This window comes from Gossypium hirsutum, chromosome D08 (genome assembly GCF_007990345.1).
Source record: "Gossypium hirsutum isolate 1008001.06 chromosome D08, Gossypium_hirsutum_v2.1, whole genome shotgun sequence".
NCBI lineage: Eukaryota > Viridiplantae > Streptophyta > Magnoliopsida > Malvales > Malvaceae > Gossypium > Gossypium hirsutum.
Genome location: NC_053444.1, coordinates 64704816 through 64991039, shown reverse-complemented (window position 1 = coordinate 64991039; position 286224 = coordinate 64704816). Strand labels below are relative to the sequence as shown.

The window sequence follows — 286224 nt, the reverse complement described above, 5'->3', positions numbered from 1 at the left end:
GTGGGGGTAATGGTAAAAAAGGAGATGCTTTTGATATACCTATAGTAATGAAAGGCATGGGAGAAAACAAAGATGGGAAGCATGGTAATGGAGGAAAGATAGGAGGTGGTGAAAAGAACAAAGGAGGGAAGCAAAACAAAGGTGGAGGAGGTAAAAAAGGAGGTGGTGGATTACTAGGATTTTTCAAGAAGAGTAAAGGTGGAAAAGATTGTAATCATAAGAAAGGTAAAAATGAATGGGATGGTAAAAACAAGGGTGCCTATAAGGGAAATGGAGGCAAGAATGGTGGTGGAAACAATAATGGCAATGGGGCTAAAAAGGGTGGCGGCAGAAACGGTGGTGGGAGCCATGAGATGAACAAAGTTAAAAATGGTGGGTTTCATGACATTGATGTTATTAATCATGGTAAAAAAGGAGGTGGGGGAGGTGGTGCTGGTGCTGGTGCTGGTGCTGGTGGCAGTAAGAATATGGGGCAGATGGGCCAAATGGGTCGTCAGATGGGTCAAATGGGTGGTCAGATGGGTTACAATATGGATCAAATGGGCCGAATGGGGAACTATCCAATAAGCCAGATGGGAAATTTCCCTGCAGTTCAAGGACTACCAGCAGCAGCAGCAGCAGCAGCTACAGCAATGAATGGTGTTGGTGGAGGATACTACCAAGGGATGGGAGCAGGAAATCCCTATAACCAACAACAACAACAACAACAATACATGGCGATGATGATGAATCAACAGCGTGCAAATGCCAATGGTGGGGGTATGTATCAACCAATGATGTATGCTCAGCCTTATCCACCACCCCATGCACCATATGGTCCTCCTTATCCGATGCATGCAACACCTGCAAATTCTGAATCATATGCTCATTTCTTCAGTGATGAGAATGCAAACAGCTGCAATATCATGTAAATTTTTCTTAGATCAGTCCAAGTTATTTTCATTTTCTTGTTTTCTTTCTTTCTTTTTACAAGCATGCAAGTTTCAAGAAAAAGATATTGCTTGTGGTTCTTGCCATTGGGAAAATATTTGTTTTTTTTTTCCTAGGAAATCAATCCCTCAAACTTCTTTTTTTTCTTTTTTAAAGTATTGGGTAATTGAAATACTAGTTAGGTTATTATGTACAAGAAAAATGTAGGCAAAGCTCGAGGGATCTAAGGAAAGAAGGAAGGATGGGTGGGTGGGTCAGAAAAGAAAGGGGGGAAGGTATAGTTTAGTTGCCTTTCTCAAAAGATGTACCAAATGTAATGTATGATATGATGTTGGTTTCAAATATGAAAACATGTTTGGGCATCAATCCCCATCTAATCTTTAGGAAAATAAAGGGTCCATTTGGTTTTAGCTTTTGACTGCTTAAATTCTTTTTTTCTATGATTGCAACTCTTCAATTATTTGCTTTGAAGAAGCTCCAACAAGAGGCTCCCATGCCCTTTTTTTCTTTTTCTTTTTTGAAAGTGATTGTTTTCAACTTTTCATACTTGTTGCTTTCTTATTTGTTCTGCATTTATGGCTTAACCCATTCGGCTATTTTCATTTAAAAAATACCTTTATCTCGGATAAAAGTGGCCATTATTAGCCCATTACCCATCTACCATTTCTAGGCCATTTTTATTGTCGAACCAATAAGTGGAGTTGGAGTATGGCCTAACTTAGGACTGTGCGTTGAAGGATTACTTGAACCCAAATTTAAAAACTTGCACAAAAGCTTCAGCAATCTTCTGTTTTTGAAACCCATTATTGAGTCTGGATTAAGGAACTTGTTTAGTTTATCTGACCAGGAAAATTGGGCAAATAAAAAGTGATGGGGTCAGATTTGGATAAAGGTCATTTAGGTAGCCCTTATAGATGGGCTTTGGATGAAATTGAGCTATTGGTGAGACTCTACCGTGTATTGGTATCGTTTTCATGATAGTACTATAGAGATTTCTGCACTAAAAATTAAATTGTATTTTATTTTATCTGTTAAAAAAATAAACAAATTAATTCAAATAGTATATTGGTATTTTTTGTTAAGAATTTCATTAATTTTTACTGTTAAAAATTGGCATGGCTGATGGAATAACTAGACAGTAATATATGGTATGCCACATGTATATCATGCTAATGTACAAGGACTAATTTTTAACGGTAAAAGTGGATGAAATTTTTAACAAAATGATGAATTTACTTTTTGATTTAATATATATGAACTAAAATTGCCCATTATTTTAGTAGAAAAAGTATAATGCAACTCAACTCTTAGCATAGGAGTTTTTATGATACTTTTACCTCTTTACGCTACTTTTACATATCATAATCTTGTTTAGAATGTTACAATATCACAAATTTTGACATCTTAATAGTGTCGTATAATTGTTTGGGCGAAACTAGGAATATTGTTTAAAGGGTGCGGCATATATATACATATGTATAGGGGTGTGGTATAAACTTTGAGGGTTAAATTTGTTATTATACTAATAAAAATATGTACAAAATGACAAAAAATATTAACACTGTAATTAATTTGTCCTTAGTTGCTCACTTTTGAAAATGACAGAGATTAAATTGCTCTGATTATTTTTAGAGGGACCATTTTGCTCAATATTGAAATTGAGAGGGACTAAAGGTCTTTTTACCTTATAAATTAAGCCTTACTTTTCTAATTGAAAAATTGTAGTCCAATCATTAACAATGCTACTAATATTTTCCACCAAAAATTTCAAACTTGGCATGTTGATTAAGATATATTCATATTATGTGACATATAATTGATAAAAAATAAACATGTTAAGTTGACAGATTTTAACTTTTAAAGTACTAACACTAATGGAATTAGTGTGGGTTCAATCCCACCTTATCAACTTTTTATTTATTTTTTAATTAGGACGACTAAAGTACCTTAGAATAATATATATTATTTTAAATGCAAAATGATGTTTTAGTAATTTTCTTAATTGAGTAAGTGTCTGCTTGACTTGTGATACCAACTCAGCCAATGATTTAAATAACAAATTACAACTTTTATTATGACTAAATTTAAAAAAAATGTGGAGGGGATAGATAAATATTTCACATAATTTTTAAGTAATGATATAAAGATGTTGTGGGGCTGAATTAGGGGCCGAGCCAGGGGCTGTTAGGGCCTGACCCCTCTAAAATAGAAAAATTTTCATTTAGGTATTTTATCATTTATAAAATTGAACTTTAACCCCGAAATGATAAAAAATTAATTTAATCTTTTAAAAATTATAATATATAAATTATTAAAATTGTGAATTTATATTTTTATTATCATAAAAATATATATAATTGAATTCCGGCCCCCCAAAATTTTTAGGCTCCGCTCCTGGGCTGAATACAATTTTACCATTTTGTTCATGTCTCAAAATCTCTGAACCTCTTCAATTGGGAGATTTTAGTAGGGTTCCCTTACGTACAAACTTCTATCTACCATAAGGTCATATTTGTCCATATGCTAGAAATTAACATGCTTGAGAAATTAAAGATCAAATTTATCAAATTCCAGTTCAGTCCAAGCCAAGCCAAACCCATAATGTCCTTGTATGTGTTGATGGCACAGCTGTAGAAGCTATAAGCCATTGCCAAGTGCCTTCCACACTTTCCAATTCAATTTTGTTCCTTTGCTTTGAGGTCCATCTTTTAGCTTGAATTTTCCCAACTTTAGCCTGCCTAACTTTCATCTTCTGCTTGCCAAATGCATATAATGCCTAAAACTTTCACATGAACAATGCTTGGATCACCGAAAAACATGACTAGATTTTAATAACTCAATTTGCCTATAAGTAACTCCATTTTCCCTCTTTATTTCCTCACCGCTTACCCTCTTCTTGCATCACTGTGCAAGCATTGAGCTTTCATGGCTTCTTCTTTCCTTCTTCTCCTTCTCATTTTCCTTTCCGTTTATTCTTTCATCCTTTTATCTGAATCTCAAAAGACTTCGAAACCGAACAGGTTCGTTTTGCAGCTGCAAAAAGATCCGAAAACTAAACTTTTTGTGACTAACATATACAAGAGAACTCCTTCACAGAAAGTCCCATTTGTTGTGGACTTGAATGGAAGGTTACTATGGGTTACTTGTGAGAAAAGTTACCGTTCGTCCACCTACCATGCCCCTAGGTGCCGCTCGACTCAATGCTCTAGAGCTGACAGTCACTATTGCCACATATGCTCCACCAGGGATGGACCAGGGTGCCATAACATGTGGGGTCATGTCAATGAACCTTGTGACAGGCCTTACCGCCATGAGTGAGCTTGCACAAGATGTGCTATCAATTCAATCCACTCAAGGGTCTAACCCTGGTCCAATGGTTAGGGTCCCTCAGTTCTTGTTCACTTGTGCACCTTCCCTTTTACTGCAAAGAGGGTTACCAAGTACTGTTCAAGGGGTCGCTGGATTGGGGCATTCCCCCATTTCTCTAGCAACTCAACGGGCCTCACACTTTGGGTCTGCTGGTTTTGCCCCAACGTTTGCCCTTTGTTTAGCCCCTAAAGGTGTCATGTTCTTTGGGGACAGCCCTTATTATATGCTGCCTAATGTTGATATAACACGACCATTAAGCTACACTCCACTTATCATCAGTCCCCAATGAGAGTACTATATGGAAGTTATATCAATCAAGATAAACGACAAGGATGTCCTGATAGACACAGCGCTGTTATCGATCAATAAACAAGGCGTCGGAGGCACGAAGCTCAGCACAATCAACCCTTACACCATTCTACACCACCCAATCTTCAAAGCTGTCACACAATTTTTCTCCAAGGAGCTCTCTGCTATTCCCCAAGTAAAACCAGTTGCGCCATTCGGTGCTTGTTTCAACTCGAAAAGCTTCAAAAACAGACGGGTTGGACCAGGGGTTCCTAACATCTGTTAACATTAATGGAAGACAATTAATAATGGTTGCCATTAACATTAATGGGAGACAATCAATAATGACAACCACCAACTTTGGAAAAGTGGCAAGGGATAATTTTTTTTTGGTCCTTGAGATAATGGGCTATTTATTGTTTGGTCCTTGAACCTCAACTATAAATAGGCCTTCTCATTTCTCATTTCAATTCATCCCAACCAATCTTTCTCTCTTAGTTTTCTCTCTTCTCCCATTTGAGAATTCTTAAGGAATTCAATTTGTTTGTAATATTTTGGAGATAGTAAAGTTATCATCTGGTTTTAGTAGCCCGAGGACATAGGTATAATTTACTGAACCTCGTTAAAACTCTTGTGTTCTTTTTGTCCTATTTTTCTTTCAATATTTGAGGGTATAATAGTAGTATTTAATTGTGCTATTAAATTACGTTAGAAGGAATATTCTGACTAAGGAAAGACTTGGTATTTAAGAGATCCTTGTGATCCACCTCTCTTCCCTGGGAATTGAACTTTGTGTGATTTTTTAGTACAATAATTTACACGCTTCCGACCCTATTGGAACAACAAGTGGTATCAAGAGCCGAAGGTTAATCGTAGTATGCTCTGTGGTTGCAGTTTGAACTGATCTTCCACATCAGAAAAGATTTCCTTAGGTATATTGAAAGATTATGGAGAAAATGGTCGGTGTAGGAGCTTCAACATCGTCCATGTGGACAAGACCGACAATTGCAAATGCAAGATTGGCCGTGGAAATATTTGATGGCACGGGCCATTTTGGTATGTGGCAAAGTGAGGTTCTAGATGCCCTTTTTCAGCAGGGTCTAGACATTGCCATTGATGAAGAGAAATCAGATGATGTACAGGAGAAAGATTGGAAGGCGATCAATCGGTTGGCATGTGGCTTTCGATCATGCCTTTCTCGAGAGCAGAGGTATGCTTTTTCAAAGGAGACTTCTGCAAATAAGTTGTGGGTGGCACTTGAAGAAAAAATTTTGAAGAAAAACAGTCAAAATAAGCTCCACTTGAAGAAAAGACTGTTTCACTTCACGTACGTCCCAAGTACCACAATGAATGATCATATCACCAAATTTAATCAGTTAGTCACTGATTTGCTGAATATGGATGAGACATTCAAAGATGAAGATTTGGCTTTGATGCTGTTGGGGTCACTTCCTGAGGAGTTTGAGTTCCTAGAAACTACTCTACTTCATGGCAGGAGTGATATATCTCTGAGCGAAGTCTGTGCGGCCTTATACAGTTATGAACAGAGAAAGAAGGACAAACAGAAAAACTCAATCAGAGATACAGAAGCTTTAGTAGTCCGAGGTCGTTCATACACTTGGAAGAAAACTCAAAAGGGGAGATCAAAGTCAAAGTCCAGACTCGGGAAAGATGAATGTGCTTTTTGTCATGAGAAAGGCCACTGGAAGAAAAATTGTCCAAAGCTGAAAAATAAGGGAAAAGCTGCTGTAGATGCTTGTGTTGCAAAGCATGATACCAGTGACTCTGAACTATCACTGGTTGCATCATCATCGTCGTTCCATTCAGATGAGTGGATATTGGATTCGGGTTGTACCTATCATATGTCCCCTAACCGGGAGTGGTTCTCTGATTTAGTAGAACTAAATGGAGGAGTTGTTTATATGGGCAATGACAATGCCTGTAAAACTGTTGGGATAGGTTCAATCCAATTAAAGAATAAAGATGGATCAACCAGAGTTCTGACTGATGTTCGGTACGTGCCCAGTTTGAAGAAAAATCTCATCTCATTGGGAGCCCTGGAATCCAATGGTTCAGTTGTTACTATGAGATATGGGGTTTTGAAAGTGACATCTGGCGCACTTGTGATATTGAAGGGCATCAGGAAAAATAACTTGTATTACTACCAAGGTAGTACAGTTATTGGAGCAGTCGCTGCAGCTTCCGGCAACAAAGAATTGGACTCAATACAGTTGTGGCATATGAAGTTGGGACACGCCAGCGAAAAATCATTGCAAATTCTGGCAAAGCAAGGATTGTTGAAAGGTGCAAAGGCTTGCAAATTAAAATTTTACGAGCATTGTGTTCTGGGAAAGCAAAAGAGAGTGAAATTCGGTACTGCTATCCATAATACAAAAGGTATTTTGGAATATGTTCACTCAGATGTGTGGGGGCCTTCCAAGACACCTTCATTGGGAGGAAAACACTACTTTGTTACTTTTGTTGATGACTTTTCCAGAAGAGTTTGGGTGTATACCATGAGAACTAAGGATGAAGTGCTTAGAGTTTTTCTTAAATGGAAAACTATGATCGAAAACCAGACTGGCAAGAAAATTAAGCGGCTTAGGACGGACAATGGAGGGGAATATAAAAGTGATCCGTTCTTCGATGTGTGCCAAGAGTATGGTATTGTTCGACACTTCACAGTTAGGGATACACCACAGCAGAATGGATTGGCAGAGCGTATGAATCGAACATTACTGGAGAAAGTTCGATGTATGTTGTCCAATGCTGGGTTGGACAAGCAATTTTGGGCTGAGGCTGTGACATACGCTGGCCATCTTGTTAATCGTTTGCCATCATCTGCATTAGAAAGAAAAACTCCTATGGAGGTATGGTCTGGAAAACCGGCTACAGATTATGATTCCTTACATGTGTTTGGAACCACTGCATATTACCATGTGAAGGAGTCAAAGTTAGATCCGAGGGCAAAGAAAGCTCTCTTTATGGGAATCACTTCTGGAGTGAAGGGATTTCGTCTTTGGTGCTTAAGCACAAAGAAAATGATCTGTAGCAGAGATGTTACCTTTGATGAATCTGCCACATTGAAAAAGGTAGCAGATAAAGATATTCAGACGAGCAATACTCCACAGCAGGTGGAGTGTACTCCAAAACAGGTGGAGTTTGAGCAGATGGGGATTTGCCCAGTTAATAAGTCTAATTCTCCAGCCACAATGGAGGAATTAGAGGTTGAAGAGGTTCTGACCCAAGAACCACTAAGTACACCAGAACCAATTGCAGTTGCAAGGCCACGGAGAGAAATTCGTAAACCTGCTCGATTTACTGATATAGTGGCCTACGCCCTTCCCGTTGTTGATGATATTCCTATCACTTATCAAGAAGCAATGCAAAGCTTAGAAAGTGATAAATGGAAAAGCGTCATGGATGAAGAAATGCAGTCTCTCCTGAAGAACATACTTGGGAATTGGCGCAATTACCAAAAGGTAAAAGGGCAATCGGATGCAAGTGGGTATTCGCAAAGAAAGATGGATCTCCTAGCAAGAAGGATATTCGCTACAAGGCAAGGTTGGTAGCTAAAGGCTACGCTCAGAAGGAGGGAATTGACTACAATGATGTATTTTCCCCTGTTGTGAAGCATTCCTCCATTCGAATTTTGTTGGCCTTGGTAGCACAGTTGAATTTGGAGCTAGCTCAACTTGATGTTAAGACGGCTTTCTTGCATGGTGAGTTAGAAGAGGAGATCTATATGACTCAGCCAGAAGGATACACAGATGCTGGTGGTAGAAATTGGGTTTGTAAGCTTAACAAATCGCTATATGGATTGAAGCAATCCCCGAGGCAGTGGTACAAGCGATTTGATAGCTTTATGAGAAGGCAGAAGTACACAAGAAGCAAATATGACAATTGTGTATATTTGCAGAAGCTGCATGACGGATCTTTCATTTATCTACTCTTGTATGTTGATGATATGTTAATCGCTTCGAAGAGCCAAAATGAGATAGATAAGCTAAAGGCTCAGTTGAATCAAGAGTTCGAGATGAAAGATCTAGGTGAGACCAAGAAGATTCTCGGCATGGAGATAAGTAGAGATAGACCGAGAGGCAAGCTCTGTTTAAATCAGAAGCAATATCTGAAAAAGGTATTACAATGTTTTGGTGTAAATGAAAACACAAAACATGTAAGTACCCCACTTGCTTCTCATTTGAAACTTAGTGCTCAATTATCTCCGGAGACTGAAGATGAAAGAGAATATATGGCGAAAGTCCCATATGCTAATGCAGTTGGGAGTTTGATGTATGCGATGGTGTGTACGAGGCCTGACATTTCACAAGCTATTGGAGTTGTGAGCAGGTATATGCATGATCCTGGAAAAGGACATTGGCAAGCTGTGAAATGGATTCTACGGTATCTTCGAAAAACCGTAGATGTTGGTTTAATTTTTGAACAGGATGAAGCACTTGGTCAGTTTGTAGTTGGATATGTTGATTCCGACTTTGCTGGTGATTTAGATAAACGTCGTTCAACTACGGGGTATCTGTTTACTCTTGCGAAAGCCCCAGTGAGTTGGAAGTCTACCTTACAGCCTACAGTAGCTGTGTCTACTACAGAGGCAGAATATATGGCAGTTACAGAAGCTGTTAAGGAGGCTATTTGGCTTAATGGATTGTTGAAAGATTTAGGAGTTGTTCAAAGTCACATAAGTTTATATTGTGACAGTCAGAGCGCTATTCATTTAGCGAAAAATCAAGTCTATCATTCAAGAACCAAGCATATCGACGTAAGATATCACTTTGTGCGCGAAGTCTTTGAAAAAGGAAAAATTCTACTTCAGAAGATTCCGACAGCAGATAATCCCGCATATATGATGACCAAGGTGGTAACAACAATCAAGTTTAATCATTGTTTGAACTTGATTAACATCCTGAGAATTTGAGCACCTTCAGGTGTATGGCGCTCGAGAGCGCATTTGTAGGCACTACAAAAGATAGCTTTATCGAATTTGGGGAGTTGAAGGAAGTGTGTGAAGATGTGATTATCCTAATCAAATCTTCAAGGTGGAGATTGTTAACATTAATGGAATACAATTAATAATGGTTGCCATTAACATTAATGGGAGACAATCAATAATGACAACCACCAACTTTGGAAAAGTGGCAAGGGATAATTTTTTTTGGTCCTTGAGATAATGGGCTATTTATTGTTTGGTCCTTGAACCTCAACTATAAATAGGTCTTCTCATTTCTCATTTCAATTCATCCCAACCAATCTTTCTCTCTTAGTTTTCTCTCTTCTCCCATTTGAGAATTCTTAAGGAATTCTATTTGTTTGTAATATTTTGGAGATAGTAAAGTTATCATCTGGTTTTAGTAGCCCGAGGACTTAGGTATAATTTACCGAACCTCGTTAAAACTCTTGTGTTTTTTTTGTCCTATTTTTCTTTCAATATTTGAGGGTATAATAGTAGTATTTAATTGTGCTATTAAATTACGTTAGAAGGAATATTCTGACTAAGGAAAGACTTGGTATTTAAGAGATCCTTGTGATCCACCTCTCTTCCCTGGGAATTGAACTTTGTGTGATTTTTTAGTACAATAATTTACACGCTTTCGACCCTATTGGAACAACAACATCGACCTTGTGCTCCATGACAAGCATGTTATGTGGAGGATTTATGGAGCAAACTCCTTTGTTGAAGCTGCACCAGGAGTGTCTTGCTTAGCTTTTGTGGATGGAGGAATGAAGAACAATGGAGCTTCGATTATTATTAGGGCTTACCAAATGGAGAATAATCTGGTACAGTTTGATATGGCAAGATCAAGGCTTGGTTTCAATTCTTCCTTGCTGTTCTACAAGACTTCTTGCAATAATTTCAACTTCACTGTTATTCCATAAAAACAAAAGTGCAAGCTTCCCAGTAAGGGTCACTTTTGCTTGGTTTAAGTTTCCACTACCCCAATGTGATAAACGGAATAATTAGAGCTATACATACACATATATGTGTATGTATTGATCTATTTATGTAAATGTGTATTGCAATAAAGGCCATCTCTATGTGTTTTGGCCCTTTCACTTTTTTTTGGAAATGTAATCAAAATGATTAATTCTGAAAAGGAATTGCTCTCCGTATTTCTAAACTTTCTTATCATATAAAAATCACACAACATAAGATCTGAAATTACAAATAATCTAAAAATTATATAATAGAAATTATTAAATTATCAAAAATTGTATAAGTCAAAATATTTTAACACATTTATAACATAATAAAATATGATATTCAAAATCTTAAGTTTCTAAACTATTGTGATTGAGTCTTAATTCGATTGGCATGTGAATTTAAATATGTTGAAACACATCTGATTAAATAGTTTCTTTATAAATAAAGTGTTGGATCCTTGAGTCCAATCTTCAGGTTTTTGGGCTGAAAGGGTCCAATTGAAGTGCTTTTTGAGCCCACTTCTGAGAACTTTCTTGCCTGTTAACTACCCATTTTCTCAGCAACCAAACAGGCTGTAGTTTCTCCTTCAAGCTTCCAATCAAAAGCACCCATTCTTTCATGATCTTTTTGGTTGGAATCTAAAGCACCCGCAAAACACACTCCTGATCAAATTTCCCGGAAATTGAAATAAAATTTTCGTACGCGAAATCTCTGACAAAAAACCCAAAGGTACCAAGGTTCAATTTTTTTTTTTTGCTTATTTTTTACTAATAGTTTCGCTTATTTTTTCGTATCACTAGTGGGATAATGCTGGAAAAGACAAAAAAAAAGTTATAAATTTTTCAATTTTAGATGTTAGAGCTAATTTAAAGTTATCTCAACTTAATTTAGATAGAATATGTCTGCTTGAAGCTCTTAGGTAGTAGAAACCTTAAACTAAACAATCATTAATGCCCTTTTTGCAGATATCTTTTTGAACAAAAAATTTACTAGCTTTTTTTTATCTTTTCAATTTTTATTTCATTTGAGCTTATATTAGCTTTGAATTTTATGGGCTTGTAAGTTGTCGCTTAAATTTCAACTTTTTAAGGTACTGTAATTCTAAATTAAGAAATTAATGAAGCTTTTTTGTATTAGTAGGGGGGAGAATGGGGAGCAATGCACCTAGTAGCAGTGATAGAACAAGAACAAATTGGACGCCGACAATGGAACGGTTTTTCATTGATCTTATGTTAGATCAAATGCATAGGGGTAATAGATTAGGCCATACATTTAATAAACAAGCTTGGACTGATATGTTATCTATTTTCAATGCGAAATTTGGGTGTAAATACGATAGGGACACTTTGAAAAGTCATTCTACCAATTTGTGGAAGCAGTATAATGATGTGAAGAATCTTCTCGAACAAAACGGGTTTAGTTGGGATGATACAAGGAAATTGGTAGTTGCCCCTCCACATGTATGGAATGCATATATCAAGGTGGGGATGATGTTCTTGTTTATGTCGAGGTTTTTGCATTTTTATATGCTCTTATTTTATTATAATGGATTTGCAGGGTCAACCGGATGCACAGGTATACAGGAATAGAACTTTGACGAATTTCAGTGACTTGTGCTTGATATATGCGTATACACAAGCTGATGGAAGATACAGTAGATCTAGTCATGATATTGATTTTGATGATGATGCGCTAGGGGTGAATTTCGGTGTGTTCTTGTTACTAGTAAGGTTATGTATTTCCATTGGCATTGTTACGCTGAGTCCGTTCTGGGGTTCTTTATGATTATCTAAAACTCTTAGCTTTTTAGAATGATGGACAAGTTTGCAGCTAGTACAAGTCAATAAATGCTATTGTAATAATGTTTCACATGACTTGATTGAGAAATCCCAGAAATCCCAGTAGGGTTCCCTTACGTACAAACTTCTATCTACCATAAGGTCATATTTGTCCATATGTTAGAAATTAACATGCTTGAGAAATTAAAGATGAAATTTATCAAATTCCAGTTCAGTCTAAGCCAAGCCAAACCCATGAAGTCCTTGTATGTGTTGATGGCACGGCTGTAGAAGCTCTAAGCCATTGCCAAGTGCCTTCCACACTTTCCAATTCAATTTTGTTCCTTTGCTTTGGGGTCCATCTTTTAGCCTGAATTTTCCTAACTTTAGCCTGCCTAACTTTCATCTTCTGCTTGCCAAATGCATATAATGCCTAAAACTTTCACATGAACAATGCTTGGATCACCCAAAAATATGACTAGATTTTAAGAACTCAATTTGCCTATAAGTAACTCCATTTTCCCCCTTTATTTCCTCACCGCTTACCCTCTTCTTGCATCACTGTGCAGGCATTGAGCTTTCATGGCTTCTTCTTTCCTTCTTTCCTTCTCATTTTCCTTTCCGTTTCTTCTTTCATCCTTTTATCTGAATCTCAAAAGACTTCGAAACCGAACAGGTTCGTTTTGCAGCTGCAAAAAGATCCGAAAACTAAACTTTATGTGACTAACATATACAAGAGAACTCCTTCACAGAAAGTCCCATTTGTTGTGGACTTGAATGGAAGGTTACTATGGGTTACTTGTGAGAAAAGTTACCGTTCGTCCACCTACCATGCCCCTAGGTGCCGCTCGACTCAATGCTCTAGAGCTGACAGTCACTATTGCCACATATGCTCCACCAGGGACGGACCAGGGTGCCATAACAACACATGTGGGGTCATGTCAATGAACCCTGTGACAGGCCTTACCGCCATGAGTGAGCTTGCACAAGATGTGCTATCAATTCAATCCACTCAAGGGTCTAACCCTGGTCCAATGGTTAGGGTCCCTCAGTTCTTGTTCACTTGTGCACCTTCCCTTTTACTGCAAAGAGGGTTACCAAGTACTGTTCAAGGGGTGGCTGGATTGGGACATTCCCCCATTTCTCTACCAACTCAACTGGCCTCACACTTTGGGTCTGCTGGTTTTGCCCCAACGTTTGCCCTTTGTTTAGCCCCTAAAGGTGTCATGTTCTTTGGGGACAGCCCTTATTATATGCTGCCTAATGTTGATATAACACGACCATTAAGCTACACTCCACTTATCATCAGTCCCCAAGGAGAGTACTACATGGAAGTTAAATCAATCAAGATAAACGACAAGGATGTCCCGATAGACACAGCGCTGTTATCGATCAATAAACAAGGCGTCGGAGGCACGAAGCTCAGCACAATCAACCCTTACACCATTCTACACCACTCAATCTTTAAAGCTGTCACACAAATTTTCTCCAAGGAGCTCTCTGCTATTCCCCAAGTAAAACCAGTTGCGCCATTCGGTGCCTGTTTCAACTCGAAAAGATTCAAAAACAGCAGGGTTGGACCAGGGGTTCCTAACATCGACCTTGTGCTCCATGACAAGCATGTTATGTGGAGGATTTATGGAGCAAACTCCCTTGTTGAAGCTGCACCAGGAGTGTCTTGCTTAGCTTTTGTGGATGGAGGAATGAAGAACAATGGAGCTTCGATTATTATTGGGGCTTACCAAATGGAGAATAATCTGGTACAGTTTGATATGGCAAGATCAAGGCTTGGTTTCAGTTCTTCCCTGTTGTTCTACAAGACTTCTTGCAATAATTTCAACTTCACTGCTATTCCATAAAAACAAAAGTGCAAGCTTCCCAAGGGTCACTTTTGCTTGGTTTAAGTTTCCACTACCCCAATGTGATAAACGGAATAATTAGAGCTATACATACACATATGTGTATGTATTGATCTATGTATGTAAATGTGTATTGCAATAAAGGCCATCTCTCTGTGTTTTGGCCCTTTCACTTTTTTTTGGAAATGTAATCAAAATGATTAATTCTGAAAAAGAATTGCTCTCCGTATTTCTAAACTTTCTTATCATATAAAAATCACACAACATAAGATCTGAAATTACAAATAATCTAAAAATTATATAATAGAAATTATTAAATTATCAAAAATTGTATAAGTCAAAATATTTTAACACATTTATAACATAATAAAATATACAAACATATGGATATTCAAAATATTAAGTTTCTAAACTATTGTGATTGAGTCTTAATTCGATTGGCATGTGAATTCAAATACGTCGAAACGCATCTGATTAAATAGTTTCTTTATAAATAAAGTGTTGGATCCTTGGGTCCAATCTTCAGGTTTTTGGGCTGAAAGGGTCCAATTGAAGTGCTTTTTGAGCCCACTTCTGAGAACTTTCTTGCCTGTTAACTACCCATTTTCTCAGCAACCAAACAGGCTGTAGTTTCTCCTTCAAGCTTTCAATCAAAAGCACCCATTCTTTCATGATCTTTTTGGTTGGAATCTAAAGCACCCGCAAAACACACTTCTGATCAAATTTCCCGGAAATTGAAATAAAATTTTCGTACGCGAAATCTCTGACAAAAAACCCAAAGGTACCAAGGTTCAATTTTTTTTTTTGCTTATTTTTTACTAATAGTTTCGCTTATTTTTTCGTATCACTAGTGGGATAATGCTGGAAAAGACAAAAAAAAAGTTATAAAGTTTTCAATTTTAGATGTTAGAGCTAATTTAATGTTATCTCAACTTAATTTAGATAGAATATGTCTGCTTGAAGCTCTTAGGTAGTAGAAACCTTAAACTAAACAATTATTAATGCCCTTTTTGCAGATATCTTTTTGAACAAATAATTTACTAGCTTTTTCTTATCTTTTCAATTTTTATTTCATTTGAGCTTATATTAGCTTTGAATTTTATGGGCTTGTAAGTTGTCGCTTAAATTTCAACTTTTTAAGGTACTGTAATTCTAAATTAAGAAATTAATGAAGCTTTTTTGTATTAGTAGGGGGGAGAATGGGGAGCAATGCACCTAGTAGCAGTGATAGAACAAGAACAAATTGGACGCCGACAATGGAACGGTTTTTCATTGATCTTATGTTAGATCAAATGCATAGGGGTAATAGATTAGGCCATACATTTAATAAACAAGCTTGGACTGATATGTTATCTATTTTCAATGCGAAATTTGGGTGTAAATACGATAGGGACACTTTGAAAAGTCATTATACCAATTTGTGGAAGCAGTATAATGATGTGAAGAATCTTCTCGAACAAAACGGGTTTAGTTGGGATGATACAAGGAAATTGGTAGTTGCCCCTCCACATGTATGGAATGCATATATCAAGGTGGGGATGATGTTCTTGTTTATGTCGAGGTTTTTGCATTTTTATATGCTCTTATTTTATTATAATGGATTTGCAGGGTCAGCCGGATGCACAGGTATACAGGAATAGAACTTTGACGAATTTCAGTGACTTGCGCTTGATATATGCGTATACACAAGCTGATGGAAGATACAGTAGATCTAGTCATGATATTGATTTTGATGATGATGCGCTAGGGGTGAATTTCGGTGTGTTCTTGTTACTAATAAGGTTATGTATTTCCATTGGCATTGTTACGCTGAGTCCGTTCTGGGGTTCTTTATGATTATCTAAAACTCTTAGCTTTTTAGAATGATGGACAAGTTTGCAGCTAGTACAAGTCAATAAATGCTATTGTAATAATGTTTCACATGACTTGATTGAGAAATCCCAGTAACATTTTCAGTGATTTAGTATCATATCTGCTTTATGGAGAGTGTCTGTGCACTAAATGGAAACCTATGAAGACCTTTGTTGAATCTTAGTTACAGCATCTTAGCATACAAATATATGTGTTCTTTCTCGCATATATTTTTCACAAACTAAGCCATGCATACCTTGTTACTTCATTGTTAATTCAAACTCCCAAAATACCAAGAGAAAAATGAAAATTTGATGATGGTTTTTTATTTTATTTGCAAGTCTCATAAAGGACATGAAATGGATTATTATTGCATTTAAATGTACTCACTATTTGGTGGGACCTTTTTTTAGAACAAAATGGAACAAACTTTTCACTAATTGCCAGCTTAATTCTAGGTGTTGGAAGTTCCGTTCCTGCAGTAAGTGACGAGAACCCGAATATAGAATGGACGCCAGCCATGGATCAATACTTCATTGAGATTATGCTGGAAAATCTTAGAAAGGGTAATAAAAGTAAGAGCACATTCAGCAAACAAGCATGGAATGATATGCTTGGTTCATTCAATGCCAAGTTTTGTTTTCAGTTCAGTAAAAGCTTTTTAAGGCGTAGATATAGGAAACTGTTGAAGCACTACAGTGATGTTCAGAGTCTACTTTTACAAAAAGGGTTTTCTTGGGATGATAAACAAAAAATGATAGTTGCTGATGATCTTGTTTGGGATAACTATATCAAGGTATATATCTATCTCCATTCGACATGGAAATTGACTATATGGAATTTTATAATTTCCTTTGTTATGTTTTAGGCACATCCAGATGCCCATACCTTCAGAAACAAGAAGATGCTGAACTACCGAGATTTGAGGTTGATTTATAAAAATGCAAGCAACAGTGTAGTTTCAAGTCATATGCGCCAAGGAAGATATACTGGGCCTAAAACATTACCAGTGTGGACTGGTAAGTTTCGTTTCTGTGTAAGAAGGCTTGAAATTTCTCTGTTCAGAAGGGTATGTTAGGGGGTTGGATCATGGCATCCAATGTTTGGCTAAGTTGGTAACACTGAAACTTGACAATAAATGTGGATAAGCTATGGTAATTGTTATCTTGGCCTTTTTAGTGCTTGATGTATTTTCCTGGTTTGAATATGGATCTCCGCCTTGGTTTTTTCCTTTTTCTTTCTTTGGCAGAGAGCTATAGGAATATTTGCATGATTATATTATTGTTAATAATTATCTCTTGTAAGGTCATAACTAGGGGTATAACTTGTGTCTTTATGAAAGATGTTATTAAATTGCTGTCTATGGTGATAAATAATTTTCTATTTCTGTCATACTTCGGTACATGTCTATGATGGCTTTACTGCTCTTTTAGGTGAAGAAAACAGAGGCCATCTCCATGATAGAGACGAGATGCTGGGTCCACACTGGACATCAGCAATGAATCGTCATCTTATTGACTTGTTGCTTAACCAAGCACTAGGAGGGAATAAAATTGGTCATGCGTTTGTACCTGAGGCATGGAATCAAATTGTTGCAATGTTCAATGTAAAGTTTGGATGTCACTATGATGAAGAGGCTTTGAAGTCCCAGGCCAGACACTTGAGGAGGCAATATAATAACATAAAGATACTACTTGAACAGAATGGGTTCTCATGGGATGACAAACGAGAAAAGGTCATTGCTGCGGATCATGTTTGGGATGCTTATATGAAGGTGAATTTCCATACATCTCTAATTTTCTGTCATCACTGTGTCATGCTGTTATTTTAGCTCAAATGTAATATATGCAGGAACATCCCAACACTCAATCATACAGACACAAAATGGTGCCTGACTATCACAAGCTGTGTGTTATATTTGGTCAAGAAAGTTCTAATGGAATGTGCAGTATGGCCCAAAGGGAGCATCCTGAAAATGGGGACCCGGATTTGATGATTGGTATGCATCTATTTTGAAAAGACATGCATATTATATTAAGATCCCCCCCCCCTGGCTGTAATGAGGGTATTTTCTCATGTAAATACATTGTAGGAGATGACTCTCAATTCCATGCTCGTAATGGTTATTCAAGGATAGACTGGACTCCTTCAATGGAACGACACCTTATTGACCTTTTGTTAAAGCAAGTGCATAGGGGTAATATGATGAGTGGTGCTTTGGATACTGAAGTATGGTTGGATATGTCTCTGTCATTTATGGAAAGTTTTGGATTACAACCTGATGAGGAATCTTTGAAGGATCATCATAAAAGTCTTGGCAAACAGTATCGTGATATGAGGATTCTCATTGATCAGAGAGTGTTTTCTTGGGACGAAACACGGCAGATGCTTACAGCCCGTGATGATGTTTGGGAGGCTTATACCAAGGTGCTTGCTTTGCTTGTTTGTTTGTTCTTAGATGTCAAGCCTTTTCTTTTCAAAGTAGCTAACATATGGTAAATGTAGGAATACCCAGACGTTGTCTCATACAGGCACAAACGTAAGCCAAATTATAATGATTTATGCTTGATCTATGGAAATTCAACTGATAGGAAGGACAGGCGATCAGGTCGAAATGCTCACTGCAATGGATATGGTCAGATTTTCTATTGCCAATATTATTTGCACTTGCATTAGCTCTATAACTGGTATTTTTCTTATCATCTAAAAGGCAGGACATTTACTATTTCTGGTGATCCATTAGTTCTAGCAACCTTGAGGAACATTAATTTTTCTTTCAACTTATACTGTCTTAAATTGTTCAAGGAACTATACTGAAAAATGGTTACCATGGGAGAACTGATTGGATACCGTCAATGGATCGATATTTCATTGATCTAATGCTAGAGCATGTTCGTCAAGGGAGTATGATTGATAAAAAATTTAGCAAGCTTGCCTGGGGTGATATGGTAGCAAAATTTAGTGCAGAAGTTGGGTATCAATATGACAAAGATGTCCTAAAAAGTCGTTTTATGAACTTGAGGAAACGATTCAATGATATGAAATATCTACTCGACCATGATGGATTTACTTGGGATGAGAAGCGACAGATGATAATTGCTGATGACCATCTCTGGGCCATTTATCTGAAGGTGCTGCCTGACCAAATTTTCTTCCGCACAAAATTTGCAATGTCGCTAATCTTAGCTTACATTTGTCTTCTGCAGGAACACCCTGATGCTCGATCATACCGGAACAGAACCCTCCCTAGCTATAATGATTTGTTCTTGATTTACGGAAATGCAAATATAAATGGGTGGAATTTGGAGGCTGAAAATTCTTCCAGTACATCTCTCTCCCTCTCTCTTTATATGTTTGTGACATGAATTGCCTATGCATGGACAATGAGACTTCATTCTTTTTAGGTATCACAAATATGCTAAAAGTAGCTTTTGACTTCATACGTTTGTAGGTGAAGAGGAGGATGAATCCCCTTTTAGTAGCAGTCCGACGAGGATTCATAAAACCGGTAGTGCGGGTGTAAAATCAGATATTGACAATGATGTTCTTGATACGGGGTTCAATGATATCTTTGGCGATCTACAATCTCTGGCCGCAGAGTTTGAAATACCTGACCAAAGGAAAAAGCGGAAAACTGATGCTTCATCAATGGCAGCATCAAGGAAAGCCGTGAGAACCAATCAAGGAAGATTACATCCTTCTGACAAAAGGCCGGTTAAGGTCAGAACTAGTTTTAACAACGAAGATCAATATTATAGCTCAATTGAAAGCATAGTAGATGCGCTTCAAGCCATACCAGGCATGGACGATGTGCTCTTCTTAGATGCTAGCAAGCTTCTCGAAGACGAGAAAAAGGCCCGGATGTTTGTGGCAATGGATGTCCATCAACGAAGGAAATGGTTATTAAGAAAGCTTCGACGATAGCAATTGTATATCAGCTTTTCTTAGCATGTAAAAATTGTTCACTTTCACTTCCATTTCAACTGTTAATGTCCTTGTGAATTATCCTTCCTTCTTTGATCCTCCATGTATGAACTATTAATGGAGTTCCCCAATTTTTGTTCTCAAACATATCTAGATGTGTCTGCCAAAGTTTTCACCGTTTAACCCAAAATAGAAAAAAATCGATTCAATCAATTTAATTAGTTTTTAGTTCGGTTCGATTATTCGCATTAATTTAATTTCTTATTTCAGATCGATTTATTTTCAATTTAATTAATCTGATATTAAATTGAACTGGAAATTGATGTCAAGTATACAATTATATCAAATTTTGCCGCGACTCATATTATATATTTTAAAATATTTATACATACGTATCATAATTAAATTGTATTTTATATAGGTGTAAATCTAATATTTCGGATCCAACGGATCCAAACAACTGAAACATGATATCCGGAAGGTAATTTCATTGAAAAGGGTAATTTCGTCAGAAAACCAAAAATGGAAAGGAAAACGCAGAAAGAAGAGGAAGACCAGACCGTATAAAAAGTAGCTTCTCAGTTCTACCATCACATGTCAAAACCCAACAGAAAAAAAAGAAAACCGAACAGAAAAAATTAAAGGAAAAAAAAAACACTCTAAACAACTTCAGCTTTTGTTGTTTCCAATCTAAGGTTAGTTTGTACGAGAAAATCTTTTTTTTTTTCTTTTAAAAAATTAATTATTTGCTAAAAAGGACGACCTTTTTTTTTCCTCTTCAATGTTCATTCTCTCTTAACCCTAAAATTTACCAAATTTGGGTTTTTTTCCTCACCGTACAGAAAAAAATCTATAAAAGAACACTTTTATCCATATTTGCCCTTTTGATCTTGGAAGCTTCTTTTCTGTTTTGACACTTTTTCCCTTCTTTTCTATCTCAGGCTCTTCTCAATCTTCCAATCAAGGTACAAATTTTTTCCCTTAATGGTAATAAGCTTTTCGTATACGTTCTTTTATACGTATAATATACCAAGTATATACTTTATCTAGTTTGGTTTAGGAGATCTTTACTTGAATCATCTTCTCTTATAATAATTTTTTTTCTTTGATGTTGAATTGCTGCAGAAAATAGACATATATGATCTTTATTGTGCTTGTTTTTCTTTTTCAAATTTTTATGGAGAACTTTATGAGGTAAATCAGGATGGAATTCATGTTTTTGGAGCCAAAACGACACATGTTTTGTTTTTATTAGGACTTGGGCTTGAGTGTTGGATATGAGTGTCTGAAAAAATATATATTTATGTATAGGGAGGGTATCAAACTCATGTACGGATATGTGTCGGACTGTGTGTCACTTTTAGAAAACTAGTAAGTTGGAATAACATGTATTGGATTTGATGTTATGTTGATAAATAGTGAGTTGGAGTAACATGTATAGGATCTGAAGGAATGTGATTTTCTAACCTATGTTGGTTTGCTTTTCTTTTTTTTTGGCTTTCCTTTCACCGGAGATTGTCGTGCTTACGAGGCTTATTCGGATTTCAATGTTTAGATGCAATGAAAATGTAATGCGTAGTTAAAATTTGTTTGTTCGAGGCAGAGGTATTAAGTTTTGGTTGAAGCAGATTAGAATGGATCAGCAAGGACATGGACAGCCCCCTGCCATGGGGATGATGGGTAGCGGAGGTCAAGTTCCTTACGGTACTAATCCGTATCAAAATCAAGTGACTGGGACAGCCCCAAATCCGGGTTCGGTCGTAACATCGGTTGGAGGTATTCAGTCCACAGGTCAGCCGACAGGAGCTCAACTTGCACAGCACCAACTTGCTTATCAGCAAATCCACCATCAGCAACAACAACAACTCCAGCAACAACTCCAGGCATTTTGGGCAAATCAGTATCAAGAAATCGAGAAAGTTACGGATTTCAAGAACCATAACCTTCCGTTGGCGAGGATCAAGAAGATCATGAAAGCTGATGAAGATGTGAGGATGATATCTGCCGAGGCTCCAGTCATTTTTGCCCGGGCGTGCGAAATGTTCATCTTAGAATTGACCTTGCGTTCGTGGAATCACACGGAAGAGAATAAAAGGAGGACACTTCAGAAAAACGATATTGCAGCAGCTATTACTAGGACTGACATATTCGACTTCTTAGTTGACATAGTTCCGAGGGAGGATTTGAAAGATGAAGTTCTCGCATCGATTCCACGAGGAACAATGCCTGTTGGAGGACCTGCTGATGCGCTGTCTTATTACATGCCTGCACAGCATGCACCTCAGGTCGGGACTCCGGGAATGATAATGGGGAAGCCGGTGGTGGACCCTGCTATCTATGCCCAGCAGTCTCACCCGTACATGGCGCAACAGATGTGGCCACCAGGTCCCGAGCAACAGCAGTCATCCTCTGATCATTAGCAACTCTAGCATAGAATTTAGAAGGTAAGTCGATACTTGTAATGTGAATCGAGAACCGGAACCTTAGAAAGTAGAACCATAAACTGATATGGAATGAAGAAGTAGAATGGTACAATTGCTCTAGTTGCGGCTTTCGTTTCTTGTAGTCTTATCTTCGCTTACTTTCTGAATTGGTTACAGAATAGTTCCTTGAGACATCTAGGGAATGTTCAACGGAACAGAATAAGGACGGCTTCTCCGGGTCAAAGGCCTTGATCAAGGTTATAAGCTGAAGATCAGACCTTTTTTTTTTCTGTAAATACTATGCTTGAAGAATGACTGATCATGATTGAACAATTTACATTTCCTTTCTATGTACCCTTTCTTTTTTCGATCTCGTTTCTAGTGGAATGTTACTTAGAGATGTGAAAGAAGGAATATCTCTATCTATCTACATATATAATTATAAATTTTATTATTAAGCAGTATCTCCATCTATGGCCAGTATCTAATAGCCATATCTGTTCCTGTTAACGTTGTTCTTGCCAAGGATTAGATTTGGACATTAGAGGGTGAATTTCTTACAACCTATGGAGCATGTTCTTCTGGTTACTTCAAACAGTTTCCGAGCATATCTGGTCCAATAACCCATTAGTTAATCATATATTCCAAGTTGATCTGATCCACTAATCGAAGAAACATGTAGACATGCAAATATATCCGTTAACCCAATCTGTCATGTTGGATAGAAGTTGAGCAGTAAAGGGTTACTTTTGAAACTGGAGCCATGGAAGTTGCAGGTATATAATTTCACAGGAAGACATTAAAAGAACAAAACACCCTGTAGTTTTATTAGCCACTGAGAAGGGATATCAGGTCAAACCAGTGGCAGTAATGGAGTTCCTTTCTAACTTTGATGGCTTCTTTACCTTCAAAAAAAAAAAAATCCTTTTAATGGCCTCTTTGGGAATTTGAAACATATTTGGGAATCTAATTTGTCAAAATAATTCCAAATCTATTTAAATGTAAAAAAAAATCGAAACTAAATTTATTCATTAAAAAATGTAGACGATTACTATTTAATAGTTAAATACTTGTAATAAACTAATAATTTTATCCTAATCTTATTTATAAATTCTAATAATCCGTTAATAAAATAATCAATATAAAATAACCCCCTTCCCCAGCGAAAAGTAAGAAAATAAGGAAAAAAAGAGAACACAAACCAAGGCAAAACGCACGGTGCACTTACTGCAGCCAATAATTTCCAACGTAGTCCTCTCTGTCTTTCTCCATTTTGGCAAAACCCATTGGCCTAAAAAAGAAAAAGCAGATTCCTTGAAACTGATAAAACAATGTTACAAACTCACTGAAAGCTTTCAGTTTTGCTTATCTCAGTTGACTCTTCAATGGCTTCTCCAATGAGGTAAACATACCCAGATGGTCATGCATCTGTTTTATACGTTCTTTACTCACTGTGTATCCTTATTAGCTTTGAATTCCCATTTTTCAAGTTGTATTTTATAGTTTATGCCATCTTCTTTCTGGGTTTTGGATATATTTGTGTATTGTTCATGGTCAAGATGATATCTATGATGGATTGTTTATGTGCTTCTTCTTAGATCTAATCTGTTTTGGTTGTTAAATTTTTCGGTAAAGATATAAATTTCATGTTTAAGTTGTTTTGTGCTTCTATATAATTATGTTATTTAGTTGCAGAAAGCAAGGGATTTTGCCTTAGGATTGCCAAAAAATGAAAATGTAATGATAAGAAAAATAGATGTAAAAGGTGCTTGGAAGTTGAATTAGGATTTTTTCTGGCTATTTTCATCTTTGGCTGCTTTCTGGGGATTTGGGTTTCATTGCCAAGAGACCCTCTATTTTAGGGTTTTTCTAGGGTTTACAGGCTAAATTTTCCCTATTTTGGAAATTTGATAACTTCTATTTTAGAGCTTTTCTTTTTTTTGTAAATGGATATTCTATTGTTCAATAAAGTTGAGGATAATGTTCAATGTTATTCGGACTTAAAGATACATACATGTTCATCACAGATATATTCAATTTTTTAAGGTTTTTCGTGTATTTGGAGGGTTACATCCCCATACCTTTGTTTGGATATGCATTGCACACTGATACTCCAAGAACATTGAAGAGTCGGAGCAACATAAGCGGATATTTACTTGTCCCTGTCAAATGGGAACCAGCCACTTTCTCCTCGATTCTCGAAAAAATGGCGCTTCCTTTCCAGCGCTCACCCAGCCACGAAGTTAGTATTTGGATTACCTAGAACTGAAAATTCCCAGACAGGAAACAACTTGAAAAACCTAGTATGGTTGCACCTATATACCCACCCAACTTTTAATTTGAAAGATACAAACTGTATGGGTGATCAAATGAATGCTACATATGCATTTAGATTGTTTTTGTTAAGGCATATGATAGAGCTTTGAATTACTTAAAGAGTTAATTGAAGATCTATAACCAATAAACAGTACTAAACTTTTGAATCACAGTTATCATCAATCAACTCTGTATAATCATGTGGTAGATTTGGTTTATTGAATAAAACCTCAAAGTAAATGAAAAAATTTACATAGAAGGATTTGCCTAAAAAGTATATTTATCTTTATAAGCATAAGCAATGAATGGAAAATCAAAAGAAGGGCATGTAGTCATAAAAGTATATCCAAAACTGAGGGAAAAGAACTAATATTCCTGCAGGACATGAACTAGGATACAGATAGGGGCAAAGGGAGGGGGCAGGCCAAGGCCTTGGCCTTCCTTTCCCTCGAGATTGCTTTTAGTGTGTGTGTTTTTATTAATGATTCTTAGTGTTTTTACATTTGAAAAGTAGTAAAATTTCATTTTGGCAATTCCTAAAAAAAGAAGAAAATTATAATTTGATTCTTTTTATTCCGGCCCCTATCAGAAATTCTCGGCTTCACCTATCCAACTCTAATACAATTATGTTCTTATAAGCAACTGTTTCTGTTAAGCCAATGGATCAAGTGTATTCATAAAGTGTCTGAAATTTTATTTCAGTTAAATGAAGAGACTTCTAGTAATATAGTTTATGTGAGGACCAGAATGTAGGTTGAAGGACTTCCTCAATCAGAAGTTTTACTTTTTAAAATAAAATTTGTTATTACAAATCACTACTAAAACAGAAGGATTCCCGTAAAAATGATATTTATCTTAAATTTATTCTAGGTTTTCTTTGTCTGGGCTTGCCTCTATCACTCAAATAGATAGACACATGTGTGAAGATGTATGTACATGGATTACAATGCATAAGTGCATCTATGGTTTAATTATCTTTGAGTTACCATTATAAATTGTTATATCTAACTCCAATACAGTCTAACCTTAATCACTCTTCACCATGTTGCCTAAAGAAAACTTCATATACTAGTGCTTACTAATCTTTCCTTCACCATTTTCCCAGCTGACTTCAAATGCATAATAGAGAGTTTCTTAGAATGCTGGGTTATTGCTTGTGTTAACCTTTTGAAGAGTTCCTTGTATATTATAAATCACGCCCATTCTATGCACGTGTTGTTTATTTGAGGAGTTCCTTGAAAATTGTAAATTACGCGCATGCTATGCGCGTGTTTTCCATTTGCAAATGCCTAAGATGGTTTCATATGTCTCATTGCATGCATGTGTAATGTTACACTCGTTAATATATGTGTCTTGATCTAAAACTTACAAATTCAAGTAACTTCTTTCATTGTTTCATGTGTGTATTACACGCGCATAACGCATATCTTCTTTGTTTTGGTAAGAGCAACTCATCAGCTTTATTACTTGGAAGTTTATTTATGCTATTAAATAGGGAATCTGTTTGGAAACATAGAAATTTGCTGTAAAAGGTAAAAATATCCAAGGTAGTGAAGGACTTATTAATATTTTTAAGGGGAACAAACAAGGAGTGCATTGGGAAAGTAGTCTTGCATTAAGGCAGTGACATTATATTAACCATGGATGTAAGTTTCAGCCACAACCTACATTAAGTTTAAGCAGCATCTTTAAGGAAATCATACTTTCCTAACAATGAGTTCTCGGTGTGTGACTATTGAGGCAGATGTAAATGCTTTGTCTGAAAAATTCAGATCCCTTAATCTCAATAGTGGGGTTCTAAGGTTTGAGCAAAACTACTTCAAACGTGATGGTTCTTTATTTTGGTATGTTATGGTTGATTTAATGCTTGTTTCCTTCATGTGTTTAGTTTGGGATTTGTGTCATATTTAGAAAAATCTTACTTTTGCAGTATCTAACCCTGTATTTGGCTTCAATCTTTGGTTTCTTAATGTTGTTTGAGAAATAACTGATGTCTGTGGTATGTGTTTCTCCATGTTCTGTTTCCATAAGACTCTTTACATGTTCTTTGAATGGATTTATTATTTACAAGACAAATTTTATTGCTGATTTCTTTAAAAAGAACTTTGATAATATATGGTAGAAATGGTTGGGCCGGAGGGAGAAGATTAAGTGGTAGATTTGCTTGTGAGAGTTAGTTTTTGTATTCCAGGGCTCAGCTCTGGTGTTAATGTGCAGATGTGACAGTCTACATGTCTTTTAGCAGGTCTGAAAGGACAAAAGGTGAAAATTATGAACCTAATCGCATGAATCCTCAGCAGCCGGTTCTCGATGTGGCGCCTCTCAATTGTGTGCCATACATGGGTCCAACTAATGCAGATGATATGTTTTCTTCACCAACCAAAGAGAATACCGAGGCTGTGGAAGCAATCGGTCCAGCTATGATATTTCTGCCTTCACAATCAACCAGGGAAGAGTTGGATAATATCATGGCCGCTACCAAAAATGGAGTTGCACTCACTGGTGCTGCAGCCACTGGATCAGTTGGACCTGTTATCGGAAAAGTGGACATTGGTGAATTGGAGGATTCATACTATTTCCGTGTCGCCCTTCCTGGGGTCTCAATGGATAAAAGTAAGTTCCTTTGAATGTTTAAGATGATCACTCCCCTCATGATTGCTTAACTCACTTGAAATATGACCAAGAACGTTCATTTTCTTCATTTGATCAGAAAGACGTCATCTCTTTGATTAAGAGAGGGTCGAATTCTCTGTTAGAAAAGCTTTGAATCATCATATTCATCTTTCTGTCTATTCCGTTATTCTATTTTGCTGGGATGAAGGTTGAGATATCCGAGTTTATGAGTGCAGGAGACTTCAATTGTGACATAGAACCTGATGGAAAAGTCGTAATAAAGGGGATGTCAACTACTGGCGAGAAGATAGTGTGCAAGAACTTTCAAATCTTCCATATGCTGACACAAAATCTTTGCCCACCGGGACTGTTCACTGCCTCGTTTCAGCTCCCTGGTCCAGTGAATAACGAAGACGCTAAGAGTTATTTGGCTAACGGAATGCTTGAAGCGGTTGTGAAGAGGATGTAATTCTGAAGTGTTAGAAAGCTAGTGACTGCCGCTTTACTTACTTTACATTTCTTTCCCATGCATCCAACTCAGTAGTTATATGTTATAGGCTTTAAGCATCTCTAAAACCGCTGTTGTTTAAACTTTAATCTCTTCCTTTAGAACCAAACTGGTGTTCCTTCTCTATGTTTTTTCCTTTAAAAATAATAATTAAATTATGGTATCAATCATTCATTTGAGAGCTTATTAGATAGTATATAGTATATATATATTAAAGGGTAAACTATCAAAATAGTCACTTTTGTTTGTTACAGGTTACATTTTAGTCACTTATGTTATCATTTTGTAACATTTTAATCACTGAGCGTTAATTTCTATTAATAATGTAACGGTAAGCTGACGTATGCACGTTTAATCATCTTTTCAAATAAAAATTTTATGTTAAATTTTAGCTCCAAACGAAAAAATATGAGCATCAATTGTATAATTTAACTTAAAATTTTTGTTTGAAATAATAATTTAATGTGACACATTAGCTTATCGTTATATCATTAACGATAATTAACGGCTCAGATGTAAGTGTCAAACATAAGTAAGATAAACAAAAATGATTATTTTGATATTTACTTTATATTAAATATAAATGAATTATAAAATGGGTTGGGCTGGTCCCAAAAAATTATAGCCTAACCTGAATAAAAGACAAACCTAAAAATTTATCTAAGTTTATATTTGGCTTAATTCATGATTTGATCCTTGAATTTTTTTTCACTTTATATCTAAATTTCTTTTTGTTTTAATTTGGCACTTAAAGTATCAATTTCTTTTATTTTTGATCCATTTGGTAACAGATGTTCAGGAAAACTGTTTGGCAACTTTAGTCAATGAAAAAAAGTCACCTAGCACGTATCACTCTTAAAACAAGCTAAGTGTTCTTTTTTAGTATTATATATATATATATTATTTTTTAGTATTATATATATTATATTGATTCAAATGTAAAAAATTATGTATAATATATAATTTTTTAAAAATAATTTTATATAAAATTTTAAAACATGTAATTATAAATTTTAAAAAGTTGAAATAATATATAAAAAACTGAAAAATGTCATAAAAATGAATGTGAAAATGTAATTTAAACAATACTAAATTTGGAATTTAACCTTTTTCTTCTTCTTTCCGCCCATATATCCCAGCACCTTGATCTGCAAATGGAAAAAAAAGAAAAAAAGAAAGCGAAATATTAACAGTTATCCTCCATTACAATTCGATATACTAATCTGGATGATTTGTTTAACGAAAACATACTTGCAATTGTGTGCTATATTCATTGATCCAACTAATCCGGACGATATGTTCTCTTCACCAACCGAACAGAATACTGAGGCTGTTGAAGCAATCAGTCCAGCTATGATATTTCCGACTCGTCAATGGTTTCTCCAATGAGGTAAAGATACCCAGATGGTCATATATCTGTTATTATATTCTAGTACATGTTATTTGTATATCTAATTTATGTCTCTACTCCACACTGGATTAAGCTGAAAGTTACAACGTTTTTTTTTCCCTTTTTTGAATTGTATTTATAGATTTTGCCATATTCTTTCTGGTTTTGGATTGGTCATGGTCAGGATTATGTATATGATGGATCGTTTGAGTTTATGTGCTTCATCTTAGATTGAATTTGTTTTGGTTATTAATCTTTTTGGGAAAAAAGTAAAGTTTCATGTTTAAGTTGCTTTATCCTTCTATTTAATTATGTTATTTCGTTGCAAAAAGCAAGGAATTTTACCTTAGGATTGCTTTACATACAATATTTCCTAATGATGTTCATAAAAAAATCTAATGATAATAAAAATAGATCTAAAAGAAGTGTTTGGGAGTTGAATTAAGATTTTGGCTATTTTCATCTTTGGCTGCTTTTTGGGGTTTGGATTTCATTGCCAAGAGACCCTTTATTTTAGGGTTTTTCTAGGGTTTATAGGCTAACTTTTTCCAATTTGGAATTTCGATAACTTCTATTTTAGAGCTTTTCTTTGGAAATGGATATTCTCCTGTTTAGAAAAGTTGAGGGTAATTTCAATGTTATGACTTGGGTGTAAGTGTTGAATATGAATATGTGTTCGGCACAGATATGTTCAATTCTTTTTGAAGGTTTTCCATGTATTTGGAGGGTCTGTACCTTGGTTTGGGTATTTATTGCACACAGGTACTTCAAGAAAAATGAAGAGTCGGAGCAGCATAAATGGTTCTTCACTTGTCCCTGTCAAATGGAAACCGGTCCTTTCTCCTTGATTCTCGGAAAGATGACACTTCCCTTCCAACACTCACTCAGCCATGAAGTCAGAATTTGCAACATCAAGAACTCCAAACAACAAAGACAACTTAAAAAACCAAGTATGTTAGTATGTTTGAATGCTATATATGCATTTGGATTGCGTCTGTTAAAGCATATGACAGAGCTTTGGATTCCTTAAAGAGTTAATTGAAGATCTATAACCAATAAAGTAGGCAATACTACACTTTTGAATCACAGTTATAATCAATAAACTTTGTATAATTATGTGGTAGATTTGATTTATTGAATAAAACCTCAAAGTAAATGAAAAATGAAAAGATTGCATAGAAGAATTTGCCCAGAAGTATATTTATCTCTATAAAGCATAAGCAATGTAGGGAAAATCAAAAGAAGGGCATGTAGTCCTAAAAGTATATCCAAAACTAAGGGAAAAAAACCTAATATTGCTGCATGACATGAACTAGGATAAATACAGGAGTGAAGGGAGTGAGAGGGGCGGGGCAGGGCCTCGACCTCCTTTCCCCTTGAGATTGCTTTTATTGTTTTTTTATTTTCATAATTCTTTGCCCTCTATATGAAATTCTTGGCTTCACCTATCCAAATCTAATACAAGTATGTAGAACTTCTTGTAAGCAACTCTATCCATTACGCTAACATGGATCTAATGCATCCATGAAGTGTCTGAATTTTTTTTTAGTTAAAATGAAGAGACTTCGTGTAATATAGTTTGTGAGATCTGAAAGGTAGGTTGAAGGACTTTCTAAATAAGAAGTTTTACTTTTTAAAATAAAATTTGATATTGCAAATCATTACTTAATCTGAAGGATTCCTGCAAAATAATATTTCTCTTAAATTTATACAAGGTTTTTGTCCGGGTTTGCCTCTCTCTCTGAAATAGGTAGAGACACCTGTGAAGTAAGATGTATGTACATGGATTACAATGCATAAGTGCATCTATGGTTTAATTTATCTTTGAATTAACATCAATAAATTGATATATCTAAGTCCGATACAATCTAACCTTAATCACTCTTCACCATGTTGTCTAAAGAAAACTTCATATGCTAGTGCTTTGTGTATTACTTATCTTTCCTTCACCATTCTCCCAACTAAACATCAAATGCATAATAGAGAGTGTCTTAGAATGATGGATGTGAATCATTGATTGTGTGGTTGAAGAGCTCTTTTATTTATGGTAGCATAAGTAGGCTTCTATTAGGAAAGCTATGCTATGCCTGTGTTAACTATTTGAAGAGTTCCTTGAAAATTATAAATTGCGTGCATGCCATGCACTTGTTGTCCATTTGAAGAGCCAATTTAAAATTAGGGAATCACATGCATGTTATGCACGTGTTTTCCATTTGCGAAAGCCAAATATGGCTGCACTTTGTTTGAATGTGTAATGTTACACGAGTTAGTAGATGCTTCCTGATCGAAAACTTACAAATTCAACTAACTTCATTCATTCTTTTATGTGTGCGTTACACGCGCGTAACGCACATATCTTCCTGGTTTTGATAAGAGCAACTAAACAGCTGTATTACTTGGAAGTTTATATATGCTATTAAATAGGGAATCTGAGAAATTTGCTGTAAAAGGAAAAAAATCCAAGGTAATGAAGGACTTATTAATATTTCTAAGGGGAATAATAAATGAGTGCATTTGGAAAGTGGTCTTGCTTTAAGGCAGTGACATTATATAAGCTGCGGTTGTAAGGTTCAGCCATAACCTACACTAAGTTTAAGAAGCATCCTTTAAGAAAACATACTTTCCTGCCAATGAGTTCTCAGGGTGTGAGCAGTGGTGAAGGAGGAAATGATTTTTTTGAAAACTTGACAACCCTTGATCTCAACAATGAGTTTCCAAGGTTTGAGAAAAACTACTTCAAATGTGTTTTTTTCTTTTGTTTCAGTTTGTTATGGGTGATTTGATGCATGTTTTCTTTATGTGTCTAGTTTGACATTTTTTCTTTAACCCTGTCTCTGGCTTCAATATTTGTTTTCAGTAGTGTTTGAGAAATTTGATTCTTGTGAGTGAGGATTTCCTGTATGTCTTAAATAACTGATATCTATGGTGTGTGTTTCTCCATGTTCTATTTCCATAAGATTCCCTATATCTTCTTTCAAATGGATTATTAAACAAGACAAGTTCTATTTCTAATTTCTTCAAAAATAAACATGGCGTCCTATATGTCTTCTGGCAGGTCTGAAAGGACAACAGGTGAAACTTATGTGCCTGATCCCATGGGTCCAACTAATCCAGGTGATATGCTTTCTTCACCAACCGAAGAGAATGCAGACGCCGTGGAAAAAAACAGTCCAGCTATGATATTTTTGCCTTCACAATCAACCAGGGAAGTGTTGAATGAAATGATAGATGCTACCAACAATGGAGTTGCACTAACTGGTGCTGCAGCCACTGGATCAATGGGACCACTTATTGGAAAAGTGGAAATTGGTGAATTGAAGGATTCATACTATTTCCGTGTTTCCCTTCCTGGGGTATCCATGGATAAAAGTAAGTTCCTTTAGTGTTTAAGATCAATCACACTCCTCATGATTGCTAAACCTCATCTCTTTGATTAAGAGAGGGAAGGGCTGTGGCAATGGTTCATGCCATTAAACCTCTATTCCAGGATTTGTGATTGAAGCTAATCTAGTTGTGATGTTCATTTAAATTGAATTCTCTGTTAGAAAAAGTTTGAATCATCATATTCATGTTTCTATCTACTTTGTTATCTCTATTTTGGTGGGATGAAAAATGAGAATCTTTACGAGTGCAGGAGAATTCAATTGTGTGATTAGAGCAGATGGTAAGGTTACAATACAGGGTATACTGACTACGGGGGAGCAGATAGTATCCAACAAATCTGGAGTCTTTCGTATGCTGACACAAAATCTAGGCCCACCGGGACCCTTCACCGTCTCATTCCGGCTACCTGGTCCGGTCAATAACCAAGAAGTGAAGAGTCATTTGGCTTGCGGATTTCTTGAAGCCATTGTGAAGAAGATGTAATTGGGAAATGTTAGAAAACCAGTGACTGCCCTTTATTTACTTTTCATTTCTTTCCCTTGCATCCAACTCAGTAGTAATATGTTATAGGCTTTTAAGCATTTCTAAAATCATAAAATGAACTTGGTGTTTAAACTTTAATCTTCTCCTTTTCCATGTTATTTCCCCCTTTTTTTTCACTCTCTTTGTTAAATAAACTGATATTTGATTTAGAGATCTGAACCAAAACAAATAACAATATTTGATTCAGGTTCAAATTTAAACAATAATACTAAAATTTAATATGGGTTATGCAATAAATAATAAAGAGGGTAAAGAAGAACAAAGAGAATTACAAGTTTTATTGATCAATGGGATGTTAATAATATGTCTTGTTATAACTTTACTAAGATAAAAACTGTGGAAAAAAAATTCTTTACGTTAAAAGATGAGCTTTATGTTTATATGTTTCGTATTCAACTATAAATCAAATACAAATAAAAGTATATGAAAAAAAATTTAGGCAAAAATTGAAAACATATTGTGACATAGATAAATCAACTTGATGAGAAACGTTATAAAAAAAAACGCATTATCTTTCTTTTTTTTAATGTCATATTGTTGTTGCAAAATGCAACCTCAAGATCTTATTTCTCGATTTGAGAAAAGCTTATAGAACTTGCTCAAGTTTTGAACTTGATACCTCTATGAATATAGATCTTTAAATAACTTTGGTACTATTATTGAATAAGAAAATTTTCAATTATCCAAAAATTAAACTATTATATTGTATTCATCGTCAAACTCAAATTTGTCTCTACGAATATCACTTCATAATTTGCAATTGTTTTTTGGAATAATTTTGCCCAAGTCAATGGCCCCAATAAAAAAAATGAGTAGCTCGCCAAACTCATAATTGAAAAACCGCTTCATTCAAATGGACTCTCTTGGTAGGTGATGTAGATCGCCATATTTATAAGATTTAGGTTATTTCTTTAATCAATAGTAGTCTCATGCATGTATAACACATGGACGATTGCCAAGTCACATCACTCTCACATGATGAGCCATCAATAAGACAATAAATCATCCAATCACATCTAAATTCACATGTTAAAAATCCATCATAACTTAACTAATTGCTTTCTCCAAGAGTACACTTATCTTAAAAGAAACCCTTACAGCATATAAGCCTTCTTTTCATTCATCGTATTCTCCTAAGACATCATTTTTATATCTAAACTCTGCTGGATTAAGTACCAGAAGAACCTTCTAATCATTTTCTTTTAACTCTTGGAACTATCCTCCAAAACTCTCGACATAATCATGTGAACCACAATTAACCACCATCATCATCTCTCTTATTGTGTATCAACATGGCTGTAAAATACAAAGTCTATTCAGGTATATTTGTAGAGAGATTAAAGCTGGGGAACATAGTAATATTCTAAAGCCAAGAGATTTGAAGGAATATACCATTATATACTCCTATTTGTCATTTATAGAGACGCATTAATGCTGGCTGCTTCCATGACTGAGGCCCAATACAACCCTTGGACTTTGCTCACCCCAACTAAGTCGATGGCTTAGACGGAGGCTGAGCCTCGTTAGAGCCAGAGGGCCTCGACCCAAGTTCTCTAATATTTAAATACTAATTAATTAATTAATATTTAAAAACATTATAAAATTATTTTAAAAATTAAAAATTATTAAAAAATAAAAATATTGTTTTTTAATCTTTTTAAAAATTAATTAATTACTAAAATAATATACACATGGATGTAACATCAGCAATGTTAACATACTTTAACTTTCTCATTCATTTTAAGGTAATTTGACAAACAATGTAAGTTTAAGGATTAAAAGAGACAAAAATTTAAATGGAGAACTAAAATAACATTTTTGTAAAGTTGGAAGGTCAAATAAATCATTATGCCTAAAATATATTAATATCATGCTTAAGTCCGCACCCATGAGCACCTCTATGATACAACAAACCAATACTTTTATTTCATAGTTTGATTTTTAGAATTTTAAAAATCTCCAACCCTAGTCAATATGGGTGAAAAAGATTGAAGCAATCATTGGATCGAGGTTTTGACACAATTGTTAAAGACAATAATCTTGGGTTCTAAATATCCAGACTAAAAATTTATCATGTATAATTATATGCATAGGTTTTCAAGTGTCACCATGTGCTACCGTTACGCATGAATTTTAGTTTATAGGTTATTCCTGCTTGTAAATTTTGGGAAAAAGAAAAAATTGTGATTAAATTTTTATATCAATTAAAATTTGAAAATCAAGCAACTGAATATTTACTTCAATTAAGCCCAAAGAACATTTAACGGGCTGATTCAATGGCCAAGACTTTTTGGTTCGCAAAATGAGTGGGTTTATGACCCGGATATATAGACCGATTCAAAATGATTGGTTGACAGTTAGCTAAATATAAGGGGAAAAAAGCAGAAATTTGATATTCTCTGTGTGCAAAAATGAGTTGTTGCTGCGATGAAAACGATGACGAATCAACCCTCACCAGCCCCCTGAATTCCTTCTCCTCCAATCCCATCCTTATCGATTCAACTGCCACCATCTCCCCGATGAATTCCCATTTCGCAGCTCTCACGTGTCGGGACACTCTCCGGCTCATTTTCGAGAAGCTTTCTCTCGCGGATTTGGCACGTGCCAGCTGCGTATGCAAGACCTGGAACGCCGTCGCTTCCGATGACAATATGGTTGTGGAGGCATTCAAGGCTCCTTGGAAGCTTCTCGATGTGGTGGGGACGCCCAGTTCGAGAAGTTTCTGGAGAGATAATGGGATTGGGAAGTTCGCTATCTCGCATCGGATTTTGAGAGGGGAGACTGTTGCTAGTCTTGCCGTTAAGTACTCTTCTCAGGTAAACCAAAATATGGGTATTTTTTATTTGACGAGAAAATTAAGGGATTTGCTTGGGAATTTTTTTTTATAGCTGAATTTGTACTAAAGGGTAAAACTTGAATCAGGTAAAAATGAGGAATTTATGATTCTTTTTTGGTCAATCTTTTGTTTTCTGTATAGTAAGATTGTCTTTTATTGAAATTGAATTGATAATACTAAAAGGTAAGAGTTGAATTGCATTTTACTGACATGAACAGTATATTATAATTAACTTGTTTGAATGTCAATGTTTTTCCTGTATACATTTGCAACTTGTGTGTTATGCTGCTAATGGTAATTTAAGACTTGGATGGAGATGAAGATTAGGAAGGCGTAAGCCTTAAGGCAAAAGGGATAGGAAAAGACAGGGTTTGATTTGTGTTATATTTGGTTGAGGACTTGAGAGTTTCTGGTTTTGGTTACTAAGATAGCTCAAATAACTTTATCACTGATTAGTATTTGGTGTTTTGGTGAAATGAGAGATGCAACAGCCATTTCATGGAATTAATCTTTAGGAATTCCAATTCCCTTTTCTGTTGCAAACCTTTTTATTTATTTTTTGAGTACTCTTAACATTTTGACTTTGAATGCTTCAAAGCAGCAATATGATAATTTGCACATCTATCCTTTCTCCTTCACAAGAAAACCAGTTCCATCAACACAATATGGATAACCAGATAATGTAATCTTTGCTTTCACCAGTAGCCTTTTCCTCTTCATCTTTAGATTTTTTTTCATTGTTGCCTTGCCTTTTACCTGCATCTTGTACAATCAAGTGATCAGTCTATGTCAGCAACAAGAATGATAGATTTACCTTTTGTATTAATTAAAAGTGTCCCCCAGCTCTTACGTTGTTTTTTTATTGTTGTCAACTCAAGATCATAGATGTCATAGCCTAAAAGATTAGCCATGGAAGCTATCATGGTGGATTTGCCACCTGGAGGACCATAAAGCAATAGCCCTGCTTCCAAGCCTTGCTAAAAGTGATAAGATCTTTGGCTATTGCTAAAAGTGTCAAAGGTAGAAGGATGCTGAAAAGTAACATAGTCCCAGAAATCATCTGATGGTTGTTCATATAAAGCTTTTAAGATCACCTTCTTATTTCAAGGGACTTACTCTCCTGCATCACATGCTTTAATTACTTCATTAGTAATGATTCTACCTTGCGTCCTGCAGCTTCTGCAATAGATTCTGAAAATATGCAGCTCTTTCTCACAGCATATCTGTTCACGAACCAGATCTGTACTTATGGAATGCAATTTGAACATAAAGAAACAAGAATTAAATGAAAGTCTATTATTTCACTTACTGTGTGTCTAGAATGCAATAATATAATTTATTATATTCTACTAATAATCACAAGAATAACATTCTCCTATATGCAGTTCAAATGTCGTAGAAGATTTATTACTTTCTGATCCCTTTTAAATATTTGGCGATTAAAATGAATTCTTTCTGTTTAACCTTTGATGCGTGCATAGATAAAACTAAGAGTGAAGTGAGAGATGCAACTGTAAATTTTCTGCTTCAAGGTTTAGCATTTTGGGTTTCTCTACATGGAGTTTTCCTTCAGGGTTTCCGATTCCCCTTTCTGTTGTAAATGTTTCTTTTAGTGTACCAACATTAACTTTGTCTTCAGCTCCATATTAAGTGAATTGCTGGTTAAATATATACGTTGTTTGTATTTGTAGGTTACGGACATAAAGCGCCTGAATAACATGATGAGTGACCATGGGATTTATTCCAGAGAGAGGCTATTGATCCCTGTAAGCAATCCAGACATTCTTATAAATGGAACATGCTATATAGAGTTGGACACCTACGCAAAGCGTGAAGTGGCAGTGCTGTATCTTGATGGCAAGCCTGAGAGTAAGCCTGGAACATTGTTGAATAGAGTGACCTCCGATCGGGGCAAGAGAAGGGTGATTGACTCCTTAAAGAGAAGCATGCATGTTGATGATGGAACTGCTCAATACTATTTGTCCATTTCAAATGGTGATCCTCGAGCTGCACTCTCTCAATTCTCTTCGGACCTCAGGTGGGAGAGGCAGACAGGGTTGGCCTAGTTGGAAATGCATGTTGAATTGATGGATGGAAAGGGGCCATGAATTCGAAGCCGGTAATAAATTAAAATTCCTTCTTTAGCATTTACTGAAGTTATAAAGAAGAAACATAATGTCAAGTGTTAATGTCGTCTTTGTTTGTACTAAGAACAAAGCAAGTGCCTGATGTTTCTGTAGTATACGTTTGTCTGTAAATTGATTTCATGTCCAAAGGAAGTGGGTGTTAAGTTATTAATGTTAAGCCATTGTAAATCTTCATCCAAAGTCCGATCCGTACAAGTTTGACCTATCATTCGCGCGATTGGCCTTCCTGCATAAGTAGCCTTCTCCTTTGGAAAGGTTTATTTTCGAACATGTCTTGCAGATACTTTTAGTAACAACATTATTTTAGAATTGCCTTCGTTTAAAACATGTTATTTTCTTTAATACAGCTAGTTTATAAGCTTGTTATCTGTAAGCAATCAATCGGTTCGGTCTAGAAAAACCAAAAACTGATCAAGCCGACTTCTTTTTTCTTGAACTCAAAACCGAACTGAAGTTATGCTTAAACTGACCCAACTGACTCGTTTTTTTGCCGGTTGGATGGTTTCAAAAACAACAAAACCGGAACTTCAAACTGATCTTGGGGAAGAGGGAGATGCAGAGAAGTTGTGATGTTGGATTAAAGTCGAAATCGAGGGTTACTTTAATTGTGAAATTTGCCAAGAAGCTTGAATGAAAATGGTGGGTTTGGTTTGTTTATTCATTATTATTTTTTGATACATTAATCAAAGAACACAAGTGAACAAAGATAAACACAAAATTATGCATGTACTAATATAGACTTACCTTTCCTTTTTAGACTAATCTGTTATCATTCACATTGGATTAACAATACACAAAATAGTGTTAGAGCTTATAATTAGTATAAAAAATTACTTATTCTAATTTTTAAAATAAGTAATAATTGTTTATAAACATATTATCTAATAGTTTTAAATTTTTTATACAGAATTTATAAGAAATTATCTATACAATTTTTAAAATTTTAAACAATGATAAATACCAATATTGTATGGTATATAGTATATTTTATAATATTTGTGAAAATGAATATTTTTAAAAAATAAAAAATAATATACTATAATTAACCCATGCATAAAAATTAATTTAATAATATAATAAACAAAAAAATGTTTTTTGTAATTCTAAAATGATATAAATATATATGTGTGTGTGTGTGTTACAAATTTAGAAATGATCACAAAATCATATAAATGCATACCTTATTTTTTCAAATAAAAGAAAAAAAAATCAAATACAAGTAGCCGTTGGCATATATACGTTGGGGGCAGGCAAAAAGAATTCCGTTACCCAGCCGGCCAGCACTGATGATATCTCGAGACCAAAACTTTTTGACTTTTATTCTCTAAACTGATCAACTCTAAAAGAGATAGCAAATCTTTTTGAGTTTTGAAGGAGGAAAAACAGTAACTGAAACCAACCCAATATTTGAGATTAACTCTCTTCCATGGGTATTTAATTTAGAGCAACAAAGAAAAGGGGAGGGGAGCGTAGGAGGAGCCAAAACCCAACAAACAACCCACTTCCTTTGACAAAAGACCCTCCATTTTTTCTAATTTGGCCGCTGAAGTTTCTTTCCATTCTGGCAATAATGGTTGCTAGAACCCCACCAAAACAAAGGAAATTTGTGGTGGCTCCCCTTAATCCTGTCCTACTCAGAGAAACTGTAAAGAAGGTAAATTTGGGCACTTCATTTTCTAATCAAATCATGAGAAAAAAAAAGTGTTTTTTTTACTTACGGGGTTTTTGCTTTTTTAATTATTATTGGGATTTTGAAGGTGGAGAAATGTATGGCAAGATTGCAAGAGTTGCAGTTAACAGTTGCAGGAGGCTCTAAGGTTATATCAGGGGTGAGTTTAAGTCCAAGAAGTACTAGGGGTTATATGAGGACTAGTCTCCGATGCAAGCAAGAGTCCTTGAGGTAAGATCAAATTTTGGTTTGTCTTCAACTGTGCCAAAAGGTTCAATCTTTTTGTTTTGCATACTAAATTGGGTGGTTTTCAATTTGAAGGATGAAGAACTCTACTCCAAGGAAATCACCAGTTGGGAAGTTTCCAGCCACTGCAGGAGGTATATCCCTCTTATTTTCTTTATATTTTTAAATTTTGTGGCCTAGTTTCCCTCTCTTGAGCATTGCTCCTTGAATTTGTAATTCATTTTGAATTTCCTATATAAATATCCACTACAAGGTAGCTTTTAGAATGCCATATTTGTCTACCTCTTGTACTCTCTTGCACTTGAGTGTGGCTTAGATACATATATACCCTAAATCCAATTAGACTAGCTTTCCTTTATAAGCTAATTTTTGATGAAATGATCTTTTTCAAAGTTAAACTTTGTTGAGCAAGCTAAGATGGAAATAATTGGATTTATCCAACCTTTTTGATGCAGGTGAATGGAGGAGAATGTCATTGCCAGCAATGTTAGTAGGGGAAACAGTGGGCGAAATACTTCAAGCAAATCAATTTGCAAGACAGATCCTAGCAGCTGCTGATAACAAAACCAAGAATACTTCTGAGGATCCTAAAACTCCATTGACTGAACACAGGAAGCAAAGAACACAGCCCGAAAACACCGAGCTCAGAGCCAGAAGAAAGAGGGAGAAACAGAACAAACTGCAACTAATTCGAACTGAATCCGACTCTCCGTCTCTTCAAAGGGCTCGTTCCAGGATCAACTTCAAGGTTTCTCCTCCAAAAATCAGGGAATTTGATAAGGAAAACAGTAAACATATGGCCAATAGGGTGTCACCAAGGAATAGGCCGTGGGCTAAAAAAACTGTTTTATTCCCAAACCCTTTGTTCAGTTCAGCTCCCACTTCACAGCAACAAAAGTTTTTCAAGACAAGGTCCCCAGTGATTGCAAGAAATAGACAAACTCCGCATAAGTTCTTGATCAAGTCTCCTCCATCAGCTTCCAAGTTTCAAGTCAAGATCAAGAGCCTACCTGTGGTTTCTCTATCCCCCACATGATCAACGAACACGAGCAAGAAGTCACCAAAAGTGTCAGCTGCTTCCAAGCTACGTAGGTCGTTTTCACCTTCCCGGTTAGCCAACAGATTGATGTCTCCGTTGAAGAGCAGGATAAGTTTGCGAGAAAGTGATGCACCCATGAGTGGACTGAAACAGCGTCCAGCTCTAATGTCCATCCGGTCATCGACTAGCCGAGTTTAAGGTCATGAACTTTCTTCGGTTTACAATGTCAATAGTTGAGCTTTGATCATCTTTGGCTTTCCACAATGTCTATAGTTGACTTTGCCAATTACATTTGTTCATTGGTTTGATCTCAATGTCCATAGTTGATTTTTCTTGCATGGTTGTGAATCTCAATTATTGTTTGATGTAAAAAGGTTGTGAATCTCAATGTCCATAGTATAGAGTCTGATTCTTTGTTTCATTGGACTGAGAATAAACAAAGCTTGAAGCTATTCTATATCTGTCAATCACAAAATTTCATCATTATTGCACTATCAGTACAACAAATATATGCATTAGACAAAATGGTGTACGAAACAAAGTTACCAAACTCAAGTACAAGTGGTATATTAGATTTTTCTAAGTTTCTCTAGAGGATCTATCTCTATATCTATGTCCAGGGAAGTAGGTATGAAAAAGAAAAGAATATAACCTTCCCAACATTTTGAGGACTAAAGGGAAACTCTAATTAATATAAAGATTAAACTTATTGGGAAATCACTTTTATTCTTTTAGGAATGTGGGATCTTAAATCATATAAAATGGTGTATGAAAAAGAAAAGAATATGGCCACCAAGGAGGTTATAATTAATCTAAAGATTAGAATTAGGAAATCCCTTTCATTCTTTTGGGAATTTGGGATCTTACGTCATATACAAATGGTGTATGAAAAAGAAAAATATATGGCCACCAAAAAAAGTTGCCAACATTTTTAGGGCTAAAAGGAAATTCTATTTAATCTACGATAGAATTAGGAAATCACTTTCATTCTTTATGTTCTACAATCAACCAAGATTCCTTCAATTTGGTTGGACCATGGCTACAAAGAGACGTTTGGAAAATATCATAACCTATATTATTCAAATTCGGAATTAGCATATATATTTAATACGAGTATATTCTATTTCTTTCAAATTCTTTTTATATATTCGAAAGATCATAACTCATATCTATATTCGTATTGAATATAAATACTTTAGAAAAAAATAAAAATTTCAAGTGATAGAGATCATAATTATCACGATTAGGTTGAAGAAAGGTATTGAAGTTAAATTGATTTTTGATCACCTTAATGGAATCACACTTGAAAGGAGCTAAAACTTTGTAAAATAGTTAAGAAAAGATGATGCAGATGTTGAGATTTGAATGTAAAATATGTTAAAATATCAATTTTTAAAGGTAATTGCATGAACCAATTGAGTTAAAACTCAAATTTTTCCTTTGTTTTTTTTCTGGTCTTGCCATGATATATTCCCTGTTCCGCTAAAATATACTGTTCCTGGTGCTTCTAGTCTCTGATGGAAAAGGATGATTCAAAAGCTTGAATAATTGCAACCCAAAATTGGGCCACTAGGAATAAAGTTTTGCAATTTATTTCAAAAACAAATATAAGTATGTTCCTTTTGTGACTCTCCTTGCAAGAAAGGAACAAAGCTGATAAAAACTACAAAATCAAATCTTCACCGAACAACATATGGAAACATTGATGGCTAAAGGCAAGGCTGGTGAGTCTAATCCTTATACTGGTTTAGGATTAGACGAGTCTGGTAATTGGCTTCCTGGTAGTCCTAGAGTTCTATCTCTTCTATCTTCTGTTCTCGAAAGATCGGTACGAGGGAACGAAAAGTTATTGGCGGGATCGAAAATTAAGGATGTTATTACCATATTCCATGGTTCAAGAGCACCTTCCTTGAACCTTAGACAGTATGTCGAACGCATCTTCAAGTACTGTAAATGCAGCAATTCTTGCTTTGTCGTTGCTGTTATATATATTGACAGGTTCCTGCAACGAATCGACGCTTACCTTACTTCACTCAGCGTGCATCGTCTCTTGATTACGAGTGTCATGGTAGCTGCAAAGTTTATGGATGACCAGTAAGTACAGTTCTTACACTTGAAATACAACATGTTTTAGTTCCATGTCTTAAGCTTCTGTTCCAGAGATATAGAAGAGATTAATATGTTTTGTTTGTCCTTTAGTAACATGGGGTTGTTTTGTAATCTTGAAATTGGCATGATTTAACAGCTTAACTTGATTGTTTTGATCTATTGTCGTTGGTGTTTTTTAGTGTGGAATTGTGTTTACCCAATGATTTAGATGGTGTGTGCAGGCATTATAACAATGCGTATTACGCCAAAGTGGGGGGAATTAGCAGAGAAGAAATGAACAGATTGGAGATGAGGTTTTTATTCGATTTGGATTTTCAACTTAATGTCACGACTGAGGTCTTCAACAAGTATTGGCTTATGATCCAACAGGAAGGTGGTCTGGAAACCCAAACTGCTCTGCAAACTCAAGCCTATTGCTTGAAGAAAGATGAAAGCGGACGAGGCCGCCGACTCACCGGCGTTCATAGAGGCAGAGCCCTATAATGTTAACTACGGTAACCTAAACAAATCAAAGACCCAAAGTTCAAATCCCTCTCCGTCAGGATGGTTCAATTGCTGCCTAGAGATGATTTGGCATATACTAAACCGTTTTAATATCAGAATATTTAATTTACATCCACATCCAATTTATATAACAATGATCCATTTGAAAAGCAATTAGTAATTTCATCTAATTTATTTATATAATAAGAATATGTTTAGAAAGTTATTTAATAATTAGATTCAAATTTAATTATTTATTTGAAAAGTATTTTCAAAGCGAAAATAAAATTTAAGTCTTGAAAATAATATTATTGAGAATGACAACTAAAAACTCGAACATGAACTATAAAGCGAGCATAAAAAATACTCAAATAATAATTAAATTTAAATATGTAATTACTTATAATTACATATTTATTGCTGGCTTATGTAACCACTATAACTAATATATCCCACTAAATCAAGTCTAATACTCGTTGCATTCTCCAATTTTTAAAGAAAGATTAAAAATTAAAATAATTATTTTCTAATATGACCTTAAATGATTAAAGCTTAAAAAATCATTTTTACTAATAATTGTATTTTAATTTTAAGATATATATATTTTATTTTAAGAAATTTATATGTTGTTCTACTAATCTCATTAAAAATTTTACGAAATATACATTTTACCCAATTAAATAATTAAATAAATTCTCACAAAATGTTTATATAAATTATTTATATTAAATTTAACTCTATATTAAATGTTAAAAAATAACTTAACAAATATAAAATGCTAGCTTGTTTTTCTTGTTACTTGTTAATTTTATTAGCAATTGTATTGTAGAAGTTTTTTCATACGATAATTTGATTTAATATTTTTTTTCATGAGTATTACTCTAGAAATTCTTATAATAATTAATAATTTTTTAGAATTAAAAATTACAAGAGGTTATAGTAAATAATTATAAGTGTACAAACATACTCTAATATCAACCGGATATCTAGATACACCAAAGATCTAAAATTAGTATCTATCACCATCTTAATCAAAACCATTTGAATATTAAATTTCCAAAAGATTAGTATCTGAATCCAGGTGAAACTCTTCATCCCAATCCCAATTCATCTAAATTACAATATTTAGAATCCAAAGTAATAGTATGAAAAAGGACACAGGCAAGCAACGATGGTTGAAATGTATAGCAAAATTTTTTTTATTGCACAATCACTCTATTCCATCATTTCTCTTGATATTCTACAGACCAAACATTTCCAACACTACTAAATTGGATGATAGAATTTTGCAATTCTTTTTCATACAGATTAGGATTCTGAATATAACCCAGAAAAGTCAGCCACCGAAATCAGATTAAGAAAATAAACATGGCAAAATTGTTTCTAAGAAGATAAGATTACCACAACAGTGTCTAGAAGATAGGAGAATCGTCATCCCTCAACTAGAAGCATTCTTCCTAGTAGCATATACGCGGTAAGCTGCAAATCCAACAATGGCTACAGCAGCTCCAACTGCAAATGGTGAATTACATCATTCAAAACGATAAAACAACAGTTCACTATAGTGAATGATAAAAATAAAAGAGCATGCCATTCAAGTTGAAGCAACTTCGTACCATCTCAGATTGTTTAAAGATAATTTTTGCTACGAAAAACTTCAAATACATATATGCTTAAACAAAATCACACTATAACTTGTAAAAAGGTTTAAGGTGCAAACACTATAAGCAAGTGGACAAAAGGAAAGAAATAGTGATTTCCCCCACACCAACACGGAGAAAAAAGTAAAATATGTGCACAACAAGAAGTCATCAGAAAATCTAACCATGGTCACCAACATTTTCAACAACCCCAAGTTTCAAGTGCATTGAGAGTAGAACAGTTGTGAGATGCCAGACAATCAGCATACCTGAAACAACCATGAGAGATCGGTTTATGAGCCGATGGTACTGCTTCCGGCTTCTCCCAGCCTCAGTTTCAGGAATGCTCAAGTGAGGATGCTCAGCTGCATTTACTATCCTTCGAAATATGTTATTGAAATCACTCAACTTTGAGCTGATAGGTATAGGTGCCTCTATCCCCATATCCTGGCTAACCTGAAAAGGAAATTTGAAATACAATACACTTTTCACTTCAGTTTTTTAAGATAAAATTTTAAAGTATGTGTTCTACTATAATCATATCAGAGGCTAGACCAACACTGACACGAATACCATTACCTCTTCAACACAAAAATTAAGCATTTTGACTCTGTTAAGGCATTCTACTTATTCATTTAACTATGCAAGAAAATTAAATTACGAAAAAATAAATAAAGCATGATACCCTGGTAGAATTCTGTATTGCCATTGGAAATGAATCCAGATCATCTTTAGCAGCAACAATGAGGCAAGGCACCTCATAACCAGTGTCTTCACCATGACCAGCAACATCCATGAGCAATTCAGTTGCTCTCTTCCATGAAGACTCATCAGAACTGAGAAGGCCAGATTATAATGAAATAGAACTTACAAAATAAATAAATAACACATGCATATGCACCTACATGAATTTTTACAAAATTCAACAATGGAACAAAATATACATGATCATCTTTAGTGGCACAAAAAGAGTTCACTCCAAGCACATGAGGGTGCAACCATTTTTACAAATATGATCACATAACAGAAAATGATTAACTAAGAACAGCAGATAACTCTAAATTTAAAATCCCACATCAGAAAAATCATGCTTCGATTTACCTGTCATAAACAAATACAGCTATGTCACAAGGAGCCAGTGACTCTTTACTAGACAGCAGTTTTGAAACTCCGTCCTCAGGAATTTCCCGCAATACTAGAGTTTTCTTTATTCCCTAAGAATGGCAAAACAAACAAACACCAAGCCCGAAGTTGAAATATTAACATATGAAAGCAAAATAATTTATCAACTTAGGTATATCTCAATTCTCAATAGCTGCTATTCTAACTAAATGCAAGGAAGTATATGTCAATAAAATGAAAAGGTTTTGATGTGTAAAGTTCCAGAAAGGAATTGCTTTGATACTGCAAGTGTGTAGATTTTGACAGTTTTTCATCTCAAAGAAAGTACATCTTCAAATATCATTTCACTTGAACCTTATACAAAGTCTTTCTAATATCCCTATGACACCCCATTTATGGTCTAGACTCCATAACACCAAGAAATGCATATACGTGAAAATCCCCAATCCCCCAAAATGACAAAGTAACTCCTAGTGTTTAGAGGTGGGGGCTTGCTTTCAACATAAAATTACAAGACAGTGCATAATATAATGGCACTTACCCCAGGTAATTCCACAACATTCACAGCGTATTGCTCATCAGCAGTAGGAGAATATGAATCCAAATAGGGCCTACATAAAAGTAAATAAAGTTAAAAAGATAGGGAAAAGAATTAGATATCAGGAAAAGAATTTTAATGAATACCTGCCAAGAAAAGAATTCATCAATGCAGATTTCCCAGCGTTTGCTGGACCAAAAACAAAGCACTGGAAAACATTTCTTTCTGATTGTTGCTTCTTCCTATCCAGACGCCTTCTCCTAGTGATGCGGATGGCAGAGGAAGAATCGCCAGGATATCCAATGTATATCAAGTTCTCCAAGCTACGAGCTGGGTCTAAGAGTGTCATAAGAGCCCACTACAATATGCACCATAACTCGTTATAATGATCAGATCACATGAATGTGCACCGACTTAGTCAACAATGAGTTAGTTCTAATGAGAATAAATTAAGTGTGAAATTCATATTTTCAAGAGCAGAAAACCAGGAATACCTCTGATAGAAATGCATCAAGTGATAACCCTCCCAGTGCAGTTTTCTCTGCAGCATCCTTATATGGAGCATCATTCCATGGGCTGAAGTTGAAGAATAAAATGTCAAGCATGATTCAAGATAATATCGCTTTGCAACTTATAACAATAGAGATCTATATGTGAAAATTCATACACAGCTTATTACAACAGTTTTTGAAAATAAAATCCCCTCATTTTCACTTTGGATATGTGAAGATTTTTACTGGACTTTTAGTCGGTAGCAGTTTGTTATCCTGCCTCTTTTGGGAAAATAAAATTGCACACTCCGACCTCACCCACTCTCAGTAGGATTGCAATCTAGCAAAAGAAAATTGAAGAAATATATTTCAAATTGAGAACCATACTTCTCTGGAGCAGTTGAAAAAACATCCTCAACTTCAATGGGCCGGAGGTTATTGTCCTGAAAAAAACAATATTACAATTCTTATAATTTCAAAAACTATAAGCAAAAGTTAAGAATATTAACATTTTAGACTGGACTAGAAAATAGCAAGAGAAATATAATGTAAATAAATATGAGAAAGACTAAGACATACTAAGTCACTGTCAAACAATTCATAGACACCCTTCAGAAATTTGATAGCTTCATTTGTCAGCTCCACACTCTACATAAAAGGCAACACAGGAGCAAAGTTATAAGGAGAAGTTCAAATAACACCATAGTAGAGCATATATGATGAGATATAGAGTCCATTATGCCAATGTAAAACAGAACAATTCATAATTGGCCTAATTAAAATCAGCCAATTTTGGCTTTGCTCATCTAAAACAACATGCAGGTATTCCATTGGTCACCAAATATAACATTAATAATATTAGTCACATCCAAACGCAATGCTTGTAAAATAAAATTTAAAGCAAACCAAAAAAAAAACTCTGTAGCAGAAGAATAATTACCAATTCTAACTAATGCTCATATGGACAATATTGTAAGCAAACAATAATGATCAGACAATGCTAGTTGAAAATGAAAACAAAAGGAACAACAGCTTTAAATGCTTATTCAGTGTTTTCATAAAAAAGAGAATGTTTAGTTTAAGTGAAGGATACCTGATCAGGAGCTCTTTTAAATGAAGAATATGGAATGAGATCATCTGAAAGTTTGATATCATTGTTATATCCAAATTTCCTCAGGACCGTCCATGTTGTCTCAAGGCGTCCTTTTTCTATGAATAGTGCATGAAGAAATAGAAAACCAGTCAACGTGAGACCGCGTTCATTGACTCCTTCAACCAACTTATCTTGCACAACCCGTTTAACACCAACTATTTCTGAAGGTTGTAATGGAGCATTGAAACATTTGACCTGTTTTGCAACAATGTATTAGATTCCTGGCTGTTCAAGCACAAGATATCTTATGTTAACATTGACAAAAAGCTTATTTCATGTATAAATAGATCAGCATTTCAATACATCAAGCAATGAATAGCACAATCCTTCAAGAAACAATCAACCCATCATTCAATCTCATTCCACCCGCTTCAAAAGTAAAAGACAAAAAGGGAAAAGGAACATCTGAGGAACCTGAAAATTGTTCAATTCTGCGTCGCTAAGAGCACCATCCCTGTCATGATCACAAAGAATAAAAATTCGCTTCAAGGCTCTCACACACCGTGGCTTCAGAGTTTGTGTTTCCTGATCAAATAGCGGGCCTGTTGGATGAAGCACTGCCTTTTGTGCGTAGTAGAAAACTTCAGGGATCTATCAAAATGGAGATGCATAAAAAGTTCAATTCCTGATAGTATCAATGCGATCTATAGATACCAATTACTATCATACAATTAACCATAATGATGTCAGTTGTCACATATGTGCAAATAAGAACACGAAGCAAAAAACAGAAATCAATGCTAAAACCACCCTACATTTTATCAGCATGTTTACAGCATCTGCCTTTCATATTAACTCTGAAATGAAAACAAGAGAGGACCTCAATTCATACCTGAATGTGTTTATATGCTGAACACTCAATACAAGTTTCAATCTCACGAAATTGTTGCATTATTGGTGACATCACCTGTTCCAAGCTCACTTGTTGCTGGTCATCTCTTAAATCCAACTTACAGCCTACTACTATTACAGGCACCTTCACCTGCTCAATAATAATTAACCTCAATTGCTGCAGAAGTCGATCAATTAAGAAAATAATACTCCACAATCCGCATGATCTACAAGGACACCTAAGCAAATGTAGTTGCTTATATTCAAGTATGGTGAAATCTTAAGTGAGCCAATTAGCTGCCAAAAGCATATTTAAGTTGCTTAGACACAGGTTTAAATGCTGATAAACTGAAAATGTAAAATTAGCTATGATATTTTTATCCATAAGGTCTTTTTGCTCATAACATGTCAACTTTATAGAGTTTGAATTGAGTCCAACACAGGCACAAGAAATTAAGAGCTGAAAGAGCATGATTAAAAACTTCTTAACAACCTTACCTCCCCTTCACATATTTTCCATCAAAAGAAGAAACTAGCAAATACAAATGCAAATTAAGATAGAAACCTCTAATTGGCGAAGTTCTGGAAGCCAGAAAGTACTCAATCTGTTAAGAGTCTCAGGCTGATCGCATGCATAAGTAAGCACAACAGCATCAGCTCGCTTCAGCTCCTCTGCTAGTTTACCTCTATCCTCCGGACTAACCAAACAAAGATTCAAGAATTAAGCCCAAAACACGCCAATAAACAAAACAAAAAAATGTACCTAATCACATTCAATTCCCATATTGCGTTAATCCAACTAAGTCCCAGCTAGAGATTAAACGAAGTTTACGGTTATGTCACTATAAATTCTGAAGAAATTGAGTGACAGCAGACTAAGAAATAGAAACTATACTTGGAGGAGGTATCGATGATGGTGATTGGAACACGGTCGGGGTAGAAATCTTCCGGCAAACGAGTGGGCGGCAACAACCGGGGCACATTCGTTGGGAAAGTTTCGGCAGCGGCTGTTACAATCAAGCTCGACTTTCCAGTGCCTCGATCACCGGCCACCACGATGCGAACCCCGGTCTTCCCTTCCGGATTCGAAGATTTAGCCATTCAAAAAAGAATCAAAAACTACAAAAAGAAAAGGTAAAATAAATAAGCAATCGGATATTTAAGAAAACCAAGTGGACATAGCTAAGGTCAAGCATCAAAACGCATTTTAAATACAGTAAGATGGACGGAGAAATTTTGATTTTGAGAAACAAGAGATGAAATGGGTAAGCGAGTAGCATGGAAAGTAAATAACCTGAAGATTGAAAGGAAATAGATGAGAGAGAGGGGTTTTGGCTTTGGTTGCGAGGGTGAAGGCCGCCAAAACCCTAAGAAGGGACGGCGGAGGCGGGCGAGGCTGTGCTTTTGGTGGAGGCGCTCTTTTTGGGAAAGTTCACGAACAAGAAATTTCCCGGACTCAAACAAAGATGTTTGTAAATTTTCTATTCTTTTTTTTAATTAATTTGTATTTGGTTCGAACTGAGAGCGCCGTTTTTCTGTTGGGACGACCATGGCCGTTGATACTAAGATGGCTACTGAACGGCCAAGATTTGATTTAGGTCAGAATTAACCCTTATTTTATTTTATTAATTATATTGGTTAAAATATGCTCCAGGTCCTTTTAATTTTTTCAATTTAAAAATTAGTCCCTATATTTTTATTTCAAAAAATTTAATCTCTCTACTTTTGTGATTTAAAAATACAAATTCCTAAATGGAATACAAGAACTAGGCATATTTTAACCTATTATATAAAGAAAATGACTAAATTCCTAAATAGAAGAAAATCGACTAAATTGTAATTATATAAAGAGTACAAGCAGTAGGCATATTTTAGCCTATTATATAACTTTTAGCTTTCTTGAAAAAAAAGTTAAAATTTGTTGTTAGTCCCACTACTTCTATTATATGAAAAGAATCTAAAAAGAGAGAAAAGAAGACTGGTGTGAGGGAGTGGTGGAAAAAAGGTATTATGAAGAGCTTGCGAAAATGAACAAAAAGAAGCAGAGTTGGGAATGTGCCATAATCATGATAATGTTGGTGGGGAGATTTAGTGGTCGGTTGATGATTAATTATATACAGAGAAGAGGAAGAAGAAGAAGAAGAGAGGAGTAAAAGCAATACTGGAAGTGTGGAGTGGTAGTGGGGAGATTCCTAAGAGTGGTGCAATTAGCAATGCCACCCACTATGTAACCGTTTGCTACATTGCTCAGCTTCGTGAGAGGTTGAAAATGATGATGAATGGGTATGGGGTTTTTGGGGTTTTTTTTCAATATTTTTAATATTTATATTTTTTATAAATATAAAAATTTTAATATTTTTTATGATTTTACTTTTTTGAATTTTTATGTATTTTTTATTTTTATATTTTTTAAAAAAAAAGTTAGAATCGGAACCAAATTGATAGAATACATAAATATTGAGAGTTAAATTTGCTATTATGCTAATAAAATAAGGTCACACTAGCATTCTGTTAACGATTTAATAGATGAGTGACCACAATATTAGAAATTAAATTGAAAGTTTTCGTAATTGAGTGATCAAAATAGAAACACTCTAATAGTTGGGTGACTATCGATATAGTTTATCTTTAAATTTTTTTTCTAAAACTAGAACTTGATTGTGATATCTAAAATAATAAACATGTAATCAAAATTGTACCTTTTTTATTCGTCTAAGATGAACACTTTTTTATTCGTCTAAGATGAACGCTTTGACCGAGTAGTATTCTTTGCTATCCTCAAGGTCACGTTTGTCGAGTGTGAGGTTGCTTCGAATCAAAAAAATTTTCGCAAAATTATCAATGGGACAATTTCACAATTTCTCTAAAATTTAGAGTCAAGTTGTAAATAAGAAAAATATCACTAGTAATTTTCTAAAATAATTTCTTCAAAAAATTCTTTTTACAATTTTCTCTTAAATTTAAGTGTGTGAAAAATAATGACTCATGACTCTTTTTATATAGAGAGACTTTAAAGAATTCAACTATAAATATTAAATTAATAGAATATTTATTTTCAAGATAAATATTTAATTTAATATTAATATAATTACTTTAATATTAAATTAATAAAATGCTATCAAGATAAGTATCAAATTAAATTTAATATTAAATCTTATTAAAATATTATTATTTTTGAAATAATTAATCTGAAATTAAATTATCCTGTAGAGTCCCAGTAGGAGTGTGATTCCTTTATTATTCAACCGCCGAATGATCACCCCTGACCACTGGAATGTCGTCGTCGCCGCTAACATAGTCGTTTCCAATTGAGCCATCGCAAGTGCGACACCCTCACAGCACCCCAAGCGGTTCGGTCTGGGCCAGTGACAGCCCAAAAGGTCCAGTCTAACGATGGATTGCACTTTGCTGTTGTCCATCTGCTTCTCTTCTTTTCAGTCTTCTCTCACGTCTCAAGCTTTGGTTGATAATTGGACATTGAATAATATTTTAAAATATTTGAAATTTTAGTGTTAATTTAATTAACTTTGTTAATGTTTAAAAATTTTAATTGAATTTGTAAGGTATATACTATGTTTATTACATTATTGTTATTTAAACGTGTTCTTAAATTTTTATTTTTTTGGTTTTCTTTATTTTTTTAAAAAATTTATTTTGATTTCCCCTATTTTACTTATATTTTTCATAATATTTTTATCCTTTTCATAGTAGTCTAGTTAGAGCAACATTCAAACTAATTAAATCGATCAAATTGAAAATCAATGATCTGATCACTAGTTCGATTTTGAAAATTAGGATAAAAAGTGTAACAACTCAAAAGTTAGTGATATCAAAAAATGTGACTTTGGAATCCTGATTTCGTAAATTGGACTCATAAATATTTAATAAATATTTACGAAGTTATGTTAGAAGTTATTGAATTTCGGATAGATAATTTTATTGAATTAGGGCTTAATTAACGTACACAGACTAAACCGCGTAAATGATAAAAGTATGAATTGATAATTAATTATAAGGTAGAATATGACTAAGGGAATTAAAAATCAATTAAACTAATGTTCTATTTCTAGTGGACGGTAACATGGTTTTAATTGTTAAAAATGTTGTAAAATTTTAATTTAAAATAAATAAATAACTTATAAAAACATAATTGAATAAAATAACATAAAACTAAGTAATGGAGCACTAAAACAAAACATTTCCTTATTAATTTCACAAAATTTTGAAACAAAAGAAGGAGAAGAAGGACCAACGGCAAGGGTCTAAGTATTTAAACTTCAATTTAGTTGGTTCAAATTAGTCTTTTTCTTGTAATTTTTATGTTTTCGGAATGTCGGTAGTTCAAGCTAGCTGACTCATGTTGTAATTATTGGTATTGTTAAAATTTGAGGATGTCACCATTATTAAATGTTTGAAGTTTTAAGGACTAATTTGATAGATTTTAAGCTTAGTATAGAAAAATGACTAAATTGTAAAGTCAAATGATGATTTTTGTGCTATAGGGACTTTAATGCACAAATTGTGAAATTTGGGGTGTAATTGAGAAATAGGAAGTCCTATACAGAATCTAGAAAGTTTGGTATTAGGTATGGGGGGTTGAATGTGAAAATTATGTTAGTCCTGGTTTTAGGGACTAAATTGAATAATATACAAAATTTATACAATTTAGCAATTGAATGCGAATTTGGTTATGTATTGTTAATTTATTATATTTTTTTAATCTGTAGCTAATGTCGACCCATAGTCCTCGAAAAAAAAAGGAAAAGATAATATCGTTGACGAATAGCTTGGAGTTTATGGTTTGTGTTTCATTTTTACATTGCATTGTGTGGTAAGTTCGTAAGGTGAGTTATAATTGATTCAGTGAATTGAAAATTATGTGATTGAAATGGTTATTTGTATTAAATATTGAATTGAATAAATTCAGAAATATTAGATATTATTTGAAATGTGAAATTGTGCTAATGTTGTGATGAAACATGTTGTTATATATATAAGGAAAATGGGATTGGTTGATTGTGATTATGAATTTGAAATGGAGAAATGTTTATAAATGAAATGTGAGAAATTGTTACCCTGTTAATTGTTCGGGTAGGGTTGAGTATAATTGGCATGCAATAGGATAAAAAGAGTTCAGGGTTTTACGACTACGTGTCAGGGAGTGCTAGGCACCCTATTTGTCAGTTATACCGACCAGTGTTGGGCACATTTATTGTCAGTTTAATGGTCAGAGTAGGGCACAATTTATTATTACAAATTTATCTGTCAGGCACTAGGTGTCAAATTGGTGTGTTGGTTGGATCCGCGTATCCGTCGGACTCGTCCGAGTCCGAGTCATGTTAATAGGAAAAATGGAAGTGGCAACCGGGATTACAACTTGTGAAATGAATTAAAATAAAGTTGATTATGAACTTTAGATTGCTTACAATGAATCTTGAGATGAAATGAGACATTAATGTTAAATTTTCAATGAATTTGAGTGAAAGGGTGATGATCTATGTTAATGTTTTGATTTGAGTTAGAAATTGAAGCTATGAAAATGTGAAAGTACATATAAAATGTGCTTATTGTTCATTACATTTAACTTATCCATTGGTATGTATCATATTATGTTTAATATTCGGATTATAGAAATACCACTGAGTTATACTCAGCGTACAGTTTTATTTTCTGTGTGTTGGTTAGGTACTTAAAGAATCGATTGTCGATCCAGCATCCAGCGGCAATCTCAAACTCAAGTGTTGGTGAATTGTTCTTTTTAGTCTTGGCATGTACCTAGGAATATTTTTATACTTATAATGGTCATTTTGTGTTTTGGTTGACATTTTGAAGTCTACGTGTGTGTGTGTATATATATATATGGATGTGATGCTAATGGTCTTGTTGTTATGACTTGTTAGGTTACTTGATTTGTATATGCCTAACGTTCAAATGGATGAGATAATATCATGGTATGCATTGTTTTGACTGGTGCTTGGATGTGGAATGATGGATGCTATATGTTTGGGTTATGTTTAGGAGATGTTTTGGTAAGTTAATGCTTAACATTGGAGATTGATTGAATGGTTATTTGGTGTTTGAAAAGTTGAAGATGAATATGTCATTTAGTGATTATTGAATTGATATTTGTATGTGCTTTTGGTTGTGCTTGGCATAATGGAAATGGTTGAAGTGCCTTAAAGGCATATTGGTATTGTTGTGCGTATATTCATTTGGTTAGCTAAAAACTATGAATTGAGGTGTCAATTTTGACATGTTAATTAGGCACATAGGATGGTGATTTTAAAAGATGATTTGGACTTGTTTTGATTTGCTTTTGAAGTGGTTGAATATGGTTTAAATTGGGTGACTTGAACCCTAAGTGATATGCTTGAAACCTTGTTTTAAAAGGTAACTACATGTTCACACGGTCTAAGACACAACCATGTGCCATACACGGGCTCATAGCATGATCATATGATCTATAAAAATTTAAATGATTTTGGTGCACACGGGTACATATAGTTATTTTATTCTTTACATTGAAAATTTATTTATCTACAAATTAAAAGTCCACTCATTAATATTTTTTATTATTTTATTCTTTACATTTTCATTTGCTTAGATTCTAACCAAAATCCATGGGCAAAAACCATGCTTACAATCTTCTTTTCATTTATTTAATTAGCACATTTCATAACTATTGACATTGAAATACTAAACTATCATTGTTGAACTAATTCAACTTCAAAGGTTTGGTAGGCAATCGGTCAATTTTAGGTTGCAATGCACAATTTTGAAGATCAGCAAAAGCGTCGCAATATCATCACTCTTTAAAAGAGAAAACTCAGGAAGAAGTCCATTTCTATAGTTGCAGAAATTCAGATCAGAAAAAGACCAGTTTCAAAGACCATGCTAGAACCACCTCACATCACATGGAACCTCATGTCAACAAAAACGTCTGTTCCCGCTGATGTGTCCACTGCATGTGACAGGAAGGACACGTTGTAACCTGTACTGCCACGTCGCCCTACGTGTCTACCTCACAACTCATTATATTACCCTTTGCATTGCACCACCTTTTCCCATTCACTGCATTCATCCAAATCCTATACTCGTATATATATGTTTTCGCGTTCGCTTATTTCCTCAAGAGTCTTGCCTACTGTACTTTCTTGGTATCCAAACAAAACCCCAGTTATTAGAAACCTTTTTCCGAGGAAGCAGAGAAAATCACCTGTTAGATTGTTAGATATCAGAATGGCTTCTGATGGGCAGCAACAGCAGGTACCTCCTCAGAAACAGGATGCACAACCAGGAAAAGAACATGTCATGAATCCTATCCCTGAGTACTACAGCACCAACTACCAGCCTTCCAACAAGCTTCAAGTATTGTTTCCTAAACACAATCCAAAAATGTCATCACATATATATGCTGAATGTTTGAGTAAATTTCTTTTTGTTTTTGCAGGGGAAGGTGGCATTAGTTACTGGAGGTGATTCGGGGATTGGCCGAGCAGTTTGCCACAGCTTTGCCCTCGAGGGAGCAACGGTGGCCTTTACGTACGTGAAGTCTCAAGAGGAGAAGGATGCACAAGACAGTCAGGAGATCCTGAGGAAGGCTAAGACCTCAGCCGCCAAGGACCCGCTGGCTGTATCTGCTGATTTGGGGTACGATAAGAACTGCAAACAAGTCGTTGATGAGGTCGTAAAAGCATTTGGTCGGATCGATATTCTGGTTAACAATGCGGCTGAACAGTACAAGGCTAGCAGTGTGGAGGAGATTGATGAGGAGAGGCTTGATAGGGTGTTTAGGACCAACATCTATTCCCAATTCTTCCTGGCCAGGTAATTCTTTAGAACTTTCCAAGAAAAACAAGTGAAAAATTCGGTCAATAGCGATGGTAACAATTTCATAATTTGATAATTCATAGGCATGCTCTGAAGTACATGAAAGAAGGCAGCTCCATAATCAATACTACATCCGTAAATGCATATAAAGGGAATGACAAGCTACTTGATTACACAGCAACCAAGGGTGCAATTGTGGCTTTCACTAGAGGCCTTTCACTACAGCTGATGAAGCGAGGCATACGTGTGAATGCCGTAGCACCCGGGCCCATATGGACTCCATTGATACCAGCATCATTTGATGAAGAGGAAACCGCTCAGTTTGGAGCTCAAGTTCCAATGAAAAGACCTGGGCAGCCCAGCGAGGTTGCACCATGCTTTGTGTTCCTTGCATGTAACCACTGCTCCTCCTACATGACTGGCCAAACCCTCCATCCAAATGGTGGTACCGTTGTGAATGGTTGATATGCGCCATACAGGGTTTACTCGAGCTTCTGCTTTTCGTTCCTTTTTATGTTTATATAAATACGGTGTGGGTGTTTTGAGTCTTGCTGCATGCAAGAGTGGTAATAGTAAACAGTCGTATCTATTTCCAACTGTATGTATAACTCTAGGCAAGGCAATCTCAAGGATACTAGGAGGAGCCTAAGCCCAACTAGTGCGGTTTGTGTAAAAAACAACTATGAAACTTTGGGTCTTTTATAAGAAGCAAGAAAGTATAATAATGGAACAAAGCAGGAGCCATCTTTACGACTTTATATTTGGGCAAACCAGGATCCAAATGATTTTTTTTTTCTACCAAGTGAATTTTTACTTAATTTAAAATATTATAGATTAAAATTTTTGGGTTCCTATCAAACCCCTAGCTTCGCCATGGTCACCTCATAATCCCGAAGAGCATGAGCTCCACATTCAGATGTAAGCTGGCGTATTGGACAAACAACAGTAGAAGCAATCCTCCGTAGGAAAGAATTGAGTTATTATACCATATATTGAATCATGCTGCTAAAATTTAATCTTCTCAGGCACATTATGCTGCTAAAACTTTGTGTAGTTTAATGCCTTAATTCCAAATATGTTTATTAAGAATTGAATTATTGTACCATAATTGAATCTCAAAATAACGCTAATTGTTTTGGAACCATAAATTGCAAATGTGGCCATCACTTATATCCAAAGAAGTCGATCTTAAGTGACTCAAAATATGAAAATTTCTTGTTAAACCAGCTCATATTTATAAACACTAACTAAATTTTATATTAGACCATTCCATATTTAAATTATTTTTTATGTCTTATTTGTAGTGCATTTTGAGTGATTAAATGGTGTTAATTGTGAATTATATACTTGCTTTAAATTCATATTTTTGAAGTTTTTTTGGAGCATTTGACAACAATAGGAGCGAAAAACGAGTAAAAATTAAAATATTGGAGTTGTTTGGAAGCTACACATGGTCAATAGTATTCTATACGATTAGACCACACGGCTGTGTGAGCCACACAGGCGTGTAACTAGTTACGCAGATTTTCAATTTTTAGATTTTTGGCACTTTAAATAAAAAGGGAGAAAGATAGGAGTCTTAGTTTAGCACGAAAATTACTCAAAAGAATACATTGGAAGTTGATTTTGAAGCAGTACTCCATCAAGATTGAAAATTCCAAGCTGATTTTTAAGAAAGTTATCATGAGTTTCTTTTATTTTATGGGTTATATTGTATTTTTTGTTTCTTCTTACAAGTGCAAACTAGTTTTTAAAATAATTAGAGGAGATATATTATTATTTGATTTTCAGTTCACAGCCAAATTCGAGCGCCCAAACACACGTCATAGCCCCTGCAGCAAACGTGACAGGTACGTTCCTTTGTAATTGCACAACTACTAGAAGATATGTTCATGGTTTCTAATTATAATTCCCACGAAAACCATCCGTGATTGTACACGAAATGATGCATTGAAATTAATCTTTACAACAGACACACAGGGAGGATCCCGACTAATGCCTGAACCAGCCTGGTCGACAAAGAACATACACCCAAAGCCTCAAGCTCCTGCGTATAGTTAAGAATAAAGGTAACAATTGCGTTGCTCGTTTGTGTTACACCTTCACGATCAAATATATCTATACTTCGAGTTAACTCATTTAATCATAAAAATATATTTAAAAGGATTTTCGTAAATTTCAAAATAATTGAATTTATTCTTTCACCATAGCCACTTTACCAAAGAATATTCAACCATAAGCCCTTAAGAGTTAATTTTTTATATTCAAATAATAATATAAGATTGAATATTTAAGCCATAACCATTCTACTCTAGGGAAGATTAAGTTATTTGATAGCCGGTGGGTTTGACAAAGGGTGTCATATATTTTTAGTTGTGCTCAAAATAAAAAATAATGGATTAAAAAAGGCATAATGTCAAAAATAGTCTCTAACGTTGGATTGATTGGTCACTTTGACCCTTTATGTTTTTTAGGATCACTTTGGTTCCTAATGTCTTTTTAGTTAAGTTAGTCTATTTTTAATAGACATGATAACGTAGCCGTTAGTTGATTAGCGGTCAATATTAACCGCTGAAGTGACGGTCCAAATATAATTAAATGCTGACATGATACTATTTTATCTTATATGCCATGTCAGCAAATGATTTTAAAATTATTAAGATTATTTCAAAATTATTAAAATTATGAAAAAATATTGTCTATGATAATTGTTTTATAGTTTAATCAACTGGATTTTATAATTGATAGATCTTTATAGGTGATATGTTCGGATAAGTTTTTTTTCTTCAAATTATTTACATAATGAAAAATAATGTTATTTCAATTTAAATAATACTTTTAATTATTTGAAATATTTTTAGTATCTCAAGGTAAATTATTTGTCTCTAGACCAATATCTTAATTGAGTGTCTGATCATTTTAAAGAATTTTAGTACAAATAAAAGAGCATGTGTACGAAAACTTTATGTACTTTAGATAGTACTAGCATGGTTTTCACCCGCACTTTGTACTAGGTTAATTTTTTGTTTCTTGACTAAATTATAATGTAAAAATTTAAAGGTTACAATTTGCTCAAAGTTTTTGTGCTCTTTGTATATTTAGAATTTAATCTTCAAACTTTTATTTTTAGGAATTTAGTCACTTTACATTCCAAATTTAAATTTTTTTTTTTGCGTGCTGGTGTGGCATTTTGAAAAATAAAATAAAATTGGTATCCATGTAACAAAAAAGTAACACTATAATGGACTTAAATTTAATAAATAATTTTAACAGTACTAATAATTCTCAAAAACTCGCATCATTATTTAAATTAAAATAAAATATTTAGACTAATTAATGACATTACAAAAGTTAAGGTATCAAATTATGTTAAATGAAAGTATAAAGATTAAAATTAAAATTTGAGTGAAATATAAATATTAAATTAAAATTTAACCATTTTATATTCTAAAAAAAGTTGAAAAGTTGAAATTAAAATTTATCCATAATCTTCTCATATGACACACACCCAAAAAAAAAGTAATACAGGTGCCAATTACGGAAGACTTTAATATTTCCTTGTATATAGAGATGATCATGGGTCGACTCATAACAAAATTCCAAGCCTATTTGATAGGCTTGGGCCCGACCTAGCCTAAAAAATGGGCTTAAATTTTGTCTAAGCTCGGCTGAATAAAAAAGCTAAAACCTGAGCCGGCCCGGTCAGACTTGTCTGTATTAAAAAAATTTATATTACCTTTTATATAAAAATAAATTTAAAAAATATAATACATCAAACACGCTAAAAGTATTAAAATAAATGTTTATAAACAAATTAAAAATAAATTAAAAAAAGTTTTTATATTTAAATAACATTAAGAAGATGCAACTTAACGATCAAATGCCCCTAAAATAGTAGCAAAATCAACAATAAAACAATAGTTATACAATATTTAAACAATAACAACAAAATAATAACAATATGATAGTAAAATGAAAACAAAATAGTAACTTTTTCTTTTTGCAAATTCGGGATAAAAAAAGTTTACCTAAAGCCTGATGGCCTTTTTAGTCCAAACACATTTTTGGGGTTTATAATTTTACCTAAATCTTCTTACTTTTCAGACGAGTTTTTGTGCCGGTCATATATGATGGTATTATCACATATGTATCATTTTTTAAAATTTTAAATGAATAAATTTAACCCTTATATCACATGGGTGAGAAACTAATTTTTATATTATTATTTTTGTTCTTATCTAATATTTCAGTCTTTTTCGCCTACATGTGGTGGAGGGTTATTAAATTGATTCCACATAATGCACTTCTGCATAAATGTGGTGGTATTATTATTAACTTTGTGTCATCATACATAATTTAAATGTTGAATAAATCTAGAATAATTATATTTAAGTTCACGATTGACTTTAGGTTAAAATGATTAGAATTAGAGCTCAAATTTTGTTATGATATGATTTTTGTTTTCAATTTTTTTCGTGATTCAGGCTTAGTTTGAATGAATAATGCGTTTATTTGTGGTTAATATAAAAATAGTATTGATAGTGAAATTAAATACTGTAATAATATCATGATATGAGACAAAAAATAAACTAAATACACCGTACCGCACCTAACCATCCATTCAAATCCTACCTTTTGTTTTTTTTTCAACACCATGTATGATGGAGGGTTATTAAAGTTATACCACTTCACCCACGAGGACTAATTTTTCCACTTCTTATCTGTTCATTTTAGATTAAATTATTAATACTTTTTTTAATGAAAATTAAGTACTACCTTTTTTTCTTCTTTTAAATTAATTACTTTTGAATGACGACTGAAATGAAGAAAGAGTTTAAAGTCTAGTCTTTTAATGAAAATTCCCTTGCTCCTTTATTAATGGTACAACTACAATTTTAGTCCCTCTCAAATTAATTTAATTTTTTAGCCTCTTTGTTAAATGAAAATTTTCATTTTTGGCCCATTCCAAACATTAAAAATTCAATATAAGACATTCTAATATAAAATTATTAGCTTTGGCTATTTTTTTGTTTTAATTTTATCTCGACTCTTCCATTACACAATTCTGAACTTTGCTCTTAATTATCACCTAAATTTGTTGATTTGAACTAATAAATGTTAGAATGAAGAGCGATTGAACAGGTTATATTATAATCTTGTTAGTTTAGACAAAGAGTTATATTTTAAAAGATCAATGAATTGTTAGCTCGGTTGGTATCGGTTTTGTTTTCATTGCAAGAAGATTTGGGTTCGAAGTTCGAACATGCTGAAACACGTTTCTCTTCCTATTTAAGGGTTGGGTATGATTGACGGAAAATAAACATAACAAATTTTAACAAAAAAAAAGTTTACAATTTTAATGATTAAATTGATATTTTTAAATCGAATTAATTTCTAAGTAAAATTTTAAGATTTAATTTCTTTCAAAATTGCAACCAAATAATAATTTAACTGTTAATATTTAAATATAATTTCATTTTTTAATTATCCAGGAGAAAATAAATTGTGCGAATTTAAATGTTAATAAACCTTAAACAACACAAATTAGGGACATTATTTTATTTTAAATTATACCGTGGGTCACTTTAAAATAACATCATTTTTATTTTGGTCACTTTAAATTATTTTTTGTCAATTTAGTCAATTTTGTTGATATGGCATATTAGCCTGCGGCACACTTTTTGACTTTTGACTAACCCACCATTTTCTGCACACGCGATAGTTAATTGTTAACTCGAATTTCAAAAATTGGGGCTCCTGGGTTTTTGAAATTTAAGTTAACTTACACCCCCAAATCCTTCAAGCAACCACTCCTCTTCTTCATTATTGCTCTTTCCTTTCCTCACAACCCAAATGAAGTGCTGCCCTGTGGCTTCAATCAACGGCACTCCCAAAACATATGTAAACCACTGATTTGAGTTGTTTCGAATTAAGCCAGTTTAAACATTTTTGTTCATCGATCAATGGTTTCTTCCTTCTACCTGCTTTATCTTCAATGCCCCTGTTGCACACTGGAACAGGGCCAACATGCCATGCCTTTCTTCCTAAATGTTCCTCTAGTGATCGACAACAGGTATAGAGAAAAACCCAAGTTAACTACTAACTATATATCCTATGGGAAAGGAAGTGCAGAAAATGGTGGGTTGTGGTTTTTCCACTCTAGAGGTACACAATCAAGCGAAAAGAAAAAAAAAAAAAGTTTTTGGAATAATTACAGGAAAATCCTTAAACTTTAATTAAAAGTAAAAAAGAGTGCTACATATCGTCATTCAATTAAATTGAATTAATATATCACGTCAATAATTTATTAATGGATTAATGAAATTTTTAATGTTAGTAATTAATTTCAACAATTATCTTAATTAGAGTATCTAATCTTGATAAAAGAAAAAGGTTAAAGTAACTAAAATAAAAATAACGTGTAGTTTACATTTTTATTATCATTAAATTGATTAATTTAAAAAGGAAAAATTAAACCTCGCGGAAAATCCACACATCATGCATGGGTTTGTTTGTCATTCGTCCACCCTTAAAAATTGAGCATGAATTATACACGTTTTTTTTTTCCTTACATTTTTAATAAGTTAAATATAAATAAATTATGACACATATTTATTAAAAATTATGTATAAATTAAATGGAAATATAAAATTAATAGTCTTAGATTTAAGGTGTATTTTATTAATTTTATATAAAATATAAAAATAAAAATACTCTCGTAATAATATATTTAATAATAAAATTATTTTATTTATTTTTAAATTAAATTAATGTTGATTAACTCATAACACAATTTTAATTAAAAGCTTTAAATATATTACAATAAAAAAAGATTGCCTACGTATCTTCGTATGATAATGATATACGAACTTTTGGGTTGAATAACTATTTTTATTTATTTATTTTTTTTTTGCAAAACTGCATTAATCTTTCAACGGACATATTCTACACGTGAGTTAATTCATTTGTTTTTGGAATAAGATTTCATAATAATATATAGTAAGCTTATGAATTTTGATTTTAATTATAAAATTATCGGAAGCTTACTTATTTTACAAAGTAAGAGTATATTTATATCTTTTTTATATTTTGATAAATTTCGAAAAGTACATACACACAATGAGAATTATAAAATTTGAACCCAGGACATTATAATATTTAAGGTAAAGCACTGTTTAGGGATTGGATTTGATGATTGTTCTCACATTGGACCTGAACTTTTTTTTTTTGCCCAAGTTAGTAGTCCATGAACTTGAGAATTGTTCTAACAATCGAGTATGAACTTTTTTTTGTCAAATTCTTTTTAAGTAAATATTATGGATTAACTTGGATAAAAAAAATTTATGCCGCAATATGAGAATAATTGTCAAGTTCAAGGACTAACTTGGACAAAACAAGTTCAACTCAAGCCCTAATGTGTAAATAATTATCAAGTTCAGAAACTAACTTGGATAAAGAAAAGTTCAAACCCCAATTTGAGAATAATTATCAAGGTAAGGCCCCAAATTTAATTTTTACTGTGACTTTTTATAAATTTGTTACATAGATTTTTTCACTTAAGCATTAGTATTTGAATATGATTTCATTTTTATCAAAAACGGGAAAGAAATTGTCTAGATTTAAACTTGAATTTTTTTTAATACAATATTGAGGATGGGGGTGGGATGACAAGGTTTAAATCCGTATTAAACAAGTGTATGATAAGAATTTTAACCACAATTTCATACAAGTTAAGACTTTAAACTTGAATTTGAAGTCTTAACTTGTACGAAGTCGTGATTAAAGTTTTTGTCAAGTACTCATTTGATGCAGCAGATTCACACCTTTTAGATAAATGATTGTATAGATTCATTTAAAATGAGTGCAAAACTAAAAAGAGAAAAATAAAAAAAATTATGAAAAAAATCTGTAAAAATATCAAAAACTCAAAAAATAAATTTATTATTTATTAAAAAATTGTAAAATATAGTGGGTGAACCAATTATATGATATTATATTATTTAAAACTGCAGGCCAACAATTAATTAGTGATATGATTTAGTTTGTTAAGGAGATAATATTTGAATGAAAGAGATTAAGGATGTTATAATATTAGCTTTGGTTTTCTTCTAAAATAACTATTAACTTTGCTTCTCTCGCCCAAAACCAACATTGTACACCCTTAATTAATTATGAAAATAATTGAAGGAAAAAATTAAATACTAAAATGACTTGAAATTTACGGTATTGCACGTCGGTGTGTCGCCTGATACACCGACAACACCACTCTCATGATGACTCAATGATATTTTTTTCGAAAGATTCTTTTTTATGCCATCACTGTGTCAAGTGATACCAACATGTATTTTTTGAAATACTCGTGAAAAATACGAGTATTCATGGTGGAGAAAAAAAAAAGGAAAAATATTTTGTAATAGATGCCACTGATGTGGCAAGCATCATCGGTGGGAAGTTTTAGAAAAAGAAGCTAAAAAGAAACAAATGAAATAGAAAAAAAAACAGAAATAAATAAAAGGAGAAGTTTTGTGATCGATGCTTGCTTCATAGGTGATTCTTGACTTATTGGCTTGCCAGTGCCACCATTAGTGGATTGAAAAACTTACGTAAGGAAAACTAAACACAAGTCTAGAAGATAAGGACTACCTATGAAGCAACAAGCAAGTATCGATCATGAGATTTCCCCTTTATTATTATTTTTTTCTATTTCAATTGTTTCTTTTTAGTTTCTTCTTTTTTCTGTTCTATTTTTTTTTTAAATTTTCATCAGTGCTGCTTGACACACTGGTAAAACTTATTTTTTTTAAAATTATCGATGTTGCCTGACAAACCGATGACACTCATTAAAAAATATATATTTTCATCGTGAATACCCATTTCTTTTACAGGTAATTTAAAAAATACATATGGTGTCGTCTGCCACAGTGGTGACACCCAAAATTTTTTTTAAAACCAATCATTAGGTCATCATGGGGGGCGGTGTTGCCGGTGTGTTAGACGACAACGACGAACACTATAGATTTTAAGTCATTTTCGTATTTTATTTTTTCCTTGAGTTTTTTCATAATTAATTAATTAATTTAGATTATTTAAAAAAAGTGAATTATACACTTTTTTTTATTCTTACCTTTCGGTAAAAAGTTAAATTTAATTAGATTATAAGACAGTTGTAGTCTAAATAAATTTACGTCAATATATATTTATTAAATATCATATATATATATAATTTAAATGAAGTTGCGGTTGAACTAAGAAAATAAAAGAACTAAAATGTACAAAATTTTAAATTTAAATTAATATTTTTATAGATAAAAAATTATCTATTAATCATTTTTCATTTGAATTAGTTTCCATAGATCCCTGACACTAATTTAATTAAAAATTTTAAATATAATATTAATAAAAAATAATATTTTTTAAAAGTAATCTATTAAATTTCACCCTATCTAACTTCATACGACAATGATGTTAAATATTTTCTTTTTTGTTGTTGAAAAAAAATGATCATCAAAGTTTTTTCAAATATTCTTTCGATTTAAATTATACATTTATTTTTCAGATAAAATTTATATATAAAATTGAATAAATTAGTCGATGTATGTTAATTTAAAAAGTAATTTAGTCCATTAAAATTTTATCTATTTTTATTGTTAAAAGTAATTACACATAACATGTGACCTGCAAAAATAAAATTTTAACAGTAAAAATAAATAAAACTTTTAACAAATAATTTATTCTTTAATCTAATATATAAAAATTTAAATTTTGTCAAATTTAACAACGTGGCGTATTTCCACATAAGGTTTCATCGGCTTACGATATCCTATTAGCCTTGTCTCAATTAATTAATTCTTTAATCTAAGTTTCCCTATAAATATCCGAACATTTCTCTTATTTCGGCACACCAACTTCAAACAATCCAAGTCATATATTTCTAGTAGCTAATAAGATCCCAGAAAAAAAATGGTTCTCGGAGATCTAGCGAGTTCTATCGGTAATGTTGTCAGCGACATTACCGGCATCAATAAAACCACCAAGACCGTTACAGGCAGTGTTGTTTTAGTTAAGAAGAATTTTTTGGACTTCACTTCCTTGACCTCAACCGTAGTTGATGGCCTTTTCGAGTTGCTTGGCAATGGTGTCACTCTCCAGCTCGTCAGTGCTGAAAATACCGATCCTGGTACGTTTCATTGCCAACTCTTTTTTTTTTTTTTTTTGAAATTATAAATATAATAATGTTTAAAAGAAATCAAAATTGTTGTGCTGTAGCAAATGAAAATGGAGGAAAGCTGGGGAAATTAGAGGCATTGGAGTATTGGAACCTCACATATACTCCTCCATTGGCTGGTAGTGATTCGTTGTATAAGGTTTCATTTGAGTGGGATGAAGAGCTTGGAATTCCTGGAGCTATCATCCTACGAAATAATCATGCGGCTGAGTTTTTCTTAAAGACAATTACTCTTGAAGATGTTCCTGGCGAAGGTCGAATTCATTTTGTTTGCGACTCGTGGGTTTATCCTGATAAACTGTATAAACAACCACGAATCTTCTTCGCTAACAAGGTATTAAACATGATTTTATGATTATGAATCAAATGAATTAAAGCCAGATTTCGTATTCAAGCAGAATTCTTTTTGTAGACATATCTTCCGCATGAGATGCCAGCAGCGCTGCGTATATACAGAGAAGAAGAGCTAAAGGCGTTGAGAGGGGAAGGGATTGGAGAGCTGAAAACAGGAGATCGTGTTTATGACTATGCTTTGTACAATGATTTGGGTGATCCCGATAACGGTGCAGACCTCGCTCGTCCGGTTCTTGGAGGTTCCGCACAGTATCCTTATCCTCGGAGAGGAAGAACCAGCAGACCACCTTCCAAAACAGGTTCGGATAAAGTTTTTGGACATTGAGTATACTGGGATATCTATAATCTTACGTTTTTCTTAATCTGTTCATAGATCCAAACACTGAGAGCAGGGTTTTTCTTCCGGAAGTTCTAAACATCTACGTCCCACGAGATGAGCAATTTGGTCATTTGAAGCTATCGGACTTTATTGCTTTTAATCTGAAGGGCTTAGTTAATCAAATCATTCCATTACTGGAAGCTTATGTTAATCTTACGCCTAATGAGTTCGACTCGTTTAAAGACGTGGACAATCTCTACTTCAATGGAATCCCACTTCCTACTGATCTTGTCAATCAAATCGCAAGTACCATCCCTTTGGAGATGGTGCAGGAGTTTTTCCGATCTGATGGCCAACAGCTCTTAAAATATCCAGTGCCTCAAGTGATTCAAGGTGAACAAATTTTAGTGTTATTAAATATTCCATGCATGCATGCATGCATGTGTTTATTTAGAGGATCGGAGTAGTCCTATTGTATGTATGTATGTATGTATGTATGTATGTATGTATGTATTTTTAATATGTTGACTACTTGGGAGCAGATCGGAGTAATCCTATTGCATGGAGGACAGATGAAGAATTTGGAAGAGAAATGATTGCAGGATTGAACCCTCTTCTTATTCAGCTTCTCAAAGTAAGCTTAATAAAAAAGAACTCAGTCAATCACTTTCGTCCAATTAGGGGGCGAAGACATGTATTTGTTATAAAATTACATAAACTGAATTATTAAATTTTTTGAGAGATTAAAAAAATAAATTGTTGACTTAATGAAGGGTATAAAAGGGATTTGAATTGAACTAACAGGGCCTTACGTTTAATTAGGTGGTCGAGGCTACCTATTTCTAGTTATATTAGACTTGATCATGGGTCGGGTCAGGTTAGGTTCGACTCGAACTGATGTAAAATTTTAGACTTGTTTTATAGGCTCGATCCTGGCCTAAAAAAGGACCTAAAAATCTACTCAAGTACGACTTAGATTAAAAATGTTAAACCCGAATCCGATCTGACCTACTCATATTAAGGTTTTTTAAATTATTTTTATATAAAAATAAATCTAAAAAATATAATACATCAACTACACTAAAAATATTAAAATAAATGTTTCCAAAAAAATTCTACCCAAGTCCTGACCCGTTTTAAAAACGAATCCTATTTTTTGTTCAAGCCTATTTTTTTGCTCAAACGCTCCAACTTTTGTTGAAATCCATTTTTTACAGGAAGTTTGACATTAAAAGCAAAATTAGGAAACAAAAAACACTCAAACTTTATGTATGTAAAGGGTTTAGATATTGTTTTATATATTCAACTTATAACACTATGAAATCAATTGCAGGAATTCCCTCCAGTGAGCAACTTAGATCCTGAAGTGTATGTTAATCAAAACAGTTCAATAACCAAACAAGACATTGAGTATAACTTAGATGGACTTACTGTTAAAGAGGTAATATTATATATATATCTATCTTTTTCTTTATTTCTTGGTATATCACTAATGATCTATGGACGTGACACAGGCACTGACGAGCAAAAGGCTATTTATATTGGACCATCACGACACACTTATGCCCTTAAGATGATAAACGAGTATACAGAAGCAAAGACATATGCATCTAGGACAATTCTGTTCTTGAGAGGGGATAATACATTGAAGCCAGTGACCATTGAATTGAGCTTGCCAAAAATGGAAGGAGATAAAATTGGATGCGTTTGCAAAGTATACACTCCAGGTGAACATGGAGTTGAGGGTTGGATTTGGCAGCTTGCTAAAGCTTTTGTAAATGTGAATGATTCTGGTCACCACCAGCTAGTGAGCCACTGGTAAGGACATGCATGCGCCAAAGAAGACTACATATACATATATGTATTTGAAGCTTACATAGGCTGTGTTTTTGATTTGGTGTCAGGTTGAACACTCATGCAGTGCTAGAGCCATTCGTGATTGCAACAAACAGACAGCTGAGTGTGGTTCATCCAGTTTATAAGCTTCTCCATCCTCACTTCCGTGACACCATGACTATTAATGCATTGGCTAGAGAATTGCTCATTAATGCTAATGGAATTATAGAGAAGACATTTTGTCCTGGAAAATACTCTCTAGAGATGTCCTCTGTAATTTACAAGAGTTGGAATTTCATGGATCAGGCTCTTCCCAATGATCTCAAGAAAAGGTATTATAATAATCTTAGTACAAAAATTAACCAGGGATTTATAGTATATATGTTTTCATAGGAATTATATGGTCTTTTGTTTTCTATTTTTTATCAGAGGGATTGCAGATGGTGATATCAAATCTCTGGATGACCTTGACCGACTATTGATAAAAGACTACCCATACGCTGTTGATGGGTTGAAGATCTGGTTTGCTATTGAAAAATGGGTCAGAGATTACTGCTCATTCTACTACAAGACCGATGAAACGGTTCAACGGGACCCTGAAATTCAAGCATGGTGGAAGGAACTCCGAGAGGTGGGTCATGGTGACAAAAAAAGCGACCCGTGGTGGCCTAAAATGCAGAACCTTGAAAACCTGATTCAATCTTGCACCATTATCATATGGATCGCTTCTGCACTCCATGCAGCTGTCAACTACGGACAATACGCCTACGGAGGCTACTTCCCCAACCGCCCAACACTAAGCCGAAGGTTCATGCCTGAGAAAGGCACCCCTGAGTATGCAGAGCTTGAAAAGAACCCTGAGAAGGTCTTCTTTAGAACCATGTCTTCTCAGCTACAATCCCTGACCGTCATTACGGTGCTCGAAACGCTGTCGAACCACGCATCGGATGAGGTGTATCTTGGACAACGAACCCCCAACTGGACCACCGATGCAATTCCCCTAGCAGCTTCGGATGCTTTCAATAAGAGACTTGCTGAAATTGAAGGGGAAATCTTAAAGATGAACACAGACAAGACATTGAAGAACAGGGTTGGTACCGTCAATGTTCCTTATAATTTGCTTTATCCAACAGGTGATGTTGGCATTTCTGGCAAGGGAATTCCAAATAGCATCTCAATCTAATTGAAAGGTATAAGTTGCATGAAATAAGTGTTGCTATGTAATATTATTGCAGCACATCAAATAGTATTATTGTCTATATTTTGTGTTATTTTTGTGGGTACACTGATCTCGTCCTCCAAGTTTGTACTATCTTCAGTGTCATACTACTACAGTATTATTTACTCTCAATAAATTTAAGAAAATTCGTATATTTTTATAATAGTAAAAATATATTTTAATAAATTATAAAAATGTAATTTTGCGAAAATTTTTTATTATTTTTGAGAGGGTCAAAATATAATTTTATTATTATTAATAAAAAAATTTATAAATTATAAAACACCTAAATTAAAATCTGCTAATACACATTCTAAAAATCTTGGCCTTCCTCTCAAATTTATTTGAAACCTAGAAAGGTATGTAAGGGAAAAAAGTCAATTGAAGGAAACTTGGGTGAGACGGAAGTTATATTGTATGCAAGGTTTTATCGATATTTTTAATGTGATAAAAATATTTTTAATAATAATTATTAAAATTTGTAATTAAATATCAAAATTGTTTCTTATGGATATCGAAATCTCTAATCAAATATCAAAATCTTTAACGGATATTACAACTTTTAATGAAAGATTTTACATATTTTGGTATACTAATTTTTTTTCCTTTTCCACCTATGTGTCGGAACTAATAAATTGTACCAATATTTCTAATATGATATCAAAATTCGTAATCAAACACCAAAAACTTTTATAGATACTAAAATTTGCAACTATATATCAAAATCTCTAACGAATACTGAATATTTATATTTTAATATATTTCAATTAAAAAAAAGTAAAAATAATGGAATAACAGTTAAGTCACGTGTTCCATTAGACAATTAACGAGAAAGGATAAAAAGAACAAACCCAATTAATTGGATGATCTTTTTGAAACTTTAAATAATTGGATGACTAAAAAAAGATAATCAACTATAATTGAGTGAGGTGTTGTGAATTTACCCATAAATAAATATTAAAAAGCGTCTTCCATCAACGTGACTCGTCTATGTTAGACCGTTCATTTTCTCAAAAATTATGTTTCAGATAAACATGTGGTTTCAATGTCATCTATGATGCTTACCATTTCTGGGTTTTTTTATAAAATTAACCTAAAAAATTTAATTAATTACATAAATGACCTATTTTTTTATTAAACATATAAATGACATAAAATTTACAGTGAAAGTTGGTGGAGCCAAAGAGTTTGGCGCTACCAACATGCCACGTCAGCAACTGGGATAAAAAAATCGATTTTCTGGTGGAGTCATATAGAATGGCGCCACCTGTATAAATATTAAAGAAATACTATAATTTCTGAAAATGGGGAGACTTTAAAAAAAATTTTCCATTTTCTGGTGGAGCGAAATAAATTGACGCCACATGTATAAATATCAAGGAAATACTATAATTTTTGAAAAATGGGGAGACTTTACAAAAAATTTCCATTTTCTGTTGGAGCCAAATAAATCAGCGCCACCTGTTTCCAATTGCAATGTGATTTTCTTTTTCTAAGTTTTCTAAAATTTTAAATATATTAAAAATGTTAAGTATAATTAATTTTAAAATTTTAATATATTTAATATATTTTTTAATATATTTAAAATTTTAATATACTTAATATAAATTTTTAATAGGTAAAGACAAAAAATATTCTTAATATATTTAAAATTTTAAAAACTTAAAAAAATTTAAATATATTAAAAAATGTTAAGTATAACCAATTTTAAAATTTTAATATATTACAAATTTTAATATATTTAATATTTTAAAATTTTTAAAAAACTTAAATATATTAAAATTTTAAATATGTTAAAGAAAATGTTGAGTATAACCAATTTTAAGTTTTTAATATACTTAATATATTAAAATTTTAAATATATTTAAAAAATTTAAGTATAACTAATTTTAAAATATTTTTTAATAGGTAAAGACAAAAAAAAATTAATATATGCAAAATTTAAAAAACTTTAAAGAAAAAAAAATCTCATTGGACAAAGGAGTGAGCAACTTTGGGAACGGATGGGTGGCGCCAATTTATTTGACTCTACTAAAAAAGGAAAATTTTTTTTAAGTCTCTCTATTTTTTAAAAATTACAGTATTTCTTTAATATTTATATAGGTGGCATTATTTTACATAGCTCTACTAAAAAATTAAATTTTTTTTATTCTGGTGGCACTAAACTCTTTGACTTCATCAACTTTCACGGTAAATTTTAAGTTATTTACATGTTTAATTAAAAAAATATATCATTTATATAATTAATTAAAATTTTTAAGTTAGTTTTATAAAAAAGCCTAATTTCTGTGGTCCTTTTAAGATTAGGATTTCTATCATGACCTGCACTCAACTTTGTCATTATCACTCGCATCAAAACACATAATAGCATACTATTTTAAGACATCCTCCATTTTAACTTAAATTATATCACGTTAAATCATGTAAATTAATTTTCATCTTAAAAGTATTGAAAAATGTGAACATCACATATATAATAATAATTATTATTATATGTTATTATTTATTATCATAAAAAATTAATCTAAATTAAAATAGTTAATTTAGTTAAATTTAATTTAGTTAAAGTTTATTGAATTTTAACTATTAAATAAAATATAGGTCAAATATGTGTAAATACGCTAGTAACTAAATTTTAATTGATAATGGACTGGTTAAAAACTTTTTCTAATATCTCAACTTTAGAAAAAAGATAGCCACATTCTTTGAATTACTTGTGTGTTAATTTAGAAGATCAAAACTACAAAATCGAAGATTCTAAAAAACTAATGAGTGTAAGTACGTTTTCGCATTTAGTTTTATTCTTGATGATTTAACATGATAAATACTAGTTTATAAAGTTTTACATCAAATCTTATTTTCAATATTCTAACACTAAAAGAATTTTTTTTTTTAGAATTTGTGTTGAATTATATATATATTAGTATTATAAAGTTATAAATAAAGAAAGCAACCTTACTTGGCATAGTTATATGTATGCCAATTGACAACTTAATTTAACGACACGTGTACACTTAATTGAGATTAAAAGTCAAGGCAAAAGTTAATTATGTTAAAACTGTTTACATTGACTGGAGCAATTGTGAACTAGAATTTATATAAATTCAGTAAAATAAGTGGTAATTAATTCTCCACATATTTTAAATGTCAATTTCAGCAACAGTTAATTACACATGTTTTGTCTTTATATATATATATATTGCTTTAAAAAATATAGTTATTTTATTTGGCTTTTTCACCTAAATAATATAAAAAATAAAATTAATAACTGAAATGAGATGTCTATAAGATTATTTACCAAAATAGTATGGTTTTACTGGTATTGATACGAGCCAAGGAGGTGACACTCAAAGGGTTGTCTTTCCTAGTGGTCCAATCACTCGAAGCAAGGCACGACAATTAAAATCAAAGATGAATGCTTTTGTCCAAGACTTTGTTGCGACAAATTTAATTCATCATGTTCGTGACATTGATAAATATGGGAATGCAATTCACTGGACCAATCTTGGAATAGTAAAAACCCATAAATTGGTGGATTAATTTTTTATGTATCTTATTATTATTATTTACTTAATTCTCATTGGTTGGGACACATCATTTATGAGTTAAGTAATTTTATTGGTTAGGTTATTATTTATTTATTTTCTTAGATAATTTTAAAGAGTTTTATTAGGATTCAATTACTCTTTAAAGAGTTTTTATTAGGATTCAATTACTCTTGTAATTTGCCTATAAATAGGCTTGTTTTCTACACATTGAAAGAGGAATAAAAAGAAGAGTATTTGTTTTCTTTCAAATTTGTGTGAGGCAAATTTTTTTAGAGTAGAGTGATTCTTCTCTTGCTATTTAGTTTGGAGTTTGTTACTTTCGAGGGTATTTCGGAGTTGCAAATATTCAAATTTCTTTCCCGTTCATCGGTGTTTCTAGAGGTTCTTCTTCTAGGGGTTTCGTAGGGAGCCGCTCAATCATTGGCGTTTTTGGTTACAAGTTAACCAAGGGTTCCATAGGGCAAATCTATCATTTTTATTTATTTATTTATTTATTATTTAACTAATTTTATTCTTGTTTTATTTCTAATTTGTGTTTCTCTTGTGTCTAGATCCGGGATTCCGCATTAGGTATCGCCGATCAAATTAGCGGCACCGGATTGAAATATATTGATTTAAAATATTCAGAGACCTGATATGCAAATTTACCATGTTGAGTGACAGTCGAAAGAAAATAGTGAAAGGATGTTGCCTGTGTGGCGACACCAAAGCTTAAATTTGGCTAATTTCTTCTAAGCCCTCATTATTTATTATTTTATTTTTATTTCCCTTTTAACTCACTACATTGTGTTTAAACAAGCCCTCAACCTATTTTTATAGTTAAATAAGCTCTTAACGTATGATTTTTACTTATAAAAGCCCTTTATTTTAATATTATAGTAAATATATTTTGAATTTCAAGCTCTTAGCTTAATTTTTTATTGATGCAATAAAAATTATTTACACTTTAACATCAACATAAAATCTAAAAAAATAATCAAAAATTTCAAAAGAGTAGTTAAGAATATCATGTATTTAAGCACTCTCAAGAAAATTTAAAATTTTATTTCATTTATTTAATAAATTATTCTCATCAAATTCACATAAATATAAAATGTGAATTAATTTAGCTACAAAATTTACTTTAATCTTAAAATAAAGGGCTTTTATGAGTAAAAATCATAGGTTAAGAGCTTATTTAAATACAAAAATAGGTTGAGGGGTTGTTTAAATACAGTGTAGTGAGTTAAAAGGGAATAAAAATAAAATAATAAATAAGGAGGGCTTAAAAGACAATTAGCCAAATTTAAGTTTTGGTCACTTTTTTTTCAGCAATCACCTAACATGGTAAATTTCATATCAGGTCCCTAACTACTTTATATCATTACATTTCAGTCCGGTGCCACCTATCAAATAAAACTATACCATTTTGGTAAATAATTTTATGAACATCTCATTTCAGTCATTAATTTTATTTTTTATATTATTTAGGTGAAAAAGCTTTTTTTTTTCCTCAAATTCCTGCTTTGTACGTTTTCTTTATACTCTACATTATCTCTCAACCATTATCAAGACAAAGTAAAATCGTGTATCTCCTGTTTCACTTAATTACTTTCACATGTCTAATTTTTTCTTAGAAAGTTTATTAAAAAGTAAACATTAAATTTAAATAAACAAATTTCTTAAATTTTTTATTTACAAATATTAATTTTGTGAAAATTTATAAATATTATGTCATGTTCTTAGTATGTAAATTAGTGATAATTATGTCATACTCTGAATAAATTTGTCAAGTAGCATATTTCAATTAATATACAGTTGCATAAAAAATCATTTTACATAAGTAAATTGAAAATAAATTAAGAGTACATAAATATTCAAGAAATAGAAACGTATCCAAACAAGTAAAAACAAATATATTATAGAAACACGACGTTGTTGTCTTGCTGCCATCAAACTAGTAATGATGTCATTACGAACTTTTGTCATTTCACTAGTACTCTTGAGTGGAAATGCATTCAGTAGAGGGGTTTTTTTTTAGATTTATTTTGTACTTTGGAGGTGAAAATGAAAATAGAAGAATATGAGTTACTGATATCTTGGTACCCTTATTAAGTTTGAAAGCATGTGGCAAAGAGAGTAATTTTTGAACAAGTATGATTAGATATGCCATCCACATATCACATTCTCAATCTCAACATTTATTATTTTGCAAGTTTTAACTCAACAAACTCTTGCAGGTATGTATTCACCAAGTACTACAATTAAAAAATTTGACTACCTAATTTTTTATTTGTACCTAAATCAATTAAAAAACTCAAAATTCTGTTCATCAACTTTTATATCAAATTTTGATTAAGGCTTATGATTTGTAGAAATTCCATGTGCTTATTGTTTTTCTCTATCAGTTTGTGTTTCCAAGAAAATTAATTGTATCTGATCTTTCTCTGACCAATGAGATCGGGTATGGGCTGTAATGTCTTCTTCTCTCCTTATAATGGAGGCCAGCTGAGATTTGTTTTATTTAGAAAATATAAAAAACAAACTTTTAATTCCAGCATTTAAAATCAAATCAATGGTTAAAAAAAAAGGGTTCTACAGATTATATAAAAAATAAAAATTAAGAATTATTCTATAATGATAAAAATTATTAATTTAAATAATCAATTATTCTATAATGATAAAAATAAGGTGTCTACAAATTATATAAAAAATAAGAAAATAAGAATTATTCTACAATGACAAAATGAGGATATCATCCATGCATGCAAAAAGATCAGTCCGGTGTTTATCAATCTTTCAATCAATTTTTTTAATTATTTTTGCATTTAAAAATATTATTATTGAATAACAGACAAATAGTGCCAATCTTTATAATTTTAAATTATATTAAAGTCTGAAATCTGAAAAAAAAATGGATTTGAAATAAGAATAAAATGTGTAAATAATAGAAATATAAAATGATGAGGATAATTTTATTATTATAATATTTGGGTCGAGAAAAATAAAATTTAAATCCGTGTTATTTAAGTGCCAATTTTGATTGTTACTTTAAATAAGTCTTAGTAAATTTAAAGTAAAATAATTGTCATTTTTAAAAATTATTTAAAATCATTTAATTCATATTATTCAAGTATATAATCTAAAAACCTTAAACTAAAAATATTTTTTAAAATTGTAATAAAATTGTAAATTTTTATATTAATAATATAAATATATCTTTATAACTCTATCGGTATCCTTATTTCTTGTCGAACAAAATAATAACAAATACTAGCAATGAATCATTAAAGGATCTTCAATATATAATGTTAACACATTTGGAAGTAAATTTGTTTCTATGATTAAATTTCGTATGTTAATCTGATGGTTAGAATGTTTACCGCCCTATGTATAACTTAGATTCCAGTAATTCTAGTTACCCTTGGTAAGACTTTACCTTCCCCTAATAATTCATCACAAAATTAATTTATGTCTATGATTGTTACTGTAAAAAGAAAAAAAAAAGTAACTTGGTAGTTACAACTGGATAAGTGTCTGTCCAAAACAAAATGGTCGGTCAGCATGATAAAATCGTTTTACACATGTGAAGATCATTTTCACTTACTGTTTATGGTGAAATGACTTATAATATTCACATTCCTACCTATTGCTATCAATCAGCAGTGAAGTGAAAGGTGAAAAGTTTGGTAGAGTCTCCGTCTGCTTTAAAATAGAAATTTTTCTTTTTTTTTTATAATTTATAAAATTTTAAATTAATGATTATAAACATAATAAAAATTTAATTTAATTATTTAAAATTTATAAAAATATAATCTATTTAGTGAAATTATATTTTTATTATCGTAAAAATATAAAATTTAATCCGACTCTCTCAAAAAAAATTTCTTTTAACTTATGGTCACATATCATATGTTATAACATATTTATTGCCCATCTACCTACTTATTAATTATTGCATTTTATGATCCTCCAGCATGCTTATTTATACGGTTGTTTGATATAAAATATTAACTCTTGAATTATATATTTATTTCTTGCAGGATTATCTATTTTAGTATTTAAAAGTTAATAACGATAAAAATAACTAAGCAATCTAAATATTGATGTGCACATCATCAATAACATAACAAGTTAAACAGTGATGTTGAAATTATAATTAATATACTACTTTATTTTTTAAACATCAATCAATGATTTTTCTAATAAATAAACATTCTTTTCTGAAATCCAAAATCTTTAATTGTTAAGACATTTTGGTACCTACCATTGTCTTCCGAATTTGTAATAATTCACAACCAGACAAAAGTTTTGTAATAAATGTCAGTATTACTACGTGTTTTGTGGTATTGACGGTCCAAGCGTATTTTATTTTATATTATATAACAGCATAATGATTAGCCACCAGACAACAATTTAAATGAATGTCGATTTCCAAATCTATGTCTATATATAAGATATATATCTTTTTTTAAATATATATTAGAAAATAAAAAAAATATATAGATATGCCAAGGTAAAAGATTTTTTATTATAAAGTTTAAATGTATAAAAAAATTAAAATAAAATTTTAGTTAAAGTGGTAAAAAAATTTTATAGATGTTGGTGGCAATGATTCAAATATTAACATTTGCAATTTTTTATCGATTTTTTTATTAAAGAAAACACAAAAAAAAACTCTCATGATAATACAACTTATTTTGAATATTTTAAGATTTTTTTTTGACTAAAGTAATGTCAAGTTAAATATATTTAAACAATAGTTTAGATTATTTACACTAAAATAGTTAATTATATATAAATTTATTTTTATTTTATTCTATTACTGTTGCTAAAAATTAAGGCTTTAGGATATTGAGGGCTCCAGGTAAATATTGTGCTGGTGATTATTTCTATCGATAATATAATTTTTAAAGTTTAAATTTATTCTCAATGCAACATGGTTTTAATTTGATTTCAACGTATAAATCAACGCATCAGTCATCTAGACCTGTTTAAGATTTGGTAGCCCGCTCGATTCGGGAATTATTTTCTTTGGCAATTAGAGTAAAGATTTTATCTCAATCAACAATAATAAAACAGATATGCGTATTGTAAAAAAATAACTCTAAAATAATATAATAATAAATTTAGTTATTAATGTTTGCACCTCAACATCATAAAAAAATTAATGTTTTAGTTGGTATTTTCGTTATAAAGTGTGATCCTGTCCATTTTAAAAGATTGATAATTAAATTTAACTAAAAAAGTACAAATTAAATTGACAAAAAAAATAAAAATTAAGAGCTAAATTTATCATTAAGCCTTCTAAAATCTTACATTAAAATCTTGTTAATTATGAGATTTTTTTCTTAAAAATCTATCTTTTATTAAAAAAAATATTTTGATCTTATAAATGAGTTCCCATCTAAATATATCCTCATCATTAACTTGACTATGGTAATCTCTTCTAGAAACAAATATAATGCTAGTTTAAATTATATTATTAGTCTTTATGTTTTGTGAAAGTCGTGGATTTAACTCCTATATTTTAATTTGGTCATTTTTAGTTCCTTTACTTTTCAAAATTTAAAATTTTAGTCCTCATGAATCTGTAATTGTTAAATTGATTTAGTTAAGCTCTATCATTTCCAAAATTGAATATAGCAAACATATTATCATATGTGTAATTACATGTTAACTTGTTATGTGCACATATTACTCACTAAAAATTCAGTTAATGGATTAATGACTGGCATTTGCTTGGACTGAAATTTTAAAATTTGAAAAATATAGAGATTTAGAGTGATCCAATTTTACCACAGTTTAATTTTATCCATTGTTATATAACCTTAAAAAAGTATAGAGATTAAAATTGAAATTTAAAGATTATCTTATAAGAAAAACACTTAGATATATGTCTTAAAGAAAGACTTAAGACATATGTCATCTAAGGCTATAGATATTAAAATTGAAACTGGGATTCAATCATTATCTTATAATGTTTTACCTGTGCCATTATAAGGAAAACTTTAAATTATATATATAATTTATAGATATAGGCTTTATAATGAAAAAGAAAAAGATTCGGATATATAGATTTTACCGAAAGAGAAACACTAAGGGTGATTTTGGATGGGCAGTGTGTTTACCTGCGGTTAGTGTAAAAGCAACGGTGACGGTGAGATTAGATACTGAAGCGATACTGTAGCGTGAGACAAAAAGTAAGCTAAACGCGCCGCGCCGCACGCACCCAATCGCCCATCCAAACCCACCCTAATAATATAAATGTGACTAATCAAATAATCCTTTTTTTAATTTTTAAATAGGATGATAAGCGTATTTGAATTTACGTATTTTTATATTGGTTAAAACTCGGCCGACACCTAATATTTATATTTAAGTGATTTACTGAATTAATGTAACTTTTATTCGAGTGATTAATTCAACTATGAAATTATAAAAATACACTTTCTTTTAAATTGTAATTAATATTATTAAATATAAATTATAAAATTTAAAAATCAAACACGAATTCAATAATATGAAACGTAACCAAATTTAGGGTGAGTTTGGATGGGCGGGTGCGTTTACCTGCGGTTAGTGTAAAAACAGCAGTGGCGGTGAGATTAGATACTGTAGTAATACTGTAGCGTGAGACAAAAAAGTAAGCTAAACGCACCGCACCGCACCCAATCGCCCATCCAAACCCACACTTAATATCCAAATAAGTGTCTTTGCAAAAACCAAGGAGAGCAGCATGACAGCCACTTTTCATGCGCTTTTTACTCTTTTGTTTCTCCTTTTTCACCTATATATACCCAATCTCCTTAGTTGGCTAGACAGATGTCAATCCCTCATTCCATTTAAGATAATATTTTTCAACCAGGTATAAAAATTATGTATTTAGAATATTAATTTATATTTAAAAATAATATATAATAATTAATAAAATGTAAGATTTAAAACTAATTAATAATAATTCAAAATATATACAATATTACAATTAAAAAATTAAATTATAAGTAAAACGAAATTTAAACACATAAATACATCAAATCACGATTACTAAATAAATACAATTATACATACAAAGTTGGTGTTGAGTTAGTTTCCTTAATTGGCATGGGCTGAAATTTCATCACATTTATATTTTTATTAGTTTTTTTCAAATAAAAAGTTTAAACTGCCTTAAAATAATATTACTTATTTTGATTACGGATGGATATTCCCGTAATTTCTTTAATTAAGTTGGTATCTGATTGACTTGCAACATCAATATAATATATTAGAGTAAAATTTTATATACAAATTAAACGCCTCATTGATTTTTTTAATTTATTATTAAGGTTTTATTATCCTTTCAACTTTATTTGTTTTAATTTTTTTATTTTACTTGCAATAATGGTGTAGAGATTAAATTAAATAATTGTGTAAAGGTTGATGATTAAATTTGTTATTATATTTTATATATAAATATTAGAACAAACATTTAATAGTATAATTTTAAAGGAGGGACTGTTTTAGTTGTGCATTTAGTGTACATGGGTTAAGTTATTTATTTTTTTAATAAAAAGACGGACAGTAAACAAGTTTTATGAAATTTTTATCAAAAACTTTTTTATTATTAATTAAATGTATTAATAAATTTAACGATACCTACCGACATGTAAAAAATCATACATAAGGTTTCATACTATATACAGTAAGGCTTATGATATCCTGCTAAAGCTGTCTCAAGTAATTAATTTATGTAATAGCTAAATCTTTCCTTATAAATATCGAAACATTTCTCTCATTTTGGCACATCAACTTCAAAAATTTCAACTTCATATATTTGTAGTAGCTAACAAGACCAGCAAGAATATGATTCTTGGAAATCTGGCGAGTTCAGTCGGCAATGTTGTCGGCGACATTACCGGCCTCAATAAACCCAGCAAGAACACAATCACAGGCAGTGTTGTTATAGTTAAGAAGAATGTTTTGGACTTCACCGCCGTGCATTCAACTGTAGCTGATAGCCTCTTTGAATTGCTCGGCAATCAAGTCAGTCTCCAGCTCGTCAGTGCTGAAAATCCCGACCCTGGTTCGTTCCGTTCCAAGTTTCCAAACAAATCCTTTTTTTTTTTTGCGTAATTATGGAAATAATAACGGTGTTAATGTTTACTGGTTTGTTATGTAGCAAATGAAAATGGTGGAAAGCTGGGGAAGTTAGCGGCATTGGAATACTGGAACCTGACATATACTCCGTTATTGGCTGGTGATGATTCCTTGTACAAGGTTTCATTTGAGTGGGATGAGGAATTTGGAATCCCTGGAGCTATCATCCTACGAAATAATCATACGGCTGAGTTTTTCTTAAAAACAATTACTCTTGAAAATGTTCCCGGCGAAGGTCGGATCCACTTCGTTTGTAATTCCTGGGTTTATCCTGATAGACGATATAAAAAACCAAGAATCTTCTTCTCAAACAAGGTATTTGAACACTTTTTCAAATAATAGCTTCAGTTCAAAATGAAATATTATACCTGAATTTCGCATTCTTGTAAAATATTTGTAGACATACCTTCCACATGAGACACCAGCAGCGTTGCGTAAATACAGAGAAGAAGAGTTACAGGTCTTGAGGGGAGATGGGACTGGACAGTTGAAAACAGGAGATCGTGTTTATGACTATGCTCTGTACAATGATTTGGGTGATCCCGATAAGGGTGCAGATCTCGCTCGTCCGGTTCTTGGAGGTTCGGCTCAGTATCCTTATCCTCGGAGAGGAAGAACCAGCAGACCACCTTCCAAAACAGGTTCGGATCATATGAAGAGTTCAAATAACATGGATGGGTTCAGTTATATTTTATATTGAATTGAATCTAACATGATGTTACATTTTTATGTTTTCATAGATCCAAAGACAGAGAGCAGGCTTTTCCTACCGAATATTCTTAACGTTTACGTCCCACGAGATGAGCAGTTTGCTCACTTGAAGCTGTCGGACTTTATTGCTTATAATCTGAAAGGCTTAGTTAATCAAATCATACCATTACTGGAAGCTTTTGTTAACTATACTCCTAATGAGTTCGACTCATTTAAAGACGTGGACAATCTCTTCTTCAATGGACTCCCACTTCCTACTGATCTTATCAATCAAGTTGCTAACAACATCCCTTTAGAGATGATGGGGGAGTTTTTCCGATCTGATGGCCAGCAACTCTTAAAATTTCCTGTGCCTAAACTGATTGAAGGTGAATAAATTTTAACGTTGTTAAATATTGCATGTATGTATGTACGTATTCATTTTAATATGTTTATTACTTTGGAGCAGATCGGAGTAATCCCTTTGCATGGAGGACTGATGAGGAATTTGGCAGAGAAATGCTTGCAGGATTGAACCCTCTTCTTATTCAGCTCCTCAAAGTAAGCTTAATAGAAAACAACTCAGTCAATCACTTTATTTTGTTTATATATCTTAGCTTATAACACTATGAAATCAATTGCAGGAATTCCCTCCAGTGAGCAACTTAGATCCTCAAGTGTATGTTAATCAGGACAGTTCAATAACCAAACAAGACATCGAGTATAACTTAGATGGACTTACTGTTGAAGAGGTAATATATTTTATTTTTAATATATTTTCATACCTTAGTATCTCATCACTAACGAACATGGACGTGGCGCAGGCACTCAGTAGGAAAAGGCTATTTATATTGGATCATCACGATACAATTATGCCTTACCTTCAGACGATAAACGAGTATACAGAAGCAAAGACATATGCATCTAGGACCATTCTGTTCTTGAGAGGGGATGGTACATTGAAGTCTGTGGCCATTGAGTTGAGCTTGCCAAAAATGGAAGAAGATAAAATAGGATGTGTTAACAAAGTATACACTCCAGCTGAACATGGAGTTGAGGGTTGGATTTGGATGCTTGCTAAAGCTTTTGTAAATGTGAATGATTCTGGTCACCATCAGCTAGTGAGCCACTGGTAAGGACATATATATGCAGTGTTAATTAGGTAGTGATGATTTGAAGCTAAACTTCGGGTGTGTTTTTGATTTGGTGTCAGGTTGAACACTCATGCAGTGATAGAGCCTTTCGTAATTGCAACAAACAGACAGCTGAGTGTGGTTCATCCAATTTATAAGCTTCTCCATCCTCACTTCCGTGACACCATGACTATCAATGCATTGGCTAGAGAGTTGCTCATTAATGCTAATGGAATTATAGAGAGGACATTTTGCCCTGGAAAATACTCTCTAGAGATGTCATCTGTGATTTACAAGAGTTGGAATTTCATGGATCAGGCTCTTCCCAATGATCTCAAGAAAAGGTATTATAATAACAACAATATATTATCTTATAAATTAATGAACCAAACCCTTTATTAACCATGGTATGGCCTTTTGTTTTATCAGAGGGATCGCAGATGGTGATATAAAATCTCTGGACGACCTTGACCGGTTACTAATAAAAGACTACCCATATGCTGTTGATGGGTTGAAGATCTGGTTTGCTATTGAAAAATGGGTCAGAGATTACTGCTCATTCTACTACAAGACCGATGAAATGGTTCAACGGGACCCTGAACTTCAAGCCTGGTGGAAGGAACTCCGAGAGGTGGGTCATGGTGACAAGAAAGACGAGCCATGGTGGCCTAAAATGCAGAACCTTGAAGACCTGATACAATCTTGCACCATTATCATATGGATCGCTTCTGCACTCCATGCAGCTGTCAACTACGGACAATACGCTTACGGAGGCTACTTCCCCAACCGCCCAACACTAAGCCGAAGGTTCATGCCTGAGAAAGGCACCCCTGAGTATGCAGAGCTTGAAAAGAACCCTGAGAAGGTCTTCTTTAGAATCATGTCTTCGCAGCTACAGTCCCTGATTGTCATTACGGTGGTCGAAACGCTGTCAAACCACGCATCGGATGAGGTGTATCTTGGACAGCGAACCCCCAACTGGACCACTGATGCAGTTCCGCTACAAGCTTCGGATGCTTTCAATAGGAGACTTGCTGAAATCGAAGGGGAAATCTTAAAGATGAACATCGACAAGAAACTGAAGAACCGGGTCGGTCAGGTTAATGTTCCTTATAATTTGCTCCATCCCACCGGTGAAATTGGAATTTCTGGTAAGGGAATTCCCAATAGCATCTCAATATAATTTAAGTAAAAGATAAGTAAGGGAATAATTTGCATGAAATAAGTGTTGGTGCAGCACATCAAAAGTATTGTTGTCCGTACTTTTGTGTAATTTTCTGGAATGATAGTGTTATTCCAAGTTTAATGCTGCTATGTTATTTATTATGAATAAATTCAAAATTATCATGATGGGGTTGGTTGAAAATCATCATGCCTTCTCTCTCCATAATTTTCTTGCTTTTCTTACATAGATTAGCCAATCCATCAAGAAACAATTTAATTATAATGAAATTGAAAATTTTAACAACCAATGAAAATTGAAAGCCTTTGCTAATATATCAAAAAAAAAAAAACCCTCAAACTATTCTATCAATACAATATCTATACAAGTTGTCACCCTATATAAGTGAACGAAGCTTGTTAAAATATTAAATTTGTTAATAATTAGGTTTGATCATGGATTGGGCCAATACAAAATTTTAGGCTTGCTTTCTAGGTACAGGCTTGATACAACCTGAAAATTAGGCTTAAAATTTTGCAAAGCCAACACAATTTAAAAATGTTAAACCCAAACTTGACTTAGCCAGTCGTAATAATTTTTTTAGATTTTTTATATAAAAACATAATACAATTAATACACTAAAAATACTAAAATAAATATTTCTTACAAATTAAAAATACAAAAAAAAAAGTATATGCATGTGATTCAGACCAGACCGAGTTTAGGCAAAAAAATTATGCCTGACGCCCGACCTATTTAGAAAACGGACCTTATTTTTTTTGTTCCAAACTCAATTTTTAGGCCTATATTTTTCCCAAACTCTCACCTTTCAAGTAAATCTTCAGGTTTGAGTGAGTGACCCAACTCATGATCATGTCTAGTTAATAACAAATTATCCCTCCAACTAATTAAGATAAACAACACACAAAATATCTTCAGAACACCACAAGATAAGTCTTCAATCAATTGGATATATTTCCTTTAATGGTTATAAGTCAATTCGGTCCATAAGTAATACTAGGAAAACTAAAAAAAAGAGATGAGGAGTTATTATATGCAACAACTTGGGTCGTAAATGAACAGAGTATTCACTGAATAGTTTGATTTTTGTTCATTTATTAAACCAAATAAATGAATATGAACAAGATTTTGAGGCTCGTTTATTAAACGAACCAAACACAAGCAAAGTTTGTGTAATTCATATATATTCATGAACAAACTCGTTTATGTTCGTTTAAAACTTGTTTAATAAATCATTTAAAACTTATTTATTATTCCATTAAAATTATCATTTAACTATTCAACCAAAAAAAAATATAAACAAACGTGTATTTGTTGAAGCTTTAATTTCCTTTGAAATCGTAATCTTAAGTGGGTTGATAATAAGTTATTTGGTTAAAGACTACAAAGAGTTTACTCTACCATTATAAATATATGTGTTTATGATTGTACCAACTAGCACGTGACTAAAGCCATTATATTTATTTACTCTATGAGTAAGTAATATTAATAATAATTTTTGTTGTATCATCAGCAGGTAATAAATTAATTAAAAATGGTAGAAAAGAAGTTACCTAGTGGGATGGAAATGGAACAGAGAAATCCATGTTAAATTTGAGTTGGATGAAGATTTTGGAACACCAGGAGTTGTGTTGGTCAATAACCCTCGTGAGTCGTGATGATCAAGTCTATCCCCACAACCTCACTCATTCACTTGCATCACATATTTTTAATAAAAGTATTGGGAGTAAAAGATAAATGATAGAATTTACAAAATCAAAGATAAAATAAATGGTTTTTCTTCTATACATAGAATTATTTAACTATAAAAAAATTCATTTTAGGCACTCAAAATAATAAGTTTGCATTTTAAGTACCCGCTAAATAGTTTGATCATTTTGGTCACTCTTGTTAAAATCACAAACAATAAGCTAACGTGGCAGTTAAAAAAACTAGTATAATAACAAATTTACCTTTCAAATTTTACATATTATATTGATTTAGTCATAATTTTAAAAAATAACACTCAAAATTTACAAATGTTATCAATTATAAATTTATTATTATATATATTTTTTGAAAATATTTATGTATTTTTATATTTCTTTAAGTTTTTTAGAATTAGGATCAAATTGAGAACATTTATAAATTTACTAAAAATGAAAATGAACAAATTTCATAATAAAAATTTATTTTGTACTAATAATTAATACAAATATGTTTTGATACCATTAACCCGAATAAATAAAGAAATTTACTTATACCTGTGTAAAATATTTTTTATATTTTATAGTATTAATATTTTAACAATTCAACCATTAAATGTGTTGACATAATTGTATTTATCATATATGTAAAATTTCAAACTAATTTAATGTTTCTATTATTTTGATCTAAAATATTATATATATATTAATATTTATTGAACGGTTGAAATTTTTACATAAAACAAATAATTAAATTTTTTTAATGCATGTCAAATTTGATATGCATGATCTATATGAATGAAATACGAAATTTAACGGTTGAATTATTAAAATATTACGAATAAAGATATTAAATAATAAAATATTAAATTTGAAAAAAATTAATCATCACAAGTAAAAAAAATATAACAACTTTATTGTGAAGGAGGGAATAATTAAATAATTAAAAAATAAAAAAATTAAAAGCCTTGCGAGTTGCGACTAACTTTTGTGGGTTTAAATTTTGTCTAAGATTCAATCTTTCGGTATAATCTCTTCCTCTTCCCGTTTGAATTAGAAAAAAAAATTAAATATTAATAAAATTATTTTATTTATACTAGCTAATGTTACACTTATAATGTGAAAGAAAAAGTTTATAACAAAATCATATAAAAAATAAATTAAACTTTTGTTGTAATGAAAATATTCGGTAATTATTTTGGGTTAATATTTAGTTTGCCCCTTAAACTTGTTTAAAAGTATTTAGTTGGTACTTGAATATTTTTTTGGACCTAGATGACACCTGAACTTGTATTCTGTCATTTGGGTTAGTGCCTCTACACTAGCATTGTTAGTTTATATTGATGTAACACTGATAACTAATCTATCAGTGACACATGATAACCTCTCAATATGTCAGGTAGCATATATAAAATTTAAAAACTTTTAAAATATGTACTTTTTTTCATCGAAAATGAACCTTGAAAAGAGTTATACTCTTTTTTATTAATTTAATTTTTAAAGAATTTTTTAAAAATTTTAAATTTATGCTCGTCACATGGCATACTAAAAGGTTATCACGTATCACCACCAGATTAACTATTAATGTCATATCAGCACAAATTTATAATATTAGAGTAAAGACACTAATCTAAGTGACAGAATAAAAGCTCAAATACTAACTAGGTAAAGAAAAAAAGGTACCGACTAAATATTTTTAAGGGTTTTTTACTAAATTATTATAAAAAAATAAAAAATAACCAAAATATTATAAATTTTTTTATTTAACAAAATATTATAATTTTTTTATTTACCAAAATATACCCAAAACAGAAAAAAAAAACCTGATCGATTTGACAACACCCTGGTCATGCCAAGGTGATTGGTAGCACCAAAGGTGCCAAAGCCATTGGCGGCACCAATGGTATAATAGGGCCGGTCGGTGGTGGGGGGGAGAAGGAGAGGGAAAGAAAGAAAGAAAGGAAGGAGAGGAAAGAAAGAAAAAGAAGGAAAGAAAAGGAAATGAGAAGAGAAAAAAAAAGAAAGAAGAAGAAGAGGAAAGGAGAAGAAAAAATGCCTGATGCAAACGGCGACAATGTGCATTTGATGTACTTGCCCCTGTTAGCTGATTTGTCCACTGCTAGGTCGTATAGCTGGGGCTCCGCCGTTCTAGCAATGTTGTACCGGGAGCTTTGTCAGTGACAAACCCGGATGTTGTAGACATGGGCGGATGCCTCATACTGCTGCAGTCCTGGGCGCTTTATCGGCTACTGTTTTTGGCATCCGTTAGTCACCAACCGTATGTGTATCCACTACTGAACAAGTGATAAAATATAAATTGTCATTATTTGTAGTCATAATATATTGACTAATGTTACCAACCCTAAACCCTATTTTTTTTGTAGGTAGAGTGTTCGTCCAGGCATCAGGAAGTCGTATTATGTCCCGATATACCGCCTCATGATTGAACAGCATGCCCGGAAAGGGTAAGCTGCTATTCTAATATTCATGACATACCTCCGCTATTTCTATATCTTACTCACACGTTATGGCTCTAACTCGTTACAATGTTATTAATCATGCAGTTTATATGGATGCCATACCGTAGGCCGAAAATTACAAATGTTGTACCATCGTCCGCATACGTTGATTCCCACATATGGTGCACTAACGCACCAATTATCAATTTCAACGTAGTCGAGTGGTATCACGGAGATCGGGTGCTACGACAGTTTGGCTGCATTCAACCTATCCCGGATCCACCGTGCCAGGTGGGGAAAGTTCACGACATGACTAAGAGAGGAAGATTTCAAATGGATTGTGAAATTAAGCACCGAAAATTTGTGGCACTGTAGAACGATCGATTGCGTCGAATACCTCAGATGGTTATGGCTACCGACCCACAATCATCATTAGAGTATATACAATGGTACTATAGTTGCGAGAAGCCATATATATTGGGAGGCCAGTCGACTGTAATCCCCCCGCACGTGCAGCAACTTGAGGGATCAGACGCAACAAGCCCGGTGGATTCAGAACCGGTGGCATATTATTCTCCACAACCAGCAGAGCCCGAGCAGGAGCCCCAGCCAGATCCCGAACAGTCACAGTCAAATGTGGATTCACATGGCTATCGTCCGGATTTGGCGGGCGGTGACTATTTTTCAAGCTTCGCAGGAGGCGAATATGCCTACCCGGATGAACTGTTTGGATCCTACCCGCCGCAGTACGGCATGCCCGACCCGTCTGACCCGCAGCATCATGGGACTCATTTCGGTTCAAGTTCGTCGGTGCCGAACGAGCCATAGGATTTTTCCTCTATGTTTGCAACACCCCCACCTGCGCCGAATGATGATGTTGGTCGTCACCCAGAACGTTATCCTCGACCTCCGAATAGGCATACCCCTAGGACAACACCATCGAACCATCAATTTTAGGGGTTTAATGCACATCGGGATCACCGTCACTATCGACCTCTTCATCCCAATGATCGCCACCACCTTCTTCTTCGCCAGCACCGTCTTCTTCACCACCAACCATATCAACTTGGGGGTAATATTTAGGTTGATACCGATCCCACCATAGTCGATTCACTATCAACGTATGATATTGGAGCCACCATCCACGGTTCTTCAGCTCCGTCTTCTTCATCAGATGCATTGACATCTTCATTTTACTCCATACCGACTAACTCAGCAAATAAGTGAATCGGTGCATTCTTCTCACTCCCATTCCTACAGTAGAGATCGACCATTGTCTCCACGTCTTCATCGTCTACAAATTCCATTTCGACGAATTTGACCGGATTTGTTGAAACTGGAAACTTGTAGAAAATTTTTGATATCCTTCTCCCACAACATCTAAGAATTTTTGCATTAATCCTTGCCTTCATTTCATCGAACGAGACATTTCTATTAAATCTCATTGCTATTTGTTGCCGACATTCAAATACACATCCAACACTTGTTGTCAAGATGACTCCATCGAAATAAACGCATACAATAAACTTAGCATCCATCTTCAATATTTAATCTGTCAAAAAATAAACAAAATCTCATAAAAAATCTCGAATGGTAAATAAATTACTTAAAAAAAATTTAATGTTTCAATATGCAATTTTGTACATGAAAACCGTTTAACCACTAATCCTAATAACTAACACAATAATAATATTAATAATTTTATACTCAAAATAATACACACTAAAATTATTAATTAGGGTTTTACTAAAAATAATAACTAACTAACTATAATAATACTAGTTTTTTACTAACAATAATACTACTAAGTTACATCTTAATACATTAAAAACATCTTAATACTAACAATAATAATAATAATAATAATAATAATAATAATAATACTAACTAAAACTATCAATTTGAGTTTATTAATCATAATAACTAAACTAAAACAAAAAAATAATACAAAATATACAAAACAATAACAACAATATAATCAATTATTTTTAAAAAAATACCTTCTCTTTTTCTCTTTTTTTCCGCAACACCTCTTCTTCTTCTTCTTTTTCTTCTGATTTTTCTCCCTTCAGCTAGACAGAGCTCGTGTTTATAACACGAGTAGTGCCGCCAATCAGTATGGCATCATTGGTGCCGCCAATCTCCTTGGCACCATTGGTGCCGCCAATAACTTTGGCACCTTTGGTGCCGCCAATCACCTTGGCACGACTAAGATATTGTCAAATCGATTTTTTTTTCTGTTTTTTGTTTTTTTGGTATATTTTGGTAAATAAAAAAATTATAATATTTTGATTATTTTTTATTTTTTTATAATAATTTTGTAAAAAACCCTATTTTTAAACAAATTTAACGGTAAACTACATATTAATTTTTTTTTCTCATGTGAACAGGGGTCTGCAATATTTCCTTTTTCTCGTGTGAATTATGGGGGTGTTTTATGCAAGTGTATGTATAATGCTTTAAAGCAAAATTTTACGTGGCAAAAAGACCATGCCTTATAGATTAATTTTTAAAATCTTCTCTTATCTTTGTCGTATACCTTGTGTGGAGTCTACTCGTATTTTTGGAGAAGCAGACAGTGACGTTAAGATAAAAAAATAATGACAACGCGATTGTGTGGCTCGGGACCTCACGACATGGCGATGTGTTTTTCTATTTGACAGCTGAGTTTTAAATTTTAAGAATGAGTTTTTTTTAATTAGACTTTAATTATTTTAGAGATATTTTAGTATTAATAGAACTCTAATTTTAGTCTATTTAAAGGGATATTGTATTCCTATTTTGTGAGATTAATCAGCAAAGGCTTTTCTTTGAGGTTGACAACATATAGTTGCATACGAGTTTTGGTCAAAGTTTTGTGATAATTATAGAAAGTATTTTATATCTTTTTTATGAGTGTCTTATGAGATTTAGGATTTTAAGCTTTGTATTTGAAGTTTTGGGTTATGTAGATTTATTTTTCTCTATATTTTACTCTCATTTGTTTATTCATTTAATGAAAAGCTAAAATCTCCATTATCCGTAATTTTTCCCTCTTTAAAATTTTTTACATAAAATATTTATATTTATTTTTTTCAATTTTTATTATCTCGTTATTTATATGAATCAATCCTCAACACCTTGCATTATTAATTTATGCCAAACAAATGGTGGTCCAATTTTAAAAAAAAAAAAGCAACTTTGTTTGTTTATTTAGACAAGTGTCAATAAAATGAATGGTTTTGACATTATAGTGTGTAGATATGGACAAATTTAAACGTGCTACACATTTCACTAGAGACGAGTAAAGGTGTAAAATGTTGGGAATACTTACAGTAAGTTGGTGGCTCATATATATGCTAGGTTTTAGGCCTTTAAATTAGTCTTGATAATTTACCATTCAATTATATAACACAACACAACACAACACAACACAAAAATATATATTATATTTTATATAACACAAATAACTAATATATCAAAATTTATATATAATATATAATAATTTAAATATGAATATAAAATAGATGAAAATATATCAAGTTGGATTAAATAATAATTGATAATGAACTCAATATTCCCTTAAACACGATTTCAAGTTTGAGTTTTGGGCAGAAAAAACAATGCTAGAAAAATTTTGTAATTTAGGGTTCAATGCAACTTTATTATGAATTTAGCTAGATTTTAATGTTGCTATATATGAAAAAACACGTCAGTTTGATTCAAGTTCAGTATGTATGTTCAAGGTTGTGTTTAGTCATAGTATTGATCAGACAGTGAAACAGAAATGAAAAACAAAGAAGTAAAGAGAGATTTCCACTCAACCATTTATTAACATAGTTCAGAAATAAACTTACTTTGTAAAGCCTCACTCAGTTAATGATTTTACTCCACAATTGATCCAACCGTCTATCATCTAAAACCTAATCTACTTTTACACAAAAAAAGTAATTACAACTCCAATAGTTAGTCCCAACTTTTTACAATCACTCACCCAAAACCTCACATACACAAGTTTAATCTCTCACTAAGATTGCCTATTAAAAAAGTGCAAAAATACAAGGGAAAATATCATAAAATAATAAAAAATTCCGCAAAACACTCTCTCCCAAAAGATGCATCTTCCATGCGAATTAGCTGCCTATTTACAGGCTTAATACGACAGTTTATTTGATAATCATAATTTAATATAAACTCTTCTTCAATAAAATAATCAAGATAAATAGCCTCCAATATTATCCAAGATAAAGTAGAATTAATTTCCTTAAAATTAGCCCATAAATCTGTTAAGATGTAACACCCCTAACCACATCCATCGCCGGAATAGGGTTTTAGAGCATTACCGATCAAACAGACATAATTTCAAAACATTTCATATCATATAACATTCAAGTCAAAATCAATCAAACTCATACATATTATCCCTTATTCGAGTCCTCGAGGCCCAAACTACATGATAGAAACAAATCGGGACTAATTCGAAAACTCAGAGAATTTTTTGCGAAATATTAAAAAATTTTCAAACCTGCAGGGTTTACACAACCGTGTGGTCAGGCTGTGTGACTCACACAGTCAGGAGACACATCCGTGTCTCAGGCCGTGTAGGCATTCGAAATAGGGACACACAGCCGTGTCCCAGCCCGTGTCTATACTCGTGTAACTCTCTGACTTGGGTCACACGACCAAGCCACATGCTCGTGTGCCAGACCGTGTGCCCTATCAAAATGACTTCGCGCACCAGTGTGCTAGCCGTGTGTCTTACACGGCCCAGTCACATGCCCGTGTGTCTGGCTGTGTGGACTCAATATGTACCTTAAACATCAAGTTTACCATTCCCTGCAATCTTGGACACTAAGCAACTCAAAAATCAATCGTTCAACCAATTCGAAACACAATCAAATATCTTCAAAACATGTCAAAATAATCAACCTAGTTGTCTGACCAATGTACCCTTATAGGTACCACAATTACATTATCAAAACATATTAATTTAAACATCATTCAAATCAAATTTGTAAAGATACCAAATTCAATCTAATTTACCTATATCATGTTCATTTATGCAATAATTTAAAACATGCCATATTAGAGCTTTAATATAACATATACTCATATATATATAACCAACCAATATTAATTTATAATATTATTTACAATCAATCCACAAAATAGTTAAGATTTAGACGCCCTAGGTACATGCCGATACAAAAGGAATAAACATCACCACATTTGAGATCATGATCGTTGTTTGGATGCTGAATCGACAAACAAAATCAAGTACCTAACCTGCGCACGGAAAACCAAACCATACACTGAGTATAAAATCAGTGGTATATATTTCTATAATCCGAATATTAAAGGCAAGATAATTTAATATATACATTTAATCACACAATAACATTAATCATTCAATTAATCAATTCATCAACACATCATTTATAACATATTCAATTCTCATCTCCTGCTATTTCAAATCTCATACTTGCTATTCAAATAGCTTTTCACATTCAATGTTTTCCAATACCAATTATAGTATTATATCAGTTAACCACCCCTATTAACACGACTCGGACTATGACGGATGTCTAAACCATTTTTATTTTGAAAAAACTGGGTCGACTTAAAAAAATAAAAATTGGAGTCGCCACCGATCTTTTGTTAAGATGTGATCGGATCACATTGAAAACGATTTTAATCTACGAATTAAAGATGGGTTCGGAAGTCGGTTACGTACGAGGAAGGGTTAGTACCCTCGAAACGCCCAAAATTGGTACCTAATTGATTTATTAATGTCTTAAAGTCGAACGTCAAAAATTTGAAAAGATTGAAAATGATTCCCCTTTTATTAATGCCATATTTTTTAAAACAATACTTGGATAAACCTGGATGTAAAAAGGCCTTCTCATCCCGAGGCACAAAATGACATATCCCGCAAGTTAGGATGCAACACTTGAATTCCCGAGTATAAGCTAACCTTTTAAAAATCTTTATTGAAACTTGGTGTATTTGAAAACTAAAAATGTTTAACAGTTTTAGTTCGACGAGAATATCAAAAACCCCGTAAGTTAGGGCACGGATCCTCGAAGTTCCAAAAATGACAAATAGTATTATTTTGAAAACTTTTGAATAAGATAATTTTGATACTTGAACGATATTATACGTAACCTTTTAAACGAATAAAATGCGATGGAGTGATTATGTACAATGCAAAAGGATAATTTGAGGATAAAATGTACACTAATGAATAATGAATGATTAATAAATAAAATATAAACAAGCATAACAACAATAATCTCAATTATACATTATGCAAATATCAGTATCAACATTAGAAAACTAAATGAATTGAAAGTTAATTAAAGAAACACCAAACAAAATAAAAAAATAGCATGAAAGATAGAACATTTGAAATCATCAATGCATGAACAATAACTTATACGTAAAAAAAAGAATTAAAATAAATAATATACATCAAAACTTGAAATATCAAAAATAGAATTAAAAATATATATACACATGAATTTTAAATTAAATGTTGCATAGGAAGAAAATCAGATAAGTAGTATACAAAATAAAACATATTGATTTAAAAGCATAGAAGTATATATAAATAAATTTTTAAAAAATGTATTATAAAATCATTAAAAAATATATAGATCATGTTGGACCTTTTAAAAAAAATAAAAATATATAAACCAATACATTATGAGATTAGATAATAATATATAATAATAAAAAAACTTAAAATAACAGTACATAATAGGATAAAATAATGTATATATAAAAAAGCTAAGTAAATTGATATATAAAAATAATAATAATGCTAATAATAATAGCAATGATAGTAATAATAATAATAATAATATAAAATGTGATAATAAAACAAATCATATGTATGTAAAAATAATTTTATGAATTATAAAAGTAAAGAAATAAAACAAATAAATTAATAGAAGAAATATTAAAGCTTAAATATAAGAATAAATAACGAATATAAGAATAATAAAAAGATTTTTAAAAAATAAAGAAAAAAAAGATTAACAGACAAATTATGAAGTAAATTAATCAGAGGACTACATTGAAATCAGAATGACATTAAAGGTAAGATTTGTAAATAAAATTAATGCTAAAAAATTGAAATAGGATTAAAATGAAACATGCACAAAGAACGGAGGGCTAAATGGGAAATAAGCCCGATTCCTGGACACGCGTCACTTCCCAGAGGATTAGCGCGCCAGGGAGTAAATTGCATAGCGGAAAAAACTTTGAGGTCCAATTTAAAAATAAAAGAAAAAGTGCGAAAAGGACTAAATTGAAACAAACTAAAAATACGGAAGGGCCTACAACGTAAATATCCCATTGAAGCAAAACACGCGGATCCTCCCTTCAGGTCGGGTCGACGCTCGGGTTGGGGGCCATAAGGATCAAAACAGCATCGTTTTAAGGCTATAAAGACCAGCCCTAAACGACGCCGTTTTATTAGCCTATAAAACCAAAAAAAATTTCAAAAATTTCATTCTTTCTCTCTTTTTAAAAAGAACAAAAAAATCAAAAGCAAAACTCTCTCCCCCTTTTACACATTTCCAGAATCCGGCTAGCTCCGGTGCCGGACCACCGCGGCGGCCACAGCTCGAGATGGTCGAAAAACCAAAAATACCCATTTTTTGGCCTTTTCGACTTCCCAACTCAAAAGTCCTCGATTTTCATCGGAATCGGCACCTCTTTCACAAAAAAGGTATGCTTTTTATTTTTCCTTTCTCATTTTCGTTTTTTTAAATGTAAATAAATAAATAAAAATAAAAAATAAAAACGGGACTACTACCTTTGAAAATGGTATGTACTTAAATTGATTTTTCTCTATTTTATTTTGATTCATTCGTAAGTAAAAAAATACAAACTCGGGACTCTTTTTATAGCCCAAAAATAATACTTATCTTCCTATTTTTTTTTCTATTTTTTACACTATTTTTTTGCTTTTGGACTCTCCTAGTTTGTTTTGCAGGTACAAGGACGTGGCGGCACACACAAAGAAAGCGGCACGGGAGAGGGTTGCTGTTGGGGCGTGCGGCGACTGAGGCTTGGTTGCTGCCTAGGGTTTTCTTTGCTGTTGAAAATATTGGGTTTAGGCTTATTGGTAATTTGGGTAGGGGTTTTGGACTTGCTGAAATTAGTAAATGGGCATTTATTGGACTGTTTTTTTGGTTATTGGTTTTATTATTTTGTATGCGGGCTCGGGCTAATTGGGCCTGTAACAACGGATACACGGATCCAACAAAAATACACCAGTTTTGTACCTAGTACATCATCAGATAATTCGAAGTAATAATTTGACACCCAGTGTCTTATCGGCTAAACCGAAGTAAATTGGCACCCAGTGCCTCATCGAATTAATCCAAAGTAATAAATTGACACCCAGTGTCTCATCGACTCAAAGTAAAAATAATCCCTCAACTCTTCCAATCCTATGGCATGCCATCTATATCCGACTCAGCCCGATATAGTTAATAGGGTTTTAGTTTCATAATTCAATAGCAATCAATATTAAATATCAATTTTCCATATAATCACATGTACAATGAATTCAATTCAATTCAATTTCAAAATGTCATATACTCACCTCAACTACTTGCCATAAACATTAAATCAAAATACAACAATTAATAATTAGATTCGGATTATAAAAATACAAACCAGAAATTCTGAGCTATTCCTCGTTAACTTTATCTTTTCTCTTTTTAATCGAGGATTCCGGCACAACGTTAGCAATTGAGCTTGGAACTTTGAAAACCCTAGCTTTCTCCTTTTTCCCTCTGATGCTCTTCCGCTAAAAGTTTCGAATGCTTTTAACTTTATTAGTTTTAAAATTTTTTATTTTACTTGCAATAATGGTGTAGAGATTAAATTAAATAATTGTGTAAAGGTTGAGAATTAAAATTGTTATTATATCTCATAGATAAATATCAAAACAAACATTTAATGGTATAATTTTAAAGGAGGGACTGTTTTACTTGTGCATCTACTGTACATGGGTTAATTTACCTATTTTTTTAATAAAAAGACCGGCAGTAAATAAATTTTGTGATATTTTTATCAAAAATTATTTTTATTGTTAATTAAATGTATTAATAAATTTGACGATCGATATGATGGAGTGATACCTATCGATGAGTAAAAAATCATATATTAAATTTAAGTCAATTTGATTAATTTTAACAATTTATTGATTTAAACTAAACTTAATTTAGTCACCGGTAATTTATACTAGCAACGCGTTATGAGTTACGTATTTTTGGACATCGTTCACCGAAAAAAAAGAAGGTTTCATACTATACAGTAAGGCTTATGATATCCTGCTAAAGCTGTCTCAAGTAATTAATTAATTAATTAATTAATGTACTAGCTAAATCCTTACAAATATCGAAACATTTCTCTCATTTTGGCACATCAACTTCAAAAATATCAACTTCATATATTTGTAGTAGCTAACAAGACCAGCAAGAAAATGATTCTTGGAAATCTGGCGAGTTCAGTCGGCAATGTTGTCGGCGACATTACCGGCCTCAATAAACCCAGCAAGAACACAATCACAGGCAGTGTTGTTATAGTTAAGAAGAATGTTTTGGACTTCACCGCCGTGCATTCAACTGTAGCTGATAGCCTCTTTGAATTGCTCGGCAATCAAGTCAGTCTCCAGCTCGTCGGTGCCGAAAATCCCGACCCTGGTTCGTTCCGTTCCAAGTTTCCAAACAAATTCTTTTTTTTTTCTTAATTTGGAAATAATAACGGTGTTAATGTTTACTGGTTTGTTCTGTAGCAAATGAAAATGGTGGAAAGCTGGGGAAGTTAGCGGCATTGGAATACTGGAACCTGGCATATACTCCGTTATTGGCTGGTGATGATTCCTTGTAAAAGGTTTCATTTGAGTGGGATGAGGAATTTGGAATCCCTGGAGCTATCATCCTACGAAATAATCATACGGCTGAGTTTTTCTTAAAAACAATTACTCTTGAAAATGTTACCGGCGAAGGTCGGATCCACTTCGTTTGTAATTTCTGGGTTTATCCTGATAGACGATATAAAAAACCACGAATCTTCTTCTCAAACAAGGTATTTGAACACTTTTTCAAATAATAGCTTCAGTTCAAAATGAGTTATACCTGAATTCACATTCTTGTAAAATATTTGTAGACATACCTTCCACATGAGAAACCAGCAGCGTTGCGTGAATACAGAGAAGAAGAGTTACAGGTCTTGAGGGGAGATGGGACTGGACAGTTGAAAACAGGAGATCGTGTTTATGACTATGCATATTGTACAATGATTTGGGTGATCCCGATAAGGGTGCAGATCTCGCTCGTCCGGTTCTTGGAGGTTCGGCTCAGTATCCTTACCCTCGGAGAGGAAGAACCAGCAGACCACCTTCCAAAACAGGTTCGGATTATGAAGAGTTCAAATAACATGGATGGGTTCAGTAAGTTATATTTTATATTGAATTGAATCTAACATAATTTTACTTTTTTATGTTTTCATAGATCCTGTACAAGTCCAAATTTGCCCTGGGCCCACTACCCAAAACCCTAGCAGCCCACTAAGCCCAAAACATTTCAAAAAAAAATGAAACCCTAGCCTACTGCCTAACCCTAACTGCCTCTTCTGACCCCTCTACTACCATCGCCGCCGTCACCTATCCTCTGCCACCGCCATTGTTTCGCCCACATGCACCATCTGCTCTACTTGCAAAACAAAGGAGAACACGCAAGCAAAGAAGGACAAAACAGTAGAAACAATAATAAAATAAATTGCGTAAAAATGGCTATATAAAGCCCATTCAAACGAATTGTAACTTCTACTTCCTTTTTTACAGATATTAGAAAATAAAAAGAGAACAAAAACTTAAAGGTGATTTTTTTTATTTCAATCTTTCTATTTTATTTTTTTATTATTTTTTTATTTTGTAAACGAAAACAAAGCAAAAAAAAAGAAGAGAAAAAGAAACTCACCTGCGTCGGCCGATCTACTCGCCGTCGACGGCCTCGCCAGAAAAGGAGAAGAAGCGTCACGTTTCTTCGTTGCTCCGCCAGGTTTGGCCGCGTTTACGGGGGTTTTGGCCTTGGATCCTTGCTCCACGTGTAAAGGGCTTCGAAAGGGGTTATTTTTGTTTTATCGGCCACCACGGAAGGCGGCGCCGTCGCCAACGGCCGGAGCGGCGGCTGATGACCGGACTCCTGGCCGAATTTTTGAGAGGGGGAGAGGATTTGAGAGAGTTTTCTGGGGGTTTTTTTGAGGAAGAAAGAAAATGAATTTTTTTAAAAAAATTTGGACTTATAGCCCTCTCAAAACTGCGCCGTTTTGCCATTAAAGGTCAGGTGCCAAAACGACACCGTTTTGGCGGTGACCCGACCCTGGGGGAGGATCCGCGTGTTTTCGTTGGAAGGGCTAATTGCACCTTTAGCCTTTCCACTTTTTAGAGTTTTTTAATTAGGTATTTTTAAATTTTTAATTTTTAGCAATTATTTTATTGCGATTTCAATTCGGTCTACTCTGGAACGATGTCGTTTTGAGGAAAAAGGAAAATTCCCATTCTGGTCCTCCCGTATTGTGCGCGCATTCAGTTTGGTCCTCCCCTTTTATTTTACTTTCGATTTTGCCCCGAATCTTTGTCTTAGAATTCAAATTAGTCTTTTTTTGTTATTTTGTTATTTTATTAATTAACTCAGTTTCATAGATATGTTTTATATTTTAAAATACACCCCCTTCTTTAAATCTTTACACAAATAGTATTTTTTATATATTTTATAATTCATATATACGTATATATTTTTCATACATTTTACAATTCACATGCGTATATATATTCACATATTTCTTTCTTTATACTTCATAATTTTAATACACATATATATATATGCATACTTTACATTTTACAATTTGTTCATTTCTTTTATTTATTTATTTATGTTTTTATTATTACTTTAAATGAATATCTTAACTTTATTTGCTTATACTTGTTATTTTGCATGTTATGAATTTGTCCATTTTTATTTATTTATTCATTCTTATTATTGTTGCTCATATTAGTTATGCTTGTATTATCATGCCCATTGTCGAAACCATTTTTTTGATAAAAAAATAAAAATTTGATTATCGACTTATTAAAAATAAAAAAAAGGAGTCGCCACCGATCTTTCATTGAGGTGTGATCGGATCACCTTGAAAATAATTTTAGGGCTGCGAATTTTAACAAAACGGGTTCGGGAGTCGGTTACGTACGAGAAAGGGTTAACACCCTCGTGACGCCCAAAATTAGTACCGAATTGATTGTTTAATGTCTTAGTGTCGGGAATTTGAAAAGATTTTAAAATACGATCCTCCCTTCTTTATTAATGTTAATTTTATAAAAGATGCTTGGATAAATCGAGGCGAATGCTAAAGACCTTCTCGTCTCAGAGTAATAAAATGTCATGCCCAATACATTAGGACACGACATTTTTAGTCCTCGAGAATTAGCTTGTCTTTTGATTTTCAAAACTCTTGCATAAAAAAAGGATATTCAATCGCTTTAAGTCAGATGAAAAATTGAAACCCAATACGTTAGGGTACAATTTCTCAAAATTCCTAGCATTGAATATAGCCCTTATTATTTGAAATCTTCATTTTGAGAAACCGACATGTCACATCCAATGCATTAGGACACGACGTATCGAATTCTATAAAATTAATTTTTTATTCATGTGTTTTGGTTTAAGAAAGTTTTCGATTATTTAGATTCATCAGGGAGAATCGGAACCCAATACGTTAGGGCTCAATTCTCTCGAGGATTCCAAATTTCGAGTATTGCGTTATCTTGAAAACTTTTGTATGAAATGACTTTGACATTTGTGATCTTTCGAATAAAAACGATTGAATTATAACGTACGGCATAAAGGATGATTTGTAAATAACATACACTAATGAATTGCGAATAATCAATAGGCAAATACAAACAAACATAGTAACGACAATCTCAACCATACATTATGCCAATGCTAATAACATCGGCATCCAAAGAATAAACGAATTATCAATAAAAAATGAGTTATATGCATAAAATTTACAATAAACAATATACATACATGAGTTTAAAATAAGTCAAAAATGAAGATAAAAAATAAATACCCTAAAAAATATCAAAATGAAGTTTAAGGTGAATATTGTATACGAAGAAAACCAAAATACATGAAATAATATATACATATTAATTTAAAAAATATTACGCATGTGAAAAGAAGGCGTTAATAACAATATGAATGATAATATATGCCGAATAATATATATAAATGAGGTTGAAATAGACGAAATATATAAAGTAGGGCTTTTAAAAGAAAACAATTATATAAATATTGGAATAAGGGAAAATATATAATATGAAATCGTTAATATAATATATGTACATGTATGTATGAAAATAGTTTAATATGAACTATGTTTACATATATAAATAGAGCATTGTATAAGAATATTATTGTATAGTGAATTTTAAAAAGTATTATAAAATAAAACCATTATAAAATTTATGAAATATATTGGATTAGTATAAAAATAATAATAACAAGTTTAAACATTCCAGTAATATTAAATCTTAAGTTAAAAATATCATAACAATAAATAATTGAATAAATAAGCAAACAAGCGAATTTAAATCTATTAATGAGGATTGAATTGAATTTGAAACAAAATTAAAGAAAATAAATAAATAAACCAAAACCGAGGGCCAAAAAAACGACATGCGGATAACATGAGGGGCAAATAGGAAATATTCCCTTCCCTCAAAACGCAGTGCGTTGACATGGCCCAAATTGGAACACGTTTCCAATGTAGAGGGACTAGATGGATAAATAACCCAATTAACAAATAACGCGCGAATCCCCCATGGAGCGGGTCGGGTCGCGCGCGGGTCTGGATCAATGCGACGCCATTTTGGAGCCACTGGTCAGACTCCAAACGGCGTCGTTTCATACAACAGGCAAGGGTAAAAAGCTAAACCCTAAATTAGCAGCCACCATTTCATTTTTTTCAAAACAGAAGTAAAAAACAAACAAAAAAATAAAAGGAATCCGACTGCTCTCCTCTCAGCACCGCTTCAAAATCGAAGGTCCCTCCCCTCTCATTCAACCTCGACCTGAACGGAGGAGGGATTCAGCGTCGTACCGACCCCCGGTAAGATCCCTAAGCCTTTTTTTATCTCTTTTTTCTATTTTGCAAACAAGAATAATAAAACTAAGGTTGAAGAAACAGAAAAGAAGGAAGAAATCGAAAAGAAAGAAAAAATAAAATCAATTTTCAATCACCTCTTGAAAACTACTTTTGTTCTATTGCTTTTCTCTCAAAGATTTTTTTGATACAATATTCGTGGTGTTTTGTAACCTCCTTACAAGGGTTTTTAAATCGGCCTTTATAGCCAAAAATGAAAAGAAAAGAAAAAATAAAAATGAAAGGAATTTGTCCTTTTCTTCATTTGCTGTCGATTTCTGCTATTATTTTTGTTTACGTTTGTTGCGTTCTCTGTTGCTTTGTGCGTTGCAGGTGTTTGTTGCATTGTTGCAGGTTTCGTACGAAGACGTGGCACGGAGGCGCGCGTGTGGCGGTGGCGCTCGTGCAAGGGCAGTGGCTCATTGCGGCGCTGGGAGCTGGGTGCTACCTAGGGTTTTCTGGTTCTTTTTCTGTTTTGGGCTAGATGTAGTTGGGTTTCGGCTTGGGTCAAATTAGGTTTGGGCTAGCTGAAATTTGTAAATGGACACTATGGTTTTTATTTTATTTTATTTTATTTTATTTTATTTGGTTTGATAAAATGGGCCGGGTAAATATTGGGCCTTACAGCTGCCCCTCTTTGCTCATTGTCGTGTAACGGGAATGAAGTAAAGACTAACAAGGGCCAATTTTGCCCGGTCATGTTGGACCTTGGTGCTCTTCTTCTTCAAGTGGCTCCATTCCATTCTATTGCATCTTCAGAGGTATAGGAACTGGTGCTTCGATCCACCACACCACAACGTCGGGGAGATAGGATTCGTAACTCGTAGCTTTTTAATCCGCTCCACTACAACTTCAGGGAGATAGGATTATTGAATTCAATCTGCTCCACTGCAACCTCAGGGAGATAAGATTTACTTCTTCAGCCTGCCCCACTGCAACTTCAGTCGGGATAAGACCTGCTTACTTAGTCTGCTCCACTGCAACCTCAGGGAGACAAGACCTGATGCGAACCACTCTACTGCAACTTCAGAGAGATAAGATCTATTACTTTAATCCGCTCCACTACAACTTCAAGGAGATAGGATTATCGGCTTCAATCTGCTCCACTGTAACTTCAGGGAGATAAGATTGGCTTATTTAGTCTACCCCACTGCAGCTTCAGTCGGGATAAGACCTGCTTACTTAGTCTGCTCCTCTGCAACATCAAGGAGAAATGACTCGTGGCTTAAATCTGCTTCCTTACACTTGAAGATAAGATTCACCGTCTTTGATCTGTCCCACTGCAACTTCAGTCGGGATAAGACCTGCTTACTTAGCCTGCTCCACTGCAACCTCAGGGAGAAAGGACTCGTGGCTTAAATCTGCTTCCTTACACTTGAAGATAAGATTCGCCGTCTTCGATCTGTCCCACTGCAACTTCAGTTAGGATAAGACCTGCTTACTTAGTCTGCTCCACTGCAACCCCAGGGAGAAATGACTCGTGGCTTAAATTTGCTTCCTTACACTTGAAGATAAGATTCGCCGTCTTCGATCTGTCCCACTGCAACTTCAGTCGGGATAAGACCTGCTTACTTAGTCTGCTCCACTGCAACCTCAGGGAGAAATAACTCGTGGCTTAAATCTACTTCCTTACACTTGAAGATGAGATTCGCCATCGTCGATCTGTTCCACTGCAAGTTCAGGGGGATAAGACCTGTATAATTCGTTTATGAACTTAATTATGCCTAGTGATTAGGATGTCATGATCTGAATGAATCAAATGCTCCTAACTAGACATGTGTAAATGGTGTTTGCATGAATGCATAATTTTATTTTTTTGAGAATGATCCCGCTTAGGTTGTCATTACTCGAAGTTCATTAAAGCTTTAATGCTGACGTGTTAAAACGTCTTCTCGCTTGACCAACTTCTTCAAATAATCACTTTAGTCAGATTGCCCCCACTGTAGACCTCAAAGTTTAATCCATTGGGGCGCAAAATTTGTATCATCATTCTTCCACCGCAATCCAAAGGGTAGAAATATGTGGCTTTTCCTCAATCCTCACAATTCAATGATATAGGATCTGAATCGTTCTGGTTTCTTACACCATTCTCAGGGTGTCATACCAAAGACTTAGGCGCAGATGAAGGCTCTCTTCTCCGAGGTAACCTCTTCCTCTTGCCTAGTGATCATTGCTTGCTTGTTTACTTAAGCTTTATCACTAACATGGCATCTTGTCAATCAACACATTTGACAACAAAAATCCAAAGAGAAAGTCTAAATTTATACTATTCCTTTTCAAATTTCCAACCTTTAAACTTGATGTGTTCTAAACAATAGTCCTGTTTCAGGCTCCTATATTATTTAGAAACTTTTCAGAGTAATATGCAAAACTTCACTTGTGAAAGTTTTATTAGTCCATCAATCATTATTCCAATGCAACATGTTTGCAAAAAGGTCATAACAATGGATAAGAATAAAGTTGGTTCTGAGCATAGCTCGAAAGAACAAATTATCGAAAATAGTAAAGAAGGATGACAATTGGGAATGTATATCTTGGAAAAGAAAAAAAAGTATTCCAAGAACGACAAATAATATGAGAATTGGGTGCCCCAGATATCGCAGCTTAAACTTCTCTGTACAAACTTTCTGAAGACTATTTTGAGTTGGACATGTGTTTAGGAGATCTACAGCGCTATGTCGATGCCCCAAGATGTCGCCTATCCTTTCCTGTTGATTCAGGCATAGCAAGATCACCACATGGCCCAATATGATCAAAATTTGAATTACTCTGATCGCCTCATGCCTCATTCTGAACAATATTTGAGCCGCCATTTTCGGGTTTTCAACTCAAATCACCTTTGGCCTAAGGCGCCCTTTGCGGGTTTTCCCCTTAGCTTCTCTATTTTTTTATTTTTTATTTTCATTTTTCATTCTCATTTTTTTTGACTCAGAGTGCCCTTTGCGGGTTTTCATCTTGGTCCTTTCTCCTTCTTTAAACGAAGTATTTCTTAACTAGATCCGAGTTTATAGGACTAGCATTAGTGCTCTTCTGAAGAATGTCTTCTTTACAACGTAGGGATATTCCCGGTTTAGCATTCATTTCTCTCTGGAATCATTTCGAAGGATCTTTTCAACATCCAACCCTCTCGTGGAACTCTCTGAGATGACACTGTTCATTATGGGCTCATGCCATTTTTTCTGGTACATCCGACCCTGATGAATAGCTTTTAACCCTTTTCCCAAGTCCAAATGATCACATCGCGAATTGGATCCTTCCCTCTCTAATACCCGAAGAGAGGGGATTTCAATAGGTAAAACTACCTCAGTCCCGTAAACCAAAGAGAACAACTTTGCTCTGATGGAAATCTTGATAAATGTTAGGCAAGCAAAAAGGACAAATGGTGATTTCTTATACCAATCCTTGTAAGTCTCAGTCATTTTCCTTCAATTTTCGATATTCATCTCTAGGCAATTCAGTGACGAATTGTGGTGTCCACTTCTGAATTGATTTCAGACCTCAGCTATAGCGTTATTGTTCAAATTCAATGCATTTTCCAATACCATCTTCTCTGGAATAAGCATGTGATGACATTGGCATATGAAGCAGCGTCTAATGATATCTAAAATGAAGCAATGCCCATTAGGAGTCTTCAATAATGGTGATCTAAATGCCCCATTTCGCTCAAAATTTGAGTCGCCCTTTTCGAGTTTTCAACTCAAAACCACATTTGGTCACGAAGCGCCCCTTGCGGGTTTTCGCTTTGGCCTCTCATTTTCCTTTTTCTTTTTCCTTTTTCATTCTGATTTTTTTCATCTAGATTTCCCTTTTTCATTCTTCTTTCTTTTTCTCATTTTCATTTTGATCTTGATTTTGATTTTGATTTTTTCTTTTTCTTTTGTTTTTTTATTTTGATTTTTGATTTTTTTTCATTTTCATTAAGCTCTAACTTGCTGGGCCTGATCCTTTTTTAAATCCGAGATAACTAAATATCTTTTAAATAAGCAATTTTTTTGGCATTCATTCGCGTATTAGAAATTTGAGACATTGTGTCCTAACTTACTGTATATGATACTTTTTTTCTCGATTAACGTGAAATATGCTTCGTTTCCCAAAAATTTTTAACATTTTAATACAAGGATCGTATTTTTAAAATTATTCAAAGTTTTTAATTTCGACATTAAGACATTAACTAATCAATTAGGTACCAATTTTGGGCGTTACGAGGGTGCTAATCCTTCCTCGTACGTAACCGAATTCCAAACCCATTTTTCTGAAGTTCGCGGACCAAACTTGTTGTTTTAATAAAATTAGATTGTTTATTAAAAATAACCACTTTTACGAGGTGACCCCATCACACCTTATCAAAAAAAGATTGGTGGCGACTTCCATTCTTGTTTTCATTTTTCAAAAGTCAAGTCGACCCCGTTTTCAACAAAAAAAATGGTGTCAATGGCTTGGCGACTCCACTGGGGAATTTTTTCAAAATAAGTGAGTCAAGCCACGAGTTGATTAGTTTTTGTTTTTTTTGAAAACTTGATTTAAATATACGATCCTCTCGTTACATTTTTATTCACCTTTTTTACGATTTTCGTCGTTGTGATTGCCATATTAGTTTAAGATGGTATATATTTCTGCGCATTGCATTGCATGACCGTTGGTCACACCCTCTTAAGTGGGAGTGAGAAGTTACTCCTTCGTGAGGTTTTCACCTCCGTGCAGGATAGTTGATCACTTCTGGAATACATCCGTACCTATATCTTCGTGAGATCTTCATCTTCATGCAGCCATAAGGAAATGTATTCCCCTGAATCGAACTCGGCCTGTATGAGCCTATAATGGGTGAAGATCGAGGAATCTGCTGGTTCGGGTACCTTGACTTTAGAGCCAAACCGCATGTAGAAGACCTTAGGAACCCATCCTAGGTAGAGCCTCTCCAAACCCCTAGGGCTTGCCTGATTAGGTTTTCCTTGTTTACTTATGTTTTTTACTAACCCTTCTTGTTGTGTTTTGATTGTGATTACATTGCATTTGCATCTTAGGAAGAAGATGTTGATTCAAGTTCGATTACTAAATTAGAAAGCTTGTCATAGAATATGGATTTCTTGATAAAGTGGAAAATAATACGACTTCCTGAATATATCTGAGAAACACAAGAAGGACGATGGAAGAATTTGTGACCTTTCTTCGTGGCCTGAGGATTCAATGAGATTGTCTAAGAGCCTTCGACATTCCAACTCCCTTAAAGAAGTTGACGAGCCTTATGAAGATGGGCAGATGATGGATCACGACCAATATCAAGAAAAAAGGAGCTAGCTGTGGCATCTATTGGAAATTGGCGTGATTATCCCAAACATGCGGATGAAAAAAAAATCGATGTTTTCTCTTGGAATATAAGGGAGAGGCCGTATATATATCCGCTTTATATAAAGAAATTTGTCTTCTAATAAAGTTTTGTAAATGTAATTGAATCAGAATTAACGTCTCTTTAGGCATTCATTTCATGCATTTGCATTACATGACATCACATGCATAAATCCTTTGAAAGAGCCTAATTGAGTAAATTTATTTCAGCTAATTTGGAAAACCAACCAACCAAACACCCTTGCAGTATTCAAGCAAAGACTAGAGAAATGGAACAAAGGTTGGAAAAAATTAGAGCGAATGTAGATACAGATGCAGGAGCAATTGACCGAATTTCAACAGGAGATGAGAGATCAGATGCTAGAATTACAGAGAACCATGATGAGCCAGTTCAGCCGATTGATAGCTGGAGAAAAAAGGAAGGACCCGATTGACCACTCTGGGGTTGATAATGAGGATTTTGTTTATTTCCTAGATTGTACTTCGACAAGTGCCCAGGTCCAGTCAGATGGGCGCCTACAAGGGGCACTCTTCACTATCATATCTCAACAATATCATACTGGTACAGTAACACCAGTGAGTTGCTTGACGGACCCAAGATCCAATTTAAGGAACACTTTTCCTGTTGCTCTTGATAACCCAGCTGAAACAAAGCAGGTGAAGGTGGAGTACCTAGATACCACGAAGGCCCCAAAGAATAAGGGAAATAAATGGGATAATGCAGGCAAGTATAACAGGGGCCACTCAAAGCTAATCATTATGAGCAGGCCAAAGACAGAAACCACCAGACATCGGAGTCCTTTAGAGCAAGAATCTTACACAAAGACAAATACAGAAAGGCTTCAGTTCACACCTACAACAATGTCATATAGTGAGTTATACCGAAGCTTATTTGATGCACGTATGGTGTCCCCCTTCTACTTAAAACCCATACAACTTCCATATCCCAAATGGTATGACATAAACGCACAATACGACTATCATGCAGGAATTACGGGCATTCAATAGAGAATTGCACTGCCTTCAAGAAACTAGTTGAAAAACTCATTAACATGAGTGTTGTCAAATTTGATGACTCATCTAGCGTAAAAAATCCACTACCCAATCATATTGATAATGGGGTAGATGTGAGGGAGGGAAGGGGATTAGTTATTTCTGATTCAGGAGGAGACCATGGAAAGACAAGGAACCATTGTGAGTTCCATCACGAGATGGGGTACGAGACCCAAGAGAGTGTGAAATTTAAGGACTTGGCTCCGAGCATGATGGACGACAAGGAGATGAAGCTCTGTGAGGAAATTAAAGAGGACAAAAACATACACACAATGTTGGCAGACACAAATGAAAATGGATCTTGTTAGATATCTGCCCTTATAAATCTGGAGTGTTTTAAGCAATTAAACTGCAGAAGAAATCTCTGTAGTTTTTAGAGCTTATTTAGAGTAATGTTCAGAACATTTTTGTTGTTTTTAGCCTAAGAGCAATGAGAACTTCTTTGTGAAATAGGCTCATGTCTGAACGTTATTATTCTAATGAAATACGTCTTTGCGATCACTTTTGAGCCAATATTCTTTCATTCTTTTTGAATAATTACTCATTTATTCTTTTAAATTGTCTTCCACATCATTCTCTCATTCATAATTATATTGTACAAATAATTATTCATAAATTCACACATTTTTTTGTATATTCTTTGGTACTTGCTATGAGTCCTCAGATATCAATGGCATGAATGACACTGCTACAAACTCAGATTTCCCTCATGAACGAGGCATGAGTTTAGACGGATCTCATGACTTTGGAAATGACATAGATCGTAGCTTATCTCTAGACTTGGTGAGGAGGGTAGAACAAGAAGATAGACAGATCCTACCTCACAAGGAATCATTAGAAATTGTGAGCTTGGTGAAGATTAGAATTGACTTGACCGCAAGGACGAAGCAAGACCTTGTTGAGTTACCTCTGGAGTTCAAAGATGTCGTTGTATGATCATACCAGGATATGCCTCGATTAACCACTTATAATGAAATCTGCACAACAGCACGATTTCAAAAATTTGTAGTATGAACGATGCAATTCTTTGCCGGGGTACTTCTTTTCTCGTTGAGTCATCATAGCTTTGCCCATTTGAAGTCGAGTTTTCATCCCTTCAAGATGTTGTTGGATTTCGTCCTGATTAAATAGGAAGATCCAAAGTTTTCTGTCGTAGTTGTGCCCCAAAAGGCTCTATGAAAGAAATCCGGTACTAAAGAAGATTTTTCACATACAAGATGAAAGTGGAAGATCTTATGTAGAAGACTTTAGAATAACATTGATTCGATCACCAGGACTTGCCTAATCCTATGAGTTCAGACTCAAAAGAAAAAAATAAAAAAAATCAAAAAAATCAAAAAATTGAAAAATCAAAAATAAGAGAAAAAGAAAGAAGAAAAAAGAAAAAGGAAAGAAAAAAGGATAGGCCAAAGCGAAGACCCGCAAATGGCGCTTTGTGACCAAAGGTGGTTTTGAGTTGAAAACCCGAAAAGGGCGACTCAAATTTTGAGCAAAATGGGGCATGGTAGTCATCATCATCGAAGGCTTGTAAAATATTATATATATTATTATTTATTGAACGGTTAAAATTTTTACATAAAATAAATAATTAAAATTTTTAAATGCTTGTCAAATTTGATATGCATGGTCTATATGAATAAAATACGAAATTCAGCAGTTGAATTATTAAAATATTAAGAATAAAAATATTAAATAATAAAATATTAAATTTAAAAAAATTAATCATCTTAAGTAAAAAAAATAACAACTTTTCATCGGTTTCGTCGATTCTTTTTTTTAGCTTCAAAAATAACACTAAATGGCCTGAAACTGATACCAACTGATGCAGAATCCCGGATCTAGACACAAGAGAAACACAAATTAGAAATAAAATGAGAATAAATAAAATTAGTTAAATAATAATAAAAGAAAAAAATGATAGATTTGCCCTATGGAACCCTTGGTTAACTTGTAATAAAAAACGCCAATGATTGAGCGGCTCCCTACGAAACCCCTAGAAGAAACACCGATGAACGGGAAAGAAATTTGAATATTTGTAACTCCGAAATACCCTCGAAAGTAACAAACTCCAAACTAAATAGCAAGAGAAGAATCACTCTACTCTTAAAAATTTGCCTCACACAAATTTGGAAGAAAACAAATACTCTCTTTCTATTCCACCCTCCTCAATGTGTAGAAAGCAAGCCTATTTATAGGCAAAATACAAGAGTAGTTGAACCCTAATAAAACTCTTTAAAATTATCTAAGAAAATAAATAAATAATAACCTAACCAATAAAATTACTTAAAACTCATAAGTGATGTGTCCCAACCAATGAGAATTATGTAAATAACAATAATAATAAGATACATAAAAGATTAATCCACCAATTTATGGGCTTTCACTATTCCAATATTGGTCCAGTGAATTGCATTCCCGTATTTGTCAACGTCACGAACATGACGAATTAAATTTGTAGCAACAAAGTCTTGGACAAAAGCATTCATCTTTGATTTTAATTGTCGTGCCTTGCTTCGAGTGATTGGACCACTAGGAAAAACAACCCCTTGAATGTCACCTCCTTGGCTCGTATCACCTTCATATATATATTTTTCTGAGTTAGTAACCTTCATATCAAATAGAAGATGTTCAGGTTTTTTCTATTAATCATATTGTTCAACTCAGGAACATGGCCACAATAAAAACAGGAACATGGCCTTCATTTGTCCAATCAGCCTGAAGCTAAAAGAAAAAGGGTGTTTGATTTGTTGGTTTTTAGTGGCATGACAGAACATGGCCTCAATAGTGTTGAAAATGTGGAAATTTGAGTCAACATATTGCTGTGCCGCCCCCACTTAAGTAATAAAATTTTATTGCTGCTGTAGTAGTTTGTATTGATGATCTTTTTCCAGTTTCATGTTGTCCCTGAATTGTTCTCAAGTCATAGTAGCGTTGTCAATATATGCATTATTCTGAACACATCATTGAAATGTAAAACCATTACTTGTGTAATAGTTACATAAGTCATATATTATTATTCTGAATAGTCACTGTTGTTCCAGTAAATTGATGTTCTATGTGGAATTTTGTAGGTATTGGACTGTTAGCTACCGATTTGCTCCAGACATAAATCGTTGGCAAGCTGAAGCTGTAGTTGCAATTCAAGAGGTTTGGTAACTTATCCAACCTTCTAAACTAAAGAAAAATTGTAAGACTTCAAAATCAAATATAGAGAAACATAGTAAAACACATACATGCTGATTTTTTGCATATGGTTGTGGATGTGTTTGGTCTGTTGTAAATCATGCTTCCTGACCTTCATATTATCATGAATGCATACGTTAGATTGCTAATGTTCACATGCAAGTTATTTTACCCTTATTATCATGTATGAATCGGTTGTCCAAAAAATGAACTTGCGTCTGAGTGGTGATGTACGAGAACTATATATGTTCTGTTTGTTTTTTGGTTTACTCCATAGTAATGTTTGGAGAGTTATATTTTGCAAGTGGTGATGTAGTAAGTTAATTTTTATTGGTATTGAAAATTTTGAATTTGGGATCGAATTTCTTAAGTTGATGTAGTTCGAAAATTTTAATCGAATTTTTTAAAATTGGAACATTAGATATAATCAAGTAAAGAACTTGATTAAAAAACAAATATTCAATATATTAAAATTGGATCAGTAGATATAATACAATGAATAAATTGTAAGGTGGTTAAAATTGAATGAATAAATTAGAAAAATTTATTAAAAATAAAACTAATTAAATGTGTATATTCATATACACCGCATTAATTAAAAATATTTTTAAATAATTAAAAAATATTATTTTAATAATATTACATATATATCGACTTTTGAATCGGTGGCAACTACTTAAGTGACTATTCTCTTAATTAAAAATATTTTTAAATAATTTTAAAAAATATTATTTAAGCATAGCCATGTTCAGTATTTACTACAACCATGTATATTTTAAGTGACTATTCTCTTAAACCGCATTTGTAGCTAACACATTCTCATTTTCATCGTTCATGTTGGCTTTTATTGATTAAAAATACCAACACCATTGATCGTTCATTATTAAATTATATTTAATATTAATTATTTTAAATTATATAAATTCATATAAGAAAATTTATTATCAAGAATTTTATGAAATTATATATCATTATTAAATTATATTTAATATTAATTATTTTAAATTATATAAATTCATATAAGAAAATTTATTATCAAGAATTTTATGAAATAATATATTATTAATTATAATTAATAATAATTATTTTAAATTATACAAATTCATATAAGAAAATTTATTATTTATAATTATTTTAAATTTTATTAAATCATATATTTTAATTAAAATATATTTAATATTAATTATTTCAAATTATATTTTATAGTATCATATATTATGATTTTAGTAAATTCATATAAGAATATTGATTATTTAGGATTTTATTAAATTATATATTTTAAATATAATATATTTAATAATAATTATGTTAAATTATATTTTATAGTATCATATATTATGATTTGAGTAAATTCATATAAGAATATTGATTATTAAGAATTTTATTAAATTATATATTTTAATTATAATATATTTAATAATAATTATGTTAAAATATGATTAAATTATTTATTATTGATATTAATAATCTTATTAAAATTTAAATAACAATAACAATAATTATTTACCCAAACAAATTTATGCTAACGGTATTCTAGTCATTTTAGTTTTTTCCATTATGCTATAACACCTCTATTCCATTCAACCAAACACAAGAATACTATTACGCTTCTATTCCGTTACATTTAACCAAACAATTGATTTGCTATTACGCCTCTATTCCAATACAGCGAACCAAACGTGCTGTAATTAGATAAAAAGTACTAAGTAAGTATTTTTAAAGTCTCCAATATTTCGTTTTTCTCGCGTGAATTTATTTGTCAAATTTGGCCGCATTTGTTTACCATGGGGGTGTCATTGTTGTGCATCCTAATGATCGTGTGGCTAGCATTCAGTCTTGGTTTAATTTTTAAAATCTTCTTTTATCTTTGTCGTATACCTTGTGTGGAGTCTACCTCGTAAGATAACAAAGGTCATGACAACGCGATTGTGTCACTCGGGACGTCACAACATGACGATATGTCTTTCTATTTGATAACCCTGTTCTAAGTTTCAAGAATGAGTTTTTCTTCCCGTTAGTTTAGAGATATTTTAATATTATTAAAATTTTAATTTTAACTTATTTAAAGGGGTATTATATTCCTTTTTTGTGAGGTCAATCCGTAAAGATTTTTTTTGAAGTTGACAAGATCTAGTTATATATAAGTTTTAGTAAAAGTTTCATGATAATTATAAAGAATATTTTATATTCATTTTATGAGTGTGCTATGATATTTAGGATTTTAAGCTTTGTATTTAAAGTTTTGGGTAATACATAATTTTTTTTCATATTGTAGTCTCATTTACTTACTCGCTACATAAACTTTTAACATCCGACATTACATAAAAATCGATTGTATATGAATTTGTACATGGAAAATGTATTAAATATAAATCTTTATAAAGTACAAATATATGGTGAAATACTCTATAGTAAAAACACTTTTAAGTTTAATTAATAAAAATTAAATTCTTTCAAAATTCAAAATTTATTATTTTAAGTTTTTTTTAAATATAAAATATGCTTTACCGTTATGACTATTTTTGCTTGGAATCTAAAAAAAAAAAAATCCGAGGATCTGTATATAATTTTTTTCGCACAGACAAACATAATATTATCTATTATTTATATATCGACAAGATTCATCGTGTAACACGCTCCGCTACCGACCACTAATGTGATTGTGATGTTGGGGCCCTAAATTAATATTAGGCTATTTTATTAAAATAATTCAAAAAAATTATATTTATAAAAATAATTCAGGTTTAAAAATAATTACTAAAATAACTTGAAATGAACAGTAAAATGGGGTTGTGACCTGTCAATTGCCGGCACAACTTGAAATTTTGGACCCATGATTGCCTAATAATTATGTCAGACTTAAAAAAAATGATTTTTTTGGTTCTGGCCTGTGAATGGCCGAAACTAGTATATTTTTTTAAAAAATCGTATCATACTGGTATACAGGGAAAAAAAAGAAAAAAATTTTAGGTGCTGGCCATTCAATAGCCGGCACCACCTTTATGTAAAAAAAATTACATTTTGGGCTGTCATTGGCCGGCACCAGTATACGAAAAAATTCAAAAAAAAATTTTTGGTGGTGACCTGCCAATAGTCGGCACCACCTTTATGTAAAAAAAATACATTTTGGGCTGTCATTGGTCAGTACCAGTATATAAAAAAATAAAATAAAATTTTTTTTTGGTAATGACCTGTCAATGGCCGGCATCACCTTTATGTAAAAAAATTTACATTTTGGGCTGTCATTGGCCGGCACCAGTATACAAAAAAATTTAAAATAAAATTTTTTGTGGTGGCCTGCCAATGGCCAACACCACCTTTATGTAAAAAAAAATTACATTTTAGGCTGTCATTGGCCGACACCAGTATACAAAAAATTCAAAAAAAAAAAATTTGGTGGTGGCCTACCAATGGCCGGCATCATCTTTATGTAAAAAAAGTTTTTCATTTTGGGCTGTCATTGGCAAGCACCAGTGTACAAAAAAATTAAAAAAAAAATTTGTGGTGGCCTGCCAATGGCCGGCACCACCTTTGTGTAAAAAAAAATTTACATTTTGGGCTGTCATTGGTCGGTACCAATATAAAAAAAAATTCAAAATTTTTTTTTGATGGTGGCCTGCCAATGGCCGGCACCACCTTTATGTAAATTTTTTTTTTACATTTTGGGCTGTCATTGGCAGGCACCAATATACAAAAAATTCAGCGAATTTTTTTTGGTAGTGGCCTGCTAATGGCCAGCACTACCTTTATGTAAAAAAAATTACATTTTGGGCTGTTATTAGTCGGTATCAGTAGACGAAAAAATTCAAAAAAATTATTTTAATGGTGGCCTGCATATGGCCGGCGCCACCTTTATTTAATTTTTTTTACATTTTGCGTTGTCATTGGCCGACACCAGTATACGAAAAAATTCAAAAAAAAATTTTGGTGATGGCCTACTAATGGCCGGCACTACCTTTATGTAATTTTTTTTTTGCATTTTGGGTTGTCATTAGCTGGCACCAGTATACGAAAAAATTTTAAAAAAAATATTTTTTTGGTGGTGGCCTACCAATGACCGGCACCACCTGTATGTAAATTTTTTTTTTTACATTTTGGGCTGTCATGGTCGGCACCAGTACAAGAAAAAATTCAAAAAAAATTAGTTTTTTGGTGGTGGCCTGCCAATGACCGGCACTACCTTTATGTAAATTTTTTTTTTTACATTTTGGGCTGTCATTGACCGGCACCAGTATACGAAAAAAATTTTAAAAAAAAATTTTGGTGGTAGCCTGCCAATGGTCGACACCAAATTTATCAAATATATATATAGGTATTTAATCTTCCATTTTGTTTGGTTTGAATTTTTTTCCCTCTGTTTAGAAGAAAGCAATTTTTTTAAAAAAATGAGTTCCCAAATATTGTTTGTTTATGTTCATTTCGATGGATAAACGATAAATACAACTAAAGAAGGCTGTATATTTCGAAGCCGAAAAAAATAGGAATGAGGTTCAACAAACAGATTTCAGTGTCGGATTTAAAACGAAAAATCAGTACAAAGATAGCAAGCCGTTGCGGGAAGCAATTTTGAGACTGTTTTACAGATTTTCGGTTTCAACTGATTCGCTAAAGTTCTCAGAAATGGAGCTTGAAGATGATGATGATTTAGGGACAATGATAGCAATTTATTGCCCCCCTGAAATAGAAAATCCCAGCCTAGTTGAGTTGTTCGCGGAGATAGCTGAATTAGATCCCATTCAAGTGGTAATTCCAGCAAGCCAGCGCTCCGGAATTAATTTTGATTTTAAGGTCTCTTGGGAAGATCAGTAATGTTTTGGACGGTCAACGCCAACTCCCGAAAATTCAAACATTGATGGATGTTCGTATAACACCCCATGCTCGTATCCTCGTCTAGAGATCCATCCTGAGGTGTTGACCACAATAGAAGATTGTGATAAAGGGTTCAATAATGATGATTAGTCCCACCGTGATCCCAACGATGATTTTAGTGACCCTGATTTGGATGACATACCTGAAGACATAGACGAAGAAGGGATAGAAGGTGAAAATGCGAATCCCTATTCGGCCGGAAACATGGGCCCTGGTATAGTTATAAGAAATAATCCAGGTTCCTTCATGACCGACATGGATCCTGATGCGGCTCTTGCATGCGAGTTCTCAGAATACCCAATTATTGTGCCGACTCACATAGTTGACAATGATTTTGATGAAGAAGCATTGTTTGTAGGGCAACAATTTGATAACAAAAAAGACTGTTTACATGCTATAAAACAACTTAGCTTGAATTTAGGGGTGGATTATAAAGTAACGAAGTCAACGCAGTCTTTGTACGCAGGAGAATGTTGGAAAGCGTTGAGTGGTTGTAAATGGCATGTCCGAGCCGCATTAATGCAGCGGACACAAATGTAGATGATAAGGAAACTAGAAGGTCCACACATATACACGTCCGCTCGTATGTCGCAAGACTATAGAAAGTTAGACGCAAAAACTATATGTAACTGCATCATCCCTTTGGTGAAAGAGTCACCCACCATTCAAGTCTCGGTCCTTATTGCGGATATGTAAGCTCAATTCAAGTACAAAGTGTCGTACCGAAAGGCATGGTGGGTGAAGCAAATGGCGATGCGAGAGTTGTACGATGACTGGGATGCGTCATACAACGAGCTTCAAGGGTGGATAGCTAGAATACATGAGTATGTGCCGTGGACAGTAACTGATTTGTAAACACTGCCGTATAAAAGCCCTGACGGGGAGATACAACCAGAGAAATGAGTTTTTCACTGATTGTTTTAGACGTTCGAGCCGTGTGTTAGGGCCTTCCCTTATTGCAAGCCGATAGGGCAGGTGAACGGGACATGGTTGTATGGAAAATACATGCAAATCCTCCTGATTACTGTTGCACAAGACGACAATCAAAATGTACTTCTGATCGCTTTTGCCATCATGGAGCGTAAGTGCTTCGAGTCTTGGGAATTTTTCCTCACAAATCTGCGGAGGCATATTGTCAGAGAAGACAACATTTGCCTTATATCAGATAGATCGAAAGGATTATTTGCTATCCATCCTGAGGTGTTGACCACTATAGAAGATTGTGATAAAGGGTCCAATAATGATGATCAGTCCCACCGTGATCCCAACGATGATTTTAGTGACCCCGATTTGGATGACATACCTGAAGACATAGACGAAGAAGGCCCGATAGAAGGTGAAAGTACGAACCCCTATTCGGCCGAAAACATGGACCCTGGTATAGTTATAAGAAATAATCCAGGGTCCTTCATGACCGACATGGATCCTGATGCGGCTCTTGCATGTGAGTTCCCGGAATACCCAAATATTATGCCGACTCACATAGTTGACAATGATTTTGATGAAGAAGCATTGTTTGTAGGGCAACAATTTGATAGTAAAAAAGAATGTTTACATGCTATAAAACAACTTAGCTTAAAGTTAGGGGTGGATTATAAAGTAACGAAGTCGACGCAGTCTTTGTATGCAGAAGAATGTTGGAAAGCGTTGAGTGGTTGTAAATGGCGTGTCCGAGCCGCGTTAATGCAGCGGACACATATGTGGATGATAAGGAAACTAGAATGTCCACACACATGCACGTCCGTTCGTATGTCGCAAGACCATAGAAAGTTAGACGCAAAAACTATATGTAACTGCACCATCCCTTTGGTGAAAGAGTCACCCACCATTCAAGTCTCGGTCCTTATTGCGGATATGCAAGCTTAATTCAAGTACAAAGTGTCGTACCAAAAGGCATGGTAGGTGAAGCAAATGGCGATGCGAGAGTTGTACGATGACTGAGATGCGTCATACAACGAGCTTCAATGGTGGATAGCTAGAATACAGGAGTACGTGCCGTGGACAGTGACTGATTTGTAAACACTACCGTATAAAGCCCTGACAAGGAGATACAACCAGAGAAACGAGTTTTTCACTGATTGTTTTGGACATTCGAGCCGTGTGTTAGGGCCTTCCCTTATTGCAAGTCGATGGGGCAGGTGGACGAGACATGGTTGTATGGCAAATACACGCAAATCCTCCTGATTGCTGTTGCACAAGACGATAATCGAAATGTACTTCCGATCGCTTTCGCCATCGTGGAGCGCGAGTGCTTCGAGTCTTGAAATTTTTCCTCACAAATTTGTGGAGGCATATTGTCAGAAAAGACAACATTTTCCTTATATCAGATAGATCGAATGGATTATTTGCTGCGATAAGGCGATCGGGGGTCCCGTGGAGGTCTGTTTATTGCATCCGACACATCGCGGCAAACTTTCATAGAGATTACAAGAATAAAGATTAGAAAAAAGAACTGTGAACATGAGTTAAAAAATTTGTTTGTATTTATTTGAAAAATTACTTTTCAAATTTTTTGTTGTTTTTAAATTGGTGATCTCAAATTCAATATGCAGCCCAAGAGTTAGAACCGAGAAGATTCAGGCAGAGGTTTGCAAGGCTTGAATCTCAGATGTCATCTTTACCAACAAATCCCCGGACATGGTTGGGCAGCATGGAGAACTGGCAATGGACTCAAAGTTACGATGAGGGGTTTCGGTATGGGCAGATGACGACTAACCTCGTAGAGGTGGTCAACTATGTATTGAGGCGCACACACCATCTCCTGATTTCTGCTGTATTCTTGGCAACATTTTATCAGTTGGTGACGTTGATGCCTAAGATGGGGTTGAGACAAGCTAAGCAGATCGAGGCCAGGCACGTGTACCGAAAGGCCATGGCGGTAAATAGTTAAAGGGCACAAACAATGAACGCAGAATTGTATTCGTGTGACTTGAAGACTTTCCAAGTTCAGGAGTACATCAGCCATCGTTCGGGTCTTCCACCTAGGTCGTACGTAGTTAATCTGCAAAACAGACGATGCGAGTGCGGGATATTTCAGACTCTTCGATATCTGTGTGTGCATGTTCATGCAGCGTGTGCGAGAGCAAATTTAAATGTTGAACAGTACATAGACGAGATCTACAAGTTGCAACGCACATTACGTATATGGGGGAACGAATTTCCTGTAATGCCTGATGTCTCAAACTAGGAAGTTCCACCGCCTACTTTCGAGATGGTGCCTGATCGTAGTCTCCTCAGACAACCTAAAAGTCGACCACAATCGACGAGAATTTTAAATGACATGGACGTTAGGGAGACGGGTGAACCCAAATTGTGTAGTGTGTGTCGAACATCCGGACACAACCGATCAACATGCCCATATTGTGTCTACGTTTCTGGCCAATCGTATCGTAATGCTGGACTCCAATATGACGACTGATATATTATTGAGCGCATATTCTTGTAAAAACAAATTTGCATTGAAAATAGAAAATTTAAATATAAAATGAAATGAGAAAAAAATTAAATTTCCATTGGAAATATAAAATTTAAATATAAAATGAAATGAGGTAAAAATAAATGTTCTCAGGCCTGATAAATGTGGTGTCAGGCTTAAAAAAATCTAAAAAAAATCAGATATTTTTAATAAGTTTAAATTTTCAATTGACAAAAATAATAAATAAATTAAAATATTTAAATAAAATATTAAAACCAAAAAAATAAAAATTAGATTTATTTTAACAAATTTAATTCATCTGAATGGGGGTGTCACGCCTAAAAAACCAAAAAAAGGGTGTTACATGTAAAAAAATAAAATTGAAATAAATGAGATTGAATGAAAAAAATAGGTGTTAGATGTAGAAAAATAAAGTTGTAATAAATGAGATTGAATGAAAAAAATGAGTGTTAGATGTAGAAAAATAAAGTTGTAATAAATGAGATTTAATGAAAAAATGGGTGTTAGATGTAGAAAAATAAAGTTGTAATAAATGAGATTTAATGAAAAAAATGGGTGTTAAATGTAGAAAAATAAAATTGAAATAAATTAGATTGAATGAAAAAAAAGGGTATTAGATGATGAAAAAAAAGGGTATTAGATGTAGAAAAATAAAATTAAAATAAATGAGATTGAATGAAAAAAAAGGGTGTTAGATGTAGAAAAATAAAATTGAAATAAATGGGATTGAATGAAAAAAAAAGGTGTTAGATGTAGAAAAATAAAGTTGTAATAAATGAGATTGAATGAAAAAAAAAAGTCTCAGATGAAAAAAAAGGGTGTCAGAAGTATTAATTTTTTTTCCAATTTTGCCCCTTTCAAATCGTCCCCACTATAAATAGGCCATTCTGTTCACCACCACGGTTCACCCTCAACCACTGTTGACGACCGCCGCTGTTCACGCTTAACCATCGCCAACGACCATCGATCACTCCATGGATCCTAATCCGAATGTTCTTTTAAATAACAACGACCACATTGCAAGCATTGTGCACAAGGTAACCGAGAAATAAAATGTCTTATTTAATTTTAAATATTCTTTTAAATTATTTTTAAAATGATAAATATAACATTATATATTTACTATAAATACAGGATTTGTACAGAATTGTTAGACCCCGGTTGCATGATCCCAGTTATTTTCCCGATCAAAGAGTTATACTATATTTGAATGTAGCGGGTTTTGGGGTTGCCGCGTACATTCAGATATTTGAGCTACAGGCAGATTTAATATCAGCATTAGTTGAAAGATGGCGCCCGGAGACACATACATTCCACCTCCCATGTGGGGAGGTAAGTATTACGCTACAAGACGTAGCAGTCCAACTAAGGCTGTCTATAAATGGAGAAGCAGTGATCGGGCTTGGAAAAGTGCCCGATCCGTAGGGCACTTGCGAGCGGTTACTTGGAAGGGTGCCCCCGAGCAACGAGGATGAACGTTTAACATATATTAAATTTAATTGGTTGAAAGAAAACTTCCAACATCTTCCGAGCAGTCCAACACATATGAACATTATCTACGCTGCAAGAGCGTTCATTTTGCAACTTATAGGTGGGATACTTTTGCCGGACGTCAATCAAAATAAAGTCTTAATAATGTATCTCCCATTATTAGAGGATCTCGAGCTTGCCGGACGATCTAGTTGGGGCTCAGCAAAGCCGTCTACGAAAACAATGGGCGATTGCTGCCTTCTACTGCAGTCTTGCGCATTATACCGAATGCCATTTCTGGCATTAGTGAGCCACCAACCGTATGTCTAGCCATTCGTTAATAGGTAAATATGTAGTTAAATTTTGTCATCTATTTTTTTACTGTAATGTGTTGTCTTTATTTTTTTGCATGAGAAAAATAATTTGATAATTTATTTTTAGATGGGCAACTGTACTGGGAATTGGGCGATCCTTCACGGTATACTGGTGCCGGCCAATGACAGCCCCAAATGTATTCTTTTTTACATAAAGGTGGTGCCGGCCATTGGCAGGCCACCACCAAAATTTTTTTTTGAATTTTTTCGTATACTGGTACCGGCCAATGATAGCCCAAAATGTAAAAAAAAAATTTACATAAAGGTGTTGTCGGCCATTGGTAGGCCACTACCAATTTTTTTTTGAATTTTTTCGTATATTGGTGTCGGCTAATGACAGCCTAAAATGTAAAAAAAATTACATAAAAGTGGTACCAGCCATTGGCAAGCCACCACAAAATTTTTTTTTGAATTTTTTCGTATACTAGTGCCGACCAATGACAGCCCAAAATGTAATTTTTTTTTTACATAAAGGTGGTGCCAGCCATTGGCAAGCCACCACAAAATTTTTTTTGAATTTTTTCGTATACTGGTGCCGGCCAATGACAAGCCAAAATGTAATTTTTTTTTTATATAAAGGTGGTGTCGGCCATTGGCAGGGCACCACCAAAATTTTTTTTGAATTTTTTCGTATACTGGTGCCGGCCAATGACAGCCCAAAATGTAAATTTTTTTTTTTACATAAATGTGGTGCCGGCCATTGACAGACCAGCACCCAAATTTTTTTTTCTTTTTTTTCCACGTATACCAGTATGATATGATTTTAAAAAAATACACTGGTTCCAGCCATTGATAGGCCAGAACCAAAAAAATCATTTTTTTAAGTCTGACACAATTATCAGGCAATCATGGGTCCAAAATACCAGGTGGTGCCGGCTATTGACAGACCACAACCCCATTTTACTGTTCATTTTAGATTATTTTGGTGATTGTTTTTAAACCTGGGTTATTTTTGTAAATATAAATTTTTTTAGATTATTTTGGTAAAATAGCCTTAATATTAACCATTTTGAATAAGTTTAAATATAATATGAAAATAATATTTAAAATATCATATAAAATATAACATAGTATGAAATATAAATAAATATGATACATGGTTTATTAGTAGGGTGTTCACATTATTAAAGAATAGCCTGAGTTCAAATATTAGATTATCATAAAATAAATAAATATAATACAAAGATATAAGTATATTAAAAATTATTAAAAGCCGTAATAGACTTGAATTTAACAAGAAAATATACTCATTTAATAACTATGTAATAAAAAATTTGACAATCTAATAGACTTTAATTTAATTGAGAATTTTAATAGTGTTGACAATTCTTATAAAATTACATCAACATTTTAATCAAAATAAGGTATTTAAAGTAACTAATGGCATTAAAAGAAGTTAAGAGTGCTAAATTATGTCAAAATTTAAAATATGAAGATTAAATTTTAAATTTGATCATAGTATAGGGACCAAAACTAAAATTTGACAAGTATTATATAATCTCAAAAAGGAAACGCTTTAATCCAAATGAAATATTTAGACTAAATATGATATTATAAAAATAGAAGTACCAAATTATATAAAAATTAAAGTATAAAAATTGAATTTAAAATTTAAGCATATTAGAGGGATTAAAACTGAAATTGAACCATTCTTTTAAATTTTTTTATACAAAGCTTAGAAACATGCATAACTCCTTTCGACCCTTAATAGAGAATAAATGTATTTCAGCACACTTGAAGTTACGTCTTCTTATACTAGTAACAATACTAATACCAATCGAGTTAAAATTTAATCGATAATTTTTTTTAATTTTTTTTAAAAAAAAGCAACTTTGTTTGTTTGTTTATACCAGTGTCTGAATGGTTTCGACAGATATGGACAGATTTAAACGTCTGACTTTTCACTAGAGACAAGCAAAGGTGATAATAATTTGGTGGCTCATATATATGCTAGGTTTTAGGCCTTAAAATTAGTCTCGATAATTTACAATTCAATTATATATAACACGAACCCCATATAAAATATGCATATTATATACACACAACACAACACAAAAATATATTATATTTTATATAACACAAATAACTAATATATTAAAATTTATATATAATATATAATAATTTAAATATGAATATAAAATAGATGAAAATATATCAAGTTGGATCAAATAATAATTGATAATGAACTCAATATTCCCTTAAACACGATTTCAAGTTTGAGTTTTGGGCAGAAAAAACAATGCTAGAAAAAATTTGTAATCTAGGGTTCAATGCAACTTTATTATGAATTTAGCTAGATTTTAATGTTGATATATATGAAAAAACACGTCAGTTTGATACAAGTTCGGTATGTATGTTCAATGTTGTGTTTAGTCACAGTATTGATCAGATAGTGAAACAGAAATGAAAAACAAAGAAGTAAAGAGAGATTTCCACACAACCATTTATTAACATAGTTCGGAAATAAACTTACTTTGTAAAGCCCCACTCAATTAATGATTTTATTCCACAATTGACCCAACTGTCTATCAGCTAAAATCTAATATACTTTTACACAAAGAAGTAATTACAACTCCAATAGTTAGTCCCAACTTTTTACAGTCACTCATCCAAAACCTCACATACATAAGTTTAATCTCTCACTAAGATTGCCTATTAAACAACTGCAAAAATACAACGAAAAATTAAAAAAATAATAAAAAATTCCGCAAAACACTCTTTCTTAAAAGATACGTATTCCATGTGAATTAGCTTCCTAATTACAGGCTTAATACGACAGTTTATTCTATAATCATAGTTTAATATAAACTCTTCTTCAATAAAATAATCAAGATAAATAGCCTCCAATATTATCCAAGATAAAGTAGAATTAATTTCCTTAAAATTAGCCCATAAATCTGTCAAGATGTAACACCCTAACCCACATCTGCCGTCAGAATAGGATTTCAGAGCATTATCGATCAAACATGCATAATTTTGAAACATTTCATATCATATAATATAGACATAATTTCAGAACATTTCATATCACATAATATTCAAGTCAAAATCAATCAAACTCATACATATTGTCCCTTATTCGAACTCTCGAGGCCCAAGCTACATGATAGAAACAAATCGAGACTAATTCAGAAACTCAAAGAATTTTTTGCAAAATATTAAATTTTTTTCAAAGCTGCAGGGTTCACACGCCCGTGTCTCAACCCGTGTTTATGCCCGTGTAACTCTCTAACTTGAGTCACACGGCCAAGCCGCACGCTCGTGTGATAGCCGTGTGTCTTACACGACCCAGTCACGCGCCCGTGTGTCTGGCTGTGTTGTAACACCCCTTAACCCTAAACCATCGCCGGAACAGGGTTACAGAGCATTACCAGATATATCAGATAACTTATAACTAGTTTAAACATCATTCTACAACCGTAATAACAAAACTTTTATACTTAACCTATACATCACCTAGGTACATGCCACATTATCAAACAAAGGTACATCACTAAAATTTCTCTGAGGTCGGGATTACTCTGGATGCTGGACCGGACACTGACTTTCTACTAATCTGCACACGGAAACAACCGTACGCTGAGTATAGGAATACTCAGTGGTATTACCATAATTCAAATTAATAACATTAATCGATAAATTATACACATTTAAATTTATGTCTATAATTATTCATTAATTATCTCGTACTTTAAATTAACTTGATAATTAATAATAATAAGCAATATTTCAATCTTATACTTAATTGTATTCATACCTTATTTCACTATCTAAATTTTATTGGATTTTTCAACAACAACAATTATAATAACTAATTTTATAAATTTGTATTCAAATTAACTCATACACTATTTCTTAATTCAATTTATACCATTAATTTTTCAATAAACATTTAATACATTAAATCAACTTGTTTCAACAACAACAACAATAATAATAACTATCTTTTAATTCGATTTGTTCATTATAATCAATTTACACTAAAAATCTTTTAACACTCAATTTATTCATTAAATTCATAAATAAATTTCAATAACTTGTATTCAATTAAATTCACATATTATTTCACTATTTCAAATCATTTTATTTTCACTTCTCATTTCTCAACAATAGCTATTTTAATTTGCTTTTATTCACTTAGATTTTTTTTTACATTATCTCATACTGCCAAAACCACTTAATGAACTATATCATTATCTATTTCTTGAACCCATGGTTTATACATTTCATTTTCTATATCTCAATTTAATATCTCTTTTCGATTCATATTCAAGATCATTCAATAAAAATTATATTATCAAAATTATTCATTTGCCCCTATTAACTTGACTCGGACTCTGACAGATACGCGGATTCTACCCAAACACACCAGAATATCCAACCAAAACACACCCGAAATAAATATAAATCCTCCATAACACACCAATATATCATATCCTCCCAAACACACCAATAAGACATTAAATGCATCTTTGGATAAACCGAAGCATATAATAACATAATCATCTTCTCGGCAGAGCTACAGATCTCCTCATCAAATCACAAATCCTATGGCATGCCATTTGTATCCAATCTAGTCCGATAAGTTAATAGGGTATTCGAATCACATTTCAATTCAATCACTTTCTCATACTTTCAATTCCAATTTAATCACAATTTAATTCAATACATTTTTCACCTTCCAATCAGTATACCATCAATTGCTCATACATATTCATACTTCATTTTAATTTCATTCAATTCACATACAATTCAATATCATTTAATTCAATATCGATATTCACCTTATTTTTATTTACTAAACATATTATTCAAATTTCAATAATTGCTATTAATAAATTCAATATCAATATTTATTTATCATCCAATTCAATCATGATACTTACTTCAATTTGCTTATCATGTATATTAATTTAAATTTTAACAATTAATAATTAAATTTGAATTATGATAATACTAACCGTAAATTTTCTCGAGTCACTCCTTGTTCACCTTCTCCTTTCCTTTCTCAGACAATAACTCTTGAATGACATTAGCAATTGAGCTTGGAATCTTGAAATCCCAAATTTTTTCCCTTGCTTCCCTTTTTCTTTTTCTTTCCTTTCTCCCCTGTTTTTTTTTTTGAAAAATTCGACTGGACTTTATTGATAAATTGTAAAAATAAAGTTCAATTGGGCTAAACCCAATTTGCCCTAAGAAAACAAAATAACAAAAATAAGCAGGCCTAATATCTGTTTGTCTTGCACAAGAAAAGAAAAAATAAATGAAAATTCAAATTGTTTCCAGCCGAACAGTCAGTTGATCTTCATAAATGATACTGACGTTTCTTCTGCCCAAGACCACTGAAACGTAAAAGCAAATCTTTCCATATCTTTGCACTATCAATTTTTCTTTTCAGAACGGTGCTATTCCACCCATTTCAAGCGTCGTCCCATATTACCGAACGCTGAAGTCTTCCAATTTCTTTTACTCTGAAGAAATCTGATGATTTGGTACCATTTCTCCTCTAGATGATCGAAAGGTCTCTCCCTCCAGGTACTGCTCTCTTCCCTTCTTGTGTGTTTCTCTAGCTAGACTGTGGGCTTCTTTGTTCTCTGACCTTGGGATAAAATGGAATCTGATCCTTCGATATTGATCCTTTAAGCTTTGAATATCACTGATTATCGCCCCTATTTCTGATTTGTCACGACTTGTATTTTGGCATTTTGTAATCACTGTTCTTGAGTCTCCGATTATGTCTACAATATGAAAACCCAACTGAATCCCTAACCTTGCGGCTTGAAGACCTGCCACTGCTTCCGCCGTAAATGGAGATACGATATCTTCATGAAGGGTCGACTTTGCTGCAACGATCTTACCTTCCTCATTACAAACAACAAGGCCTGTCGCAGATCTGGAGTTCTTTAAGTCGAAGGCCGCATAAAAAAGGATGGTATTTTTCCCCCTTTGTGAACTTTGTCTAGACCTCACGCTAGTTCCCTCGATAAGTTCTCTTTCTCTACTTCCTTCTAGCTCTAGAATATAACTTTGTATTTGTTTGGAGATATCCCAACTAGTGTTTGATATGTTTTCATATAATAATTTATTCCTATTTGTCCAGATTAACCAGAGCCCACAACAGAAACTCCTGCACTGTTCATTTGTCCCTTGGCTGAAAACCCAGGTAAGCCAACTCCAAGTATCCATATGACTGTTGTTGAATATCCATGAGAAATTTAAGTGACTCCATATCTCCTTTGCTGTAGGGCACAGATAGAAAACATGGAAACTATCTTCTCCTTCCTGACCGCATCTCGAGCATCGATCCTCAGCCATCACTGTCCGCATTTTCAGATTGAAAAAGTGGAAATGTAGTTCCAAGCTATTCTCCAAATTGTAATCTTGATTTTTGAGGGTAAATGTAAATTCCATAGTTTTCTAAAGAAATTTTTTGTATCGGTCTGTAAATAAACACTAGGATCAATTGTAGCTTTCTGTAATAATTTATAGGCGCTCCTTACGGAAAAGTCACCAGTTGCCTCCCCTCTCCACACTTGGATGTCTTTCTGAATTGACTTTGACAGCGGAATCTGTAGTATTTTCCTAGCGATATCCGAGCTAAAGGTATGAACAATCAAATCTCTGTTCCATGTTTTGCTATCTTCATTGATTAAATCGGACACTACTCTGATATTTTCAATGTTATTGTCCTTCTGTAATCTGTCTGCAGCCATTTTCGGCACCCATATATCATCCCATACTGAAATATGGTCACCTTTACCAACCCTCCAACATAATCCATCTGTCAAGAGTTTTTTTGACGACCAAATACTCCTCCAGGTAAGTGAAGGTGAGTTACTCAGAGGAGCATTTAAGAATTTTGTTTCTGGAAAATATTTCACTTTTAAAACTCGGGCTAATAAAGAACTCAGATAATTAAGAAGACGCCAACCCTGTTTTGCCAGTAAAGCTATATTGAATTTATCAAGACTTCTAAAACCTAACCCACCCAATTCTTTTTCAATACATATATCCTTCCAAGAGCACCATGGATCCCTTTTTTCCCCTTATTTTTCTGCCACCAAAATTTATCAATAATACCCTCTAGTTCCTTGCAGAAAGATTTAGGAAGTAAAAAACACATCATCGAGTAGGTTGGTATAGATTTTAAAACAGCTTTTATGAAGACCTCTTTACCTCCTTGTGAGAGATATTTGATACTCCAATTGTCAATTCGTTGCTTGAATCTATCCTTCAGCATCTGAAACGCTATCTTCTTCTTTTTACCCACCAGGCTAGGTAACCCTAAATATCTTTCCAGATCATCTGAACTTCGTACCCCAAGCATCCGAGTAATTGTTCTTCTTTCTCCTTCCTGAGTGTTGCTGCTGAAAAAAATTATAGATTTTGAAAAGTTAACTTTCTGACCCGAGCAAAATTCGTATTCACAGAGGACCTGTTTTAAAAAAATTGAACCCCTCTCAGAAGCTTCCCCAAACAGAATACAATCATCCGCAAAAAGCAAATGTGAAACATACGGCCCTCTTCTGCTTGCTTTGACGCCTCTAATTTTGTTTTCCTGCATACCCAATCTCATAAGGATAGAGAGACCTTCTTCACAGAACAGAAATAAGAACGGACTCAACGGATCCCCTTGTTGTAAACCTCTTGAAGGATAAAAGAAGTCTCCACGATGCCCATTAATACCTATTGAATAAGAGACTGTATTAACGCATTTTAACAGTTTGGTCACCCACTCTGGATCAAAACCCATTTTCTTCATTATTTCCTCCACAAAACTCTAATCTACCCTATCATATGCCTTACTCATATCCAACTTGACTGCCATAAAACCCTTCTTCCCTGACCTCTTCTGTTTCAACGTATGGATTAATTCATAAGCCAGCAACACATTATCCGATATCAATCTCCCAGGCACAAAAGCACTTTGTGCAAGATCAATGCATTTGTCTAACACTTTCGTAGTACGATTTGCTAAAACTTTAGCCATTAATTTGTATATGACATTACACAAATTAATAGGCCTGAAATGTGATATATCCACTGGATTTGAAATTTTGGGGATTAAAACAATATTTGTTCTATTAATTGGTCCTATCTCCATTCTTCCATTCAGTTGATCGAGACAAAAAGAAATCACCTCTTCTCCGATAATTGCCTAACACTTCTGGTAGAATAACGCTGGAAATCCATCTTCCCCTGGAGCCTTAGTGGGCCCTAATTCTGACAGAGCCTGCTGAATCTCCTCCTTTGTATAACTCTCTTTTAGCATTGAATTATCTTCGTTTGAGATACACCTGTGAACTCCAGATAAAACATGCTCAAAATTTCCAGGTCTGCCACCAGAAAATAACTGATTGAAATATGACCTGGCAATTAATTCCATTTCCTTTAAATCTTCTATCTCCATCCCATCCTCGTTCTTCATTTTGCGAATCAGATTCCTCTGTCGTTTCTGTGTAGCTTGTTTGTGAAAAAAGGCTGTATTTTTATCCCCAAATTTCAACCAGTTCACCCTTGCCCTTTGTTCCCAATAGCACTCATCCTTTTCTATTTCGAAATTAAGTTGGATCTTTGTATCAATCAGGTCAGCTAAATTTTCTTCATCTCTTTCCTCTTCAAGTAATGAAACCAGCTTGGATGATAACAACTTCTTCTTTACTTTTCTAGAGAACCGAATTTGACTAGCCCATCACTCCAGCCCCTCTTTCATGCTGTCCAACTTGCTTAAAAAATCTCCTTCAGAATGTTCCCATATGTCTTTAACTGTATTTAAAAACGAATCCTCCAATACCCACCAAGCCTCAAATTTGAAGCTTTTTTGTGTTCTCTCTCTGCACTCCTTTGTATTAACCAGTAATGGGCAGTGGTCAGAAAACGTATGAGGAAGATGTTGAAGCTGAAAATCAGGAAACAAATGCAGCCACTCTGCAGTCGCCACTCCTCTATCTAACCTCTCTTGAATATTATTCTTAGGTAAATTCCCCCTTTCCCAAGTAAACCAGTTCCCAGTAAACCCCAATCAGATAAATCACATTCCTCCAAAGTCTTACGAAAATCTTCCATTCGTCCTTCCTCTCGCACTAAACCGCTTTTTTTTTCAAAACTATACAGAATTTCATTAAAATCTCCACAAACCATCCATGGTAACTCCCTTTCTGTACCTAGAAGCCTTAATAGGTTCCAGGCTTCAGCTCTGCCTTGTGAATATGGAGACCCATAAAAACCTGTATACCTCCATTTGTGCCCTTAATCCTCTTCATCAATGATCACATCAATATGTCTTCTTGAAAAACTCTTTAGCTGGATTCTTTTGTGCTCACGCCAAGCCAAACACAACCCACCCCTAGAACCATCTGAACTCACATCAATACCGTGTAAAAACCCACAACTCTTTCGAACTCTTTCCATTTGATTACTACTTATTTTTGTCTCCATAAAGAAGACTACTTGGGGATTATATAACTTCAGCATGTACCGAAGTCTCCAAATTGTCCGTGGACTCCCCAATCCACGAACATTCCAACTTAGGATTTTCATTGCCCTCGGTTGGCTTGCCATTTGGCAGCCGCCGATGATTGATTGCTCACCTCCAATGTCCTCCTACTCCTTACCGTCGAGATGTTAGACTCTACTTTGGCCAAATCTGCCTCCATCTCCCTTCTATTTCTCTTCTTTCCCTCCTCTCCAATAAGTACTTCATCTTCAAGATCATGTTCCATTAAGTTATTCATCAAAATCCCACTCCACTTCCCGTTTACTTCTCGTGTCTGAGATCTACTTCCTACAAGATTAATCCCCAATATTGGATCGATATTTTCATTATTAACCATATTTTTCGCCAGATCTCTTGCAGTGTTCCTTCTAAGTTGCCTTTTTCCATTGATCCCACTTCCTTGTTCCTCCCCTTCTTCACGCAACCATACACTTGTCATCGTTTGAGCTCGTCGAGACTGTGCCCTAAGTGATAAATCCCATCTCATCTCTTTAGTTTCCACTCCTTCCGCCATCCTTGCTTCACAAAAGGAATCACTATGGCCCAAACAACCACAATAAAAGCAAAAGAGTGATAGCCTTTCATATTTAAACCAGACATATGAACACTTTCCATAACACATTATCTGTTTTTTCTTTTTCAAAGGACGCCGTACATCAATTTTAACTCTTATTCTCATGAAATTCCTGCTATCTCTACCCAGACTTGAACCATCATACTCCATGAATTCACCAATGAAATTGCCCAATTGAATTGCCAGATTTTCCGAAACAAAACCAATAGGAACATTATAAAGTTGAACCCACAAAGGTGAGTAGATTAAAGAAACCTTCAAAGGATCCTCCCCCCTTTGCAACTTATGAAGAATCAATAAATGATTGTTAAAAGTCGAAGGTGAACCTTTAATAACCCTTTCAAGATCCATTATATGAAATAATTGAAATAGATACCTTTTTCCCCCAAATCTCTAATCTGAACTCCTTTTACAGGGTGCCACAAATTCGCCATTGTACTCCTCATTGCTGGAAAATGAACAATACTTGCAGTTAAAAAGCATCCCACCAATTGCAAAACTTCCGTTTCTCTGTCTGTATCAGTTTCAGTTTGTACTTGTAAAATTTCATCTTCCTCCTCCTCCAAAGATAGTCCCGCAAATTCCGTCTCCATACTAACTCGTTCCTTGAAATAGCTGTACTAAAGAGATCTGATATTTACCGTCGCATCAAGAGACAGAAAGCAACAAATCAAGATAAAATAAAACCTAAAATAAACAAAAACAAAAGAAACCCTAAAGAATTGCAAGGAGCGCAGATAGAGGCGTGCTATTTTAGCAGACTTCACTTTATTTAATTCTTTTAATAAGTGTGATCCTTTCTCCCCTGTTTTCGTTTGCCTATTCTGTTTCCATTTCTCTTTTTCCATCTTTTTATTTCTTTTATTTAGTTAGTTTAATATAATAACAATAAAAGAATAATATAATATTACTTACTTAAATAATAAGGAAATATGTAATCATTACTAATATGTATGTATTTCATTTTTCCACATGTCATCATATACACCATGCATTTATCAACAATTTTGTTTATTTGAAATATAATAATATAATATAATTAATATAATTTACAATATAATAAAATAATAATATACTTAAAAAAAATCTCAGATTTTACATGCATATGCCGCCTCATTTATGGGACTTGGCATATTTACTTATTTAGTCCTTTTAACTTTTCTTTAATCTATTATTTAACTTTTACTCCTATTGTAATTTAGTCCTTTTTAATCAATTAACCATCAACACATTAAAATTTCTTAATGAAACTTTAATACTACCCTAATGACACTCAGTAAATATTTATAAAAATATTTACGGCTCATTTTATAATATCGAGGTCTCGATACCTCATTTTCGACCCAATTTACCTAATAATTTCTTGTAAATCACAAAAATCACTAATTCAAAAATATTTCTAAAATTACGCATAACTTATAATTATTAATTAATAATTTTTTTCTAACTTTTTCATCGGATTTAGTGATCTCAAATCACTACTCTGACACTACTAAAAATTGGGTTGTTACATGTGTGGACTCAATATGTACATTAAACATCAAGTTTACTATTCCTTGCAATCTTGGACACTAAGCAACTCAAAAATCAATCGTTCAACCAATTTGAAACACAATCAAATATCTTCAAAACATATCAAAATAATCAACCTAGTTGTCTAACCAATGTACCCTTATAGGTACCGCAATTACATTATCAAAACATATTAATTTAAACATCATTCAAATTAAATTTGTAAAGATACCAAATTCAATCTAATTTATCTATATCATGTTCATTTATGCAATAATTTAAAACATGTCATATTAGAGCCTTAATATAAGATATACTCATATATATATATAACCAACCAATATTAATTTATAATATTATTTACAATCAATCCACAAAATAGTTAAGATTTAGACGCCCTAGGTACATGCCGACACAAAAGGAATAAACATCACGACATTTGAGATCAGGATCGTTGTTTGGATGCTGAATCGACAAACAAAATCAAGTACCTAACCTGCGCACGGAAAACCAAACCATACGCTGAGTATAAAATCAGTGGTATATATTTTTATAATCCGAATATTAAAGGCAAGATAATTTAATATATACATTTAATCACACAATAACATTAATCATTCAATTAATCAATTCATCAACACATCATTTATAACATATTCAATTCTCATCTTCTGCTATTTCAAATCTCATACTTGCTGTCCAAATAGCTTTTCACATTCAATGTTTTCCAATGCCAATCATAGTATTATTTCATTTAATCACCCTTATTAACACGACTCGGACTATGACGGATACACGGATCCAACCAAAACAAACTAGTTTGGTACCCAATACCTCATCGGATAATTTGAAGTAATAATTTGACACCCAGTGTCTCATCGGCTAAATCGAAGTAAATTGGCACCCAGTGCCTCTTCGAATTAATCCGAAGTAATAAATTGATACCCAATTTCTCATCGACTCAAATTCGAAGTAATCCCTCAACTCTTCCAATCCTATGGCATGCCATCTATATCCGACTCAGCCCGATATAGTTAATAGGGTTTCAATTTCACAATTCAATAACAATCAATATCAAATATCAATTTTCCATATAATCACATGTACATGAATTCAATTCAATTCAATTCAATATCAAAATGTCATATACTCAACTCAAGTACTTACCATAAACATTAAATCAAAATAAAACAATTAATAATTAGATTCGGATTATAGAAATACAAACCAAAAATTTCGAGCTATTCCTCGTTGACTTTATCTTTTCCTTTTTTAATCGAGGATTTTAGGACAACGTTAACAATTGAGCTTGGAACTTTGAAAACCCTAGCTTTCTCCTTTTTCTTTTCTTTCCTTTTTCCCTCTGTTTCGTTTCTATTCTTTGTTTCTTTTCTATTTCCTTTTGTTTTTTTATTTATTTATTATATTTACTTATTATAATATATAATATAATATATATACTTAATAATTAAGATATAATATTATAATATTATAATATATATAAGTTTTATAAATATCTATCTTATGCCACTTCAATTATGACCGTTGGTATAGTTGTTATTTAGTTCCCTTAATTTTTCTTTAATCTATAATTCAACATTCACCCTTTATGCAAATTTGTCCTTTTACTTAATTACTCTTAATTCAAGTAAATTCACCTAACCAAAACCTAATTAACTACACAACTAGCTTCGTAAATATTTTTTTATAAATATTTACGAATTTGATTTACAGTAACACCCGTGACTATCGGGTCTTTACACAAGATAAGTGCAAACGAGCCTTATCCACAAAGTTTTGTTGGAACATTTTCAAATATTTATAGTGTTCTAATAACTATAAATGAATAGGTATAATTAATCAAAAGTTATATTATTTGATTTTTTGAAAAGAATTATAACTATTTAAATAATATTATTTGAATAGTTATAATATTAAATGAACAATTATGTGTTTATTTTAAAGACATTATTATTCAGAAAGACACCTGTAACACCCCTTACCCGTATTCCTTAACGGAACAGAGTATGACGTATTACTAAATATATATATATTTATAAAATTTCGGCAACATTTCTACTTATTTTTACATAAAACCCCTTGCAAATTTTCGAACATAATTTCAAACAAATTTAATATTCCAACCAAATACAGTTGTATGTTCAGACACAATTTATCCATTAATAAACACCAACATTTTAAACCAAACTATACTATATATACATATTTAAGCCGCAATACATAAAGTCATCTATACATGCCATGTTTTCCAAAGTATTAATTGCAAAATACCCAAAAAGTTGATGATAGTGTAGATGATTATCTGACGTCGTCCAAGTTCCGAGCTGATTGATGTCACTATAATAAAGGGAAAATAAAAACGAGTAAGCATATAGCTTAGTAAGTAAACATAGGACAAATAAATAAATTCCTTACATGATTACATAGTAACATAATTTTAATCACACATAAATTTCATTATTTGTTCAATTTCCAGCAAGCTGTTTTTCTGCATCATGGTCACTAATTTATTTTTATCTGGAGCTACAGGGCTCGAAATTGGATTCTGTAAATTTTCCCTGAAACTAGACTCATATACTTTTCCACCATAAAATTTTCAGAATTTTTGGTTTATCCAATTAGTACAATTTATTCTTTAAACTTCCCCTGTTTCACTGCCTGATAGTTCTGACCTCCCTTTACTAGAATTTACTTAACTCCCTGTAAAAAATTATAAAAATGTTCTCATTTGTTTTTATTAAAAATAGACTCATTAAGGAATCCAGGCATATAAACTTCAAGCCATAATTATTTTTTTTACAATTTTTGGTGATTTTTCAAAGTTGGAACAGGGGAATTCAAAATCAATTCAACCCTGTCTCAATAAAATTAAAATACCCCAAATATACAACTCTTTTGCTTGCCTTTTTTATTTCATATGAAAATAGACTCACTCAGCTTCAATTTTATATATTATTCAACCTCTAATTAATTTTCCACCATTTATGGTGATTTTTCAAAGTTTCCCAACTGTTGCTGTTCAAAACAGTTTTGCATTTAAAATTTGCTCTTTTGTAGGTTTGATATTTCCTTCCATCTCACACATGGGTTGATTAAGTATCAAACCCAAAATCCCTCACATAATCTCGTCCACCTTATATATATTCACCTTTCCGATTTTCCTTTGTTGAACACTCGGAATGTTGTCCGTTATCGGTGGATTTAGCACTTAGCAACCACCAGTAATTCAGGGAATCAACACTTAGCAACCCCTTGGGGGAATCAGCACTTAGCAACCTCCTTTTACATTCAAAGATACGGTGGAATCAGCACTTAGCAACCACCAATGAGTCGGGGAATCAGCACTTAGCAACCCCTTGGGGGAATCAGCACTTAGCAACCCCCTTTTTACATTTAATGTACTCCGGCCTATTTCGAGTGTTCAACCGGAAACTGTATTTTTCAACACTTTACCACATTTCCCAACTTAACTACATTTTTAGGATCTTTGCCAAGTAATTATTCTATGTTCAATTAAATCTCAAAAAATATTAAATAATATCAAAATAATGCATTAATTCATATGTTTACTTACCTCGGTGCAAAATATCGCAATTTTACAATTTACTCCACTATCTTCGCTTTTCCTCGTTTGAGGTAGTCTTCTCGTCTTTCTTGATCTATAATAGCAAATTTAAATCATTTAATGTTCACATTTATTAAAATAATCCTCCACCCAACTTTTTGAAAAATTACAATTTTGCCCCCAAACTTTTGCATATTTACGCTTTTGTCCCCAAGCTCGGAAATTAAACTTCATCTCCTTTTCTTATGTTTTATGACATGCTGAACATTTTCCTCTTCTATGGAAACATCAAATTCCCACTCTAACACTTATTTATGAACATTAGGTATTTTTACCGATTATGTCTATTTACCCGTTTTCGCTTAAAATCGCTTAGCAAAAGTTGTTTAACATAACTTATAACTTCATATTCTACCATAAAGCAGCAAAATAAACACATTTCACCTATGGTTATTTTTCCAAATATGAACCTTAACATGAATTATTGATAGAATAAGCTAAACCGAGCTACGAGGATTCCAAAAATGCGAAGAACATTAAAAACGGGGCTAGGATGCACTTACTATGAGCTTGAGAAAGAAAAGAAACCCTAGCTATGGTGTCTTCCAAAATTTGGCAGCAACTATGGAGAAGATGACACCATTTCTCCATCTTTTTCCCATTTTATTTCTTTTTATTACTAAATGACTAAAATGCCCTTACTTAAAAAAATCTATTTCAATAATTCTATGCCCATTTTTGTTCATCAATTAAATAATGGTCTAATTACAACATAAGGACCTCCAATTTAGAATTTCATAACAATTTGACACTTCTAACATGTAGAACTCAAGTTTTGTACTTTTTACAATTTAGTTCTTTTGACTAAATTGAGTGCCCAAACGTCAAAATTTTCGAACGAAATTTTTACAAATTTTTTCCATGAAATTGTAGACCATAAAATATAATGATAATTATATTTTCCCTCGTCGGATTTGTGGTTTCGAAACCACTGTTCCGACTAGGCCCAGAATCAGGCTGTTACAACACGTATTGATGAAAGACGTCTATATGAAGAGACATGAAAATTCCTATAAATAAGAATGAGATTTCATTTGGAAAATACACAAACAAATTATAATATTATTTCTTTCATTCCTTCATTTTTTAATATTATTAGATTATTTTATAAAGTATTACAACAGAAATCCTTTATAAATACACCAACAAATCGGCATGACTAGATTTCATTATGTTTCTTGTAGAAGGAAAAGGTGAAAGTATATGCAATAAGATACCTTATTGTTGTAATACATAATCTGATCCTATTACATTTGAAGAGGCAATGAAATCTCAATACTCTGCATTTTGAATAGAAGCAATAAATGATGAGATGGATTTAATAATGGGAAATCAAACTTGGATCTTAGTTGATCTTCCACTAGGTTCCAAACCAATAGGTTGTAAATGGAGCTTCAAAAATAAAATGAAGGTCGATGGAACCATTGATAAATTTAAAGTAAGGTTGGTAGCCAAAGGTTTTACAAAAAAATAAGGTATTGATTACTTTGATACCTATGCTCCAGTAGTAAGAATTGCTACAATTAGACTCTTTATATCACTTGCCTCTATATATAATTTGGTTGTTCACCAAATGAATGTTAAAACTGCACTTTTAAATAGTGAATTAGAGTAGGAAGTGTATGTCGAAACCACTTTTTTAAAAAAAGAAAAAAAACGGGGATATACTTTTAAAAATAAAAATGGGAGTCGCCACCGATCTTTTGTCGAGGTGTGATCGAATCACCTTGAAAATAATTTTAGGTCTGCGAATTTTGAGAAAACAAGTTCGAGAGTCGGTTACGCACGAGGAAGGGTTAGCACCCTCGTGACACCCAAAATTGGTACCGAATTGATTGTTTAATGTCTTAATGTCGAAACTTTGAAAATATTTTAAAATACGATCCTTTTATCTTTAATAAAATGAATTGGATAATAAGGCTTACTTACTTCAAGGAAATAAATTGTCACACTCAGTAAGTTAGAATGCAACGTTTCAAATCCTCAAAATTAAGTTTGACTTTTAAAACCTGTACATTTTGAGAAGGATGTTCGATTCTATAGGTCAGATGAGGAAATCGAAACCCAGTAAGTTAGGGTTTGATTTCACAAAATCCTAAATATCGAATATTGCCTTTATTTTCATTTATTAGAAAGATTCCCGTCTCGAGAAAACAACATGTCGTATCCAATGCGTTAGGATACAACGTGTCGAATTCCCAAGAACGAGCTTTTTATTTATTTTTTTATTAGAGCATATCCTCGATTATTTAGATTCAACAAGGAAAATTGGAACCCAATACGTTAGGGCTCAATTCTCTCGAGGATTCCAAATTTCGAGTATTGCGTTATCTTGAAAGTTTTTGAATAAATTGGTTTTGATACCTAAATGGTATTAAACATAACTTTCTAGGCGAAATAAACGCCATGGAATGTATAATGCGAGGTAATAATTCGTAGGCCAAAGTATACACTAATGAACAGAAATAACCCTTAAAGGTATATGAGCAACACAATACATCCGTACACAAGTAATAATCCCATATAATATATCATACCAATATTAACAATTAAAGGCTAAACGAATTGGAAAAGTAATCTCGAATGAAACATCATGCACACTAATACAAAAACATAACAAAGAAAAGAATTGAAAATTGTATGAATAAAAGAATTCAAACGAAATACACAAAGGTTTGAATTATAAAATATCAATGAAAATAAGTAAAATGTGCATGAATTTTACAGTCAATATTATAAAAATTTATAAGATAATGTATATAAGTTAATTGAAATAAATGATAGAACGAAAAACTTCATACAATAATATATATGGCAATATAAAAAAGAGTTGAAATGAGCAAAATATATAATAGAGTATTTAAAAAGAAATCCATATTATATGAAATAGGTAAAAAAAATGTATAGTAATATGAAATCAAATATATATTGCGTATACATACAACAAAATTAATTTAGTATAAATGGTGCATATGTATACTTATGAAATAGTATTACAAAAATATTATTTGACTTTTAAAACACGAAAGTATATATATACATAAAAACTAAAAAATGTATCATGAAAATAAAATTATTAAAAATATATAGATAATATTAGATTAACATAAAATACATACTAATATATTAGATAAAAAAATTAAAATAACAGTATTTAATAAACTAATTTACGTATATAAAAAAAGTAAATATATGAACTAATATAATAGTAATACCAATAATAACAAAAGTAATAATAATGAACTAAATAATTTTATAGCAATAATAACAAAACAGAGGACTAAATTGGCATTAAAGCAATAATTCATGGGAGAAATCTAAAATAAATAAAAGGAAAGGTCCGAATTACAAAGCGCGAATGACATGGGGGACTAAAAGGGGAATATTCCCCACCCTCCAAAACGCAGCGTTGCGGCATGGACTAAAATAAAACGAAAATCAAATTAAAGGGCGAAAATTAAAAAGAAAAAAATCGATTTGAACACGCTACAAAAGAGAGAGGACCATCTGCGCAAATTTCCAAACAGAGGCCAAAACGCGCGGATCCTTCCCTGGGTCGGGTCACCGTACGGGTCGCAAGCCTCTAAACGGCGTCGTTTTAAAGCCACTTAAGCAGGCTCAAAACGGCGTCGTTTCTTTGGTTATAAAACAAAACTAACTAAACCCTAAATTAGCCACCGTTTAAAATCCAAAACAAATCTAAAAGAAAAAAAAACCTAGGTGCTCTCTATTCACAGCGCCGTTCTCAGGCCAAAACCAAACCCAGCCTCTCCGGTATCCACGAAACTGACCAGAACGACGGCGGGATTACCGAGATACATAAACTCTCACCCTCATCCGCCGCTTCCAAACCCAAAACCTCATTAGACTCCGATTTGGACGGAGCAAATAAGGCTTCGACGGCGCTCTGTACAACGATCGTTCAAAAAGGATCTCTGAACCTTCGCTCCAACTCCGATTACGACGGAATGAGCAAAGATCCGGCCACGAGGTACGTCTCTTCCTTTTTTTATTTCTCTCTTCTCTTCTTTCCGATTAATGAACTAAAAACATAAACATAAAAAAGAAATAACTGGTAAAAGGAGAAAAATGAAGCGCAGCAAATCACCTTTCGGTGTTTCCAAATTTCTTTGTATCCATTCAATGCGTAATCATTTACAGTGTTTGTATTGATATTCTGTGTCTGTGTGTGTGTGTTTTTTTTGGATTCTGAAAAATGGCCATTTTTTATGGCCGAAAACAACAGAATAAATTAAAAGGAAAAATTACAGAAAAATCTATCCTTTCTTGCAATTCTTTCTGTTGTTTGGTCTCCCTCCGCTTGTTTGTTGCGTTTGCTGCAGGTTGTTGCAGGTGCGAGGCCGTACGGTGACGTGGCACGGTGTAACGCGTGGAGGCGTGAGAAATGGCGCTGGAAGCTATTACGGCGCTCGTGCTAGGGCTGAATGCCTAGGTTTCTTTTCTTTTTGGTGTTGGGCCGTATGTATTCGGGTTTGGGCTTGATTTTGTAATTTGGGTTGCTAATTGGACTTTGAATTTATATTTGGACTTTATTTTTATTTATGCGGACCCGGGCCAAAATTGGGCCTTACAGCTGCCCCTCTTTGCTCGTTGTCATGTAACAAGAACAGAGCAAATACTTAAAAAGGCCAATTTTGCCCGATCATATTGGACCTTGGTGCTCTTCTTTTTCCAGTAGCCTCATTCCATCCTACTGCATCTTCAGAGGTCTAGGAATTGGTGCTTCGATCCACTCCACCGCAATATCAGGAAGATAGGATTTGTAGCTTGTAGCTTTCTAAAAGGAACAAAATTTGCTATCTCTAGTTGGCAAGACTTAATGCGATTTGTTCTACTAAAAATTCAAAGAGATAAGATCTGAGGTTGTAATCCATTCCACTACAACTTCAGGGAGATGAGATCTGTGGTTGTAATTCGATCCACTGCAACTTCAGGGAGATAAGATTTGTTTCTTCTGTCTGCTCCACTGCAACTTCAGGGAGATGAGACTGGATCTTCGATCTATTCCACTGCCAACCAGGGAGATAGAATTACTGGCTTCAATGTACTCCACTGTAACTACAGGGAGGTAAAATCCGCCATCTTCGATCTGCTCCACTACTGCTTAGGGAGATAAGATCTGCAATTTCCAACCTATCCCACTGCTAACTAGGGAGATAGGACTAGTGGCTTAGATCTGTTTCCCTACTCCTAGGGAAGATAAGATTCACCGTCTTCAACCAGCTCCACTACAACTGAGGGAGGCAAGGCTTGTGTCTTCGATCTGCTACCCTGTCTATACAGGAAGGCAAGATCTGCTGTCTTCAACCAGCTCTACTACAATCGAGGGAGGCAAGGCTTGTGTCTTCGATCTGCTTCGCTGGCGATGCAGGAAGGCAAAATCTGCTATCTTCAACCAGCTCCACTACAACCAGGGAGGCAAGGCTTGTGTCTTTGATCTGCTTTACAGTCGATGCAGGAAGGCAAGATCTGTTGTCTTCAACCAGCTCCACTACAACCGACGGAGGCAAGGCTTGTGTCTTCGATCTGCTTCGCTGTCAATGCAGGAAGGCAAGATTTGCTATCTTTAACTAGCTCCACTACAACCGAGGGAGGCAAGGCTTGTGTCTTCAATCTGCTTCGCTATCAATACAGGAAGGCAAGATCTACTGTCTTCAACCAACTCCACTACAACTGAGAGAGACAAGGTTTGTGTTTTCGATCTGCTTCACTGTCAAGGCAGGAAGGCAAGATCTGTTGTCTTTAACCAGCTCCGCTACAACCGAGAGAGGCAAGGTTTGTGTCTTCGATCTGCTTCGCTGTCAAGACAGGAAGGCAAGATCAGTTGTCTTCATTGATCTGTTCTCCGGGGAACATGACCTGTACAATGAACCTAATCATGTCTAATTATTAGGATGGCATGATCAAAATGAATCAAATGCTCCTAACTAGCCATGTGTGAATGGTGTTTGCATGAATGCAGAATTTTATTTTTCCGAGAATGATCCCGCTTAGGTTGTCATTACTTAAAGTTTATTAAGGCTGTAATGGCCCAAATTCAAAGTTATCGGAATACTGGTTTCGTAACTACAAATCTGATTTAAAGATAAATTTATTTTAATATTTTTTTGCATGAATATTGATATGATAGGAAAATCATATGAAAATATCGATAGAAAAATTTTACCGATTTAGTGGTTAGTTAGAAAAATAAATTATTGAAGAAATTGGGTAAAAATAAGGTATCGAGACTTTGATCTCGTAAAACCGAGTCAAAAATAATTTTATAAATAATTATGAAATATTAGTAATATGGTAGAAAAATTTCGTTAGAAAATTTTAATGTTTGGATAGTCAATTATGTAAAAAGGACTAAATTGAAAAGGTGTAAAAGTTACTAGAAGGATTAAATAGCTCAATTGTAAATGAGAAGGGACATAAATTGAAAATAACCCCAAAAGGAGATATTTTGGGCGGCATACGCTGAGAAAAATCAGGAGAATTGAAGAATTAAGGGTAAAATTGGAATATTGCAAAAATTGCTTTAAAAGTTAGGACTAAAGTGGAATATCTAGAATTCTCTTCATATTTTCTGCATTCTCATCAGCCAAAAACGTCCTAAGGGTTTCTTCAAGCTGGTTTTTCATAATTTTTTCACCAAGTGAGTTAATCCTTGCCTTTTTCTTGTAATTTTTGTGTTTCTAAGACTTTTACAACTAGGTCCTATTACTAAATTCATTAGTTTTTTATTTTATGAATGAATTTGAAAGTTGCTATGAATATGTGCTGGAATTTTATGATGAAATAGTATGAAATTGAAGCTTTAATTTGTTTATGAGATGATTTTATTAGGTAATTTCAATAGAAATTGATTTATAGGACCTAATTGTGAAAAAGTTTGGAATTAAAGACTAGTATTAAAATTCTGATTTCCAAAGCTTATAAAGTAGTTTAAAGTGATGAGATAAAGTGTTAATTGAGAAAAATCAGCTCAATTGAGAGGTTAATTGAGCAGGGATGAAAGTATCATTTATTGAAAGTTTAGGGAAAAATTGTAATTAACATCATACACTAAAACAGTTTTGGACAGCAGCAGTAGTCCAACTTTGAAAATTCACCAAAAATTGTAGAGATCGAATTAGAGGATGAATAAAATATGAAATTAAAGCTTGTTGAGTCTAGCTTCTCATAGAAGAAATGGTTTAATCAATGGAATTGTAAATCATGAGATATAATAGATTTTGTGAGACAAGGTCAGAATGAATTGGGGTTCCCCTGTTCTGACTTTGTAAAATTATTAAAAATTATAAAAAAATGATTATGAGTTATAATTTATATGCTTAGAATCGTTAATGAGTCTATTTTCAGGTGAAACAAATGGAAACATCATCCGAATTGTGTACAATGAGATAATTAATTTTTAGTGAAGAGGGATCGGAACTGTCAACAAGTGAAACAGGGGAAATTTTAAAGAATAAACTGTACTTATTGGATAAACTAAAAATTCTGAAAATTTTATGGTAAGAATATATGTGAGTCTAGTTTTAGGGAAAATTAACAGATCTTGATTTGGAGTTCCGTAGCTTAAGATATAAATAATTTAGTGATTGTGACTCAGTGAGACAGCTTTGAATGCACTACAAATAATAATGGAATTATAGAGAATGTTACATATGAACATGAAAAGTATTAGATTAATGATTAAATTTATTTATTATATCTGGAAAATTCAAATACGAAGCAAGATCGAGGAAAAGAAAAAGTTCGGGATTAGTAGATTTTTGGTTACGAACAAGTGTCGAGGTAAGTTCATGTAACTTGAATTATATTCTTAAATGCTTGAAATGTTTGTTATTGATGTGAATATGATTTGGATGTTTATTGTATGATAATTGATGAAGTATTGATATTCTTGATGAAAAGAGGAAATAAATCTTGGTTGAATGAAAGGAAAATTCGATAGATCTTTGAAAAGGAATTGACGGTAAAAAGGATCTAGCCCGGACGGGTGATCCTATCCTGATATAGCCCTCCCGAAGAATATGTGGAAAATGGATTTAGCCCGGACGGGTAATCCGAATTAGGGTCTGAATTTAGCCTGGACTGGTAATTCAGATCCAAGCTCCTTAGAGTAATTGTCATTGCAGGGGATTTAGCCTGGACTGGTAATCCCGACAATGCTCTGTGAGTTTATATTACAGGGGATTTAGCCTGGACTGGTAATCCCGCTGTAAGGATGAGGTTCGCGGGAGTGTGCTCTCTGAAATGGAAATGTGCGCACATGAATATGAATTGACGGACCCGAAATTGTACACTAAAGTGTACCTCTGAAAATCCATCGAAATTCCAAGTAGTTCAACGGGGTAAATATGGAAAAATAACAAGGAAATGGAAATCATGGAATTGATGAGCTCATCAATCATGATATATATTATTGATACGTGGAAATTATTGGACTAATTTGAATGTTGGGTTTGTGCATGATAGGGGAATAATGTATTGAATGGATGTATGAATGTTTATTGCATTGAATAAAAAAAATATTAGGTAAGTATAATTCCTATTACATGAGCTTACTAAGCACAAAGTGCTTACCCTGTTTCTTTTTCCCCTGTTTGTAGAGTTAAGAGCTCGGAGGTCGGATTTGGTCAGAGACACATCACACTATCAACCTCAAGATCTCGGTACATAAAGAAACTTTATTTTGGAAATCAATGGCATGTATAAGCTAGTGAAGTAGATGTTAATGTGGAATGAATGTATGGTTAGCCATTAATATGGCTAACAAATTTTGGTTTTGGTATGTGATAAGATTACCTTATGAATAAAGTAAATCTATCTTGAAAATATTTTGAAATGGATTGGTTCTGTTGGATTGGTCTCGGTTTTAAAATTTTAGGGAAGAGTAGATATTTATTAACGGGTTATATTGAGTTAAAAAAATTTTCAGTAAAATTTGGTAATACCTCGTATCCTATTCCGACGACGGATACGGGTAGAGGGTGTTACATTTGTTGGTATCAGAGCTACGGTTTAGCCGGTTCTCGGACCGATGTAGCAAATATGAGATTAGCTATACATGCCATTTAAATTATTATTGATAGTGTGATATCTCCTGACCATTTGAAATGTGATTTTCTTATAGTAAATGTCTGCCGACCGAGTTCAACCCGAAGAAGCCGGGAGTCATGCTCTGGCTTCACAACAAAGAGAAGCTGAAGCTACTAGTAGTAGAAGGTCCGAGGCAAGGGACCAAAATGAAGAAGCTAAAATGGCCTTCTATCAAATGATGAATGAATGGTTTACTCAGTATATAAGAACTAACCCTGTAGTGCAGCAAACTCAAGCTCCCCCTCCTCCTCCTCCATCGGTTCTCGAGATTTCGCAGGGTACAGGTGCCGAATCTATCAGAAAAGGGAAAGCTCCGGTTGATAAAATTAGAAAATATGGAGCAGAGGAATTCAGAGCTACAGTTAATGATGATCCCGAACGGGCTGAGTTTTGGTTAGAGAATACTATTCGGGTTTTGGAGGAATTATCTTGCACACCAGAAGAGTGTCTGAAATGTGCAGTATCATTGCTAAAAGATACAGCTTGCCACTGATGGAATACTAAAGCTTCGGTGGTTCCGAAAGAAGAGATTACCTATGAGTTCTTTCAGAACGAATTTAAAAAGAAATATATCAGTCAGAGGTTCCTTGATTAGAAGAGAATAGAATTTCTTGAGCTGAAACAGGGCAACAGATCGGTATCTGAGTATGAAAAAGAATTTGTCCGATTGAGCAAATATGCTCGAGAATGGGTAAAATCAGAAGCCGAGATGTGCAAACAATTTGAAGAAGGGTTGAATGAAGAGATTAAGCTACTGATCGGAATTTTTGAAATCCGAGAGTTTGCTACCCTTGCAGAGCGAGCTTATAAAGCAGAAGAACTGAGCAAAGAAAAGAAACAAGCTAAAAGAAAAGCTCGGGTTTTCAGTAAAATATCGATAGAAAAATCCCAGTTTTCTGCTTCAAAGAAATTGAAGAAATACCAGGATCGTTCTCCCTCAGCCACTGGGTATTTGGGTAGAGAGAGAGGTTTTCAACGCACTAATCCAAGACCTTCCACTCCATCAGTGACCAGTGTTGGCAGTGTTGGTACCCTTAAGCCAAGATGCTAGTATTGTAATAAAACTCATTTTGGTGAATGCCGATTAAAGAGTAGGGCTTGTTACCGATGTGGTTCTTTCGACCATATCCTCAGATATTGTCCAGAAATGGGTGAAAAAGAAGTTGAACAGACATCAAAGCCTAGTAATCCAGTTTCGAGGGGTAGACCACCTCGACCATCTGGTGATGTCGGTGGTAGCCGAGGAGATACGAGAGATACTGCAGGCAGGCCAGAGGCACGAGCACCTGTTAGGACTTATGCCATCCGTGCTAGAGAAGATGCTTCAGCACCTGATGTTATTACTGGTACATTTTTTTACTTGATACTGATATTACTGCATTGATTGATCCTGGTTCTACACATTCGTACATATGCACAAAATTAGTATTTGTTAAAAATTTATCTGTTGAACCTACTGAATTTGTGGTTAAAGTCTCGAACCCCCTGGGCCAGTTTGTGATGGTGGATAAAGTTTGTAAAAATTGTCCACTGATGGTAAGAGGTTATTGTTTCTCGACTGACTTGATGTTACTTCCTTTTGATGAGTTCGATGTGATATTGGGTATGGACTGGCTAACTCAGCATGATGCAGTAGTAAACTGTAGACAGAAATATATTGTATTGAAGTGTCAGAATGGAGAATTACTTCGGGTTAAATCTGATCAGACAGAGGAATTATCTAATGTGATTTCAGTGCTAACAGCTCAGAGGTGTATCAGAAAAGGGTGTGATGCTTATTTGGCATATGTGTTAGACACTAAGGTATCTAAGTCAAAGATCCAGGCAGTGCCAGTTGTATGTGAATTTTCTGATGTGTTTCTAGAGGAATTACCGGGGTTGCCACCAGAAAGAGAAGTGGAATTTTCTATAGATTTGATTCCGGGAACTACTCCAATCTCCATATCTCCGTATCGTATGGCTCCTACAGAATTAAAGGAGTTAAAGACACAGTTGCAAGAACTTGTTGACAGGGGTTTTGTTCGACCGAGTCATTCACCTTGGGGTGCTCCGGTTCTATTTGTGAAAAAGAAGGACGGGTCTTTGAGATTGTGTATCGACTACCGACAGCTCAACAAAGTCACTATAAAGAATAAGTACCCATTGCCTCGGATTGATGACCTGTTTGACCAGTTGAAGGGTGCCACTGTATTTTCAAAGATTGATCTTCGATCAGGTTATTATCAGTTACGGGTAAAAGAGCCATATGTACCAAAAACAACTTTCAGAACTAGGTATGGGCATTATGAGTTTCTGGTTATGCCGTTTGGGCTGACTAATGCACCTGCAGTATTTATGGACTTGATGAATCGGATATTCAGACCGTACTTAGATAGGTTTGTGGTAGTTTTTATTGATGATATCTTGGTCTATTCTCAAGACGAAAATGAGCATGCAGAACATTTGAGAATTATGTTGCAAATTCTACGAGAAAAGCAGCTATATGCTAAATTCAGTAAATGTGAATTTTGGCTTCGAGAAGTGGGTTTTCTCGGACGTATTGTATCCGCGGAAGGCATCAGGGTAGATCCGAGTAAAATCTCAGCTATTGCCAATTGGAGTCCACCAAATAATGTATTTGAAGTTAGAAGTTTCTTGGGTTTAGCTGGTTATTATCGGAGATTTGTACAAGGGTTCTCTATGATAGCTTTTCCGATGACCCGTTTATTACAGAAAGATGTTAAATTCGAGTGGACTGATGAATGCCAGCAGAGTTTCGATCGATTGAAAAATTTGCTGACGAAAGCACCTGTGTTGGTACAACCTGAATCGGGTAAAGAATTTATTATTTATAGTGATGCATCATTAAATGGTTTAGGTTGTGTCTTGATGCAAGAAGGTAAAGTTATAGCTTATGCTTCGAGACAACTTAAGACACATGAAAGAAATTACCCGGTGCATGATTTTGAATTAGCTGCTATTGTATTTGCATTAAAAATATGGCGGCATTACTTGTATGGTGAGAAATGTTATATTTATACTGATCATAGAACTCTAAAATATCTGATGACACAGAAAGATCTGAATTTGAGACAACGTAGGTGGCTTGAACTGATAAAAGATATGATTTGGTTATTGATTACCATCTGGGTAAGGCTAATGTTGTAGCTGATGCTCTGAGTCGAAAATCTATATTTGCTTTACGAGCTATGAATGCCCGATTATCTTTGGTTGATGATGGTTCAGCCGTAGCTGAGTTGAGAGTTAAACCGACATTTCTACAACAAATATATGAAGCTCAGAAAAACGATGAGAAGTTACAGGCTAAACAGGTACAATGTGAGTTAGGTAATGATTCAGAATTTCAGATTGGGACTGATGGTTGTTTATTATTCAGAGGCAGAGTATGTATATCGAAGAATTCAGAGCTTATACAGAAGATTTTACATGAGGCACACAGTGGTATTATGTCCGTACATCCGGGAGGTAATAAAATGTATAATGATTTGAAGAAGATGTACTGGTGGCCAGGTATGAAACGTGATATTTCTGAGTTTGTATCAAGATGTTTGACATATCAACAAGTCAAAGCTGAACATCAGGTACCTTCAGGATTGCTCCAGCCAATTACTATGCCGGAATGGAAATGGGAAAGAATTACTATGGATTTTGTGTGAGAATTACCATTGTCACCGAGAAAGAAAGATGCCATTTGGGTGATCGTTGATCGATTAACAAAATCAGCACATTTTATCCCGGTACATATGGATTATTCTCTAGATAAATTGGCTGAACTATATATATCTGAGATTGTCAGGCTACATGGAGTGCCAATCTCCATTATATCAGATAGAGATCCTCGATTTACATCTCGTTTCTGGGACAAATTGCAAGAAGCCTTTGGTACTCAGTTGTATTTCAGCACTGTATTTCATCCTCAGACAGATGGCCAATCTGAGCGTATAATTCAGGTATTGGAAGATATGCTTCGATGTTGTATATTAGAGTTTGAACGTAATTGGGAAAGGTATCTACCTTTGATTGAATTTGCTTACAATAACAGTTATCAGTCCAGTATTAAAATGGCTCCGTATGAAGCTTTGTATGGTAGAAAATGTAGAACACCATTATATTTGACAGAGCTTAGTGAAAGGAAGATGCATGGGGTTGATTTGATCCGGGAAACAGAAGAAAAAGTCAAGGTGATTCAAGATAGTCTAAAAGCAGCTTCCGATCGTCAGAAGTCATATGCTGATCTTAAATGAAAAGAGATTGAATTTCAGGTGGGTGATAATGTATTCTTAAACGTGTCTCCTTAGAAGAAAGTTCTCCGATTCGGTCGAAAAGGTAAATTGAGTACAAGATTTATCAGGCCATATGAAATCATAGAAAGAATTGGACCGGTTGCTTATAGATTGGCGTTACCACCGGAACTAGATAGAATTCATAATGTTTTTCATGTGTTTATGCTACGACGGTATCGATCAGATCCTTCACATGTTATTTCTCCGACAGAAGTGGAGATTCAGCCGGATATGACTTACAATGAAGAACCAGTCAAGATATTGGCACGGGAAACAAAGGAGCTTAGAAATAAAAAGATAAATTTGGTGAAAGTATTATGGCAAAAGCACGGGATAGAGGAAGCGACATGGGAACCGGAGGAGGCAATGAGGAAACAATACCCGAACCTCTTTACTGGTAAGATTTTCGAGGACGAAAATCCTTAAAGGGGGAGAGTTGTAATGGCCCAAATTCAAAGTTATCGGAATAGTGGTTTCGTAACCACAAATTCGATTTAAAGATAAATTTATTTTAATATTTTTTTGCATGAATATTGATATTATAGGTAAATCGTATGAAAATATCGATAGAAAAATTTTACCGATTTAGTGGTTAGTTAGAAAAAGAAATTATTGAAAAAATTGGGTAAAAATAAGGTATCGAGACTTTGATCTCATAAAACCGAGTCAAAATTAATTTTATAAATAATTATGAAATATTAGTAATATGGTATAAAAATTTCGTTAGAAAATTTTAATGTTTGGATAGTCAATTATGTAAAAAGGACTAAATTGAAAAGGTGTAAAAGTTACTAGAAGGATTAAATAGCTCAATTGTTAAATGAGAAGGGACATAAATTGAAAATAACCCCAAAAGGAGATATTTTGGGTGGCATACGCTGAGAAAAATCAGGAGAATTGAAGAATTAAGGGTAAAATTAGAATATTGCAAAAATTGCTTTAAAAGTTAGGACTAAAGTGGAATATCTAGAATTCTCTTCATATTTTCTGCATTCTCATCAGCCAAAAACGTCCTAAGGCTTTCTTAAAGCTGGTTTTCATAATTTTTGCACCAAGTGAGTTAATCCTTGCCTTTTTCTTGTAATTTTTGTGTTTCTAAGACTTTTACAACTAGGTCCTATTACTAAATTCATTAGATTTTGATTTTATGAATGAATTTGAAAGTTGCTATGTATATGTGCTGGAAATTGATGATGAAATAGGATGAAATTGAAGCTTTAATTTGTTTATGAGATGATTTTATTAGGTAATTTCAATAGAAATTGATTTATAGGACCTAATTGTGAAAAAGTTTGGAATTAAAGACTATTATTAAAATTCTGATTTCCAAAGCTTATGAAGTAGTTTAAAGTGATGGGATAAAATGTTAATTGAAAAAAATCAGCTCAATTGAGAGGTTAATTGAGCAGGGATGAAATTATCATGTATTGAAAGTTTAGGGAAAAATGGTAATTAACATCATACACTAAAACAGTTTTGGACAGAAGCAGTAGTCCAACTTTGAAAATTCACCAAAAATTGTAGAGATCGAATTAGAGGATGAATAAAATATGAAATTAAATCTTGTTGAGTCTAGTTTCTCATAGAAGAAATGGTTTAATCAATGAAATTGTAAATCATGAGATATAATAGATTTTGTGAGACAAGGTCAGAATGAATTTGGGTTCCCCTTTTCTGACTTTGTAGAATCATTAAAAATTGTAAAAAAATGATTATGAGTTATAATTTATATTCTTAGAATCCTTAATTAGTCTATTTTCATATGAAACAAATGGAAACATCATCCGAATTGTGTACAATGAGATAATTAATTTTTAGTGAAGAGGGGTCGGAACTGTCAACAAGTGAAATAGGAGAAACTTTAAAGAATAAAATGTACTTATTGGCTACACCAAAAATTCTAAAAATTTTATGGTAAGAATATATGTGAGTCTAGTTTTAGGTAAAATTAACGGATCTTGATTTGGAGTTCCGTAGCTCAAGATATAAATAATTTAGGGACTGTGACTTAGTGAGACAGCTTTGAATGCACTACAAATAATAATGGAATTATAGAGAATGTTACATATGAACATGAAAAGTATTAGATTAATGATTAAATTTATTTATTTATATCCGGAAAATTCAAATACGAAGCAAGATCAAGGAAAAGATAAAGTTCGAGATTAGTAGATTTTTAGTTACGAACAAGTGTCGAGGTAAGTTCATGTAACTTGAATTATATTCTTAAATGCTTGAAATGTTTGTTATTGATATGAATATGATTTGGATGTTTATTGTATGAAAATTGATGAAGTATTGATATTCTTGATGAAAAGAGGAAATAAATCTCGGTTGAATGAAAGGAAAATTCGATGGATCTCTGAAAAGGAATTGACGGTAAAATGGATCTATCCCGGACGGGTGATCCTATCCTGATATAGCCCTCCCAAAGAATATGTGGAAAATGGATTTAGCTCGGACGGGTAATCTGAATTAGGGTCTGAATTTAGCCTGGACTGGTAATTCAGATCCAAGCTCATTAGAGTAATTGTCATTGCAGGGGATTTAGCCTGGACTGGTAATCCCGACAATACTCTGTGAGTTTATATTACAGGGGATTTAGCCTGGACTGGTAATCCCGCTGTAAGGATGAGGTTCGTGGGAGTGTGCTCTCTGAAATGGAAATGTGCGCACATGAATATGAATTGACGGACCCGAAATTGTACACTAAAGTGTACCTTTGAAAATCCATCGAAATTCCAAGTAGTTCAACGGGGTAAATATGGAAAAATAACAAGGAAATGGAAATCATGGAATTGATGAGCTCATCAATCATGATATATATTATTGATACGTGAAAATTATTGGACTAATTTGAATGTTGAGTTTGTGCATGATAGGGGAATAATGAATCGAATGGATGTATGAATGTTTATTGCATTGAATAAAAAAATAATATATTAGGTAAGTATAATTCCTGTTACATGAGCTTACTAAGCACAAAGTGCTTACCCTGTTTCTTTTTCCCCTGTTTGTAGAGTTAAGAGCTCGGAGGTCGGATTTGGTCAGAGACAAATCACTCTCTACCTCAAGATCTCGGTACATAAAGAAACTTTATTTTGGAAATCAATGGCATGTATAAGCTAGTGAAGTAGATGTTAATGTGGAATGAATGTATGGTTAGCCATTAATATGGCTAACAAATTTTGGTTTTGGTATGTGATAAGATTACCTTATGAATACGGTAAATCTATCTTGAAAATATTTTGAAATGGATTGGTTCTGTTGGATTGGTCTCGGTTTTAAAATTTTAGGGAAGAGTAGATATTTATAAACGGGTTATATTGAGTTAAAAAAAATTTTCAGTAAAATTTGGTAATACCTCGTATCTTATTCCGGCGACGGATACGGGTAGGGGGTGTTACAAAGGCTTTGTGACTGACGTGCTATAACGCCTTCTTGCTCGACTGACCTTTCTGAAAAACATTTAGCCAGGTTGCCCCCCACTGTGAACCTCCAAGTTTAATTCATTAGGGCGCAAAACTTGTACCATCATTCTCCCACTGCAATCCAAGGGTAGAAATATGTGGCTTTTCCTCAATCCTCTCTTATCACAAATCAAGGATACGGGACCTAAATCGTTCAAGTTCCTCACACCATTCCCAATGTGTCGTACTCATGTGCAAATGAGGGCTCTCTTCTCCGAGGTAACCTCTTCCTATTGCCTGATGATTATTGCTTTCTTGTTCATTTAAGCTTTGTCAATAACGTGACATTTTGTCATTTTGTTCAATCAATTCATTTGACAACAAAATCCAAAGAGATAGTCCAAATTTAGACTCTTCCTTCTCAAATTTCCACCCTTTAAATTTGGTATGCTCTAAAAAATAGTCCTGTTTCAAGTTCCTATATTATTTAGAAACTTTTCAGAGTAATATACAAAACTTCCTTTGTGAAAGTTCTATTAGTCCATTAATCATTATTCCAATGCAACATGCTTGCAAAAAGGGTCATAACAATGGATAAAAATAAAGTTGGTTCTGAGCATAGCTCGAAAGGAATAAATTATCAAAAATAGTAAAGAAGGGTAATAAAGAAATTGATTGGGAATGTATATCTTGGAAAAGAAAAAGTATTCCAAGAACAATAAATTCAATATAAATAAAATGAAAATTGGGTGCCCCAGATATCGCAGCTTGAACTTCTCTATACAAACTTTCTGAAGACCATTTTGAGTTTGACACGTGTTTAGAAGATCTTCAGTGTTTTGTCAATGCCCCAAGACGTCACCTACCCTTTTCTATTGATTCAGGCATAACAAGATTACCACATGCCCCATTCTGATTGATATTTGAGCCGTCCTTTTCAGGTTTTCAATTCAAATCCCCTTTGGCCTAAGGCGCCATTTGCGGGTTTTCCCCTTAGCCTCTCCATTTTTACTTTTCATTTTTTTTCATTTTTCATTTTCATTTTTTCATGTTTTTTACTCGAAGTGTCTTTTGCGAGTTTTCACCTTGGTCCTTTCTTCTTCTTTAAACAACGTATTTCTTGACTGGATCCAAGTTTATATGATTAACAATCCCACTCAGGATCAGTGCTCATTTGAAAAAGGTCTTTTTAACGACATAGGGACATTCCTGGTTTGGCATTCATTTCCCTCTAGAATCCTTTCGTTGAGGAAGAATCTTTCTCATCATTAGGTTCACCTTATGAAAATCTCTAAGTCGATCCTTTTGGTTGCAGGCTTGCATCATTCGCCTTTGATACATCTGACCGTGCTGAAGTAGCTTTTAGCCCTTTTCTTTATCAGGCTGAACTGATCAGTGATCACATCGCAATTGTATCCATTCTTCTCTTAGCTCAACTAATATCCGGAGAGTGGGGATTTCAATAGGTTAAAACTACCTCAACCCTGTAAACCAAAGAGAGGTGTTGCCCCAGTACAGATGGTCGACAAGCAATGAGGGCAAATGGTAATTTCCCATGCCAGTCCTTGTTCACCTCTAGGCAATTTGGTGACAAAATGTGGTGTCTGCTTTAGAATTGATTTCAGACCTCAGCTCTCGTGTTGTTGTTCAAGCTCAACGCATTATCCAATAAAATCTTCTTTGGAATTTAATATCGGCATATGATGACATTGGTGTGTGAAGCAGCCTCTAATGATCTCAAAAATGAAGTCATGCCCATTAGAAGTCTTCGATAATGGTGATGTCCATGCCCTATTTTGCTCAAAATTTGAGTCGCCATTTTCGGGTTTTCAACTCAAATCCACCATTGGTCAAAGCGCCTTTTGCGGGTTTTCGCCTTGACCTTTCTTTTTTCTTTTTTTTTTCTTTTCTTTCTTTCTTTTTCTCTTATTTTTGACTTTGACTTTTTTGATTTTTTTATTTTTTAAATTTTTCGTTTGAGTCTGAATTTATAGGATTAGGTAAGTCCTGGTCATCATTTTCGAACAGAATCTATGTTATTCTAAAGTCCTCCACATAAGATCTTCCACTTTCATCTTGTATGTGAAAAATCTTCTTCAGTACCTGATTTCTTTCATAGAGCCTTCTGGGGCAAAACTACGACAGAAAACTTTGGATCTTCCTCTTCAATCAGGATAAAATCCAACGAAAAACTTAAAGAGATAGAAACTCGACTTCCAATGGGCAAAGCTATGATGAGTCAACGAGAAAGGCATTGGCCCCTGCAAAGAATTGCATCGTTCATACTGTAAATTTCTGATATCGCGCTTGTTGACACCATTTTTTTGATGAAAACGGGGTCGACTTGGATTTTAAAAATGAAAACGAAAGAAACGGGAGTCGCCACCAATCCTTTTTGATAAGGTGTGATCGGGTCACCTTGAAAAGTGGTTATTTTTAATAAACGATTTGATTTTATTAAAACAACGGTTTTGGTCCACGAAATTCAAAAACAAGTTTGGCAGTCGGTTACGCATGAGGAAGGACTAGCACCCTCGATAGGCCCAAAATTGGTACCTAGTTGATTACTTAATGTCTTAGTGTCGAAAAACTAAAAACTTTAAAGAGATTTAAAATACGATCTTAAAAAAAACTTGAATGACATGGATTAATATTTAAAAGGATATTTGGCTATTTGGTCAAATGAGAAATCGAAACCGAGCACATTAGGGCACATTTCCTCGAATTTCCAAACACAAAATATTGCCTTTATTATCTTAGAAAAATCCTCATCTCGAGAAAATGACATGTCATATCCAATGCGTTAGGACACAACGTATCGAATTCCCGATAGAAGAATACATGCCGAAAAATTTACTTATTTAAAAAGACATTTAATTATCTCGGGTTTTAAAAAAAGGATTATGCCCAGTAAGTTAGGACACGATCTTTTCTTAATTCCCGAGATCGTTTAAAAACTTGAGTTAAAAAAATTCGTCTATTTAGATTTATTGTGAAAATCGAAACCCAGTAAGTTAGGGTACGACCTTCGCAAATCTAAACACGAGATTTTGCTTATTCAAATAAAACCATAATTTATACATCAAATAAAATTAATCTAATATGAAATAAAATACGGTGTCAATATGCGAACAAAAATGAATACGATGATGAGCATAAATAATATGAGCGAAGACTACGAAGTAAAATAAATACAAAGACAAACTAATATAATACACAATCGCAAGCATATAAGCAATAAAATCAAAACATTAGTTCTAAATAATGAAAATGTAAATAAAGAAATAAAAAAAGAAAATGTATAAAACTATAAAAATATAAAAGATATATATGTGTATATACGTAAAAATAAAAATAAGAAGAACATATGTATATATATTTAAAATCATGAGATATAAATGTGCAAGTGTGTATGTGTATACGGGTGTATATATAAAGTATAAATAATAATATATGTAAGTATGTATATATATATAAAATAAATAAAATAAAATAAAAGTAAAAATAAAAATATAACAATAATAGTTTAAGGCTAATGGTATAATATAATAGTAATAACAAGATTAAAATAGTTAGTTTAACAGTAAAATAACAAAAACAAAAAAGGATTAAATTGAAAATAAACAAAATCTTAAGGGGCGAAATCAAAAATAAAAAAGGGATTAAATCGCGACGCGCGCAACAGGAAGGGGACTTGAAAGGCAATATTCCCTGTTGATGGAACGGCATCGTTCTGGTAGGCCCGTGCTCATGGTCTCTGGACTAGATTAAAACAGAAGAAAATTTTATGTGGCCAAAATCAACAATAAAAAGGATAACATCGAACACGCCACAAAGGAAATGGGACCTATGGCGAAAATATCCCCCGACAGCAAAACGTGTGGATCCTTCCCCCTGGGTCGGGTCACCGCGCGGGTCAAAGGGGAGGCCTAAAACGGCACCGTTTTATTCTCTTTATAAAAACCAATTTATTTTTAAATTTTCATTTTTCTCTTATTCTCCAAAAAAAACCAGAAAATTTTCCTCTCAAGTCTCTCTCTCTTTCCCCCTCAGCCCAGAATCTGGCGAGGAGAGCCACCGTCGACATCGTTGCACAAAAAAGGTAAATTTTTTCTCTCCTTTTTTATTTCTAATTTATTTGTATATTTATATATGTATTGTTTTTTTTTTAAAAAAAAGAGTAAAGAAAGTAGATATATGTATTTTCGAAGGGGAAAATAAAGAAAAATAAATAAAAAAAATGAAAACAGAGATCTAAGCACCTTATTTGCCTTGGATCTATTCAAACTTTTGCCTTTTTATTTTTTTGATTGATATGCGTCTGTTACAAGAAGGAGAGATGAAAAAAAGAAAAGCCTCCCAATTTTTTTACAACCGGTTCTTTTATACCGAAAAATAAAAACAAAGATCCCATTTTCCTGTTGCTGTGATTTGTTTTTCTTTTTTTTGTTTTGCAGGTAATTGAGGCGGCAAGTGGGGCAAGTGGGAATGGGACGGCGGCAGGTGTGCCACTTGCTCTGACACGGCGGCGACAGCACTAGGGTTTCAGAAAAGCTGAAACCTTAGTTTGACCCTTAACATTTGGGCTTGGGTTTTGGTTGGGTTCTTGGGCTAGATATTGGGCCTGAAATTTTAGGTAGTGGGATTGGGGAAAATTGGGCTGTACGGTGCTGTTGTGCAGGTTTCATTATTAGTGGTTAACCCAGGCATATCCTGGTATGATCAAACAAAAACATCTTTGAACTCTAGAGATAACCCAACAAGGTCTTGCTTCGTCTTTGTGGTCAGGTCAATTCTAGTCTTCATCAAGCTCACAATTTTTAATGATTCCTTGAGAGGTAGGATCTGTTTATCCTCTTGTCCTACCATCCTCAACAAGTTTAGAGATAAGCTACGATCCATGTCATTTCCAAAGTCATGAGATCCGTCTAAACACAAGCCTCACTCAAAAGGAAAATCTGAGTCTGTAGCAGTGTCATTCATGTCATTGATATTTGGGGACCCCTAATAAGTACCGAAGAATGTACAAAAAAATGTATAAATTCATGATCAATTATTTGTACAATATGATTATGAATGAATGAATAATGTGGGAAAAAATCAAAAGAATGAAAATAATCAGAAATAATTTATTCAAAAAGAATGAAAGAACATTGGCTCAAAAGTGAATGCAAATATGTATTTTATTAGAATAATAACATTCAGACATTAGCCTATTTCACAAAGGAATTTCTATCATTTTTAGGCTAAAAACAGCAAAAATGTTCTGAACATTACTCTAAATAAGCTCTAAAAATTAAAGGGATTTCTTCCACAAGCTAATTGCTTAGAACACTCTAGATTTATAAGGGCCGACATCCAACAAGGTCCCTTTTCATTTGCTTTTCGTTGATGTGAACATTTCTCACTCTTCTTCATGCATTGCATTGACTCCATCATCAATTATGATTGGGTAATAGATTTCCCGCACTGGAGTCGTCATCAAATTTGACGACGCCCCTACTGATAAGCCTTTCAATCGCTTTTTTAAAGGCAATGCAATTCTCTATTGAATGCCCCGTATTTCCCGCATAATATCCGCACTATGCATTCGCATTGTGCCATTTGGGGTACGGAGGTTGTGGGGGTTTTGAGTAGAAAGGGGAAACAATGTACACATCGAATAACTTTTGATACAGCTCCTTATACGTCATCGGAATTGGCGTGAACTGGAGGTTCTCCGTACCTTATTTCACACAAGGTTCTTGTTTAGATGAACCTTGCTGACTAGCAATCACCTTTCTTGGCTGTGTAATCGATTTGTTGTAAGTGTTCACATTGCTCACCCCGTTTTCCTTCTTTAAGTCTGACCTTCAATTATTCTCCCCAGCATCAATCTTTCCACTTCTCACGGCACTTTCAATCATTTCACCGCTCATGACTATGTCTGAAAAACTCTTCGAAGCACTTCCCAACATGTGAGTGATGAACGGGGCCTACAATGTGTTGATAAAGAGCATTGTCGTCTCTTTCTCCAAGGGGGTGGCTGAACCTGGACTTCAACCTCCCTCCATCTCTGTGCGTATTGCTTGAAACTCTCGCTCGGTTTCTTCTCCATGTTTTGTAACGTAGTTCTACCAGGGGTAATATCCGTTATATGACTGTATTGCCTCATGAATGCTTGTGTTAGGTCCCTCCATGAACTAATCTCGGTACGGCTCAATTGATTGTATCATTTAGACGCTGCCCCTACCAAACTGTCTTGGAAGCAGTGTACTAGCAGTTTATCATTATTGACGTAGCCAGTCATCCTTCTGCAGAACATGGTGAGGTGAGCTTCGGGGCAACTAGTTCCATTGTATTTTTCAAATTCAGGCATTTTGAATTTGGGAGGAAGTACTAAGTCTGGTACCAAGCTCAGATCTTTAGCGTCAATTCCGTGATAACTATCAGCACTTTCCAAGGCTTTGAATTTTTCCTCCAACCATTTACACCTATCTTCCTACTGTTTTGGCAATTCTTCATTTGCTTTGTCCTTTTCAGCTATTTCATCGAAGTCAGGGGTAGCGAGATTAACAGGGTTATTGCCAAGGTTAGAGCCCGGTCCATTTTGGAAGTTTATTAGGGCAACGATCTAAAACTGCTGAGGCATAATCGTGACTGAGGATTTGCACGGGTACATCTCGGTCTAAACTTGCGCATGAGGAGGCGTAAAACTTGGAGGATATAGAGGTCCTTCTTCTTCATCATTAACCATAGGACTTTTCCCCTTATTTACTTTATTAGTCAGTAATTGCGTCAGCTTAGTCATCATTTCATTTTGAGATTCCAGCACCTTTTGTGTCATGTCTTGCTGAATCTTTTCCATTTGCTCCTTCATTTGCCTCTGTAGCTGATCTTGCATATCTTTTTGCATTTGCTCCAGTTTCTCTAATCTTTGATCCATTTCTTTAGTTTTGCGACGAGGACCGTAAGGGGTTTTGTTGGTTGGCTTTCTAGATTAGCTGAAATAAATTTACCCAATTAAACTCTTTCAATAGATTTTAATGCATGTAATGCAGATGCATGAAATAAATGCCTAGAGAGACATTGATTTAGATTCAATTACATTTAGAAAACTTTACTAGAAAGCAAATTCCTTTACATAAAGCAGATGCATGTACGACCTTGCCCTTATATTCCAAGAGACAATATCGATATTTTCCTTCATCCACATGTTTGTGATAATCTCGCCAATTTCTAATAGATGCCACTGCTAGCTCCTTTTCTTGATCTTGGTCGCAATCCATCATCTGCCCATCTTCATAAGGCTCGTCAGCTTCTTCAAAGGAGTTGGAACGTCGAAGGCTCTTAGGCAATCGCCTTGAATCCTCAGGCCATGAAACAAGGTCACGAACTCCTCCATCGCCCTTCTTGTGTTTCTCAGAATATATTCAGACAGCCGTATTGTTTTCCACTTTATCAAAGAATCTGTATTCCATGACAAGCTTTCTAATTTAGTAACTGGATTTGAATCAATGTCTCTTTCCTAAAATGCAAATGCAATGCAATCATAATCAAAACACAACAAAAGGGGTTAGTACAAACAAGGAAAACAAAAGTACCTAGTCGGGTGACTACTAGGGGTTGGAGTGGCTATACCTAGGATGAGTTCCTAGGTCTTCTATATGCTGTTTGGCTCTAAATTTAAGGTACCCGAATCAGCAAATTCCTCGATCTTCACCCATTATAGGCTCATACAGACCGAGTTCGGTTCAGGGGAATACATTTCCCTATGGCTACACGGAGATGAAAATCTCACGAAGACATAGGTACGGATGTATTCCGAAAGTGATCCACTATACTGCACTAAGGTGAAAACCTCACGAAGGAGTACCTTCTCACTCCCACTTAGAAGGGTAAGACCAAATAGTCTTTATGCAATATGATGCCAAAATATAGAGCTCAATTTACAGTAATCATACAAACAAATGCAAAGAGAAGATCGTAATTTTTCAAATCAAAATTTTAATTTTTGACAATAAGACAAAAACAATCAATTTCACGGCCTGACTCTCTAAGTCCCTAGTGGAGTCACCAAGCTGTCGAAACCACTTTTTTTAAAAAAAAAAACGGGGATCGACTTTTAAAAATGAAAATGGGAGTCGCCACCGATCTTTTGTCGAGGTGTGATCGGATCACCTTGAAAATAATTTTAGGTCTGCGAATTTTAAGAAAACAAGTTCGGGAGTCAGTTACGCACGAGGAAGGGTTAGCACCCTCGTGACGCCCAAAATTGGTACCGAATTGATTGTTTAATGTCTTAATGTTGAAACTTTGAAAATATTTTAAAATAGATCCTTTTATCTTGAATAAAATGAATTGGATAATAAGGTTTACTTACTTCAAGGAAATAAATTGTCACACTCAGTAAGTTAGAATGCAACGTTTCAAATCCTCAAAATTAAGTTTGACTTTTAAAACCTGTACATTTTGAGAAGGATGTTAGATTCTATAGGTTAGATGAGGAAATCGAAACCCAGTAAGTTAGGGTTTGATTTTACAAAATCCTAAATATCGAATATTGCCTTTATTTTCATTTTTTAGAAAGATCCCCGTCTCGAGAAAACAACATGTCGTATCCAATGCGTTAGGATACAACGTGTCGAATTCCCAAGAACGAGCTTTTTATTTATTTTTTGATTAGAGCATATCCTCGATTATTTAGATTCAACGAGGAAAATTGGAACCTAATACGTTAGGGCTCAATTCTCTCGAGGATTCCAAATTTCGAGTATTGCGTTATCTTGAAAGTTTTTGAATAAATTGGTTTTGATACCTAAATGGTATTAAACATAACTTTCTAGGCGAAATAAACGCCATGGAATGTATAATGCGAGGTAATAATTCGTAGGCCAAAGTATACACTAATGAACACAAATAACCCTTAAAGGTATATGAGCAACACAATACATACGTACACAAGCAATAATCCCATATAATATATCCACACCAATATTAACAATTAAAGGCTAAACGAATTGGAAAATTAATCTCGAATGAAACATCATGCACACTAATACAAAAACATAACAAAGAAAAGAATTGAAAATTGTATGAATAAAAGAATTCAAACGAAATACACAAAGGTTTGAATTATAAAATATCAATGAAAATAAGTAAAATGTGCATGAATTTTACAGTCAATATTATAAAAATTTATAAGATAATGTATATAAGTTAATTGAAATAAATGATAGAACGAAAAACTTCATACAATAATATATATGGCAATATAAAAAAGAGTTGAAATGAGCAAAATATATAATAGAGTATTTAAAAAGAAATCCATATTATATGAAATAGGTAAAAAAAATGTATAGTAATATGAAATCAAATATATATTGCGTATACATACAACAAAATTAATTTAGTATAAATGGTGCATATGTATACTTATGAAATAGTATTACAAAAATATTATTTGACTTTTAAAACACGAAAGTATATATATACATAAAAACTAAAAAAATGTATCATGAAAATAAAATTATTAAAAATATATAGATAATATTAGATTAACGTAAAATACATACTAATATATTAGATAAAAAAATTAAAATAACAGTATTTAATAAACTAATTTACGTATATAAAAAAAGTAAATATATGAACTAATATAATAGTAATACCAATAATAACAAAAGTAATAATAATGAACTAAATAATTTTATAGCAATAATAACAAAACAGAGGACTAAATTGGCATTAAAGCAGTAATTCAGGGGAGAAATCTAAAATAAATAAAAGGAAAGGTCCGAATTACAAAGCGTGAATGACATGGGGGACTGAAAGGGGAATATTTCCCACCCTCCAAAACGCAGCGTTGCGGCATGGACTAAAATAAAATGAAAATCAAATTAAAGGGTGAAAATTAAAAAGAAAAAAATTGATTTGAACACGCTACAAAAGAGAGAGGACCATCTGCGCAAATTTCCCAACAGAGGGCAAAACGAGCGGATCCTTCCCTGGGTCGGGTCACCGCGCGAGCCGCAAGCCTCTAAACGGCGTCGTTTTAAAGCCACTTAAGCAGGCTCAAAACGGCATTGTTTCTTTGGTTATAAAACAAAACTAACTAAACCCTAAATTAGCCACCGTTTAAAATCCAAAACAAATCTAAAAGAAAAAAACCTAGGTGCTCTCTATTCACAGCGTCGTTCTCAGGCCAAAACCAAACCCAGCCTCTCCGGTATCCACGAAACCAACCAGAACGACGGCGGGATTACCGAGATACATATACTCTCACCCTCATCCGCCGCTTCCAAACCCAAAATCTCATCAGACTCCGATTTGGACGGAGCAAATAAGGCTTTGACGGCGCTCACACGAAGGTAAGTATTTTTTTTGCGTTGCTCTGTACAACGATCGTTCAAAAAGGATCTCCAAACCTTCGCTCCAACTCTGATTACGACGGAGGGAGAAAAGATCCGGCCACGAGGTACGTCTCTTCCTTTTTTTTATTTCTCTATTCTCTTCTCTTCGATTAATGAACTAAAAAATAAATATAAAAAAGAAATAACTGGTAAAAGGAGAAAAATGAAGCCCAGCAAATCACCTTTCGGTGTTTCCAAATTTCTTTGTATCCATTCAATGTGTAATCATTTACAGTGTTTGTATTGATATTCTGTGTGTGTGTGTTTTTTTTTTGGATGCTGAAAAATGGCCCTTTTTTTATGGCCGAAAACAACGGAATAAATTAAAAGGAAAAATTACAGAAAAATCTGTCCTTTCTTGCTATTCTTTCTGTTGTTTGGTCTGCCTCTGCTTGTTTGTTGCGTTTGCTGTAGGTTGTTGCAGGTGCGAGGCCGTACGGTGACGTGGCACGGCGTAACGTATGGAGGCGTGGGGAGAATGGCGCTGGAAGCCGTTACGGCGCTCGTGCTAGGGCTGAATGCCTAGGTTTCTTTTCTTTTTGGTGTTAGGCCGTATGTATTCGGGTTTGGGCTTGATTTTGTAATTTGGGTTGCTAATTGGACTTTGAATTTATATTTGGACTTTATTTTTATTTATGCGGACCCGGGCCAAAATTGGGCCTTACAATGTACATGGAGCAACCAGAAGGATTTGTTATTCCAGGACAATAGCAAAAGGTATGTATGTTTGTTAAATCTTTATATTGAATTAAACAAGTACTAAAACAATGGCACCAAAAGTTTGGCAAGATTGTTTTAGCTAATGGCTATAAAATAAATGAATCCGATAAGTGCATATATGGCAAATTTGAAAATGAAAAAGGTGTCATAATTTGTTTATATGTAGATGACATGCTCATTTTTTGCACGGATTTGAAACAAACAGAAAAAAGAAGAAGAAATTCTTGTCAAACAACTTTGCTATGAAGGATATGGGTGTAGCAGATGTTATTCTTAGGATTAAAATAACCCGAGATGAATGCATTATAGCTTTATCACAATCACATTACATTAAAAATGTGCTTAAAAAGTTTGATCTTTTCAACTGTATTCCAGCATCTACACCCATGGATCCTCAAATAAAATTAGTATCTAATGTTGGTAGGAAAATTGATCAATTGAAATATGCAAGTCTAATTGGTTGTCTTATGTACAAAATAACTTGTACAAGGCCAGATATTGTATATGCTGTTGGAAAATTGAGTAGGTACACAAGTAATCCAAGTAGTTTGTATTGACAAGATTTGAATAGAGTACTTAGGTACTCAAAGGAAACTATTGACTATGAATTGTGTTATAATGGATATCCTTCAGTTTTAGAAGGGTATTCGTGTGCTAGTTGGATTACAAGTTTGGAAGATCATGCATCTAATAGTGGATGGATCTTCTTTCTTGGTGGATGAGCCATTTCTTGGGGTTTCAAGAAAAAAACATGTATTACTGATTCCACCATAGCAGCAGAATTTATTGTATTAGCCACTGCATCTAAAGAAGCAGAATGGTTAAGAAATTTGCTTTATGATGTACCTTTATGGCCTAAGCCAATTTCACCTATTTCTACCCGTTGTGATAGTGAGACTACTCTAGCAATGGCATATAGCCAAGTATATAATGGAAAGTCTAGACACATTGGATTAAGACATAGTTATGTGTGATAATTAATCTCTGATGGAGTAATCACTATTAATTATGTGAGGTCAAGTGAAAATTTGGCGGATCTTTTAACAAAAAGCCTTGCTAGAGATGAGTAAAAAGGACCTCAAGAGGGATGAGACTCAAGCCTATTAATTAGAGTCATCTATGATGGAAAACCGACTCAACGCTTTGGTATAACGTCAAGTCTTGAGTTCAATGAGACAAAGTACATCATTAGTATGTGACTGTTAGCATTATAAATAAATCCATCCTAAGATTAAAGTGATAGTTACCCGTAATGATAAGGGAATGATGATTAATGTACTCTTAATGGACCCGTAACATAAATAAGTTAGAGTGTTATAATTATGGAAATACTCTTGATGGGATCTACCTATGTGAGTGGAAGTGTGGCCGCTTCTAAGAGCTCGAAAGGCTTGGCTCTGACAGCACTCATGAAAAGAGGACATAGACATATGGCCATAATAATGTCCCTAGATACTATGCATTGATCGATGTTGAAATCATTGTGTGACATGTGTTCGGTTAATCAAATGTAATAGTTGGTTCAAAGCTTAGTTTACCATGCAATTTCGATTAACTTTAACATGTTTTCACTAAGTGAATGTTCAATCGTAAGATACCTTCATTTATGCAAATTGATTTTCAAGAATATAAAAATCCAAAATATTTTGAAAATGGGGGGAGATTGTTGGAACATTTTCAATTATTTATAATGTTCCAATAGCTATAAATGAATGGGTGTAATTAATCAAAAGTTATATTATTTGATTTTTTGAAAAATAATTATAACTATTTAAATAATATTATTTGAATAGTTATAATATTAAATGAATAATTATGTGTTTATTTTAAAGACATTATTATTCAAAAAGATACCTATTGATGAAAGATGTCTCTATGAAGAGACGTGAAAATTCTTATAAATAGGAATGAGATTTCATTTGGAAAACACACCAACAAATTCTAATATTCTTTCTTTCCTTCCTTCATTTTCTAATATTATTAAATTATTTTATAAAGTATTACTGCAGAAATCCTTTATAAAATTGAGTTTTTTGTCATACATAGCTCAATGTGTAGTGAGTAATTCTCGTCAGTGCAAGACGTAAATAGTCATTGGCTTCATTGTATCCTCGAGGTTAATTTGCTTGGAACTCATTTGCACACCGAAAATAGGTGGGGGCGAATATAACTTTAAAGATAGTGACTTAATACACGACTTGGAGCCTTATCCTATTTCTTCTTTTTCTATTTGAGTTTCATTCGTGTGTTCGAGATTTTTTTCACCAGAAATTTGTACTAACAAGTTTAAGCTAGCCATCATTTAAAACTCCAAATTTGACCATGACATTTTTTTAGATTATAATCTTTGAATAATTGTTTATTAATGATGCCCTTTTAAACTAGAAGTAATCTCTTTGAAAATAGTCAAAAATACGCTTTTGAGATTGAGAAAAACTCTCACCATAAACTCAAGTCGAACTCAAACTCTTTAACATACCCAAACTCTTCACAAATACAACTACTTTAATTCTAGCCTTGACCACTGGAATGAGAATGTCCAACAAGTCCATTTGCTTTTTAAAGCATCCAATAAGACTGACGTTAAAAAAACCAACATATAAATACGCCCAGGTTATCTCGTATTTAGACTAATCAAATTTATCAGTGATCAAGTCATTGAACAAACATTGTTAGACATCAATGCATAACAAGAAACTCAATTTCTAACAATATATATATAAGCTATTTCAATAACCTCTTTTATTTTGATGTATTTTTATATTTAAAAATTTAAAATAAACTTATTAAATCTATTTCATTTATAATATATTAAAATTTAAGGTTTTCTTGGTTATAAAAATAAAATATTTTATATAGATAAGGATTAGTATTTGGTACACTGAGTGCAATTTTTTTAATTCCAAAAGCATATTCAAAAAATTACCACATGTCTCATTTCTTTTATATATATATATAATATTTTATTATACATTATAGGACACTTGTCATCACTTCGGTCATTCTTGTGGAGCCTAAAAACTCCATTAATAGTGTACTAAATATTTTATAAAATACATTTTTTTATCACTTAACTTCTTATTTTTCATTGAAATAAATAAAAATATGATTTGATATATTACTATCATTTTTATTACTTTTTAATTATTTATTAAAAAGACCACTATTTAACATAAATATAATTACATGATTTTGTAATTATTTATTAAATTCATATGTGTTAAATAATCTAATTTTCTTCTTATATCTTTAACAACAATTTTTTCTTTTCACTAATTTCAACTCACTACTACACCTGCATTTAAATTAAAACAAATATTCTTTTACTAGTTTTAAGGGTTGATATGAGTCAAGAGATGGAGATCTAAACGTATATAAATGGAAGGATGGATGGAATACTGAAAGGAATGGCTTAAATTATTCTAAAATTAAATTAATTTTCCACATTTTATAATTTTTCATGTGATTAGTATTTTAATAATTTTAATTAGCAATACAATTATCTCATCTTGCACATAAAGTAGTAATTTGATATATATATAGTTTTCTAGGGATAATATAATTTTTGGCTCTTAATTTTGGCAACTAGGTTCACTTTTGTTTATATATATTTTCTTGTCCACTTGACAACTAGGTCTATTTTAGTCATTAAATTAGGGATAGGTACTTCGAGCTACGACGCACCCAAGTACCTCCATTATCATTCACACATCCAATACTAACACCTATCCCAAGTCTTGCAAGTACTTACTCCCACCAACTGAGGCGCTACCCCTCTATGAACCGTACATGACTCTCCAATGAAGTTGGGGAAAAACTCCCCGACACAGGGAAAATATTTTTTATTGTTGAGATCCGAGTTGACTACTCAGAGGATGACAGTTTAAAGATTTCTCTTTGAGGAGCTGTTTCCTCCTTAACCCTACCATTTAGTCAATACTAAAATTGTAAAATTCTAAAAGTATAGAGACAAAAAATGATAAAATTAAAGTATAAAGACTAAATCTACAAATTACATATAGTACAGATACTAATAGTAGAATTTAACCAATTATATATTATTATTTTTAAATAAAAAGAAGTAGAGTTTGGCTTGTAGTTATAGCCAGACCAGACAATCTTTGTCTATAAATACCACACCAATGTTCCCACATTTTACAAAGCCAACGACCAAAACATACATAAACAGATCCTCTTTATCTTTGTAGCCATGAAGATTCCGAGCACCGTAGTATTAATGAGGAAGACCGAACAGGACTTCAACGACCCTGATGACAACGATCTCGGAAATAAGAAAAAGGTTTCCTTGAAGCTCATTAGTGCTGATATCATCGATTCCAACCCTGGTAAACTTCTTCAATCTCTATCTCTTTTCTTTTCCTATCAGTTAACAGTTAAGGAATTTAATGCCCAACTCCTTGACAAGTGCTTAAAAACATGTATTGGTTAATGATTAATTACTTTCTTTCAAATTATAACACTATTTTAGTAAGTAAAATAAATCAAGGAATTTATCATTATATAATATGAGTTGAGGGGTTGGTTCGAGTTGAGGAGAAGTTTTTAAAGTATGATTTGCCGAATAATCAATCGGACCCTTGAACTAATGTGTTCTCCTCATGGTGGGTTTTTGCCTCCCGTACTCTAAGGAGAGTCTAAACAGGTTCATTGGTGAAGATACAACCTGCAAGCTCACGGGAAAGATGTCAGTATTATGCATAATATTAAGTATGCATACAGGCCTATATACCTTGGTCGGGGATTCACAAATTTTTTTGGCATAATGATAAATTTAATCTTCAATGTTTATATTTTTTTGTCAATTTGACAATTATTCTTTTCTTGAGCTAAATTTGACTATTAACCTTTTCAAAAAGAGTAAAATCAAATTATTTTAAGGAAAATATTAACTAAAACATTATTTTTTTTAACAATGTTGGCATGACAATCTATGTGGTAGTCCACGTGTACTGCATGCTAGCATGACAATATTTGTCTTATATACCATGTCAACAAATAATTTTAAAATTATAAAAAGTTCATAAAAGATCATTACAATAAAGTGCATATGGATTGGCATGTGAGCTGTCATGTTTTAAAAAAACAACAATTTAATTTTTTTTGAAAGGTTGATGATCAAATTTAACTTTTTAGAAAAAATTTAAAGTCCTAATTGACAAATAATGTAAACCTTAAAAGCTAAATTTATAATTATATCAATTTTTTTATTAAGCAATAACTAGAGTTGACACGAATTCATTTATTTGAATTAATCCTATTTTTTATTAAATTAAACAGATTCACACGAATGAAGAATTAATGATAATAGTTATAAATAATCAACATAGGTGTAGTCATTTTGGATTTGTCTTTGTTTGTAGAAAATAATTATGGAGGAAAGGTAGGATCAGAGATTCACTTAGAAGGATGGGATAACAAAAGCGCTTACTGGGAAGACAGAACATTCCATGTTTACTTTGAGTGGGACGAAGATTTTGGAACACCAGGAGCTGTCTTGGTCCATAATCCATATGAAAGTGAATTCTACCTCAAAACCATCACTCTTCAAGATGTTCCTGGTCGAGGTCCCATCCACTTCCTTTGTAATTCTTGGGTTTACCAAAACCAAGGGAGCCGTATTTTCTTCTCTACCAAGGTAACTCCAACTATCTCAATCATTATATATGTCTACATATATATATATGTTTATGTTTATATATTTGGATAGGCATATCTTCCACGTGATACCCCAGAAGCACTTCGTAAGTGTAGAGAAGAAGAGCTGAGAATGTTGAGAGGAAATGGAGAAGGAAAGCTTGAGGAATGGGATCGAGTTTATGATTATGCTGTGTACAACGACTTGGGAAGGCTCCCTGTTCTCGGAGGTTCCCATGAGCATCCTTATCCTAGGAGAGGAAGAACCGGTCGGCCGATATTAGGTTAAACAAATTATTGTATTTATATATTAAGTAATTTAGATTTTTTATGGTAAAAGTACCATAGTGGTCCTGTGTTAAGAGTTAAATTGCAATTTGTCCATTTTACTAAAAAATAACAAATTAGTCCCTATACATTAGATCAATGAGCAAATTAGTTATTTTTATTAAAATTTTATCCTATTTGCACCGTTAAAAATTGGCGTGCCTGATAGAATAGCCAAACACGTCACGTGTATGTCATGCTGACCTACGGAGACAAGTTTTTAATAGTAGAAATAGATGAAATTTTTAATAAAATGACCAATTTACTCTTTGATATAATGTAAATGAACTAACTTGCCTCTTTTTTTGGTAGAAAAGACAAAATATAATTAGATTCTTACTGCAGGACCTCCATGATACTTTTATTGATTTTTTTATATTTATAATATATTAATTCTTGTTATGTTTAATTACGTAGATCACAAGGAAAAGACGGAGAACAGGAACTTCAAATACGATCTGTTTAACGATAAGTTTAATATTTACGTCCCTAGAGATGAACAATTCAGCCTGCACAAGAAAGTGGAATTCCAAATTAATAATTGGAAAAGCTTGATTCATGCAGTGCCTCCTGGATTTAAAGCTTGCATTATGGGCGAGTTCGAATCTTTTCAAGAAATAAATACCGTGTACGACGTCGACGATGGAACTTCTGGCCTTTCCAAGGCTATTTCTCGCATAGGAAAATTTCCATTGCCTCAAGTCATTAAAGGTATTATTTATATATATGATCTCTAAATTTAGAGCTAAAAATCTTTGACTTAATTAACATTAATATATAAAAAATTATGGAAGCAGAGGACCGTGTTGCATGGAGTAGTGATGAAGAATTTGCTAGAGAAATGATTGCCGGTTTGAACCCTCTTCTCATTCGTCTTCTCAAAGTAAGTCCAATTCTTTTACATATATTAAATCTTTATATGCATGTGATCTCATAACCTGTAAATTAACTACAGGAACATGAATTCCCTCCACTTAGCAAGCTAGATCCTGAATTTTATGGTAATCAAAACAGTTGTATTACAAAACAGGATATCCAGTCTAACTTGGATGGACTTAGTGCTGAACAGGTAATGATACTATTTCTTAAGTATCCTTAACCTAGAGTTGTTATTATGGATATTTATAAGTTGGGAATATTTTATTGCACAGGCACTGAAGAACAAGAGGTTGTTTATATTGGATCATCATGATTCGGTGATGCCGTATCTTCGGAAGATAAACAAGGAAACTGAAACAAAGACTTATGCATCACGGACACTTCTCTTCTTAAGAGACGACAACACGTTGAAACCGGTGGCGATCGAGTTGAGCTTGCCGAATGAAAAAGGAGATAAGTTTGGTGCTGTTAGTAAGGTGTACACTCCAACACAGGATGGAGTTGAGGGTCATATTTGGCAGTTAGCTAAAGCCTATGTAGCTGTGGTTGATACTGGTCACCATCAACTAATAAGCCACTGGTAATTAATTAAGGATATTCCATCAAATTCAAAGTAAAAACATATGTGTGTGTCTGTGTGTGTTAATCAGGTGTGTTTTGGGGGTCTCAGGTTGAACACTCATGCAGCTATAGAGCCATTCATTATTGCAACAAACAGGCAGCTGAGTGTGGTTCATCCAATTTATAAACTACTGCACCCACACTATCGTGACACGATGGCTATTAATGCGTTAGCCAGGGAAGTTCTAGTGATTGCAGGTGGAGTGTTAGAGACAACATTTTACACAGGGCAATATTCCATGGAGATGTCATCGGTAATTTATAGGAGTTGGAATTTCATGGAGCAATCACTTCCTAATGATCTTAAGAAAAGGTAATTAAAATAAAGGTAAACTATACCATTAATTACTAAATTATGGATAAATTTTCGTTTTGATCACTTATAATTTGCTCACTAAACTAGCAAGCTCCATGCAATGATTTGATGATTGGTACAGTGGATTAGCACATATCGATGAGTAGAAGAACATACCTTAGATCCAAGTCGATTCAACAGTCAGTGTCGGAAATTGGAGAAAAAAGTTATTTAAATTTTGGTTCACAGATTTGTGACATCCAAAGCTATTTTATGAAAAGATTTGAACTATAGTAGAGAAGGAGAAAAAAAAGCTTTTGGCTGCAATATGATAATAAAAACTTCTGAATAGTTTAATGATTAAATTATAAATTTTTTAATTAAATGACCAAAATGAAAAATTACCCGTAATTCACCCTTAAAATAATCTCAATTACAATACTATGAATGATCATATATTCATTCAAGTCGTATTTTGTTTTTTATATTCAGAGGAATTGCAGATGGTGATATAAACTCCCTCAAAGACCTTGACAAACTAGTAATAGAAGATTATCCATATGCTGTGGATGGGTTGAAGATATGGTTTGCAATTAAAAAGTGGGTCAGTGGTTACTGTTCCTTCTATTACAAGACAGATGGAATGGTCCAAGAAGACCCTGAACTTCAAGCATGGTGGAAAGAACTTCGAGAGGTAGGTCATGGTGACAAGAAAGATGAACCCTGGTGGCCTAAAATGCAAACACGTGAAGAGCTGATAGAATCCTGCACTATTATCATATGGTTAGCCTCTGCTTTCCATGCAGCTGTCAACTTCGGACAATACGCCTACGGAGGCTACTCTCCGAACCGTCCAACAGGGAGCCGTCGGTTTATGCCTGAGAAAGGCACCCCTGAATATACTGAGCTTGCGAACAACCCAGAGAAGGCTTTCCTCAAAACAATTACTTCACAGCTAATATGCTTCCGAGTGATGGCCATGGTAGAAATTCTATCACAACAATCATCAGAAGAGGTGTATCTTGGAACACGAGAAGATAATTGGACGACAGATAAAGAACCATTGTCGTATTTCAAGGCATTTCACGACAGACTTGCTGAAATTGAAGATGAAATCACAAGCATGAACGAGGACGGGAAGTGGAAGAATCGTGTCGGTCCGGTCAAGGTGCCGTACACTTTGTTGTTTCCAACCGGTGAAGTTGGACTTCCTGGCAAGGGAATTCCGAATAGCATATCAATCTAAATAGACTAAGCTAAGTGGGATGCATCATTATACTAAATAAGTGTCGCTGGCATTACGACACATCACCGTATTGCTGCCCAAATTTGTGTTAGTCAGTGTCATGTTCTTTATGCTTCCTTGGTGTGTTTTGCACGTTTCTTTGAGATATATATGCACTCTGCTTCTACTTGTAATTTGCTTGAGTACTTCAATAATACAGTGTGTATTGCGTGGTATATATTTGTTTGAACTCATATTACATGTTTGGTTCAATGTAATGCTATGCCATTACAACTCTATTTTGAGGGCCCAGCACAAACAATTATTTGGTTCAATGAAACGTCTTATTACGGGTGTATTCCATTACGAGCTTATGTAGGGAAATTTATTTATTTTTATTTTGTCTCTTCTCCACTGAATGTCTGATTCGGTGCTTAAGAAATACATTTTACTCTCCTCACTTTCTCACCTAAAAAACACTCTCACTTAGCCGAACAGCTACTCCCTTGCTTCCTTAAGCTCCGGCCATAGCACTCCTCCCTTCATCAGCCTCCTTCAGGTAAACATTTTTATCATTCCAACATAATTCTTTTTATCATTCCTTATGCACATACATTTATAATTTTTATTAGTAATTTATTATCCCCAAAACAAAGATTTTTTTTATAAAAAATTATCGAACTTCTTTTATTAAATTAAATGGTAAATGATTATGTTAGACATAAATTATTTTAGATCAAATAATGGTTATGGTCTCTCTACTATGTTTAAATTTAGAATTTTGCATCTATACCTTAATTTGATATAATTTGGTTCCTCTATATAATGTCATCAGATAGATGAAATAGTAGATACCCTTAATAGTTCTGGTCAAAATGTTAAGTTTGATTTTTTCTTAAAAATATCCATTCCAATTTCATGCAATATATATTGTGTTCAAAAGGTGTTTTTAAGAGAAATTGACATAATAATTTTGACCGAGGATTCTAATTATTTAGACTCATTAATACTATTATAAAAGTAGATGATCAAATTAAGTCAAATTAAAATATAATAACTAAATCTCAAACGTGAGGATCGAAACTATAACTTTACCATTATATTATAATGACCAAAAAAGAGTTGTGTCATTAGTTTAGTCAAAATATTTAGCCTCCTTAATATTTTTTATAGATGATGTGAATGTTAAAACAATTTTTTAATTAGATTAGTATTTTTTAAAAAAATCAACATAAAAATTTTAATTAAAATAGTTAAGGATGTAATTAAAGACCATGTTAAATTAAATATAAAAATTAAATCTTAAATGTTATTATAATAGAGGGACCAAAACTGAAAATTTACTATTATAATTATAATGGCAAAAAGAATGAATAAAAGGTTTCCTTTAATATATAGAGTTACTATATAGATATACGAGTTAATCTTATATTTTTTAGCCACGATTTGTTTTTATCAAAAGCATCAAAGGTATTTTACTTATTTTAGAGAAGCCTATTTTAGTATATTTTTTTTAATTTTATTTTAAATTTATACTAATTATTTTTTATATTATGATAAAATAACTTTTTTCTTAAAAAGATAATAATATTAAATTTAGCCCTCAATATTATATATTTTTATCAATTTAACCCTTTTAAACTAAATTTGGCCCAATCTTAAAAAAAAGTCAAATTTAACCTTCAATCTTTCAAAAAAAAAGAAAGAAAGTCATTGTTATTTTTAACAAAGATACATACTAAAATATTAAAAATTTAAACATGGCAGTTTGCATGGCGATCCACATGTACTTCATACTAACTTTTTGACTTTTTGTTTTATTTTTATTTTTGAATTTTTTGAATATTTTATTTTTAAAAAAAATTATCTTTTAAGGTGACATACAAGACAAATAATGTCATTCCAGCGTGAAATGCATGTAGAATATCATGTAGGTTACCACACTAACATAATTAAGAAAAATATTTGACTCTTATTGAAAGGTTAATGGTCAAATTTAACTAAAAAATGAATAAGAGTCAAATTGACAAAATATATAAATATTAATGGCTAAATTTGACATTATGTGTAAATTAATCTACTACCTAGCAAAGGAGGCATTAATATTTTAGTTGAGGTTAAAATATGTTGTTAGTCTTTATACTTCTAAAAAATTTGAGATTTAATCTAAAGTTAAAAATTCAATCATCTTACTTTTTAAGTTTGAAAATCCTAGTCTAATCATTATTGTTGTTAATAATTTCTATTAAAATTAGTCAACTTAACAAGTTTATTATCCGTCAATTATATACAACATTATATGAGGGCAACTTACTTATTATGTCAAGTTGACAAATTTTGACCAAAAATACTAACAATGTTAATGATTGGGCTGAGATTTTTTAAATTAGAAAGTTGGAGGACTTAATTTTAACTTTTTAAGTACAAGGACTAAATCTTAAATTTTGTAGAAGTACAGAGACTAATAGCAGATTTTAACCTTTATTTGATTAATTACTCATCTCGTTTGTTTTCTTTATTACTGTAGTTGCGTGCTTTAAAGCGCTAAAACGAAACAATCAAAACCCCTCATTTCCTCTGAATTCCGTTTTTTCTCATAAAAAAGGAGAAATCGAAATGTTGAATTCGCAGTCAGATTCGAGCGTTTTCAGCGTTCGAATCGTGTCCATCGATCATTACATGGCACCGCCAATCCCTGGCTTCGATGTTTGCTACAGTAGCTTTCAAGGTACGATTTCCTTTACATTTTTTTTAATTGTCGACTATATCTAGAACGTTTGTTTAGCTACTGTTGTTTGTGATGAAGCTAAAATGTTTTTGAATCTTCGAGTTTATTTTAAATTCAATTGTTGAAAATTTGAAGGTGAAAAAGTTAATGAAGTTCCTGTTATTCGAATTTATGGTTCGACACCGGCTGGTCAGAAGACTTGTTTGCATATTCATAGAGTAAGATTCTTACTCTCTTTTCTTTCTTGATTATTGGCTTGGGTTTGTAGTTAGTTTAGAAAGTTGCTGTAGTTTATGAATGGCCCAGCACTCGAGCTGTTATGTGTTTTGGATTTCGAGATTGTTAAGCAAGTGGAGCTTATTAGCTTACACTGATGTGTTTGCATAGTATTATTAACTAAGCCTCTTAAGTACGAATGGAAAGAATGACTTATACTATTTGTAAACTTGACAACTATAATTACTTTCTTGTTTACGAGGGCTTGATTGTTGCATTTCTTTCTCCTAGGCTTTGCCCTATTTATATGTTCCATTGGCAGATATGTTACCTCAGAGCACTCGTATACTCCAAGAAGGTACTGAGCATGTTTGGTACACTTTGCCTTTGTCTATATGGATAGTATTTGAAATAAATTGCACTCCTTGTCTATTTTATAGCAGATGATGAATGCACACATGGTTTAGCTCTTGCCTTAGAAAAAGCCTTGAAGGTATGTTTGGTTAAATTCATGGATTTATTATTGTTGATTTGTGCATTTGGTCTCTTTTTCCTTGTCACTGATGCAGCAGTTATGGTGTGAATTTGTTTTGAACTGAACTTGCAGCTTAAAGGTGGTGCTGGTTCGAAACGGCAGCATGTCCATGGCTGCAGCCTTGTACGAGCAAAGAAATTTTATGGTTATCATTCATCTGAGGAGCTATTTGTGAAGATTCACCTGTATCCATATTTTATATTATCTGATAGTTGTTTTTTCTTTTCCGTGTTTCTTTTGAAACAAAGAACTTTTTGCATTCATAAATTAGACTAAGATATTGAGGACCTTGACATGATCCAAGCTACTATCCACATGATGTCTCTCGTGCTGCCAATCTTCTTTTGGTAGGGACTTGTTAATGCTATTCAACATTTTGCTATCACTATCATTCATCGATTTTGATATTTGCTTTCATTCATTGTTTCATGCGTTGGACTTTTTCCGTTCTCATTGTAACCATCTTGTTTTCATTTGGACTCTTGATTATATGCTTATGCCAGTTTTTACCTTCTGATCTCAAATCAGCACTGACTTGTAGATAATCTTAGTCATAAGAAGTGGTATATTATGTTTAGCATGCCTATTAATTAGAACATTCGGCATGTCAATTGACGTTTCTTTATTTCAATGACGTTTCTTTATTTCAATTATTCATTTTTTTCTTTGTTTAGATATTCTAAAAGTATAATTTCAAATTGTTCCCTGAGTTGCATGGCAATTAGAAATACATATATGACATTTGATTGTCACTTTCTGCTTATGCTATTACATTGTAGACTCAGATTCAGTTTGATCTAGAATTTTACGTAACGAACTCATAGGTTATTGCTTATGCTTTTTCAGGCAGGTGCCGTGCTGGATAAAATCTTACAGCCTCATGAATCGCACATTCCATTTATTCTCCAGTTTCTTGTAAGTGCATATAGTTTTCTTTTGTGTGAATCTTAGTATTGCATTTAATCACTAATTACTATTGCTCTGTGTGTGTGTGTTGTGAACTTTCCTTTTGTTTGTCTGACACTAATATTCCACAAATTTGAGTGACAAACAGTTCTTTGTAATAGTGGATTTGTTAAAATACCAGCAGTAGTTAAATGGTTTTATACTATTGCTTCACATATTTAGGCTTGCACATGTTACAGCAGAAATATGTATTAGAATTGTTATATTGGGAGGCTGTAGGTATTTACTGTCTATTTTATTTTTCTTTTGCAAATTGACTATATCTGTCTACCGTACTTCACCACATGCTTAATTGTGGGCCTGTGTTGTATTTTCTGTTGTCAAATGGTTAATGTAATTTTTTTAATAGCCGGTAACTTAAATATGGTTTTCTAATTCTCGTCATTGGCTACTCAGAATGCAGCCATTGAGCTGAATGGTTGTGAAAATTTTATGGTGGCACTTCTATTCATCTTGAAAGTAATCTTATTATTTCTTTAAATGCTTCATGCAAACCATTCTCCTTGGAATATTCGATCACACTACTTCCTCAATCCTTCTCTTCTTTTTTATGGCATTTTCAATATCTCATCTCTTCTCTTCCTTTTAGGTGGATTACAACTTGTATGGGATGGGTCATCTTCATTTATCAGGGATGAAGTTTCGTAATCCCATACCTGATCTTTTCCATCCAAGAAAATTTAATTGCTATGGTCAACATGAGCAGAAGGTGGATGACTTGATATCGGGTTCTGGTGGTTTCCAGGTCACTTCTGTCTTTCCTTCCCCCTTGTTGTCTGATGCTTCATAAACCCTTGAATTTCCTTTCCTGTGTAAAATCTGATTCGCTTTTATGATATGAATTGCAATTAGGCAGATTCAAGTTCTGATGTGCGTGTAAGTTCTCCAATTTGGATATCTTCCACTATTCCAAGTGAATGGATGTGGCATGTTCCAAATGAACTTGATGAATCTTCAGTCCAAGACATTTGCAATGTTAAACGTCAAAGTTTATGTGAACTTGAGGGAGATACTACTATAGATGGTTTGTATGCCTTTTCCTTGCAATGCTTGCAACGTATAATCTTCATTTCCTATCTAAAATTTTTCACTACTTTTACTTTTCAGACATTCTTAACCACCAATTCAAAATATATACATCTCTATCACAGACCTCTACCGATGTGAAAATGGTTCAGTCACTTATTCCGATTTGGGAGGTTTGAACTCTTCCCACCTGTAAGCTGTTCTACGTGTGAATATTCTGCTCCTTCGTTAAACTTTACAATTGGTCTTATAGGAGGAGTATAAAAGGACAAGGATGCATGAGAGAGTTCTACTATCTGACCCTGACAAGCCACTTCCTGAAGATGTTCTAAAAGCTCTCTCACTTGGTCTTGGATTTGACAACAAACTAATGGAATTGTGCAGCAAAGTTGAAATTTTGCCTTGCAGTGACTTGGGATTTGAACACTCAGTCCTGCCTTCAGCTGATGATGGAAATTTGGTTGGACATACACATATCAATTCAGAGCATAATGTTCCACAAGCTCGGAGTTGTTCAAAAGAACAAAACCAGCTAGGATCTCTCCCTCAACACTGTAAGCCATGTGAAAAGGGGATGAATACTGCAGTATCTGAAGACAAAGATGTATCTCCTGTACTACTGTCTGTTGGTGAAATTCATTCATCGGAAACGCTACGGCCCTCTAACTCAAAGGTAGTTCTTGTATAATTTGTGTTTGTCTTCCTGAATGCTAGTGTTTCTTTACTCTTCATTAGCTCTCATTTCTTGACCATTTATATTTGCATGCATTTATAAGTATTGGAGATGTATATTTGGGCCATTAGCTACTGAATTTCTTTTGGGTAATAGAAGCAGCCATTTGACTGCTTCGTTGGCCCTCCTAATTTCTCCTTGTCTCTCCATAGAGGCATCAGGTACATGTTTTGGGTCTTTTGGTGATATAATTTTTATTTTTCGAACAGTTAAAGTTCAATGCATGATAATTTTTAGTGGTTGGTAGAAGTTTATACCTTATCTGGAAAGGTGTTGCATGGTGCTTTTGAATTCATTTTTCATCTTTCCTTCGATTGAATAGCTTAATGGAACACTCCTACTAACTCTTAGATGAGGCATTTATAAGTTTCTTCCCAAGTAAATTCCTTTTAGGTTTTTAAGTTACCATATAATCTGCAATGGAATACCATAGCCAGGTATTTACTAGGCAAGCATCTTTTTCATACTGGGGTTAGTTCTACTAGCATTTTAATGCCAGTAAGGTTAATATTCTTTGTCTGGTTCTCATTTCTGGATTCATAGTTGTGAATTGTGGATGAATAAACTTTAGTGGATTCATAGAGCATTATGGTTAGCCGTATTGAAGTTATTTGAAACTGCTTACTTGGGCTTCACTTTCTTCTACTTGTCCTATCATTTACAGGCTACAGATACAGAAGCTTTGGGGCTTTTGAGGTGGCTTGCCACTTCTCATGCTGCTGAAGATATAAACTCAGATGATGAGCTTGTTCGTGAGTCTATTCTGACTCCTTTGTTACCTGCAACAACCATTGATAAGGTGCTAGAGAAAGCCAGTATAGATTATGAGAGTGAATCACAGAAGGAATGTCAGGATATTCTTGATTCAGTTGAGGATTTAATCGACTTTGAGGGTCTGAAGGATAGTACTTACAATTCTTTTGATCAAACCCAAGTCTCATCAGGCAAAACTATTCCCCAAATAGATGGTTCCAGTGATGATCTACCTTTATCACCTTCTGCAGGATCAGTTACAAATTTATCAAAAAGTCACATAAAAACTGGATATAAGAAGTCTTCACAGGATAGTGATAAAACATTAAGTATCAAACGCAAAAGGAAAAAATCTTTATGGGGCTCTTTACCTCTTTCCGTGACAGAAAAGGGGAAGGATAACTTGGATAGTGTTGGTTTCAACATTACTGAAGCATGTGCAGATGAAATTAAAGAACATTTAGGCACAAGTTTCCCAGCTGAAAATAATTTGTGGAAAACTTCAAATCCTTTAAATGTAAATATAGATGCCAACGACTGCAATAAAACAGAAGCAAGCACATTAGTTGAATGCTCTGTACGGGATTTGATGAGAAAAAAGCGAAGCCGCCACATTGAGTCTGCTAATTGTGGATTTGTTAGGAGTAAAAGTGTTCATCTGAAGGGGGAAAAGGAAACACCTAATTTCTTTTGCCCAAAACAATTAGATTTTCATGAGTTACATGATGAGCTTGACAAGAAGGCCCCTGGTTCTCTGAACCATAGGCCATCAATTACCAATGTACAAGAAGAACTTCACGAGGCTGTTGGCTTCAAACCTACCCATTCTGATCCGACAGATTGTATTCTACCCTGGATTTCTGGCTTTTATAATCCACCACAGGCTAACACAGGCAATCCTGAACAAATGGGTAAGACGTCAACAGTGAAGCTTTACCCGGAGAAACATGACTCAGCAATTTCTATTAGCCCTTGTGAAACTTGTAACAGTAAAAAGTTTGACTTTCTAGCAGCTTCTGTAGAACCCGTAACTCCTGATGCAGACACTTTACAATCCCATAAGGAGATAGTTTCTCCTGATGAGAGAATGCAGCAAACAGGGACTAGTGGCTCTTGGTGTTTGTCAGCGTCTTCATGTAAGCATGAAGTGCTTGGAATGGATGGTTACATTCTCAAAGATTACAACGCGAGTGGAACTTCCTTATCTACTGACAAACTTGTGCTCATGGATGCAATGACTGACAAAAAAGATTTGCAGAATGAAGATTGTGGTGTTGGTCCTGGTGGACAACATGGTCCCCATACTGGCTTGGCTGTTGACAATGAGGAAAAGCCTGTGGAGTTAGTTGGCATGACCTTCTGCAAGAGACCCCCTGCAGCAGATTGGAATGAAGGAACTACTGAAAATGTTTCACATACACATACTACCAGATATTGGTCTCCGGTTTTTATTGAGGGGAATTATCAAGTAGCATCAGGTGAATTTTGTATTTCTCTAAAATCTTGTACTGTAACATTTCATTGCATTTTATCTTTGGTTAAAACCACTTCTCCTTAACATAAGCAATTATGTATCTTGTTACCATGTATCAGGAACATTCCTCCCCCTCTGTCTAAAAAACAGAAAGAAAAGAAAGGGAAGTGTGTTTTGTCTGTAAAGAAATTGAAAAACAGGTTGCTTTTGTCACGTGGTTATGGTTTATTGTTAAAAATTTGTCAATATGTCACTGGCTGGGCAGCTTGTATTGGTCAGAGTAAAGTGTATAATACTCTTGGCAATTTGCTTTCATCTGTGCATTTTTTTAAAAGAATTATATCTAAGGCCCTTAGAAAAAGCTATAGTTATGATGATTGCTTGCATTTATTGTTGACCAATTTGTGTATTTTATTCTTTTCAAAAGGGAGAGCTTTGGATGAGATTCTCCCTTTTTTTTCAGGGGACAGAGAAGAGGCGGAAAGTCAAAACAACTTCATTGAAAATAAGAACTCTAAATTTCAAGAAGCTGCCTTGGGCGTCCCTACTCACTATCAAAATGATGGGTCTTTCTTGTACCTGTTAACACCTGTATTTTCACCCCCTTCTGCAGATTCTGTGTATGGATGGCTGTCATGTGTTGACAAAGGTATTGGCCAGATTTGTTTATAGTGCTGCCTCTTTATTTCCTACACTTTTTTTTAATTTCTTATCCATAATTTTTTTTTCTTTATTTCTAGGAGCTTCTAAACAGAGAAATGCACTATCAGCAGAGTCTCCATCTTTAACAGGTAGAGTTAATGACTTTTCTTCTGTAGAAAGAAAAATCGGATAAACCATATTAATAAGTTAGAACATTTTGCAGGCTCTTCTGAGTGTCTGATTGCCCTAGAAAACTCTTCGCCTGTTAACTGTAATGAGGATTTGATTGAAACCACTTCTAAATATCACACGGGACCAATCTGGGAACAAGGGCATCCAGAGAAGAATGTGGTCCTTGGTTCAGAAGTGAAGCCTTGCTGTGATGAATCAACATGTCCAAGTGAGGGAAAAGTTACGAAAGTTAATTCATGCAGTGATGGCTCACAAGATCTGTCTCAGATTTCAGGTCCAGATGGAAAATCCATGCCCACTCCGCTAAGCAAAATTGGATTTCGAGATCCTGCAAGTGTCGGTGCTGGGCAGCAGCTTACGGTGTTAAGCTTGGAGGTATCAGTCATGAAAATTTTTGTTGTTGCATTATTTCTTGTTGTTGCTTGAAAATTTCATATCCTTACTGAAATAAAATAACTGATTATGATTTCTTGGTTTGAAAAAGTTCTGAGGTTGATCTCTGTACGACTGCAATGCTTTCTGGCAGGTTCAGTCAGAATCCAGAGGAGATCTACGACCTGATCCTCGATTTGATGCCATTAATGTCATAGCTCTTGCAATTCAGAATGACAATGATTATGTGACTGAAGTTTATGTGCTTTTGTATAGTAACACTGGATTCTGTCAGAGGTGTGCTAGCTTGTGATGCACTTTGATTTGTTTATTCTGCATCCTTTGGTGTTCTATAGTTTGTTTCTGCATGTCATTCTCATCTTTTAGTTTTATTTAATTTCTACTTTCTATTGATGGCAACATCAATTTCACCAAAAACTTCTTGTGCTATTTTGTTCATGTAACAAGTGTACATCCTTTTTAACTTTTCATAAATCATCTTGATATTATTGCAGGAGTCTTGATGGAATATCTGGGTTTAAAGTGTTTGTTTTTGATGAGGAGAAGCACTTATTTGGACAGTTTATGAAGGTTTTATGTTCTCTTGATCCTGATATTTTAATGGGTTGGGATGTACAAGGTAGTTCTCTTGGTTTTCTAGCTGAAAGAGCTTCATATCTTGGCATAGGATTGCTTAATAAAATATCTAGGACACCATCTGAAACCAAGATAAAAGCTGAAGAAACTAACATATCTGAAGAGGGTTTAGAAGATGAATTGTTGCTTAAGCCATTGGTTGCTGATAATATTGTGACTGAAGATGCAATAATAGAGGATGAATGGGGCCGAACTCATGCAAGTGGTGTCCATGTTGGTGGCAGAATTGTCCTCAATGTCTGGCGGTTAATGCGTAGTGAAGTTAAACTTAATATGTATACAGTTGAAGCTGTAGCCGAATCTGTTTTGGGGCTAAAAATTCCATCAATTCCTTATAAAGTATTGACAAAATGGTTTTCAAGTGGTCCTGCACAGGCAAGGTACAGATGTGTCGAATATGTTGTTGAAAGGGCAAAGTTGAATTTAGAGATGATGAATCAACTTGATATGGTATGATAATGAACACTTTTCTTCAATTCTACATGCAGAATGCCAGTTGGGACAAATTTTATTGTCTCCTTGGACTATTAGCATTTTCTTTGTCCAAAAATGTCTTATTCTTTTGATTGCTCTCATTTGTCCTTATTGGCCTGCTGTGCATGTTGTCTACAGTGAATCTATGAAGATAAGTCAATCTCCCGGGTTTTACAGTTCATCCTGTTTTACATTGTGATCATATTGGCATTTACAGATAAATCGAACATCAGAACTTGCTCGTGTTTTTGGCATCGATTTCTTTTCTGTTCTTTCTCGAGGTTCTCAGTTTCGTGTTGAATCCATGTTTCTGAGGTTGGCACATACGCAGAATTATCTTGCTGTTTCTCCTGGAAATCAGCAGGTTATTGCTTATCATTTTTCCTTCCTCCTTTCCAGTTGCTAATGATTTTCATCCTTGCTTCATCTTGGGTGACTTTTAGACCATGATATACACTGCTTGTGCTGCTTCATCTTTCTCTTTGTAATCATCTTGTACTGTGCATTTTGCACTAGCGAAGGTTGAGATCGAATATTGATTCAGTTTTTCTCTTATACAGGTTGCTTGTCAACCTGCGATGGAGTGTTTGCCTCTTGTGATGGAACCTGAATCCGGCTTCTATGCAGATCCAGTTGTTGTGTTGGACTTTCAGTCTCTTTATCCATCGATGATAATTGCTTACAATCTTTGCTTTTGTACATGCCTTGGAAAAATTGCAAATTCTGAAGTAAATACTCTTGGGGTTAGTTCATATGCACCAGATCCAACTGTTTTGCGGGATTTAAAAGACCAACTGCTGCTTACACCAAATGGTGTTATGTATGTGCCTTCAAAGGTAATTATCATTTCTATAGTATAAATTCCTTTTATTTTCTGAAGATAAAGAGGATGCTGCATATCCAGTTATGCCCACTTTTGTTGTTCTATAGGTACGCAAAGGAGTTCTTCCTCGCTTACTGGAGGAAATATTGTCAACCAGAATAATGGTGAAACAAGCAATGAAGAATTTGACTCCTTCACAGAAAGTTCTTCAGAGGGTATTTTTGTTCCTAATAATTTTGTTTCATCATATTTTTCTTTAAAATAGAATCAGAATAATTACATTACTCATATTCTGGGAGTTCAAGCTGCCAATTATCTGATGCAGTGTCTTGCTTAGCTCAGATCATTCCTTATCCTTTTTCACCTTCTTTTCTCTCCACCAAATATTCTTGACCCTCCTAGAAGTTCAATAACTTTTTTCTGAGTTAATCCAATAGAAACAGTTCTTGATATGTATTTTATTTTGTTTGTTTGGTTATTTAACCATGTACACCATTTTATAACTGTTTCGATTTTATGTGTATATACTTGAACTAATGTGAAATAACCTATAGTTTGTTTGGATAAATTAACATTTGACGTGCTTTGTTCTTATTTTGATGCTTTATCTAGGCCCATTTATAAATATGATAGGTTGCTTTCCTTTATGTTCTTTCCAGATATTCAATGCAAGACAGCTTGCTTTGAAGCTGATAGCAAATGTAACATATGGTTATACTGCTGCTGGATTTAGTGGTCGCATGCCTTGTGCGGAGCTAGCAGACAGTATTGTTCAATGTGGTCGTGGCACACTTGAAAAAGCTATTTCCTACGTAAATGCACATGAGAAATGGAAGGCTAATGTCATATATGGTGACACTGACAGGTATGTAGTCAAACCTTGTTACTGCAGTGGGTTGAAATGCAAGTCAAAAAGGTTTTGTGATGCATGTTGTTTTACAAGTGATATACAATAAATGATTTGAGTAGGTTCATAATCTTTTTAATATCTTTTATTGTGCATGGTAAATATAATACTAGATTTTTAATTCCATCATGCATTTAGGGAAGGGTTAGACTAAAGAACTTAATCTATTGCAGCATGTTTGTCCTCCTCAAGGGGCGCACTGTCGAGGAATCATTCAAAATAGGGCGCGAGATTGCAACTGCAATAACTGCAATGAACCCATATCCAGTTACACTGAAAATGGAGAAAGTCTATCACCCATGTTTTCTCCTTACTAAGAAGCGCTATGTTGGCTATAGTTATGAGAGCCCCGGCCAAGTCAAACCTATTTTTGATGCTAAAGGCATTGAGACAGTTCGCAGAGATACTTGTGGTGCTGTTGCGAAGACATTGGAACAGTCATTGAAACTCTTCTTTGAGCATCAAGATATATCAAAGGTATCTAAGTTTTATTATTTATATATTATGCTTTACTTCTAAGCTGATAATCCACATGAAAATGATTGGCCTTAATTATTTAACAAGTTGGTTTAATGAAGAACTATCAAGCTAGCAACCAGGCTTTAAGTTAAGTGCCAGTCTGGTTATTGTGGAGCCAGAGCCTCTTGATATACCTGATAAATTGTAATTTATGGAAAGTAAGCCCCCCAGTTTCGAAATTACCATGAAGCTATGCCTCATCACTGTGAATGCCATATGATAGTTTGCCTTAAGAGATGGAAAATTCTTTTATCATAGATAATGAAATTTACATTTTGCTGTTTTGTGTAGGTTAGAGCATATTTGCATCGTCAATGGACAAGGATTTTGTCGGGTAGGGTTTCGCTTCAGGATTTTGTTTTTGCAAAAGAAGTTCGCTTGGGAACCTATAGTACAAAAGTAAGTTCTCTACCACCAGCAGCAATTGTGGCAGCTAAAGCAATGAGAGCAGATCCCAGAGCAGAACCACGATATGCAGAGCGAGTACCCTATGTTGTTATCCATGGGGAGCCTGGGGCTCGCCTGGTTGACATGGTGGTTGATCCATTGGAAATTTTGGCTATTAACTCCCCATACAGATTAAATGATTTGTATTACATCAACAAACAGATAATCCCAGCATTGCAGAGAGTTTTTGGGCTTGTTGGTGGTGACTTGAACCGATGGTTCTCAGAAATGCCCCGCCCTGCCAGGGAAGCTTTTGGTAAATGTGGCGTACATGCTCTAAATCCACAGCGAACAAGAATTGATTACTATTATCTTTCAAAACATTGTATACTCTGCGGTGAATTGGTTCAAGCATCAACCCATCTGTGTAGTAAATGTTCTGAAAACAAAACTGCAGTTGTAGCTGCTATAACTGGGAGGACATCGAAACTAGAGAGAGAAATGCAGCACCTTGTTGCTGTGAGTAACATGTTTCCCTTTCTAATCTCATATCATTTACCCGATTTTCTGTTTGTTTAAACTTCCCATATTGAATGTCATAATATTGATGCTTGCAATTGCATTGCTTTACCATGGTTATTGATTCTCGGGCAGATATGCCGACACTGTGGAGGAGGGGACTGGCTTGTGGAGAGTGGGGTAAAGTGCAATTCACTAGCATGCTCGGTTTTCTATGAGAGGCGTAAAGTTCAGAAGGAACTTCAAGGTCTGTCTGCCGTTGCCACTGATAAAGGTTTCTATCCCAAGTGTATGGTGGAGTGGTTTTAAACTCAGTTCTTCTCACATGAACTCAATAAGGTCAGGGTTCTCTCTAACACGTTCTCAGGTTTCATATAGCTGACTCTTTTGCATTTACACGGTAGTAAAATTGTAATTATTGTATATTTTCTGATGTAAAACTGTAAAGTAAAATTAACATTCAGTAGCACTCTGCCTGGTTGGTTTTGTTGTTTATTTCCTCATGAATTGATGTAAAAATGATAGTGATAGAGAAAAGAAAAGTTCCTCAGCCTGGAAGTTATTGCCTTAGTGTCTCTATATGTGTAGCAGTGATTATTCATCTCATAAAGCTCGAGTAACATTAATCGAACCAATATTTTGCAATGAAGCTCCGAACATGTGCCTCATATCACTTGTTTTCCTTTTAATTTTAATTATAAAATATATTTATTTAATATTACAAAAGACTTCAAATATATTTTTATATGAAATTTTTAAATTTTGAGAGAGACCAAAACAATATTTTACTAAGTAATGATATAGTATAATAAAAGAATTTTAAACCGCCTTGGTTTCTAAAGGTACTTCATCTTTTATCCTTACTTTATACTCTACACCTTTTTCAAATAGAATTAGGAAACCTATTTTAACTCTACCCCATTCTTATATATATATATATATAGGAGCTACGGTATTCTTAATATTCTAATCGATATTTCATGTTAAGGAAAAAAAAGTTGGAGATAAAAATAGGTAGGATGAAGGTTCTTATGGTATGGTGCATTTGGTGAAGACTATAGTTTCTAAAAATAGCTAGGATGAAGGTACTTATGGTGTGGTGCATTTGATGATTGTCCTCATATTATCTAGTGCTACGATGATTTTATGAGCGTTGAACGAGAACAAAAAAATGTTTACAATATGTTTCTTGAATATGCTTCAAGAGGTAGTTTAGTAGACTTGATGAACAAGATTGGTAGTAAAATACTAAAAATAGATGCTAATACTATACCCCGGATGATACTTGAAGGGTTTTTGTACATTCATCGGAAAGTGTTCATTCATTATGATCTAAAACCAGGTAATCTTCTGTTTTTTCTCTTCAGCATGATATTTTGGTTTAATTACCCTAAAAATTGCCAATTTCGGGTTAGTTAAACAATACAGGACAAAAGATACAAAGTTTGGGTGTAGAGGTATAAGATATTACATATACCCTGAATCAATTGTGGGGGAAGTTACCAGTGCATGGATGTATGGTCTTTTAAGTTGCATCGTGGTTCAAATGATTACGGGAAGACTGCCATGAGCCATTCATGATACAGAGGGTTTAAGAGAAACTGTAGAAGGGAGAATCACCAACCATCCCGAAAGACATGTCAGTGTTGAGGAAGAATTTCTTAAGGGAATGCTTTGTTATAGATTCAAGCCAAAGGTATCTTCTCCCACATCCCTATCTTTTATCATATTTTCAAGAGGAAAAAGTGTTTCAGCCTCGTCTTCCACCTGGTTTCATCATGTCTAACACAGTCTCATCTGAAACGAGAAATTTTTTGGAGGAATTAAGGTTAAGGAAGATGATGAGTTGCTGTCTGCAACAAAAGCAAAGCAGAGCTACAGGGTACTTGTGTACGTCCAGTGCAACTTCGGTTAAAATGTGTACTTGATCCAAAACTTGGTTTAGTTAGTTAGTTTGTCTGTTTACTGGTTTTTATTGAACTTAAGGTTGTCTTTAATCTCAAAAGAGTTTGTCTTGCTATCATGTGTTCTGCAACATTCTTCTTACCCTGTACCATGAATTATATTGCTAATAAATTTAGCCTAGTAGTTATTCGTGTTACTCCCTTTCGTTTCTGTTTTTTCTTGTATTCTAGTTTTCCTTCTGGGATTAGAAGACCAATGTTTTTAAATTTGGATCGGTGTTTGAGCCAAATAGACGATTGATTCAATTATTTTGATCGATCTAATTGATTTAATTAAATAAATTATTAAAATTTATAAAAAAAATTAAAAATAGAGAAAAACAGCTCAACCGTCGGTTTAACCAATTTCTTAGCACTATTCCAAGTTATTTATAGATCAGCCGATCTAACCCCTCCCTTCAGAGTGGTATCCTAACCAAAATTTGATCCAACCAATTCAATCTAAACAACATTGTAAAAAACTGACAATTTATTTTAATTTTTTTCATATTTTATATACTTATCGAAACATTTATAATATCTTATTTTATAAATTTTATTGATGCATCGATAATGTTAGTGAAAATTTTATATAAAACTATATTCATAAAAAAGTTACTTGAAAAAATTTGAAGTTTTGATTGGTTGTTAAAAAAGGTGTTTAGTTGGGATGGCAAAATCGATACTTCAAAAATTTTGATGTTTTAAGTTTAGTTCTCAATTTTATTTAAAAATAAAAATATTTTCATAATAATGGTATTTCTTACATTTTAAATATATATTTTTTTATTTTATCTAAATTAATATTCGATTAACTCATGCCATGCATATATAAATAAATTTTGGTTAGTTGATCTGAAATATGAATAAGAAGTAAATAATAATGGTCCAATACGAATTTTGGGCCGGCTAATGTATATGCCTATTTCTAAATGAAATTCCCTTATGAATAATGGGCCTCTCATATGGCCTGAAAACACCCTAAATGAGATTTTCCTCTCTTTTGGGCTTGAATTTTCATTTCCTCTTCTCTTTCCCCGCAAGGGTTTAAGCTTCCTCACCTCCTCCTCCTGATTTCTTGTTCATCCATGGCGGAGGGTTTATGACTTTGTTTATTATAACTTACCAAAAAATGGCGCAATCTCCGTTCACTCTCATTCTCCTAAAACGCCTATCCCTCTCTTATAAATCCCGTCTAAAGCCTCATCATTTATCTTCTCCTCCAGGTTTTACCACCGTTTTTGTAAGGCCCTTCTCTTCTACTTCTCCACAGCCGGCGGGTGCCGCCACTGAAGATCCGCCGAAACGGAATTCTCTCTCGGCTCGTATGAGCTTTGTTTTTGAACAAATTGATAAAATAGAAAAACAGAAGCAACAGCAGTCGCTCGAAAACGACGACACCCTGCAGCGTATAAGAGCTTGGCGTCAATCCAAGAAGGAATCTCAAGCAACCCAGAAGCGATTTCAATCCAAAGAACAAAACCCAGATTCTGATTCTGGTAGTGCCAAAAACGATGCCGCTTTGTCTGATTCACCCGAGTTAACTGACTTACACAACGGAGGTGCTTTCCAGAGGATTCATGCTTGGAGGGAACTCAAGTATGGGGAGAATAACGAAAGTGCTGAGGATGCTAAAAGTGAGGCTGAAGTTGGTGTTTTGAGTACTGATTCAGTGACCAAGTTGGGCGAGTCAGAAACGCAGAAGAAGGGGAAGAAGGTGGAGGTGGAGGTGGTGCACCCATGGCCTGAGTGGATAGAATTGATGGAGAGATTAGTGCAGCAAAATTACTTTGATCATAAAAGAAGAGATGATGAGAAGATGGTGGAAAACTTGGGATTTGATATGACTAATGTTGTTGAGGAAGTCAAGGATGATGCTGGAATTGATTTTAAGGACTACAAGACTGTGCAAACTGCTTGTATCAATTTTGGAAAGGACCGATTTGATATATTGAGGTTTGTTTGTCAGCTATGTTATTTGGTTTATAATGATTGGCATTGTATGTATAATGAAATGATTCTGTTTAGTTATTGTAGTGCTATGTTGCATATTTACTTGAATTCGAGTTTGGTTTGGAAGATTGTTGGCATAAATATATACTTGTTACAATTTAATGTTGGTCCCTCTTTAGCAGTCTTCTGCTTCTTTGGCTGAATTAATATGTTCAATTTCTGAAAAAATTGTTTATGGAAGGACTTATTTTGAACCACTTGTTTTCATTAGTGTTAGTTTGCTTGGCTCTGAAATAGAAAGTTGATTTCAGGTCATTATCGAGACAGGATATTCAAATTTTGGTCGGTTTTGGATGCCCGAATGCTGACAAGAAGCTGGTTTTCTCTGCAAAACTCTTGAGGAAACGTGTCCACCTTGATGAAGGAGATGTAAGTATTGATTCTTTTACTCCTTTGTTGTTTACTCGTATATAATGTTGCTTTCTTTTTGGTGTTCTTCATATTTCAATTTTGCAGCTTTTTTATGCAGAAGATTGCCATTCTTTCTTTCTGTTTTCCGATAGTGATAAATTGTTTTGTGAATCAGGTTTGTAGTTCCTGCAGTTTGAGGAATTCTTGCGAGAGAGCATACCTTCTGACGAACAAAGAGGATGAGGCGCGAACTATTGATGTTATGCGTGTCCTATTGGCCTATGGTTTTGATTACGTGAATGGTTCAGTGGTAAATGAATCTGTTCTGAAAAAAAAGTCTGTAAAAACTGTTGCCCGTAAGTTGCTTTATGAGGTTGTAAAGTTGAGTGCTGTTCCTATAGATCCGAATCTTCCCCCACCTGTGATAAAGAAGCCACCACCAAAAGTGAAACAACCTCCTCCTCCTCCAAAGAAGCGAGTTGGGCGTGATGACATTGAGATGAAAAAGGGCGATTGGCTTTGTCCCAAGTATGTGATAAATAAGTTTCAAGTGGATAGTTATTTAAAAGAAAAAAAATGTTTTGAACCCTTTTTAGTGATCCTTCATGTTAGTTTTATTAGAAATTCAAACATACTTTAATCTCTGGACGCATTTAACGTTGGTCTCAGGTGTGATTTCATGAATTTCGCAAAGAATACCATCTGTCTACAGTGTGACGCTAAGCGACCTAAGCGACAACTGCTTCCTGGGGAATGGGAATGCCCCGAGTAAGTTTACGGTCTAAAACTGTGGGTTTAACTTTTACAAGTCGATTCAGTACATATTTTTCCGGGGTTGGGGTGTTGGTTAAGAGTTATGAATATAAAGTTGATAGTCTTGAAATATTGATGTTGTTGCTTCTCAGTGATCTTCTAAACGACGAAGATGACTCCGACTTATCGAGCATAAACTCTGGAATTGCATTTGTTCCTCTATATTAGTTTGATATGTTGAACTGTTTTTGTTCTTGGCAGGTGCAATTTCTTAAATTATAGAAGAAACATGGCATGTTTTCATTGTGATTGCAAGCGTCCACCTGATGCATTTATGGGGAGTAAAATACAAGAAATGCAACCTGGTCCAAGAACAAGGTTGGAGAAAGTTGCCAATCGACCAGAGGTCTCTAATGCCTGGAATTTTGACTTTGATGATGATGAATCAGATGGGGCAGATGTTGCGGCCTTTGAGTATGCAGATACTTCAGTAAAGAGTGGAGGGGACTTTAGGGAGCTTGAAGATGAATCTGATATGGTTGGCCGAGCATCGAGGGTCCAGGAAAGAATGTATTCAGATTTTAATAATAGCAAGCATGGACTAGGGTTTGATGACTTTGATGATGAAGATGATATCAATAGTTACGAGGTAGACTCTCAGCAAAATAATCCAAGGCAGAAAGCTTCCTCGAATGTTTATGTTGACAAGGAGGTGTTTCCTGAACCAGAGAGAAGTCGGGGCTCTAAGTTCGTGCGTAAAAATATAGCTTTATCCGGCTCTGAGGATGACTTAGATTTTGATTCAGATGAAGAACTTTCAGCTCATCCTAACTGGAAATCGAGTCATGTAGCTGATTCGAAGCATAAAGGTAGAATTGCATCGAAGGACTTGAGTTTTGACTCTGAAGACCTTGATTTGGATTCCGATGGCAATGATGGTTTTGACAATTTCGGGTCCAAACGGTGGAAAGAGGACAAAGGGAGTTATGGTAGAGGCAAATCTCAGAACAGAGAAAGTTCTAGTTTTAAAGGTGGTTCCTTCTCCGGTTCGGACTATGAAAACAATGGTCCTCATTCCAGGAGAATTGTGTCTAGAGGGAGTAAAACAGGATCAGGCAGCCGAGGAAACAGTGTTCGTGGCTCTGGCAGCAATGATTACAAATTCAGAAAAAATTCACATTCTAGATCGAATGCCAAGACAGATGGCAGAAGAAACAATTCGAACAACAACTTTAACAGATCACATCGAGGGTCTAGGGGTGATAATAGGAGGGTCGGAGAAGATGACTATGGTAGGCAGAAGGGAGGTGGTAGGAATCCTGGAGGATTTGGAAACAGGCCCTGGGGAAAGTCTCGTGAATATGGTAAGGAGGTGGATCATGATCCTTCTGAATTTAGAAATAGTAGGCGTGTTATTCAAAGATAAATTACTTGTATTGTTAACACCATTTTTGATATTTTTCCCTGTACTTCTTCAATGGCATATTTAATTTAATTCTTTTCCCATCCCATACTTCTGAAATGGCATATTAAATATTGTTCTTTCAAACAGGTTGGTTTACTTCAGAAAAATAGCTTATTTCTTTGAGTACAGGTAAACTACCGTTACACCATTAATAACAAAATGATTATACGATAACGTGACTAAAATATAACATTTCAAACATAAAAGACGTCCTCAACAGTGAATTGATTTGTTAACTGAGATCCAATTCAATGTCATTGAAATGTAAGTCATTGTATTGAATTTACAAGTGACAAATTTATCATCTCTATGGGATTAAATCTCGAGTTATTGCAAAGTAAAAACAATGAAATTATGTAATTCAATACATAGGAAAAGGGAGGACTGCTAGAATTTCAGTGTATTGAAATAAAATTAATAAATACCTCAAAATCTTAAATAATAAATCTGTAATGTTTTAAACATCAGTTTTATCATACTATTTTTGTATTTGTTTAAAATATTAAATTAAGAGAAATTCATTTTACTAGTATAAAACTACAATGATTTCACATCTTCTCATAGTTTTCTAATATTTTTATTATATTAAATTTAAAAATAGTTTATATTGCTAAATTTTTTGATATAAAACATATATGAACTTGAGCATAAAATATAATTATTGATTTATTAAAATATTAATTATATAAAAAAATATAGAAGTAAAAACCACTTTACTTTATCTTAAAAAATTGAAAAAATAGTCTAAACCACATTTTACATGTAAAAAACAAAAATCAATAATTAAAAATATATATACACAATAAATTAACAAAAATCAACTGTTAAAATTTACCCTCAAAACCATCTTCTCAGTTTATGAAAAATACAAGCATATTCTAACAAGTTCAATTAAGAAGACTATCATCTTAGTTCCCCTAAAGTACAAGGATGAAATTCAAAATTATACCAAATTTCTATATTCCAAAATTTGGATGCTACTAAGCAACATATATGACACAAAATACCATATGATTTGAGATAAAATATCTCCAACAAAAATGCATATATATATCTACCTTACAAGATATCTACAACAATGGTAAATGAACCATCAAAAATTACTCCAAATACTCATATCATAAAAAAATAAACTTCATCCACTACAAAGACAATCCATAATTGATTAATACCATCATCAAGTATCAAAGCTTAGGAACAAACTTACTACAAAAATAAACTTCAAACATATGTCATAACTGAAACACATGAAAAAGATTACTCATATGATTCCCATATTTGATCCAAAGATTACTTTCTTTTGTTTTTGTGAATCATAAAATAGCAAAATATGAGATCAATCACCCTTCTTCCTGAAAGAGCATCCTTCAGTGAGTCTAGCTCTTCCTCCTGTTGGTTGACAAAGAACAGTCTGACAATTCCCACATACCACCACTGTTTGAGAGTGGCTAAACACTGTTGTTCTGCCAAACACAAGAATTTGTAATGATGAAAATGAGTTTTTCATGCATGATTCAATGAGTATGAACCCTTTTTTTATTTTTAAGATTCAATGGTAAATTCAGATAAATATGTGAACTTACATGTTGAAACAGCCTTGGCATTTGACATCCTTTTTTTACCATATCCAACCAAAAAGAGTAAATAAACAGTGTTAATCCCCCAGAAATTTATATGAAAGGATCAAATATAGATCAAAAGGGGGTTTAATGAATTACCATGAAGAAAGAATTTGGAGACTGGACAAGACGTTTGAGTTTGTGCTTCTTCTTCTCAAGCTCTGCTGGAGGATTCAACAAATCGATATCGTTTTGGAGAACCTAATAATAATCCCAAGTTTAAATCAAACATTATTATTAAAAGAAAAACATAGCAAAACAAGAAAAGAACAAAAACAAAAAGATCTTGAACAGACCATTTTTGGTTGGCTGCTAGATGTTCCAAGAGCAACCTAAAAAACACCTCAAAGCTTGTGGGAGGCGGCAGAGCTGAAAAGGACGAAACACACTCCAACTTGAGGTTTTTATAGCTCAAGGAAGGAGAACAGTCATTACCCTAGGTCGAGTCAGAGACGTAACCAAACCCAGTAAAGCCCAAAATGAATTTGGATCTCTTAATGTTTCAGACTTCATTTAGAAAATTGGGTTTCGGCAATTCTGTAGATGAGATATGTTTTTTGTTTTTCTTTTCCATTTTCTAGCCCAAGTAAATATGAATCCAGAAAGAAAGAAGGCCACTGTTTTCATTTTCATCTTTCTATATATCAAGTATATTAGTACTCGTTTAATTATTAATATTTTTTTTCTACGAAAATTATGAAAATTTATAAAATAGTTATTTAATTATTTAAATTTATTTTTTTCTAGTCACCCATTAGCTGACGGTGGCAGCTTTTAACCCTCAATAATTATACATTATGTCAATTTAGTCTTAATTCTAAAAAATCTAACCCTCAACATTTACACATTTTGTAATTTGGTCTTTTTTTCACTTTTATTTTTCTTTGTGACTCTCTTTCACCTAAAAAGTTAAAAAAATAAATTTATCAACTAAATTTGATTGAAAATATACAAAAATAAAAATAAAAACATTAAAAAATCTAAGATAACAGTTTTCATCTTTTCTCAGTCTTTTAAAATTAACCCTCAATGTTAAAAAAATACAAAACTGCAAAAGGAAAAATGTGCAAATGTTAAGCGTTACATTTTTTTAAAAGCAAGACAAAATTAACATAATTTATAAATATTTAAGAATTAAAGTTGTTATTATGTTTATCGTAAAACATTCGGATTATAAATTGAGTGAAGTTAATTTTTTAGTTAGATAAATTATTAAATTATGGGATGCATTTAAATAATTATAACATCATGCAACAGATCGGTACTCTTAATAGGAAAATGCATAAATTGATATGGACGAGATGCTCATGTTTTCAATTAGAAGACAAGAAGTATATTATTCTATGAGAAATAAAAAAATTGACTTTCGTTAAAAATGAGAAATAAAAAATTTGACTTTCGTTAAAAACTTTGTCAAGATGGAAGCAATCCGCGACGTTAGAACCAAAAGTTTAAAGTTTTACTGTGTTGTGAATTCAAGTTTTCTCCATAAATTTTGGATTTTGTTCCTAATTGAAGTATGTTTGTAATGATATTTTAAAATTTTAAATATAATTTGTTTTATTATAATTAGGAGTGTTAATTTTTTTAATAACACTTAAATAAAAATATATTAAGAAAACCAGTTGTAATATATAAATGAAGTGAAAATCTTTTGTCGATTTTTTAAGTTAATTGTTAATCGCATTTTGGTTTTTTTTTAATGGCTAAGAAGAGCTTTGCTCTGCCTGCAAGAATCAAGTTTTAGGCCGACGCACTGAACATGGTGAACTCAGTTTGTATTCGTCAGCCCGACTCTGAGGAAACTAACATTTTCTCATATTAAGAGAATCTATCTTGTAGCTTCTCATTTCAAAAGTTTTTGGCTCAAAACATCACTTCTCCAACACTGAGGACTTAAGCTTGCCATTTGTGGTTTCGTCTGAAGTTCATAGCACTTGCTTTTCCATTTTGCTTCGATTCAAGATATGGGTAAACTTTATTCTTCCTTAATTTCCTGCTCAAAGTATGATAGTTTGGATAATGTTGATGATGCTTTGTTTTTGTTTAATAAGATGGTTCACAAGTAGCCAATGCCTTCTGTTGTGGAATTCAACAAATTATTAGGAGCCATTGTTCGAATGAAACGTTATGCCGTTGCTGTTTCTATGTGTAAGCAGATGGAATTCTTCAGAGTTTCCCCTGATGTTTATACTTTGAGCATCTTGATCAATTGCTTTTGTCGATTAGGTCAAATTGATTGTGGGTTTTCTGTTTTGGGGAAAATGCTCAAGTTAGGTGTTGGACCCGATGTTGTAACTTTTTCTACTTTGATTAATGGACTTTGTAATCAAAGTAAGATTTCTCAGGCTGTCACTTTGTTTGATGGGATTATCGAAAAAGGGTATGAGCCTGATTTAATTATTTACACTACCATACTTAATGGATTGTGTAAGACCGGGAATACCGATCGAGCTATTAGGTTTCTAGGGATGATGGAAGAAAGAGGTTTTGAACCCAATATTGTAGCATATAGCACAGTCATTGACTGTCTTTGTAAAAACGAGTTACTAAATGAGGCTCTCAATCTCTTCTCCGAAGTGAAGGTTAAGGGCATTAGACCAGATATCTTTACTTACAATTGCTTAATTCACGCTATGAGTAATTTGGGCGAGCATAAGGAGACAACAAGGCTTTTGAATGAGATGGTGGATAACAATATTTCACTTGATATCGTCACATATAATACATTGATCGATGCACATTGCAAGGAGGGTATAATTTCGGAAGCTGTAGAAATTGTTGACACAATGAGAAAGCATGGCATTGAGCCTAATGTTATCACGTACAATATATGTATCGATGCATGTTACAAAGAAGGGATGCTTTCTAAAGCTAAAGATATTGTTGACACAATGATAAAGCAGGGCATTGAGCCTGATGTTGTTACCTATAATTCAATAATAGACGGCCTTTGCTTGGAAAAGCAAATGGATAAAGCTAAAAGAGTATTTCAGTTGATGATTGAGAAGGGTTGTGCACCTAATATACGTAGTTACAACATTATGATCAACGGATATTGCAAAGCTAAGAGGTTGGATGAAGCAATGGAACTCTTTGATGAAATAACTCAAAACGGACAAATCCCTGATACAGTGACATACAACACTCTTATGCAAGGTATGTGTCAATTAGGGAGAGTTGCTACTGCATGTCAACTTTTGAGGACGTTGCTTGCTTCTGGGCCAGTTCCAGATCTAGTGACATGTTCGATTTTGTTGGATGGTTTATGCAAAAGTGGTAAACTTGAAGAGGCATTGAAACTTTTTCGAGCAATGCAGAAGAGTAGATTGGAAGTTGATATCATCTCTTATAGTATCTTAATTGATGGCTTGTGCAAAGCTGGGAATGTTGAAGCTGGAAAGGAGTTATTTCATGAACTGTCAGTCAGTGGTTTAAAACCCAATGTTTATACATACTCTATATTGATCAACGGGTTCTGTAGAGAGGGATTGCCTGATGAAGCATACCAGTTGTTTAGGAGCATGAGAGACAACTAATAGCTGCTGTTATAATGCAACGATCCGGGGATTTTTTCGAAACAGCTATACCTCGAAGGCAACCCAACTTCTTACAGAAATGGTGAGTAAGGGCTTTTCTGCAGATATATCAACTTCCACCTTATTTCTGGATCTTATCTTACGATCTAATGAGTCAATCTTGATCTGAAATGTTTCACAGATAGTGTAAAGATTGACACTTGTGAGTGTGAATCAATTTATTCATATTATACTGCCGTGACTTCATTCTTCACTTTGGTTGATGGACTTTAGATATTAGAAGTTGAAGCATTTGTGATAATGAAAAATGCAGGGTAGGAAAGGTGAAGCAATTTGATTGTTGTTTATCCCATAAAATCAAAAGTTAAAAGTTTTGGTGACCTAGAGCTTTCCCAAGACTCTACTTCTTGCTTGATTTCATTATGGTAGCTATATCATCTCAGTACATTTGTTGCATCTGCAAAAATTAAAATGAAGCATCACCATAATAATGGTTATTACTTATGTTTGTCCTCAGTGCATATGGTTTTAATCTATGTTGTATTTTGATTCTTCATTTTCTTGTGTAATACATCTTCTTTAGACATGGATATGAGAGTGTAATTTTTCATAGATACACACACGTATGAACTTAAAAAAAAAAAGAGTTAAAAAGCTTATTTATGTGGGTCATATTCGAAATTGACTTAAATCTCATCCTTAATTGATTATTCGATATGATTCTAACAACACTATATGATCTTCAAAACCTAATCAAACTCGATGAAGCCTTAACCATAAAATTGAAAAGCTTTATAAAGCACTAGCGGTTAGCATCGGAGCAACCCCGCGCAAGGGCTCTCTGGGCAACAGAATTTGGTCCTTGAACCTCGTACAAACATATATAACTAGCAGTCATGTTGAGATCAACATCAACAGTACCAATATGAAACAAGCAGGGGATTCAATAATCTTAACATATAATTTGATTCAAAGAAAGAGTTATACACTGTTGAGAAGCCAGTCGAATTTGCTCGAAAATACATGATCTGAGCAATGATTAGCACATATGAACTAGCTTGCTCTTTTGTAACCAGACCAGCAGTGCATGCTTTAATGTTCAACCATTAATGAAATTCTTAACAATTATTTTTCATCCTAAGCATTAAAATAAATTTATATTTTTTTATTTCTCAGCAACCAAACGGCAAATTCTAAAAAAGACCAAGAGATCACAAAAGAAAAGCAAAATTTCACGTAGAATAACATAGTCTTTATTTATTTATTTACTTTTGTGAAGAGACAAATTGAAAATAATTCACAAGAAATAGAGGTAATCGAGAGAGTGCTTGCAATGGGCAAGTTGGTCAAGAAAAGGTAACAAGCGAGACGATTCGACATGAAGAACCTTCCACTGAGTTCGTCAGAAGCAGCATTAAAACATCAGAAGCAGTGCTTGATAATCCCTGGATTTGAGTCACTAACCTTCCACTGAGTTCATCCCTCCCCTCGCAGCTGAGTCCAGTGCGATGGCTAGAAGTAGGGTGCAAAGGAAGAAGACGAATAGTGGAAGCAGGAGTGGTGTGGAGGGGAATAAGATGATAAACGGTGGTAATAACGGTAAAAAAAAGGTCAAAAATGATGATGTGATGTTTGTAAATTATTGATAATTATGTTATACTCTGAATAAATTTGTTAAGTAACATATTTCAAATAGAATATACTTATCAAGTAATTTTTGAATAAGCATGCTTAAATATGTCATTTCACATATTCTCAATTAGTTGTGTCCAGCTTTTTTTATTTTGAATGTTTTAGCTCAACAAGTTTATAAGGCCCATCAGCTAAAAAAGACCTAAAACTCTGCTTACCAAACAAAAATAAAAATCAAATAGTTGAGTGATAATTTCGTAATTTTTCATAGTTGGATAACCAAAAAACGGTTACTAATAGTTGGGTGACTATAGTGTATTTTACCCTTTAATATATTGTTTATTTTTCTTTTTTCAATGGGAAAGATGATTCTTAACTTAGAAGACGAAAGATTATGAGTAGGCATTTAGGGAGAAGATTAATTACGTATCTTCTAAATGATCTTACGCTAGCAATTTGGATAAAACGCAAGAGACTGATGATTCAGCCAAACTTTAAAGGAATGAAATTTTACATGTTCATTTCACCTGCTAATCGATATATCTAGACATTGTTCTGCTTTTACTTTTGTCATCTTGTTACAAGGTTTTATATAATTGATATATACATATTTGATGAAATGGATAAGTTGACAATTTACATAAATTTATTCAAGTTTAACGTTTTGCATCATTTTTAACTATCTTGTAATTGTATTTATCCAAAATTATCAAGTATAGAAATGGCCTTGAACCAACATAAACATGAAAATGCAACCATTACCTTAGATGTCGAATGTTTTCAGGGAAGACTGTATAGAAGCAAAGGAGATCAGAAAGCTAAAAGCAACTCCCCACTTTTTTAGCTACATCACAACACCACCACAGGGTACCACCACCATTCAGTTTTACCCCCCCCCCCTTTCACTATTTTTTTTCTTTCCCTCACTTTGGGGTTTCAATCTTTTCTGTTAGCATAAACATGAGAGCTGCGGTTTTGGCAGCATGGTTGAGTTAAAATGAAAGGGAAATTTTTTGACTTCTCACAATTTACAAATTCACTTCTTGCTTTTTGAAACTTTCTATCCTAAGAAGAAAGAAAAAAAGGATTGGGCTCAGAGTGATGAAGCCCTGCCAATCAAAAGACTGTAAAGAGTAACAGATAAGAAGACACCATAGGAGAGATGGATGGATGGATGGATGAGGAAAACCAAAGTCGATGGCATTAATGGATATTCCACGATGTCCAATGTAGTGACCCTCAAAGGGTTTTTTGAGCTAAACACCAAGCAAGAACCTAAAGATATCACTCAACGAAACTATTCCTTCTACACGCTTGGTGCCGGCTTCCACAATCACAAGTCTCCTAACCCCTGCCAGACCACACAGGCAACAAAGCAATAGAGTAAATCACATTGACGAAATAACCATAAGAGAACTAGCTGCATTATATGAAAATATAAATATATAATATGATACTAAAAATGATACCTGGATTTGCCAGCCGCTCCATCACTTTGTGCAAAGTATCCGATCCTAGACACATCTGACATCTTTGTCCATTGAAAAAATTTGCATCTTGACCCAGTTGCAAGGCCTGCAAGCGTCGAGTATCACCATTTTTATTTTAAGGGCATGGTAATTTTGGCTAGTAAGAAAAGCCTTTTCGCTACTTGCATTTAACATAATAGATGCACATAAACGAAATTTCACAATTACCTGATGAACACTCATTTCATCAAGATGAATTTGTGCATAAGCTTTATCCTTAGCCAAAGCAGTTATATCACTGTCAAGCAAACAAACAGAAAATAACTTTAGTTACAGAACAAAAATAATTAAGTAATTAAGTCTGGCATCCTACAACCTCTTCTGTCAATTTTCATTCGATGATAAGAAAAGGCATTACCTTCGTGAATATATGTCAAGCAACGAGTCATTCTCATCCACTATTGGTATCGAACTTACCTCAGCTGCAAAACAAGGTGTGAAATCATGAGATGATTAACAACAAGAAAGGTGGGGAAGGCAAATAGACAATGGTGAAAGAACAGGACAGCTTATGCAAAGAGTGGCACAAAAGCTAAGGGTTACCTTGAATTAACAATGATAAGGCAGCACCAAGAGTGGCAGTTGGTCGCAGCATTGCCAATGGCCGACCATTTGGTTCCCCAATGTTTGGTACCCAAGTTCCCAATGGAATTGAACAAATTGGTTGTTGAAGGATAGGCAAGGAGCTAGCAGAATGCTTAAAATGTCTGCAAATACCTGAAAATAAGGTTCTGGTTAGTGAGACCTCATGCGCCCTCATCAAACGAGAAAGAAATCAAGTATCTTCAACGACAGAAGGAAAAGCTTACATTTTAGTATTTCAGACAAGGTGGCAAGATGTAGCAGCTGTGGAAATGAACCATCCTGTGACGTAGAATGCATGATAGGAACAGTAGCTACCTTACTTTTCAAAATCTTCAGAGCAACATCCTTCAAAGAATCATATGGCCCAGCCTACAAACAATGGTCATAAATGTTACAGAACTGATGCAAAGGTAGGCCAAGCCTTAAAAAAGGTAGCTTCAACTTCAGTGAAGTCCGACACTGATCAAATATTAGCAAAAGAAGTATATATTACCTAACTTAAACAAGCAAGTTTGACTGAAGGCATGATTGCATGGGCTGTGAAAGTACTATGAAGATTGTTTAGAAGCATGGGCCATGAAAGAAAGACTCTGAGAGCTTAAAAGGAAAGGCATTTATTCTATTCTAAATTTTGGGAGAGGCATCAAGATTGAATAACCTCAGTATTGAGAGATTCCAAATGATCATCCTTCCAAAATGTAGAATTGCAATGAAGACTAAGAAATCATTCTCTATTTCATGAATAGGTTCAAGAAAACTCTAGTAACAACTCATCATTAGATGAACTTCAACAACTCTAGTAAAAAACTCTAGGTTCAAGATCATACGGTCAAAACAACTCATCCTAATAATCTCAATAGTTACAACTCATCATTCTAGCCAAAAACATTAGATGAACTTTAACAGTTTCATTTAACACACAGAGCATGAAGTCGGTAGTGAGGAAATTTAACCACCTAATGAGTCAAATCAGAGGCTGAGACATGACTGATGAAATAGAGATGCTAGATAATCCTGGAAATTGAAGCACTTACTTGAACAAGACATCTAGGATATGACCTAGCATGGCCATCAATCTGTCTGCCAAGATACACCTTTCCCTCCTTCCAAGCTGATATTGTGTGCGTCTCTAGTTCTTCCTCAGTCAAATTTGAACCATGATTCCCAAGCTGTCCTCCAAAGATTAAATATGTTAAACATACTCAAGGAACATTGTTGCAGATAAGGAGAAATTAACATACATTTCCACATCTCAACTTGTATCATGTATGAGAAAATTTAAGAACGCCTCATTATTACAACTATACAAATATGTTATGTTAACTATTGCTTTACAGTTTTGAGACATACAGTTAGCCACAGAGAACAAAAAGAGTTGTTTACTCACAGAACTTGTAATCATTATTAAATAGCTAAATATTTAAAAGTTAACCAATATTTTTAAAATGAAGAACAACTTCAAATTGTTTCTCAAACTATCATCTATCGGACAGATACATACAAGCTCTTAGCCATCACTCTTATAGGGTGTATTAAGTAAGCAGGCATACACTAACTGTATTATTTATGTTTAACCTCTTAGTACAAGTACCAGAAGGCTACCCATTGTTAGGCATATTCCGGTGTTCCTTTCCTAAACATCTCTCTCTTTCTCTCTCTTGACAACCATGAACCTCTAAGTCAGCATAAAAGAAGCATGGTTAGTTTCCAGGCCAAAAGTCCCATTAAAGTAACAGCTACAATTTATTCCATGAAAGTTCACTTCCCTAATTCACAAATTTTTGGGTCTCTAAAAGGGCCTCGGCTTTCCTGAAGTTGCAATTTTTTATTCCAAACACAGATAAATATTTCCTTAAACATAAACTTATCGCAGCTTAGATAGAATTTGAAGAAAACCGTAATTTTTCTTCCAAGCTCACCTCTCTTAAGATAAGAATGAAGTCCAATGCACTAAGAACTCCAACAAACTGGCCCTTGCAAGAATCCCAGAGAGGAGCCACAGGAATTCCCTGAAAGTTGTATAAATCAACAAAGATGATATTTGAACTCAAAATCAGCAAGGTGAATATTAAAGCCTAGATAAATTGCACATGCTTGTAGCAAGGAAAAAGTCTAAAAACAAAGAAATTGATACATAAAAAAATAAAGAGAAAGAAAAAGAAGAAGAAACTACAGACGGAATAATTACTTCAAATAGGATGCATAAAGTTAAAACATAAAAAGAGGAGGCAGTAAAAGGGAAAAACAAAAAATAAAACAAATGCAGTACAAGGTTATCTTCTCTCTAGATGACAGATGCCAAAAATCAGGAAATACATGAAGTGGGCCTTTTATGAGGAGTGATTGTGCATATCTTGCCTTTCTACATGTTCCTGAGTTTAGAAATGAGATTCACCTGTTCATACAGAATATGGAATGCTTGCTTCACAGCTATATTAACATCCAAGGCAATAACCTGCAACAGCGGCCAGAGTCAGATACAACCAGTCTCAAGGCACCAGAATAAGTTGAGACAGAAACAGCTCGCAGAGAAAGGTAATCCATATTCAAACCTTGCCTGACTCCGCAAGCAACTCATATGCAGTGTGTCTAGACAAGAAAGACGATACACGATTACGAGAGGCCTCTAAATCAGCATCAGATACTGTTGGAACTGGTTCCTACAAGTCACCCCCAAAATGAACATAAGTGCTTATCCAACTAAACTCTAACAAAGGCTTGATTCCTTTGCAAACAGCACCTTAAAAAGGACTGCTAAAACACAAGTGAATAAAGGACTCGGGCAAAAATCATAGGAGAATAAGATTTAAGTGTTCAAAAAGAAGCATACCGAACTAACAAAAGCATCATCAACATCCATGTTGGATCTGCCCGGGGTCTCAGGACTAAAACTAGGAGCAACCAAGTTTGGTTCCCTAGCTATAAAGATGGTGTTAACTATACCATAATTATCGTTTACAAAGGGCTGGTGCTCATCGTGCCGCCATTCACCATCAACAAAGAACTTAAACTGCCAGTAAAAGGAAATAAAACCTTAATATAAGTGTCCAATTTAGGAATATGTTTGCATGTCAGAGTCCACGTGATACCAGATATGGACATGCATTCTCTACTCTTGGATTCATCACTCAAAATATTTCAAAGAGAAACTATTACGGAATGGTTACATTTGATAACAAAATCTCAACACATATTATAAAGAAGCACAAGAGCTATTTAAGCGACAAGCACAATCCTTCCATATAAAATAGGCTGGACAAAAGGACAAAACAATATCATATAAGTGGTGGGAGAATGCCATCCATACTTATAGCACTTTGGCTACTAGGTTCTTGGCATGCAGCTAAAATGGTAATCAAATTGTTCACTAACACTTTCCCGCCAAAACACAAATAAAGTACAGATAATGATCATAAAAACACAAATAACCTGATGATATCCAGGACTTAAGCTACAAATAGCTTGGAATACAGTAGGGCAACCCTCCATTGGAGACATAGGTATATGCTCTAACCACCTGTGCACAACATGAAACAAACAATTGCAATGCCCAACCTAAATTAGTGGAACCCTTAAAATAAATTAAATCTAACAATTAAGTCTAGGAAGTGATGGAGAAAACAAAAATCAGCCTCTCACCTAGTAAACGAGCCACTAAGAAACACCCTTCTTCCCCCATAAGGCCAAACGAACCGCATTGGAATCAAAAGTGGCCCTGAAACTCCACTATTGCCATGGCCGGTATCTGGACCAGAACCGAACATCTCCTCCACAATTTTTCAGAGATGCCAAATACAAATACAACAATTTTCCCACTTGATTTTTTTTTTCCTCCTTTTTTCACCACAAAAGCACTAAATTCAAGCAATTGGAAGTACTTGCTAAGTTTCACCTGACCTTTCCGAGATTGATAACTTAAAATACATGAAATTTTCAAATAGGGATCCTCTACAACGAAAAGCAGAGGACCCCTTAACGGTTATACATTAAAAGCCACCAAATCAAAACCATACCCAGAAAAATAAGATCACTTTTTTTTTCTCTGATTATGACATAAAACCCCCGAATTCTTAAAATGGGAACACTCTAAAATTTAACCTAGTTTCAATAAGCCTACATGTGGCACCCCAAAACCCAATCTAAACCACCTTAAATCAACAAATTCAATCCCGAAAGTCAATAAATCAAACAGCTACCAACAGACTCCAAAATCCTACCCGAAAAAAGAAAAGAAAAGAGGACCATAAAAAAACAATTTGAGCTCTGATCTGACCTCAAAAGCAAGAATTTAACCCTGGATCGAACCCAATAAACCCTAACAAACTGAAACCTTTGAGAAGATAAAAGAGTGGGACTTTTAGTAAGCAATTTCGGAAGGAAATTGAAGGGTTAAAAAGGAGAGCTTGAAATATGAGAAAAACCCAAACTTTGATAGAGAAAGTTTACAAAGAAGTTAGCATTGATTGGATCTTCTACAAGTTTTGTGACCTATCAGTGAAGAATCTGATGATGAATAAAGAAAATGGGGAAAACGGAACAAATTTATATATATATACATACACATAATAAATAATAAATAACTTTAAAATATAATATTAATAACAAATACGATTACAACTGCAGTAGAAAACTTTGATGCTGAAAGTTTTTACTTTTTTTTTTTTGGTAGAAAAAGTTTTACTTTTTAGACTTATTTTCCTCCCTTTTTTATTATTTGCTGATTATGTATTTAGCTACGGAAATATTCATTGAAAATTGATATGCATGGGTTCGAGTGCGCTGAATTGCATTATTATTATTAGAGTGAGACTCTGAGTAATTCTAAAAATTATGTAAAAATAACAAATATTATCAAAATTTATAATGAATTTGTTAAAAAATTTTATAGAATATATTTTAAAAAATTAATTCAAACTCTTTAAGTTTTGAAAGAATAACAAAAGATAATTGGCCAACAAAATAACAAAAAAAAAAAGATAAAAGGTTTTTTATTCATAACCAAAAAAAAAAGATGATGCATAAATGTTTAATATTTTTACATTTTATTTAAAATTAAATAATTTAATAAATTTGCCTCAAAGTTAATTTATGATTAATTAAAATTAAGTTTGAAATATTTAAGATGCTTTCTCATCTCAATATTCTAAAAGAATATGATTCTTCAATACATTTAGAAGAAATTTTGATTTATATGTTTGGTGTATTAAACACTTAATTAAAAATGTAATAATGAAGTTGATTGAATCTTAGTTCAGTTGGCATTGTTATTATTATTAGTGTAAGAATTCACGAGTTCTAGTGCAATGAAGTGCGTTTATCTTCCTATTTTAAAACGTGATAATAAATTTTAAAAAAAGAAGGAGAAGAAAACGCAAACCTCATTTAATAAAAGATACATTTATTTTCAAAATTATTATTTATCAATATTAAATATTTTTAAGATTTGATGATTAAACAAATAAATCTTAAATTTATTTATAAATTTTGGTCAAATGCGCAACATTATACATAAAATTTGATTTTGTACTGAAATTTTCATTTGATTCAATTTTCACAAATTACTAACATAATCATCAACATATAGCTATTTTACATTTGCATACCGCACGCACAAATAATTATATTTATCTAATATATAAATAAATCGATGTATTTTTTTTAAATGCGTGCAATTGAATCAAGAATAAAAAGTTCATATATACATTTAAACTATAATCAAAATTTTATATGTATAATTACACTAAATTAAAATTCATATATCAATTTGCACATTAAATTAAATTAAAGTTTATGTAATTTTAAAATCTATCCCCTAAAAGACGTTGCATAAAATAATGAATACAAATAAATAAGAAAAAAGTGAACTTTGTCTCCACTTTCTAATAATATATAAAAATTCCATATTTAAAAAAAAGTATTTGTTAAATGAAAATTACATTTTCAGAAAAAGTCTAGATGTCGTGTAATACCAAATGCCTCCCAACATTACCCAGATAAATCACTTTCCCGGATTTGAGGGAATGTAATTCCTCAAAGAAAATTATATTCTTTAGAGAATTAATACTTTTTAATATTCTTCAAATTTGGGATTTAGGGTCTTATGTTACACGTTGTATTTTACATAAGTTGTAGATTTAATATTTATACTTTAATTTAATTATTTTTAATTCTAATATTATTAGAATTTAAAAATTTTAGTTCTAACCAAATAATAATTATTAAATTTATTAATTTAAGTTCTATAAAATTTAAATTTGATGTGTCAAATATATTATCACATGTGTAATGCTATATTTGTTTTGTTATTTTTACATATTATTCACAAAAAAATTAATTAATAGATTTAATAATGGTTGTTTGCATTAAGACTAAAATTTTAAAATTAATATATATATATATGTAGCCACTAAAAATGGCCCAATCGGAAACGTGGTCTAAATTTACAACTTTTTTTATAATAGAAAAGTAAAAACATAATTTAATCAAACATATTTAACTGCTGCCATTGAGTCCGGACTAAAATCTCAAATTAAAGTACAAGTACTAAATGCACAATTTACAAAAGGTACATGGATTAATAGCAAAATTTGACCTTTAATGTACTTTTAGTCCTTAAATTTGTATTGTTTGTCAAAACACCCCAACATGATCAAAAAATTACTCTTTATTAACTTTACCGATGTGACATGTACATGGAAGTCCATATCTATGCTACCTTAGCAAATAATTATTTTTTATATAATTTTTAATAATTTGTATATTTTTAATTTTTTTATATTTAAACAATTGTTTAATTGCTAACATGATATTCACGTGTATATCACATCAGCAAAGTTAAAATTTTCATCAAATTTAGATGATTTGACAAATAATACAAATTTAATGGTTAATAGACGGAGAAAATTAAATGAGGGTTAAAATGATGTTTTTTTTTTCTTTTTGTGAATTACAATAAGGGCAAAGCCCTAATAACAACACGACTAGCACGACTCAAACTCAGGTTACCCTTAAAATAGTGAACACCTTAATCATCATGCCAATACACACAATTCTAAAATGACTTTTGTTAATAAATTTTGAAGGAGAAATAAATCATTATATCTTAAAAATATATATATAATAATATTATATGGGATTAAAATTTGTATAATATAAATTATTAACCGTATATATAATATCTTAATTATAAGTAAAAGGCATGAAAAAATGAAAAGTGGAGCCGAATAATAATAGGTGTGGGGCTACAATCGGTGGGCAGCTCCTCCACCATGGGAAGAGAGATGACGCTGTAGAACTTCATAAAATTCCCAAGTCCAAAACTGTAGTTTTCCCCCTTCAATAATTATTTTTAATTAAACGGGTCTTAATCACAACTAATTATTTAGTTATGTAATCAAATCAAATCATGGCTTGCAATATTTCCTATTAATTATATATATACTTTTCTTAATTCTAATTTGGCTTGATTAAAATCTAGCCAATTGTACCTTTTTTTAAAAAAATTAAAAAATCCAAAAATCATTAAAAACTAAAAAAAACTTAAAATTAAAAGAAAAAATATTTTTTTCAAAATATCTAAAAATAAAATAAAATTCAAAAAACAAAAATTAACCTAAGTTGACCAATATTAATTGTGGATTAGAATTTACCTGTACTTAACATTAGTCAATGTCGAAATATTGATAAATTATTTTATGGACATTTCTCAGTTCTCACTATATCATTCACTGTCCATTTTCAATTATTTAATGACATTTCATGTCATTGATACATAATTTTGGTAATTTTTTACCATGTACCCTAAATCTCAAACCAATAACCTTAAACCTCAAATCATAAATCATGAACCTCGAATTCGAAACTCAAAACTTTAAATCCTAAACTCTAAATCTCGAATCTAAATGTGAACTTAAGGGGTTCGAGTTTATGGTTCAAGATTCTGGATTCGAGGTTCGAGGTTTAACGTTTAGGGTTTCGAATTTAAGATTCAGGGTAAAAAATTTACCAAAATTATGTATTAATAACATGAAAATTTGTTAAAATTTTATTAAATAATTGAAAAATAATAATTGATGATGTAGTGAGAAAGGTCCATAAAATAATTTTTTTTATATATTTTGTATTGAATTTATATATACTAGCATTCATCAACCCCCTAATGCCGGGGTCTTGATTTTTATTTATTTAGTTATAAAAATTAAAGTGTATTATATTAAATAATAAGAATTTTAATATTTTAAAATTAAACTAAAATAACAAACAATACAAAAATATATGCCGAAATGAGATAGGAGAAAATAAATAAAGATGAAATAAAATAAAAAAAATTACACAAACATAATATAAATATATGAAAATCTTAACACAAAAAATTCATAAAAACTTATAATAATAAAATTTAAGTATTAAAAAAAATTCTTTAATTGTTCTCCTGCTTCTTTTTTTATTACCCAACCAAAAATAAATAAATAAAGATGGGTACATCTACAATAGACCTGCTCATGGGCCGAGTCACCCGGCCCGATTCGAATATCCGTTCAAAAAGTAGGAGGGTTGGACGAACTTGTGTAATACATTTTTGGCTTGAACCTGGCCCGAATTCACTAAATGACAAAAAAAAAATTGCTATTTTTTTGGTTATTTTAATGTATCTTCTTGTTGCTTTCTCCATATTTTGCTACAATTTCACTATTATTTTGCCACTGTTTTGTTGTTATTGTTTATATATTGCATAATATTTGTTTTATTGTTAATTTTGTTATTATTTTAGAGATATTTTATTGTTAAGTTACATTTATTTTAGTATTATTTAAGTATACATATTTTTTAAAATTTATTATCAATTTGTTCGAAAATATTTATTTTAATATTTTTAGTATTTTTGATGTATCATATATATTTAATAAGTATGTAAAAATAATATAATATAAAAAAATTAATATGGGTGGGCCGGATTGGGCCCAAATTTTAGTATTTTTCGAGTCAAGCTCGAGCCTAGTAAATGGGCCTAAATTTTTGTTTAGACTCGACATAGCCCATAATCACCTCTAATCAATAGTGCATATTCCCTTCTTATAGTTTTTTTATATATTTAAATTTTTAAATTTTTTATAATATATTTTGTATTTCTAAATTTTCTATATATTTTATTTTATTATATGATGTATACTTTTAAACGTAACCCCTAACTCTAAACTTAGATAAAATAAATAATTTCTAATTTCTAATATTTAAAAAATATTAAATATATAAATATTTTATATAATTTTAAATGCACATTAATGAGGCGTCAACAAATTAACTATTAATGCAACGAGGAAAGAAAGAATTGTATGAAACAAAAACGCCACATCATCCAATATCTTTTACCAATTATTTAATGTCATTTCAACATCTTGTTTTATGTCATTGACATATTATTTTAGTAACTTTTTAACATGAACCCTAGGTCCATGGTCTAGGGTTTCAAGGTACATAATCAAAGGTTTAGGGTCTAAGGTCCAAGGTTTAATTTCAAGTTTAAAAAATGCCAAAATAATGTGTCATGAAAAAAATATTGAAATAACATTAAATAATTTAGTAAGAGATACAGAATGATGTGGCGTCTCTGTTTCATACAATCATTTATTACATGCAACAGATGTGCTATGCATAACTGTATCATTCATTTTTAAAAAAAAATTGACATGTGATCACAATTAATAACATTAACTTTAAATATCAGAATATTATTTGTCAAATTTGAATATCGTATTAAAAAAACACATATATTATATTAAAAATTCGAATCGTAAATTAAATATTAAACCATGTATATAAAACATTTAGTTGACAAAACTTGAAGGAAATGGTGTGGGCTATCATGAAGCACAATGTAAAAAAATGATTATGATTAAAATGGGTGTTGGCCCCTCTCTTGCCTTAAGTAATTCTGGTGTGCAGGTTGGAGGACAAGAAGAGACTCTCATAATATGCTCTCAACACTGGATTCCTTATAATTAATCATCAAATTTTATGATTATTTTTTTCCAACTTATGTCATTTCTACAATCATAAGTGAATACAGCAAAGTAAATATTTTGGGAGTTTTTGGAGTACAAATTCATCATAAAATACAAGAGAGTGAAAATTAAAATATATTTAAATCTAAATTAAAATAAAATTCGAAATCTAAGAATAATTTATGTTAGCAATAAATGGTTAAATTTTACGGGTTTAAAATAATAAAAGTACTATAGATGTCGTTGTATAAAGAGTCAAAAATTTTTTTTGTCTTTTTTATTTGAAAAATGAGTAAATTATTCATCGTACATTAGATTAAAGAGTAATTTAATTATTTATGTTAAAAAATTTACCTATTTATATTATTAAAAATTATTGTGACTGAACATATAACATAACTATCATACATATATTAAAAATGTTAAAAAATTTACCTATTTATATTATTAAAAATTATTGTGACTGAAAATATAACATAACTATCATACATATATTAAAAGTTGGTGTGAGTGATGAAATAAATTTTTTTTTTTTAATCTTTCAGATGCTTGTATTCTTAAACCTCATAAAGCCAATAGTTTTGAAAATCAAAGTCCAAACTAAAGGAAAAAAAAAGTTGGTTTCCTTCGGTGTGATCTTCTAGTGGCAATCACCAACCACAGTTATTAGGCCCATAAGGAGTATCACTTTTTGAACACGGAGGACATAGTAACCTGTTCTGGTACTGGTAGTGCCGTCGCATTTCTGCTTTCATTTCTAGTTCAGTTCCTGCTTTTCCATTTTGTTTCATTTCCAGATATGGGTAAGCTTTATTCTTCTTTAATTTTCCGTTCAATTGTTAATGGTGGAAGTAATCTTTCTAATTTCCACTCTTCTTCTTCTAACTCTGTTGCTACCCATATCAATGCTTTAAGTAAGAATTCCATGCCTGCAAGGGGAAAGCCAAAACAGTATGATAGTTTGGATAATGTTGATGATGCTTTGTTTTTGTTTAATAAGATGATTCACAAGTACCCAATGCCTTCTGTCGTGGAATTTACCAAATTATTAGGAGCCATTGTTTCGAATGAAACGTTATGCCGTTGCTGTTTCTATGTGTAAGCAGATGGAATTCTTCGGAGTTTCCCCTGATGTTTGTACTCTGAACATCTTGATTAATTGTTTCTGCCACTTAGGTCAAATTGATCGGGCGATTTTCTGTTTTGGGGAAAATGATGAAGTTAGGTGTTAGACCCGATGTTGTAACTTTATTCACTTTGATTAATGGACTTTGTAATCAAAGTAAGATCTGTGAGGCTGTGAGTTTGTTTGATAAAATGATTGGACATGGGTATCGACCTAATTTAATTGTTTACACTACAATACTAAATGGGCTGTGCAAGATGGAAGAAAGAGGTTTTGAGCCCGATATTATAGCATATAATACAGTCATTGACTCTCTTTGTAAAAACGGGTTACTAAATGAGGCTCTCAATCTCTTCTCCGAAGTGAAGGTTAAGGGAATTAGACAAGATATCTTTACTTGCTTAATTCACGCTATGAGTAATTCAGTCCAGAAGGAGACAACAAGGCTTTTGAATGAGATGATGGATAACAATATTTCACTTAATATCTTCACGTATAATACAATGATTGATGCACACTGCAAGGAGGGTATGATTTCGGAAGCTGTAGAAATTGTTGACACAATGAGAAAGCATGGCATTGAGCCTAATGTTATCACGTACAATAGATGTATCGATGCATGTTACAAAGAAGGGATGCTTTCTCAAGCTAAATATATTGTTGACACAATGATAATGCAAGACATTGAGCCTGATGTTGTTACCTATAGTGCGTTAATAGACGGGCATTTCTTGCAAAACCAAATGGGTAAAGCTAAAAGAGTACTCAGTTGAAAAAGGTTGTGCACTTGATATACGTAGTCACAACATCATTATCAACGGATATTGCAAAGCTAAGAGGTTGGATAAAGCAATGGAACTCTTTGATGAAATAACTCAAGATGGGCCAATTCCTGATACAATGACATCCAACACTCTTATGCAAAGTATGTGTCAATTAGGGAGAGTTTCTACTGCATTTGAACTTCTGGTCAAGATGTGTGCTTCAGGACAAGTTTCAAATCTAGTGACATGTAAACTTGAAGAGGCATTGAAACTTTTTCCAGCAATGCGGACAGTAGGTTTGAACCTAATATTGTCCTTTATAATATCTTAATTGATGGCTTGTGCAAAGATAGGAATATTGAAACTGGAAAGGAATTATTTCATGAGCTCTCAGATGTTTATACAAACTCTATATTGATTAATGGGTTTTGTAGAGAGAGACTCCCTGATGAAGCATACTAGTTGTTTAGGAGCATGAGAGATAATGATTGTTTACTTGATAGCTTATGTTATAATATAATGATCCAGGGATTTCTTCGAAACAACTACACCTCGAAAGCAACCCAACTTCTTACAGAAATGGTGAGTAAAGGCTTTTCTGCAAATATATCAACTTCCACCTTATTTCTGGATCTTATCTTACGATCTAATAAATTAATATTGACCTGAAATGTTTTACAGATAGTGTAAAGATTGACACTTGTGAATGTGAATCAATTTGTTCATATCATATTGCCGTGATTTCATTCTTCACTTTTGTGCTTGACTTTTATGGTGGATGGACTTTAGATATTAGAAGTTGCACTGTTAATGTTATTTTAATGTTTTAGTGTATTTGATGTATTATATTTTTTAAATTTATTTTAAATTAATACAGACAGGCTAGATTCGAGTTTTATCGTTTTTATTAAGGTCGGGCTTCGACAAAAATTTAGGTTTATTTTTCAAGCCGGATTAAGCCTATACCTAAACTTTTTACTTGACCCGATCCGGTCATAGATAACTCCAATGAAAACCATTTTGGCACAAGAGGAAATCAAAGAGAACTTAATTCACAAAAGTATGCGTGTGTATTAATTATTCTAAAATTAATTGTACGATGTAAATCTAACATTGATTATTAAAGTGTCAGAATTTTAAATATAAATGTCATACATACATTAAGAGATATTAACAATGATTAGATGAATAATAAAGTACTTAAACAATAGACCTTGATACATATACATGTTGTTAGGGAGATTAATTAGGTTGTACATCGGATTGTCAAGATGATACAAAGTGATTTAGAGGGTATCAACGTATTAACACAAACTCTTTTTAATTTAATCAAAGACCTTAATAATGATAAGGTTAAAGGCTTCTTCGAACTAATCAGTGTAGTTTAGTTCTCTAAATTTTATTTTTATTTACCAAAAAAAAAATAGGCCTATCTATATTTTTAATTGTAATTTTTAAAAAATGTTTTATTGATATTTAATTTTGAAATATAAAAATTCTATAATTAAATTGATAAATTTTAAAAACACACATAAAAGTTACACTTATTATTTCTAATATTTTATTAGAAGCCTTTAGTTAATTGAATGATTATTTTTGGTAATAAGATTAATAGAATGTAAAATTATTTGAAGTTATTAATATGTTACGCTATCTTTGATTTGATTGAAATGTAATTTTTTTTTACTAACGGAATTTAGGATTATCTAAAAACATATTTTATTAAAATATTTTATTTTATGTATTTCTCTACTAAATTAATTTCATCTCCTTTCTCGAATAAATAAACTGAAGTTGCATAGGTGATATAAGTAGCTAAGAAATTTTTATTATTATTAAAACATGATATGTATTACGGTTAAAGGAAAATTGATCTAAATGATAAAAAAGAATGGTAAAATTGTTAATGCAGATAGAATGTAATATGCAAAATGTAATATAACATATTAATGCGTCAGTTGGTTACTAGTGTAATAACGTTATAAAAATGTTTATTTATTATATATGTATTAAAATAGCTAGACATAAAATAAATGATAATTTATATAAATTTAAACTTGAAATTAGAAATAAAAATAAAATTTCTTGTATAGAATAAAACTTTTTCAAAATAAACAAAAAATATTTCTTTGTTAATTTTTCTTAAGTTATAATAAATAAAGTTGAAATTTTAGTTGAAAAATGTAACACCCTAAACCCGACCTAGATGTCTAGACCGAGTTTGGAGAGTTACGTCATCCATACTAAAATTCCTACTACCATAACACAGTCGAATTGAACCATTCATTACATAACATCCATCACAACAATTATTTAAACATATAATCTTCATAAATACCATAACATCATAGAACATCAATCCCTGGTAGTAATGCTTAAAAGGAAAAATAAAAGCTTGACCGAGCTTCCACAACACTGACCCGATTATGATTGGGGACCACCTGAAACCCAATCAATAACAAAGTGAGTTGTGAACTCAGTGCGTAAAAGGAATTTAATTCAATAATATTCGCTCATAAAGAAATTTCAAATTCAGAGATTCGGTTGATATAAGAGTAATTTCGGTCCAGATTCAGAGCAGATGAGTTATATATATGTATATATATACGATTTCAATTCAAATATGGTTCAGATCAGATTCAGATGCAATATTCCTATTTCATCTGCTACACACCATCTTCGGCCATCCCAACACACCACTATGGACATTTAATGCCCACCCAACCCTGCACACCTTTTGAGTGTTCATTGACACTTTCACAGAAACGCAGCTTAGCTGCTAGATTAATATGCGACAAGCATCAGAATCAGAGTAATACTCATTGTGGCGTAGCCACGATTTCAGAACAAACTCCTTCCCCTTTCACAACATCCCAGCACATGCCAATGCAAAACACAAATGCCCGTAACATATGTTCAGTCATTCTAACTCATTATACAATTACGTAAGACAATTCAATAACAGAGTATGTATTATAGTGCACATATAATTATGTTGCTCACTGATCAGTCTCAGTGTATTAGACAGTTCTTATGTAATCAAACTCAATTATTCGTACATTGAGGAAACCAATATCAAGGTTAAGTAACATTCTCGGCCTCAAAAGATAGTTCTCGGGCCCAATAACCTGCCACACGGCCTGGTCACACGCACATGTGACTTGGCCGTGTGGTTTTTAAGCATAAACAGTGAGTTACACAGCTTTGATACACGTCTGTGTCTTTGCCCGTGTGACTCACACGGCCTGAGTACACGCCCATATCCTTGTCCGTGTGGCTTTTATACCACAAATAGTGAATTACACGGCTTAGGCACACACTCATATCCTTGGTTGTGTGGTCCCGTTCCACAAATAGTGAGTTACACGGCCCAAACACACTTCCGTGTCCGTTGCCCGTGTGAACCCTGCACTAGCATGACCACACACGACCTAGACACACGCCCATGTGGCCCCAATTCAGTAAACAGTGAGTTACACGACCGATCACACGGCTTGCCACATGCCCTTGTGGCCCACACGGCCTAGTCACACACCCGTCTGCCTAACCGTGTGTGTAACAACCCGATAGTCACAGGTGTCGAAAAATGTATTTTCGAGACTTCGTTTTTGTAAATTAGACTCTTTAGTTGTGTAGTTAATTAGGTTTTGGTTAGGCGAAATTGCATGAATTAAGAGTAATTAGGTAAAAGGATTAAATTGTATAAAGGGTGAAAGTTGAATTATAGATTAAAAAAAACTAAAAGGACTAAAAAAACAATTATGTCATTGCTCATAAATGAGGCAGCATAAGTATATTATTATAAAATTTTAAAGTTAAAATATATATTATAATATTATAATATTAAAACTTAAATGTTAAGTATATATATTATATATTATATTATAATAAAGAAATAAAGAAAAAGAATTAGAAAGAAACATAAGCAAAAACGAAACAGAAAGGGAAAGAAAGAAAAAAAGAAAAAAAGAAAGAATGAGACGAAGGCTTAGGGTTTTCAATTGTTCAAAGCTCAATTGGTTAGTTACTTTAGTCCCCCTTCTTTTGTAATTTTTATATTTTTAGAATCTTGGTATTAAATACTACCCGACCCATGTCAAAATTTTAGAAATTATTGAATTTTTAAGTGTTGTTTATGTTGAATAATTTTAGTATTAGGGGTTAAATTGATAGATTTTTAAGTTAGAAATGAAAAAGAATTGAGTTGTATAATAAATTGTAAATTTTGAGTAATAGGGACTAAGTTGTGAAAATTTTGAAATTTAGGAATTTAAGTGAAATTAAGGAGTTAAATTTAGTTTAAAGTAGAATTTGTATGAAAATATAAGATTAATTGTGAAGAAATAAAGTTAGTCTCGGTTTAGGGGCTAAATTAGAATTTAGGCAAATATTGAGTAAAAAATGAAATATTAAATATGAGATTGAATTGTGTTGTATTGATAAATTTTAATTGTTTTGATTTCGTAGCTAATGTCGTACCAGAATCCTCGACTAAAAAGGGAAAGATAAAGTCGACGAGGAATAGCTCAAAATTTCTGGTTTGTATTTCTATAATTTGAAGCTAGTTATTAATTGTTGAAATTTTTATTTAATGTATATGGTAAGTGTTGATGTGAGTAATTGATATTTTGATAATTGATTGAATGAATTGAATTGGTAGATAAATATATATTTTGAATGGATTGATTTTTGAATTGAAATAATTATATGTGTAATTAAGTGATTATATGAAAAATTGATATTGGATATTGATTGTTGTTGAATTGTGAAATTTAAACCCTATCAATTGTATCGGGCTGAGTCGGATATAGATGACATGCCGTAGGATTGGAAGAGTTCAGAGATTTCTTTGACTTCGAGTCGATGAGACATTGGGTGTCAATTTATTTCTTCAGATTAATTCGATGAGGCATTGGGCGCCAATTCACTTCGGTTTAGCCGATGAGACACTGGATGTCAATTTATTACTTCAAATTATCCGATGAGGCACTGTGTGCCAAACTGGTGTGTTTGGTTGGATCCGTGTATCCGTCTGAAATCGAGTCATGTTAATAGGGGTAAATGAATAATAAAGTTTTATGATGGATATTGAAATGACATGGTATGAGAAATGGAAGTGAAATAGTGAATTGAAAATAGAATGTGAAATATATTGCAAATATATGGAATATATGAGTTATATACTCATGAAATGATTATGGAATGGATAATGCAATTGTATAATGAAATGTGAAAAGCTATTTACATAGCAAGTATAAGAATTAAAATATTTGTGAAACAAATGAAATATGATATAGTTGTTGTAATGATTAAATATTAATATGTGTTAATATTTCAATCGTATATTTATAATTTTTTTACTTTTAAATATTCAGATTATAGAAATACCACTGAGTTTTTACTTAGCGTATGGTTTTGTTTTCCGTGCGCAGGTTAGATACTTAATTTTGATCGTCGATTCAGCATCCAACAACGGTCCCGAACTTAAACGTGGTGGTGTTTTATCCTTTTGTGTCGGCATGTACCTAGGGTGTCTAAATAATAATTATTTTGTGGTTTGATTGTAAAGTAAATGGACTTATAAGTTTAATATTGGTTGGTTATATATATAATATGTGTTTATGTTTGAGGTCATATTATGACATATTTTAAGTTAATGCTAAAATGAACATGATTTAGGTAAAATAGATTAAATTTGGCATTTTTACAAGTTGGATTTGAATGACGTTCTATTGATATATTTTATTGATATAATTGTGGTACCTATGAGGGTACATTGGTTAGGCACCTAGGATAATTGTTATGACATGTTTTGGATGCGTTTGATTGGTTTTGACTTGAATATTATATGATATGAAATGTTTTGAAATTATGTCTGTTTGATCGGTAATGCTCTGAAACCCTATTCCAGTGACGGATATGGGTTAGGGGTGTTATAGTGTGGCGTCGACAGCCACCATTTCCGTCGATCCGTAACTTGCGAAATTAAAGTTTCCGGTATGCACTTGATTTTGTTTTGACGGGGAAATAACATGGAGACTACCCGGAACCTAATTAATCATTCAACAACCAATTAAACCATCAATTTCAATATTTAGCAAAATCAACCCACCGCTAAGATTATGTTGGAAGATTCGACACAATCCCAACTCAATTCGCACACTCACCTCGCACGAAACAGGAGAAACCAGAGTAACATGTTGGATTAATGTCTCTTGAAATATCCTTGCCTAAACAAAGTAACTAATCGAGTGTTTAATAGAACGTCAAGTAAACGAGCAAAATCCCATTCCGACAGAAAAGTGTTAACACAACGGAAATCGCAAACGAAAGGAAATCACAATGGAACTTACACAATATCGACCATACAGGCAACAAGACTTCCCAATTCACATAAAAATCAATTGCAAAAAGAAGAGAAAATAAAAGAAGGAAGAACAGGAAAACAAAGAACTAAAATTTTAGAAAAAATAAAAAGAACGACAACATTTTCTTAGAATATTTTAAATTAACTAACCCCTTCCGACATTTGCAAAAAAATATTTCCTAATGCGTACGATGAAATTTAAACTCAGAACCAGACAGAATACAAATAGATACTTAACCAATGAACCAACATGCTCATTCTTAACATTGATTTACCCAAAATTGCACTTAACCACCTAACACATGGTTAATAACAAAACTTTTAGTAACGCAACTCGAACTCTAAACCTTAGACCTAGAAGCAGAGCACAGAACCACAGATACAAAAATTTAATTACTTCAAATTCTCACAATTAAACTCTTAAATTTTTGGGGCATTGCAAAAAACATATTAAAGAATTGATGAATTTGATTTGTTAGCTTTTATTATTACATTTGGGGTTTAGTTAGATTTATCAGTCACTCAGTTATAGGTAAGTTTTCATTTTGGCTATTTAACTAAAAAAATTACAATTTGATCAGTAATGTTTTCGAAAATGTTTTTTTTATGATCCTATGGTGAAGTGACTAATAATGCCACTTTTTTAATCGGTATAATAATAATTTTAATTCTAAAATTTTATACTTTATGTCACTTTAACCCTAATTCCATATAAAATAATAAAAATTAAAATTCTTTTTAAAAAGTTAAAAAATTCTGAAAAGTTCTAAAAAAAATAAAAATTAAAAAAAGTATAAAATTTGAAGAATAAAATTGATATTATAACGACTAAAAGAGTTCCATTCAAGCGTATTAATAGTCAAATTATAATTTTTTTAATTAAGTTACTAAAACAAAAATTTATTCAAATTTATCCACATTAATTTCGAAGCCTAAAATGAACCATGTCATCATTATATCATTAAAAGTTAAAAACACTTTCGTTATGTAAAAATTAAATCGCGAAATAAACATATCTAAATTTAAAATGTAAATCCAAAGTTAGTTAAATTAGAGGAATAAATAAATCTAAAATGTGTGGGATGATTTATGTAAATTCAAAATATTGAGTTTTTTTGTTTTGGGCTGATGATGTTGGGGATTTTATGGTACGGCAGAAGGTAAACAGTTGTTCAGTACCTTAGTTATTGCGAACTTTCACAAAGACATGTCTGAAATAACCAGCAACCAAAAAAAGAACAAAAAAAAGAAAAAAAGGAACCCACAGTAGAAGCGAAAAACCGTGAAGTCAAGTAACAGTTCGATCCAACCACTGTTTATTTGGCTTTACGAAACTCTGGGTCGCCCCATATATATCCTTTTTTCTCCGTCTCATACTCTCTATCAAAGCCCTAGCTTCAGGTTCTTTCATTCTTCTTCTTTCTTTGTTTTTTCCCCCTCAATTTATTGGGGGTTTTGGTTTTGTTTTTACATTTGCTTTTTTTTTTTAAGTTATTTCTGGGTTTAAGAGTCTGGGGTTCTCTTTGAAAATTTAACTGATTGATTCTTTGTTTAATGATCTGGGTTTTGTTCTTTTGGCTTGCCAATCTTGTTTATGTTTATGATTTTGGTTCAATTTTTTGAATTCCCAATAAAGGGTTTGTAGTTATTTTTTTGGATTTTTTTTTGGTTGATTGTTTTTGGTGATATTCTTTTTACTGGTTTAGTAGGTGAATTTAGGAACTTTTTTTTTACTGTTTTTTAGGTTGAATTTGGGGATGCTTTACTACTAGTGGATTTTAATTGCAAAGAAGTGGAATGGAGCATCCAAGATCAGGTTCTGGGAATGGTGAGGATAATGTTGGGATACCTGATGATTTGCGATGCAAAAGGTCAGATGGGAAGCAATGGAGGTGTACTGCCATGTCTATGCCAGATAAAACTGTTTGTGAAAAACATTATATCCAGGCTAAAAGGAGGGCTGCCAATTCTGCATTAAGAGCTAGCCTTAAGAAAAAGAGGAAGTTGGGTGGTGATACTGAGATGTATGGGGGAGACACTAAGAGTGATGACTTTGATGTGCGGCCTGTTAGTAGGAAAGTCGATGACTATCCTCCTCCAGTTTCTGGGAAGAAACATAAAGAGAAGGTTTCTAAGAATCAAATTCAGTATTCACCTGAGACACCTCCTATGAGGAATCTCTCGGCACGAAATTCTGCAAAGGTGGAAGATGATTATCAAAGAGATGGCTCACCTTTTGAAGAGAGTTGGAGGTCATACAAGACACCGTCTTTTTCTGCTGCAGATTCATCCAGGAACAGATCACAGAGAAGCAATGATGATGTTGCTATGGCGGCGGTGAGTTAACTTACAACATGGTGGTTCTGGTAGCATTAGTATTGTTTGATCTTAAAGAATATAACATGTATTGTATATACTAGACTTTTAGTAAGGGTGATTCTTCATGAGGGGGAATCTTGCCCATATAAGACATTGTGGCGGTCCTATTGTTGATCGTGATAATAATATCAATTAGAAAAAAATGGAGAGAATAGGTTACCATCTTATTAGGTTTCATAGCAAATGAATGGGTAAAATGAGTTGAAAGTTTATAGTTAATTTATAATCAGACTTTTTATGATTGTTTTCTCCAAGATATTGCTGATTTGCAGGGTTCCTTTCATGCTCTATGATGATTATTTCTCTTTTTTCTTTTTACTATTTTATGTTGCTGATGCAGATATTAATGTGGTGCTTTTCAGGATGACTCCGAAAATTCCTCTGAAGAAGTTTTTGTCGGGCAAACTTGCCATCAATGCCGGCGGAATGATAGAGAGAGAGTTACTTCTTGCCTCAAATGTGAAAAGAGAGGATATTGTGATAGCTGTATCTCCTCATGGTAAGTTGAACGTTTAGTTAAAAATGCCCACATTTCCGTTTTCTAGCAATTATTTATGCTTTGCTTATTAGGTACTCAAATACCCCATTGGAAGAAATTGAGAAGGCTTGTCCTGCATGTCGTGGTTCCTGTAATTGCAAGGCATGCTTACGAGGTGATAACATGATAAAGGTATTTTCCTCCCTTTCAAAGGTTTTGCATGTCTAATTAATAGATTTTTTAACAGTTTAATTGTATAATTTCTTGAGGAATAATTTACTTTTCACCGAGTGCAGGTAAGGATTCGGGAAATACCTGTCCTGGACAAGCTACAGTATCACTACTGTCTTTTATCTTCCGTGCTTCCTGTTATTAAGAAGATCCATCAGGAACAGTGTTCTGAAGTGGAATTGGAAAGAAAACTTCGTAGTAAGATGCTTGTTGATTAAATGGTTTGAACTCAAGTTCCTACTGAGTTTAATGTCCTTATCTAACCATTATTAAATATGTTTTTCAGGAACTGAAATAGACCTTTTTAGGGCAAAGGTGAATGCAGATGAGCAGATGTGCTGGTACCTAATAACATTTACTAGCTATTTTAAAATCATCTCACTTAGTGTGGTTAGTTTAATAGGTTAATTTTCTGTCCGTTTCTGAGGTTTATTAATTAGATTTACAAAAGTATGGTTAACACATTCTCATATTTATTGTATTAAGGACATATAGTTCATGTCTTTTTGCAGCAACTTTTGTAGGATACCAATTGTTGATTATCATCGGCATTGTCCAAATTGCTCATATGATCTGTGTCTCCGTTGCTGTCAAGATCTTCGGGGTGCATCTTCTGTCGGTGTTGAAGATATAGGAAATGAGACTGGTGAGAGAACTCCAGACAAAGAAACTTCTATGGGACAAGTATCCAAATTGAAACTGAATTTCTTGGATAAGTTCTCTGGCTGGAAAGCCAACAGTGATGGCAGTATTCCATGTCCTCCAAAGGAGTATGGTGGTTGCGGTCATCACTCATTAAACCTAAATCGTATTTTTAAGATGAATTGGGTTGCAAAACTGGTTAAGAATGTAGAGGAAATGGTTAGTGGCTGTAAGGTTTATGATGTTGAAAGTTCGGAGAAGACTGAATTGAATGATCCCAGACTTTGTCAGTTTGCTGACAGAGAAGGTAGTGATGATAATCTTTTGTACTGCCCTTCATCTCATGATATTAAAGCAGAAGGGATTGCTGATTTTAGAAATCATTGGAGCAAGGTTGAACCTGTGATTGTTAAAGAGGTATTTGATAGCTCATCCATTTCAAGTTGGGATCCCATGGCTATTTGGAGAGGAATTCAGGAGACGGCTGATGAGAAAATAAAAGATGAGACCAGAATGGTGAAGGCCATAGATTGCTTAGACTGGTCAGAGGTAGGCTCTATGCTCCTGCTTATATGTGCGTGATCTTCATATCTCTGTAATTTAATTGATATTATGTGTCACTCTCTTACAGATGCATGTTGGGTTTGATATGATGTCAGGTTGATATTGAACTTGATCAATTCATTAAAGGATACACAGTGGGGCGGACACATGAAAATGGACCGCCAGAAATGTTGAAGTTGAAAGATTGGCCTTCTCCCGGTGCTTCGGAAGAGTTTTTGATGTTCCAGAGACCTGAGTTCATCAGTAAACTTCCCTTACTTGAGTACATTCATTCCAGGTTGGGTCTCCTAAATGTTGCTGCAAAATTGCCCCATTATTCTTTGCAAAATGATGCTGGACCTAAGATTTATTTATCTTATGGGACCTATGAAGAACTTGATAGAGGGAATTCGGTAACCAATCTCCATTTCAAAATGCGAGATATGGTAAGTTGCATTTCCCCTCTCCTTGACTAATCAAGGAAATTCATTTTTGATTAATTATTACAAGGACGCTATGAAACTGAAGTCTTCTATGTTTATATTACTTTATGTCTTGATCTCTGTATCTTATACTGGAATCTAATGCTTGAATAAGATTTAGGCTTCCATTCAGTGCATTGTGTTTTGCAATTTTTAGTCTATTATACATGCGAGGTCAAGGCCTCGTTTTGTCTTATACTAGCTCAAACCTTTTAATATGAAAGGGACACTGAATTAAGTCACGAACAAAATCAGTATAACCATCAAGGCTTTCTTGTAATGATTAAAAGTAAATATGAATCTTTGTGGTGAAGCGTATGAATTGAAAGCTGAGTTGTTTTCCAGGTGTATCTGTTGGTGCATACATGTGAAGTAAAGGTAAATGGTCAGAGGACAAAAAAGGACATACTCAAATCCAATGGGGAATCTGAGGTAAATGAGTCCTTGAGGGATTATGAAACAAGGTCAGATGAGAAAAGATTGCCTGATTTATCTATTGATGGACCTGATATGGATGACGAATCTGAGAGCACGTCTGATGTACATGAGGATCAAGAAACTGAAACTACCATGATTGCAGAGAAATCTGCGGATTTTGAACAGTTAAATGGGGATAGCAGGGACGTGATAGGAAATCCTAAAGCGGGAGCCTGTTGGGATGTCTTTCGTCGACAGGATGTTCCGAAGTTAACTGAGTATTTGCAAAAGCATTGGAGGGATTTCAGGAAGCCTGAAAGTGCAGTAAGTGATTCTGTAAGTTTATGCTCTTGGTTGTGGAATATACTTTTTAACACATTGTGTAAAAGTGAATGTTGATGATTTTCTATTTTCATTATTAGGTGATGCGTCCTCTGTATGACGAAGTGGTGTACTTGAATGAGCATCATAAGAGAAAATTAAGGCAAGAATTTGGTAAGATAAGATAAACAACCTGTGTATAAAAAGTTTACAAACTGATTTTATAGTAGATGAAATTGGATTTTGGGTCAAAACAAATTCTCCTGGAAAATCTTATTCTAATTTTTAATCCAGTAAAAAGTTCAATATTTTCCTTTTATTGCTATAATAGAATCATTAATATAGTAGATGATCAAGTGTTGATTGTTGTTCATTTCGTTTACAGGAGTGGTGCCATGGTCATTTGAACAGAATTTGGGGCAAGCTGTCTTTCTCCCTGCTGGTTGCCCTTTCCAAGTGAGGAATCTCCAGGTAGGTCTCTCTGATAAATAACCTTCCATGTTTCGATAAGTTCTGTAATTTTATTGCAAATCCTGCTGAGAAGGTGATGTTTGATGTCATTGAGTATGTCCTATATGATAATCTTTTACCTTGTTCAATAAATGATGTTCGTCAGCGTGGAAATTAGTAACTTATTTCCTTCTTGTTGAACTTTCAGTCCAATGTTCAGTTAGGGCTTGACTTCTTATTTCCAGAAAGTGTGGGGGAGGCTGTAAGATTGGCTGAAGATATCCGCTGTCTTCCAAATGACCATGACGGAAAACTTCAAATTTTGGAGGTCAGGCTAATAAAATTATCCCGAAAAGTGTTCAGTGCTTTCTTTATCATGTGTTTGTCAAGTTCCTAGACTCTTTTTAAATCATGAGTCATGTAAGACTTTTTTGTCCCAGTGAGTTTACCAACTTTACCATCATGTTCAATCAGGTGGGGAAGATCTCGTTATATGCAGCTAGTTCGGCCATTAAAGAGGTCCAGAAATTGGTGCTGGATCCGAAGTAAGTAAAATTTTAACTTATCTTGGTCTTTATGTTAACATTTCATTTTGTTCATTTTGATAATTTAGATGCAAGTGCATGTTCAGTTAGGAATTCGGTCTTGCGAAAGTATAGGCCATTCTAGAGCTTACCCTCCCTAAAACTGCTTCTCCTACCCATTACTTTTTCATTTTCCCTTCGAAGTTGCTTTTTCTCTTCTGCTGAATCCGTTCTTTCTAATCCCTGCCCCTGTTGCAGATTGGGTGCTGAGCTTGGATTCGAAGATCCTAATTTAACCTCAGCAGTATCGGAGAATCTGGAGGTTGTGAAGCGAAGTCAAATAACTTGTGCCTGAATTTCTGTATAGTAATTGTAGGTTTGTTATGGAAACCATAGTTTCTCCATGAGCCATTGTGGGTTCCTGAAGGAATTTTAGTGTATAAATGTATTTATATGTAACCTTCTTAATGCATTTGATACTTGATGATTCAAAACATCCTATTCTTGACAATATAATCATGTTTGAGAAGGAACATTGGCAACTTCCACTATATGGTTTAAATGTATCAGTTTATATTCATACAACCTATTCACTACGAAAATATCCATAGCTATCTGAAAACATTGATGAACCACCACCAGCATCCACCTTGAACCTCAGAGCCTTCATGATTGCTAGTGATGCGTCGAGTGCAGCTGACTTTGTGACAATGGATGCAAGTTGCCGCAACTTGTGTAGCTATGTTCGGCACAGTTGAAAAAGTGGATGCTGACCAAAACTCTGATGTAGAACCATGATTATGAGCACCATAAGTTTAAGATACAACTGGCCATTCTATTCGTCGACTCGACTCCCTCCAATCCCTTCTTGCTAAAACAACACGACTAGTATCTATACGAATCGTTTTCAGCGTAACTGCATTTTTAAGCAAATAAGCAACAACCTCAGCTTCTGCTTCATCCCAATCACGGAAGCCAATTATTTCCATATCTCCTGCACTTCACTACTCTTAATCTTCTTCTTCATCTCATCATCACTATGACGAACCTGTGCCAATTATTAGTATATTTTTCAACAATCAATTCATGCAAATTAGTTAAAAGGAACCCCAGTTCGAATTTGTGCATGAATGGGGATACCTCTATCATCGAAGCAATGTTTGGGGAAATGCAAGAAGCTTCAATTTAGGGATGAAGCCAAAAAAAAAAATAGGAGAGGTCGAAATTAAATTGTAATTTCATCATATTAGCTAAAACATATTATTAAAAAAAGTAATTATTTTAAAATCTCGTAAATATTTAACTAAGTGGATTAGATGACTATTATAAAGAATAGATATTCGGATTTAATATAAAGAAGGCATAACGTTAATGTTTATGATTTTTTAAATTTATAATTATATTTTTTTATAATTTTTAAATTATTTATTAACGTGACAAATAAGATAAATAGTATCATGCCAGCATAAAGTTTATATGAATTGTCATATAGGTTGTCAAACCAGTAATGTTAAAAAATAAATATTTTAGTTAGCATTTCTGTTAAAGAAAAACAATTTGACTCTTTTTTAAAATATTAATAATCAAATTTAATTAAAAAATAAATATAAAATATAAATGTTGAGTACTAGATTTATCAATATACCTGAGATTTGAATTTATTAAACTTTGGACATGTGGTTGTATAAGGTATTTAGGTAGTAATTCATTACTCCCAAGTTACCTTGTTATTAGAGCTATGTAGGCTGTTACCAGTAATTAAAAACGAAGAGAAAAAATAAAAAATAAAAAGAAATACTGATTTTAAGTTGGATTTGGATCTAATTGTTTATAATTAAACAATGGCGACATGTTTGGGTAATCACTATAATTGGTGGGCCTCATTAAATTGGGTGAAGTTGGAGTTAGGAGTGTAAATGGACAAAATATTCGATAAACTGTTCGTGAATCGTTCGTATAACATTCGTTTATGTTCATTTATTAAGCTAAATAAATGAGTATGAATAAAATTTTTATGTTTGTTTATTAAATGAATGAACACGAATAGAGGTGTGTTCGGTACGTTTATTAAACGGACAAGCTTGTTTATTAACTCGTATATGATTCGTTTATTTATTAATGATATTTTTTATAAAAATTCCATTAGTATATATTAATAAAATTATCTTAAAACTCGTTTATTGTTCTATTTGTATATATTAATAAAATTATCTTGGTTTGTATTTTTTTCATTTATAATATGATTATTAATATTTATATTTGACTATTTTATATCTAAACAATACATGTGTGTATGTATTTATTGTTTGTTTGTTTATTATTTATTAACATTGTTCGTGAACATGTTCGATTAAGTTAAATGAACATGTTCGTGAACATTAAACAAACGAACATGAAAACACATAATTTTAAATAAACGAACATGAACAAAAATCTGAAATTCTTAACAAATACAAATTGAATACAAACAAGCTTAAAAATAAATAAACGAACATGAACAGAGATTTGTTCATTCAAGCTCGGTTTATTTACAGCCCTAAATTTGGAGCACCCACTTACACTTTTCAATTTTTAGGGAAAGGATGAAAATTGAAATAATTACATAGGTAATTTCACCTAAATATAATTTAAAAAATTATTTTTATAAAAATTATATTATAAACATGAATGTGTATGAGTGTTTAGGATGATTATAGCAAAAAAATAATATAATCTTAAAAAATTATATTATAAAAATAATTTATGTATTTTATAAAGTTATAGCAAAAAAATTATATTATTTAAATCTTAAAAAAAAGTTCTAAATAATGACAAAAAAATTATTATAAAAAGCAACTTACCTGCTATAGAAATGTTATAATATATCTATTTATAAAAAGTTATGGCAAAATATGGATATAACTTATTTATGTGTCAATGCTATATATAATAAAAATAATTTATTTATTTATAAAAAATGCTATAGGTTTTTTTTATCATAATTTATTTATAAAAAATAATTTTTGACAAAAAAATTATATTATTTATAAAAAAGTGTTATGAAAGTTATGGGCAATTTATACAATTTTTTTATAAAGGTTTTATATATTTTTTACTTATTTTTCGAATTAAGTTTATATGATTAAAGCTACAAAATATTTGGATTGTTAACTCAAATATTATAAGGTTGATGCATGCAAATATAAAAGGTTTTCTTGCACTATATTGTGGGATATGATATCATTTGTGAGAATGATACCAAACACAAGCACCATAGATAGTTCACAAATTTTTTAATATGAGACATTCAAGGCTTCGAAATATGGTTGAAGTGACATATGTTGTTCCAAAATATGTTTCTCATGTTAACACTACCACCTTAATAAAGCATAACAAAACAATGTTGGATTTTACTAACATGTTGCATATTTCATACCTTTAAATATAGGTGGAATTGAGATTATCCATACTCCATAGAGTACATGTAAGAAGGAGATTTTGATAATCTTAATTATGCATATTCAAATTCGTATGGTGATGATGAACTCAGTCAAAGATCAACAAATGATTATAAAGAGTATATGTTAAATATTAAAAAGGAAATAACCAACAAATATGCAACAGAATAATTAGATAAAATTACATATGAGGTTTATTTTTCTAGCTATTTTTATTATTAATCGTGCTATCAGCTACTTTTTTAGAATAACATAATGCATATGATGATTCAATTTTAATTATTGTTACTTGTTTAGAAATAATTTTTATCATACTAATAACTTTTATAGTAATTAATATATTTTTAAAAATATAAATAATATAACTATGTAATTACAATTTGTACTGGCAAACATGATATAGGGAATTACGATATAATTACACTATATCAACCAAACACATCTAGAAAATTACAACGCTTTCATTCAATTACTTTGTGCTATCCAAACAAACCCTTAATGAAAATTAAATACAAATATGATTTGTGTTTGGTACCAAGAAGTTTAAATATTTTCCATATGCATTGTTCATTTATATTTATATTCAAAATTTCACATAATTGTTCTAGAGAAGATAAAAGAAAAAAAAATTAATGTTGGGAGTTGCGCATGCTAAATTGCTAACTGTATAAGATTTGTTATAATTTCCCAATCATTGAGATTAATCATTAAGTGAAGGAAAACAAAGTGAATAAGAATAATGGGTTGAATCTCACAAAAATAAAAATGAAAAAAGAAGAATGGGTTGAATTCAACAAACAAACTACTACACCTATGATTTCATCCATGAAAATGATGGAATGACTCTCTTGAGATCAGCTGTATGCATGTACTAATTGTGGAGATGCCTCATTAAATTGCTTGAATTTAACAAAAATGTTCAATGTCTTGATGTTTAGCAATATCATTGTGGTTCTTAAATATTAGTCCATGGCTACACAAGAATATTATATTTGAAAATATATAGAGAAAAAAAGAGAAGACAAGAAGGTGACAAGGATAGTTAATCAAACAACTAAACAAGTTCTATTTAGAGCTACCTCTAACTTTAATTTTAAAGTTTCTGAAAATGGCTCAAGCCTTACATTCTTGCTCGGCCAATTCCTTCTAATCGACATCTTGTTGTTGTTGATGATGATGACGATGACTGTTTTTCGAGGAATGTCCTCGATATCTGCCAATTCCGCAAACTGTTGGTTACTGTGCATAGCTAGTGAATCATTTGAGGAGGTTCACTTGTAACATCTTTGGAACAGATAGATGCACCACCTTCCACAGTCTTATCGCTAGCGCTCTCACGCTTTGCTGTTGCATCAACTGTACTGAGTGCCTTTAGGGAAGAGCTCGATAATCGCATTGCTTCTGCTTGCTCATCTCTAACCTTTTTCATCCTCTTCATGTTCAAGAATCCGCTCTCAAGAGCTTCCAACACTCTACTTGTCAATGGTCTGATTCTTTTGCTTTGCCTCCGAGAGCTTGTCATAGGTTGCTCGTCTTCTGCACAAACAGTAGTATCGGTTTTCGACAAATCAGCAAAATTATTCTCAATGGCCAACTGGATGCCATCAGTTTCCAGCATTCCTGGCTCACAATTTCTAGCATCCAGCGGAAGCAGGGGTGGGTTTGAACCGACTGATGACAGCAATGGAAGCTTCTCACTACTCCCTTGAAGAGTCTCTATGGATTGAGAATTGCCTCCAGCAGAAGAACCGATAGATGATACTTTCTCTTCAGAATCACTTACGCGGAGAACCTCAATGCTGCCATCATCTTGTGATTTTAAGGCACAACATAGCTCCGTTTGTTCACGAATGTCGGCAGGAAACTTCTCACTGAAGCAACTTTCCTCTATCTTTCCACAAGCATTGAGTCTCTGTCTCTTCACAGGAGAAACCAAATGAATTGGATTACTAGAGATATTCTCAGTATGGTTCCTTCTCTGTGTCTTAGCAGGAGCAGTTAATCTTTCCCCTTTCATTGGAGAAGCTAAACTAATTTCCGGAGCAGTTATTTTCTTTCCCAAGGGAACTAAACAAGGAGAATGACTAGATTTAGCTCTTCTACTGAAATGGTGCTTTATTATCGTATTTGACCTTGTATCTTCTGATGCATTGGTCCTCTCATACTGCTGAGTAAGAAAACCCTGGTCTGCCATGCATGAGTTCTTCGGATTTTGGTTATCAGCAGTAACTGGTTTACTGCCAGGTTTCATATCCATGACAACTGAACCATGACTGGATAATCCGTTGGTGATTCTTCGCTCACGCTCATCTGAAGAATCATCACTTGAATTATCTTCATTTCCTCCTGAACAAATCTTAATTTTGGAAGAAATGCCAAACTTAACCGGTAAATATCTGAGTTCTCTGACCTGGGAGGATTTTCCTCCATGGAGCAAACTGGTATCCACAATGCTGAATTTAGTATGGCGTGCAGTAGAGCTAGCGATTATGCCCTCACAATGGCGAGCCTTAGTATGATTAGCATTTACCTGGCCATAATCTTGAGTTACCTTCTGCATTGGTTTGGAAGTAAACATCAAATCAATTGGCGAACATCTAAGTTCTCTCATCTTGGATGCTTTTCCTCCATGGACCAAACTGGAATCAACAACCGTGAACTTCATATCGTTTGAACTGAAAATAGAGACTTGGGGCTTGAGATAATGAGGCTTATGATTGGGAAGATCATCTTGATCTGATGATTCTCCTGAAAGGCAACTATTTTCTTCATTGCAGCTCCGAAAATCATTTCCTTCAGCATCAAGTTCAATGAGCGTTGGCTCAGATACCACTTTGCTCAAAACATCGCTAACGGAATCAAAGTAGTGATTTCCTTTAACAAGCTTTCTTCGTGAGAACTTCTTCACTCCAGGAATAAGAAACACTAGACAATGTTTGGAACTAAAAGAGCATTGATTCTTGGGTTGCTCCGAGTGCCATCCTCTGGCTAGCAGACGTGGCCAAACAGCTTCCCAAAAAATATCATTGCATCGAGCTTTGCTCAACCGACAGCCTGCTGTTAAAAAACCGAGGATTTCACCACATGTAAGAGATGAACAAGCCTTCCCAGAAGGTATTTCAGGGGAAACTTGAGTGGTCCTTGGAGGCTTCATGGCCAGGCCTGTAAGATCAACCTTCCCCTTACCAATGCCAACAGCTTCTACAAGACTACATATCCCAACATTATCCTTCAAATGGAAGACATAATTTTCAAGTGAAGTTCTCCCCTCGACAAATGACTTCGAGACCTGCTAATAGTGAGAGGAGAGTGCAACCATGATCAGAACAACGTTCAGTAACTAACTAGAAGATTTATCAAAGTCAACAGAAGGACCATGAATAATGATTCTGAAGCAAACTTCTAAATGAAATCAGTAGTAAATTAAGTTTACCTCTAGAAAATTATTTTGTAATTCATCCTGGACATGAGTAAGCAAACGAGACAACAATTTCTGTTGCCTCCAGCCAGTAAAGATTTTCCGTCCACATATAATTCTTCGATTTCTTCTCTTTTGGCCACTTGACCATCTGCGGTATCTATCTGACTTATAAAATGCCCCATAGTAATATGACAATATATCCCCCATCTTCTTGTTTCCAATTAATTGTTTTATCTTCCCGAAATCTTTCCCAAATATATACAAACCAAGAAGAAAACTATCCGCTTCTGTGTTGTTCCAGGCATCACTTGATGAACCAGGAATCAGATGAGAGCTTTTACCTCCACATGGTGCCATTCCACATTCAAGGTTCTCTGCATTTGATTCCTTTTCATCGACCAACCTAGCATTCGACCGTTCAGCACTTAGTTCTGAATTTTTCTTCCTCTTAGAATTCTGGCCCTTTCTGCACTTTCTAGCCACCTTAGTTGCATCATCAGGCTTACTTGGACCCTCCTTGCCTTCATCCTCGAAATCAATATCTTGTTCGTGGATCCAAGTGACTGGGACAGCTAAGCTGAACATAAAGGAATGGTCAATATAAGGACTACCTTCTGAGTTCATCAAAAGCTGAAGATGTTCCCATCCTGCTATCATAGGAGGAATTTCCGCCTGGTATCTGTTGCCAACTCTCGGACTTAATTGTGAATCGCCAAATATATCACTTATATCAGGAGAATCTGGGGGAAGCAACTGCTTTGGAGATGTTTCTTCAGTAAGGTTGCAGTTAGGATCAACCTGAATTATTTCCATCTGCAAAAAGAATATGTTACTGAGCATCAAATCTAAACTCATTAAAAGGACACTGACAACTTTAATTCATGAACAGAGAAAATGGTAAACGTAGATCAGTACTTGGGTATAAAAATGAAAGAAAATCTCTACAGGAAGGTGAAATGTAGTGAATTTAATCAAAGACAATATTTAAGGAATGGTTCAAACTATGGGGTTCATGATTCATAGCTGAAGAATCAATTTTCACTCCCAGATGAACAATTAAAGCAACAGGAACAAAGATTCAAGCAGCAGAAAGATTCAATCTTGGGGAACCATAGAAATATATATATATTTCTTATTTCTAAAACTGAAAACATAACAGGCAATTTAGTTCTCAGGGCATTCATATATTGCACACAAACATGCATTAACCGATCACTGCACAAAATCAAACACATCAGAAACATAAACAGAAACCTAAAAAAAAAAAAAAAAACCCAGATTAAGAAACACAAGGAACAGCAGCTAATAACAAGATCACCAACCACAGTTCCTCTTTCATATCTAAACAATTCACCATTTAAACAAAAACCTAACAAGTGATACAAAAGAATACATTCACATACGAAAAAAGAAAATTTTAAACCAACACAGAAATCACTATCAAAACAATGACAACACAAGTAACCCAATGAATTACAACCAAAATCATGATGTGATCCTATCTATAATAAGGTTAACTTGGTTTTTTTTTTAAAAACAGATAGCTTAAGGAGCAAAGAAGCAGAAACATTGCATAAAGGAAAACAACATTAGATTGAAACAGTAAACATAACCCATCTATAAGGAAGAAGAAGAAAAGCTTTGAAACGTTAAAAGTAAAAGGGTCTGAGCAAATGGGTAGTTATGCATTGATTCACAGCTTCTTATTAAATCAAAATATGAACATATCAAATAAGAAGAAACATGAAAACTATAAACAAAAACAAGTGGATGGTCCTTGCGTTTTATAACTAAAAATCTAGGGAAAAAATATACCAAAAGAAAGAGATTGAAGAAGAGTTGGAGATAGTACCTGGGCTTGAAGAGAGGATTAGCCTATATTATTACATAAAAGAAACCGAATTGTATGTATAGTTTTGGCAGAGAGTGAAGGACAAAAGTATGGTTGGTCTTTATGGAAAAGCTTTTATTTTGGTAGTAGACCTCTCCACGGCCGGGTCGTGAGTCGTGACTCAATTCTTCAATTTTCAAGTTTGGTTCTTTGAGTTGAGTTGAAATGTTGGATCATATTTGTTATTAACTAGGGTAAATTACATTCAAGATCACTAAATTATTAATAAGTTTATGTTTTGGTCACTTAACTTTAAAAAGTTACAAAATGATTGTTGAACTGTTCGAAAGTTTTCATTTAAGTTATTGGGTTGTTAAAATCACTACTATATGGTCTTTTTTGTTTTTACCGCTTGCACCAATTGAAAGTTCTCTTTTCCATTCTCTTTTATAATTCAATTTTTTTTCATGAAACAACTTTAAATATCAAGAATTGCAAGAGTGGACCAAATCTAAACAATTTTCTTCTTCGATCTTTGGCATTGACTTTCATATCGGTTTGGATCTAAGGCATGTTCTATTCATTGATGGGTACTAATCCACCATACCACTAGTCGAATGGTCACTTGGAAATTATTAGCCAGACTTTTTTAAAAAAGAAAAACTTAACAACCTAATGAATTAAATAAAACCTTTTGAATAGTTCAATTATTTAAATGAATTTTTTTGAATAGTTTAGTGACCATTTTATTGCTTTTTAAAATTGGGTGATCAAACCGTAAATTTACTAATAATTTAGGGACCTTGGGTGTATTTTACCCTATTAATTAAAAAATAAAAAATATTTAAAGAAAAACAGCAATAAAATATCATTGGCCAAAAAGATATTAATATTTATATAATTTGTAATTGAATTAAATGAAAATGTTTATAATTAGATTTTATTATCAAATTTCAACCGAAAACTTAAAGCATAAATCTTTACATTTTATCTGTAGTTGAATTTAATTTACAATTTATTTACTATTAAATGATTTGAAATATTAAGGATAGTTAAAGGAATAATTAATCGTATTAGGGTTTAACTTTGGAGAAAGTGCTTTAGTTTAGTCATTAGGAGCACTTTACATTATTTAGTATTAATTTAGTGTCTTCTATTATATTAAATTATATGGTATTTTTAAAATAATAAATTATTCATGTGTTCATTATTATTTCTGTGAAAAATCAAAATTAAGTGCGTGCTTCGATGGGCGGTGAGATGCGGTGCGCATGGTATGGTACGTTTTGCTTACATTTTGTCTCACATTACAATATTTAATCTCACTGTCACCGTTGTTTTTACACTAACAACAAGTAAACACACCGCGCATCTACACCCACCTTAGTTGTAAAGATTTTGATTATAAATGTAGGAGTTGTAAGTTTCTTTTAACACTGTGGAAATCAATATTTTTTTTTACTTACAGTTTTTATTAATCAGGTGATCGATATTTTCATCTCACAAAAATCGTGTAACTATTTTATCACTTAGACTTAAATAGTTAAATCACTGTTCTTGATACAAAGCTTTCTACTACTTAAAACCTATTCCCACCCTTAAAGCAAAGGAAAATACGCGCTTAAACACACTTAAATTTAGTTCTTTTGATTGTTGTAATAGCAGTGATAACTAAAACTCAATTAACAAATTATTATTAAATCAATAAAATAAAAAGATTAAAATTTAAATATATAAAGAATATAGGGACCAAAAGCATAATTCAACCGAATTAAAAAATCAGATTTAAGATGGTTGAAGCTTTATAAACTCCAATGAAAGTGGCCTAAATTTGCTGGCTTTGCCAATGAAGCTAAACCAGCCCCCGTTTCATTTCATTTTCAACCATACAAATTAATCAAATTGCTTTTCTTTTCTTTTTTTATCTTTTCGGTACCGATACAAATTGGGCTATTTGAAGTACTATAAGGACCATTGACTCCATTCCACGACCTTTTTCTACTCTATTTTTCCCCTTAAAATTTGTTTTCTTTTTAAAGCAAATGTAGCCATTTCCGATCCGTTACCTGATTGAGGCGGACCTGATTTTTTTTAATTTAGTAGTTAAACCATTTAGTTCGTTTGTATGAGTTTGTTCGCGTCATCATGTAGGCGAACTCATACTCAAGGGCACGTGTTGATTCTAGAATAGAATACATATTGATATACATATGAGTCTACTTAATACAAGACCGTGTCATATATATATAGAAAAATTGAGTTACACGAAGGGAGAGAGAATCACGAAATACTCAACAGGTAGCAATAGTTTGCTAGCTTTGAGTCAACGCTGGAAGATTTATCTTATGTTAAAAGCTAATGTAAGTAAAAAATAATTAATCTTCTGCACCGTGGCTGTTAATGCTCAACGAGATCCGAGCAATTTGTCCCTTTTGTTTATAATAATTTATAATATATAATGTATAGCTTGCCTCTTGCTTCACTAGTATTTAGCTTAAGTTCTACGATTTTCCAGCTTTATAGATCAAGTTGAGCAATTCTGGATAGCTGCACTGAGATCTGTTTTAGAGCAAATTTCTGGGTATACGTAGTTTTTTGCCAGTTTTATCAGGTATGTTCTAATTTTGGTCATAAATCTTTGTGTTTTTTTTTTTTTCACTTCCGTTCATAATTTTCCCACTTTTTCTTGGGAACCAAACAGAACTAGTGCAAATTTTTATGAACCAAGGTTTTGCAAATGGGGAGATCATGTTTTCCAAGATGTGGATTTGCAAGAATAATAGCATGGCTTCAGCTTGTTTTGGGGATTCTTGTTATAGTTGTAAGTATATCAAGTCTCTTTAGGTTCTATTCTGCTGGATTTTTTGTGCACAATGAAGATATATGCCGCCATTTTTACGGTCCCAAGGATGTTTATCAAGGCTTCGATATAAACGATCGGATCGCGGAAGTACTAACAACGATTGAAAACTTGCACAAGAAATTAGAGATGAATCTGCAACAGATGGAGAAGAGCAAAACAAGATTGGAGTATAAGAACTATTTGGAAGTGGAAGTTCTTAGGCCAGTTTATAGTGCTTACACTGCTCTTAAACAGCTTCGGCTACCTAAGATTGGGAACGGTACGGTGAAAGAGGAGTCGTTGATTGATACATTCACAACGGAAGAAATCCGGAAGTATATAGCCCCGAAAGAAAACAGAATTGGGAAGATCAATTTTTACGGAACCGAGAAGATATACAATACAATAGGGCATGCATGTGTTTTGATGAAGAAGGAACTTGAAGAGTACATGGATTATGATATAGGATCATATTGTAAAGATGACTGGAATTTAGCTCAGAAGCTTATGGTTAACGGTTGTGATCCGTTGCCTCAAAGGCGGTGCTTGACGAGAGCTTCCAAGGTGTACCAGAAGCCGTATCCCATCAACGAGTCTCTATGGAAGTTGCCTGATGACCGAAATGTAAGGTGGGGTAATTACCAGTGCAGGAATTTCGGTTGCTTGTCAGGCAAGAATCCGAAACGAGGTTACACAAAGTGTATCGGATGTTTCGAGATGGAAAAGGAGAAGCTTAAGTGGGTAACCAACACTTCCCTTCAAGTTGATTTCTTGATTAGAGATGTTCTAGCCATTAAACCGGGCCAGATAAGGATCGGTCTAGACTACGGTGTCGGCACCGGGACTTTCGCAGCAAGGATGCGAGAATTGAACGTAACGATTGTTTCAACCGCTTTGAACCTCGGGGCTCCTTTCAATGAGATCATTGCACTTAGGGGCCTAATTCCTTTGTATGCAACGTTGAACCAACGCCTTCCATTCTTCGACAACACGATGGACTTGATTCACACGACTGGGTTCTTGGACGGGTGGATCGACCTCCTGCTGATGGATTTCATAATTTTCGATTGGGACAGGGTGCTAAGACCAGGAGGACTGTTGTGGATAGACAGATTCTTTTGTAATAAAAAGGACATGGAGGACTACACGTACATGTTTCAGCAATTGAGATATAAGAAACACAAGTGGGTTATTGCTCCTAAATCACAACACCAAGTTTATCTTTCTGCTGTCTTAGAGAAACCTCCTCGAGCTATTTGAATCATGTAACAAACACAAACTGAGTTACTTGCTCTTCAATTAAAGCATGAACTTTTATCTTTCTTTAATCATAATTTATCAATTATGTAGGTTGCGGCAAGCTAGTAGCAGACAGGCACGAATCCAGGAAGATATTTTAGGGGGCCGAAATTAAATTGTCTATATTTTCATAATTTTTAAGAAATTAAATTAAATTTTTATCATTTTTAGGAGGGGCTAAAGTACAATTTTACCTTTAATAATTTAAATTTTTTAAAAAATTTAAAGGAAAAAAATAGCAAAATTTCCATTTTAGAGGAACCGGCCTATTAATATTAATAATTAATATTTATTATTTAAAAATATTTAAAATTTATATTTTATATGCTAAAATATTAATAATGAGTTACAATAAATTATTTTTATTTTTCTACTCATAATATTAATGAATTTGAAATTATTTAGAAGGATAATATCAAGATTTATCCTTGTACTTTTAACAAAATTATCATTTCGATAACTGTACTTTCAATTTGTTCATTTTAGTACATATACTTTTGTTAATTTGTTAACAAAAAAATTGACTACAAAGTTTTTTATATCGGCCACAAAGAAAAAGCTAAATAAATTATTTTATTTCTTTTTGTTTTTGTTTTTGAAGGTAAAAATCATTAAATATTGTAATAAAGTTAAATTTCTTTTTTTTTTCTTCCACATGCATGTGTCTAACCAATAATATCATAAGAAAATCACTTCCTAAATGTGAATCATCTACTTTTCGAAGGTCATTTGGTCAAAAACTAAGAGAAAGACGGCGAATGCTTTCTTAAGATTGGGAACTTGATACAATTTTATCTGTGGTGGTTGCTTCACCTGTCAATCGTTGCTGCTCTTGTTGCTCCTCCCAATTGCCTAAGCCAACGGCGTTGGATCTGTGTAGAGAGAATCACATCCCTCACCACCAGTTATAGAATAAGAAGTCATTCATTCATTCAAGCACAAACAAAAAAATCTCATAAAAAGAGAGAAGCACTCATCTTTAGATTGTGACAACAACACCGTCGACCTTTTGCAATGTGGCCATCTCTTTAAGAATTTGGTTGGAGAATGGATGAAGAAGAGTTCCCTTGTTGCTAGGATTGAAGCCACTTTCAATTCGCTGACCAAGTTTAAAACTTCCCACTTTCAAAGTGCAAATAGAAAGAAAAGGAAAAGAGAGGCGATCAACAACCTAACCGAACCCAGATCGAACGCATAACCGAGAATGCATGGCCAACTGGTGGTTGACAGTGGTCGGCAGTGGTCGATGTTCAAGGACCACCGTGACTTTTGGTTTTATAGTGGAGTAGTAAATAATATATATATACACAAATATGGAAAGAAATAACAAATATTTTTATACTAATAAATGTTAAATATATTATACTAATAAATATTAAATCTTCTAGAAAGAAAATATATTTTGTAAACAAATCCAATTCGTATTTTTTAGTTTACCAAAATTGAAATGTTCGCCAACTTTGCATATATGATTATCTCACAACAGATATATAATTTTTAGTTATTTTATTTAAGTATTATATAAAGAATGAAAATTATAATATTATTATTTATCATTTAAAAGAAATAATATATTATATTATTTTTAATTAAATTAGTATCCGGCTAAATCATGATACCAATTAAATAAGAGGTTTATGATACGTATAGATATATCTATTATTACATAAAATATAAGTATATAAGTATATTGATAAATTTAGCCTTTAATGTTTATCTCTAAAATCGATTTGTTTTTTAAAAGAATTGAATTAGACCATCAACTTTTCACAAAAGAGAACTACCTTTTTTTTAATTGAAATATTGATTAAAACACTAATTTCAATTTTTTTAAGTTTCTATAAATTATTTTAAATATTTTTATAATTTTAAATTTATTTATTGATATGACATATAAAACAAATAATGTCATATATATATATATATATTAAGTATATGTGAGTTGTAACGTCAATATCGATAAAAAATAAAAAATAATATTTTAGAATTTCTATTAAAAATGATTTGATTGTTTTTGAAAAGTTAATAATTAAATTTAATTAAAAAATAAAAATCAAATTAACATAAGATATAATAACTAAATTTATTATTTTTCATAAAATATATATATTTGAACACTGAAAAAAAAACCTAATAAAATTTAAAGAGGAAAAAACACATTGAATTCAAATCCAAATCAAAGACTAGTTGCAGAGAGAGCAATCTCACCACATTCTTAAGAAAAGCAAACAACTTAATTGCAGAGAGAGCAATCTCATGGAGAATATGGAACTCCATCAACTGATAAAGGTAATCTTTTTATTATTATTATTATTCATTGTTTTATTTATTTTTTCTTTCTTTGGAGAATATTATTCATGCTTAAGAATTAAATCTTTTCTTTGAAATCTGTTCAGGTAAAAGTAGTAGGTGAGGGGAATAGGAGGGATGAAACAAGTAGATTAAATGATGATATTCTGATCAGAATACTGGGTTTTCTCAGCTTTAAAGAAGCAGTAAGAAGCAGCGCTATTTCACGCAGATGGCAGCATCTTTGGAAGTATTTTTCAGGTTGTTTAAGCTTCAAGCAAACCAAGCCTAGACTTGCTTCCTGGAACTTGAATGTTCGGACTCGGAAGGAAATTGCCGAAACGTGTGAGTTTATAGAGTGGGTCAATAAATATCTAAACTCAAATCAAGCTTCAACCATTGACGAATTTAGAATTGATAATTTTGATTTAGATAAAGATTCCAAAGCTTATGTGGATGAATGGGTTGGGATTGCATTGCAAAAGAAGACTAAAAAGCTTCAACTCAACTTTGGACCAGAATACTATAGTGACGTACGATGGAGTAGTGTAGATGCTAGTAGAGTAGCTGCTAGATGTTACTGCCTCACTAAAGAAACCTTTTCTTCAGCTTTATCTGGAATTCACTTCCTTACTTGTCTGTCTGTCAAATTTGTTGGGGTTAGCGATGAGATGTTGGAGCATATTGTTTCGATTTGTCCCTTACTCGAGAGCTTGGAGCTGGACCATTCACCACAGCTTACACATCCTAAAGTTTCAGCTTTGAGGTTGAAACACTTGAACATATGTCACTGTGAATACTTTATTGAAAGTATAGAGATTTATGCACCCAATTTGGTTTCATTTGATTACACTGGGAAGGAAATACCATTGCATATAAAGTATGCCCCCAAACTCAATCAAGTGTGCTATGATGATGGCTCACGCTCTGCTATTCAACATTTATCAATCCACCTGGCAAATTATCTTCCTCAGCTAGTGACTCTATCGATTGGGATGTCCGTTGTCGGGGTAAATATCGAATATTGATTTTTATTCTCTTCTTTCTACTTCACTTTTTAACAATCATAATCTGGTATTCTTTTTCATCAGGTCGTAAACAACTTTCCCAAATTGACAAGTTTGAAGCACTTGCGGTGTGACGCTCTTACATCTGATGGAAATAGCCTGAGATGTTTGACATCGTTGATAGAGGCATCCCCTTTCTTGCACAAATTCGTACTGGAGGTTAGTTAGCATATAATATATACTAATCCCGACTTAGCCCCTTAATTAGCTTTGCTGATAATTTTCACAGGTTAGTCATGGTACTGGTGAGATTATTAAGAAGATTCACCCAAGTGAAGTGCGAGTTATGTGTAGGAGTGTGAGCGGGCATCCCCATGAGTATATAAAAGAGGTGGAAATAGTCGGCTTCTGTGGGAATAAAGCAGAAGCTGAAATTCTTACATATTTGCTTAAAAATGCAGTTATGCTTGAAACGATTCGTATAGAAATTAGTGGTGGCACACCAAAAAAAAACTATGCATATCCTGAGGAGATCAAGCAAATGACCAATTACATGATCAATCACCTCATCCAAAATCGATCACCACCTCAATTACTTTTCCTACTTTTATAGCCTTACCATACATGTTTTTCAGATTGTTAGAACTTTAAACAAACTCTTTGAGTTGGTAAGATTTTTTATTTGTTTGGTTTTATATCAAAGTTTTTTTCTTTTGAATATAGAAAGCAAATGGAGCTAAGCTAGCCATGTTTTTCTTTGAGTCAACGCTTGAAGATTATGTTATGTTTAACTATTAATTGATCTGCTGCATCATGGCTGTTCTTGTTAACAAGATCCCACCATTTAACCCTTTTGTTTGTAATATATAACGTATAACTAGCCTCTTGGTTGACTAACTATAACCACTGAACTAGTTGTCTTTTATTACTCAAGCATTTAGCTTAAGTGGGGCAATTCCAAAAAGCTAGATTGAGATTTGTTTTAGAGCAAAACTCTTGGTGTACTTTGCTAGCTTTTGATGATGAAATTGCCAGTTTTGTCATGTATGTTTTAAATTTAGTTATAAACCTTTTGTTTTATCAGTTCATTAATTGTTTTATTGGTTAGTGACAAAATGAAAAGCAAAACTTGAAAGAAGGAATGAAAGAACATGATCCAAAAATTCATGTTTTTCTAGGTTGGTAATGAAGTCTTTGGGTGTTTATTTTGCTGCTGATGTTAATTTCGTGAGGGCGTTTGATTGGCTAACAAAAATTAAGTGATGATAATCAGATCAGAATGCTGGGTTTTCTCAGCTTAAAGTAGTAAGAAGCAGTATCATTGCAAGTCTTATGCTTAATATCCAATCAACATATTTAATATTTATAATCGAATTAAAACATCCAATGAAGTAAATGTAAAAAATACCTATGCCTAACCAAAATTCAGATATATGAAGTGTATGATCTAAATGACTTTTTTATTGAAATTGACAAGTTTTATCTTTGCAATATAATTATTGCTAAAGCTCTAATATACAAATCAAATGTGTAAGTAAGGGTTTTACTTACCAGAAACTCGCAGCAAAAAGATAGTGAGGACTGCGGAACACTTATTCTAATAAATTATGGGTGTTTGTTTATATATATATGTAAGTAATAATTTTTAAGGGTTAAAGAATAAGGATACATCAACATAAAAATATAATGTAGGAGCCTGCCTTGCCAAAGCTTAAAGCAAAATAATCATGTCTCTCACATATCTGGATTTGCTTCGTCTGGGATCACTGTCAATTTCACCACTTCATTATTTGCTCTCTTTACAACAACATTCAATGGTTTTCCGATTCTATCATCCATTATCTCAACAATCTGCCACGTCAAATTTGATGTAAATCATGAAACATCATAACCAGAAAAGGGGCAAAACACATTTTTGAATCTCTATAAATACCAAAGAAGCTACGTTGTATTGAAGTTAAATGCTAAATACCTCCTTGATACTTTGAACTGGTTTCCCGTCAAATTCAATAACAACATCACCTGGATGGAATCCAGCACGATCAGCTGGAGAACCTGGGGTTACCTGGACAAAATTCGAAGCGCGGAGAAGATGAAAAATATCCAATCTTCTTTTATAATTTAAAACACGGTTTCAAGGCAATATACAAATGCATATCTCTTTAACTTGGCTCGGAAATGATGCAGGGAAGAAAGAAGTAACATAAACATACCATAGGCACAAGAATGCCTTTCTCAACGTCGGGAAATTTGGCATCTCTTTCTTTAAGCTGAGAGATGATTAGCTCATTAAGATCAAGCATTTTTAATCCAAGCCAAGGCCGTATAACTCTCCTGCTTGAAAAAATCAATTAGTAATGCATATAATATTTTAACCGGGAAAGCAATAGTAGAGGAAAGCTAACCACGTAAAACAAGCAAAAAGGATCAATTTTGTCATAGCATATACGTGACAAAAACAAGCAACAAAATTCAAATGCATGAAATTTTCTCGAAGTTAAAAATGTCCAAAAATATTAAGAACGATAAAGATCAAACAAGCTCCATTACCATAAATAAAGTAAGTATTCCAAATTTCAAAGAGATACGCTTAGTTCCATAAGGAGATATAATTATACCCACTCTTCTTGAAATGCTCTATAATTTTAGAAACCGAGTCAATTGGTATAGAAAAACTCAATCCATCCGCAGCTGCTACTTTCATAATATTAACTCCAACAATCTCTCCATCAATATTAACAAGGGGGCCACCAGAATTTCCCTAAACCAGAGAAGTATGCTGTCATTATTATCTTTGTATTGCTTAAAATCGACATACATGTCAAGTAATCTATGAAAGGAACTAGGCAGAAAACAAGCTACTAAATATGAGTAAATATGGGAACAATTTGAGAAGGCTAAGCTATGATTCTACAATATTCATAACCATGCACTTGATGCGTTTCAAAGAACAAAATTAGTCACTGACTCTTAGACAGTCTAAAAGCAGTACAAACAATTACACACTACTCAAATAAAAATCACTTTTCAAGAAATCACTATGTTCATGACCATGAGCAAAAATGTGATAGGTTAATTGATGACTAAGTTCATAAGCATGAGCAAAAATGTGATAGGTTATTGATGCACACAAGCTGAGAGAAAGAAAGTACAGCATTGATTGCACAATCAGTTTGTAAATACTCTCTGCGCATCCCTCCAAGACCCAAATCACTGCTTTTACGATCAACACAGCTATACAATGAGGTAACAAAGACAGAAAAGGACATCAGTAGTAAGTCAGAAAACTCATCAATTAATCTAACATGTTCAGGCACTAATTTTCTTTCACCGGAAACTAAATAACCTGACATACATAAAAGCCATATCAACTAACACCACAACGTGGCAGCAACCACCGAAATAAGCAAAATTTCCAAAGACAGATCATGTACTGATTAAAACCTTGAATGTTTTTGACTGAACTAGATATAAAAGACAAATTCAGTGTAAAAATACCTCACAATACCCGCAGTGACAGTATTCTGAAGGCTAAGCGGAGTACCCATAGCTATCACCCAATCCCCAGGGCGAAGCTTGCTTGATGAGCCAAGTTTTGCAGTTGGAAGTGGAGTTTTTGATTTGATCTTGACTATTGCAATATCAGAATGTAAATCAGAATTAACTACTGTACCTTCAAATGTTCGGCCATCTTGCAAAGTGACATCAATCTGCAAAAAACCAATCATAATCCAAAATCATACAGAGAGCTACAGGTATTAAAATGCAGTCTTTACAAATGGAAATCTAATCAAACTTAAGATAGCTTATAAATGAAAATCGAATCAAACAATTTTAATTACTAACCTTTCCCTTGGTTGTTAGTTGTCTGCCTTGAGAATCAACTACACCATGAGCACATGTTAAAATAGTACCATCGGCATCAATAATAGTTCCAGAACACATACTCCTCACGGTTGTAAACCCATATAAATCTGTACGACACAAATTTACCAGTAAACTGGACCATACAACTAGAAAAAGAATCAAAATGCAAATGAAAATATTCCTGAAAACAGATAATAACCTTGTTGAACAGACAGATTGACAACAGCAGGAGCAATCTTTGCAGCTGCATTGGCAATAAAATCTCTCTACCTAAACATCCACAACTTGGTTTTCCCCCATCTCCAACCGCTACCGGAGCTCCCTTTGCGACATCTCCGGCTAGAGCCGGATCAACTCTCGATAAAAATAATGGAAATTTTCCTACAAACGGATGCAAAATTCAGATAACATACATAGACAATAAACGAGGATACTATCCAATTAAAAGATGTGGATAACTTAAATGTACAAAGGATGGCACAAACCAAATTGCCAATGATCAGATGAAACAAAAGAAGGGTGTCCTTGAAATGCGAGGTGTTCACGCAATATTGTAGGAATTGATAGTTTCACAGTTGCTTCTAGAATTCAACCAAGAGTAAGAAATTAGAAATCCCAATAACCCAAGACAAAAAATGAACAATTCTTTTAGGAAAAATTGAGAGCTTACTCGAATCTGGGTTGTTGTTCAAGTAAAGAAGACCGGCACTAGCAGCACCAATGGCTATGATCCGAACTATGGACTTGCTACCAGAAGAAAATGAAGCTTTTCTCTGCCAAAATGTATAAATAATCAGTAGCTTTTTGAGTAAATTGAGATAGGATATTGATTAGGAACATAATATGGAATGTTAAGTACCAGAAAATGATCCATGGATAGATTAGCTTCCAAGGTCAAAAAGCCTGGTGTTGAGGTTGTTTGACAATGAGCTTACTTGTGTTTGATTGATTCTGCTTAAACCCTAGCAAAACCCGTGAATGTTCCAGTGTTTTAGTTTCAGTTCCAAGTTCCAATCTATGCTTCCCACGGTTTACCACCAACGTAGATTTGGACAAAGCCGAAAATTTTTAATAAAAGGCCCAACAAACAAGAAGACGATGCCCCTATAGAAAAATAGATGTTAAACCTCTAATATATAATATATAATATTATTAAAATCATATTTAAAAATAATTATAATTTCACAAAAAAATTTGTAATAATTACATATTTAAAAATAATTATTATATAATATTAAAATAGAGATATTATTTGAATAATACTTTAAGGAAAAATATTGTGATAATTAAAAAAAGTTTTAAGTTAAAAAAATTGTGCTATTTTTATTAAGATAAAATAGAATTATTAATCATGTACATCTATGTTGAGATAGTTTGATGTGTCTGCCGTTTGGCACGGTTCTTTCTGTCTGCCGTATTGGCACGAAACCCTATTTTCTTAATTATTTCTTTCTTTTCTTGATTTCTTGTGGCTGGCTCAGGTTGTGGAATCAGAATGGAGGATGCAATGGCGAATATGAAGTTGATAGACGATGAGGAGGAAGAGATTCAGGAAGTTGTAGGAGTGGAGACTTTTGCTTATCAATTTTGCCTGGTGGGTCGTTGCCTAACTGATAGCGTCGTCCATTTCCCGTCACTGCGGAATACCATGGCGGATCTTTGGCACCCAATTGGAGGGATCTGTATTACGGATTTGGGGGAGAAAAGGTATCTCTTTCAATTTTTTAATAAGATTGATTTGGAAAGGGTTTCTGCAGGGACACCGTGGTTTTTTAATAATCACTTACTTATACTCCAATCAATTTCTGAGGGTGACAACCCGGCAGTAATGGATCTAAAATTCATCGAGTTTTGGATTCAAGTTCATGATTTACCGCCAGGGTCGATGAATGAACCAATGGCAAGACAGTTTGGTAATTTCTGTGGTAAATTCATTGACTATGACACTTCGATACCTACATTGGGTTCTCAATGTTACTTACGCACACGAGTCCGCTTGGATGTTACTGTCCCGCTGAAGCGCAAAAAGAAAATTTTGTTCGGAAAATCCTTTGTCGTATATGCTAGGTTTAAATATGAGAAGCTAAGTCTGTTCTGTTTCATCTGTGGAAGATTAGGACACGGGGAAAATTTTTGCTCCCTTCGACTCCAAATCGAGCCTTCGAAAATTACATTTGGGTGGGACTTATCATTGCGGGCAGCGACTAGACGTCGAAATGTGATGGAAAGTAGATGGTTAAGGACAGTGGATGGGATACCGTGTAATTTAGATAATTGGGGCAATTTCATTCAGGGTAATCTTTCATATGAGGGGAATGTGTTGGGGCGGAATGTTAGGGAAGGTATTGGGAGTCAAAATATAAATCCCAATCTCAGGCAGGTGGGATTGGGTAAATACAAAGAGAGTAGTTGCTATAATATGGGGTATGGTGGGGGGATGTTAGGATGGTTGCCGTTGGGGCTGGATATGGATCTATGGACTTGTTATCAAACGAGGAGGAGGATCCTATTGCTCCGGTGGAAGGTAAGAAAAGGCAGCGAATCATAGAGAGTATGAGGGAACCATTGAAGACTATTGTTGGATCAGGTGTTATGGATGTATCGGCTAGCTCTAGAGACCAGAGCAGCCGAGCTCAATGAAAATCCTAAGCTAGAACGTTCGTGGGTTGGGGAGACCACGAATTGTTAAAAGGCTTCGGAATAAGTTAAGAGCCATAAATCCCTGAATTTTGTTTCTTATGGAAACGAAATTATGTTCAAAAAGTATGGAGAAGGTACGGATGAGGTGTGGTTTCGAAAATGGGATTGATGTTGGGGCTATAGGCACTAAAGGGGGATTGTCGTTGGGATGGAAAGGCAATGCTTTGGTGCAGCTTAAAAGTTTTTCCTTATACCATATTGATGTGGAAATTCATGACAACGAAGGCGGTGATATTTAGAGGTTTATGAGGTTTTATGGGCATCCGGAAGAAAGAAATAGAGGTGCTTCATGGGACTTACTTCGTCAACTGAGTCATGATCAAGCTATTCCTTGGGTGGTAATGAGAGACTTTAATGAAATTACGAATTCCTTTGAGAAAGAGGGTGGGCGTCTTCGTTCAGACCGACAAATGAAAGACTTTCGTAATGCATTGGAAGATTGCGAACTTACAGATTTAGGCTTTTCGGGAAGATGGTTCACATGGGAGCGTGGACATTTTGTGTCTACAAATATAAGAGAGCGACTGGACCGTGGTGTGGCTACATTGAGTTGGGTGAATCGCTTTCCAGGGTATCGGATGGAACATTTAAGCCATTCTTTTTCAGATCATTGTCCACTCCTTGATTCCGAAGGTATCATTAAAAGAAAGGAAGATAGATATGCGAATAGTTTTAGGTTCGAGGCCAAGTGGTGTTTGGATAATTCATTCGAAGCGTTGGTTGAAAAGTGGTGGACTGAAAATAATGGTAATGTTCTGGGAAAACTTGATAAGTTGGGGGATCATATTCTCCGATGGCAGAAATCGTCAAGTAGGGCGGAAAAAAAGAAACGTCTGGAGTTAGAGGATAGATTGTCCATCTTTTATAATCAGGATATCACCGATAACATATTGGCTGAGATCACAGAAGTTCAGCTGGGGCTTAATTTAGAAGCCGATAAGGATGAATTTTATTGGGAGCAACGTGCCCGTGCGAATTGGCTAAAGAATGGTGATCGCAACACTAGTTTCTTTCATAAGGTGGCTGTGCAACGTCACTTCCGGGGTAGAATAACGAAACTGCAGCATGATCATGGGCGACTGGCGAATTCGACTGAAGAGTTTGTACAGATAGCATCTACTTATTTTAGCAAACTTTTCTCGGTTTCTGATGTGGGTTCAGATGAACATTTATTTGGGCTAGTGAAGGAAAAAGTGACAGAGAGTATGAATGAGGATTTGTTAAAGGATTTCACTGAAGAAGAGATCACGATGGCTGTTAAGCAGATGGCACCTTTGAAAGCACTCGGGGTGGATGGGTTTCATGCGATATTTTTCCAGAAGTACTGGCATATTGTGGGGTTGGAAGTCTCTCAGTTCTGCTTAGCCATTTTGAATGGGGATGCTGAAATAGGTGAGCTCAATAAAACACGTATCATTTTAATTCCAAAAATTGATAAGCCAAAAGATATGTCGCATTTTAGGCCCATAAGTCTATGTAATGTTGTTTATAAAATTATTGCGAGAGTTTTGGTAAACCGGATGAGTACCATATTGGGGCATTGTATCAATAAAGCACAAGGGGCATTTATTCCAGGGCGGTTAATCTCGGATAATGTGTTAATTGCTTATGAGGTGTTACATTCTCTGAAAATGAAGAAACGTGGTAAAAAGGGTAATTTTGCACTCAAATTGGACATGAGTAAGGCATATGATCGAGTTGAGTGGGACTTTTTGGAGGGGATGATGAAGCATTTGGGGTTTCATACGGAATGGATTGTTCTTATTATGCGCTGTGTTTGTTCTATCTCATACTCGGTTTGTCTTAATGGTGTTCAAGGTGAGTGGTTCTCTCCCTCGAGGGGGTTAAGACAGGGGGACCTTCTCAGCCCCTTTTTATTTCTGATCTGTGCAGAGGGTTTCTCAGCGCTTATTGATGATGCAAGAACCAACGAGCGGTTGATGGGTGCAACTGTTGGAAGAGAGAGATTTGCTGTGTCTCATTTATTTTTTGCGGATGATTGTATTATTTTTGGAGATGCCTCTTCTGAGGGAGCGGGGGTCGTCCGGGAGGTTGTTCGTGAGTATGAGAAGGTGTCAAGGCAGCGGGTGAATTTTGATAAGTCGCTAATTTACTTTGGAGCGAATGTGCAAGCGGAGGTGAAGGATGATATTGTTACTCAGCTCGGTGTCCGGTTAGCTTCTAATCCAAAAAAGTATTTAGGTTTACCTATGATGGTGGGTAAGAACAAAAAGTCGGCATTCGCAACTTATGTGGACAGATTCAGGAAAAGAGTCGAAGGGTGGAGTCTGCGCTACCTGTCGATGGGGGGGAAGGAGGTGTTCATTAAGTCGGTTCTACAAGCTACATCAATTTATGCGATGCAATGCTTCCTATTACCAAAGTCTTTATGTGAGAAGCTGGAAGGTATTATGAATAGGTTTTGGTGGACTAATAATAGAACGTCAAAAGGTATTCATTGGAGTTCGTGGGAAAAGCTTTGTAAACCGAAAAACTTTGGGAGTATGGGTTTTAAAATTTTGTTTCTCTTTAATAAAGCATTGTTAGCAAAACAGGTCTGGCGCATTTTGACTCGACCTAGCTGTCTTTTAGCTAAAGTGTTTAAAGCTCGTTACTTCCCTTATTCAGATATTTTATCAGCTAAAGTCGGCTCTTACCCATCATTTACCTGGAGAAGTATCTGCAGTGCTCGTGAGGTGATCCAAGATGGGATGGTGTGGCGGGTGGGGGATGGTGCGTGCATTAATATATGGAATGACCCCTGGTTACCTAGCAAAGAAAACAATAGAGTACATTGTTGTGATATTACGATAGAATGGACAACAGTTAATCAACTTATTGTAGGCAATACCTGGAACAGGGAGGTTTTACACAAGCTGTTCGATGATGAAACCGTCAAAAGAATCCTCTCTATACCTATTTCCGTGAGTAGGCCGACAGACGTGCGGGTTTGGAAGTATGAGGGTTCGGGTGAATACTCGGTCAAGAGCGGATACAGGGCTCTCCTTACAGAATTATTACAAAATAGAGCTAACCTATCCTCTATACCGGAAATTTACAAAAAATTCTTTACAGGGCTGTGGAATTTAAGTATTCCAGGAAAAATTAAAATACACGTTTGGCGATTGTTTCATAACTTGGTGCCTCACTATGAAAATTTGGCGCGTCGATCTCTATGTGAAGTTGGGGTATGTCCATTGTATAAGGCTGAGTTGGAGAATTCTGAGCACCTCTTGTGGAGTTGTGATATTCTGCAGGATATCTGGCAATCGTTGTTGGGGCAGGTTCCCTCTTTTGAAAGTTCACTGGAGAATAGAGAGCGTTTTGTTAGAACGTTTTTGCAAGCGAATGAACGTCATAAAAAGTTCATCATTATATCGATTTGGAGCCTCTGGTACCGTAGAAATAAGTTAGTGCATGAAGGAGTCCAATTTTCGAAGCAGGAACTACTGGGTTTTATTAGAGGTTTTGAGCAAGAACTATGCTTTAGCAGGGAGTATACCAGCCAGGGTATAGGACTCGATGGTAAGGTAATTTGGAGACCACCGAATGATGGATTTGTCAAGCTTAATTTTGATGCATCTTATTTGCAAGATATCAGTTTGGCTGTAACAGCAGTCATGGCTAGAAATTATAAAGGTGAAATTGTTGGAGCGGAGACTTACTTTTTTTATGAGGTTGCTGACCCTTTCGTGGCAGAGGCTCGGGCTTGCGAGAGAACGTTGATTTTTGCGCATACGATGGGTCTCCAACGGCTGGTGGTGGAAGGGGATGCCTTGTCGGTCATTAAATCCATTAGAAACAGAGAGGTGGGTAAATCGATTATTAGATCGATCGTTCATCACATCCAACCGCTAAATAGGAGTTTTGAAGAGGTTACTTACACATTTGTGCCTCGGGAAGGAAATGAAGCGGCGCATGCTCTTGCCATTGAAGGAAGGAGGAGAGGGGTTTGTTGGAGATGGGATACTGATGTTCCAAACTTGGTTCTGAAGGCAGTAAGTAAGGACTGGGCTGCGTGGGTACGGAAGTCTCAAGGTTGTTGTTGAATTAGCTTTGAACTTTGGAGAAGGTTCGGTTGAATCTCCAAGTAGCTGTTCATAGTTCTGGTGTTTCCTTTCTGTGGGCTTGATGAAGATACTGTGGGAAGCACGTTGGCTGATTTGGGGTTGTGGAAGAGTCACTGCAGATGTTTGTTTGGTGTTTCTTTTCTTAAGTGAACTACCTGTTTTGTTTTGTTTGATTTTGCTTTCTTTAATTTTGTTGATATTTTCTATGCTTGTAATGATTGCGGGACAGCTGTGTGTGTCGGTTGTCTCTTTGTGTATCTGAGCAGTGGCTTTTATATAAATTAGCCTATTTTTACAAAAAATAGAATTATTAATTAAATAGAATTCTAATCGTTTTAATTAGTTATTATTTTGAAAATTGTTAAAAATAATGTAATTATGATTTTAAAATTATTTATTATAATATTTTAATTGATAAATTAATATATTTTAATTATATCTAATAATTTAAATAAAAATATTATCTTAAGTTAATTATTATAGAATAAAATCACAATATTTAAAAAATAATTAAATATTTCATATGTGAAATAACATAGCACGCATGTGACATTAGAAATTGATACTTAAAAAACGGTAATAACTAACATGTGATTGGAAATTTTAGAAGAAAATACGAACTAAGGGGAGCAAATTAAAGAAAAACTTATTTCCAAATTGACAGATGTAAATGCTCAACTACCTATTTTTTATTAGCATGGTTGTTGGAAGGAGATCGAACCTATTAATTAAATGATTTATCGGTCTGAACAAAAGCATTGAAGTGATTAATGATTTTTTTGTTTTTTAATGCAAATTAGAAGTGAAGTTCAGAGTTGATGTTATCCAAATGGGAAGTGAAAATGCTGTTTTGACTAATGAGTTTTGGCTTCAATTCCCATTTTACATTGCTCGCAGAGTATTACATTAATAACGATTTACGATATAGAGCAGAAAAGATCAAATATCAATATCTCTAACCATTGTTTGAATCAAATATCAAAATTCAAATGTTGTAATTTAAATGTTAAGTATGTCAAATTTAACTGTATGAAAAATTAAAAACCGTCAAAACTTACTAACCATACATCCCACTATCACACATACGAAAGTGTAAAAATGGTGGGTGGTAAAATGTGTGCAACTAAACGTGGAGTCATTCCCACGAACCAAAACAAGCAGTTTCAACAGAGTAAACAAAAGTAGAAGCATTGTTGATGCCAAGGTTTGAAGGACGATATACCCCACTAAGAACCTTGATTGATTCATAAAAGATCTCAACTCCAATGCTCCAGTAGCCTACTCATTGGAAATCAAATTCCCTATAGAGTCGGTACATTTAACCTGTACCTACAGGAAGTTCCTATGATTGCAATATTCGGAAACAATTGTTTTGTTAATAACAGAGTTTTATCTCTTTCAAGATTCTCCATGCTTGCTTAGATTAGGAAGTAAACCTTCTTTAAGATAATCACATACATAAATCTTAATATGTTCCCATGATTGAGATTATTTTCTTAAGCTCTCAGCAGGGCAAAAAACAACATTATGAGGCAATACATAAATATGGAGAAATGATCTCTCTGCCTTGAAGAAATTGGACACTTACAGTAGAGATGCAGGTCACAGTCCTACAAATCCTCCAATAAGGAAAACTGATAACCTCTAAGACACATTCAATGAAAACCCAATTCACCATGTCAAAGGCTTTATTAAAATCCAATTTCAGTCCCTTCGTACTACTAATCCTTTACTCCTAGCTTGATTCCTTTTAAGTCAAAAGGCAAGAGGATATTGTTAACTAATTGTCCTTTCATGCCATCCACCATGCTTGCTTTAAGCCAGGATTTCTTTAATGATTAAATAAAAAAAGCAATCCATTTGCTTGGAGCACTTTACAAAATGCGGAATCAGAGTACAAAGTTTTAAAGCCAAAATACCAATTATCATCCACCATTTCTAAGATAATACAAAAAAATGGCGAGATCCCTAAACCACTAGAATACCACAGAAGCAAAAAGAGTTGTACATTGTTTGCATCAAATCCAATGTCTATGCCTTTTTAGGGGATTTGGATTTAGCTTTTTCAGAATCAGATGCAGCAGCAGCAGTTTTCTTGGGTAATAACACTGGGTTAATGTTTGGAAGAACACCCCCACTAGCAATGGTCACTCCTTGAAGAAGCTTACCCAACTCTTCGTCGTTCCTCACTGCTAGTAGCACGTGCCTCGGGTTGATCCTGTTCTTTTTGTTGTCACGTGCCGCATTCCCCGCCAGTTCCAAAACCTAACCCCCCCCCCAAAACAAAATCAAACAAATCATCAATTTTCAAATCTTATAAATCAAATCCAATCGAACAAATCTCAGAAACTAATTTTTAGGATTAAAATATGGATATCTGTCACTGGAAAACCGAATTTTAAACAGATAACAATCGAAGGGAAATAAAAGAAAGATCAGAACGTGTCAAATACCTCAGCGGCAAGATACTCAAGGACGGCGGCAAGATAAACGGGAGCGCCACCGCCGTAACGCTGCGCATAACGACCTTTCTTGAGGAACCGAGCTATACGACCCACGGGAAATTGGAGCCCCGCTTTTACCGACTTAGATACTGCCTTCTTCTTCACTCCTCCCTTTCTACCACCCGCTGGCTTCGCCGTTGATTCCATCTGAACTTGAAACGACGTTGTTTTGATTCTGGAACGTATTTGAAGCGACTACGTGAAAAAATGGATTTATGGAAATGATTTTGATTTGAATGCTCGAGTAGAAAGTGACTGATGAGAGCGGGATTTTATATTGGTGTATGCCACGCTGGCAATCCGTGGGGTGTCTTCGTTTAGGTTAAAACTAATATCTTTAATCTTGTTTTAATCCAACGGTTGGAGTTTGACGGTTTGGGCATGTTCAAGTACTGAGATCTTACGCTCAGAGAGTGTACAGCGTGGCGATCTTAGTGTTCTGGGTTTTGGCAGATAGTAAGATTGCTTAGGAGAAATAACTTTATAATATAAAAATTCCATGTATTGTAATGCATTTTTGACAAATTTAGTATCTTTACTATAATTTGTTAATTCTTAGTCCTTTAGTTTTAGAAGTGTGCATCTCCATCCCTCAAATCAACATTTTTTTTCGTTAATTTCGTAAAATAATTTGATGTAATTTATTTTTAAAGAAAAATAATAATGATGTCATATATTAGTATTTTTTGCACATAAAAAAATGATAATATTTGTTCACTTGTATAAAAATATCATGTCACTATATACTTAAAAAACACAATTAATATAAACTATGGAGATTACGTCCCAAATAAGGCAACAAGATTATTGGGAGGAGAACTCACCCAGTCAATACCGACAAGATCCGATCGAGTAAATCTGGCAATTCAATCAGTAATTTTGTTACCTTCTTTAATGATAAAAGAGAAAAATAATTAACTCGAACTCTTTACATAAAGACAATATATCTTACTCGATCACAATAAATCACAATAACATTCCAAAATGTCAAAGAAAAAAAGAGTTAATTTTATGAACCACATTAAAACAGTTACATTCAAATATTAATCCTTTCCATTCTTTTTCCTTGGTTTTGAGACATGCACTTTTTTATGGGCTTTTGCCAATTCCACCGAAGTTGCATCAACAATGTCATCCCATCCATCAATGATATCGCCATCACAATCATGAAAATTTCTCCCAATTCCAAACTTTTCATAAATTGGATCAAAAGAGGCATCATTGTTGCTTTTCACAGTTGATAGAATGGGAACTGTCCATTTAGAAACATGTGATTGTGCAACTCCTTGTCTAGTCGAAAGACCAATTGAGCAATTAGACCCTTTTGAATATGACAAACAGTGGTGGTGGATAGTTAGAATCCACTAAATTGTGTTAAATTAGTTAATTAAAAGCTAATTAAAGTATAAAAGAAAGGAAAAAAATGACATTTCTATAATCTTCTTCACTTAGTCGTAGCAAGAAAAAGAGAAAGAGGTTTAGAAGCTTTCAACTCTTTGCTCTTAATTGGATCGAGAATTGAACCAAAAAGGGGTTACTCGACAAAAAAGACGAATTTGTTGATTAGTCCTTGAACATTTGGTTGTTTGTTGTTTTGACTAGGTAAGTTCGTATGATACGATTGTATTTAAATTATTATATGCTTGAATTATGAATTTGTGTATGCTTGATAATAATTTAAATTGTTTGCAATTTGGTACAAAATGTGAGATGTGGACTAAATCATAAAGAAATGATAAATTGAGTTATTTAATAAATTGATAGTTTATTAAGACTAATCGAATCATATTGGTATGTTTGTGAATGATTATTGAGAAAGAAGACTAAATTGAATAAAATTAAAAATAATATGACTCGACAAAATTACGAATTTGGCTTGAAATTGAGATGAATTATACTATATATATATGAAATGATAACTTGATTGATGAATTGATGATATTGAAATCAATAGAATGAGAGTCGGACCTATAATGAAATTGGATTATTGATTACTCTATTAATTGCTCGGGCAGAGTCGGATATAGTTGGCATGCCATATGATAGATAGAGTATGGGTTACTTCAACTACATGTTGATAAGTGATAGAAACAACTTTTACTTTGGTTATACCGATGAGTGCGGGGCGCAAACTATTTACTTTGGTATTGTCTGATAAGGCACTGGGTGCCAAATTGTGTGTAGGTTGGATTCATGTATTCGTTCGAGTTCGAGTCAAGTTAATAGGGGTATAAAATGTAATTTGGATAAATGATATTCAAATTGAGTTGATAACGTGATTTGATGATACAAATACTGTAACACCCCAAACCCAAGTCCGTCACCGAATTAGGGTTGCGAGGCATTACCAATCAAAGTACAACTCAGAACAGATATTCATTTCAATTCAAGTACCAAATAATATAATCATTTCAATCCTATTCAACTAGTAAAATTTTAAACCAAACTAACATGCTTCGATTCTATAATTCGTACACTACCCAAATTAATATTCAAACATTATAACCAATGAATCATGGCAATCGAATACTTAACTTATAACTAAGTATGATTTATTTCATATACCGATCTTATATTAAGACATCTATTCATATAAATCTATTTCATTAACTATTTTCCAAAAACGCTATTTATAAATGTGCACTTCTTTACATTTTACTAAGTCAAGCCAAACCACATAATTTATTAAACATTAATATATATACGACATTAACAACTTCACATAATGGTCAAGTATAAAATTTGGTTTTACCAAATTATGCACATTTAACCAAAATAATAACTACCAATTTTATATATAAGAACCGAATTAAATCATACAACAATTACAATACCCCTTGACTAATAAATATCCAAAATACCTATCTATTATTTACCAAATTTACAAATCACATATATGACACAATCTAAATTCAAGCATTTAACTTAACAACTTAACTATTATTTACCAAAATCACAAACAAAACATATCATAGGCATGGATAAGTATATTTTACCTATTATTAGTCAAATATAAATACACACCCTTTTACCATTTCCAAAATACATATGCACAATCTACCTTTTATCCATACATTCGGTCATAAAATTTATCTTCCGACAATCCAACCAATTTCATACTCGAATCAAAGTTAATTGTACCATTTATAACCTTACATAAAAAAAATCCAATATACAAGCAATTATATAAATATAACTTAGCTCAAATAAACTTATCATGGTCTAAACCACAACCATCAACACATTAACATCACATAACCGAATCATGGAACAAATACATTACACACATATATATCATGACTGAAAATTCACAACCATTGACAACATGAGCAAGCCATTTTCGCATGGCTTGACTATATATAAACATAATTCCAAAACCAATCATATTAAGCTAGACTATACATGCCATAAGTCATGAATACAAGTTTTCTTTCAAGGTACCAAAATAGATATCGATAGTGTGATGATGTTCCTCAACGATCCCTGAGCTTGTAACTAGCTTGCAAAATCTATAAAATAATGAATGAACAAACACATAGTAAGCTTAAATAGCTTAGCAAGTTGTAAGCAAATAGTTTTCAAAGAACACATATAAGTTATACAAGTAGACCGAATTATAATAATCTTGTATACATACATATATACTCATATTTAAGTGATTAATACACCTTTTCATGTTATACATAATACTTACCTTTACTTTCAACTTCGTATAACTCAAACATACCTAACTTTCTTAATTCAAATTCACATTTGGTTTTGCCATATAAATTCCCGTTATACCATTCGAATTCAAAGAAAAGATGCTCGGACGGCTCAAAAGGCTCGTACAATGTCAATGTCCCAGACGTGGTATTACATGTAATCAAATAACGATGCCACAGTCCCAGACAAGGTCTTACACGTAATCATATACGACGCCAATGTCCCAGACATGGTCTTACATGTAAATCTTAAATCGATGCCAACGTCCCAGACATGGTCTTACACGATATCACATTTCAGCATTCCTGTGGTTCGTATGTCTTTCGGATGTTGTATATTAATTGAATTAAACTCCTAATTAATTATCCTATGTTAAATACAATTCGGCATTGTAGTATACCTACATACATTTCGATTCAGCTATGTATAAAATAAATACAATAAATTCAACATCAACTATTCACTTAAAAACTTACCTCGGACGAAGACGAATAGACGAAATCAACTACTCGACCACTTTTGACTTCCCCCGATTTAATTCCGTTTTCTTTTATTCTTGATCTAAATAAATTAAAATGTAGCTATTTAATAACACATTTTATTCAATTCAAATCATAAACACATAATTAGGGAAATTTACACTTTAGCCTCTAAAATTTACATTTTTCACAATTTAGTCCTTATTTCACAAAACACAAAATATACATAATTTAACAATATCCTAGCTTGGCCGAATATTTCTTTAGCTCATATAAGCTCACATATTTCATTTATTTCATATTTTAGCCCCTTGATTTTTTCATTTTCAATTCAACCCAAAATACTCAAATTCATCAAAAATCTCAATACAAAACATATTAAATCACCTATCTTTCATAATTCATCAATTAACATCATTAAACTAACAAATTCATCAATGGCTTAACTCACAATCTTCATCAAAATAAAAAATTAAGGCATGGGCTTAATAAAATGCTAAACAACAATCACAAAAATATATAAATTATCAAAAATGGATCAAAACACATACCTTAATCACCAAAAAAATCAAAGCCGAACCCTAGCTTAGTCTTTTTCTTTTCTTTTCTTTTTTTGTTAATATCGGCCAAAGATGAACATAATGGCCTATTTTCATACTTTTATTTTATTATTTCATTATTTATTTATCAATTTCCATTTTTAACCTTTATAATTTCATTTAAAATCCACTAACCTTAGGCTTTTATGTCCATCCATAATTTCAATGGTATAATTTCAACATAAGGCCCCACATAATGAAAGCCATAGCAATATAATACTTTAACAATTAGCAAGTCACTTTTGCATTTTACGCAATTAAGTCTTTTTCACAAATTAAGCACACAAACGGATAAATTAAATTACGAAAATTTCACACATGTCAATTCACATACTATAAGCATGGAAAATAATATTAAAAAATTTTCTGACTCGGATTTGTGGTCTTGAAACCACTGTCCGACTAGGGTCTAAACCTGGTTGTTACAAATACATACTGTGATTTGATAATTCAAATACACATTGTGATATACGAATATCAGTAGCATGTGAAAGATCATGCGAACCTATTATATGAGCCCAAATGACCAGAAAGGAAATGTGACGAATCAATAAATTCGACTTGAAATTTGAACAATCAATGAAATAGTGATTAACATTAAATTGAAATTGGATATATTGTTGATAAATAGGTGGAATGATGTAAATATGATAGTGAATTGATTAAATGTTGATTGAATAAGTGAATTAGAATGTTATGTGTTTGAATTACTATATGATATGATAAATGTTGAACTGACATTGTTGATATGTGGTTGCCATGTTAGGCAAAGTTGAGAAGCTAGTAGTTTATCGTATTAGATTGTAAATTGAGGTAAGTTATTGTTTAATGTCTATGAACTTATTAAGCATTCGATATGCTTACCCCGTTATTTTTCCTTTCCCTGTAGATTTCCAACTTGTAGAACGTGTCAAGCGGATCTTTGAGAAACTCACACTATCCCGTTATTAAGTTGGTAGTATCGTAATCGTTTCAAAACTCGATTTTGTGGCATGCATATAGGTGTTATATATTTGTTGAATCTTGATTGTTGGTATAGCTTGAAACCTTTAATGTTTGGTTTTGGCGAGGTTAATACCTACATAAAATGATGTGTTTTTGGTAATGTGATTAGGTTTTGTTTGGTAAGAGAATAAGTTATAAATATGATATTTGAATGACAAATTTGCATGATAAATTGGTATGGTAGACGATGATATGGAAGGTTAAAGGGTATGATTGATTAGGTTGAGTTTAACTAAGTTGAATTGGTAAAGTTTGGTGTCAAATTGTGGCATATTGGATTGGATAATTGGAATTGGTTAAATGCCATGTTTTAGCATGTATTTGGCATGGTTTGTGCAGATAATGTTTGTTATATATGCACCAAATGTGCTATTAGTTAAGTTGGCATGAAATAGGGACTAAAATATAGATTTTCGTGACTTTACCTTCAAGGTATCGATGCCTAGGCAAAAGTATCGATACTCTAGCAAGTTTTTTTAAAAATTTTTAGAACATCGAACCTTAAAATGGTATCAACACAAGGGGTAAGGTATAGATACCTTGAGTAAGGTATCGATACTTTATAATTGGCATCAATATAATTGGTTTTAGATTAATTTTTCTAATCATTGAAGTTCAAATTGGTACTGGTACCAAGTAAGGGTATCGATATCTGATATGAAATTTTGAAAACTTTACAAATTGGTCATATTTCATGCTCGGGCCAATAAAAGAGCTTTCGTAAGCTCGATTGAGAGTCGAAAAAGATTGTCTATCATGATGTAAATGTATTTATAATATGATTGTATGTTTGAATGATTTGTTTGTTGAATATTTCACAGTAGTTGCTCCGACAATAGATGTGACATCCTGTAACTTGAACCTGGCGATCGGGTCGGACGAAGGGCGTTACACCTTTAATTTCAACACTAAAACAAACATAGGGAAGAAAGGATAGAAAAACCTTGTTACTCGCAATACATACACCTTGCAACAACTCTTTACTAACCTCCACCTACACCCAAAATCTCTATTCTTAATGGCTCTTTGCAACTTACATGATGTGAACCACCACCAAAGTCAACCTCCAACACATTATATAACATTATTATAACAATTATTATATTTTTACATATTATGAAATTTATACGACATAAAAATCAAATCTTAATTATATATAATACTATAATGTAAACATTAAAACATATATTGAATAGATTATATTTAAAATTTGTATTAAAAATAGATTGAATTATTAAATATTAAATTAAAAATAATATTAATTTTTATAAAAAAACATAAACCTAAAAAAAATTAAATTAAATTAATTATTTACGAATACGAATAAACTTAAAATCAAAATCAAAACAAATATTTCAAGCTAAACAGAACTCAAACAAACATAAACTATATTAAGTCCATACATGAATTCAACGTATCCTCTCAAAAACACCTCTACCAAGTACATCCTCATAAAATATTTGGCTTATAGTATACAAGCAAAGCTGCAAATCAATCAATCCTTGTGTGGCAAAAGGCAAAGCGAGGGTATTGGAGAAATAAATTGGACCATTTAATTTGGGAATTAATAAAAGGAGTGGTAACTTTATTCTCTCAATGTTTCTCAAAGCAGTACAGTTCCTTCCTATCAGAATTGTAGATTGAGTTGGGCTGAATTCAAGTCTAAGCATAATATTAATATATTTTATGTTTGTTTAAGCCTAGTTCGACCTGAATTATGGATCTAAAATTTTGTCCAAATCCGCTTATATTTGTAAAAGATAAACCCAAACACATCTAGGCCCGTTCATATTGTTTTTAAATTATTTTATTTTAATATCTAATAATTTTATACTTTTTTATTTATTAAAATTTTTTATATAGTCATCTTAATATTATTTTAATTTTTACATTAGAGTAGTATTATATATTTAGTATATGTTTATTTTTTTAATGTGTTTTAAATTTCATAATATATATAAAAATATAATATAAAATATTATAAACTTAAAAATGAGTCTGGTCAGGCTGGGTTTGGGTCTTGAATGTTCAAGCCTGAATTTGGTCCATATTTTAAACTGGCTTAATTTTTTGTCCAGCCTCACTTTTCGAATTTAATATTTTTACCCATTTTCATAAATTTCGAACAAAACTTTAGAACCGAAAAGATAATTCATGAACAGTTCTATGTTCCATGTTATTAAATTCAATTTATAGGCCTAATGTTGACTCCAAATTTGTAGCTCGGCTACTACGGATGTGTCCTAAACAAAGAGTATTATAAACTGAGTTTTATTTATATATATATATTTAATCATAAAGGAATAATAATATTTTTTATTATCTTCAACATTGCTTCGAGCTTTGGGAAAAATCAAGCTTTGAATTTGTTCAACACAAGTCTAGTTTTAAATTTTCAATAATTTGTATATAATATATATTTGTATTTTTTTTCAACGTTTATATATTATATTTATAATTTTTAATTAAAATACTTTCACAACTCGTGAGGTAACCGAGTTGATAAAATATTTAATTGAGTTTATGTTATAAGATAATTAAATATTAATTTAATTAAAAAAATTTTAAAAATCTTTTATAAATGAAATTATATTATTGTAAAGCCTTTTTTTATTTTTTATATTTGATATAAATTAAGCAAAAATCCATAAATGTTAAGATTTGAAGTTAAAACATTAAAGTTTTAAAATTTCCAATTTAACCTTCAATTATAGTTTAATTAATTTTTTCATAAATTTTTAATAAATATGCATTTTATTAGTATAGGAATTTAAATATTATTTTTCCGAATGAGTTTTAGCTAGATTGGCATGTGTATTGTTGCCAATGCAAGAGGATGTGGGTTCGAGTGCGCTGAAGCGCGGTATCCTCCTACTTATGGGTTGGAGAGAGAATATGGGTAGTTGTAGGCAACAAAATATAAATTTTAAATACCTTTTAAGTAATTAATATAATTTATTTGTATAATTAATAATTCATAAAATATTTTAAAAGTTTAAATATAACAATACAAATATCTTAATGAATTCAACGGTTGGATCATTGAAATATTAATCGTATAACAAGTTACGGAAGGACGTAAAACTACTTAAGTTTTACAAGTTGTAAATGGATCATTCACTATAAGAGTATTTTGATAATTTTACTTCTAAATGCAAAAGCTAAAAGTACTTAAATCTCAATATTTATTTTTGGTTAAAAAATACTTTTTAATAATTTATTGACTCGACTCTTTAAACAACAAAATTTTTAAAATTGTATTAGTAATCAAATCGGTTAAATTATTAATTTATTAGTTTAATTAGTTTCAATCAATTTATAACTTAATTTAACTAATTCATATTGATTCTAAATAATTTTTTTTCCAAGACTGATAACTCAGCCGGTGTAGTTGACAGAACCACGGTTGGGGCTAAGATTATTAGGTGTCCATTATGATATAAAGGAAAGGAAAGCTTACAAGAAAAAATTTAATGTTAATAAATTCATTTCCCAGGCAGCAAATACTCCCACGCAGCACCAACTCCTAGGCCTTCCATCTTTAAGCCTTCACTGCTTAACCTTAAGCATATTTCCCTCTCTCTTTCATATTTCTCCTCACTTAAATTCCCAGAAAAAAAATCTATACTTTCTCTGCTTTCTTCTTTTTACTTTTGTTCTAATGGCTACAACCGAAGGAAAACCAGAAACCAAACAAGAATCTAAGTCAGCTGAACCCAAACAAGAATCTAATTCCAAAGATGTGGAAGAAATCCAAGAACCTGCTCTCAAGTACAAGGTAAATTTAAAGCTTGCTTCTTACTTTCCCTTTTTTGTTTTTGTGAAATTTTTAACTAGATTTTTCAGACCTTGTTTTTAACCATTAATCGTTGATTTTTCCTGTGTTATTCAGGCTTGGGTGCTGAAAGTTTCCATTCATTGTGAAGGTTGCAAAAGGAAAGTTGAAAAGATTCTAAGAAAAATCGATGGTAAAGTAAACATCCTCAACTATCTCATATCCTTTTAACATGCTTGTGTTATCTACCTGCACATATTTAGAAATTTCATGTTTCTGCAGTTTCTTAGTTTTTTTTTTTTTATCTTTCATGTCTGTTTTAGATCATTCAGCTAATCAGCATCTTGGTACTTGTGAGTTTTTCTCATCTGGGTTTTGTTCTTTATTTCAGTTTACATAAAATCATCGAAATATTCTCTCTTTTTTCTGGACATATTCTTTTATGGTAAAAATTTCTTTTTCTAGCTTTTTCTCTGTGTTCATCTTTTTCATTTATTCTGTAATTTGCAGGTGTTTACGAGGTTGATGCTGATTTGAAACAACAAAAAGTGACGGTAAAAGCCAATTTACACGTAAATGTCGATACTTTGATCAAGAAAATAGTAAAGAAAGGGAGACATGCAGAGTTATGGCCTGAAAAATCTGAGAAAAAAGGAAAATCAAAGAACAAAGACAAACAAGGTGGCCAACCAAACAGTGAAGAAGGTAACCATGGAGATGATAAAGATAAAGAAGCAGCGAAAACTGAAGACGGTGCTTCTAAAAGCGGTGAAAATGGTGGTGACGGCTGCAATGGTGGACAAGCCCCGGAACCGGAAAAGAAAGGGGGCGGTGGTGAAAGTGAAGGCAATGCTGCTACTGGTGGTGGTGGTGGTGGAAGTAAAAAGAATAAAAAGAAGGGGCAGAAAGGGAATGCTACTGTTAATTTCGATGAGGGTGAACAACACCACCACCACCACCCTACTGATGTTGGACCTCCACCTACAGGATCGCATTTCACTGGTTATGGACCTTATGGTCCTATTCCCATCACCACCCCCATGCCATCTCCAGCCAATCATAGCCCTCCACGGCATCACCACATGGATGAATACCCAACGTATTACCATGCACCACCACCGGTGTATGTTACTAGCTACAACACAGCTTATCCTGGTAGTTGCCATAGCGAATCGTATTACACCTCACCACGACCGTATTCATATATGTATATGCACCCGGGATACATGCCTGAACACCCCTCTTTCGACACTTATTCATCGTATTCGTCACAACCATCCGATTCATTCGAGGTTTTCAGCGATGAAAACCCGAATGCATGTTCGGTTATGTGACGAATGCTTTGGCATCATACGGAACGAAGCTTATACTACTTGTATAAGTGTATTGTGGGGATAAATTTTGCAAAGTATGTATAGGAAGAAACCTTGTAGTTTTAAAGTATGGGGGAAAATAGGCTAAAATGTATGTGCTTAGTTTTTTAAGTTACATTTGGCCTTGTAATGCTTAGTTGCCTTGTAGACCACTTGCCCTAATCTCACCTCACTAATTCCTTTCTTAAATGTAGGTTTTTGATTAAATGAATGCTTAGATAGTTAGTTGGAACAAAAAAAAATTACAATTGACATGATGGTCAGGATGTTCACCGCTCCAAGTGTGACTTGGATTCGAATTGTGCTAGTCACGTTGCTGTTAGGATTTTATCCTTGATTTTAGAATTTTTTTAGTTTTATGTTTGTAATATTTTGATTTTTATTCGACCTTAAATTTAAATTCATCTTTTTGAATCCAATGTATTATTTATGTTCGATTAATTTTGGAATAATGATTTATTTGACCTTTTAATTTTATAAAAAATGTATTTTTAACCTTTTATTTAATTTTCTATTTTTTAACCATTAAACTTACATTATTTGTCAAATTGTTCCAAAATGAGAGAAAAATATTAACTTTGTTGATGTGACATCCACGTGTATGCCACGTCAATAATTAATTAAATTTAAAAAATATAAAATTTCTCAAAAATTATTTAAAAGAAAAAAAATTTATAAAAATATAAAATGTATTTAATAATAAAAATAAAAATAATATTTTAGAATTTTTAAATTTTTTTCTAAAATTTGTAATTAATTGTTGTTGTGACATATACAGATAATCACATTAACAAATGTTAACGTCTATTTTCAGGGTATTATGACAAAAAAACGAAAAATTAAATAACTACTAATCTTTTTAAATTCAAATATTATTCTTCTTTAACAATATTATCCTTTTAACTTATTGCATTATTTCACTTAACTTTGAATTAAAAAAATCATTTTATCACCATTGCATTGAGCCCTTGAAAGTCTGTCATAATTTTACTTCTTTTCTCCACAGACGAAATTTGGTGGTGAATTTGATTGTTAAACCAATACGGAAAAGGTTAATCCACAAAGTTACAAGGTTCCTTGTTTTCTGTGCTACTCTCTTAATACAAAATTCATGATAAAGTGAATCAAACTATAATAATCTCTCAATCTCCTCTTTCTCCAAGTTTTAGATTTGTGTGAAAGCTTGTAGTACTTAGGGGCCATTCATATAGCCTCACCCCCAATTGCCATTTCTTTTTAAAATTAAGAAGTAAAGCTTAATCGATTGAGTTGGAAGGATATGATTTCGAATATGTTAAAGCGTACTATTTTTTTATTCATGGGTTAGGAAGAAACTATAAGTAATTTTAAACCTTATGTAAAAAGAAAAAAGCTTAAAGCTATAACTATTAACTCGAAAATTTAAATTCAAAAAAAATTTGCAAGAATGAACACTTGAAGCCATTAGCTGGAATTCTATATATATATATATATGTTGAATACAACAACTAAACTATACATTGATATTCATTTTTCCTTGTGAAAAAGCAAATTCTCCCTGGGCAGGGAAAATAGTCCATGCTTGTATCAGAGAAATGATGCATGTTCATTACATAGTCAGAAACATGAGTACTCCTTCTTATTTGACTTTGGTCAAACTGTTTTGACTTTACAGTTATATTATAATAGTGATGGAGACTTAATCTTTAGAAAGAGGAAGCCATTTCCACTTCAATCATATTACCATTATCTCCTCTTACCAAATGCTTAATTTTCTGCGATGTGTTTAGATGGAGGGTGAGGTGCGATGTGTTTAATTTACTTGTTGTCTTACGTTACAGTATTTAATTTTACATCATCATTATTTTTACATTAACTTTAAATAAATAAACCGTTTATCCAAACTCACCCTAAATTTTTTTATTTGGCTACTAGGAAAAATGACAGTTGATTGGACCCAAAATTAAGCATTTTTTCTTTTTGGGTATTATTCTTTCCTTTCCCAATCCTCAAAAGAATATGTAAACTTATCTTTTGTCATATCAAATAGTAATAATTATTGTGTAAGTAGTTTTAAAAATTTATTATATGTATTTTTTAAATATTTATTTTTAATATTTTATTATATTTTTATAAAATATTTGTAACTTATTGATTTTATTTGTGGAATTTAAAAATTTTATTAATAAGTTATCGAGTATCATTCCATAATTATAATAATTTTTTAGAAGTAAAAAAAAATCAAAATTTGTTATTAGTTCATGTATTATATGTATATATTTTTTAAATTGATCAATTTTAGTTTTGATTAAAACAATAACAAATGTATTCATTATGTCAAATTTTGCTATTAGTCTCGTAAGTTTCAAATTTAGTCTTTATTTTTCGATTTGGTCATTTTTAGTATATATAATTTTTGTATTCTAAAATTTTAGCCCTTACTTCAATGATAGTCATCAATTTTTTTTTTATAAATATGACGTGAAAATAGTAAACTAATATGATATTACACATTTGATAATATATTTATTGAATAAAATTTTGAAAAAGAAGAATATAAGTTAATGAATTTATAAAACGAAAATTTGACATTTGAAAAAAATATAAAAATAAAAAAATACCAGATTAAAATACAATAATAAAATCCTTAATTTATATAATAGCAGAATTTAAAAAAGAAATGGAAATCTAAAAACTTTGAGTGCCACTCTTTAAGAGATCCTTTATCGATATGTATAGAAAGATCACATTGAGTTGTTTATATTCTCTTGTCCACTAGAGAAGCTTTATTTTGACATTCTAAGCTTGATGATGGGCTAAGAGAATCTCATTTTTTGAATTTCTTTTTAGATAAAATAGATAAATATTTACGTCAAAAAATTATTACATGATTATATTAAACTTTGAAAACTAATTATAAGCTCCTTCAAAATTTCGTCAAAAACCTGAATATCAAGCCATCCTTACTAAAAAATCTACAACTTCATTTTCTTCTCTAGGAACATACCTTAACTGTCAATTTACAATATGCTCTAGATCTATATTATCTTATATTTTCATTTAAAAAAATTATTTACTTATCATTCATTACTCAAATTATTTATCTAATTATTTTTTCTCAAAAAATTATTTATATAATTTTACAATTTTAACTTGAATTAAATTAGATTTAGATAAAAATATTTTGTAATTTGGTTTGACACTAATCTTGCTCATATAATTAAATATATATAAATATTAAAATAAAAATTAATTTTAATAGAGCAAACAAAACCTTTTTTTTTTTTTGCATAATGATAAAGTTAGCCATTAATGTTTACATCTTTTTGTTAAATTGATCTCTTTTTTTAGTTCAAATTTAACTATTAATTTTTTTTTAAAAAAAGAGGCAAATAACTTTTTTTAACGGAAATGCTAGTTAAAACATTAATTTTTTAACAATGTTGGCATATCAATCCACACGTACTTTATATTGACATGGTACTACTTATTTTATATGTCACGTCAAAAAATAATTTAAAATTTATAAAAATAATAAAAAACGTAAAAAAAATTATAAAATAAAGTACTCATGAATTATCATGCATGTTGTTGTGTTTAAAAATTTAACGTTTTGGCTAAAAAAAATAATTCGATTAAAAGGTTGATGGTTAAATTTATCGTTTTTTAAAAGTTGAAAGTCAAATTTAGCTTAAAAAAAATAGGGGTTAAATTGACAAAAAGGGCTAAAAAAGAATAAGGATTATAGGTGAGATTTTCATTAAAAAAAGGAACCTAATTCCTTCCATATCCAATCTATCTTCATTGCCAAGCCTCTCAATTCTCACAATAAAATGATTCTTTAAAAATTAAATTTTAATTGAAGGCATAGTCAAAAGGAGTGAATGAATAATATGAAGGCATTAATGTGGTAATTTACAACAATTCCAGCATCAGCAGTGGGTGCATCATCATCTTCTAAAAGTGAGTATTCGGATTCCCCTTTCCTAAAAAAAAAATTCTGCATTTTCCCAAAATCTACTTTTAGTTCCTTCATTACTCATTCATTATAATGTAGAAGCAAGTAGAACAAGCAAGAATCACAATCATTTTATGTTTACGTAAATTATGGATGAAAATTGGATATCAAAATTAGCCCGGGGCAGGTTTGGATCGGGTCAATGTAAAAAATTTTGGCCCATTTTCTAGATTCGGATCTGACCCGAAAAATGAATCTAAAATTTTGTCTAGTCTCGACCTGACCTACTCATATTAATTTTTTTAGATAAAAATAAATTTAAAATATAATACATCAAATAGATTAAAAATATTAAAATAAATATTTTTTAAAAAAAATTAAAAATTCATATAAAAAAAGTCTCTATACTTAAATAACACTAACATAGTTGCAACTTAACAAGTAAATTACCTTTAAAATAGTAGCAAAATTAACAATAAAACAAAAATTATACAATATCCAAATAATAACAACAAAATAGTAATAATATAATAGTGAAATGGTAGCAAAACAACAACATAACCGTAACAAAACAACAACAAATTGCAACATATTTTTTTGTCAAATTCGGGTTGGGTTCAGGCCAAAAAAATATTGCTCGAGGCCTGATTCATTTAGAAAACATGTCATATATTTTTTTATCTAATTCTATTTTTCGGGTCTATATTTTTGCTCAAAGTCTTAAACCTTTCCATTTTTCAAGCGAGTAGTCCAACTCATGATCAGGTTATTATTAATCATGTTTCAAATTTTTAAATAATATTTTATAATATATTAATTCTTATAAAATTAAAAACATAAAAAATAATTATAAAAAGGGATATTTTAATCAATATATCAAGGCAGGATGAAAAGAGCTTACCTGAGCTCCGAAAATTTTAATACAGAAAAGCAATACGAAATAAACTTGTAAAGTTGGAGATTTTCTTTTATCGCTTTGTTTATGGAAAGTATTTTTCAAACTCAAACCTTAATTTCAAATAAAATAATAATAAATAAACAATTTTTTAAAATTAAATCCTGATTTTGAATAAAATTTTTAATTCAAATTAAAATGTACTTTTTAATGAAATTATCTTTTTTATCTCTCATTAAGGGTGGATTTGGATGAATGCTGAGGTGCGGTTCGGTGCGTTTAGCTTACTTTTTGTTTCACACTACGCATCGTTACAGTATCTAATCCCACCGCCATCGCTATTATTACACTAACCACAAATAAACATCCAAACCCACCCTAAATATTCTACTTTATAATATCACGTCTTCCAAAAACCACTTTTTAACAATAAAAATAAACACTATCCAAATTTTTTAAAACAATTTTTAAAATTTCTTTTTTCACTACCATTTTCAAAAGCATTTTTCACCACCAAAATAACAGTGGTGATGCTATGATTATGATGCCAAACACAATGATGGCAGCACCTTTGCCATATAGTCCAATAACAAATAAACCTTGCCTTAGGATTTGGAGCTACCAAAATTTTTGGCTGTAGCCTTGTGCGAAGGACTATATAGACAAAAGGAACTATTTTATTGGTTAAAAGCCAAGTTCATAATACAGATGAGTCGGATAACAGAGAAAAGGAGATGACATGGCAGCAAATTTGTTGGTAGCGTCCTAAATCAGGATGGACTAAAGTGAACACAGATGGTGCACGACAGCTTAAGAGAGGTTGTGAAGCAGCTGAAGGCTCTATCCGAGATGAGAATGACGTCTGACAATCTAGTTTTGCACGAAATATAAGGATCTATAATACTATTAGGCTGAATTATGGGGTATCTACCAATAAAGAATATGAATGCGAGGCGGGTGATACTGAAAAATGATAACTTAGCGGCTTTGGATCTTACCTGTACCAAGAGCGAGATAGATTTTGATATGTTGTATTACGGAGCATAAAAAGACTAGTTGCTTGTGATTGAAAAATTACGTAAAAATTTAGATAGTTTTGTAGTGCTTAAAATGATAGCAATTTAATTCTTGTTGTTCTATTTACATCCATATAAAAAAAATCAAAAATAAAAATAAAACTTTAATATATACACAGGTTGAAATACTACTATATTAATATTTAAAAAATAACTCAAGGAATTAAAAAATATATACGACATAATAATAAAATATATGAGTTGTAACAACTAAAAATATTTTCTTAAATATTTCTCCCAAAACTCAAAATTTGATAATAATAAAAACTAAAATCATTAAAAAATAAAAGCCCATTGAAACCAATAAATTTACAAGCAAACCCCGCAATTATTGAAGCGAAAACAAAGAAAGTATATAAACAAATGAATGGTCTATTTAGTGCATCAAAAAGGAGAGAGATTTAAGAGGAGATATGAGCAAAAATGAAGCAAATTCGATGGTTTTATTGAAGATAAAAGAAATTTTCTTTTTAAGAAAGAAATTATTTAGAAAATGAAAAAAAATAAAAATTCTTAAAAATACTTGAGAGATTTTTTTAAAAAAAATAAAAAAAATCATATTATGCTTTTCACATCTGTCATACTATTGATTGTCAGTGCTATATTATTGCAATCTAATGATGTTAAAAAAACATATCAAAATATGACGAATTTCAGTAAAAATTAATAGGTTATTGATAATTTCGCTATTTAATTGAGAATTGATTAAGAAGTGATACTGACTCAATCAAACACTTATACAACATAGATACTATTGGGGTTTCTAACGGGGCATGCCGAAGAGAATAAGTATAGTGACACTTTTTTCTTTTGGATCCTTCAAGATAGTGACATTTGAGGTCTCTATTTTTCATATTAGTGTGGCCCCAACTAAGGATCCTTTTGGGTGAGCGTTTATTTTTAGTTCAGTGCATTTAGTTTTCTTTTTTTTTTTGCCTCGCGTTTATTTTTACACAAATCACAGGTAAATGCACTGCCCATCAAAGAGGCCTAAGCGTGAAAACCAAAATTCATGGTCTTTATTATAATAATTAAATGTAAATGTAAATATTTAATCTAAATTAGGACTAAATAAATAATAATAATTAAACAATTTAATAGAGGAAAAATTGCAACAAGATTTGTGATTACCATGACCAAAAACAATAAAAGATACAAAGGAAATCTTGAGAAGATTAAACCAATTGATCATCATTGATGAACCTCCAATCTATGTGCGACGTCTACTGGAAACTGATGTTTATCACATAATATCTAATACAATCGACGAAAATTAGACCAATTTTGTTTTAGTTTAATATTTTTCTTCTACAAAAAGTAAAAGGAAAATAGATGTGATAAAAGTAATTAACAAAGGACTGGTTTCATTATTTTCATATGATACAACAATCCTTATTTATAGCCTAAATCCTACTACTTAGCTCAGCTAAAACTATTGGTAATTATTGTTTTTGGTGTAGAAAAACATTCTAAAACAGTGAGATTACAAAGGGATGTTCAAGGATAAAATTCCCCTTGTTCTATCATTTTCTAAAATATTTTGAATCTCCAAAGGTGGAATGTCAAAAAGGAACAAACATAACATCAACAAACATGTTAGTCATGTATTTCATGTAAATATCAATAAAAAGGATTAGCTCATCAAATATCGGGTTTCCAAGTATTTCAAGTAGATACAGATAATAATTTCATTTTGATTTCATATGTTCCCATGTCAGAATTTCACCCGTTGAATCGTTTGAAATCTCGATGGATACTTGGGTAGTACACCCGAATTGTACAATACTATAAATCCGTCAATTCATATTTGGGAGTGCTTTTACAAGCACATAAATAGAAAGCTCTCTCTCAAGCCTATACAACGGAATGTTCATGTGAGCATGTAACGGGAAACTTATCCGGGCTTAATAACGGGAAGCTCATAAGAGTCATATTCAAAATGCTCATGCGAGCATATAACGGGTAGCTCCGAAGAGCACTTAATCAGGAAGCACCACATAGCCATATAACGAGAGGTTCAAGCGAGCAATAACGAGAAGCTCACAAAGAGCCTGTAATCGAGAAGCTCACAAAGAGCCATATATGGGACGCTCATAAGAGCTGCGGTGTGCCCACATCACATGTAGGGTCACAACCGATCGAGATGCTCCGAAAAGCTATTAACAGGAAGCTTGCAAGAACAATATAACAGGAAGCTTGACAGGGCTTATAACTGGACGCTCTTTCAAGCTACGGTATGTCCGCAACATATGCAGGACCACTACCATTTCAAGAAACAAAACCCTGTATCCAATCAAATTTCATTCATTCAAACGAGATTTAACATTTATCGAGTATTTTCCCGATATGTGATCAAATTTCATATACATGGTCAATACACAATTCACATACAAATCATTCAAATCAATTCAAACATATAATTACACAATTAAGTTACACGAACTTACCTTGACAAATGTTCGTGAATCGTAATCTACTAATCCGATACTTTTTCCTTTCCTCGATCCAATTCCGTATTTTGTCTTTCCGGATCTATACGAGTAAATTTAACTTAATTTAATACAATTTATAATCAACTCAATCCATTTCACATCTTAGGCAAAATTACCATTTTTCCCTTATACTTTTAATTAATGACGATTTCATCCCTAGGCTCGGAAAAATGAAATTCATTCAATTTAGTCCTTATTCCAAGTCTAGCTGATTTTTACATATAACAATGACAGTCCATGAATTTTTCAAAAATCAAAATTTTTCAATGAATTTTATAACTTATCAATTTAGTCCCTAAATCATGTTTTCATCAAAATTCCCTTAACAAAATATGTTTATCTATCAACAACCTTTCATTTTCTACCATAAAACTTCATAATTCAACTACATTCATCCATGGGAAAATCCTAGAACTTTGATAACTTTGCAAATTAATCCCCAAAATAGCTTAATTAAGCTATTACGATCTTGAAAATATAAAAATTACTAAAATGGGACAAGAATTCATGCCTAATTAAGCCAAGAAAGCTTGTTTGAGCTCTTTTCTCTTACCTAGGGTTTCCATAAAAAAAATTGGGAAATATGTAGATAAATGATGATATTTTTGGTTATTTAATTATTTATCATCTTTTCATCTTTTTCTTTCCAATTTCATCCTTTTCTTTAATTAAATTTCCATGGATGAATCATCATCATTATCTACTAACTTCTCTTAATGGTCTATTTGCCATATAAGGACCCCAAACTTTGAATTCCATAGCTATTTGATACATATAGCTACTAGAACTCAACTTTTGCATTTCATGCAATTTGGTCCTTTTCATCTAATTAAGCATCAAATCGATAAAAATTTCTTAACGAAATTTGCATAAGATTTTCCTATCATAGACCATGAAATAATATGGAAATAATTTTCTTTTCAAACTTGGATTTGTGGTCTCAAAACCATTGTTTCGATTACACTAAAAACGAGTTGTTACATTTATAACAGATAAAAATTAAATCTATAGTAGTATATAATAGTACTACTATTATGATGTAAACATTAAAAATTGTTAAGGTGACTATATAACAAATTTTAACAAATAAATATGTATAAAATTATTAAATATTAAATTAAACATAATATAAATATAAATTTTTATTTTTTTAAATATGTTCGGGCCTAAAAGGGGCTTGGGTTAACCATTTATAAATATAGATAGGCTCGACTTGAATTTAGTCCAGACCAACCCATGAACATCTTTAGTATCGAGCTAGCAGAGGAACCAATTGGACATATATAATTACGACTTAAATATTTTATAATTAAGTTCTGACTCTTCATTTATTAATTACAACATTATTTAGTAATTGAATCATTCCACTGAAGTACCACAACTAAACTCTCCATATTATATACAATTATAAAAGCTACTTATCAAGTGTTTGTTCAATACCCTTGTCAAATGTGTGCTATCCTCATAGGATATTCTTACTTTTTTTTGGGTTGAATTCGTTCATCCAATCTGTTTTATCTCATGACAACCATTACATATTCTTTTATGAAAAAGTTAATTACTAACAATTAGTAATAAAGTCATTCGTCCTTGGCAATAACCCATGGCCACGTATTTTTCATCTATCATGTAATATGCCAATGAGATAATATCATTTATCCTTTATTAGGGTATGAATTCCACCATTGCAGGTGAAGTTATGCCATGCAAAAGTCATATATCCAATGTACTAGCTTTTGGCTCTATTACTGATTGGACTCAGACTTTCAGTATATTAAAGTATACGAGTCACATACACATAATCCATCACCTACTCAAAATTGAGGTAAGTCATACTATGAACGTTATAAGCAAATAAATCGATATACAGATTAAGGATTTATTCTATTTGGGTCCTATTTGATGTACTGTCAATCCAGACAATCGCATCTATATATTTATCTTTTAGGAGTCATCTTTTACAATACCTAAGACAATGTATTTCCTTAATCAGACTTGATGGATAACATAATAGTTTTTTAATCAATTTGTTCAATTCTGAATAAACTATGAACCGTTTAGATTACCTACTAATATAAATTGTCTTTTCATATCGTGATCCAACCTCATGATACAAGTTAATATTAATTAGACGTTAGGTAATCAGTGAGTCAATTTTTTTCATTTTGTTTTGCGTGCAAAAACGATTGAGGACAAATAAAAATGATATTAACATGATTAATGAAATTTTATTAAACTAATTTGTTCGAAAATTTACAAATACATTACGACGAAACACTAAAGACATTAGATCCCAACATATAAATGATGTATACTTTGGTTCTTCTGTCCTTAAACTAAGTTCCATAGCAAGCTTTTTTTTTTTCTGTATTTGATCTTTATTGTTTGCATATATCTCTTATATAACTAACATAGAGTTAAAAAATGGTCAATGACGTAAACTGATTATGCCAACACCCTAAGTTTACATATATCTTATAGCAAACATCTATTTTTCATTAGGAAATAGATTATGAAAAAAAAACCACAAATACACAAAGAAGCCCATGGGCTTGAAATGGGCCAGAGAAACCCAACCATAGCCTGTAGAACACCATTGTTGCCATCATTGGGGAGAGCGCCAAGGAACGTCGGAGTAGCTGAAGGCAAAGGCAACAGATGTACTTCTCGTTAGCATGTAACACCTTTGGAGAGAGACCATGCTGTGACAACCCCAAAAAAAACCACCATCAATCTCTAAGGAGCAGAACGGAACCGACGATGAAGGAAGAACCCGTAGCCATCAAAGCGGCTTCAACCACCAGTCGAATAGGCTAGTGCGTCGAATCCTGAGCTCCGTCGAGCTCCAATCAACAGAGAACCAAAGAGATAGCAATCCAAACAAACAAACAGAGGGGTAGGGTGGCCAATCTTGATGTTCCGAGTGGAAGAGGAAAGGAACCCTTGCAAGGTGGTCGAAGAAAGAGAGGAGGCAAGTTTCAGGCATTATTCAGCCGGAAGCAAAAGGAAGAAATGAAAAAGCAAAGAGAAAGCCGAATGACGATCTGCTTCAGGTCGATCACACCGACGACCTCAAGGGATACAACACAAGGGTTTCTAAAAGGAGAAAGAGAGGCATAAAAGCTGATTAGAGAGGATTTATCATTTTTAATTTGAGTTTAGTTTTACTAATATTACATACCCAACAGAAGTAAATCTAAAAATATGACTTAAGCAACAAATCTATGCATATTTTTTTACTTTTAATTTTCATATATAATTATTCAATACTTAAAATATACATATATATTTATAATAAAAATGTAAAGCACTCAGTTCTAGAGTGATCTTTTTTTTCTTTTTATATATTTAAATTTAAATTTTTTATTTTTTATTTTTAAAATTTTAGTCTATTTATCTTTTAAATTTAGAAATTTAAATTCAATTGCTAGCATAATAAAAATTATTTTATTAAATTTATTTACATGAAATTTTAAAGTCTTAAAAAAAACTCACTTAAGATCTGAATTTAATAAAAATATTGTAACAATATAAATGATAAAAAAATATATTTAAATTTATTAAAAACAAAAATAAAAATACGAAACGCATAGAAATTTGTACCATAGGTATGTAAAGACGATGGGTGGGATGGGCTTCTCACGTACTCCCAAATGAAGAAGCATTAAATGGAATTGAAGTTAAAAAGCAATGGATGAAATTGGTATTTGCGGATATTGATTCTAGAATCTTAGAAATGCATGATCCCTGAACATGCCAGGATGTCATGGACCCCATCCTTCATAATCTATACATCGGAAAGTTGACAGAATCAAGATGGTGACAACTGGTGTTGTTTTCTCAACTTGTCAAATCTTTACAATTTAAGCCCAATTATAAGGATTTAATTTTGTTTGGAGATGAAAATGCCTAGAGTGTTGAAATTTCTATTAATATCGAATTACTCGATCTAATCAATTTAATTCGATTAATAGGTCGATTAATGATTTTTTAGAAAGTTTGGTTATCGGGTAATTCGATTTAAAATCGGATAATTAACTGAATTAACCGAACTGAATAATTAATAATACAAATTATATGTAGTTTTAATTCGATTAATTTGGTCAAATGAACAATATCATTTTTTATATGTTTTATACTTATTTTAACCAAAAAAAATTATAAATTTCAATTAATTCGGTTAACCGACCGAATTAACCGAAATATTTTGGTTCGGTTAATTTTTTTTGAAAAAATTTCGATTCGATTAAACGAACGATTAACCGTTTGAACACCCCTAAAAATGCCTTCACGGGCCAAACGAACTAAATTTAATTGTTAAATGTTTTTTCTTTTTAAGGATAAAATCTTCGGTATTTAATAATTCGATTGTGTATAGAGTCAAAATCTTAAATTACATTAAATTTGTTTCCACTTGACACAAGCATTGGTTATACTAATATACAATAACCCGAAATTTTGTCATTAAACTCGAAATGGTTGCACTAAAACATATTAATATAAATATAAATTTTTAGGTTAAATTAATAAAAAAAACACTAGATTTAAAAAATTTTGAGAGAATAGGCCGATTTTTGTGATATTTATCGAAAGAAGTCGATTTTGGAGAGATGGACGCATTTTCAATTGACTGTGCAGGAAAACGTGCCGAGCAGGACTCGTTTTCCCTACCTAGTTAGAAGCCTCGATACCCTGCTGGATGCGTCTTTATCTTCTATCTCCAAAATTAGTCTATTCCAATAAATACCACATAAATTAGCCTACTCTCTTAATTTTTTTAAAAATTCGTACTTTTTACTAATTTAACCCAATTTTCAAGGGTGGAGTTTTTGGTTAAATAAAAAAAACTACACTTTTGACTCTTCTAAAAAATTAATAATTTAAATTATGCCTTTTACCCTAAAATCTTTTCTTTAATCATAGTTGTCGTCATCTGTTTTATAGTCCTCCAGTAATCTTATTTGAACTAAAAATATGATAAAAAAATAATTACATGATTCAAACCCATATTAGTTTTGAAACACAAAAAAGTTTAGGTTTAATTCCAAAAGTTTTATAATTTTAAGGACTTAAAAAAAATATTGAACTTCTGCCCTTTCTTATCAAATGCGTATAGTAGAATATTGAATATTTTTGGATAAGAATAGCATAGGCTTCTTCCAATTGTCATCTTTGATGACAAATAAGATGAGAAAATGATAAAAATGTGAAAAAGGGAAGATTCCCCACAATTAAATTTAAAACTAGGGAAAATACTTTATTCCAATTCAACTCAGATTGGCAACCAATCAACAAGAAGCATTTTATTTTGAGAAAAGCCAGCTGGCTTAGAAAGAGTAAAAGCTTTTGGGACGCGCAAACACCGTCTTGGTGATCTGTGTTAGGGCCCCACGTTTTTAACGGCTACCTGCCCCCTCGACGACGTTTCAATTTATATTTTTTATATTTACTCACTCTTTTTTATATTTATTACGTCATACAAAAAACATAAATTTATTGTAGCCGTTATGAATTCCATCGTTTGCTTTGGCGCGTAGGAGTTAAATAGCTGTTGGTCTCCCGTGTGCGTATAATAAATCCTTTTTATTATAGGACATTAAATAATTTTATTATAGATTCTGATTATATTTTTTTATATAATTTTTTTAATACAATATTTAGAACTATCTGTAATTTCTTCTCAAAGAATAATTATTTTAATCCATAGTAATGTAGGGGTTATATATATTATTATTCTTTATCCGCATAATAAAAGTAGCTAATTCTACCATGGAGAAAAATGGATAGAAACGAAAACTATTACTGGTCAAAGTATTCAGTGTTTCGTATATTTGAATGTTGAAAACTATTACATGTTAGAGGATTACACGTTTGATTTTGATATTTAATTTTTCATGTGAAAACTTCAACTTCAACTTTATCAATTTAATAATTTTGAGATAGAATATTATTAATAAAATTATACTAGATAGGTGACCTAATTATACTTTTTATTGTCACTCAATTATAAAAAAATTTATTTAATTTTGTTAACTTTCATTAATCCGGTAATGAAAAGATGATGTGGTGAATCTAAAATTATCATAATAGTAAATTTAACTCTTAACATTCACACGTTGTATCAATTTAGTTTGATTCTTAAAAAAATTAACTTTCAACATTTATATAGTGTCACAAATTGGTCATTTCACCAAGTTCAAAACCAACATGGCAATTCCACTGATAACCTCCTTTCACCACACACCTCACCCTACTTGAATACACCTTTGGCACCTACCTTAGTTTCCTCTATTAATCCTACCATCATTGATCCCTTCATTACCTTACTGTCACCCTTGCTCGACTGCTAACACCATTTCCATACACTCAACATTCAACATTTATTAAACTCATCACCACTAATCATCATTCACCCTTGCAAAAGCAATCTTCGCCCCCCTAGGCTCTTCAGAACCATCATCGTCACTCTTTTAATAGCCCGAGAACCTCACAACCCGTTACTTGCACAACACCCTAATTATCAATTATCACCACTACAATCTTTAATACATACATCCCTCACCGCCAAAATAAAAGCATTTCACAAACCCTTCACTATTATAGCCCTTGAACCACCCTACTGTTAGAAAAACTGATTCAAAAAGCGGTTTTACAATTACAACAAAAGATTTAAAAAATTTTAAAATTGGGTCATTTTGTGATATTTGTAGTAATAAACTTTAACCAAATAGTATTTGTGCTTTGTGCAAGACGGAATCAAGTCAACCATGGCTTTCAACCAAACGACCTTCTTTGCTATCCTCGTACCTTAATTTGCTCCAAGTGCGGGCTCGAGCAACATGGACCAAATCATAAAAAAAAAATTGTAATTACTTTTAGTAGGAAAGTAATTTCTCTAAATAGAAACAAACAATTATCCTAATTCCCATAAAATATAATTTATTCTTAGATAACAAATTCCCACTATTACCATTATGAAACAATGTATTTACTTTCAGTAGGAAAGTCATTTCACTATAGTATCGTGATTGAGCTCTCCCTAATTATATATCGTTACGAAAGCTACTTAATAAGTGCTTGTCTAATGACATTGTCTTAAGTGTGTTACCATCATAGGATATTTTAATATATTTAGGGTAAATTCATTCTCTCAATATGATCCTATTTTATATCACAGTTACCGTTACATTTTTTTCCATGAAAAGACAATTACTATTAAATAGTAATCAAGGATAAATGACTCATGACCATGTTTTACTTTTTATCTATCATGTAATACCAATGAGATGATATCTTTTACCCTTTAGTTGGGCTATGAATTCCACTAGTGTGGAATGATGCTATATACAATAGAAGTCATATACCCAACGCACCAGCTTTCGATTCCTTATCTATTTGAACCCAAACTTTTATATCAAAGTATACGAGCCATGCCTATATAGTACA

At 33.1% G+C, this 286224-nt stretch overlaps 26 protein-coding genes, 2 long non-coding RNA genes and 4 pseudogenes across 68 annotated transcripts in view; 25 read left to right on the top strand and 7 right to left on the bottom strand.

Moving 5' to 3' along the window:
* The window catches only part of LOC107899115 (heavy metal-associated isoprenylated plant protein 34), a 2875-nt gene extending 1535 nt beyond the window's left edge, over window positions 1-1340 (top strand). The window contains exon 3 of the mRNA XM_016824730.2: window positions 1-1340. This exon is cut by the window's left edge and continues 630 nt beyond it. Coding sequence (XP_016680219.2) covers window positions 1-911 — 911 coding nt within the window. The 3' untranslated portion in view covers window positions 912-1340.
* A 3257-nt stretch (window positions 1341-4597) lies between these two features.
* On the top strand, window positions 4598-10709 carry LOC121219963 (probable aspartic proteinase GIP2). Its single transcript, XM_041098850.1, has 2 exons — window positions 4598-4864; window positions 10216-10709. The coding sequence occupies exons 1-2, from the start codon at window positions 4598-4600 to the stop codon at window positions 10477-10479; spliced, it is 531 nt and encodes a 176-aa protein (XP_040954784.1). The 3' UTR covers window positions 10480-10709.
* A 356-nt stretch (window positions 10710-11065) lies between these two features.
* On the top strand, window positions 11066-20084 carry LOC107899114 (uncharacterized). Its single transcript, XM_016824725.2, has 16 exons — window positions 11066-11254; window positions 11666-12006; window positions 12083-12307; window positions 12873-14063; window positions 14916-14943; window positions 15351-15694; window positions 15771-15921; window positions 16472-16809; window positions 16882-17032; window positions 17447-17787; window positions 17865-18012; window positions 18106-18440; window positions 18519-18648; window positions 18819-19144; window positions 19220-19337; window positions 19465-20084. Exons 2-16 carry the CDS (start codon window positions 11674-11676, stop codon window positions 19935-19937), a joined length of 4632 nt encoding a protein of 1543 aa, XP_016680214.2. The 5' UTR covers window positions 11066-11254; window positions 11666-11673; the 3' UTR covers window positions 19938-20084.
* LOC107899116 (gamma conglutin 1-like) lies at window positions 12768-14334 on the top strand. Its single transcript, XM_016824731.2, has one exon. The coding sequence runs from the start codon at window positions 13242-13244 to the stop codon at window positions 14160-14162; it is 921 nt and encodes a 306-aa protein (XP_016680220.2). The 5' UTR covers window positions 12768-13241; the 3' UTR covers window positions 14163-14334.
* A 402-nt stretch (window positions 20085-20486) lies between the features above and the next one.
* LOC107899117 (nuclear transcription factor Y subunit C-9) lies at window positions 20487-22818 on the top strand. 8 transcript variants are annotated; one of them, XM_016824733.2, is made up of 4 exons: window positions 20487-20632; window positions 20879-20902; window positions 21452-22381; window positions 22538-22818. In XM_016824733.2, exon 3 carries the CDS (start codon window positions 21572-21574, stop codon window positions 22355-22357), a length of 786 nt encoding a protein of 261 aa, XP_016680222.1. In that variant the 5' UTR covers window positions 20487-20632; window positions 20879-20902; window positions 21452-21571; the 3' UTR covers window positions 22358-22381; window positions 22538-22818. The 8 variants fall into 8 exon arrangements, with proteins under 8 accessions (XP_016680222.1, XP_016680221.1, XP_040954781.1 ...); XM_041098847.1 differs by having other exon boundaries at window positions 20521-20632; window positions 21566-22381; XM_041098848.1 differs by having other exon boundaries at window positions 20541-20632; window positions 21541-22381.
* LOC107899118 (alpha-crystallin domain-containing protein 22.3) lies at window positions 20534-27971 on the top strand. 3 transcript variants are annotated; one of them, XM_041098849.1, is made up of 4 exons: window positions 20534-20632; window positions 20879-20902; window positions 26922-27289; window positions 27526-27971. In XM_041098849.1, the coding sequence occupies exons 3-4, from the start codon at window positions 26962-26964 to the stop codon at window positions 27756-27758; spliced, it is 561 nt and encodes a 186-aa protein (XP_040954783.1). In that variant the 5' UTR covers window positions 20534-20632; window positions 20879-20902; window positions 26922-26961; the 3' UTR covers window positions 27759-27971. The 3 variants fall into 3 exon arrangements, with proteins under 3 accessions (XP_040954783.1, XP_016680228.1, XP_016680227.1); XM_016824739.2 differs by lacking the exons at window positions 20534-20632; window positions 20879-20902 and adding an exon at window positions 23500-23762; XM_016824738.2 differs by lacking the exons at window positions 20534-20632; window positions 20879-20902 and adding an exon at window positions 23500-23762 and having other exon boundaries at window positions 26919-27289.
* Window positions 27972-28889: 918 nt separating this feature from the next.
* Window positions 28890-33192, top strand: LOC107899112 (alpha-crystallin domain-containing protein 22.3). 2 transcript variants are annotated; one of them, XM_016824723.2, is made up of 3 exons: window positions 28890-29187; window positions 32243-32556; window positions 32822-33192. In XM_016824723.2, exons 1-3 carry the CDS (start codon window positions 29171-29173, stop codon window positions 33052-33054), a joined length of 564 nt encoding a protein of 187 aa, XP_016680212.1. In that variant the 5' UTR covers window positions 28890-29170; the 3' UTR covers window positions 33055-33192. The 2 variants fall into 2 exon arrangements, with proteins under 2 accessions (XP_016680212.1, XP_016680211.1); XM_016824722.2 differs by lacking the exon at window positions 28890-29187 and adding an exon at window positions 30189-31906.
* A 2271-nt stretch (window positions 33193-35463) lies between these two features.
* On the top strand, window positions 35464-38248 carry LOC107899111 (F-box protein At1g55000). The gene is made up of 2 exons (XM_016824721.2): window positions 35464-35930; window positions 37642-38248. The coding sequence occupies exons 1-2, from the start codon at window positions 35526-35528 to the stop codon at window positions 38014-38016; spliced, it is 780 nt and encodes a 259-aa protein (XP_016680210.1). The 5' UTR covers window positions 35464-35525; the 3' UTR covers window positions 38017-38248.
* Window positions 38249-39328: 1080 nt separating this feature from the next.
* LOC107899110 (probable microtubule-binding protein TANGLED) lies at window positions 39329-41503 on the top strand. The gene is made up of 4 exons (XM_041098845.1): window positions 39329-39751; window positions 39855-39997; window positions 40088-40146; window positions 40468-41503. Exons 1-4 carry the CDS (start codon window positions 39668-39670, stop codon window positions 41046-41048), a joined length of 867 nt encoding a protein of 288 aa, XP_040954779.1. The 5' UTR covers window positions 39329-39667; the 3' UTR covers window positions 41049-41503.
* A 1081-nt stretch (window positions 41504-42584) lies between these two features.
* Window positions 42585-43817, top strand: LOC107899109 (cyclin-P3-1). 2 transcript variants are annotated; one of them, XM_016824720.2, is made up of 3 exons: window positions 42585-42995; window positions 43089-43145; window positions 43382-43817. In XM_016824720.2, the coding sequence occupies exons 1-3, from the start codon at window positions 42745-42747 to the stop codon at window positions 43641-43643; spliced, it is 570 nt and encodes a 189-aa protein (XP_016680209.1). In that variant the 5' UTR covers window positions 42585-42744; the 3' UTR covers window positions 43644-43817. The 2 variants fall into 2 exon arrangements, with proteins under 2 accessions (XP_016680209.1, XP_016680208.1); XM_016824719.2 differs by having other exon boundaries at window positions 42599-43145.
* Window positions 43818-44815: 998 nt separating this feature from the next.
* Window positions 44816-50917, bottom strand: LOC107899108 (mitochondrial Rho GTPase 1). Its single transcript, XM_016824718.2, has 15 exons — window positions 50713-50917; window positions 50314-50537; window positions 49984-50116; window positions 49420-49569; window positions 49002-49178; window positions 48528-48782; window positions 48014-48082; window positions 47822-47877; window positions 47438-47519; window positions 47090-47301; window positions 46947-47016; window positions 46385-46497; window positions 45969-46119; window positions 45553-45739; window positions 44816-45155 (listed from the first exon to the last, which is right to left on the bottom strand). The coding sequence occupies exons 2-15, from the start codon at window positions 50517-50519 to the stop codon at window positions 45082-45084; spliced, it is 1935 nt and encodes a 644-aa protein (XP_016680207.2). The 5' UTR covers window positions 50520-50537; window positions 50713-50917; the 3' UTR covers window positions 44816-45081.
* Window positions 50918-56495: 5578 nt separating this feature from the next.
* On the top strand, window positions 56496-58006 carry LOC107899107 (NADPH-dependent aldehyde reductase 1, chloroplastic). Its single transcript, XM_016824717.2, has 3 exons — window positions 56496-56786; window positions 56869-57245; window positions 57332-58006. Exons 1-3 carry the CDS (start codon window positions 56523-56525, stop codon window positions 57711-57713), a joined length of 1023 nt encoding a protein of 340 aa, XP_016680206.1. The 5' UTR covers window positions 56496-56522; the 3' UTR covers window positions 57714-58006.
* Window positions 58007-67208: 9202 nt separating this feature from the next.
* Window positions 67209-71283, top strand: LOC107898380 (probable linoleate 9S-lipoxygenase 5; annotated as a pseudogene).
* An 11156-nt stretch (window positions 71284-82439) lies between these two features.
* LOC107899106 (probable linoleate 9S-lipoxygenase 5) lies at window positions 82440-86056 on the top strand. 2 transcript variants are annotated; one of them, XM_016824715.2, is made up of 9 exons: window positions 82440-82793; window positions 82890-83182; window positions 83268-83508; window positions 83608-83946; window positions 84027-84118; window positions 84202-84309; window positions 84382-84689; window positions 84771-85034; window positions 85120-86056. In XM_016824715.2, the coding sequence occupies exons 1-9, from the start codon at window positions 82574-82576 to the stop codon at window positions 85871-85873; spliced, it is 2619 nt and encodes an 872-aa protein (XP_016680204.2). In that variant the 5' UTR covers window positions 82440-82573; the 3' UTR covers window positions 85874-86056. The 2 variants fall into 2 exon arrangements, with proteins under 2 accessions (XP_016680204.2, XP_040954778.1); XM_041098844.1 differs by having other exon boundaries at window positions 84202-84689.
* Window positions 86057-99303: 13247 nt separating this feature from the next.
* Window positions 99304-176277, top strand: LOC107899102 (probable linoleate 9S-lipoxygenase 5; annotated as a pseudogene).
* Window positions 122984-125995, top strand: LOC107899105 (protein MAIN-LIKE 1-like). Of its 2 annotated transcripts, XR_001684580.2 has the most exons (3): window positions 122987-123146; window positions 123244-123923; window positions 124021-125995. XR_001684580.2 is itself a non-coding variant. In XM_041098842.1 (2 exons), the coding sequence occupies exons 1-2, from the start codon at window positions 123084-123086 to the stop codon at window positions 123532-123534; spliced, it is 354 nt and encodes a 117-aa protein (XP_040954776.1). In that variant the 5' UTR covers window positions 122984-123083; the 3' UTR covers window positions 123535-124021. The 2 variants fall into 2 exon arrangements, 1 of the variants encoding a protein (XP_040954776.1); XM_041098842.1 differs by having other exon boundaries at window positions 122984-123146; window positions 123244-124021.
* On the top strand, window positions 129148-134615 carry LOC121219961 (uncharacterized). Of its 10 annotated transcripts, none has more exons than XR_005917032.1 (5): window positions 129148-129885; window positions 130054-130116; window positions 130199-130556; window positions 130663-130772; window positions 134439-134615. It is a non-coding gene; the product is annotated as an uncharacterized lncRNA (long non-coding RNA). The 10 variants fall into 10 exon arrangements; XR_005917031.1 differs by having other exon boundaries at window positions 130663-130782; XR_005917030.1 differs by having other exon boundaries at window positions 129187-129488; window positions 129679-130116; window positions 130663-130782.
* Window positions 176278-178650: 2373 nt separating the features above from the next.
* LOC107899100 (DNA polymerase zeta catalytic subunit) lies at window positions 178651-192122 on the top strand. Of its 15 annotated transcripts, none has more exons than XR_005917019.1 (27): window positions 178651-178826; window positions 178962-179044; window positions 179334-179400; window positions 179483-179535; window positions 179650-179762; window positions 179882-179924; window positions 180424-180492; window positions 181133-181288; window positions 181396-181567; window positions 181651-181742; window positions 181823-182242; window positions 182967-184533; window positions 184957-185178; window positions 185270-185320; window positions 185395-185738; window positions 185890-186032; window positions 186251-186842; window positions 187084-187230; window positions 187427-187702; window positions 187797-187904; window positions 188349-188554; window positions 188770-189073; window positions 189407-190021; window positions 190157-190360; window positions 191313-191363; window positions 191450-191717; window positions 191842-192122. XR_005917019.1 is itself a non-coding variant. In XM_016824712.1 (25 exons), exons 1-24 carry the CDS (start codon window positions 178715-178717, stop codon window positions 190328-190330), a joined length of 6129 nt encoding a protein of 2042 aa, XP_016680201.1. In that variant the 5' UTR covers window positions 178651-178714; the 3' UTR covers window positions 190331-190360; window positions 191450-192122. The 15 variants fall into 15 exon arrangements, 3 of the variants coding, with proteins under 3 accessions (XP_016680201.1, XP_040954774.1, XP_040954775.1); XR_001684575.1 differs by having other exon boundaries at window positions 191437-191717; window positions 191850-192122; XR_005917017.1 differs by lacking the exon at window positions 191313-191363 and having other exon boundaries at window positions 191850-192122.
* Window positions 192123-192951: 829 nt separating this feature from the next.
* Window positions 192952-196579, top strand: LOC107899101 (uncharacterized). Its single transcript, XM_016824713.2, has 5 exons — window positions 192952-193920; window positions 194229-194346; window positions 194504-194856; window positions 194998-195096; window positions 195343-196579. The coding sequence occupies exons 1-5, from the start codon at window positions 193067-193069 to the stop codon at window positions 196505-196507; spliced, it is 2589 nt and encodes an 862-aa protein (XP_016680202.1). The 5' UTR covers window positions 192952-193066; the 3' UTR covers window positions 196508-196579.
* A 1067-nt stretch (window positions 196580-197646) lies between these two features.
* Window positions 197647-198775, bottom strand: LOC107899099 (40S ribosomal protein S27-2). The gene is made up of 4 exons (XM_016824711.2): window positions 198462-198775; window positions 198265-198366; window positions 198130-198158; window positions 197647-198009 (listed from the first exon to the last, which is right to left on the bottom strand). Exons 1-4 carry the CDS (start codon window positions 198462-198464, stop codon window positions 197883-197885), a joined length of 261 nt encoding a protein of 86 aa, XP_016680200.1. The 5' UTR covers window positions 198465-198775; the 3' UTR covers window positions 197647-197882.
* Window positions 198776-199829: 1054 nt separating this feature from the next.
* LOC107899096 (pentatricopeptide repeat-containing protein At1g12300, mitochondrial-like) lies at window positions 199830-202084 on the top strand (annotated as a pseudogene).
* Window positions 202085-204076: 1992 nt separating this feature from the next.
* On the bottom strand, window positions 204077-210012 carry LOC107899097 (sucrose nonfermenting 4-like protein). Its single transcript, XM_016824708.2, has 13 exons — window positions 209090-210012; window positions 208880-208967; window positions 208281-208460; window positions 208003-208110; window positions 207846-207905; window positions 207370-207459; window positions 206485-206619; window positions 205675-205819; window positions 205409-205582; window positions 205224-205287; window positions 205034-205103; window positions 204806-204911; window positions 204077-204687 (listed from the first exon to the last, which is right to left on the bottom strand). The coding sequence occupies exons 1-13, from the start codon at window positions 209212-209214 to the stop codon at window positions 204593-204595; spliced, it is 1440 nt and encodes a 479-aa protein (XP_016680197.1). The 5' UTR covers window positions 209215-210012; the 3' UTR covers window positions 204077-204592.
* A 6238-nt stretch (window positions 210013-216250) lies between these two features.
* On the top strand, window positions 216251-217350 carry LOC107899098 (putative pentatricopeptide repeat-containing protein At1g12700, mitochondrial). The gene is made up of 3 exons (XM_041100075.1): window positions 216251-216421; window positions 216504-216584; window positions 216628-217350. Exons 1-3 carry the CDS (start codon window positions 216251-216253, stop codon window positions 217348-217350), a joined length of 975 nt encoding a protein of 324 aa, XP_040956009.1.
* A 7463-nt stretch (window positions 217351-224813) lies between these two features.
* LOC107899094 (lysine-specific demethylase JMJ25) lies at window positions 224814-230704 on the top strand. Of its 2 annotated transcripts, none has more exons than XM_016824707.2 (14): window positions 224814-225109; window positions 225453-226045; window positions 226450-226586; window positions 226658-226757; window positions 226862-226994; window positions 227083-227137; window positions 227309-227987; window positions 228098-228427; window positions 228809-229204; window positions 229303-229375; window positions 229587-229672; window positions 229860-229979; window positions 230126-230196; window positions 230434-230704. In XM_016824707.2, exons 2-14 carry the CDS (start codon window positions 225506-225508, stop codon window positions 230528-230530), a joined length of 2817 nt encoding a protein of 938 aa, XP_016680196.1. In that variant the 5' UTR covers window positions 224814-225109; window positions 225453-225505; the 3' UTR covers window positions 230531-230704. The 2 variants fall into 2 exon arrangements, with proteins under 2 accessions (XP_016680196.1, XP_016680195.1); XM_016824706.2 differs by having other exon boundaries at window positions 228809-229216.
* Window positions 230705-234586: 3882 nt separating this feature from the next.
* On the bottom strand, window positions 234587-239071 carry LOC107899093 (uncharacterized). 2 transcript variants are annotated; one of them, XM_016824704.2, is made up of 3 exons: window positions 238886-239071; window positions 237046-237846; window positions 234587-236904 (listed from the first exon to the last, which is right to left on the bottom strand). In XM_016824704.2, exons 2-3 carry the CDS (start codon window positions 237844-237846, stop codon window positions 234862-234864), a joined length of 2844 nt encoding a protein of 947 aa, XP_016680193.1. In that variant the 5' UTR covers window positions 238886-239071; the 3' UTR covers window positions 234587-234861. The 2 variants fall into 2 exon arrangements, with proteins under 2 accessions (XP_016680193.1, XP_016680194.1); XM_016824705.2 differs by having other exon boundaries at window positions 234587-236901.
* A 2078-nt stretch (window positions 239072-241149) lies between these two features.
* LOC107898379 (probable methyltransferase At1g29790) lies at window positions 241150-243079 on the top strand. Its single transcript, XM_016823875.2, has 2 exons — window positions 241150-241475; window positions 241566-243079. Exon 2 carries the CDS (start codon window positions 241602-241604, stop codon window positions 242964-242966), a length of 1365 nt encoding a protein of 454 aa, XP_016679364.1. The 5' UTR covers window positions 241150-241475; window positions 241566-241601; the 3' UTR covers window positions 242967-243079.
* A 2073-nt stretch (window positions 243080-245152) lies between these two features.
* Window positions 245153-247152, top strand: LOC107899092 (F-box/FBD/LRR-repeat protein At4g26340). 2 transcript variants are annotated; one of them, XM_016824703.2, is made up of 5 exons: window positions 245153-245294; window positions 245402-245639; window positions 245727-246304; window positions 246386-246520; window positions 246591-247152. In XM_016824703.2, exons 1-5 carry the CDS (start codon window positions 245262-245264, stop codon window positions 246912-246914), a joined length of 1308 nt encoding a protein of 435 aa, XP_016680192.1. In that variant the 5' UTR covers window positions 245153-245261; the 3' UTR covers window positions 246915-247152. The 2 variants fall into 2 exon arrangements, with proteins under 2 accessions (XP_016680192.1, XP_016680191.1); XM_016824702.2 differs by having other exon boundaries at window positions 245402-246304.
* Window positions 247153-247744: 592 nt separating this feature from the next.
* Window positions 247745-255960, bottom strand: LOC107899091 (putative protease Do-like 14; annotated as a pseudogene).
* Window positions 255623-257088, top strand: LOC107898135 (uncharacterized). Its single transcript, XM_016823674.1, has 3 exons — window positions 255623-255632; window positions 255713-256906; window positions 257006-257088. Exons 1-3 carry the CDS (start codon window positions 255623-255625, stop codon window positions 257086-257088), a joined length of 1287 nt encoding a protein of 428 aa, XP_016679163.1.
* Window positions 257089-258776: 1688 nt separating this feature from the next.
* On the bottom strand, window positions 258777-259702 carry LOC107899090 (probable histone H2A.5). The gene is made up of 2 exons (XM_016824701.2): window positions 259392-259702; window positions 258777-259203 (listed from the first exon to the last, which is right to left on the bottom strand). Exons 1-2 carry the CDS (start codon window positions 259587-259589, stop codon window positions 258970-258972), a joined length of 432 nt encoding a protein of 143 aa, XP_016680190.1. The 5' UTR covers window positions 259590-259702; the 3' UTR covers window positions 258777-258969.
* An 8994-nt stretch (window positions 259703-268696) lies between these two features.
* On the top strand, window positions 268697-270782 carry LOC107899089 (heavy metal-associated isoprenylated plant protein 36). Of its 2 annotated transcripts, XM_016824698.2 has the most exons (4): window positions 268697-269008; window positions 269123-269198; window positions 269329-269358; window positions 269516-270782. In XM_016824698.2, the coding sequence occupies exons 1-4, from the start codon at window positions 268892-268894 to the stop codon at window positions 270337-270339; spliced, it is 1047 nt and encodes a 348-aa protein (XP_016680187.1). In that variant the 5' UTR covers window positions 268697-268891; the 3' UTR covers window positions 270340-270782. The 2 variants fall into 2 exon arrangements, with proteins under 2 accessions (XP_016680187.1, XP_016680189.1); XM_016824700.2 differs by lacking the exon at window positions 269329-269358.
* A 10199-nt stretch (window positions 270783-280981) lies between these two features.
* On the bottom strand, window positions 280982-282519 carry LOC107899088 (uncharacterized). Its single transcript, XR_001684570.2, has 2 exons — window positions 282382-282519; window positions 280982-281874 (listed from the first exon to the last, which is right to left on the bottom strand). It is a non-coding gene; the product is annotated as an uncharacterized lncRNA (long non-coding RNA).
* Window positions 282520-286224: the final 3705 nt, after the last annotated feature.

What these genes read in the sequence shown, in the direction of transcription:
- LOC121219963 (XM_041098850.1), top strand. Translation starts at nt 4,598, where the DNA reads ATGGAAGTTATATCAATCAAGATAAACGACAAGGATGTCCTGATAGAC. An exon ending in TTGGACCAGGGGTTCCTAAC is followed by an intron (nt 4,865 to 10,215) that starts ATCTGTTAACAT and finishes TGGAACAACAAC; the next exon opens with ATCGACCTTGTGCTCCATGA.
- LOC107899114 (XM_016824725.2), top strand. Translation starts at nt 11,674, where the DNA reads ATGGGGAGCAATGCACCTAGTAGCAGTGATAGAACAAGAACAAATTGG. An exon ending in AACATTACCAGTGTGGACTG is followed by an intron (nt 17,033 to 17,446) that starts GTAAGTTTCGTT and finishes CTGCTCTTTTAG; the next exon opens with GTGAAGAAAACAGAGGCCAT. An exon ending in TGCTCACTGCAATGGATATG is followed by an intron (nt 18,649 to 18,818) that starts GTCAGATTTTCT and finishes AAATTGTTCAAG; the next exon opens with GAACTATACTGAAAAATGGT.
- LOC107899116 (XM_016824731.2), top strand. Translation starts at nt 13,242, where the DNA reads ATGTCAATGAACCCTGTGACAGGCCTTACCGCCATGAGTGAGCTTGCA.
- LOC107899117 (XM_016824733.2), top strand. Translation starts at nt 21,572, where the DNA reads ATGGATCAGCAAGGACATGGACAGCCCCCTGCCATGGGGATGATGGGT.
- LOC107899118 (XM_016824738.2), top strand. An exon ending in TGGGGTCTCAATGGATAAAA is followed by an intron (nt 27,290 to 27,525) that starts GTAAGTTCCTTT and finishes TTATGAGTGCAG; the next exon opens with GAGACTTCAATTGTGACATA.
- LOC107899112 (XM_016824722.2), top strand. Translation starts at nt 31,818, where the DNA reads ATGAGTTCTCAGGGTGTGAGCAGTGGTGAAGGAGGAAATGATTTTTTT. An exon ending in CTCAACAATGAGTTTCCAAG is followed by an intron (nt 31,907 to 32,242) that starts GTTTGAGAAAAA and finishes GTCTTCTGGCAG; the next exon opens with GTCTGAAAGGACAACAGGTG. An exon ending in TGGGGTATCCATGGATAAAA is followed by an intron (nt 32,557 to 32,821) that starts GTAAGTTCCTTT and finishes TTACGAGTGCAG; the next exon opens with GAGAATTCAATTGTGTGATT.
- LOC107899111 (XM_016824721.2), top strand. Translation starts at nt 35,526, where the DNA reads ATGAGTTGTTGCTGCGATGAAAACGATGACGAATCAACCCTCACCAGC. An exon ending in CCGTTAAGTACTCTTCTCAG is followed by an intron (nt 35,931 to 37,641) that starts GTAAACCAAAAT and finishes TTGTATTTGTAG; the next exon opens with GTTACGGACATAAAGCGCCT.
- LOC107899110 (XM_041098845.1), top strand. Translation starts at nt 39,668, where the DNA reads ATGGTTGCTAGAACCCCACCAAAACAAAGGAAATTTGTGGTGGCTCCC. An exon ending in TCAGAGAAACTGTAAAGAAG is followed by an intron (nt 39,752 to 39,854) that starts GTAAATTTGGGC and finishes GGGATTTTGAAG; the next exon opens with GTGGAGAAATGTATGGCAAG. An exon ending in TGCAAGCAAGAGTCCTTGAG is followed by an intron (nt 39,998 to 40,087) that starts GTAAGATCAAAT and finishes TTCAATTTGAAG; the next exon opens with GATGAAGAACTCTACTCCAA.
- LOC107899109 (XM_016824719.2), top strand. Translation starts at nt 42,745, where the DNA reads ATGGAAACATTGATGGCTAAAGGCAAGGCTGGTGAGTCTAATCCTTAT. An exon ending in GCAAAGTTTATGGATGACCA is followed by an intron (nt 43,146 to 43,381) that starts GTAAGTACAGTT and finishes TGGTGTGTGCAG; the next exon opens with GCATTATAACAATGCGTATT.
- LOC107899108 (XM_016824718.2), bottom strand. Translation starts at nt 50,519, where the DNA reads ATGGCTAAATCTTCGAATCCGGAAGGGAAGACCGGGGTTCGCATCGTG. An exon ending in CAGCATATAAACACATTCAG is followed by an intron (nt 49,179 to 49,419) that starts GTATGAATTGAG and finishes CCATTTTGATAG; the next exon opens with ATCCCTGAAGTTTTCTACTA. An exon ending in TTAAAAGAGCTCCTGATCAG is followed by an intron (nt 48,083 to 48,527) that starts GTATCCTTCACT and finishes CCTTTTATGTAG; the next exon opens with AGTGTGGAGCTGACAAATGA.
- LOC107899107 (XM_016824717.2), top strand. Translation starts at nt 56,523, where the DNA reads ATGTTTTCGCGTTCGCTTATTTCCTCAAGAGTCTTGCCTACTGTACTT. An exon ending in AGCCTTCCAACAAGCTTCAA is followed by an intron (nt 56,787 to 56,868) that starts GTATTGTTTCCT and finishes TTGTTTTTGCAG; the next exon opens with GGGAAGGTGGCATTAGTTAC. An exon ending in TCCCAATTCTTCCTGGCCAG is followed by an intron (nt 57,246 to 57,331) that starts GTAATTCTTTAG and finishes GATAATTCATAG; the next exon opens with GCATGCTCTGAAGTACATGA.
- LOC107899106 (XM_041098844.1), top strand. Translation starts at nt 82,574, where the DNA reads ATGATTCTTGGAAATCTGGCGAGTTCAGTCGGCAATGTTGTCGGCGAC. An exon ending in TTCTTATTCAGCTCCTCAAA is followed by an intron (nt 84,119 to 84,201) that starts GTAAGCTTAATA and finishes AATCAATTGCAG; the next exon opens with GAATTCCCTCCAGTGAGCAA. An exon ending in CCCAATGATCTCAAGAAAAG is followed by an intron (nt 85,035 to 85,119) that starts GTATTATAATAA and finishes TTGTTTTATCAG; the next exon opens with AGGGATCGCAGATGGTGATA.
- LOC107899105 (XM_041098842.1), top strand. Translation starts at nt 123,084, where the DNA reads ATGGATCCTAATCCGAATGTTCTTTTAAATAACAACGACCACATTGCA. An exon ending in TTGCAAGCATTGTGCACAAG is followed by an intron (nt 123,147 to 123,243) that starts GTAACCGAGAAA and finishes CTATAAATACAG; the next exon opens with GATTTGTACAGAATTGTTAG.
- LOC107899100 (XM_016824712.1), top strand. Translation starts at nt 178,715, where the DNA reads ATGTTGAATTCGCAGTCAGATTCGAGCGTTTTCAGCGTTCGAATCGTG. An exon ending in GGGAGATACTACTATAGATG is followed by an intron (nt 181,568 to 181,650) that starts GTTTGTATGCCT and finishes TTTACTTTTCAG; the next exon opens with ACATTCTTAACCACCAATTC. An exon ending in AACACTGGATTCTGTCAGAG is followed by an intron (nt 186,033 to 186,250) that starts GTGTGCTAGCTT and finishes ATATTATTGCAG; the next exon opens with GAGTCTTGATGGAATATCTG.
- LOC107899101 (XM_016824713.2), top strand. Translation starts at nt 193,067, where the DNA reads ATGACTTTGTTTATTATAACTTACCAAAAAATGGCGCAATCTCCGTTC. An exon ending in GGCGATTGGCTTTGTCCCAA is followed by an intron (nt 194,857 to 194,997) that starts GTATGTGATAAA and finishes CGTTGGTCTCAG; the next exon opens with GTGTGATTTCATGAATTTCG. An exon ending in GGGGAATGGGAATGCCCCGA is followed by an intron (nt 195,097 to 195,342) that starts GTAAGTTTACGG and finishes TGTTCTTGGCAG; the next exon opens with GTGCAATTTCTTAAATTATA.
- LOC107899099 (XM_016824711.2), bottom strand. An exon ending in CTCCAAATTCTTTCTTCATG is followed by an intron (nt 198,159 to 198,264) that starts GTAATTCATTAA and finishes TGGTAAAAAAAG; the next exon opens with GATGTCAAATGCCAAGGCTG. An exon ending in TGCCAAGGCTGTTTCAACAT is followed by an intron (nt 198,010 to 198,129) that starts GTAAGTTCACAT and finishes TGTGTTTGGCAG; the next exon opens with AACAACAGTGTTTAGCCACT.
- LOC107899097 (XM_016824708.2), bottom strand. Translation starts at nt 209,214, where the DNA reads ATGTTCGGTTCTGGTCCAGATACCGGCCATGGCAATAGTGGAGTTTCA. An exon ending in TGCTTGCGGAGTCAGGCAAG is followed by an intron (nt 207,906 to 208,002) that starts GTTTGAATATGG and finishes CCGCTGTTGCAG; the next exon opens with GTTATTGCCTTGGATGTTAA. An exon ending in ATGAAATGAGTGTTCATCAG is followed by an intron (nt 204,912 to 205,033) that starts GTAATTGTGAAA and finishes CGACGCTTGCAG; the next exon opens with GCCTTGCAACTGGGTCAAGA.
- LOC107899098 (XM_041100075.1), top strand. Translation starts at nt 216,251, where the DNA reads ATGGGTAAGCTTTATTCTTCTTTAATTTTCCGTTCAATTGTTAATGGT. An exon ending in AGTATGATAGTTTGGATAAT is followed by an intron (nt 216,422 to 216,503) that starts GTTGATGATGCT and finishes CCAAATTATTAG; the next exon opens with GAGCCATTGTTTCGAATGAA. An exon ending in TCTTCGGAGTTTCCCCTGAT is followed by an intron (nt 216,585 to 216,627) that starts GTTTGTACTCTG and finishes TCTGCCACTTAG; the next exon opens with GTCAAATTGATCGGGCGATT.
- LOC107899094 (XM_016824706.2), top strand. Translation starts at nt 225,506, where the DNA reads ATGGAGCATCCAAGATCAGGTTCTGGGAATGGTGAGGATAATGTTGGG. An exon ending in ATGATGTTGCTATGGCGGCG is followed by an intron (nt 226,046 to 226,449) that starts GTGAGTTAACTT and finishes GGTGCTTTTCAG; the next exon opens with GATGACTCCGAAAATTCCTC. An exon ending in ATTTCAAAATGCGAGATATG is followed by an intron (nt 228,428 to 228,808) that starts GTAAGTTGCATT and finishes GTTGTTTTCCAG; the next exon opens with GTGTATCTGTTGGTGCATAC.
- LOC107899093 (XM_016824704.2), bottom strand. Translation starts at nt 237,846, where the DNA reads ATGGAAATAATTCAGGTTGATCCTAACTGCAACCTTACTGAAGAAACA. An exon ending in TACAAAATAATTTTCTAGAG is followed by an intron (nt 236,905 to 237,045) that starts GTAAACTTAATT and finishes TCTCACTATTAG; the next exon opens with CAGGTCTCGAAGTCATTTGT.
- LOC107898379 (XM_016823875.2), top strand. Translation starts at nt 241,602, where the DNA reads ATGGGGAGATCATGTTTTCCAAGATGTGGATTTGCAAGAATAATAGCA.
- LOC107899092 (XM_016824702.2), top strand. Translation starts at nt 245,262, where the DNA reads ATGGAGAATATGGAACTCCATCAACTGATAAAG. An exon ending in AACTCCATCAACTGATAAAG is followed by an intron (nt 245,295 to 245,401) that starts GTAATCTTTTTA and finishes AAATCTGTTCAG; the next exon opens with GTAAAAGTAGTAGGTGAGGG. An exon ending in TGCACAAATTCGTACTGGAG is followed by an intron (nt 246,521 to 246,590) that starts GTTAGTTAGCAT and finishes TAATTTTCACAG; the next exon opens with GTTAGTCATGGTACTGGTGA.
- LOC107898135 (XM_016823674.1), top strand. An exon ending in GTGGGTACGGAAGTCTCAAG is followed by an intron (nt 256,907 to 257,005) that starts GTTGTTGTTGAA and finishes GGCTTGATGAAG; the next exon opens with ATACTGTGGGAAGCACGTTG.
- LOC107899090 (XM_016824701.2), bottom strand. Translation starts at nt 259,589, where the DNA reads ATGGAATCAACGGCGAAGCCAGCGGGTGGTAGAAAGGGAGGAGTGAAG. An exon ending in TTGAGTATCTTGCCGCTGAG is followed by an intron (nt 259,204 to 259,391) that starts GTATTTGACACG and finishes GGGGGGGGTTAG; the next exon opens with GTTTTGGAACTGGCGGGGAA.
- LOC107899089 (XM_016824698.2), top strand. Translation starts at nt 268,892, where the DNA reads ATGGCTACAACCGAAGGAAAACCAGAAACCAAACAAGAATCTAAGTCA. An exon ending in GATTCTAAGAAAAATCGATG is followed by an intron (nt 269,199 to 269,328) that starts GTAAAGTAAACA and finishes TGTCTGTTTTAG; the next exon opens with ATCATTCAGCTAATCAGCAT. An exon ending in TAATCAGCATCTTGGTACTT is followed by an intron (nt 269,359 to 269,515) that starts GTGAGTTTTTCT and finishes TGTAATTTGCAG; the next exon opens with GTGTTTACGAGGTTGATGCT.